At 38.9% G+C, this 256,764-nt stretch overlaps 6 protein-coding genes and 2 long non-coding RNA genes across 26 annotated transcripts; 2 read left to right on the top strand and 6 right to left on the bottom strand.

The window, feature by feature from the left end:
• Positions 1-19,198: 19,198 nt before the first annotated feature.
• On the bottom strand, positions 19,199-40,737 carry tnk2a (tyrosine kinase, non-receptor, 2a). Of its 6 annotated transcripts, none has more exons than XM_077244911.1 (17): positions 40,623-40,737; positions 38,931-39,076; positions 36,614-36,791; positions 29,013-29,083; positions 26,751-26,978; positions 26,503-26,658; positions 25,587-25,864; positions 25,384-25,510; positions 25,159-25,305; positions 24,925-25,019; positions 24,417-24,611; positions 23,411-23,502; positions 23,267-23,311; positions 21,815-23,187; positions 21,634-21,729; positions 21,409-21,536; positions 19,199-21,097 (listed from the first exon to the last, which is right to left on the bottom strand). In XM_077244911.1, the coding sequence occupies exons 3-17, from the start codon at positions 36,774-36,776 to the stop codon at positions 21,091-21,093; spliced, it is 3,201 nt and encodes a 1,066-aa protein (XP_077101026.1). In that variant the 5' UTR covers positions 36,777-36,791; positions 38,931-39,076; positions 40,623-40,737; the 3' UTR covers positions 19,199-21,090. The 6 variants fall into 6 exon arrangements, with proteins under 6 accessions (XP_077101026.1, XP_077101027.1, XP_077101025.1 ...); XM_077244912.1 differs by having other exon boundaries at positions 26,751-26,957; XM_077244910.1 differs by lacking the exon at positions 40,623-40,737 and having other exon boundaries at positions 36,605-36,791; positions 38,931-39,071.
• Positions 40,738-42,879: 2,142 nt separating this feature from the next.
• tfr1b (transferrin receptor 1b) lies at positions 42,880-55,055 on the bottom strand. Of its 2 annotated transcripts, XM_077244896.1 has the most exons (19): positions 54,913-55,011; positions 54,361-54,456; positions 52,455-52,504; positions 52,133-52,358; positions 51,112-51,292; positions 49,461-49,598; positions 49,165-49,258; positions 48,904-49,029; positions 48,657-48,752; positions 48,187-48,326; positions 47,935-48,095; positions 47,740-47,856; positions 47,569-47,654; positions 47,400-47,463; positions 45,949-46,078; positions 45,755-45,842; positions 45,290-45,526; positions 45,038-45,187; positions 42,880-44,937 (listed from the first exon to the last, which is right to left on the bottom strand). In XM_077244896.1, the coding sequence occupies exons 3-19, from the start codon at positions 52,497-52,499 to the stop codon at positions 44,695-44,697; spliced, it is 2,322 nt and encodes a 773-aa protein (XP_077101011.1). In that variant the 5' UTR covers positions 52,500-52,504; positions 54,361-54,456; positions 54,913-55,011; the 3' UTR covers positions 42,880-44,694. The 2 variants fall into 2 exon arrangements, with proteins under 2 accessions (XP_077101011.1, XP_077101010.1); XM_077244895.1 differs by lacking the exon at positions 54,361-54,456 and having other exon boundaries at positions 54,913-55,055.
• A 6,813-nt stretch (positions 55,056-61,868) lies between these two features.
• ccl20b (chemokine (C-C motif) ligand 20b) lies at positions 61,869-71,722 on the bottom strand. Its single transcript, XM_077244069.1, has 6 exons — positions 71,526-71,722; positions 70,923-71,000; positions 65,071-65,095; positions 64,562-64,639; positions 64,025-64,462; positions 61,869-62,036 (listed from the first exon to the last, which is right to left on the bottom strand). The coding sequence occupies exons 1-5, from the start codon at positions 71,590-71,592 to the stop codon at positions 64,426-64,428; spliced, it is 285 nt and encodes a 94-aa protein (XP_077100184.1). The 5' UTR covers positions 71,593-71,722; the 3' UTR covers positions 61,869-62,036; positions 64,025-64,425.
• Positions 69,860-70,778, bottom strand: LOC143751509 (uncharacterized). The gene is made up of 2 exons (XR_013207258.1): positions 70,571-70,778; positions 69,860-70,467 (listed from the first exon to the last, which is right to left on the bottom strand). It is a non-coding gene; the product is annotated as an uncharacterized LOC143751509 (long non-coding RNA).
• Positions 71,723-119,242: 47,520 nt separating the features above from the next.
• map3k15 (mitogen-activated protein kinase kinase kinase 15) lies at positions 119,243-163,324 on the bottom strand. 9 transcript variants are annotated; one of them, XM_077244890.1, is made up of 30 exons: positions 152,575-152,683; positions 149,650-149,789; positions 147,248-147,271; positions 144,880-144,957; positions 144,011-144,204; positions 140,938-141,106; positions 140,750-140,856; positions 140,452-140,622; positions 139,337-139,449; positions 139,024-139,183; positions 138,647-138,797; positions 138,444-138,551; positions 138,314-138,363; positions 138,012-138,107; positions 137,392-137,479; positions 137,156-137,289; positions 136,044-136,171; positions 135,832-135,962; positions 135,644-135,749; positions 133,978-134,135; positions 132,916-133,099; positions 130,522-130,699; positions 128,569-128,743; positions 128,293-128,478; positions 126,078-126,183; positions 125,746-125,977; positions 124,768-124,883; positions 121,004-121,113; positions 120,791-120,867; positions 119,243-120,583 (listed from the first exon to the last, which is right to left on the bottom strand). In XM_077244890.1, the coding sequence occupies exons 2-30, from the start codon at positions 149,770-149,772 to the stop codon at positions 120,487-120,489; spliced, it is 3,750 nt and encodes a 1,249-aa protein (XP_077101005.1). In that variant the 5' UTR covers positions 149,773-149,789; positions 152,575-152,683; the 3' UTR covers positions 119,243-120,486. The 9 variants fall into 9 exon arrangements, with proteins under 9 accessions (XP_077101005.1, XP_077101001.1, XP_077101007.1 ...); XM_077244886.1 differs by lacking the exon at positions 152,575-152,683 and adding an exon at positions 151,334-152,158; XM_077244892.1 differs by lacking the exon at positions 152,575-152,683 and adding an exon at positions 151,334-152,079 and having other exon boundaries at positions 144,880-144,960.
• A 5,365-nt stretch (positions 163,325-168,689) lies between these two features.
• sh3kbp1 (SH3-domain kinase binding protein 1) lies at positions 168,690-212,053 on the bottom strand. Of its 4 annotated transcripts, none has more exons than XM_077244914.1 (19): positions 211,693-212,044; positions 200,204-200,361; positions 185,654-185,777; positions 184,815-184,856; positions 184,335-184,441; positions 184,077-184,206; positions 182,536-182,729; positions 179,135-179,210; positions 178,909-179,003; positions 178,521-178,622; positions 178,093-178,144; positions 176,180-176,251; positions 175,740-175,899; positions 174,863-174,927; positions 174,517-174,626; positions 173,855-174,004; positions 172,364-172,581; positions 171,948-172,011; positions 168,690-169,463 (listed from the first exon to the last, which is right to left on the bottom strand). In XM_077244914.1, exons 1-19 carry the CDS (start codon positions 211,694-211,696, stop codon positions 169,425-169,427), a joined length of 1,962 nt encoding a protein of 653 aa, XP_077101029.1. In that variant the 5' UTR covers positions 211,697-212,044; the 3' UTR covers positions 168,690-169,424. The 4 variants fall into 4 exon arrangements, with proteins under 4 accessions (XP_077101029.1, XP_077101028.1, XP_077101031.1 ...); XM_077244913.1 differs by having other exon boundaries at positions 174,863-174,930; positions 211,693-211,986; XM_077244916.1 differs by lacking the exon at positions 184,815-184,856 and having other exon boundaries at positions 211,693-212,053.
• Positions 212,054-214,347: 2,294 nt separating this feature from the next.
• klhl24b (kelch-like family member 24b) lies at positions 214,348-229,436 on the top strand. The gene is made up of 7 exons (XM_077244906.1): positions 214,348-214,870; positions 215,890-216,868; positions 218,657-218,841; positions 220,888-221,006; positions 224,536-224,724; positions 226,439-226,627; positions 227,381-229,436. The coding sequence occupies exons 2-7, from the start codon at positions 215,949-215,951 to the stop codon at positions 227,579-227,581; spliced, it is 1,803 nt and encodes a 600-aa protein (XP_077101021.1). The 5' UTR covers positions 214,348-214,870; positions 215,890-215,948; the 3' UTR covers positions 227,582-229,436.
• An 8,559-nt stretch (positions 229,437-237,995) lies between these two features.
• Positions 237,996-256,457, top strand: LOC143751507 (uncharacterized). 2 transcript variants are annotated; one of them, XR_013207257.1, is made up of 3 exons: positions 237,996-238,254; positions 253,433-253,553; positions 255,694-256,457. It is a non-coding gene; the product is annotated as an uncharacterized LOC143751507 (long non-coding RNA). The 2 variants fall into 2 exon arrangements; XR_013207256.1 differs by lacking the exon at positions 237,996-238,254 and adding an exon at positions 248,648-248,740.
• Positions 256,458-256,764: the final 307 nt, after the last annotated feature.

Genomic DNA, 256,764 nt, shown 5'->3' with positions numbered 1-256,764 from the left:
AGTCAGTGTAGAGATGTTCTAAACATGCATGACGTTCTTCCTGCTGTTTAACGTAAAGGAAGATATTTTGAAGAAAGTTGGAAACCGAAACAGTTGCTAGTCCCCATTGACTTCCATAGTATTTTTTCAATGGGGAAAATATTTACATTTGTGTTCAGCAAGAAAGAAATGAATAGCTACAGGTTTGGAACAACTTAGCGGTGAGGAAACAATGACAGAATTTTTATTTTTTGGGTGAACTATCCCTTTAAGTGCTTCACTGTAACACAGATTGCTTTTTTGAAAAAAAAACAAATGGGGAACAAGTAATAATTTATTTTTGTGGTAATCAATATTATTGTTGATAGAGCGTAACCTGTACACAATAACTTGGAATATTCCTTTAAACGGTCATTGTTTTTTTTAGCACAATTTGCTGGAAACCATAAACTGAAAACGCGGGAGAGAAGTGTTTATTTACTATATGGTAGAATGTCTTGTTCTTAGTTGTTGTCATAGCAGCACAAGGTGAATTGGCAGACATGATTGTCTGAAACGTCTAAAGAGCATTTGTCGTATAGTGGCACAGAGAAGCTTTTTTTTCTCCATAAACCTGGTTTTAGAAGAGATCAACTCAAGTTAACAACATAATATAATTTAATTAATCTCTCCTCATTCTCTCAGAGTATATAATGAATAATGCATACGTTTAATTTAAACAGTATGATTTTAGCCATCTGTCATCTGAGACAAATTTTACAAATTGTAAAAGTCCCTGACATTTCTTTCCCAGAAATAACATTGTCAACATTAGTGCCAAAACACAACCGTTTTATGACCATAAATAGTTTTTAGCCATCTCCCCCAGTATTCAAATATAAAAAATGTGCTACTAGTGCAGTATTTTTAGTTATTTTATTGTTTAAGATATAAATGTGAGTTAATAGGATTTAAGTGTTTTTGTGTAAAGTTGTGTTCAATTTGACCACTTTGCTACCATGATTATTGTAAGTCCCTGACTGTAACCTAGATTTTTGTTTTTAAGAAAATTAAGGATCAACAAATCAACAGTAGGCTATGCCACAAAATGCTGTTTATTGAGCTTACAAAACTGAGCACATTATTTTAGTAAATTTGGTGGTTAGTGACATTAAAATACTGTATGCAGGGTGGCACAACTACTATTGAACTTGTCACAGAAAGTTTTTAGCATGCCAGTGACTTCCAATACGTCCATTTGCTGTTATTTTGAAAGCGATTCAGATATCTGCTAGAATCAGCCTCATTATTCATATAAGAGGCATGAGTGGATCAAACAGCAACCCATCATGCCATGCTGTGATATGAATAAGACATGACTCAGATATGACAGTGAAAAAGTTAAATGACACCGCTACATATCTGGCAAGAGAGATGGAGTGTGTATGGATGTATGTGCAAGAGAAATGTGCCCTGAGAGTGTCTCAGATATATCAGACATTGAATCTTTGCCCACTTATCCAAAATGACTGATACATTTTTGTTCCGTTTCGCCTTACAAAGTTACACAATATACTGGAGAGATTTTCCAATAATATAACAGAGCCGGCCTTATAGAAAATTCAATAATGAATAGAAAAAATGATAGCACTGAGATATCCTTCACACATGTGGTTCAACAGACTCCAAGCTACACTCAAAAGCATTAAAGTTTCCTCAGAGTATTAGGTACACCATTAAACTAATAACTAATTTTCTTTGGACGTGAACCTCATAAAATATTAAAATTATTCAGATGAGTTAAATTAGTTTTGAGAAAGTGTTCAAATTCTTTTTGGGGTCACGGTACATTTTTAGTATCATGTGTCAGTTTTTTAGTAATATACACTAAAGTATCTCAACAGTCTCCTTTCTTTTAATTAAGCTTTGCGATTTAAATCATCAGTTTATATGTGTACTCCGACAGATTCATTCAACAAGATTAAAGTTGCCTGCCTTTCATATTTTACTCGACTAAAGAGAAATCTGCCTCAGTGTCAGCTGGTGACTGTCCATTCCACACACCTGCAAATGAATGCAAATCTCACTTTTTAAAGGACACTGGAGTCTGTTTCCTAGTCAAGAAGAACAAACTACCGTTCTGCTGGAGTGGCCTTGCCTTCTTTTCCAAAGCCATTCATCACATTGTCAATTACTGTAGGAGAAAAGAGAAAGTGCATACATAAATCACCATTATGAGTAAGTTCAAGAAAGAGGCAGGCAAGGTGAGGTGACAGAGACTCAACCAAATGATAATGTGTGGAAATCATTCCTAGACTGCTGAATTGAACTTAATGGATAGTTCACCAAACAAAAGAAAGAAAGAAAGAAAGAAAGAAAGAAAGAAAGAAAGAAAGAAAGGAACATTCTTTGACAATTCACTCATGCTGATGTCGTTTTAAATCTTTATATATATCACTGTAAAAAATGTTGCTGCCTTAAATTTTTAAATACAATCAACTTAGATGTTTAAGTCATTTCAACTTAAATTACATTAAACTGACTTAAAAAATCTTGTATAACATAAAAAGAAAATGTTGAAAAAATTGAAAATTGAAAATTACTTATTTTAATTAAAATACCTTATTTGATGAGTTAAGCCCCGTTCACACTACAAGCGACTTTGTCGCTGCATGTCTCCAGTGGCTGGCGATGAGGTCGCTAGTGGGCCTTTATGAATGACATATTGTCATTATATACACAGTTCTTTCTGGTTATCAAATCTGATTGGCTGAGAGCCTTTTCCAGCCGTGCGATATTCACCAAGTAACAGCACTTATTTCACCGTTTGTGTCACTCCGCTTGCAGCGACTGTCACGGCGGTCATGTACCCGCACCGCACAGTGTCATCTCGGCCAGTCCTTGGGGAATTTGCCGCTGGCTCTTCTGTAGATAGTGGTTAAACATGAGATATAATTCATTTGGTCTATCGGGCAATCTTTGGTCTTATCAATCTATTACTTGTTCCAGAGCAAATTGATTTTGGTTAAGGGGAAAACTATGTTTCATAACTTTAAAGCTGCGTGTCGACCAAGCGACACGATACCATTCATTTTCAAAGGTGAGCGGGCGACTTCCGGCGACACGCACGGTCGCGACCGTTGGCGACTGGATGGGGCGTGTCTGACGACGTGACAAAGTTGAGAGATTTTTAACTTTATGCAAATGAAGAGCGATTTTCGCGAGCGACAACCAATAGGAGTGTAGCGCACGTGATCCTTCTCCACAGCCCCTTGGCCTGCAGGGCACGTAAAGATGGATGAAAAATTGATCCTTGCGGTTAGCAATTTTCCGATTTTATTTGACATGTCTCTGCCCACGTACAGGGACATATATAAAAAGAATGATGCGTGGTAAGGAGTTTCAGCGATTGCGGGGATTCCAAGTAGGTTTAAATGATTGAATAGCCTGTACAATTAACTATAAATGTTTTTGACAGAGACAGTAAACAAAACCTAAACGTACTATAGTGGCCTTTCTAATATTTTAGTGCTGTTTACACTCTCCATTTACACGTGTATATAATGTACTGTATAATGTTATTGAAATCAATGTATACTAGATATTAATAACCTATTAATGTACTGTATACTGATGGATACAGTATATTAATATTATATGTATTCTATGAAATATTCAGTATATCTTATATCTGTATACAGATATTAATATTGTATTGCAATATATATCACAGAATAAACTAGGCCTATACTACGCTTACTCATTGCATCTGATCATACTTTGTTATACATTTTCATAAAAGTAATATTTATGTGTGTGCTCATACATATATATATATTTTTTTTTGTTAGTTGAAGAATCCAAAAACAAATGGAAAAACCTCCGTGATGTATACAGGAGGGAATTAAATAAAAACAAAAACAGAAAAAGTGGCTCAGCAGGTGATCATGCTAATCCTTGGAAATACAGTGCCATCATGGGCTTCCTCACCCCCTTTATGGAGTTCAGAGGCACTAGTGGAAACATGCCTCAAGGGGTTGGGGAGTCCATTTTGGTAGCTAGAGTCCAATGCCCAGTGTCAGTCAGACAGTCAGCGGGTCAGGGAGAGCCAGCCATCCAGCCAGATCCTTTGACAAGCCAGCTACAGCCTTCAAGCAGCCATCTAGATCCAACCAGCAGCCAGCTAGATCCAACCAGCAGCAGAAAGCAACCAAGACAGGAGAAAGAAAAGTTTACACAGGGCACTTCAAAAAGGCGGCGGGGGGGTGAGACACTATCTTTTTTTGAGAAACATCTTGTCTCAGCTCTAAATAGGGCAGAGGCAGCACCATCCAATCCCCCACCAGCATCTGAAGACCCAGATGATCTTCTGTGGAAGGAACCGGCATGTAGTCCTCAACCATGGAGTCCCAAATGGCCTTTGACACCTCTGCCTCGATATCTGCTACAGTGCTGTGCCCAACCCGGTAGCTGAAGGCAATACTGCGGTATGAATCCCCTGTTGCAAGGAATCTGTGGAAATATGTATTAAGAATTGAAGTATACATTTATATGAAAATAAAGTATATTATTCTACAATATTGCAGTTAAAAAAATACATTATATATTTGTATTTATTTTTTATAATAATTTAACTGACACATTAAATAACATTCAACATGTTATAAATGTTACAACATGTTATATATGATTCTTCTTTGATACACACAAAGATATAATATATACACACACTTTATAAGTATAAACAAGAATAAATATAAACACACACACACACACACTCATATATATATATATATATATATATATATATATATATATATATATATATATATATATATATATATATAGGCCTATCCCAGATACCCAATTGACATTGATTAAATGTTGAAACATATGTGTGTACTTATATACTGATTAAATTAAACGTGATAGTCTTAGTTTATATAAAAGCATCTAAATCGATTAAATATTTTAAATATTTTAATCAACCTGGTTCAGTACACATTTAAATAGGCTAAGCGCTACTTACCGTAAACAAATTGCCAACCGTCCACCGGGGGAAATGGCTCGTCGGAAACGTGTATTGTCCTTGCAAATCAGGGGACCCACCCTCCGTAGCAGCACATCAAACTGGGTCCTGTCCAGCCTGAAGTACTGCTGGAACCGGACTTCATCCAGCCGCAGCTCATGCACCAGCCGGTGGTACTCGCCGTGCCGACTCCGAGCCCGAATGGTCTCGTGAACCCAGATAGACCAGCGTTTGCGCTTATGCCGTAGATAAACGGCCGCAATGAGAAAAATCGACTTTAGTGTATCGTTCATCTTCATGCTTCACTACAGACGTATTTATGTACGGAGTATATTTATATTTAGTATTTTCCCTCCAGAAATTGTGTTTTTTAGCGGCAAGAAAGCTGATTCGCTGTCTTTTGGATGTCATTCATAAACATTATTAGTCACTAGGCAACCAGTAGTGGGAACGCCCACTAGCGACCTCATCGCCAGCGACTGGCGACTTGCAGCGACAAAGTCGCGTGTAGTTTAAGGCTATATTTAATTTAAATCCTGTACTGGAGTGTTACTACTAGTTTTTGTTCATTTAAATATTATAGTTCTACCAGAAAGACTCGGGAGATATAATAATGATGTAACATAGCATTCATTTATTGACAGCCCAGCAAGCAAATATTTATAAAGTTCTTTGGCGTTCGTCAGTAGCCTAGTTCATAATCCGAGGGTAGCGGTCTAGCGGATCTAAATTTCCTGCCTGAAGATGAAGGCAGGGGCGCAGCCTTCATTTTACAGCTCATATTTAAGTGACTGAAAATCCATAGGTATAATGTACCTATGATTGTTGCTTTTTTGACGGAGCATTTGATCAGTCATTCTCATGTGCAGCTGAGCACGGTGAAACTGGAGCGGGGAGTGTGTTAATACGCTAAAATAAACAGCTAGGCGTTTTGCATTGTAGGATGAATCTTCAGTTCACCCTGCGCCTGAAGGCCTTCTGCAACGAATACACATCCCATCCTTACCACAAAGTCCCAGTCCCACACTTAGTCACCATCACACGAACTCTAATGCCTAATAATGACTAAGTAGGGAGACGGGTAACAAGGTGAACTTACTGTATTCTATCTGTTCTCAATGGTAATACAGGAATTGGAGGCCAGAAAGAGAGACAGTGTGAAAAAGTGATCGGGGTGCTCAGCAGTCATTATTCATGTTTAAAGAAGTCCCTCTGTATTTTTTTCATGACCATCTCAGTCGCTGATGTGTAACTTTGTTTGGTGATGCATCTGTGTCCATTTCCACAGCCCATTACAGGCATCTGTCTCCATTAAAGACCAGGAAAGAGAAAGAACAACACACACAATGTTTTTTCGATCATAGAGGAGACTTTCCATTGACTTCTATTGTTTTATAGTGAGCTAATTATATTTTCTGTCCATTAACCCTTGCTGAAACCTTTCTACATTTTTACCGTTTTCATTTAACTATAATTTCTTGTGCTTGAACCATCTTCAATCGATACCAGCACATGACCAGAAACCTCAGTGCCATTTAGAAATTAACTGAAAATGCACTCAATTCTTTCATTTGAAATAAGTTAAACTGTGGTATAGGAAACATGACACAGATTTTCTTGTTTGAATGGAAGGAATTATAGTGAAAATGAACGTAAAATTCAAAAGAAATTCGTATGACTTTTTTAAAAAAATACAAAAGCAAAGTTTGTCAAAAAATAGAGAACGATAGATGGACAGAACGCCAGATGGATGAATGGGTGGACGGAAAGATGGAACGAACGGATGCATGGATGGAACAAACAATGGACAGATGGAACGGATAGACGGGTGGAACGAACTATGGATGCAACTGGCAGCCTTACTCATAAAGCTTAAAATTTGTTGTACCAGAAAATCTTGCAAGGTTTCAAAGACTTGCAAGATGACCTGATAAAAGGAAGAATTAAACATTACAATGCAGAGTATAAGAAGAACACTAGACAAGCATGGCCTTCATGTTGGGACTTGAATATGCTTAAATATATGCTTAAATTCATTTGGATAGGTATGTGGAGTTCTGGAAGAATGTGTTATGGAGTGATGAACTGGAACTTTTTGGACCCATGGATCAAGATTTGCACCGTCTGGTGCAAAAAACGCAAAGCTTATGAGCAGAAGAACTCCTTCTCCGTTGGTCAAACATGGAGGTTTACGGGGATGCTTTGCTGTTGCAGGAAGTGGAAATATTGACTGTCTGAAGGACATCATGAATTTTCTTAAGAATCAAGCCATTTTGGCAAAGATGGTGATGCCTTCGGAGCAGAGACTGAAACTTGATGATCTATGGACTTTCCTCGACAGCCATTTCAAAGTATAAATCTAAATCTACTTAAGCTTGGTTCAGGGATCAGTTGTAGAATGTCCTTAAATGTGTTCCTGTACAATCTTCAGATTTAAATCTCATTGAAAATATTTGGTGGAATTTGAAGAAAGCAGTGGTAACGTGAAAACCAAGGATTATCAGTGATCTGGAAGCTTTTTAAGCAATGGGCCAAGATTGCAGTAGAAAGGTGAGAGATGCTTCTAAGCACTTACGGACAGCGTTTGATGGAGGTTATAAAGAATAAAAGATTCTGCTCAAAATTTGGCTTTTGGGGGTTGACTAATTTTGTAAATGAATATTTAGAGCCAATTTGATCAACTTTAAGTTCTCAGAATCACTCACATGTGTATTACAGTTTTTCTCAGTCGCTTTGGTGCATTCTTCACATCACTATTTACATTTGCACAACAGTTAGTTCAACCTCCACAACATTTAGTCATTTGTGCACATCATAGTAGCAGTTTCTCATTCCTTCCAACAAATTGCAAATGCTTTTGGACATGCATCAATTGCTTTCATACAACTCTCTGCTGTTTTATAACATTATCAATTGCTTATGTCATGTCAGTCAAAATTAACTATACGTGTTAATGCTGAATAGTCATCCCATATAAAACTAATAGTCCTCATTTCATTGCTTGAGTCATCACATACAAAAATGTTGAACTAGTTGTCAAAATTTGCCAAGAAAATTTTACAACTTTTTTTAATCTTTTTTTTCTTCCTGAAAATGTCTCCTAAATTGAACAATTTCTCTCAGGTGAACCTATGTGGCCAGACAGAGAGGAACGTCTGGATGTGCATGAATGATTTACAGTACTATGTATGTTGTATGTTCAGTTCCAATATGTTCTGCAATATTGTTTACAGTTGTGCACAGCTCTACCCAAAGGGAGTTTATGTTTGTTGTAAATGAGGGTGTATTTTTTCTTTTGCACAATGCTGTGAACAAATTAGAATTGCAAAGAGCATATGCAGTAAAAATGTGAAACATACATATTCAGTGTCTTGTACTCAGTTACCTCACTAAATACAGTAATGTGTAACTTTACTGTAGTTTTCAAATGGCTGTGCAAATAGTAGCCTATATAGTGCTGTCTTGAGCAGGTAGTGTCACCAAGATCTGACTTTTTTGCACTGGAAAACATTTACAGAGTAAACTCTGTAACTATCTTTGACTCCTTGACTATCTTGTTCATAAACAATGGTGTCAGGACTTTTCATCTTGATGACACTGACACTTTCATTGACATGAATACTTGCTTTTGAAGAATGAGCTATCCATTTTGAGCAAGTGACACACTTTTGCAGGTTATCAACTAGGTTTTGCAGTTTGTACTTATTGTTTTGAGAACTGCATTAACTGTTGTGCAAATGTAAATAGTGATGTGAGAAATGCACCGAAGCGACTGAGAAAAACTGTAATAAACCTTCTGTAAAAGACTCCTACTGGTGATTCACAGAGATCCCAATGGGGCATCAGTTAAAACACCTTGAGGCAACATCCTTTTTAAAATTTTATTTAAAAGGTTCATCAGACTGGTTTATTTGTACAAAGCCACAACACCATATAAAAATTACTGAGCAGCAAAGACAAGAACAGAGAGTAACCTGCTCTACTAATGCAACCCTTCTTAAAGGCCAGTAACTGCAGTCACAACATGCTGCAGTTGCCAACAGTGGGTGGAGCTTCAATAACATGTACAATGTACAGGGATTTAGGGATAATAGTTTATTGAAGCCTTTGTTGAACTGTTTTCATTAAAACAGCGAATGTCTTGCAGGTCAAGGGGGTGGAACAATTTTAGTTGCAACGATAGATAGATAGATAGATAGATAGATAGATAGATAGATAGATAGATAGATAGATAGATAGATAGATAGATAGATAGATAGATAGATAGATAGATAGATAGATAGATAGATAGGACAGATGTAACAAACCATGGGCGGATGGACAGACAGACGGATGGACAGAACAAACAATGGATGAATGACGGATGGAACGAAGGATGGATCGATGGATGGATGGATGGAACAAATGATGGCTGGATGGACAGATGGATGAGAAGGAAGAATGCCAGATAAATTTGCAGGATGTTAGAAAGAAAGAAAAAAGAACATTTGGATGGATGGATGGATGGATGGATTGATGGACCCACATACACACAAAAACATGTATATACTCATGCTGAGTGCATATAGAGAAAGATGTAGCTTGCAGTAGATGGTGATGTTTTATTGTCCTTAATGAAAAGAACACTGAACATAGACTGAGCACTCTTCGGCTCATGCATTAGGACATCATAAAACCCTTTTCACACTTGTGATCACAGAATCACGCTCAGAGGAACAGAGCATAATTATTATGATATGAATTTTGAAAAAGCCCAGTGGACGAGGATGAACAGAGGTGAAAAGAAAAGTACTTAAAATTTCACACCACGGAGCAAGAAGATGACGAAAACAAACACCATCAACCCAAAGTCACTGCTCGGTTCAAAGGCTTCTGCTTAATGAGAGGTGAAACAGGAAAAGAAAAAGACTAAAGTGAGAGAGGAAGACTGAACGATAAACATGCATTACGTCACACATTACAGAGATAACCAAGAACTTTGATGGGAGGTTTTGTATCCATTAGTCATCAAAGCGTAAATTAATTTGCTGTTGGCTTTTTATCAAGGTGTGTGTATGTATGTGTGTGGGGGGGTTGTGTTGGTACGGAAGCGTTATGATGGTGGGGAGCTTATTTGGTGACCTGCAGTTATCTGTCACTAAAATGACAGTTTGGAAATTGATGGGTGTAAAGCTGTTTGAACTACAGCCATGGTCTTATCTTAAGACGAGCCACCTGCACCCTCACATTTGTTCCTCCGTCACGTCAATGTCTAAAGTCTGACCATCAGACATTAAAGTTATAAGAAAATGTCACTCAAGGCCTTCTTTCTCTCTGTATACACCTCAGACCTTTCACAAAACGGACAGAAAAAAATATATATATATATTTTTTTTATAATTATAATTAATTATTTTATAATAATTTTTAATTTATAAACATTCATATATGTATATATATATATATATATATATATATATAACACTGAATGTATGAAATGGTTAGACTGTATGACTCGACATTTTGTTGATCTGAATAAAAGATAAAATAAAATGCGTTTTTTACATACTTTCCCCATCTTCCAGTTTAAAACCATTTGTAGGCTGAATCCACTAAAAACTGTAAACACTCTGTGCCACAACTGTGCTCTGTTTGAACATTCTGACCATTTAATCAATTATTCAGCAAAATATTCAGGCTGAAATTCTTGACTGAATATTTAAACAGAAACAGCTTACTTTAAAGTAGCAACACTTCTTGTCTTTATTATTGTGACATACGTCCAAGTGAAACGTATGTCACAATAATTTGTCGATTGTTGTTTGGATGGATGCAGACCTGAATGCAAGCTTGACGTCACCAGTCCGTTATGACATTTCTCGAACCAGAAGATCGAGTTGACATTTCCATAAAAAATTATAAGGTTAAAACTAATTTTAAAAAAATTGAAACATATGCTTGGATGAATAGTTCACTATAAGATCAATAATAGTACATTCATTAAGTAAATAGGGTGAATTTCTTCATGTCAGAAATATAACAGAAACAGAGACAAAGAGAAAAAGCATGTGATATCCTGTTAATCACATTTCAATGTGAATAGTGACTGATGATAACATACAAAATAGTTTTAGATTTTGGCCTAGTGTATGTTTTTGGTTTCAGCCAAGAACTTTCATTTCAGTGAGCCGCTCAGCTTACGCAATTACCTTGGAATATTCCTTTGAATAGCAAATCATCTATCTTGTAGCCCTTGGGTTTAACACCTTTGAATGAACCTTTTTGGGTCCCGGGGAAGAGCCAGACATCATCTGAGTGTGATGCAATCAATATACTCAGGTTCGGCAATGAGTCACAGAACATTTAGGTCTCCAACACAGCTTTTAATGCTCCAGAAAACACAAGACAATAAGACTGGGAATATGTCCCCTTTTTCTGAATGGACAAACAACCACTGCAGACAGCACTTTCAGGTCTCTTGGTAATAACAAACATACACCCTTTACAGATGCACATCTTTTAGTTTATCCAACTGCGTCATCTTCCTCCTGAGATTTAGAAAATGATGAAAAAAAACTGTATATTAAAGGTTTGAAGTATCACCAGGTGCCTTGGTATACCATAGCAACTCATGTGAAGCACAGCAGCTTTGCGTACAACAGGAGTGTTATCGATCTGAATCTCAGCTGTCTTCGATGTTTCAGTGATAGCGGCTTCCAGAAGCTGGACTACAGCAGACACAAATCTGACCTGTAGCATTACTTCTAATGTCTGATCTTAGCAGGAACAAGAGTCAGCGGATATTACTTGAACGCTGTGGGGCTTTTAATAAAGGTTTTAAACCCCCCAAATATTTATTGTGATGGCTAGTGGCGGTAATTTAAAGGGGGAGACTTTAGACACACAACTTCTCTGGCCTATATAGTTGTAACTTGTAACGCTTATTTCTTGATGCCGTATTGGCGATCATTCCAGCTTCTTCATTCTGGGTAACATAAATAAAACGGGTTAGTTGGGGTAACAGTTTAGGACCCAAGGACCAGATGTTTGAATGAAGACCCGGAGTCAGAATTATAATAAATTGAAGAAGTTTTACTGAAGATAGTTTGCAGTTTCATCAGCAGAAATCAGCTTCAAGACTCAAACGGGAGTTCGTAGGCCGCCCCGCTTACAGTTATAAAGATCACTGCAGTTATACATTAATAACATACTAATTTTCCACACATATACAGATAGACTGAAGCATATATCGATTATGCAGCTGACACTCGGACCCTGAATTTAGGCACGTCGTGACCTTCGATGTCGCAGATTTTGGTTGCTGGGCGCTGGCATGTAAAAATAGTGAAAAATATTTATTAATACTTCCGGAAAAATATTGATTAATACCTTTATTTGAATCCCTCATTACATATACATTTAAGCAGCAGTGGATTCCAAAGTCCACCCCCTTCAGGTTACAATGGTGATAATTCACTTTTTTTCTTTAATCAGAAGCATTGGCATAACAGCATGAACAGCCGCCTAACTTACATACAACTCACATCTCTTTTCTCCTTTTTTCTTTTCCCAGCGCACTCTGCCTCAAAGGGGAAGGGGCACAATATAACCTTTACACAAATATATATAAAACTATGAATAAGACAAATAAAAATTTATGAAACAAATTTTCTTAAATAGATTATTATTGTTTAACATCTGTTTCTTTTTACCCAAATAAAATAATCAATTTACAAATAGTGAAATAAAATAAAACAAAAATAATGAACTAGCAAATTTAAGGTTACATAGTTATTTTCATTTTATATCCGATAACCTATAAATGGGTGATAGTAAAATTCTACAGTATTTTGTCTAAATCAATAGATGTAATATAACGTTTTCGTACAATCTCCACAGATGGCTAGGTTTAGGGATTTGATGTGGACCTTCTTGTTTACTTTTTTTCTAAAAAGTTTTTCTCTAGTTGCAAGATGCCTGAAAAACTGCAGCGAAAGAGAAAGGGATGAAGATGAGACCTATGAAGTCAGAAGTGTATTCACATTCAGCTGCACAGTTGTCTTTGCAAATTGTCCTTCCCAACCAAACACACACATTCACACCAACACCTCTAGGACAGCAAAGCAGGTGTCAGCGGCACATACTAATTAAGAAACTTTAGCTGCATGAGTGTGACGAGTCCCGATATTTAGTTTCCCGTTTGGTGAGGGTGATTGCTAATCATCTTAATTATCTGTGCCAGCTGCTGTCTTCAGCCATGCCTATATATGTTCCCTGTTTGGTGTCTTGTGTTGTCATTTACATTTACATTTATTCATTTAGCAAACGCTTTTATCCAAAGCGACTTACAAATGAGAACAATAGAAGCAGTTAAACTAACAGTAGGACAACAATACGCAAGTGCTATAACCCCTCTCAGTTTAACTTTAGTGCATTTTTTTTTTTTAATAGAATAGAATAGAAGAGAAATTGTTAGTACTACTGAATCAAGTGCTGCCGAAAAAGATACGTCTTCAGCAATTTCCTGAAAGTGGCTACTGACTCAGAAGCTCTGGTTGAGTTAGGCAGATCATTCCACCAACAGGGAACAGTCATGGTAAAGGTCCGAGAAAGAGATTTTGTGCCTCTTTGAGATGGTACCACAAGACGACATTTGCTAGCAGAGCGCAAGTTTCTGGATGGCACGTAAGTCTGAAGTAATGAGTTTAGGTAAGAGGGAGCAGTGCCAGTGGTTGTTCTGTAGGCTAACGTCAGTGCCTTGAATTTAATGCGAGCGGCAACTGGCAACCAGTTCAATTTAGTGAGGAGAGGAGTGACGTGTGCTCTCTTTGGCTCATTAAAGACTACTCTGGCTGCAGCATTCTGGATCAATTGTAGAGGTTTGACAGAGCAAAGTGGAAGACCAGCCAGGAGAGCATTACAATAGTCCAGTCTGGATAAAACAAGTGCTTGGACAAAGAGTTGTGTAGCATGCTCTGCAAGGAAGGGCCTGATCCTCCTAATGTTGTGGAAGGCAAATCTGCAGGACCGGGCAGCTCTAGCAATGTGGTCTGTGAATTTCAACTGATCATCAATTACAACCCCAAGGTTCCTAGCTGACCTTGATGGAGTTATGGATGACGAGCCTAGCTGAATGGAGAAGTTGTGATGAAGTGTTGGGTTGGCCGGGACCACAAGTAGCTCTGTCTTCGGAAGGTTTAGTTGAAGGTGGTGGTCCTTCATCCAGCCAGAAATGTCTGTTAGGCAGGCTGAGATACGAGCAGCTACCGTTGGATCGTCAGGCTGAAATGAGAGGTAGAGTTGTGTGTCATCAGCTTAGCAATGATAGGAAAAGCCATGTTTCTGAATCACAGATCCTAGTGATGTCACGTAGATGGAGAAGAGGAGTGGTCCAAGCACTGAGCCCTGAGGCACCCCAGTAGCTAGATGTTGGGTCTTCGATGCCACACCTCTCCATGACACCCTAAAGTACCTAAAAAAAAGACTCGAACCATTGGAGTGCAAGCAATAACCTCCAGGTGAGCAGTAATCCCATTGTCAGATAGTTGTCAGATAGTAGATAGAGTTCCCGGTGTCCTGATTCCTGTTCACCTTGCTACCTTGCTACCTTGCCTCCTTGCCTCCTTGCCTATGTTTTGATTCTAGTTCCTGTTGTTCTGTGTTCTGCCCTGGGATTACTGCTCACCTGGAGGTTATTGCTTCATGCTGGATTTCTCGTGGATTCTCTCTTCACTTCTGACATAACCGATCGGGTTGCCCGTCGACGTCCCTGCGTCATTAAGAGCGACCATTCCTGCACCACACTGTTTGGACTTTTCCCTACACTTCATTTACCAATAAACGGTTGTTACTTGCACCTTGTATCCTCCATCATTTAACATGACAGATAGAATAATGTTAAGGGAATGCTAGAATAACGTTCTGGTAATGTTAGAATAACATTAGAGTACTGTTAAAATAACGTTAGAATTATGTTGTGGAAACCAAAAACTAACGTTCTATTTCAATTAAGATAACTTTCATGGCTAACCAAAACCAAACTTTAAAAAAGAACGTTTGAGAACCAAAAAAAACCTTCCAATTAAAGTTGCAGATGCTTTTGTGTAATGACCTGTACAGAGCTCTAAAATTATCTACAGAATTTTTGTTGAAATGAGATCAATCAAAACTGTAACATCTGCATCCGCTATCCATTCCTCCAAACGCCAGAGGGGACTATCTCCTGAGTACTGAACAATTCCGGTTCTTCTTGCATTTCTTCCTGTTCCTACCTGTTATAAACCATGTTGTTTGTGCATCATGTTGCGAAGTATTGCCAGTTTACCCTGTCTTTACAGAGCGTTTCTGATACCTTGTTTGCTTGCTACGGTAATGTTTCTCTGCCGTGTCTTGACCACGGTTTTTGGATTACGGACTTGGATTATTTTGCTGTTTGGACTGCCGTTATTGTCATCGACCCTGTGCACGTTTGTTGACCTCGATTCCTGTCTTGAATCTTACTTTGTTGTTGCTACTGTGTTAAAAAAATTACAGCATATGGATTCATCGTTACAAAAAACGCACTATAATGATCGGATAAATCCAACTTTATTGCTGAATTATTAAGCCAGTGTTAAGCATAGAGGGAAAAGCACAGAAATAATAAATTAGATGGTTTGTTTTTATCTTCATTTACTGCACGTCTCTAATCTTTCTCATGTCTTCCACAGAAAGCCACGCACTTGCGTAATTTAAAATTAATAGTCATTTCGTTTTACTGGCTGACTAACATTTGTTTTGAATCTCTTTCTTGAATAATTACTTATTGTAATTACGGTTATTATGCACCGATATTAAATATTTCCGCCGATACGGATATCGATAGTTTGATTTTTCTTAAGGAAAAAAAAAATCTCTCCTAAAGAATACAGGGACAACTATACAGGGAACCCTCTATTTTGGTCCTCTATAATATTAGGGTTAAAAATTCACAACGGTCGAGCGTTTTGCCAATGAGCAAATTCTCATGGGCCCTGCGCTGGCAGCCTGCTGGGGGCCCGTAAAGGGCCAGTACGGGCTTGTTTGCAGGGTGTATTTATAAATCTGTTACAGTGAAAATATATTTTTATTACAGTGTAATTATACATTTGTTACATGTAATTATACATTTTAGAGTGCAATAACATTTGTTATACTGTAATCATGTTTTTTAAAGTATATTTATGTTTATCACAGTGTATTTAAACATGTGTTACACTGTAATTATACATTTTTTACTACATTGTACTTATACGTTTGTTAGTGTAATAAATTTTTAACCCTTATGGCGCAACGGTCGAGTTTACAAGATGCGGCACTGAATAAAACGGCCGATTTTGTCAAATAGGGTGTCAAATTTCGATCAACCTCCCCTCTACTAGATGGCAGACATGTCATACTTCATCCCTGACTCAAAAAAGGTCATGCTTCTATACAAAATCTTCGAGCTAGAGCGTATTGAATCAGTGTGAACAAAAGTGGAGCTAGTGTGCGAGTGAGCCATTTTATCAGAGCACAATTGTCAACGTCAGCGAGTATTTGCATTAGATTATTATTATTATTATTATTATTATTATTATTATTATTATTATTATTATTATCTAATGGCATCAATAAAGCTTACCCGCAATGAAGTGTTGGGTCTTATCGCGGACCCTGATTCTGGGGAATATCTGCCTTCAGAAGATGACGGTGATTCTGAAAGTGAAAGTTTAGCCCTACATAAAGCACAAACGGTCAATCCTTTGCCCAATGTAGATGGTCCTTTGCCCAATGTCAGTGGTGGGAACAATGTTTCCCGGGGAGTGTTCATCGCAATGTTAGCAGGCGTGTTAGTGTTGTGGGGAACGAGGCGGGAGATTTTGACCGCGCTAGCCACGTAAATTTGTCTTCTGACCGTGTGCCTCCCCGCAATCACGCTGACAGTATTGTGGTGGAGACTTTGTCTAATGCCACTGGGTATGTTAGATAAGGTCGAAGAATTCATAGGACAAATTAGGGGGCAACGTGGAGGCAGGGTGGGGAGTCGCAATGACAATGACAGTAGTCCGAGCTGTGCACACTCGGAGCGCACACGAGGCAGATCTGGCCGCGCTGCCTGTAGCAGGAGCAGAGACGGTGTGACACGGGGCAGAGGGGCTGTTATGCATAGTCTATCGCAAGCATATGAATAATATATATGTGCCCCATACATGGAATCAGAGTGCCTACTGTACAAAAATAGCCTTTTGAAATTAAGATGTCAAAATCGAACGTTTTAGGAAAAAACCTAAAGGGTCAAAGTGTTTTACATTTGTTACAGTGTATTATATGTTTGCTACAGTGTAATTATATGTTTGTTTCAGTGTAGTTATACGCTTGTTACAGTGTAATAATACATTTGTTACTACATTGTAATTATTTGTTTGTTACAGTGTAATTGTGTTTTTATAGTGTATTTGTCACACTTCGTTAGTTAGCTATAAAAATATTAGAGAAGAGCTTATTTACTGTTAATTATATTATATGTTTGAATAAATTTGCCATGATGAAGTGTTTATGAAAACTACCTTATGTGCAATTGAGCTGGATACAAACATTTCAGCTTTTATTTGTGTAAATATTATATCTGGAAATAAACAGCAGTTGAAAATAATAGCTCTGTTGTTAATTGTAACCTCTAATATTATAGTGTACCAAATGAGAGGGTTCCCTGTATAGTTTGCAGCATTATTTGGGAGAGATATTTTTTTCCTTATAAAAAATCAAACTATCGGAAACGGCATCAGCATTCTGAGTAATGATATCGGTTTGGCGGAGAATTCCTGTATCGGTGCATCTCTACTTATTATTAATATAGATAGATTTCAGATAGATTTGACACCCTTATTGAAGAGAACTTAATGTCAGCCTAATCGAGAAGATTTTGTTTACATACCGATTTAACTGTAGAATATATATATATATATATATATATATATATATATATATTCTTTTTTTTTTACTGATATCCTACTTTAAGTCAAATAATTGTTTATTCATGTCTGTGAATAAATTTCACATTTTAAAAACATAGATTGTTTTGAATCTTTGAATCAATTATTTGGTGCTGAAGGCATTTAAAATCTGGGTACGCTGCTGTGAAATATAGTAAATCATAGTGGACTAATTTAATCTTATTAAATCTTCCATATGATGGTTGATGTGCTCAGATTATTTTTAAATAATTAAACAATAAATAAAAACAAGATATGGCTTGTATAATGCTGATTATGGGCATCCATACATAGAATAACGTTCTGGGAATGTTAGAATAATGTTAGAGGAACATTAAAATATTAATAGAATAACGTGTCTGGGAAGGTTAGAATAACCTTGGGGGAACGTTAATATAACATTAGAGGACGTTAAAATAGCATGAGAATAACGCTAGGGGCATGTTACCATAAGTTAAAATATGTAGAATCTACAAACCAAAACCTATAGGTTAAATTTGCTTTAGAAAACTTTCTTGGCTAACCATATATAGAACCTCATATATATATACAGTATATATGCATCAGACGTTCAGCCAATGGTCCGTGGGCATGACGTCTGAGGCTGAGACTACTAGACAACTGATATGGACCCCTTAAAACGTTGGGTTTTTTGTCAAGTTTGCTCTAGAAGTGCTATTAGTGTAAAGGAGAATAAATTCATGTCTCGGGAATATAAAGTATGATACAAGTAACTTTGAAAGCAATGCAATCTTTCATTCTTTAGCACAGCACTGACATCTAATGGTGGATTAGATAAATAAAGATTTAGAGAAATCGTCAAAGTATCAGCATCCATATTTCAAATATTTTTTGATGCCTGACAAACTTACAACATAACAGCAAAATAAATGTTCATTAATTTGTCACATTTTATGTATTTCATTATATTCTAGAAACATATTTTTATTCATTAGACGTCCTGTACATTTTGACATTCAGTAGATGTTCTGTAAGGCTTCTCATTGTTCATGTGGAAATCCATGGTGCAGCTCCACTTCCAGGGTCAGTGGGCCCAATGGTGCAGCTCCACTTCCAGGGTCAGTGGGCCCCATGGTGCAGCTCAGCCTCTTAGCTCAATGAGTCCATAATATTTAAGAATCTTGCGCTCTGTATAATCTGTGAATATATCTGTGAATAGTTCCCATAATACTTCAAACTCAAAAAGGCTGATAAAATAATGAAACTCCATTCACACCAGTTTTAAATATATACTTCATTACAAAAATACATATAGATAATTATAGAATACACATTAATAATCTTTTACAGTAAGCCCAGCATTCTGCCATCCAATTCAGAAAAAGTGGGAGGCAACCTACATAAGGTGAGCACTGACACAGGCTATATTCCAAAAACTGAACAACATTGCAAAGACATGAACACAAAACCAGTGCAGGTAAAACATAACTAGAATACTGAGCATCTGTACAGGAGGCAGATGACAATTACAGAGCACACAAGCACAGAGCAAAAGCCTCAATTTGCTTAGTAAGACGTCTGTGTGTAATTGATGCAAAGTGTATGACATACGGTCGGGTCGACATGTTCTGACAGAAGAAAAATGCACATAAAAAGCTGTTATTCAGTTCCAGTTAAGATCATTTCATTAATACAAACTTATCCTAATCTTTACAGAGACTAAGTGCTGTTTCTATATGAACCTGAGCAAAATCGCAAAATGCAAAGTTCAAAGCAGAGTTCCACTTACCTAAAAGTAAATGAAAAAGATAATATTCTCAAAATAGCTAAATCAGCAACTGAGAACAATTGGTCCAGTGATAAAGACAATGAAGACCAACAAAACTAACAAGAAACTGATGAATTAAGAATACACTAAGTGCATTTTCAGTATTGTCTGCCATCATGCCACATGAAAAATGGGTTTATTCTAAAATAGTCTTGTCTAGCCAGACTTTTGATGTGAGGAATGAACATTGATATTCTCAGTTCGACCACAGTTTGTTTGTTTTAATCGTGGGTTATATAAAATAGATTAAACCACAATAATAGAGGCATGAGGGGGAAAAAAAGACCAACTGTGGGTGATCTGTGTCTGTGGAGTCTCAGGCGGCGACTAATTGTACCACCACAGAATAAAATAAAACTAATGAAAAACTAGTATAAGCTGATATTAGCAACAAGGCCTATATACTGCATGCAACATCATGAATGAGAGTTAACCGAACTATGAGAGTAATAGATAATGCATAAAGGTGTAGTAACATTATCATGAAATTTCACAGGAAAAAGTCCATCGTCCATTGTCAATAATGTAGCGATGTATGAAGCACAGCTTACACAGAAGTCACTTTCAAACCAAGCAGCAGAAGTCACTTTCAAACCAAGCTGGTCATTCACCATGTGACCTTGAACCCTTTGAGAAATCTGTGTGGGGAAATATTTTACCCTCACACGAAATTGCTGATCACATGGATTTCAATTCCTATTGAAATGACAGACTTCATCCACAAAGATTTGCAGAACAACAGTAAATGTGACTGCACCTTAATGGTCTATACATCCATTCATTATGGTCTATATATCCATTCAAAAGCTTATTATGTCTGACCAGTATACCCTGCAATGTCTTTACATAAAAAAAAGGATTGTAGCAACCATTTCAACTCACATCACTCAATTAATATTGAGCAGTGCTGATAAGATTTAAATGATGTCCCCACTTTTCAGATGGTTCCTTCACCCCTGCATAAAATATTCGGAATAAATATACTACAAACATTTCACAGGCTGAATGCAGTAGTGTAAAGTCACATTTGATGCAGTGAAAAGCAAACTTTTCTCTATTTTAAAACTGAAGCAAAATATACAAACACATGGTTCATTTTTAACTGTTCACATTGCACTTGTTGTACTTCAAGTAAGTGAATTTTGCATTTTTCTTGAATTGAATATAAGCAGTTAAGCAATGATTATTCAAATGACCTGTATAATCTATTAGCAAACATCAATTGTATAACTGGACCACAGTCAAAGAGCTGAATTCTCATTGGATTGATTCTCATTGGATCGATTCTCATTGGCTTAGCTTCGCTGGAACGGAGATCAGCTCTGTTCTTCCTTTTCCTGCCATTAGAACCTGACACAAATCAGGGAGATATGTTGAATATATGATGTATTTGTTTACTTTATTTTCTGTGTAACACAAAAGAGGACATTTAAAGAATAAACAATATTTTACCCTCCTTATAATGAATATCAGAGGGGTCCAAAACAACACTGAACCCCAATGATTTTCATTGTATGGACATAAATGTATTGAAAAAAGAAAAACATTTTTTTAGCTGAATATAAAATATAGTTTCACTGAAGAAAGAAAGTCATACAGTTTTAGAGTAAATTTTCATTTTTGGGTGAACTATCCCTTTAATAATCATACAGTTATACTACCTATGTCTAGATGGACCGTAGGAGTCCAGCATTTGAGTGCTGGCCTGTTCCAGGTTCCAGCCACATCTCTCCAGAGCTTCTACGCATTCAGGCCGAGCCTTCAAACCCAGTCGGAACAACTGCTCCACCTACATCAGGAAACAGTCATCTGTGTAAATGCTTCAAAGATCTTTCATCATCCATGAGCACTCTCTCTTTTGTGTCTGAAATGAAGCACACAGATACCTTCAGATATTTCACGGCCTCCTGAACGTTCCAGCTGTGTGTCTGAAGGGACGTTTGACACTCCTCTACAGTCACTCCATGTACCGCCTCCTGCACCTACAGAAACAACCAATCAGTCATCTCAAAATACCATGACATCATTGAGTAGCCAATGGTGAGAGTCCGGTGAAAAATTGCTTACTTGTTGTATCGTGACACGGTTGTAGGCCCCTGCTTGGGTGCTGCTTGGCCAGGCCAGACTGTTGGAAGTCCCGCTGTTACTAGTGTGGCCGGGGGAAGAACTGGGCTTGTTGACTTGCTGCTGAACCATTGGCCTCACAGTGGCCATATTTGTGTTTTTTTTCTCATTGTTTCCCTCTGAGTCCTTCAGAAACCTCTCGTACTTGTCCAGGTATGCCGGTTTCTCAGGTAGCAAGTAGTAATGAGTGCTGCTGGCCTTCACGCCACCATACACGATAGGCAGGATGCAGGGACTCTTAGCCGGAATCTGGCTCACTTCAGTAGATCCGTACTGAGAACTTGCAGTGGTGGCGGTTGACGTAGATGATGTAATGGAGGAGCTGGATGGCGCAGAGGAATATGACGATGGGGATAGGCAGGAGCCCAATGATCCGACGCAACAGAGGCTGGATCTCTGTTGAGGGGAGCCGCCTTGTGGCACCATAGGGCTCGGTGCCCGAGAGTTGGGTTGAGATAGAGCATGATCCCTTGGGGGTATCTGAGGCGGACAGCGGCTCACGTCTTCTTGGTCTCCAAGAGAAACCGACAGTCTGCTGCCATATATTCCTGCCCGCTTAGAGGGCCGTATAGGTGGGATTGGGATTCTTGGAGGGATTTGAGGCCTGTCCTCATAGGAGGAGGGCAGGATGATCTGTCGGTGCGGGGCGAGAGCTGAAGGAGTCGGGAGAGGTGAAGAAGGGAGGGAACGTCCGGTCGGAGGGACCCGAAGCTTCACCATCACCTCCCTTTGAAGCTCCTTGAAGATGTCTGCTGATTGCGAAAACGAGTGGGATTCCTCACCATGCTTGAATGGTAGAAAGAGGTTGTCCTCCACATTGCATTTACCATCGACTTTAATGTCATCCTCTGATTGTGTCCGTTCAGATAGAGTGTCTTCCTGGACCGCAGATGCATTTATGGAGCTCACTTCCATGTCTTCCTGCTCAGCACACTCCAAGGCCACTTCGTCATATGCCGGAAGAGAAGGTAGGGGGCGCATATCCCAATCCACTACAGGAGTAGGGTGCATGGGGTTGGGCAGGGCTCGATTGGGGCTCTGCGGTGGCGCCATATCTAAGATAGATGCGGCGTAGGATGCAGGTGGTTTCGCTGTACTGGGGTTGGGCGTCTCGGTAATGGGTGAGGGTGATGTAGAGCTGAAACTATCGTCTCCAAAGTCAATGAGTGAGACTTCGCTAAGGCGGTCACTCGGACTGGTGCTTTCCCAAGGCCAGGGGCGTAAACCCAGGTATGTGGGAGTCTTAAGCGAGAGTTTCTTCACACCAGTCACTATCAGATCATCATCATTGTCCAGCACAGAGTCGTAAAATGGTTCTGGGAACAAGTCATAAGCCAAAACTTTAGGAAAGATTTTTTGTCATGCGATTTTTAGAAGAAAAGAAATGGTTCTTACTCTTAAGAAGAACTGCTGGTTTAGGAGGTCTGGGGGGAGGTTGTTCTGACACAACGGTAAGAAAAGATCATAAATAAAAGAAGACAAAGTGAATTTGAAGAAGAGCAAAACAGCCCAGCTCAACAAGATCAAGCAATTGCTTACTTTTAGCCCGGTTTGGAAGTTTAGTGGGCTTGGCCGCATTTGAATCCATCCCAAGAACATCTGGAGGATCCATGGGATTACCAAGGTACAGACTGAACACAAAGCACATTGGGTAAATAACTAAATCCACCTTTGCGGATTTTCTGTCATTCAGTGGTTCTCAACAGGTGGGCAGAGATGACTAAACAGTGTTTAAATCAACAAATTACTATGAATATATTAAAATAATTACAATTAAAATGCTAAAAACACATAGAATCAAGATATAAACCATACTACGTTGGTCGAGAGAACTCACATGCAAGTAGAAAAAGCACTAGCAAATTTAGAAAACATCAGTTTGACAACACATGTGCTGTAAATACTCACAACATAACCAAATACAGAAATGTGCAGCAAATACTCACAACACAACCAAAAACATAAATGCGCTGCAAATACTCACAACAAGTGTCGAACCTGAATGAGACATGCTTATTGTTCAATGTCTACTCGTCAGTGGTGTTGCCGATGACCTGAAAGGTGAGTTTTTTGTTTATTTCAACATCCTGATCATATGTGCGTTGTGAGTATTTGCATTGCGTTTCTGTATTTGGTTACGTTGTGAGTGTTTGGAGCACATTGTGTTGTTAAACTGATGAAGATGTTTTCCTGATTTGCTGTTTTTTTTTCTATTTGCATGTGTTTTCTTCAGTTGCAGCGCATTGAGCTCTTTCAGCCAAACAGTGGTACAGTTCTTGAAATATTTGAAATCACAAAATGAATCGAGGTTAAATAAATTAACATATACATATTCAAAGTTTCCATTAAAAAAAAAGTTTAAAAGCAAGAAACTTTATCTTGACCACGGAGGGCTTTTGAGTGAAAAAAGTTGAGAATTACTGGTTTAAAATAATATGTTGCTGCTCTCTAGTGGTGAACACAAGTAAATCTGTTCCCTGAGAAAAAAAAAACACTCAAGAGTCTGCTAACAAGAGGTCAGTCGTGCATGCTAATGGAATATTACTCATCGATCTTGTCAGGGGCGCCCCAACTTCGGTGTGGGTCTGTGTCTCCATGGCCTGTGTGTATGAAACTGTGCTTGAGAGGTCGGCTGATGTCGTGAGCAGACAGACCAGCCACAGAGGTCACCACATTCCTCGGGAACTGTCCCACCTTCAGAGTCTGTCTGTTCTGACCTCTCCACCAATAGTTCTCTGCTCTGCAGCACAGAAATTAGGCTGTAAAAACAGACTAAAAGAACTAGAGTAAATACTTCTTTCTTTTTTTTTTTAAGAAAGCGAGGCTGCTTTGTTAAACATTCATGTCATTAGCATAAATGGTGAAAAACTAGGACTGTCAAGAATAAAATAATTGCAATTAATGTAATGATTATTAAATCTCTTGATCAAATTCTGACTTTGGCATACCTTAACATTTTTTTATATCTTTCCTAGGCCGTAGGTTAACAGGAACCACATAATACAGTGGTTCCTCACACCTGGCTGACACAAAACTCTAAAATATGTCCTCACCTGCCCTCAATGATAGTGATGATGTCATTGGCATGAATTTTAAGTTTGTCTGGTTCATCAAAGTCCTGCAGTGCCCTCATGTCAGTGGGCATTGTCTATAAGTGAATTAGAAAGACTTCATCAATTAAAATTATATTGACATTCTGGTGTATGTGCAATTCTATAAAAAGACTTTGATACAAGGACATTCTAACCAGTATAATCACCTTCTGCTGTTACTATTCGAGACCTTACCTCCACAAGGAAGTCCCTGAGGGACACAAATGTCGGCCTGTCCTCGGGTTTGGGCGACCAGGACTGCAGCATGACGTTATAAATGTCCTGCGGACAGTCCTCTGGTTTGATAAGCCTCTCTCCCTCCTTATCGATCTTATGGAGAATCTATGCAAAAGGACACACAGATGTCATACCAACTTTACTTACAGAAAAAGGTGTTTAGGGTCAGGTATGTGAGTATACCTGACTACCATTGAGTCCAACCCATGGTTCTTGTCCGTGAGTGAACATTTCCCACAATGTTACTCCAAACATCCAGGTATCACTGGCATGGGAGAAGGTACGGGTCTTCAGGCTCTCTGGAGCACACCTGAAAAGCACAGAGCATGTCAACATGGACTGGGGGAATGAATAAAAAGTAGATGGTGGTCTAAAACTCTTCTCACCAGGCAAAAGGGACTTTGTGATGCTCCTGCATCACGTAATGATCATCGTTTTTAGGTAAGGCCCTCATTAGGCCGAAGTCACCGATCTTGATGAGGTCATTGGAGGCTAAAAGGATGTTGCGTGCAGCCAGGTCTCTGTGAATGAATCGTCGGGACTCAAGGTACGCCATGCCACAGGAGATCTGAACGGCGTAGTGGCACAGCACCGCTATCAAAATATGACCCTGACGCTTCCTCAGGCGGTCCAACAAAGCACCCAATGGGGCAAGTTCTGTCACCTGAAACACAAATAAGAAAGGTAGTTCGCACAGAAATTAAAATCATTTACACTACCAAATTTCAAAAGTTGGGGTCAGTAAGATTTTTTTTTAGGTTTTTGAAAAAAGTATCTAATGCTCAACAAGGTTGCATTTATTTGATCAAAAATACAGAAAAACAGTAATATTGTGAAACATTATTACAACTTAATATAACTGTTTTCTATTTTAATATATTTTAAAATGTAATTTATTCCAGTGATGGTTAAGCTTAATTTTCAGCAGCCATTGCTCCTGTCTTCAGTCACATGATCCTGTAGAAATCATTGTAATGTGCTGATTTGGTGCTCAAGAAACATGTCATTGTTATCGATGTTGTGATGCTTAATGTTTTTGTGGAAACTGTGATATAATTTTTTTCAGGATTCTTTGATGAACATTCTAAAGAACAACATTTATTTGAAATATATTTTTGTAACAATGTAAGTCTTTACTCTCACTTTTGATCAATTTAATGTGTCCTTGCTAAGTAAAAGTATTAGTGTAGTTTGATTTGATTTAGGTTTATTTGTTATACCATTAAGGTAGACTATATGAACATAGTTGTTTTTTTAAAGACATAGAATACCATTTTTAGTACTTCAATTCTCATTCCTCACCATCTTCATGGGGTGTGTGAGGACAACACCATATAGACGAATGAGATTGTGGTGGTCCAGGGAGTGCATGGCGTTAACTTCTCTTATGAAGTCATCTAGACCTTCACCCTGCTGGTCCAACAGGTCTGTCTTCAGGCACTTTACAGCCACACTCAGCTACAGCACAGGAAGAAACTTTATGCATTATATTCATTTTGCATATGGATACCCAATCATTACTAGTGATGTTTATATTCCTTCCCTCTTACCACTCTTCCAGAAGGGGCTTGCCATTCTCCACGTTTCACCACTCCGAAGGAGCCGTCTCCCAGTTTCTCGTAGAGGGTGAGGTCTCTGTCACTGATGAGGCAGGTGAGATCGGCTGGCTGACCATCTGGTTGAGCTGATGATGGGGATGAGCTGCGGAACACCGCTGGAGTCTGGGAATCGGAGTCAGGACGCTTCCCGGTGAACACCTGCTGGCCCAAGCACAGAGACTACGGCTGAGGGTGATTCCACCTGCCTCTGACTCCAAGATGCAGTAGCTTTTCACACAGTGAGAGCTGTCATTTATAAACCTGGCAGACATCAGTTATAATCTGTGTGTAGCTTAATTGAAGCTATGAGAAAAAAAGACTTTTAAAATTGACATAATTTGACATATTTACAAAATGTCCTTCAATTCACTTTCACAGAAGAAAGTCATACCGGGGCCGTTTTCACAAAGATAGACTTTGACTATGGCTTAGATATAGCAGATAGTCAGACTTCAGATAGACATCTAAATCAGACCGCTGTACAAAGCACTTAAGACTCTGACTATCTTATGTAGGACTACACTGCAATGCATTCTGGGTAAAATAAGACACTTTTTAAAACAAAAAACATGGTGGATCGAGTAAGCGCATTCAACCGCTCAGTGCAGTTTGCCCCAGCGGGAAATATGTATTTGTTGGAGGAGTATAACAGTTACAAGGACATTTTACTTGGAAAATTTAGCGGAGAATGAGGTAACAAGAAGAAATGTTTAATTTGGATAGAGATTGCTACGACAGTTAACAGTGTTAATCCGACCATTGAGCGGAGCGTTAAAGACGTACAGAAAAGAAAAGTCCTCATTATTATATATTTTCAGTAGGTTACTGCAGTCCATAAAAACCCTTTCCCTTCTCATAGCTCTCTCCATAACGTCATCAGCAATACCATAAATTATGAGCCATTTTCCCTTTTCTTTTGGCTGTTCGTAATGTACTGTGTAATGTAATGTAATGTGTAATGTGTGATTGTTACTGCTGGTTGCCAAGGTAACAGAGTCTTAGACCTGAGTTAGCCTGGGGGTAAGGTGTCTAATTTCTTTGGTCTAAATTAAGTCAGTCTTTATTTTTGTGAAACAGTCTAACTTGTATTAGACTAGTCTATGAGCAAATTATAGACTCGTCTAACAGTATAGACCGGTCTAAAACAGCTTTGTGAAACCGGCCCAAGGTGTGGAATGAAATGGGGATGCGTAAATGATGACAGAATTAGAATTTGTATTTTTGTGTGATCTATTCCTATACACTCACACACACGCACGCACGCACGCACACACAGTATATATATATGTTTGTGTGTGTGTGTGTGTGTGTGTATATATATATATATATATATTTATTTATTTTCTGTAAATTGAAATAAAGCTGAAATAAAATAAATAAAATAAATGTTGTATTAAGTAATAAACAATAAGCAATAAACTGTATTAAGTTTAAGTTATTAACTGTAAATATATTAAAACTAAAAAGTACTAAAACCTAAAACTGAAATAAAAAATGAATTACACTTAAATAGCACTAATTTAAAAAAATGAATAAAATTATACAAAAAATTAAACTAAAATTAAAATAATAATAATAATTTTTTATACTCATAGTATATAGCACTTTTCTGGGTACTCAAAGCGCTTTACATATGGAAGAGGGGAATCTTCTCAACCACCACCAATGTGCAGGATCCACCTGGATGATGCGACGGCAGCCATATTGTGCCAGAACGCCCACCACACACCAGCTTACTGGTGGAGAAGAGACAGTGATGAAGCCAATCAGTATATATGGGGATGATTAGGAGGCCATGAGGGACAGAGGCCATTGGGAAAATTTTGCCAGAATGCCGATGTTACACCCCTTCTCTTTTTCGAAAGACATCCTAGTATTTTTAATGACCACAGAGTGTCAGGTCCTCGGTTTAATGTCTCATCCCGAAGGACGGTGCTTTTTGGCAGTATAGTGTCCCCATAACTATACTAGGGCGTTAGGACCCACACAGACCACAGGGTGAGCGCCCCCTGCTGGCCTCACTAACACCTCTTCAGGCATCGACCTGGTTTTCACAGGAGGCCCATCCAGGTAATGACCAGGCCCAACCCTTCAGTGAACAACAGTGTGTGTGTGTGTGTGTGTGTGTGTGTGTGTGTGTGTGTGTGTGTGTGTGTGTATACATACAGTATATATATAATATAGCAATTTTTCATTTCCGGATCCACACCATACCTTGCTCATCCATGACTTCCGTTTACACATGGCCCTTCTCCTTTTCACTGCCTCCCACAGCCGTCTCTGACCTGCGGAGCCAGAGAGGGATGAAAAATATATAATAATATAATATAATATAATTGTAAGAGCCATAAGTCACTTTTCTTTATATAGATGCGGAAGAAATAATTGTGTGCATTATGAAATCAATAAATAATTAGAAGTAAATAATTTTATATGTGTAATATAATATTTTGTATTAACGATGATGTCATTTCCGGCAATGACGGTTGTTTTTCTTGTGAAGCAATGTTGGAGCGATACAGTTTTTTGACCGTGTAACATTTTCCAGTTAATTTTGTTATTAAACTTGAACGAAAAGAAGTTGCTGGATTATGGTATGTTATACGAGTTCAAATCACGCTCACCTAAACATGAAGAAGTAACAAAGATGAATATCAAGACGGATTGCTATTGAAAGTCAAAAAACTCGCACGATGGATTTGGAAAGTGAAACTGAAGCGGCGCGGGCGGCACGCACTTGAACCGTGACGTCGTTGGAAAGGACTGTCTGTGAATGAACATTGCAACGTTTCATGATCGTGGATTATGAATATCGGACATTGATGCTGCTACGGTGGATTTAATTAAACAGCCCGTCACAGAGAAGACTGTTGTCACTCTACAGAGTTTCATTATTTGAGGTAACGGACTTTGAACCAGCTATTAAGTTTACAAATGCATGTTTGAAGAAGCTGAAATTCACACGTTTGATACAGAAAGGTAATTAGATTGCTTTTAATTGTGTGCAAGCAGTTTGCATTGGTAGAATTAAGATGGCTGAAGGAGGAGAGGATAACGTTGCCGTTTTTGAACACAAGAGGGCGCCTAAACCAACCGAAAGAGCATTAGAGGAGCAACTGCACAGACGCATTGGACAGAGAAGAGCGAAATTATCAGCTCTTACCAGTAAGATCAACGCTATTGAAAAGTTGATGATTGATAAAGAAAATCTGCAGAATGTACAAGATTTGATGCAATTTGACTTTGTACAATTGATAACTGAGTTTAAGGATTTAAATTCACAAATTCAAGACTTCAAATTCAAATTCAAAATGAAAGACTGCAGATCAACAAAATTGGTTTCAGCCTAAAATGGATTCCATGAGACTTTTCGAAAATAAAACAAACAACTGGATTGCTGCTGTTGGTGATAAAAAAGGCCAAGATGACGAGGTTGATGTGGAGGATGATGTTTCTCCTCATGACAGTGTCTCACAAGTATCTGTGAAAAAGAGGGAATCTAAAAAGAAGTGTGATTCAGATATTGAAAGTCGATCTGTTTTCTCCTCCGTATCATCTGCATATGCACGTGAAGATTCAAAACGTGCAGCCCTGATAGCAAGGGCAGCTTCCTTAAAGAAAAAACAACAACTTGAAATCGAAAAGATGCAGCTCATAGCCAAAATGGAGGAACTTGAAATAGAAACAGCGCTTGCAGAAAGCAATGCTAAATTAAAAGTTCTGAAAGAACATGAAAACTCAGAAGATGGCAAATGCAGTATACAATCTAAGTCAAGAAGGGGAATCCACCAGAAGCCAAAAGAACTTAAAACAGAGCAGATTGACGATTCATCGGGTCATTCGTCTGAGAAAGAAAGAAAAAAGAAAGTCACCTCAAATCCAGTCTTTCTTGCACCGCTACAATCGGACACATCTAGGGCCACAGACCACAGCAGTAATCGTCAAGCAGATGACAACATTATTCAAATTATGCAGAAGCAAAATGAACTAACAGAATTGCTTGTGAAACAGCAGACACAAATTCAGCTTCCAAGTAAAGACATTCAAGTGTTTACTGGTGATCCACTGACGTTCAAATCCTTCATCAGGTCCTTTGAGCATACCATAGAACATAAAACAGACAATGAAAAAGACAAGCTATATTATCTAGAGCAATACACCGCTGGAGATCCACAAGAAATAGTAAGAAGCTGTGAATATATGTCATCAAGCAAGGGTTTTAAAGAAGCAAAACGATTGCTGCAAAGGCATTATGGAGACGAGCTAATCATAGCAAGTGCTTATATTGATAAAGCGCTAAAGTGGCCTCAGATCAAGTCTGATGATGGAAAAGCCTTAAGTGCATATGCTCTGTTCTTGATTGGTTGTCGGAATACAATGGAAGATGGAGAGTTCATGGAGGAAATGGACAATCCTACCAATATGAGAGTTATACTTTCAAAGCTACCATACAAGATGAAAGAAAGGTGGCGATCAGAAGCTTATGACATCAAAGAGCGACAAGGAGTAAGAGCAAGATTTACTCACTTGGTTAACTTTATTGATCGTCAAGCTAAAGTGGCCATGGATCCCCTCTTTGGTGACATAATAGACCATCGCAATGTTGTGGCAGAAAAAGTGAATCGAAAAGAGAAGTATCCTTTTAAAAAAGGAATAACAAGGAGCAGTTTTGCTACCAACATTTGCATGGAGGAAAGAAAACCTCAATATGTGTCAAAGAAACAGGTCAGTCCACTCAAGATGCTCAATGCCTTTGAGAAACCATGTATGTTTTGCACAAAGGATCATGCTCTCGAATTATGTAGTGAAATAAAGGAGCAGCCACAAATGGTGCGTGTGGAATTCCTGAAGTCTAAGGGCTTATGCTTTGGATGCTTAACTCAAGGCCATATTAGTAAATCTTGCAAAAAGAGAATGGAGTGTAAAGAATGTTCCCAAAAACACCCAGGCATTCTACACATTAAGGAGAATCTAAAAGAAACAAAAGATGTTGAAATACCAGACAGGAAGATCTCATGTGCTCAAGTCTCTCTTAACCACCAATCAAGTGATTGCACAGAATATAGAGGAGATAACTGTGTGCTGTCAATAGTGCCAGTAAAAGTCAAGTCAAACAAGGGTGACAGAGTTGTAGAAACGTATGCTTTCCTGGATGCAGGAAGTACAGCTACATTTTGTACGGAGGAATTGCAAAGGAAACTGAACCTGAAAGGAAAGCCAACTCAGATTCTGCTGAGCACTATGTGTCAAGATAAGCCAGGAGAGCAGAAATGAATAAACAGTTTCATCCTTACAGACTTGGAAGTGTGCGCGTTGGAAGACACAAAGTACTTTGAGTTACCTAAAGTTTTCACACACAACAGTATCCCTGTTCAAAATGAGAACATTCCCAACCAAGAAGACATCAGAAAATGGCCATACCTAAGCAAAGTAAACATACCTAATATCGATTCAAATGTAGGTCTTCTAATTGGAGCCAACAATTCAAAGGCAATGGAACCATGGTACATTATTAACAGTCAACAAGATGGGCCGTATGCTGTAAAAACTGCACTAGGATGGGTAGTGAATGGACCCATCAAAAAAGAAAGCAACACTTCAGAAAAGTCCAAACTGCCACATCATTCAGTTAATCGGCTCTCAGTTTTGGAAATAGAGCAATTGTTGATTCAGCAGTACAATACTGATTATCCAGAGCGCCACTATGAAGAGAAAGAGGAAATGTCCCTGGAGGACAAACAGTTCATGCAAGTAGTGCAGGAAAAGACTAAGTTTGAGGATGGCCATTACTGTGTGAAACTACCATTGAAAAATGAAGCAGTCAAGATGCCAAACAATCGAAGAGTTGCTGAACTGCGTGCAGCTAACCTGAAGAGAAAGCTTCAAAGGAACTCAAGTTTGCTTGAAGAATACAGTAACTTTATGAAGAGCATAATAGAGAAAGGATATGCAGTTAAAGTTCCCACAGAACAGCTTGGTCGCAGCGACAGCAGAGTGTGGTATATACCACACCACGGGGTGTACCACCCAAAGAAAAACAAAATTCGAGTGGTTTTCGATTGTACTGCTTCGTTTCAAGGCATGTCTCTGAACGGTCAATTGTTACAAGGTCCAAACCTCACAAACACACTTATTGGTGTCCTTGCCAGATTTAGAGAAGAACCAATAGCCATGATGGCAGATGTGGAATCGATGTTCTATCAGGTGAGGGTTCCAGAGGAGGACGCAGATCTGCTTCGCTTTCTTTGGTGGCCAGAGGGCAAGCTGGATGCACCTATAGAAGAATTTAGGATGATGGTGCATTTATTCGGAGCCGCTTCGTCACCTAGCTGTGCCTCTTATGCATTGAAAAGGACAGCAGAGGACAGAAAAGATGTAGCATCTCCAAAGGCTGTCGAAACAGTTTTGCACAATTTTTATGTGGACGACTGCTTGAAATCTGTGTCTACAGAACAAGAAGCAATTGACTTAGCAAAGGGTGTTAGAAATTTGTGTGCTGAAGGAGGTTTTTGCTTAACAAAGTGGGTAAGCAATAGTAGGAAAGTATTATTGTCCATCCCAGAAGAACAAAGGGCCAGTGGAGTAAAGGACCTGGACTTGGATCAGGATTCTCTGCCCATCGAGAGAGCACTTGGTATGCAGTGGTGTACAGAAAAAGACACCTTCACATACGACATCAAGGTACAGGAGAAGCCGTTGAGTAGAAGGGGTATTCTCTCGGTTGTTAATTCAATCTATGATCCTCTTGGGTTTCTGGTGCCACTCATCCTACCAGTCAAGCTCCTTCTAAGGGATATGTGCAAACAAGGATATGGATGGGATGAACAGATTGAAGGCAAGCGTGCCGATCAGTGGGTCAAATGGCTAGAAGACCTAAATCACCTCTCAGACTTCCAGATCGAAAGGTGCGTAAAACCAGAGAAGTTTGGTAATACATCAGAAGCGCAGCTGCATCATTTCTCTGATGCCATTGAGAATGCTTACGGCACAGTCACTTATCTGGTACTTTCCAATGAACAAAAACAAAAACATTGCTCCTTGTTGATGGGAAAGTCAAGAGTTAGCCCACTCAAGCAAATCACAATCCCTAGACTTGAACTGACAGCAGCAACCATAGCCGTCAAAGTAGACAAAATACTAAGACAAGAGCTTCAAATCCCGCTACAGCGGTCCGTTTTCTGGACAAACAGCACTACAGTGCTTAGTTACATCGACAATGAGAGTGCGCGCTTCAAAACATTCGTAGCAAACAGGATCTCACTAATAAGAGATGCTACTACTCCATTACAGTGGAGGTATGTCAGGACATCACAAAACCCCGCAGATCAAGCTACCAGAGGTCTTAAAGCGAAGGACTTTATACAAGAAGAAACGTGGGTTAAAGGACCCAACTTTTTGTTGAAACCAGAAGAAGAATGGCCACAAAGACCGGATCAATTGAGTCAAAATGCACAATCAGACCCTGAAATCAAAAATGAGTTCAAGGTCAATATTCTCAACATGAGAGAAAACAATGACGTTCTGAGTAAGTTAACTCATTACTACTCAAGCTGGTTTCGTCTGAAAAAGGCAGTGGCATGGATGCTAAGACTCAAGGAAACACTGTTACAATTGTGTAAAGCAAGAAGACAGTTTCAAGAATCCATTGCACAATCAGAGAAAGACCCAGAAAAACAATCATTCCTCTTACAAGAGCAGATGCGAAAGTTCAGATCAACAATGGAGAAAAAGTCACTGAGACTGAAGGACTTGAATCAAGCTGAAATCCAGTTAATTCAACACAGTCAAAAACAACAATTTCTGAATGAAATTGAGGCTCTGAGAAAGAATATTCCTGTTAAGAGGAAAAGTCAGCTGTACAAGCTTGATCCTGTGCTTCAAGATGGGATACTAAGAGTGGGTGGGAGACTCAACAAAGCAGCCATGCCAGAGGAATCTAAACATCCCGCAATCCTCTCAAAGGGCTCCAGGGTTTCAACTCTCATTCTAAACGACATTCACCAAAGATGTGGTCACTGTGGTAGAAACTACATGTTATCTACTCTACGACAAAAATTCTGGATCCCGCAAGCCAACTCAGCAATTCGGAAGCTTATACATAAATGCTCAGTTTGTCGCAGATTCAATGGAAGAATTGGAGAGCAAAAAATGGCAAGTTTGCCAGAAGACCGCTTGCTACCTGATAAACCCCCTTTCACGAACGTGGGCGTAGATTATTTTGGACCCTTCGATGTAAAACGGGGCCGGGATACTGTGAAAAGGTATGGAGTGTTGTTCACTTGCCTAACAATCAGAGCAGTACACATTGAGATCGCTGATAGTCTGGACACTGATTCATGCATAAACGCTTTAAGGCGTTTTATAAGTAGAAGAGGACAGGTGTCAGTCATGCGCTCAGACAATGGCACAAATTTTGTCGGCGCAGAAAGAGAGTTGCGAGAAGCACTGAGAAACCTGAACCATAACAAAATCGAAAATGCACTGTTACAAAAAGGGATCCAATGGATCTTCAACAGCCCAACTGCTTCTCATCAAGGTGGTGTTTGGGAGCGACAAATCCGTACTGTAAGAAAGATACTCAACGCTCTCTTAAAGGAACAGACTATCAATGAAGACAGTCTTCATACCATCATGTGTGAAGTGGAAAGCATCATCAACAACAGACCAATAACTAGAACATCAGAAGATCCAAATGACCTTGAGGCTCTAACGCCTAATCATTTATTGTTGTTGAAAACACAACCAAGCTTACCACCAGGTGTCTTTAACAAGGAGGACCAATATGCGAGAAAACGTTGGAGACAAGTACAGTATCTAGCAGACTTGTTCTGGATCAGATGGACTCGTGAGTACCTGCCCATTCTTCAGGAACGCAGCAAATGGTCAAGATTTAAAAGGAACTTTGTACCTGGTGATGTGGTGTTAATTGTGGACAGTTCCTCCCCTCGCAATTCATGGATAATGGGAAGAGTAATTCAAACTTTACCAGACTCCAGTGGAACTGTACGTCGTGTAAAGCTAAAGACCAAAACAAGTACACTGGAGAGACCTGTAAATAAGTTGTGCTTAATTCAAGAGGCAATTTAAGCTTACAGTCTAACATAGAATTATCAAGAGTATGATAATCTAAGGAAAGGTTGAAAGTTAATTCTTATGTATACATGTTCAAGTCTAATGGCTCTTTAGTATTAGGATGTTTGTAGTAATCGTTTGGTCTCTTGACCAACCTATTAGGGGCCGGATGTGTAAGAGCCATAAGTCACTTTTCTTTATATAGATGCGGAAGAAATAATTGTGTGCATTATGCAATCAATAAATAATTAGAAGTAAATAATTTTATATGTGTAATATAATATTTTGTATTAACGATGATGTCATTTCCGGCAATGACGGTTGTTTTTCTTGTGAAGCAATGTTGGAGCGATACAGTTTTTTGACCGTGTAACATTTTCCAGTTAATTTTGTTATTAAACTTGAACAAAAAGAAGTTGCTGGATTATGGTATGTTATTCGAGTTCAAATCACGCTCACCTAAACATGAAGAAGTAACAAAGATGAATATCAAGACGGATTGCTATCACAATAATATAATATAATAAAATATAATATAATATAATATAATATAATATAATATAATATAATATAATATAATATAATATAATATAATATAATATAATATAAATCAATACTTACCTCATCTTTTTTATATTATATTATACACCCAAATAAAATAAATAATTTAATAATAATTTAATGAGTTCTTCCAACATTCTAAACTCCTGTCACACAGTTAAAACACATGCAACCCCACTCACCTGGGCGGCCCATGCCGATCTTTTCAAGGTCCTCATTTTTCACATAGTCAAAGTGTGAGAGACGTGTGACATTGAGGTCGTCACGGATACGCAGAAAATACTGCTGGAGCTGCACGTCGGTGAGCAGCTCCATGAGCCACTCCGTACCCTCGTCAGACTGCATGTCTTCACCGTCCGGCTGCACACACACACAACATAAGTATAAATAATATTATCCTCCACAGTTTTGCTTCTCAAGTAAATCTGTTATTTTAAGGACATTTGCTGGAAAACAAAACAAGAATACCAATTTCTGCTGTGTAGAGGAAACAGCATCTTTTACCTCGTCTTTTACATTATAGTGTCGCTGGTAGTCAGAGACTGCCGCCATTTGTACATGGAAAGCAGTGCTTTCAGGGAGTGTGTGTATGAGTGAACTCCCCTCCCTCGTTGTGTGTCCTGTTTTCACAGTAAACTGTCAAGCGTCTCCTCTAATCTGCAAGAAATATTTGTTTTATTCTTCTTCCTCCCATCAGCCGCAACATGAAGCTCTCTTTTATAAGCTAAAATCAAGAATAGCATGTGTAATCTGATTCTTCGCCGAAAAAATAGTTGCAGTCTCATGTGAAACTGTGTCTTCTATTGTAAAACCCCTGCCCAGCCTCCTGAGACTTAGTGTGAAAGATTATTCCCACCCTTGTGGATGAATGAATCAGTGCGCACAGTGCCTTAAATCCAATTCATTGCAGTCCTGTCCTGTCTTCCAAACATGTCAAGATCCATCTTCTGTCTCATCTTCTTAAGTCTCACTGAGATGAATAAAAAGGTCACAGCTTGTTAACGGTAAAGCATTTCCATATTAGTGTTTTTTTTCTTCCCAGAAGCAGAATTTTGCTTTCTCTTGCTGAGTCACTGCGAGATGCAGTACGAGTGAGGCAGACCTCAAGACACAATCCTTAAGCAGTATTGCAGTACAAAACAGAATGTGCTCAACATAGCACAGCTTAACCTCGCCCACAAAAAAAAGGGTTATATTGATGTGTCAACATCATTGTGCAAATCCTTTGTTTTATTTGTGGCCATTTTTATAGTGACAGGAAATTACTGAAATAGGATTTGGAAACGTCTCTAGCCGGATTCAAACTTGCAAAAGTGTCACCACATTACATGCCAGAGCATGTACACTATAACGGACAGTTGTATAGATAGACAGACAGATCGATAGACAGACAGATAGACAGACAGACAGACAGACAGACAGACAGACAGATAGATAGATAGATAGATAGATAGATAGATAGATAGATAGATAGATAGATAGATAGATAGATAGATAGATAGATAGATAGATAGATAGATAGATAGATAGATTTATTATAGACAGTTTATTATGAGTCCTGCAATGATTTTACATAAATATGCCCCGACATAACACAGATTTAGCCGACTGACCAATCAGAATCAAGTATTCCAGAGAGCCGTGTAACATATAGAGAGAGACAAAAAGGGTGTCAAAACTTCATTGATTCTATTGGGGAAATGTAAATCCACTTATTGAGCAGTAAATCAGGACATATTTACCCATTCACTACTGATGAATTATGCAGCCTCCCAGTGCGAAAGAGTGCGAAAGAGAGAAAGGGGGGAAATGTGTAGAGAGAATGTGATTGTGAGTTGCCTAAACACCTTAAATTAAAACAGCCCACACACGTGCATAAAACATATTTATTCACACTTTTTCACGAAACATGTAAACCATCATAAATCACCCACTGAGTGTGACAATGTCGCATTAACCCTTGGCAACTAGAGCATGACAGAATAGCACATGGCATCTCTGTCACTTCTAGAGATCCTCTACGCACAAATATGAGGACTTCCAATACAGGACACTGTCGTAGGAGACAGGTGGACAGGTGGAAATGTCCACCCTTTGAATCTCTGATACTGTGAGATATTATATGCAACAGACTCACACTGGCCTTATATAGTGGTACAGCAAGAATAGAAACAATATATTAAATATTTCATAACCAATTTAAACTATTCAGTCTGTTTAAGGACATTCTAAGTTTAGAGGACTAAATAGAAATAAGTAGATAGACAGAAAGACAGATAGATAGATAGATAGATAGATAGATAGATAGATAGATAGATAGATAGATAGAACTTATAAAGAGGTACAGCACATATAGAAACAATATTCAAAATATGCCTTAACCTATTTAACAATTCAGTCTTTTATTCAAGACATTCTAAGTTTAGAGAACTAAATATAGCCTTGCTTATTTATCCATCAAGGCATTTATGGTGAATTGATATCTAGAAGTTGTCTTACCAAGCTTTAGGCCAGTCCTGAGGTCTTCAGAAAATGTCCACTAAATAGAGGATGTCAGGGACGGTCCTCTGGCGTCCAGTGTTTGACAAGGCCATGACAGGCACATATGAGCCTAATCAAGGCCGCTTTGACTAGTCAACGTCAAACTGCAAAACAGATTTACATATGCAGAGATGAGTGATAGTGAGCTTTTATGGCCTTGTTAGAATGTGTATTTTCAAACATTTGATTGTGATTGCAGAGATTTGCAAACATAGATGCACGTAAGATGGATAAAGGTGAGGTGAACATCATCCAGTTTACATATTCAAATCGTTCTCGTGGACTGACTTATCTCTTTCATTCAATGAACATAAACGCTCCCTGAACAAACACGCCCTGAACGAGTCAGTTGCTGAATTTGGAACTGCATATTAGCAGACTACTCTTAAGAGTAGTAGCTATGTTAGTATGTGGTTTCTAAATGCAGCAAGTGTTTTGAATCTGTATAAGACCCGACTTAATATGTACTGTATAATAACGATTGTTTTGGTCGCAAACGACTCTGTTAAACACAAATCTGTTGAGTGAATGATTCAATGAATCACTTTCGCCACTTGCAGAAACAACAGTAATCAAATATAAATTAATCTTTTTGGAGACTGGATTCTAAAGATTTGAATAACTGAAAGTAATAAAAATCCATTTTTAGCATCACTGAGATTTGTATTTATCATTTTATTATTAGAGTTTTAGTAATTATGTGTGTTTTTGTCATTTTAGTTATTGGATTTTTTAAATTTCAATTTTTTATTGATTTTTATTTCAGTTTTAGTTATTTTAGTAGGCTACATAAAGTTAAACTAAATGAAAAAGACAAATGTTGCTTTGGAAACTAGCTGAAATAAAATAAGTTTGATTTTGTTTATTCAGTTAGCATATTTCATGTAACAATTTAGTTAACAATTTTTTAGTTAACTGTAATAGCCCTGATCTAAATCTGTGACAAGTTGAATTCTATAGCGTAGCCTACTTGGCAACCAGATAGTTGGGATAATGAACTATATTATAATATTATATACAATAATTGTTAATTGTTTGTGACTGAATTATTAATAGGCTATTATATTCAAAAGTTGCGTTTTCTCGTATTGCTTTTGAGTCGTGCTAAGAACACCATAACGCAATATCACTGTAATGCACTGCATCTTGCAATTTCTTTAAATTATAACATTTTATTAGAAATGTAGCTTAGATCGAATAGAAATATAAATCATAAGCCTGGCAACTGGTCCAAAAGTAACTATATAAAACGTTTTTAGTTTCCTATCTGGACAGCATTTGAGGAACCATACGCGCGTTTCGGGTCTTCATCTCAGGCCCATCAGTGTGGTCTAGCTAGACAGCACGCTAGGTTTTGAGACACAGCCACTGTCTTCTTTATTTCAGATAACAGTGGACATAACAAGCTGATTCAAACAAGCGTAAGTAACCTCTCTATAAATAGATAGTTAAGTTAAAGCAAATAGGCATTAAAGGGCGGTGTTATCAATACTGATCACATGCTCTGTAGTGATGCAGTCAGTCATCAGGATGGTTAACGTTAGCGCAGAGGTACCTGCATTGATCAGTGCCGAAATCCGAGCTCACATTTATGTAGTTTTGAGTGAATTATATTTCAAAACAGACAAGACTGTCAAATGATTTACTTACCTCTTAAATAGTCGTTTTAAAGAAAGAGAATAAGCTGCTCAGCGGTCGTAATCCTTCGTCCCCCTCGGTACAACAAGGATTGCATCTTTCTTAAAGTGACAGCGCTTTTTACGCAGACGAGCACGCGGGGGCGTTTGTAATCTTACGGTTATTAAACTAAGCTTAATATAATGAAAGAAGACTTAATATAAACATGTGTCATTTGAACGTGTGATTGGGGACTACGTTTTAGTTGCGGCACATTCTAAGGTAATTTACTATAACATCGTCAAATGATGTCCTAGTATAATTTGTTATTGACTCATGAACAATGAACAGCGATTACTTACTGGTTTTCATGGTGCATTATGGGTATTTTGCACTCCATTATTTGCTTCAATTGCTTGTGAGGCCCACCAAATGACGCACACACACATTTTTATAAATGAAATTTTATTTATTGTATAAACTAAGCCAGTTAAAAATACACCCTATTATAACATCTTTTGGATTTTTTTCTTTTCAGAATGTTATCCCTCAAAGTTTAACAAATACAGGTCCTTCTCAAAAAATTAGCATATTGTGATAAAGTTAATTATTTTCCATATTGTAATGATAAAAATTAAACTTTAATATATTTTAGATTCATTGCACACCAACGCAAAAATTTCAGATCTTTTATTTACATATAATAGATGATTTTCGCATACAGCTCATGAAAACCCAAAATTCCTATCTCAAAAAATTAGCATATTTCATCCGACCAATTAAAGAAGTGTTTTTAATACAAAAAAAGTCAACCTTCAAATAATTATGTTCAGTTTTGCACTCAATACTTGGTCGGGAATCCTTTGACTGCTTCAATACGGCGTGGCATGGAGGCAATCAGCCTGTTTGGCACTGCTGAGGTGTTATGGAGGCCCAGGATGCTTCGATAGCGGCCTTAAGCTCATCCAGAGTGTTGGGTCTTGCGTCTCTCAACTTTCTCTTCACAATATCCCACAGATTCTCTATGGGGTTCAGGTCAGGAGAGTTGGCAGGCCAATTGAGCACAGTAATACCATGGTCAGTAAACCATTTACCAGTGGTTTTGGCACTGTGAGCAGGTGCCAGGTCGTGCTGAAAAATGAAATCTTCATCTCCATAAAGCTTTTCAGCAGATGGAAGCATGAAGTGCTCCAAAATCTCCTGATAGCTAGCTGCATTGACCCTGCTCTTGATAAAACACAGTGGACCAACACCAGCAGCTGACATGGCACCCCAGACCATCACTGACTGTGGGTACTTGACACTGGACTTCAGGCATTTTGGCATTTCCTTCTTCCCAGTCTTCCTTCAGACTCTGGCACCTTGATTTCCGAATGACATGCAAAATTTGCTTTCATCCGAAAAAAGTACTTTCGACCACTGAGCAACAGTCCAGTGCTGCTTCTCTGTAGCCCAGGTCAGGCGCTTCTGCTGCTGTTTCTGGTTCAAAAGTGGCTTGACCTGGGGAATGCGGCACCTGTAGCCCATTTCCTGCACACGCCTGTGCACGGTGGCTCTGGATGTTTCTACTCCAGACTCAGTCCACTGCTTCCGCAGGTCCCCCAAGATCTGGAATCGGTCCATCTCCACAATCTTCCTCAGGGTCCGGTCACCTCTTCTCGTTGTGCAGCGTTTTTGCCACACTTTTTCCTTCCCACAGACTTCCCACTGAGGTGCCTTGATACAGCACTCTGGGAACAGCCTATTTGTTCAGAAATTTCTTTCTGTGTCTTACCCTCTTGCTTGAGGGTGTCAATGATGGCCTTCTGGACACAGTCAGGTCGGCAGTCTTACCCATGATTGCGGTTTTGAGTAATGAAACAGGCTGGGAGTTTTTAAAAGCCTCAGGAATTTTTTGCAGGTGTTTAGAGTTAGTTGATTCAGATGATTAGGTTAATAGCTCGTTTAGAGACCCTTTTCATGATATGCTAATTTTTTGAGATAGGAATTTTGGGTTTTCATGAGCTGTATGCCAAAATCATCAGTATTAAAACAATAAAAGACCTGAAATATTTCAGTTGGTGTGCAATGAATCTAAAATACGTATATGAAAGTTTAATTTTTATCATTACATTATGGAAAATAATGAACTTTATCACAATATGCTCATTTTTTTAGGAGGACCTGTATTAACAGAAATGTTCGTCCCCATCAGGTGCAAATCAAGGACAAACATGTTCAATGTTTTTCACTACAGATCTGTTTTATGTCTTGTGAGGTAAGAAAATAATAATAAAGTCTTACACAGCAGTAAACATACTAGCAATGCCAGAGTTTATTACACAGCAAATTAAGGTTGACAGATTTGACAGATGTCAGTTCTAACAATTAACAGTAATCGAATGGTTGTAACCCCAACACCCAACACATCTGGACATATTCAAAAGATCAATTTCAACTTCCCTGCTATTTATTTTGATAAACAAATTTGGTAAATCATCCCCACTAGTCTAAGTAAAAGTTTAATCTAGATTTGATTCATGCACATTTTTACATGCTATGAAAGATCAAACAATTTCTGTTTCTGGTAAGTGCCACAAAGAGGAGAAAAGACAGTTTTAGAATAGTATGCATAACTTGCAAAATGTGTCCACCAAACTTAGTCAGAAGTGCCTTAAAACATGAAACCATTACATAAAATCAGCAGTAAGCTAAGCAGTCATACATCATATTTTAATCATTGTGCAATATGACCACATCCTCTTTCCTAGCACCTGCCAATTACACCTTTTCAAATTGCAACAGAAACAGACCAGAAAAGTGAAATCTGAAACAAGAACCCAATGAAACGCTGAAAAGAAACTGACTCTAATTAAGAAAAGTCATGACTAGATGTAACTCACAACTTCAATAGTTATCTAAAGTTATTAATAGTAACAAAGCAGGAAAAAGCCACACAAAAAACAAGAAAATAAATATTTACATAAACTATGGGAAACACTGTTCCCGATAATTTGATCCACCCTACAGTGAAATATGAGGATCACTGCCCTCGATACATACACACTGGTAGGCAAAAACTACCTTCAAACACACTACATTATGGAAGACACTGCTCCCGATAATGGTTTTAGAATAGAAATATAAATGTTACAGAGAAATGCTTTTGTCACTTAAATGCTTGAGCCCACGAGTTTGGTCAAAATGGAAACCTGCTTTGCCAATTCATTTAATGGTTTCAGACCAATGAGAACTAAAAAGATATTTCAATAGGAGATGATCTGAATAACCATTCAAAATCCTCACTCAACAGCCCAAAATATAATTTTCTGGTTTCAGTTTCGCCAATTTAGGGCTTTTCTTCAAAAAAAATTTTTTTAAAGAAGAGGAACTGCTCCTTGAGTAATAAAACAGGTGCTTTTCAGCTTAATTCCTCAAGCACCTGTAACAAGAGACATTTCTGATACCAGTTGTTGGTAACATGTATTTCTGTTAGCAGATGCTGCTTTTAAGAACTGACAGTATAACCGTCACAATTATGGAAGACACTGCTTCCGATAATAAAAAATAAAATAAAAAAAAGAAGACACTTTTATAGTGAACACTGTCACTGATAAATAAATAAGAAATAAATATAGTACGGTCCTCAGTTGGTCACAAAGGCTGAGTTTGGGGGTTTTACATGAAGTGCAAAAAGGACTAAAATCCCTAAGTAGCAGCCGAGAACAAGGTTTACTCCATATGCAACTTGATAACGGGTCATGGATAAGGAGAAACATCTTGAAAGAAATAACTAGATCTTGAAAAGCACCCTAAAATCAGTTTGCAGAAGAACAAATATTGTATTATTTATCCTTAGTCCAGCAATAATAATACTTGATATTATAATCATCATACAATAAGAATGATATCTATGTAACTTATTATCTCAATATAGTTCTTAATGTTTAATGTTTAAAGAACTTCCACAATTTAACCTAAAGCTGCCCTATCATACATTTTTTAAGCATCTTGGGCAAAATTCATTGTTCCAAATCAAATCTACTTTCATAGTGGCAGGATTATTTGTGTGTATCGAGAAGCACTTTTAAGCAAAACCGTTGACAGGGTGGTTGATGATGCAATGCTATATCTCGTTGTCTAAGGACCAGATATCCCCAGCCAGGTCATTGGCACAGCCCTGGATGTTCCAGGTGAGTAGAGCAAATTTGTTTAGGACCTGGTCTATGTCGAAGCTTGCGTTTTTTGCATGTACATCATCCAGGTACTTTTCCAGGTCTGTGGCCGTTTGCCACCCATTACCAAAGAAAACATGGCGGAACGGGACCTCTCTCAAAGAGACGTAAGGAGACAGAAAATTATGCTCCACCTTAAAAGAGGAAGAAAATGACAAAAACATGAGAACTTGGCCAATATTTATCAATCAATGATACAAGATGCACCCAGAAAAGCTAAGAGAATAACTTCACCTTCATTATGCGGTTATTGATTATGCGACACATCTCGATGTCATCCATGTCGCTGTCCTTGATATCAATAGCTAGAGAGGCTGCGGCCCGGCCGAAGGAGCTCTTTGCTGAGTTCAGCCACGCCGTTGACAAAGACTCAATTTTATCGACCTGTTGATAGATTGAGAAATGAGCAAGTTATTTTGAAGATTAAAAACTGGTTAAAGTAAACCAGCATAGCAAAAACATCATGCATATGACAAAAAGCATTACCTTGTCAAGTTTGAGACTGTTAACACGACTGATGATGGCGCTCACATGATTTGAGATCACGTTGCCATAAGGAGTAACGTCCAATTTGATAATGTGGTCATGAACGAGACGGAGGGCCATCTGCCCAGCAACCTGAGCAGCAAGCAAGGACAGATCAACCACTTTCTGAATGGTGACATCGTTCAGTTTATTTTTACCATCTCCATTGGTTCCAAAATACTGATAGTCGGCAGTGTCCTGGTGAAAGAAATCATAAAATAAGTATGCAAACATTTAGATGACCTTTATGAACAGAGCAACACTTAGGGCCACCAGTCTCTTAAAACCACTGGGGCGTGAGCTTCAATAGTAAGAAAATGGCTTTTTGTGGAACTCAAGTAAGGGTCAGGAGCAATGAATTTACCAATTCATACATTTTTTACCATTAAATTGACAGACCAATAAAATATTAAAAACAACACTTACATTAGAGCCGAAACTAAAAGACACAGATGGGATTCCAGAAAAGGCCAGGAAAGGATATGCAGCATCATCCATCTGCATGGTCGTCAGACTGAGCATAAAACGATAACTGATTCAGGAGCATGTACCACAGAAACAATCACGAATATGTTGATGTTTCGATCCATTATAACAAAAAGCAAAGCAGATGTACTCACAGAGGTGACAAACTACCACCATAACTCTGGAGAAGGCTTAAATCTGACCCAGTGTTTTTGACTTTTTTCAGGGTGTTCTGCAGTAGGGTGTGCAACAAAGGACTGGCAGAAGCTCTAAAGGAGCCCACACCTGACGAATAAATATAAACATTTAATTTTTTAAAGGACAGGGAGAAGAGTAGGGAAAGAACCTTCAAATTACATTAATGGAGCTTGAACTTGTCCGCCACATGATCACTATAGAATTTCTCAGGTGCACAGGCACTAATATGCATTAGGTGATATTACTGCCATGTATCTCTTCCAATATGAAGTGATTTAACCAAAGTCAACCATCTTGGAATTTCCAATAATATGGAAGTGTTGAATGAATGGTTTACAGAAATGCATGCTATTCTGAAAAAGGCACAACAGGTGATATGAATTTATACACATTTATTTTATTATTTATTTGTCAAGTTTTTCCATCATTCACACTGATAAAAACAGTTTGGAAAAGTTTAGATGCATTTATATTATATGATTTATCATTTTACTACTCTTAACCTGATGGACATCATTTGTATTACAGCCTTCTGTTTTACCAGATGAGTTTATCTATGCATCATCTTTTTACTTTTAATTAGTGGTTAGATATCCCTCTTAGGGTTGGGGTTTCCAGGGTGCTTCACGTGCTGAATGTCAGAGGCATGGGAGTTAGTTTATATCATTCATGCTGACAAACAGCCTTCTAATAGTGTTAGCATCATGCTAATAATGCTCATCATGCAAATCATGTTAGCATTATGCTAGTAACAGACAAATCATGCTAACAACATGCTAATCATGTTAGCATCATGCTAACAACATGCTCATTTTAGCATCATGCTAACAACATGCCAATCATGTTAGCATCATGCCAACAACATGATAATGTTAGCATCATGCTTGCAACATGATAAATGTGTTAGCATCATGTAAAATTGTTAATTGCCGAGTTGCCAATGCAAGCACCACTAACATTTTCTTCAGGAAATGTACATTCTAATTCCTTTTATAACTGTATCATCTTTATATCGCTTTTAATTCCTTTTATAACTGTTTTAATTTTCCTTGCTTTTATTTTGTGATTATTTTAATTCCTTTCTGTGTAAAGCACTTTGAATTGCCATAGTTTATGAAATGTGCTATATAAATAAACTTGCCTTGTATTCATTTAAAATGTCTGAAATACTGTTTTAAACCTTAGCCTGTTACTTCAGAATGTCTGTATTTATATGTACACCTTTTAAAAGTTTGGAAATTCTATTTTGCTATTTTAGAGGCCCATTTTACTTTTATTAATTTAATTAATCTTAAATTAATTGTTGTGGGGCCAGTAGAAAAAAATCCTTAGCATTGACCCCTGCATTTGTTATTGGGTGTACAAAAGCCTATAATAAACTTTGATCACTTGCACACAGTAAACTTACCAGTAACAACCCCATTCAAACTGATGTAGGTAAAGGCCTTCTTGTCCAATGATGCCCAGTATCCCTGTTTAACACATATGAAACAACACATTACAAAACCGTAACGGAGTTTTAAAATAAACTGCTTGCAATTATTGTAGCCAAGCACAGGTGACATTGGAACACAAACCTCAAGCCATTCAGTAACTCCGACGTTACCAAAATCCCCTGCAGTCCAGCTAGCAAACACAATGCTTCTTTTGGGTTTGAATCCATCTGAGGTGAAGAGGACAAGGAGTGAACGCATGCCACAACAATCCACTGACAGACTGCATTTGAACACAGGTAGATAAGAACATACCTTTCTTCAACTCTGTGAAAACCCTTGCAAGCTCCATCAGAAGAGTAGTGCCAACTGTAGACTTATCATATCCCGAGCTCAGGGAGTCCCTCTGCGCTCCAATCACGACATAGCGATCTGACAGATTCAGACAACCACAATGAGCAAGAGACGTTCAGATCCCTAGACTTATTTAAGCAAAATGTAGAAACTCACCAGGGTCAACGTATCCTTTGATGACTCCAAACACGTTATGGAGCTTGGTGTCAACAAGGTTATTATTGACAGCTACGGCTACTTTGTGAGTTTCTGGTCCCAACTTGTAAATGGAGGGGTTACTCTTAATTTTTTCAGGAGCATTGCTTACTTCCATTTTTCTGTGAGAAATTAAAGAATACCAATTAATTTTGATGTTTCTGGACAAAGATTTTAAAAAAATGATCAAGTTAAAGCAAAACTATAACGTACGCAATGATTTTTTTTGCCATTTTATAAGTAATCGTCTGGGCGAGAATTTCTGGAAGACCAGAGGACTTGATTGGAGGAAACTGTGTATGATTAAAAGATGGGAATCCTGGGGTGTAAGGATCACCTGATCCTAGGTGGACCTGTAATTAATGACCAGAATGAATGAATAAACAACATAATAAATAAAATACATTTTTGATTTTACTCGTTCAATTCATTTTTAAAATTCAGTTCAAACCATCACTGTTACTGATTTTTAATGTATTGTAAAAGTCAACATTTAACAGGCACTTTAGATTGCCTTTGCCATTATCTAAAAAACATTATAATAAATATTTTATAAAAACTTTATTATAAAATAAATTAATATAGTCTTTCAATTTGAAATAAATATTTATTTAAATTAAAGAAGTTGTTATAGCAAAACAGTCAACACAACCATATGAATTTGATTCTTCTGCATAACTTACATGACCATAGAGCTCAGTATCCTCAGACATTTTATTGTCAGTCTGGTCTGGGTAGATCAGAGCTGCTACTGCACCCATCTTAGCAGCATTCATAACCTAAAATAGTGACAAACGTATTTTGATCAGCACTAGCAAAGTATGTTACTATTAATAGACTGTTACTGTTAATGAAGTTGACCACATTTGACCATGAGTCTCTAGCAAAACACTAATAGTTCAGATAGAAAACAAACTCCTCGTGTGTCACCTTCTGTGCCATGCTGATTTTTCCAGTTCTCATCAGTACGACAGACCCATTTAGATTCACTTTGAATTCGTTCTGCACATTCTGCAGGTCAGCAAGCTCACCATAGTTGGCGTACACCACTCTGCCCTGTGAATATAATTGTTTGAGAAAATAATTGAGAATGCAAGTCATGGGAAAACTACATGACACAGCTGACTGACAAAGCAAGCAAAAAAAAGAAAGAATGCCAAGTGTTTCCTGCAGAGGAAGATGAAGGCTAACCTCTTTACGTCCTGTTTCACTGTAAGCCAGGAACCCCTTTGGACTTCCGATCTCCTCTGAGTCTGAACCAAACCACACTTTGTTTGGATTGGAGCTTTTAGGGTTAAAAACAGTCCAGATTATAAATAGCGCAACCAAAGGAAGATGGAAGAACTATGACGGCAGCTACTAAGGTGTTCTAACGTGTTGCTATGTGTTTTTTACGGTGCTCAACTGCCCTGCAGTTGCCAGAGCATACTTGCTGGTTGCAGAGAGGTTTCTTTTTATCGTACAGTGTTTCTGGAGACCCTACTGACCTGCTAGGATACGGTAGCTTCACATAGTGCTCATCAACCCAGGGCTCCATGTTTAGTTCCGTGAAAAGAGCATGGATTTTGTCACCTAACTTGTTATCTACAGATGATCCTGCATAACGATTCTCCTGGGAATACTCGCTAGATGGAAGAACAACGGAAAGTCAGAAAAGAACAATAGCAGATGTTTACATTTACTCACACAATTGCGTTAATGTTTAAACTGACAATGCTAACAATAATCAATAATATTAAAGGTAACATTTCAGTTTAGGGTCGAATTCTCACTATTAACTAACTATTAACTACGACTTTTGCCTCAAACTCTTAATTACGGCTTTGTCACTCACTGTCCAGGACCACGATTGTTATTTGCAAAAGTTAATTTTAACGGACGGAACCAGATTGGCCGACCCATACATGCTCAGTCAATGGATGGATGATCTGACAGGATTAACTTTACCTCGGTTGAGTGGCCTGCCTTCTACACCTACCAGATAGAGAAACAGAGCGTAAAGACAAACTGAGGGCACATAATTCTTTAGATGCCTATAACTATGTGATGAACGGTCTTGACTTGTGGCAACGTTACATTGCGCGGTCCTGCCTAGCGCCAAGGCCAGAAGACGACAATGTAAAGAGTGACATTACAGTGCAATTTTAATGATGTGAATATTTTCTAGGAATAAAAATATTTTTTATGTATTAAAATTATATTAATTAACTATGTATTTGATTATTCTTTCTTACCAGGTTCTTCAAAAAGTCTACCACAATCGATCACAACTATGTATACAATCATAGATGATTCACAAATAATCACAACAATTTAGAAAACATTATGCAATAAAATTTCAAATTGGATCCTGTAGGTGATTCTTGCACCCAGAAACACAACAAGATGACATTTAATAAAAATAATAATTTAAGATCCTCATGTAGCTGAATCTGTTGTCCCCAGTTCTCTCCAGTTGTCCGTTTGTTTTGCCTCCAGCTAACGCCGTGACGTAGGCGCAAAAGGGGTCTATACGAGTACTGAATACCATTAAGTTACTTCTAACAATGTTTTATTTTCATCAGATGTTTTTCACTTTCTGACTGTAAAAAAAGTAAATAGGCCTATATTACTTGTGTAATCAAATTACTTGTTAAAGGAGCTATTTCTCACCCCTCCTCTTGACAGTTTAGCAGAGCATAGTTTGCAGTCTGCTCTACTTTAATCATCGCTCATCTTAAAATCTGTCCGGCTGGCATTACTCCTCCGACTACCTGCTCAACTGACGAGAGATTAGGCTAATGTCAGGTTTAATGTCGTGTTTTTTGCGTGTGCAAATTCGTTATTTCATATGTAGGCGCGCAGCAAGCCCGTTCATAATGGAAGCGACACGCATACGTTTTTTTTTACGAGTACATTAGCACAGTATCGGACCGACACCCAAGTACTGGTATTGGTGCATCTCTAGTTTCATTGTTAAATTTAGGTATTGGGTAGGAGCAGGGATGTAGAATAAGGTCCTACAGAATAAGGCATTAATATGTGCTTTATAAGTACTAATAAACAGCCAACATCCCAGTAAAATGTTTGCTAATAAGCTAGTTAAAAGTGAGAATAGTATCTTAAACTAAAGTTACCATTTTAATGATTTTAAGATACCTTAATTTTGTTTTGATGTTTTCAGATGACAGTTTATCATTCAGAAGTTTAACAATGTCACTCCAATCCATAGAGGGTGCAGAAGCATAATTAACATCTTGATTTTCTTGAACTTCAGAGTTTTCCAAAGAGCAGGAAGGCGACTCAGACTTACGGTGGACATAGTAACCAATGAGTAAACCTGGCACAAGGAAAAGAAGAAAAAAAAAAAAAAAGAAACCGAGAGTGGTTTCTCTCATGAGTGAGACTCACAAAAATTGAGATCAATATGGCTCTCTGAAACACTTAATTTTGATTGGTCACTCATAGCATAATGGGGTCAAGCATTTTTGTACTGAACTGACCACCGTCCCTGGCAACAAATTTATATCGCTTTTAACAAATGAATTAAATCAATATTTTCATATCTGTTTATTTATATTTACATGGTAAACAGTCATTTATTAAGTGCATGGGATAATGTACATAAACCAAGAATCATACAAGATCACCTGATCACTTTTCCACAATGTGGAATCATGGAATCCAGTCATAAAAATGAAATTTACTGTATAATGTGGTATGTCATAGATTTGGCAAAATTTGGATGAAAAACAATTTATGGGTGGTATTCAACCACATAATGTTTCAGACATTTAAATACACACGAGTACTAGAGAAGGTTTGTAAAATACACACTTACGTTGATGGACGTAATTTGATAAGGAGTTTTATACATATCAGATACACATAGGTAACTATAAAGTTTACTCTATTCTTCTTCCAGTTCACCAGCCACTTTCATGTCCTTCAGAAGAAGTGGATGAATTTACATGTAATTCTGGCAGCTCTGATTCTCAGAATCACAGCACCAACTAAAATGCCGGCATCCATCGCCGATTGTAGATGAACTAACATGATCATTATAAAGGTGTTCAAACGACCATAAGACGCTAGTTTATTATTCTTTAATAATGACTGAATGATATTTAAATGGCATTAGGATGTGGTAAAGAACTGAATAAACTACAAAAACACTCACCCACACAGAAGACAGTCAGCATTACACCCACGCAAACCAGAATCCTCAACTTGTTCAACGGCGCAGAAACACTGGATCTCACGTACTTGTCGGGTTGCACGTGTCCTTGTTCAGTACCATCCATTTCCTCCTCCTCACCTTCCACAGAGAGCTTCACCACCACACGGCTGCTGTCTCCATCAGGATTCTGAGACTGACTGAAGCGGGTGTAGGAGCGACTGTTTACCTGTTAACAGGGGGGAAATAATTAAGCTTCAAATTCCAGAGAAACACACAAAAGTCAATATTTAAAGACGACCAGTTTGTCCAAAACAGAACTTACTATTCTCGAAAACTTCATTTTGACTTGGTCAATTGTTCCTGCCATGGAATCTGAAACGAAAGAGATATATCTTTAGCAACAAAGTTTCTCACAAGATCAGACAGAGCCCTTTTTAAAGTCTCTGAATTCATAAACACAGTCCTACTTGTACAAAGTCCAAACATTTTTTTTATCCACTGAAAAAAGAACAAGTCTTTTGATTCGTTGAACTGCATCCAAAACCCAGAGCCGCCCTCTACAGCGGCTCCAGAGCTAGTTAAAGCAGTGATAGGAATCAATATGGCGATTATATAATGTTGATAATGTGACCACAAACATTTACTAATTGTGAAATACTATGTTTAGTTTAAATCTAGTGGCCCAATAACCCATTTACACAAACTAAAGGAAGAGTGACAAATACAGATAGAAAAATACACAATTACTTTTACGCATTTAGTGAATCTTTCAACAGAGAAACGCCACAAATCCAAAAATGTTTATAGTATACAATATTTTGTAATATCTTTTCCCGTTTAGATTAGTTAGGGAGTTAATGTACTTTTCTGTTGTTTGTTTGTTTTCTTTTGGCAGGTTAAGTAGTTTTACTATGTACTTATGTTTGTTATTTTGGCTTTACCCCCCTGCTGAAGTTTGCTTTGCTTCCTTTTGATTTACTTTGTCAATTATACATATATTTTGTTAATACATTTTTGAGCTGAAATTTGATGTGTCTGTTGTGCAGGGCAGGGGACGGGCACACTCATTAACCCCAATCCTTTTTTTTCCTTTTCACTGTTTACTCCCTAACTTTACCCATGGGACGTAACAGTGAAAATCTTATACAGCTAGATTAGGGCAGAGGAGAAATGTAAAAGAAAAATAGATTGTTGTGTGTGGCGTGCATTGGTTTAAGATTTAAACTTGTATATTAAACAGCAACTATCCAGATAAACAAGCAATGACAGAAAAATTAGAGCCACAGATTTATAACTCAAATGTTTTTTTGAGATAGTCTGTAAAAACTGTGGAAAAATACTTATTGCAGGACATACTTACCCAATAATGTCTGTTGTTATGAGGTTTATTATATAATTTTTCTGCATTCAAATGAATCTACAATTGCTTGAATGACAAAAAAAATCATTCGTTAAGTTAGAGGAAGTAGTTGGTTGCATGCGGATAGGATAACTTCCTACTAATTCAACAACCAACAGGCACAATTGGCGCCAATTTTTTGTTTCGCAACAACTGCATGCAGTTTAACAGTAAAGACTTTAGCAGATAAGACTGAAAACAAAAATGCTAGAGGGCTAACAATGAGTCATGACACTCCCAAATAAACGTTAAGCCAAACCAAATCCAACCTTTGCCTTAGTTTAGATTGTGCCCTTGATGGTGCCTATACTATCTGCAATGATATTTCAAGGTTCTTGAGCAAAAAACAACATTCATCACATTTCAACAATCTTGAACCGGAAAATTATTATAAAAAGTATAAAGCGGGTTTAATAATAAAAAATGGAAAATCTGAAATTACAAAATCCTCTCTATTTTATGTCCAATTAATTTATTCATCTCATTGTTGATCCCTTCCAGCATAAATGCAATTTAAGCTCAATTAGACATGGAAGCATGAAGATATTATCCTTCAAGACATGTGAGTGTCACAACCAGCATCAGACATTGATATGGAGGCTGGTTTATAATGATTTCCATTTTAAATTGGGTTATAAACCACTTCTTGCAGAACATTGGGAACTAACAAAATTAAAAAATATCTGTTTTAACGTTATTCTCGTCTCCAGAATACAAGGAAGTTCCTTATTACAGCACATGCAGCAAGGTCGAATATCAATATAATTATTTTCATTGTCTGTAAAGTAGTCATTAAGTTCATATAAGAAAAGACAAATCTGTGTATTACTCTTTATAGAACACTTGAAGGTCAAAGATGTTTAGCACTTCCTGTCCATGTGCTCGTGGCGCAGAAAACTAGCCTAATTCGTCCTTCCTTTATGTTCTAGATAAATAATAATTAGAAAACAAACTTAAGCACAAATTAATATTCAATTCAGATGTTATGCCATGTAGGACCTTTTTATTGTTGTATTATTACCCATTTACATTTCAATTTTAGGTCTGTATTTCCGCTTACACAATTATCAGCAAAGAGACTGTCTGCGGATTTTTCTAGTTTTAACCACATAAGTAATGTGTATGTTTAACATTTTTAAAAAACACAAACCACTAAAAACCAACAACAACAATCAATCAACTTATTTATTCATCCAAAGCATGGCATGAAGTTCAATGATAGTGCACGACATTCTCACCGAGCTGTCGGGCCATCTGCTAATTCATAAAAGATGGAGCGTAGTGGCTTATTGAAGTGCAAAATTCTTGCTTTTACATGAGAAAACTGGTCCTGTAAATGAACGTTTCTTATTATGTGTGTTGTTTAAATGTCAGTACTTACTTGAAAAGGCGAATTGTAATGTCCTGAATGTTCTCACGCGCTCGGTCGCCAGCACCGGGTGAGGAGGAGGGTGAAACCATAGGGTGAAACACTCACTGCACGTATACTCGCACGCGTGCGCACTCGCACAGATCTCAACGTCACTTCCTAGTTCCTCCTAACAGGCTTGTTGATCAGCCAATAAGAGATGTAGCCTACACTTTACATGGACATTGAAAATATAATTATTTTAATAATAAAATAAAAGAAGTCCATTTTAAAAATGATTCCTCATTACTACCCTTAATAAATATTTTAGTAAATTTAACCGAAATGTTTCCCCATTCTCTCTTTTTGCCAAGAGGATGAACATTCTCTTTCAATAGTACTTCCACTAAATGTTTTCATTTAGTTTTCATGTCTTCCACTTGTGTTTTACCAGCTGTGTAGCCTAATATTTTTGTCAGTAATTTCTTTTTCATGTTTCTGACAACAAGATTGATGTCTTAAACCTCATTTGTATGATGGGTAAATACTATATTCACAATGCAAAATACCTTAAAATCCAAACCTAACTGCAACGTATTTGCTTATGATTTACATTTAACTCATACAGGTTTGGAACATGAGGGTGAGTAAATTTAAAAATTTAGATTTTTGGGTCAACTACCACTTTAAGACATAAAATCTGTGCTCTTTATTTAGGATATAACACAAGTGCATCTAATGTAATGGTGAGTCATCAATTCTCAACAAAGTGATTCAAGAGTTTTTAACAGTTTGTAAGATAATTCTGAGTTCTTACTGCATAAATAGTATATTTTGATAATACACAAACATGACCATGCAGAACAACTGGAAATGGCTGTGGGTGTTTGAATACATGACTATAAAAACAATTTAAAGGAAACAAGGGAATTTTTATTAATCACTTCCTTCTTCTACACCGGTTTTGTTTAAAAGTCAAAAGTTTTCTTTTTTCTAATTTCAAATTGCACCTTCAATACAAACAAGGTAAGCTTATCACACATATCTTTTGAAGTAGTTCATGCTTTGTGTATCTTACACACCAATAAAGGGTACACAAAGGTTATTATTATTATTTAAATTATTGATTTATTATTCAGTTTTGCTGGCGAGCAGTCCACTGTATAACAACTCAACAAGGATGTGCTATTACTAAGTAACTGATTGCGAGAGAAGTGCACTAACAGGAACTTTATTGTAAAGCTGCATGTTGCAACTGAAATAAGAGAAGATCTGCAGCATTTCAGCAATCCAACACCATCTGTAGTAAACAGGCTCGAAAAAGTTACCATTCTGGTTGGGCTGGTCTAAATCCAAGCCATCCAAACGTACATGAACAAGGCTCTTTTAAACAACTATCTTAACTTTTGCAAAATGTGCGAGTAAAGAATTATTAGACAAAAAATATTTTTTTATGCTCCAAAATCCTTTCACATATAGATTTTCCAGTCTTTTCCAGGACTGCATACCCTAATTTTAACTTGATAACATGCTTGGCGGTTTGTATTACACATGGAGTGTTATTTCATGGAAAGCCGACCAGTCGAAAGTTTTTAGGTATCCATTTCAGTGTTTTCACTCCATTGACATCTATACCTTTTCAAAGGCTGTTTGGTTGATTCCTCAGCTTCGAATATAAATGGTACACTATGCAACTTTTGTTTGTTCAAAACATGTTTTTTTTCTGATTCACTGGTAATCCTGTTATAAATGTTTACATTTTAGACCTGACAGCATGGTTTTTGTGGGAAATTGCGTACACGTCACTTGCCTGTGTGTGTCTTGTCATAAACGTAAATAGAGAAAAGTTGCTCTGGCTACTTTGATGTGTGTATAAAAGTGGCTTAGGTTACTTGTCACAATGAGCGAGAAAGGTTGACATTAGTCCTATTTGGACGGTAACTGTTTCTCATGGGGTCGTGAGGTATTATCAAAATCTACAAGAGTTTAGTCTGTGATTCTTTCTCCACCACCCGCGTAAAAATCCCCGGCCGAATTACCTGTTCAGAAAACTTTCCTGGCTAACCAAAACCAAACCTTATAAAAAGAATGACGTTCTGTGAACCAAAATCTAACGTTCTGGGAACCAATAATTGTTAGCTGAGAATATCTTTCTCTGGAATATCTGGATATTAATCATGTGAAGGAATACAACTTTGTCAAATGTTTAATTTAGTTTCATATATAAACTGAGAAAGTTCTGTAAATTGAATTTAGCATTCAGCTGTTGAGCACGAAACTCCTGTCTTTTTCTGTGTCTCTATATACAGCTGTCAGACGGGTTTTCTTTCTATTGTAAGTTAAATGAAACATGTTAATGAAACTCTTGGAGACTCTCGCGAGCTTTTGTCTTAGCAAGAGAGAGTCCTGTCACTCCTGTTCTGGAGTCTCAGGGTTTGAATAAGTTCTTCCTTCTCTCTTTTAATACAGGTTCCTAAAATTGTATACGAGTTTCCACCATCACAAAGTAATCCCTCCCTCTTATAATGTATATATATTACAATGTTTGACTCAAAACAGTCAGATGAAAGCTATCCTGATTTACAGTCTTTCTGTAGACTATAAAACACTAGAAATTCTGGTTTGATAGATAAAGATGTAAATGCATTTGAAGTGTGTGGAGCAAGACAAAAGGCTCAGACTAGGGCAAAAGGGATTGACTCTGTTCAATCTGTAACCCCCATACTGCAGCTACAAGCAGTCAAATTATCTTTAGGTCCTAAAGAAATCGAGAGAATCGCTGAAAATTTGCCATCAGTGCAAAGAAATTTTTCTGAGCTTAGGAGAGAATTGTCCAGAAAGATGCGGCTCTACGATATGTCTCTAGCTGAAGTCACCCATCAGCTAATATCACAGATCTTGACTGAGTCAGAATTCAGTGATTTTGAAAATGCTTTAAACTATTTTGAGTTTCAAAATGCCAGAAAAGATGACTTGAGAGAGGGAGTTATGAGAGTGTTAAAAAGCATTGTTGGACCAAAAGTGGACTGGTCAAAGATAACTAGTTGTGTACAGAAGAAGAATGAAACTCTTAGTCAGTACACAGATTTTGTCAGTCAGCTGCTGCATACAGTGGAATAGCGGACACTTCAGAGAAGGTGTTAAATGATAATGGCCCCTTAGCTCGCACATGGTGTGATGGTTTTTTGTAAGAGCATAGAAATGCATTGCATTTCTTAAATGTCACATGGGTCACTAGAACCCTGCAAAACAACTTGGACAGTTTAGTTACTTGGGAAAGAAACTCTGATGTCAAGGCAAGAGTGAAAATTGCAGCAGCATCCTTTAAGGTCAACGCAGAGAAGCAACAGAAACGCAAATGTCCTAAGAGAGAGGACAGCAGTTGTTATTATTGTGGTAAACATGGACATTGGGGAAAAGAGTGTAGAAAAAACTAAAAGAATGTTAGAGAAACTAACAATGTAACTCAGCTTCTGCTCAGCCTGCTGGCTGCTCTGAAGCAGCCCCTCCCCTCGTCATTAAGCTCGTTGGGCAGCTGTTTTAGTTGTTAACCAGTTGGGCTGTGAGTGCTTCATTTCCCCACTAACTTACAACAGAGATAAAAGACTTCTGTTTTTGTTTAATAGAACAAAAGGAAAGTGACTATCTCAGTTTTTCCTTTGGGGGACACTGGTTAAAGTAGACTCACAGCCTTAAATGTTATTTTACAGCACAGGCCTTTCATCATTAATAGTGTTAGGTCAGACTGTAAACGTAAAAATAGCCCTCATGCAGTGTCCACAATAATGCCGAATATTGTCTTACAGCGTGCACCTGTCACGAATCCGTCCTCATGTATGATGTCTGCTATGACTGAAGTTTTGTTAGAGGATGAAGGAGAAATTACTCACGATTGTGTTACGCTTACATATACACCTATGAGTGAAGTAAAAGAAGCTCCCATAGAGAATTCAGAATTTGAGTTGTTTGTTGACGGTTCAGCTCAAGTAATTGAAGGTAACAGACGAGCAGGTTATGCAGTAACGTCCATCACGGAAGTGTTAGCTTCAGGACGTCTTCCAGATCATTTTTCAGCTCAAGCTGCAGAACTAGTAGCTCTAACAAGAGCATGCACGCTAGCTTCAGGATCGGTTGCTAATATCTACACAGATTCCAGATATGCTTTTGGGATAATTCATGATTTTGGTGTCATTTGGCAAACCAGACAGTTTCTAACTTCTGCCGGATCCCCCATTAAGCATGCTGAATTAGTGAAAGATCTAATGTTTTCCATGAAACTTCCAAAGAAATTAGCAGTGATCAAAGTGAAAGCACATCTCACAACTAATACTACGGAAGCTAAAGGTAATGCTCTTGCTGATATGGCAGCTAAACAGGCTTGTTTCTATGCAACTGTACAAGTGTGTTCAGGTAGTGCAGCACAGAAGAAAATGATGCCTCCTGAATCAATAATTGATCTGTACAAAGACGTTTCCTCCATTAGAACCAAAGTGGCATGGGCCACATCAAGTGATGTTGATTACAGCAGCTGCAGTATTGTGTCAGGGAAGGAAAACCTGGACTCATTGTACACACTGTAAGGTTGTTCCCCCACCTACAGGGATAGGTTAGGACACGGAACCAGTGAGGAGCCCCGGGAAGAACCGAGCGCAACAGGCTTCAGAGGTTAACCGTGGGGTGAAGACGTCCCTCATAGGCCCTATCCTAGTCCATCCTTACATCACTGTTCTTTAGGTGTCATAATTAAGAGATAGGGAAAGAAGGAACAACAATAGCAGACTCGGAAAATTTACCACCCTAGTGTTTGAACCAATACTGCTCTACTTTCGAGCAGACTCAGAAAAGTACAACCCTAGAACAAATACTGCTCTCCTGTCTTTTGTTTTCTCTCTTCCTTTGTGCAGATAAAACTTGATGGCTGACCCGAGACCCATATGCACCGACCTCCTCGTCTACGAATGAAGACATAACCTCAAGAAACAACTAGACCCACTTCCGAGCCAACTATCACAAAAGGATAAATAAAAAATAAAAATAAAAAATAAATACACAACGCAGAGACTACGAAACCCTCAGTCATCCATCGACATGATCAAGATTGTCCTACTACTACACATCATGAAGATCGCACAAAGTCCGGACTCCAGACACAACATATTCTTAGAGCTGATGTATATGTCAAGAAATGCCTTGTTTGCTGGGAAGAACGTTTGCATCCCACACGCACCTTCAGTAGGAGCAGGAATCCCATGGGTGGCCCACCCTATCTCCAAATGTGACACGTGTACCTTATTCAATCATCATACCAGTGGATTATACAACAAGGATACATGTCACTACATAACAATTCCTCCCGCTTCTCCGTGTTGCATTCCAGGATTACCATCCTGCAACCTAACTTCAGCTACTCCCATCATGACAGATCTACTCCTGCCAATGATGTTCTATTGGTGCGTGGAAAATTATGCTCCAGCATCGACTCCACTGGGTGAAATTCCTCGTGAACGTTGCAGCTTTGTGATTGAAAGTGGAACAGAATCCCATGTCATCCTCCCCAGCCAATTCAACGGAAGGTGCACCCTGGTTTATGTTCTACCAGCTATCAGAGAAAATACACACTCCACCCCAAGCTCCCCACAGCTCAAAATTCAGCTCAAAATCCAACAAGACATTCTTGATCTTTCAGCAAAATTACACCAGATGACTGAAGATAATTCTTCATGGTTCAGAAACTTGATTGGTAAACCCTGGCTGTGGATAAAGGAAATAGCAATCATGTTGTTGTTTGTTCTACTGGCGTACTATCTATGCGTCCACAGTATCAAGTGCTTCATTCAACAAATTAATCACGCCTCTCACGAGTAAATCACAGTTCCAACCAGAAAAGACTATTATCCGTAAGAACTTCACAAACCCTGATTGCATGTTTGTTTTCTGTGTCAGCATGCAATTACAGAAAAGCAAACACAGAGTGCATTATGTGCCTGTAACTATCACAAATTACAAGAATTAATTTTTAATTGTTTAAATTTGTATATAGTGTGGGAGTTATTTAGAACTCCCAAAGGGGGGATTGAAGGAATACAACTTTGTCAAATGTTTAATTTAGTTTCATATATAAACTGAGAAAGTTCTGTAAATTGAATTTAGCATTCAGCTGTGGAGCACGAAACTCCTGTCTTTTTCTGTGTCTCTATATACAGCTGTCAGACGGGTTTTCTTTCTATTGTAAGTTAAATGAAACATGTTAATGAAACTCTTGGAGACTCTCGCGAGCTTTTGTCTTAGCAAGAGAGAGTCCTGTCACTCCTGTTCTGGAGTCTCAGGGTTTGAATAAGTTTTTCCCTCTCTCTTTTAATACAGGTTCCTAAACTTGTATACGAGTTTCCACCATCACAATGTACTCCCTCCCTCTTATAATGTATATATATTACAATGTTTGACTCAAGAAGTCAGACGATGTTGGAATGACTGCAGCAACGACAAGCAATAAAGAACTTCTGCTTGGAAAACTTCCACTGTCTCCTGGTCTGAGCTTCTAACTTTTCTACAAAGAAAAAGTTCACAACACATGTTTATCATTTTTGAGCAAAATAATCGTGATTATCAGTTTAACCATTATCGTGCAGTCGTACAAATTTTTTTTTTGAATTAATCAGTTAGTAACCATTCTCAATAAAAAGAGCTCTAAAATATTTTGCTTTGTAAAAAAACTAAATAAAAGAACAGAAGAGGGCAGCAATGAGTAACCAAAGGCAAAATTCCAAAATACAGGTTCAAGAGACCATTTGTGAATGGTAGAATCTTATCAAAAATACAATTCCTTTAAATATATTATTTATTTATAAGAAACATTTAAACAGTATTTGAATTAGTAAACAAACAAAAAAAAACAAAAAACACATTGAACTGATTTAGTGAGTTAATGTTGTGGCAAAAACAATAATTAAACAAACAGCATCACTGCGTAAGAGACATTCTGATCCGAATTGTATTTTAAAAGTATTTATTCTTGCAAGAATAGGACCCAGTCACCCACACAGTCCAGCTGCAGGGTGAGTGAAGACAAAGAGGAAGATTTAACTGGCAGTCTTATAGTGTTTCTCTTCAAAGCTATCTCGTCAATTGTTATTTAGACAAGAGGACCAAAAGGGACTCTATGGGTGCTTCTCAATATCCCTCCTCGTCTCCTCTGTCCTCCATCCTATGACCCGGAAACCAATCAAGCACAGACATCTTGAAGAACATCTCAATTCTCTAATTGCACCGCGAGGAGTGAGGATCGAGGAGTGAGGAGGCTTTCAGAGGAGTCATGAGCAAGGATACACAGGTGTATTCTATGCGGAAGTGTTTTATTGACTAAACGGAGTAGCATCTGCCTGCAAATATGGAGGCTGCATTTTCAGGACCCCACTTCTAGGACCGCATTTCTAGGACCCTAGGTTTTTAGTGACAACCTATTTTTTTACAGTCTATGGTGACAACGCCACCTACCGAATTAGAGGACCAGCGAAGATGGATGACATTCAGAGTGTGAGTATCAAATGCGAATCAATTTTTATTTGTTTAACTTTAAAAACAATTGTGATGCATTTCATTGGAAAGTTAACGTTGCTAATGTGCTGGTGATTTGCTAAACAGTCTTGAATGCATAGCCATCATATATTAGCCTCTAATGTTGGAAAATGAATTGTTAGCACGTTCATTTAACGGAACTGTTGCATGATAAGCCTGTGTTGACTTATTTACAGCACAATAAACTGTAGCATGTTCGTTCTGAAAGCTTGTTAATTACTCATTGTTTTTCCATTTTCTCTCTCTCTATTATTTTTTTTTTCTCAGTTCAGAGAGGCTTTATTGACGTGAGTGTTTCTAGAACCTTTGTTCCCACAACATCAAAATCATTTTTTTTCCCAATTCTTTGAACAGTATGCAATAATTGTATTATGAACATTAATTGGTATGAAGATTGATATCATTATTTTTATCATTATCATTACTCTGTGGTAACTAAGATCTTTTAAATATGAAATTTAAAATTAGAGAGTAGAACATGTTCAACTAAATGTTCCTTATTTAATTCACGTCTCTTTCTCTCTCTTAGGAGTCAGTGATGATGTTGTCCATGTGTTTGTCCATCCATTGTAGTTTGTCTATGTGGTTCACGTCATGATCAAATTTGTTTTTGTGTGTGTTCTCAAGTTCAGTTGTTATATATTATTTTGTAAAATATTTTGTGTGTTCAATTTCAGTTGTTATATATTATTTTGTAAAATATGTTGTGTGTTCAAGTTCAGGTGTTATATATTATTTTGTAAAATACACAATCTTAAATCTTCCCCCAGAGTCATCCTTGTCTTCCCTCTGTACTTGAAAATGTGGTCCATCTAGTGACTGAAAAGACTATAACATGATTCCTTGTTTATTTTACTTGAGTCATTATAGTATGCTACTTAGACCCAATAATTTCTCAACATTCCTAGGAACCTGGTTTAATTGCAATAAAGAAAGTAGTATTTGGGTGTAATAAAACTTGGAGAAAAAAAACTCGAATGTAGTTAAAACTGGGTGGAAATACTGCCTTGGTGGCACTTTTTTCGGTCCTCCAAAACTAGGGTCCTGGAAATGCGTTCCTGGGACTGCGGTTCTCCGACTCGGTAGGTGGCGCTGTCACAAAAAACTAGAGTCCTAGAAATGCGGTCCTAGAAGTGGGGTCCTGAAAATGCAGCCTCCAGGACTGCAGACAGATAATATTGACTAAACGTGACGCACGTATACATTCTCCTCCCCCTTCACATCGGTCACAATAATTTGAATGTATACGTTACCCTTGCTGTTTATATAAACTACACATCTCACATATTTCAACAGGGTATCTTGCTTTATTATTATTCATTATGCATTTCTTAAATAAACAAACTTCAACAACATAAGGGCAGATCCTTTGAGCTCTACTGATGACGCTATGAAGTGACGCTCGAGTGATCAAGTATTCCAATGTATAAAAAAACTTTCATTCGATTCCTCCATCCTCATTTTCTTTCCTTGCGTCCTTCCCTCACAACCTACAGGGGGAGGAGCTGAGGCGTTAGGAAAGGAAGCGAGGAAAGGAAACGAGGATGCACAAATAAGAAATGAGAAGCACCCTATGACTGCCCTTTAGATCTCAGAATAGAGGTGACACCCAACCATCTTCTGATTGTCTTTACTCATGCCTTCACAGCTGTGTAAACATAGAAAACAAGGCTCTGTTCTTGTAACTTAGGAATACAGATAAAGAGACATATGATATTTCAATGTAATGTCTATTATTAATTAGCCAATATTAACATTTCCACTACAGTTAGTTAATACAAAAAGCTCTAAATTATTTTGCTTTGTAAAAAAGTAAAAAGAAAATACAAAAAGGTCTAAAATACATAGCAAACTAGCTATATTGTAGCTTGTATTCCGCCCTCTATACATACTCTGTTAAAGAAAGTGCAATTAAGTAATGCCAATAAAGAATATATATAAACAGAAGTACATAAGAAGTTCTTAAACATATCAAATGCCCGGGTTCTTCACTCTTGCTGCTTTCATCCTATAGGGGACAGAACATTTTTTTTATAAAAAAAAATTAAGCACACTATATAAGACTGCATTCTTTCATGTAAGTGATTGATAAGTCACTTTCTCATACTTTAGGCACGTGACTCTGCTTTGTGTCCAATTTTGTGCTGGGTCAGCGCAAATTGATTTTCCTTTTTTGGTGTGGAAGCTGCAATGACATAACATGCCATGAACTCGAGCACAATATTAGACAATATTATCATTATTATGTCCATAAAATAAAGGACTATATAGTTTATTCATGTGGCATTGCAAATTCAACCCCCAAAATATACAAAGAAAGAGTTTTTGCTAAATCAGAATACATTTTTTTTTAAGTTTAATGTTTTATATTTAAACTCAATACAACAAAGCTTGGAAATGCACATTCAATTTTTCTTATTTTTCCATATATTCACACATAACAATACTCACACTTATTCTGTATTATTACTATTTGTCACAATTTGTGAAATAATCAAAACTATAATATAATAAATTTTGCCTTTGTGCACCTTTTTTGTAAAAGGATATATACTAATTTATTATACAATTTCTAACTTACATCAAACATGTATGCAAAATAAAAAAAATACTTACATAATAGCTGCAAGATCACAGCTGCCTCACTGTAAAAAGTAATACCTAGATCTAACTTATAAAAAGTGAGGCAAGTGGCTGCATTGGGTGTTTTATGTTGATTCAACTTGCAGCCTTTTTTAAGTATATTGAACACTTTAACATTACTTTATACAAACGCAACAAAATCAAGTTGAGTTAACTAATAGTACTAGTATTACTCAGTTAGATAAACCTACTTTTCTTGGTACAGGTAACTTATTTATGGGTTGCTACAAGTAATCTGTACTCATTTTAATTAGGTTTTATGAACTTTATTTTCTTAGTAAAATTAACTTAATCATATGTGAATAAACATTTAAATATATTTTTTTTATTGTCAATAACAATTACAAATTCAATTGAAGAAGAAAAAGATGAGAAAGAAGATAGATTGAAGACAATATTCAATTTATTCAATGTCAACCAATGTCACTGTTAACAGTGACTACAAAACAGCAGATAAATGTGCCCGCACATGTACACTAATATAAAACAAAAACTGTAGAAGTGTATTTTCAACCTGTTCTGAACAGTACAGTGAAATATCCAAACTGCCCAATCTGAAATGTTTGGATCAAGGTAAATGTGAGCCATAACATCAGATTGCATCACACTGGAACTGCAATGTCAAAAATGACATGATGATGGTTTAGGATGCACAGGGTCCAATCCTACAAAAAGCCTCTGATATATCTCAAGTATACACCAGTTTTGAGGGATACTTGAGGTCGAGAGCATAGGTAAGTTAAAACAGGAGGCAGCATGCTTTCGACAGGTTTGGCACACCTCTGACCACGGGCTGTCCTTATATGATAATCCCAATCGTGTCGGGGTGATGGCACATGTACATTTTCAGTGGGCAACTGCCAAGCTCAGCGTGCACCTCTGTTTCAGCCCGACTCTATTGGTGGAGACAAAAAAGAAACAAGAGTTTGGTCAGACAAATAGGAAATGAGATGAATACAGCAGACAGGTAGAAGAGATAAGACACAAAGTCCAAATTGTACTTTTGTTGCTAAAGGTGGTGGATACAAGACGGATACTGTGACTAGAACATGTGACCAGAGTGAAGTCTACCATGACAATGCCACAGAGTGTGGGTACTAAAATATCATGATCTACTCTAGCATGAGTGTTGTATTTCTGGTTCAAAGGATGCATTACAATAAAACAAATGCAATTGTCCTTGCCTGTACCTGATTGGTCATCACATTACTGTTAATTAAGCTACAGAGTTTAAATATCTTTCAAGAGCAAACGTAATCACCCCATATCATCACAATATTAATAAACCCACTAAGCAAAATTATGTCCAAAAGACATCTTTTCAACGTCTTTGTCACAAAGACGTACATTGAAAAGACGTCCACTGAGGAGCCAGAATGAACGTTTTTACATCTTTTTTTGAGGTGTTCTGTAATGAACGTTCACGGAAGCTCCATTCAAGGTTGAAAACTAGTTCAGATGTGGACAATTTTCAACATCATTTAAGGTCTCATTTGGACAATTTATACTTATTCTAGACCAAATAAACACTCTCAGGATATATTGAATTAAAACTCACATTTATTTCAATGTATTTTCCATGTGTAATTCACAGACAGCGAAGTTTCTTTTCATGATTTTTGGACAAACACGCACTGACACCTTTAGACAGCTTAGCGTCTGTAATTTATACATATTTGGATCGTGAGAGAAATCAGATTCGAACCAGGGACCTTAAGCTGCCTGCCCTAAGTAGACAGTAATGATTTCATGATTTTTGGACAAACACACACTGTCTGTGAGTTGCTTTGCAATTAGAAGTTACGTTGAAATAAACATGAGTTTTAATTTAATGCATCCTGAAAGTGTTTATTTGGTCCAGAAACAGTTTAAATTGTCTAAATGAGACATTAAATTACATAAAATATGTCCACATCTGAACTAGTTTTTAACCTTGTATGGAGGTTCCCTGAACGTCTATTGGACTTACAGAACACGTAAAAGACGTCATAAAATTCACTCTGGCTCCTCAGTGGACGTCTCTTCAACATACAACTTTTTTTGACAAAGATGTTGAAAAGACGTCTTTTGGACATAACTGTGCTCAATGGGACAGACATAAAAATAGACAAGTAGCTTTAAGCCCAATACATACATGGTGGACACTGATGAGGTCTTCCTGTATCTTCCCCATGTACTCAATCAGGGATCTCAGGACCACTTCTCTCCTTTTCTCCACAGAGGCAGATAAATCCTGTCAAGAAGTATAATCTGATCAAATTGTAATTGAATCTATTCTGAAGTTTGTCTTTCCTGGATGTGAAGCTCGAAATCCCCAGGTAACAAAAGTGCTTGGGTATCTAAAGACCAGGAAAATGCTAGATGTTAGAAATAAGGTTAAGAAATCAGTTGTAAATGTAACTTCTTTAAGTAATAGGTTAGAAATAGTTTAAAAATCTAAACCAAAAATCTGTCATTAATTGACTATGCAGCATTAAAACAATTTGATCAAATCTCTAAAATCAGACAGCTACTAAACATACATCTCTACAGTCTAATCTGTGCATCTGCTTTAGTAATGCAAAAGTATAATAACATAATCTCTGAGTCATGTCAAAGACACACAACACACAAAACAAAGTGTTGTACTTAAAACACCACATCTTACTTTCCCTTATTTGCCCGCACAACTATTGCCTGAAGGCTCGAAATTGCGACCGTTTCGATCGCATATGATCCAGAAATTTAATCTGTGCAATCTAAAAATATAACTGAGGGCATTTGTGCAACTAATTATTACATACGTAACTTGTGTGTGTTTTTAAACACTGCTGTTGTTTGCCGATCGACCACACTGTGCAGCCATCTTAGCTTAGCTTACCATGTGTGCAGGATAGCTAGCTATACAATTTGCTAACCTAACCTCAGCTCCCTAGTGGAGTAAGCGATTTTGCTTGACTTTAGTTTACATCAGCAGTCATTCGGCTAAATGTGCTCAACTTACCGTGTTAATCAGACCCTGAAATTCAGATCCGCTGCAGCGACCATACAGTTGAAGTGCCGAGGAAGATATTGCATCTGCCTGGAGTCCCCGCCAGTGAAAAAGGGATAATGCCAACTTATAAAATTGAAAATATTTACGTTTGATGAACACACCTGTCACATCGACATCTGCTCAAATAAATTGTGCATTGTCAACTGAATTTTATAACATTTATTGGACACAACAACCACATACAAATAACTACCCAAATAAATTGCATGGGTTTTATTTAAAATATATTGTTATATAAAAACTGATATATTTTAAGTAAAGAGGAAGTATTTTGATACTTTTTTGTATAAAACCAATAAAATAAACTAGATTACAAATATTTAAAATATATAAAACCTACTTTGTGGGTGTAGCACTTTTTACAGCATAGCCTTTCAGAACTGCACAGCGAAATCTGAGAGCTGGATCACTCCTCCATAGGCTTCAAAAGAATTGAAACTTGCCGGCCTCGAAAAGTTATTACAGACATCGTTAAAATAGTCCAAGTGACTCAATCTTAAGTTTATCAAACGACGAGAATACTTTTTGTGCGCAAAAAAACAAAAACAAAACGACTTTATTTCAACTATTCATTTCCTTCTCTTGGGCCTCGAGTCAGTTCACTAGTGTAAAAGCGTAGAGCTTCTGTTGTTGTACGTCACACGCATCACACACATGACCAGCGTCGGCCAATAGAGAGCCTACGTGTGACGTAGCTCTACGCTATTACACTAAGTTAACTCACTAAAGGCCAACAGAGAAGGAAATGAATAGTTGAAATAAAGTCGTTATTTTTGTTGATTTTTGCGCACAAAAAGTATTCTCGTCGCTTGATAAACTTAAGATTAAGCTACTGTAGTCACTTGGACTATTTTAACGATATCTTTAATAACTTTTCAAAGTTTCAATCCTTTTGAAGCCCATGGAGGAGTTATCCAGCTCTCAGATTTCATCAAAAATATCTTAATTTGTGTTCCGAAGATGAACGAAGGTCTAACGGGGTTGGAACAACATGAGGGTGAGTAAATACTGACAAAATTTTCATTTTTGGTTGAACTATCCCTTTAAGAAAAATGCAGGTCCTGCATATTTTTTGGTTTTCCAGCATATTTTGAATATTTGGACAGTCACATTCCAAAAGTGACTGTATGATGTTGAGATCTATTTATTCACACAGAGGAAAATTGAGGGACTCGTACATAACTATTACAAAGTTAAAGATAAGTTCAACTACATGACAAACATGTCTGTTGTTGTTCATTATTGTGCTTTTAATTGTTCTGATCAATTGTTGTGATCTGGTCAATTTCACTTTTAAATGACCGGTTTCTAAAGAATTTTTTAATCAATTGATTTAATTTACTGCAAGTATTGTAATTGTATTTCTTACTGATTAAATGTTTATATATGATGTTCAGTCAGTGTGCATTATAGAAGTTAAGATATGTAATGTAACCCTAATAAAGCTGTTGATGTGAAAAACAAAACTTGGTTTAATGATTTATAATTTATTTAATAATAAGTAAACAACAAAATATAAATTGGCATGTTTGGGATTAGTCCATTTGCTTTTTAAGTTATCTTTACTTAAGCATTTAAGTTAATTTAATGAGAAGACCACATTGGGTCAACTCAATTAATTGAGTTTTCAATTTTCCCATTACTCAATTTTACTTATGCAACCACTTTCCACAAATCATTTGAGTAGTCTCAATTTTTTAGGGCTTACAGTGTAGTTCTTCACAGAAATTCAGAGTGAAATTAAGGACCTTTATTTAAAAATACATAAAAAAAAATAACAAGTGAAATGTAACAGAAAACAAACCATTTATATATAAAATAAAATATTTATTTAATTTTATATTAAGATTTCCTACTTTGTCATACTACAAGACATGAACAGAAGAGGGCAGCAATGAGTAACCAAAGGCAACATTCCAAAATACAGGTTCAAGAGACCGTGAATGGTAGAATCTTATAAAAAATCTTCAATTCCTTTAAACATATATTGTTTCTTTATAAGAAACAGTTAAATAGTATTTGAATTAGTAAAAAAAACAACACACATTGAACGGAATAAGCGAGTTAGTTATCAATACAAAAAGCTCTAAATTTTTTTGCTTTGAAAAAAAGTAAAAATTAAAATAAAATAAGAAATACAAAAAGGTCTAAAATACATCGCAAACTAGCTATATTGTAGCTTGTATTCCGCCCTCTATAAATACTCTGTTGAAGAAAGTGCAATTAAGTAATGCCAATAAAGAATATATATAAACAGAAGTACTGTAGCTTTAAAAGTAAGAAGTTCTTATAATGGATATGCAATGCCCGGGTTCTTCACTCTTGCTGCTTTCATCCTATAGGGGATAGAACATTTTTTTTTATCAATTTATGTTTTTAAGCACACTATATAAGACTGCATTCTTTCATGTAAGTGATTGATAAGTCACTTTCTCATACTTTAGGCACGTGACTCTGCTTTGTGTCCAATTTTGTGCTGGGTCAGCGCAAATTGATTTTCCTTTTTCGGTGTGGAAGCTGCAATGACATAACATGCCATGAACTCAAGCACAATATTAGACAATATTATCATTATTATGTCCATAAAATAAAGAACTATATAGTTTATTCATGTGGCATTGCAAATTCAACCCCCAAAATATACAAAGAAAAATCGGAATAAAAAAAAAGCTTTATATTTAAACTCAATAACAAAGCTTGGGAATGCACATTCAATTTTTCTTATTTTTCCATATATTCACGCATAACAATTCTCACACTTATTCTGTATTATTATCAAGATCACAGCTGCCAGTTATGGCTTGGATATCATAGCCTTTCAGAACTGCACAGCGTCTGGGTCTTTTAGTGTAACTGAGGCAGCAACTACCTGTGAAACAGAAGGGAAAGAGTAATTCAGGTCTTTACACATCTACAGGCTGTTTCAAACTTTCCACTAATGTCCAAAATGACAATAACAATAGTAAACTGTATTGTAGTGTATAGCATTAAGGACTGTAACATGCATTTGTTTAAAAGGCAGCTAATACAAGGGTTTCTAATTTAAATTCAGCTATAGGATATGCTCATAACTGAACACTGAATGAGATCCATCTTGGTTTTGTACTACAGTACAATTGTACCCTTGATCATGAAACATAATCTTAATTTTTAAAGTGATACTAGTCCATGCAATTAATGGGTTATCGAATTTAAAAATATATGTATTTTAAAGCAGTTGCTCAACATTTCAGCAGCACATTTTTACAACATGAGTCAAATAACAACATGCTAGCAGATCCTCAACGTATTCAGTAGAGCGGATTCAGTAGAGCGGATTCAATAGAACGCATTCAATAGAACGCATTCAATTTAAAAGATCTTTTGCATAATCACTGAAAGCACTATCACTCACCTGCCTCTGTCTCCACCTGAAAAATGAGGAGTGTAACGAAGGCCAAAATACAGATTTTTATTACCATCTTTGAACTTTGGACAGTCACAAAGTGTTAAAGTGTTGTCAGGAGAGTGTTAATCCACACAGAGAAAGATCTGAAAAACTTAATGGAGATCACTCTTCTTAAATCCTTGATTTGGGTTTCCCCCCACCTTTGGAATTTAAGTTTACTCCCATTTGAAATTCCTGTGGATGTGTTGTGACACTGAGCAGGTGTGAGATAATTATCTACTTCCTGCTTTCAAAACCACATTCCTCTTAATGATGGTCTGATATTAAGTCTATGAAATACATTTATTAGGTTATGCTTGAAAATACATATTTGACTAATTCAAAGGCTAATTTACAAATAAATTAATTATTTTAAAATCTGACTTTTTCCTGTAAAAGCGTTCAGATGAAAAAACAAACAAACAAAAAAACTATTACCATTTTGTTCAAATTCTGTTAGTCCAAACCCTTTTTAAACGTTCCTATGAGGGATATTTTGTAACTTTGATGGATACCTGTGATCATAAATACATAATCAACCAACCAATTAAATATTAATATAAAAAAAATTACCTTTAAAGTTTGTGTATGATGCTGTCTATTCAAATGTAAGTAAATGTACGTGTGATAGAACCACATTTGACGTAAATTAATACTTATCAGATTATCATTTTGCACCCTTGCAATCAGACAAAAATGCAGTGTATATGGGTAACACATTGCAACTAACGTGAGTTATGTAATCAGATTACTTTCCCCAAGTAACTAGTAAAGTAACACAATGCCTCACAACAAAATATCTTGAGTTTACTATTTCAAATGAGTGACGCAAGTTGACTGACAGCTCTCCTGTCGTCATGAGCTTGCAAAGGCGTTGTGTGCGCTGTCAACATGATGAATATTGTAGTCTATATGTGAGCATGCATTTACTCAGTTAATTTGCACAAAAAAAGAATCAACATTGCTCAAAGTGAATAAAAAAAGTAAACCGCAAACTGCATTTCCTTCAACCTGAGGCTCATTCATGTCACTTTTGGTGTGAAAGGACATTTACCTTTGCCAAAAAATATGACTTTTTTGTTATTAAAAAACAAACAAGCCCAGCCGAGAGGAGAAAAAGTAACACAAAAGTAACGTAACACATTACTTTCCATAAAAAGTAACTAACACAATTAGTTACTTTTTTTAGTAACTTTTAAAAGTATCTCTCCCTAACACTGCAGAAATGTATGAAGAGCAGTCATTTTTGTCAACAATGTATCATGAATGCAGCTGATGTTAGATTAATTATGGATGATTTACACATATTTTTGTATCAAAGACATATAAAAAAAAGCTGTTATGACTCATCTTATAGAACTAAATCCACAGTCACTCAACCCTTTGGACTTATCAACTAAAATAAGGTAAGCATTAACTGTTGGTCACACCTTTTCGGTTCATATTTGATCTTGACTACAAACTTCCGTCGAAAGTGTCAGCACTGACGTGCAGCAGATATGATGACATGTGCGGATTCTAAATCAAAGATTAACTTATGGATTACAAAGTGAATAAATAATGACAGAACTTTCACTCAGAACTTTCACTCTTGGGTGAACTGTCTCTTTAAGGAACGGACCTATCATTAATTTGTAGTTTAACTTGGATTATCAAAACTTTTCAATAAGGCTCCGATTTCAACGGTTGCATGTGGTTTTAGTCCTTTTCACTCTTTTTGATCGACTCACAATATGCTGATTTTAAAGTGCTTCTAGTCTTACACTGAGACATTTCCCTTGATTTATGTGGTTCGTTTTCTTTAATGCAGTTCCTGTTGCTTTGTGCAAGAAATCTGTTGTCATGCCAATTTTCTAGAATTACTGAATCCTAGAAACTAAGAACAGAAAGCAGAGGACAGGAGTGATGGTGCTGATGAAGCAGACATGATAGCTTCCACGATATATTTTACTCCACAGCGTCACCAATTCCATATACAGTTGAGGTCAAATCTGCAGAATGAATGAATAACTCACTGTATGAGGAAAATAGCACTGGCAAATTTTAGATGTGACCTTTTACTATTTTTAAATTATGGAAAATAATAAAATCAAAATGTGTTCAATTTTGGATCTGGGCTTAAGATAGATTTCACTTGGGTTGTTTTCCCTCTTTTTCCAGCTATGTCTATGTACTTTGTTTTTGCAGAAGTCTAAAATTAGCAAGGTGCTAAATTTAGATGTCCTTCAGAGCTATAAATAGCACCCAGGAAATAATTTGAATGCTGCTCTGTGTATGACAACAGCAATATGGTGCGAACCGCAGGTTTCAAATGGAAGGAACATTCAAAAAAGATGATCTATGAATACATTTTAGAAATATATATAGTGAGGCTTATGCTTATAAACAAGCAAATATAGAACAAGGCAAATACACTAGAAAATATGTCTTGAAACAAGCACTTAGATCTAAACATTTTAAAATAACATTCAAAAATTAGCTTGAAATCTTTTTATATTATAGGGCCTACATTTATGGTAAAGTGTATTAAGTACTATGGTAAATATATAATACACATTTAGTGCCTGTAGTCAATCTTAGCGTGTGTGTGGGTGAAGGAAGAAGAAGACAGGGTCGGCGAACTTGGGACTCGTACTTTATTCAGAAAAAAAGAACAAACAAAAGGTGCGCTCGTGCGCCTTCACCGTAGTGTTCCACTACAGCACATAAATAAGAAACACTCTGCCCGCTGTACCAGCTCTCGCTGTATGTCTCCAGCTCTCAAGGTTCAGTCAAACGACCACTCTTCCCGATGTGTAACTCAGTCCATTTATAAAACTCTTTCCGATGTATAACTCAGTCCATACCTGCCAACCTTGAAAATATTTTTTTTAACACAGCCCCATATTTCGGATTCATCTAAACTTATATACTTGATATTCTTTTTAGAATAAGTGATTCGTTTTGCTATTATTGGACTCCTGTCTATTCATTGTCAACTATTTTCTATAAATATGTTTGTATTGGCTAACGTTTATTCAGCTAATGCATGTCCTGTTTAAAACGTGCAATTTGAAGCCGCCGCAAAGTGTGGAGTTTTGTTCTCAGGTCCAAGACATACTGAATTTCGTTCTTACTAGCGAACGGTCCGTCCTCCCAAGTTTCTCTAAGAACGTCTAACACCACGCGGGGCTGACGCCCATAGAGAAGCTCGAAGGGGAAAACCCCGTGGAGGCTTGGGCGACCTCGCGTACAGCGAACAAGAGGGGTTCTAGCCACTTATCCCAATTTTTGGCGTCCTCGTGAACGAACTTCCGAATCATGGACTTCAAAGTGCGGTTAAATCGTTCCACTAACCCGTCTGTCTGTGGGTGGTAGACGCTAGTGCGAATCGATTTAACGCCCAATAATTCATAGAGTTCGCAAATAGTTCGTGACATAAACGCCGTGCCCTGATCGGTGAGAATCTCTTTAGGGATTCCCACCCGGGAGATTAACGAGAAGAGCGCGCTTGCAACACTTTTGGCAGAAATGTTACGGAGCGTGACTGCTTCAGGGTACCTCGTTGAGTAATCCACCAGGACTAACGCAAAGCGGTGCCCACGTGCTGACCGTTCTAATGGCCCGATGAGGTCCATACCAATTCGTTCGAAGGGGACCTGTATTAATGGAAGGGGGCACAACGGTGCTTTTGGGTTGGCCGGTGAGTTCACCAACTGACATCCGCGTCAAGACGCGCACCACCTGCGCACGTTCTCGTGAATGCCCGGCCAAAAGAGTCGGGCCATGAGCCGGTTTAGTGTCGCCGTTTGACCTAAATGCCCGGCCATTGGATTACAGTGAGCCGCCTGAAAAAGCATTTCCCGGCGGCTCTTAGGAACTAACAACCGTGTTGTATCTTCTTTTGACTGGGTGTCTTGGGTCACCCGATACAACCTATCTTTCAAAATAGCAAAATAGGAATAAGAGAGCGGTTGGTCTGTGTGGAGTAGCTGGCCGTCGATAGAACGGACCTGGTCAAACGCACGTTTTAACGTCTCGTCCTGGGACTGCTCCAGGCGAAAATCATCGCGCTCGGTGAGGATAGTTCTCTCCAGAGCACTCCGTTCCCCTGCAGCAGAAGCTAGAGGTCCCCGCTCAGCATCTCCCACCTGAACAACTGCTGTCTTTCCCTTGTTTCGCTTTTTCCAAGAGGCATCCGGACATAAAGACCCCAATAATTTCCCAAAAGCAGGCCAATTCGTCCCCAGAATTAGCGGATGCCGGAGGTGCATCTATGCTATGCTTTTGTCCCCTAAATTGAATTACCACAGGCATTAAAGGATAACTCACCACCACCCCGTGCCACCCCGCGCACCTTAACCATGCGGCTGTTATCCAATGCCCCGGGTTGAATCAGGCTTTGATGAATGGAGGTTTGGTTGCAGCCTGAATCCACCAAAGCCTGATAAGCACCCCCCTTGATACTCACTGGTATCTGGTACAGACCAGCTTGATCGGGGGCAGCCTGTGGCGCGTCGGAGACCCGGATAAGTGTCCCCACCTCCATCACCGGACACCGGTCGATAAAGTGTCCTGGGTCCCCGCAGCGCCAACAGGCCGGCCCAGGCCTCCCCACCGCCCTAGTGGCGGGAAGCGGGTCAAGGGTTTGGTGTGGAGAGCACAGGGCTGCAGGAACCGGGGCGGAATGCAGCTCCGCGCTGGCCAACTCTGGCCAGAGAGACCTGCCCCCCGCGAGACCTGGGAAGGGGAACAGGTTTGGGGAGAGAAGGGGACGAGAGAGAGAGAGAGGGAGAGAGAGAGAGAGACAGATGGGAGGGGCTCGCCGACCCCTGGGCAAGCCACCAAGTGATCCTCCGCCAGGTGGATGGCCTGGTCCAGCGACGTCGGGCGGTGGCACTGGACCCACTGCGTGGTTTTCTTGGGCAAATTAGCGATGAACTGTTCCAGTACCACCTTGCTGATAACATCCTCGAAGTCGCCTCCGTTGGCCCTAAACCATCTGCGGCTGGAGTCCCGGAGCTGCTGCGCCATAACGAAGGGCCGGCCGGACTCGTCCAGGCTCAGAGACCTGAACCGCTGGCGATGTTGTTCCGGGGTCTGGCCGACCCACTGAAGAATGGCGCGCCTCAGATCTTAATAGACCAGGAGATTCTGGACTGGCAGTTGGTGGACGGCTATCTGCGACTCGCCGGATATTAGAGGGATGAGCCGCATAGCCCAGTCCACTCGGGGCCATCCCCGGGCCTCGGCTGACCTCTCAAAAAGGTCCAGGAATGCCTCTCGATCATCCTGGGCCCGCCCCTGCCTCTCTTATTGAGAGGCAGGGGCGGGGTCGAGGCCGTAGCTGGATCGGGGACAGCCCGAATCTCCCGGTCGAGCCAGCTCCGGAACAGCTCGCGGTCTTCTTGCTTGCCTTGGAGAAGCAGCTGGAACCGGTGATCTTGCTCCTCCTTTACGGCCAGCAGGGCGTGGTGTTGTTCCCGGTGAAGACCCGCGAGCGTTTGAATGAGGTCCGCAAATGGCGTTCCTGGCGGGTTCTGCATGGCGGCGGCAGTCTTCTCCTTCCCGGGTTTCGGCACCAGTGTAGTCAATCTTAGCGTGTGTGTGGGTGAAGGAAGAAGAAGACAGGATCGGCGAACTTGGGACTCGCAACAAAAGGTGCGCTCGTGCGCCTACACCGTAGTGTTCCACTACAGCACATAAATAAGAAACACTCTGCCCGCTGTACCAGCTCTCGCTGTATGTCTCCAGCTCTCAAGGTTCAGTCAAACAACCACTCTTCCCGATGTGTAACTCAGTCCATTTATAAAACTCTTTCCGATGTATAACTCATTCCCTTGTCAGCCAGCAGGTTTGTGAGTGTCCTTCTCTCTCCCCGCTCTCTCATTCCTGGCAGCTTATATGCGGTCTCCACACCAATCACTGCAATCAGACACAGGTGTTCATCATCTGCACTTGACCTACTTACTCACCGCACAGCTCGCTGAGTCGTCTCTTGCTACAGACTTCGCGAGACCACGCCCCCCCTCGCCACAGTGCCATTAAAAAAAAAAAGTATAAACTGCATGATTCATGCAATCAGTATAGATCATTTTATATGGCCTGCATGGCCAGCTAAATATTAACATAATGATGACATAATCATTTATCACCTGAATTACCATTTGAATTGTTCTACCATGAGATCATGGGCCATGGATGTACAAACTACAAAGTCTGGAGTGTTCTGAGGCTGGCCGGGCATGTTGTTAAACACTTGTTAAAAGCAAACACTCTCCACAACATTGGTAACTTTATTGGTATCTACGGTTCCATGAAGAAACTTTAACATCCATGGAACATTTCCATTGCACAAAAGGTTCTTTAGAAAATTAAAATGTTCTTCACACCAAGAAAAAATGTCTCCTTTAAGAACTGTTCACTGAAATGTTGTATGGCGAACCCAGAATGGTTCTTCTATGGAATCGCTGTGAAAACCCCCTTGCTTTATTTTTAGAGTGCAGACAAGAAGCCAGCAACACTATGAAGGTGGCACTTTTCAGGTCACTTCTTGGACATTATTGGAGTTTGTGATGATATCTTTACAGGTTCATCTTAGGTGGAAATAGCTTGCATTCCAAGTTTATTTCCATTACTGTTGTTTAAATGCCAGACATTTTTGTATCTTGGCTAACACTTAAATTGATCATTCATAAAATGGTATGCATGCGTCACAAAAAGATCCCATGCTCAGGTTTATTTGCAACCTTCCTGCCTTCCCCCACTTGAACTTAGAGATAAATGACAGTTAAATGACATTTATTATAATTTCGGTAAGATGCTGGTGGCCAACACAATGCATTCAGTATACTGCCTTCATATTTTGTTGTCATCAGACACGAAAAAAAAAACAGAAAGAGTTCCAGTTATGCCAAATCCTTCTGAATGCAATAGCCCATATAACTGGATGTTTGTGTATATCACTTGAATGACTTGTTTGATAAACATTGTGATGTTTTATGTAGATATATCATATTTTTAAGTGTATGAATACTGGCACATCTGTGCATACGTGTTAGCAACCCGGTCACACTAAATGCATTGTATTTACACACACTATAGCACGCATTGTGTTTATTGCGCAATTTATATGCGAAAATTAGTTTTTACGTGCATAGGATATACGTACACCCTTGTGTTGTTGCTGTTTTTTCTTTCCTTGAGTCTCTTTCCTTTTCTCTCTGTCACTTTCTTAGTGAAATTAATACATCTCTTTCTCTCCTACTTTTTACTTTTGACTTTCTTAAATTATACATGCATCATTCTCCGATATATGGATTTTATGCTACACTTATTCACATTATTTATAACGTAAGAGCGGGTGCGACCATTTATAACCGGAATGTAGTTTTATCCTCTTTTATTTTACCAGTACAAAAACAGTCCATTATACTGTTATATTGCAAACTACATGTTATCACATTACCGGTATTCAATGCATTATAATAATCATAAACACAATGGTTTGTAGTGCAAATAGTTTTACTTTTTTATTCTTGTGGAACCCTATAAAAGAAAATTAATCGAAATTCTCAGACATTTAGATAAAATAGTTTAATTCCGTGTTGCAAAATTATGTGGATATGAGCAGCTGTTTTGCTTCAACTATAAGAGCGATTAGTATGGCTATCCATTATAATGAAAACCTCTGTTTTAATAGTGAGCAAAAGCTCCTGCTACAGTAGTTCCCTGAAAACGTCTCGGGTTATGACTATAACCCTTGTTCCCTGAGAAGGGAACGAGACACTGCGTCGAGAATCGACACTTTGGGGACGCTCCCTTAGCGTGCGCCTCTGAAGTAAGAATAAAACTAATCCAATCCTGATTGGTGTTGCGTCGTGATGTAACATTTGACGGCATAACCGGATGCATAAAAGTGACGCTGACACACACACACATCAGCTCCGCGATGAAGCAAGACGCTCTAAGGCCTCGAGGGGCGTGGCAGGACGACGCAGTGTCTCGTTCCCTTCTCAGGGAACAAGGGTTATAGTCATAACCCGAGACGTTCCCTTTCGAGGGAACTCAACACTGCGTCGAGAATCGACACTTTGGGGAACGAATGCCCACTAAGCCACGCACCGAAAACAGGCCTGCCCCGGAGTGAAACTGATTCAGGCACTCAGCTAGGACGAGAGCACGTGTGCGCCAAGCGTACTAGGGAGGTGCAGACTATAGAACCTAACAAAAGTGTGTGGGGTAGCCCAACCGGCTGCCTCACAGATCTCCTTGATGGGAACTCCCGAAAGGAGGGCCCTAGAGGACGCCATGCCTCTAGTAGAATGAGCCCTAACGGCCAAAGGTGAAGGGAAATTCCACACCTTGTAGGCCTACTTATGGTTTGTATAGCCGGGAGCCCCTAATAGGTGATCCAAAACACACTACAGTAGGTCCGACCTCCTCCAAGAAGAGGACCTCTCAAGGTAATACTCGGAACTCTGACTGGCAGAGCAAGGAACCTCTCCTTTTCTGCCGACACATGAGGTGGAGGATGAAATACTTGCAGGACCATGGACCTAGCCATGATAAATTGCACTTAAGGCACATAGCTGGGTCTCGGATGCAGGATGGCCTTAACTCCGCCGGGGGCACACCCCAAGCAAACTGGCGATAATGCCAGGACTTGGAGATCTCCCAGTCTCTTTAAAGAAATAGCTAAGAGAAAGGCTATCTTGAACGTGAGGTCCTAGGCGAAGCCGACTGGAGGTATTCGAAGGGAGCCAGGGATAGCCCTTCGAGAACCACCGCCAGGTCCCAGGAAGGAACACTGGCCCTGACTGTCGGTCTCGTCCTCCAATACCATGGAGATATAGTATGACCAGTTGGTGCCTTCCTAAAGGCCCAACATTTAGTGGTGCATGGAACGCCGCAATGGCAGCCACGTACACCCTACGTGTGGAAGGGGAGAGATTCGCAGAGAAACAATCTTGAAGAAACTCCAGAACTGAAGCCATTGGGCAGTTAACTGGGTCTAACTCAAGTTCTCTACACCAAGTAGAAAAATATTTCACTTGAGGCCATATAATCTCCTAGTGGACGGAGCCCTAGAGATAAGTATGGTTTCGACCACCCCAGATGATAGACCAGCATCTAGGTACTGAGCCCCCTCAGAGGCCAGACCCACAATTTCCACAGCTCTGGATGAGGATGGAATATAGTGCCCTCCGCCTGAGACAACAGACCCCTCCTCAGAGGAATCTGCCATGGCGGAGCTGTCAGGGGTGAAATTAAGTCTGAAAACCATACTCGGGCTGGCCAAAACAGGGCTATCAGAAGAAGACTGATGCCCTCCTGACGGACCCTCTCCAGGACCCCCGGGAGCAGAGCGATCGGGGAGAAAAGCGTACAGGCGAAGCCTCGGCCAAGCCTGTACCATGGCATCCAACCCCAGCGGGGCTGGATGAGTGAGGGAGAACCAAAGTGGACAGTGGGATGGACGTCCCTCGAGACGCAAACAGATCCACTTCCACTGGTCCAAACCTCTGCTATATGAACTCCACCACCTCTGGATGGAGTCTCCATTCCCCGGGCCTCAGCCCCTGCCTCGACAGGATGTCCGCTCCCTGATTCAGATCCCCCGGGACATATATTGCTCTTATAGATAATATTTTCCCTTGGGGCCATAAAATGATCTGATGCGCCAATCTGGATAGAGGGCGCGATCTGAGTGTCCTTTGTCGGTTTAGATAAGCTACCACTGAGACGTGGTAACCTTTGATGTCTGTGAGGAAGCTCCTCAGAGCCCTGAACACAGCCAACATCTCTAGGCAATTTATATGCCAAGAATGATGATGGTCCTGCCACAGACCCCTGGCAAAGCGGCCGTCCGAGACCGCGCCCCAGCCAGCGAGGGAAGCGTCTGTCGAAACAGTTTCCCGGCGACATGACGCCCCTACCACTAGCCCCTGGGACAAGAATCAAGGTTTCTTCCATATTAATAGGGAACGAAGGCATCTGCGCGTAACCTTTATTATATGGAACGGATTCCCCTTGGGGAAAAAACCCTTGGCTTAGAGCCACCACTGAAGGGGCCTCATGTGAAACAGGCCCAAAGGAATTATGTTGGATGCCGCTGTTATGAGGCCCAGCAGTCTTTGAAATTGCTTTACAGTGATGGCCTGGCCTAGCTTTATCCCGGACACCATGGCCAGGATGGATTCGATACGAGCGGGAGACATACGTGCCCGCATCGTAACCGAATTCTATACCACGCCCAGAAGAGTAGTCTTCTGAGCTGGGTCCAACACATTTTTCTTAGTGTTGAGCCTCAACCCCCGGTTCTGAATGTGGCCAAGGACGGCATCTCGATGCCGAACTGCCATTTCTCGAGACTGGGCCAATATGAGCCAGTCGCCGATGTAATTCAGTATACGGATGCCCTGAAGCCTCAGTGGAGCCAGAGCCGCATCCATACACTTTGTGAACGTGCGGGGAGAGAGTGCTAGGCCGAACGGAAGAACCCGATATTGGTATGCTTCGCCCCCGAAAGCAACCTCAGGAACCTCCTGTGACATGGAAGGATGGAGACATGAAATAAGAGTCTTTTAGATCCATCGTGACAAACCAGTCCTCGGATCTGATATGGCTCACGATAATGGGAATAGTAAGCATTTTGAACCTGAATCTCCTCAAAGAACGATTCAAAAGCCCTAGATCTAAAATTGGCCTCAGTCCGCCATCCTTCTTTGGAACTATAAAGTACCGGCTGTAAAACCCGGACTCCCTGTCTGGTAGGGGAACACATTCTATGGCCCCTAAATTCCAGTAGAGTCTGTACCTCTTGTTCCATAACCCGAGCCTGTTCTGGAATCACTGCAGTCGGTACCACCCCAGCAAACTAGGGAGGTCGGGCACCGAACTGCAATCTGCTGCTAGAACAACCTCGATTGTTTCACGGGGGGGGGGGGGGGGGGGGGGGGGCAGCCCTCAGAGGTCCTACAATTAGGACCTCTTCGCCTGAAGGATGGCCCTCAGGTCACCCTTCTGGCTGGAGGACTTCGGTTGAGAGTGCTTCCTCTGTTTGCCAAACTCCCGCAGGAGGGCCTCTAGAGGCAACGCTCTCTCTTTTTTTTTTTTTTGCTTCCTGAAACCTTTCAACGACTGTAGTGACAGCGTTGGAAAACAGGCCAGAAGGAGATAGCGGAGCGGCCAACAGGAAATATTTGCCTCACTTAGATCTTTAAGAAGATCGGCCTGGTACGCCTGCAAAATCGTACTAGAGTGCAGGCACGCACCAGCCTGACCTTTTCTTTTCTAAATATTTTACCAAAGGAACCAGGCTCTCGAGCCTGGCTTCGGGTATTAATCGGGATTCGTTCTCGACCCCCTGAAGCGGGTTTCCGGAAGGGCTGGACCGAAAAAGATTCTCGATTGGCGAACGCGAATGCTGCCTGACCGCAAAAATGTGGGGCGGACAGTGCAGCCTGCGTTCGCTGGAAACCGATGTGTCCCAAAACGTTTTTAACGGCGTAAGAGCAACATCGATTTCCTGCACCATATAAGCCCAGCCAACCAGTGCAGAGGTGTCCCTGCACGGTTTGTTGGGCAGCGCCGGGGCTTAAAGTGAAGATCCCGGATCAGGAGAAAGATAGCACGCTAAAGCTTCCTCCATCTGCGGCAACTTGCCATAACCCGACTCTCTCGCACCCACCACATTCGAATAAACATATAATGAATGTGGTGAGATACCTAAAGAATGGGGTTTTTCCCAGGATCTACACATATATATTTATATTTTTATAAAGATCTGGGAAAAACAGTAAGCCCCGGCTCTGAGGTTGTGAACGGTGCTGCAGGAATCTCTCGTCTAGTTCATTTTGACGGGGATCATCCTGCTTATTTTGTGGCCAGCTCATATATTTTATATATATAAATATATTTATTTATTTAGTCTGGCCACCGCACGCATCACAACCTCCACGAGCTCTACATAAGCAGAAACATAAGCCGGCGAGTGTGACTCATGTTGCTCGTTCCCGATGCTGAGCACATCTACTTCCTTATAAACAGATAGCTCGAGCACTGGGCACTCGTCACGGGCAGAAGAAGCCGCATCGCGGGCTTCTGCGTCGTGAACGAGTGTCATAGAATCTGCGGATGATGAGAGAAAAGGTGCCTCAGCAGTCTCGTTCTCATCCGCGAGATCCTTCTGCGATCTCCACGATCTAAGCCGTCGCGCCGCCTCAATGGACGCGGGACCCGAACCGCGGGGATCGTGAGCCTGGCCATCATCAGGAAATAATATAGCCAAGCGGGAGCGCAGCACTCTAATAGGAAGTGCTTCACAGTGTGCACAGGCAGCCCTCTCGAGAGCTGACAGTGCGTGCTGCGCCCCTAAACAATACACACACACACAGCTGATGCGTGTCCCCACCCGTGGCATATATATTATCTTGGGCAGGGGTGCACACACTTAGTGTATTGTTCACTCACCATAATACAGAGCTTTGCACAGACAAACAACACCAAATAAGACAGACAGTTTCACAGAGAGCGCTTGCTGAAGAGCTAAAGCTGATGTGTGTGTGTGTCAGCGTCACTTTTATGCATCCGGTTATGCCGTCACATGTTACATCACGACGCAACACCAATCAGGATTGGATCAGTTTCATTCTTACTTCAGAGGCGCACGCTAAGGGAGCGTCCCCAAAGTGTCGATTCTCGACGCAGTGTTGAGTTCCCTCGAAAGGGAACTATCCACACTAACCACCTCATTTAGGTAGCTGAGGATGAAATCTGAGCTCATACACAAAAACAAGATGATTTCATTTCCAAATTTGATTCACTGAAAAGAAAGTTTACATTGGTCACTCTCATTTACAAGTGTCCCCTGCAGACTCAGGACGTCAGTGTAACTTCAAGAAGACGTTGGACTCCAGCTTTAGACAGACATCAAATTTGGTTGAAAATTAAGATCGAGTTGACATCTAAATCAAATAGTTGTTTGACCTCAAGCTCCAACGTTGTGCATGCAGACATCAAATTTTGGTTGAAAATGAAAATTGGGTTAACGTCTAAATCCAAAGTTTTTTTGATGGCAAGCTCTAACATTGGACAGACATCAAATTTTGGTTGAAAATGAAAATTGGACCGACATTCTAAACTAGGGCTGGGCGATATGGAGCAAAAAATATATCTCGATATATTTAGCTATATCTCGATATACGATATATATCTCGATATCTTTACAGGAAAAATAACCCAACAAAAACTAATGCAAAAACAAATATGCCAAATACCACAGTCTTATTTTTTATTGGAGTGCAAAGAGGTAGGCAGTTCATGTAGTCCAAAGTGCTTCTGCGACATTTAAAAAAAAAATCCCTGTATACAAAAATAATAATTGTATACAAATTAATTGCTGTATACAAAAATAATTGCCACCTGTCCCGTTTTACCGGGATTGTCATCCTTTTTAATAACATGTGCCGGGAAATGTATCGTTTTCGAAAGGCTGTGTGAATGTTCAAACCGTGTAGCGTGCGCACGGCAGATAGGGAGAGAGCACCGTGTAGCGCGCGCACGCCAGAGAGGGACAGAGAGCGAGAGACCTTGCGTGTGTTTACTAGTGTGCGTGTGTGCCTCAAGAAGTGCATGTAAGACAGCATTTAAGACGATCTTTTTAGACGAGTTCTGTAGCCTCCGGGCTAGTTGCGGGCGCCGCCATGTTAAATGAGACAACACGCGAGGGGAGGGGGAACAAAAGCAAGGAGGCGGGGGCGAGCACAGCGCAGAGAAGACAAAGCGGCGAAATCAGAATTAAATATAAACAATATATCGATATATACGATAAGTCAAAATCCATATCGTGTTTAAAAAATATCTCGATATATTTTAAATATCGAGATATCGCCCACCCCTATTCTAAACCCTACGCTTGTTTGACGTCTAGCTTTGTTGTGCAGACGTAAAATTTTGGTTGAAAATGAAGATCGAGTTTACGTCTAAATCCAATATTTGTTTGACGTCAAGCTCCGTTGTGCAAATGTCAAATTTTGGCTGGAAATGAAAATCGGATTGACGTCTAAACGCAATGTTTGTTTGACATCAAGCTCCGATGTTGAACAGACGTAAAAAACTATTAATTTGATATCATAACCTAATGTTGACTTTACAACAAACAGAGGTCCTAAAATTATTTTAATAAAATGTTCACATATGGAAATTTATCACTGATTAATTAGTAATTTTTTTTTTTAGCATAAAGCAAAACTAAAAATCAAGGTAAAATGCAGAATCTCTGATGAGGCAATGGCATGTTCATTGTTGTTTTTTTCTCTGGCTAGTAAAGAGGTGGAAAACAAGGTGCGCTGTAGCAAGTATTTTCTCCATCACTGATTTTATAGCTGTATTTAACTACATATTATATTTATAGACGAAACTTATGTTAGTCTTGCGATGCAGCTAAGTGAAACTTAAAGTACTTTAAGCTAGGTGGAAAATGGTGCAAATTGAACAATCCTATGTCCCACAAAAAATCAAACAAAAACAAATGTTATCATGACCAGCAACATTCATTTATATTTTTCTTACCTATGCTCATGGTCAACGTGCATAATCTTTGTCCTCTACATCTTCTTTTTTGGGTTTAATGGCGGATTAGTATCGAGATCACATTCCGCCATCTACTGTACATTGTGCATCTATAGCTACTCCAAATATCACTAAATAGGCTAATATACTGGAAGGATTATCACCACTAGATATAAACCTAAATAAAATCAGTTTGAGATTGAGATTGAGATGACAGCAAACATCTCCTCACTATCCGCTAGCTGCATGTCCCCTGAACACACTGTAAAAAAACGCGGTCTCTGCAGACACCCCAGGGCTCCACAAACGGCAACAAAAACAAACTGGGCTAACCCGCACCACGAAACATAACAAACTGTTCCAGCCAATAACCGACAAGAAGGATTTGGGGGTGGGGTTGGGGGGGGGTAGTGCGCAGGGAGGAGGAGGGAGGGTCTAGCCATAGACAGTAAAAGAAATGGACACAGCGACCCCCTTGATTTCAACGGAGAAACGTGAAGCCAAAACTGATCAAACTGATCTTGACAACGTAGATGTGACGTGAGCAACCTGTCTGACAGTTGTAAATCTTCTAGTAGCTGTGCCACATACCGAATTATTTCCAATTCCTCATAAACGTTGTTGAAATATTTTGTCCCGTTGCTTTTATGGACTCTCCATCTATGGGCTTCTCCCTTGACTTTAGTCCTCCAAGTCCCCCCGATTGCCTCATAGACAGTAAAAGATTGCCTGCGAGCTACTGTGCATCAGAGAGTCGCGTGGTTCGGAAAAAACGCAATCGTTAGCCTATTTTTACAAACATGGCTTCTACGGGTATCATAACGTAAGATACAAAGTAATGGAGCCTTTTATACATTGCCGTGTTTCTTTAGAAATAAATAATGGACAAATTAAGTCTTTGGACACCTCAGATGTTTTTCGTTGTCAAAGTGATGCCAAAATGAATGGGACTCAATGGTATGCTAACAGCAGGTGAAGTTCTGCTACAATGGCGGCTCAAGAGGCTTCAGTTTCCGGCTGATGGCTTACCCCCTTGGGTCTAGCTAGGCTGCGTTTTGTTTGACAACACTTTAAACGTAGACAAGAAGTGAAGTCACCCGGCATCGCTTAGAGCACCTTTAAAACCTCTCCTTCCATCTCCTGCTTTCCCATCATGAACTACACTTCCCATAACCCATTGCCTGGGCGCATTAGGGTCACATTACTTCGACCTGTGTGTGATTAACTTGTTCCTGTTTCCCTTTTATAAGCTCTGTGTTTTCACTCACTCATGGTGAGGTCTTGTATGTTGTTACACTGCATTTCTGAGCATTATTCTGATTTCCTGTGTCTTTTTTTTCTGCTCTTTTTCAGGATTACCCTTTTTGCCTGTTTTCTGCCCTGTTGCTTGTTTGCGTGTGTGTTGCAAATTGTGTATAGGCTAATTTGACGAGTGGACGACGTTCAACGTTTAGCAGACATTGGGTTTTGGTTGCTTAATACGATGACTTCAAACCTGCTTCAAATCAACAAAATATTAACATCTGATGATGCTATGATTTGAAATTTTTTGGACGTTGGCTTTTGGTTACTAGATACCATGACTTCAAATCAGTGGCGGATTTAGCAAATTGGGGACCCAAAGCGAAGGTACGTAATGTCCCCCCCCCCCCCCCCCCCCCCATCCCATCTTTAAAAGAGAACGAAAAAAAATGTACCGACTGAAAGCTAATCTACGGGGAAGTAAAGGTTGGAGAGGAGAAAAAAAAACCTTCCCCTTTAAACCCTGCATACATTTCTTTACTCCAAAATGAAGATGGAAAGCAGAGAACACACACAGTGTAGTACTACACAAACTATTAGTCATGATGGAACCCAACAGAGAATACGGTTTCAGATAACACCTGTCTTTGCCAAAATGCCAGGAAAACCAGCACTGTTTATTTTTTTTTAAGATCAAATCAATATCAATACAACCAGCAAGACAAGTAGTTAGGGTAAACTCCCACAAACAGCCATATATTTATTTTAGCCATATACAAATATTGCCCAGATGAATAATTGACTTTGTATGAGTGAGTGAGGGAGGTTGCAATTGGCATTGCACTTGAGATTGACATTTCAAACATTCTACAAACAAACATTTTTATATGTTTATACTAGTTTATATATTTTATAATGTAATAATTTCACAGCTAATCTACAAATCAATGCAGAGACAACATAAAGACAGTATATTTTAAATACTTGTTTAATGCCATCTTTTTATGAATGAAGGTCAGTAGACCTATCACTGATACTAATACAGCTATTGATGTCTGGATAAAAATTATCGGTTAGATTAACAAGATTAATGTTGGGTGAACATTAATCTTATGACATTTGCAGACGTTGGGTTTTGGTTTCTAGATTCCATTTAAAACCAATTGAGGTTGACAATAGGCGTTTTCCTGCCATTGAATGTCAGTCATCCAAATCTTTAGCTATTCAACCAAATTGCATTGTCTTATGTCAATGAACGTGCGCTTGCTGAGTTAAATAAGGTGAGCACAATTTCAATTAGAACGTCACAACAGAACCAGGCTTTCTGCATTTCTCACTCATTACATTGGATTTGGAATGACGAGATCGAATCATCCATTAGGTCATTACTTCTCAGAGTCATGTCAAACTTTTATCAGTCAATTTCCTTATGTTCTTAAAGGAATAGTTAACCTAAAAATAAAAACACTGTCATTATCTAATTTCCCTTATGTTCCAAAGCATCACATTCCTCAAAGCATCCACATATGGGCTTTTAATCCACCATGGAAATTTTTTTTTATGAAAAGTTACATGCCAATAATTTGCGCATACATAGGCTATTTTCCTTACAGTGACGCTATCTTAACCTAAAAAAAAAACCAAAACAACATACAATCATAAAAACAGCCAGAAGAATCCGTGTATCATTCGTTCAGACGTGTTTTGATTTAATATTGAAAGTAGAAAAATTAGAAAACAGTACCTTTTTTGTTTTTTTCATTTTTTCCAAAGAAACGAAAAACAAGAATTCAGCTTGATTTTCGTTTTTCGTTCTGAGGTAGAAAAATGAATAAACAGCTTTAATATTCGATTTCTACACGTGGGCGGGAATGAAAGGCCCCTTTCCTCTGATTTGTCAGCCGAAGATCAAACTGTTCCGTCATCAGTCCTTCCTCGGTAGCGCACAGCAGAATAAGAGTCCTCCGCTGCTGATGATGTGCAGATTCTTAACTAATTTATTGCAGCTACATTTCATCTTTTTCTCATCAAACAACCAGACTAACGAATGGCTCGACACAACCCGTACCGGGGAAGAGCCTACAGGGCTTTCTTCTGTGTAGATATACAGCCTAAATTCACCTACGTTGGTATGGCAGGGTAAATGACGGCTGCTAGCATTGTCGCCCTCGCCCAGTAAGTTTAAAAAAATTATATAATTAATTGTAAATTAATTATTTTAAACTAAAATATAAAAAGGAAAGAATAATTCATTCCCTATAATAGGCCTAACGTCGTTCACGCATGAACTGTCATCAGCCTGACTATCTAACAACTAGAGAGAGAACAACATAGATATTAAAATGCATACTCTTCTGAGTTTTATGACGTAGGTCTTGTGTTTCATTAAAATGTATTAGCCTATAATCTAAAGGATGCACGCTTGTGCGTGGGGCACCGGGTCATGCTAAGAGTAAAAAACACGCGTGCGTCACGTTGTAAAAAACGCATTTTATTATAAGCTTATTCAGAAATAGTGTAAAAGAACGGTAAATAAAATACTAAATTAACATTATAAACACTATGAATAACAAGCTATGTGTATTTTACTTCCCCTTAGCCTAGCCTATGTCAAATCTTTAAATGAATGGTAGCCTATCCTATTAAGAAAACAACAAGAATAAAAAAAAATGTAGCCAAGTATAATAAAAAATATACATAGTAGTCTATCAAAATAGCCTATTGTGCCCTTTATTACAAACAACATTTAGCCTATATTTTAAACACGAAGCCTAAACAAATTTATTTGAATCAAAACTGAAACTGTACCGTCGTTGGGTTCGCACCAGGTTCGCACATCTCTCATTCGGCCCAACGTTTCCATATTTGCAATGTAACATTATGATTCTAACTATTAATGTAAAGAAGGCTTCGTACTTCAGTCGAGTCCTAATATAGACGAAGGCTAAATCCGCACTTCAAGGGAAATGAGTTTGGAAGAACAGCAAGTTATGACTGACCGGCACAGTCTTTATATTGTACAAAAGACCTACGTTGGTATGGTAGGGTAAATGACGGCTGCTAGCATGGTCGCCCTCGCCCAGAGGGCGACCATAATTATATCATTAAAAAAATGATATAATTAATTGTAAATTAAATATTTTAAACTAAAATATAAAAAGGAAAGAATAATTCATTGCGTTTTATAGGCCTAACGTCGTTCACGCATTAACTGTCATCAGCCTGACTATCTAACAACTAGAGAGAGAACCACTGTAAAATCTAACATTGTTCTTACTAACTATTGTTTAGTTAACTTTAATTAATCTCCGACAATGTGTTGAACTTACTTTAAAAAAAAAGAAGTAATCTGTACTGTTTGCATGCTATGCCTTCATTACTTAGAAAACCCTATTAAACATTACTTGACTGGTTTGAGTACCATTTTGCCAAAGCAAAAACAAAAAAGCAGGCGGGGCAAATGGTTTTTGATGCGGGGCAATTCTTAATAGACTTTTCACTAATTTATTCCACTTCTGCAGTCATCATTCTTCTTAGTGGCATACGCTCATTTTCCAGTCTTGTTGAATGTTATTGTCAATACAACTAAACATTTTGGGAGAACGTCACATAAGTTGAAGTCATAAATTCATGTTGATTTCCTAAAATCAACCTAAAATTCCTCACCATTATTGTGATTAATGTTCCATTTGGTTAAGCACTTGGAACTTAATTTATATCATTCTGATTCTCTTCCAATTGATGCAGTGATGCAACATGATTTCACAGTTATTTGATTTCAAAGGAAGTGAAGTAATAAATATTATATATACAGTATTTATACTTAAATTATTTCCATGTTCTTAATGAATGTATTTATGATGTATAACATGATTATCATGTTAAATAATGATCTTTTTACATTTTAATTGCAAACACTTATGGCATTAATTTTTAATTGGGTTGATATAATCCCTCTATATTTGTGACAATATCTTGCAATTTTGCTTGAGTCACACACAGACTTCAACATTCAGCATGCAAACCACAACAATGGTAACAAGTTTTTTTAAATTACTTTAATTAATTAGACCATTGCAATTTTATTTGCTGTCTCTTGTCAGTATAACCCCAATAACGATAGCAAATACAATTTTAATAGTTAAATAAAGCCAAAAATGGTAAAACAAAGCAATTAATTTAATAATGCCGCAATGCACTCTGGGAGTACACTTCCTCAGATCACAGATAGAATTAAGTTGACAAAACTTAAATAGATTAAGTAAGAAGAACTTGATGTAATTAAGTTATGCTTACTTACTTAAATTAAGGCAACGAGTTTGCACAATTTAATTAAGTAAACTGAACTAATTAGTTTTTACGGTGTAGATATTAAAATGCATACTCTTCTGAGTTTTATGACGTAGGCCTTGTGTTTCATTAAAATGTATTAGCCTATAATCTAAAGGATGCACGCTTGTGCGTGGGGCACCGGGTCATGCTAAGAGTAAAAAACACGCGTGCGTCACGTTGTAAAAAACGCATTTTATTATAAGCTTATTCAGAAATAGTGTAAAAGAACGGTAAATAAAATACTAAATTAACATTATATACACTATGAATAACAAGCTATGTGTATTTTACTTCCCCTTAGCCTAGCCTATGTCAAATCTTTAAATGAATGGTAGCCTATCCTATTAAGAAAACAACAAGAATAAAAAAAATGTAGCCAAGTATAATAAAAAATATACATAGTAGTCTATCAAAATAGCCTATTGTGCCCTTTATTACAAACAACATTTAGCCTATATTTTAAACACGAAGCCTAAACAAATTTATTTGAATCAAAACTGAAACTGTACCGACGTTGGGTTCGCACCAGGTTCGCACATCTCTCATTCGGCCCAACGTTTCCATATTTGCAATGTAACATTATGATTCTAACTATTTGTTGTGAATCACCAGACTCAGAGAGATCCATTTGCAGCGTAAAGTTTAATAACAGATTAGTCAGACAGGCAGGGGTCAAAGACAGCAAACACAGCACTGGAGACAAGGCTTAATCGAGGTCGAATTACCAGGCAGAAGATCAGGGCAGGCAGAAAACAGGCAGAGTCCGTGAACCAGGCAGTGGTAACGTGGGCAGGCAGCAGGCAAGGAGAAATCCAAGACAAAAGGGGTCGATAAACAGTCAGGCAGTCACTGGGTAATAATGCTCGGTAGTGTTCACAAAAGCAAAACAAAACTTCGCACTGAGAGCTGTGCATGGTGCAGTTAAATAGCCCGGTAGATGGGCTGCAGCTGGGCATGGTGATCAGAGTCAGTGATGAGGCTTATGGGAAATGTAGTGCGAGTATGAGAGTCAATATTCGGGTGAGGGCTCCCTCTGCTGGCCAGGGAGGGAGGTTGCGGAGTCCGGGATTGTGACAGAGCCCCCTCCCTGCGAGCGACTCCTGGCGTGAGGCGCCTGACGACGTCGGGGTCTTCCACGTGGTCGTGGAGCCGGTTTGGTGGGATGGGCCTGGTGGAAGTCTGTAATCAGGCTGGGGTCCAGGATGTCTGTGGCGTCTACCCACGAACGTTCCTCAGGGCCATATCCTTCCCAATGAACCAGGTACTGCAGGGAACTGCCCCGACGTCTGGAATCCACGAGCTCCTGAACTTGATAGACCACATCGTCCTCCACTTGGATGGGCTGGGGGCTCTGGTCTCGGGATCTCCCCTCCTCCCTCTCGTTGGGCCCATCAGCGGGTTTGAGTAGAGAGACATGGAAGGTAGGAGCAAGACGATAGTGATTAGGCAAGTCGAGACGGAAAGAGACTGGTGTGATCTGCTGTGTGATCTTAAATGGACCCACATACCTGGGACTGAGTTTTTTGCAGGGGAGTCGCAGGCGGAGATCTCGGGTCGACAGCCAGACCCACTGGCCCGGGTGGTATTCCGGCCCCGGCCGACGACGACGGTTAGCCTGTTCCCTCTGACGGCGAACCGCTCGTTGGAGATGGGTATGGGCTTGGTTCCAGGTCTCCTCGCTGCGCTGTAGCCAATCGTTCACGGCTGGAACATTTGTGGGTTCTCCTGACCATGGGAAGAGTGGTGGTTGAAAACCCAGGACACACTGAAAGGGTGTAAGGCCGGAGGAGTGCTTCCGGATAGAATTTTGGGCGTACTCTGCCCAGAACAGGTAACGACTCCAATCCTGTTGGTGCTGATGGCAATAGGAGCGCAGGAATCGGATTACCTCCTGGTTCATGCGTTCGGCCTGCCCGTTGGATTGAGGATGATACCCAGAAGTTAGACTGATGTTGACCTGAAGGGTCGTGAAGAAGGCTGACCAAACTTGAGATGTGAACTGGGGTCCTCGATCGGAGACTATGTCTTCTGGCAGGCCGTAGAATCGGAACACTTGATTGCAGAGGTGTTCGGCGGTCTGCAGCGCTGTGGGGAGTTTTGCGAGGGGAATTAGGCGACAGGCCTTGGAGAACCGGTCGATAACGGTGAGGATGGTGGTGTGACCTTCGGAAACAGGGAGATCGGTAATGAAGTCGATGGCAATGTGCGACCATGGGCGCTGTGGAATGGGAAGCGGTTGTAACAGACCGGCAGGTAGTTGACGTGACGACTTCTGGGTATTACAGATCCTGCAGCGTTGGACGTGGGTTGTGGTATCGGAGGCTAAGGAGGGCCACCAATAACGGTTATGGAGTAGCTGGATGGTGGCCGTGATTCCTGGATGCCCCGAGCTAGGTAGAGCATGAACGAGTTCCAGGACCTGGTTCCGGAGGGACTCGGGGACAAAGACTCGGTTGGGCGGACAGCCGGATGGGATATCAGCACGGGAGTTGATCTGTTCAATCTCGGTCTCAATGTCCCACTGGATGGGAGCGACAATGAGGTTGGGAGCCAGTACTGTCTTGGGGTCTTGTGGTGTGAATTCTAGGTCGTCTTGGCGTGACAAGGCATCTGCCTTGGTATTCTTGGAGCCTGGACGATAAGTGACAGTGAAGTGGAAACGGGTGAAGAAGAGCGACCAACGAGCTTGCCTGGGATTTAGCCTCTTAGCGGTACGTAGATACTCCAGGTTCTTATGGTCGGTGAGAACGATGAACGGATGGACAGCACCCTCGAGCCAATGCCGCCACTCTTCGAAGGCTGCCTTCATGGCCAGGAGTTCCCGATCACCCACATCATAATTTCTTTCGGCGGCATTCAACTTACGGGAGTAGTATGCACAGGGGTGCAACTTGGGTGGCGAACCTTGGCGTTGTGAAAGGATGGCCCCAAGAGCGGTGTTTGAGGCGTCCACCTCGACTATGAACGGTAGACCGGGGTCAGGATGGTGCAGGATGGGTGCTGTGGTAAAGCGTTGTTTGAGCTGGTTAAATGCTTGGGTGGCAGGCTCATTCCACGGAAGACGATGTGTTCCTTTCTTCACCAGAGAGGTGAGTGGATTTGCCACGGCACTGAAGTTCCTTATGTACCGTCCGTTGAAGTTAGCAAACCCTAGAAAGCGTTGCAGCTCTTTCAGGGTTGCGGGTCGTGGCCAATCACGGACTGCCCTGACCTTGCCCTCGTCCATAGCAACTCCGTCCGGGCTGATGACATACCCCAAGAACGAAACGGAGGTCTGGTGGAACTCACACTTCTCCAGTTTGGCGTTCAGATGGTGGTGAATGAGTCTCTGAAGGACGGCCCGAACGTGCTGCACATGGTTTGTGAAGGTGTCAGAGTAAATCAGGATGTCATCGATATACACTATTACTGTACGGTGGAGCATGTCTCTGAAGACGTTGTTGATGAATGACTGGAAGACGGACGGACTGTTCGCCAGGCCAAACGGCATGACCAAGTACTCGTAGTGCCCTGTGTTGGTTGAGAAGGCCGTCTTCCACTCGTCCCCCTCCCTGATGCGGATGAGATTGTACGCACAACGTAGATCGAGCTTGGTGTAGTACTTGGCCGTACGGAGTAATTCCAAGGCGGCTGGAACCAGCGGGAGCGGATAGCGAAACTTTACAGTGATGTCATTCAGGGCACGGTAGTCAATGCAGGGTCGGAGGCCTCCGTCCTTCTTCTGGACAAAGAAGAAACCGGCGGATGCCGGAGACGTGGAAGATCGAATGAAGCCCTTTGCAAGCTCCTCCTCAATGTATCTCCTCATAGCTTCGGACTCTGGTTGGGAGAGAGGAAAGATACGACCCTTGGGAGGTACGGATCCGGGTAGCAGATCGATGGCACAGTCACTGTCACGATGAGGTGGGAGCTGTGAGGCTCCTGCTTTACTAAAGGCCTCTGCCAGATCGTGGTATTCGGAAGGGAGGTCGTTCAGGTTAGCCCTCTCCACGGGCACAAAGATGACTTGGGTGGAAGAAGGAGCAACAGGAGCGAGGCACTTAGAGTGACAGTGTGCACCCCAACGGACAATCTGGTTGGTTCTCCAATGGATCTGAGGATTGTGTTTACGGAGCCATGGCAGGCCTAGGATCACAGGGGTGCGTGGACCGTGGAAGACATAGAACTGAATAACCTCGAAGTGGAGCGCCCCTGTCTGCAGCTGGAGTTCTTGGGTGAGATGGGAAATGTGACCGGAGCCTAATGGCCTTCCGTCGATGGCTTCGACTGCAAGAGAAGAAGGGCAACGGATTAGTGGGACGTTGTGTTGTCGGGCAAAATCTGCAGAAATAAAGTTCCCGGCGGCACCAGAGTCTACCAGAGCTCTGGTGGGAACCCGCTTGCCGTTCGTCATGATCACAATGGGCACAAACACAGACGAGGTGGGGTGTAGTGCTTCGAGGTCTGGACTCACCGGTCGAGAAGCGGTGGAACGAGGTCTGGATGGACAGGAGATGCGGAGGTGACCAGCCTCGCCACAGTATAGACACAGGTGAAGCCGGACTCTTCGGTCTCTCTCCTCCGTGGGCAGATGGTAGGCGTTGATCTGCATAGGTTCGGGTTCATCAGCGCGAACGGGGGTCGCGGCCCGAGTGGCTTGAACAGTGCGATGAGCAGGGATGGCGCGGTGACTCGCTCTGCGAGATCGAATGAGATTGTCGATCTGGATCGTGAGATTTATGAACTGGTCGAGGTTCCTGCCCTCATCACGACAGGCTAATTCAGACTGCAGATCATGGTTCAGGCCTCTTCTGAAGATTACCTTGAGCGTGTCGTCATTCCAGGAAGTTTGTGCGGCCAGAGTGCGATGCGTGAGAGCATATTCGGCAGCGGTTAATTTTCCCTGCATGAGCTCCAGTAAGCGATCGCCCGCGCTCTTTCCCTCCCTGGAGTGCTCGAAGACCTCCCTGAGGCGTTGAAGAAACACTGGAAAGGACGGAAATGCTGAACCATCGACTCTCCATACGGCCGTCATCCATTCCAACGCCCTCCCCGTCAGTAACGAACACATGAAGGCAATCTTCCCTGCATCGTTCGAATACAGCGCTGGTTGTTGCTCGATGTACAGTGAGCATTGGAGAATAAAGCCCTTACATTTGTCGGGATCCCCGTCAAACTTTTCTGGGAGCGCTAGACGAGGAGTCGCGGTGGGCGGGGCCAGTGCGGGGCTGACAGCAGCGGCAACGGCTTGTGTGGGTGGTGGCACTGGTGACGAGGCTTGGAGACCTCGAACAGCTTTGACCAGCTCATCCATCAGTGAGGTGAGATGACTTAGCTGATGATGGTGGGCAGCGATTTGGTCAGCTTGGGCTGAATAGGCGGCAGACAAGGTTGACATTGCTGCTGGATCTGGTTGTGGCGAAGTTTTCTGTTGTGAATCACCAGACTCAGAGAGATCCATTTGCAGCGTAAAGTTTAATAACAGATTAGTCAGACAGGCAGGGGTCAAAGACAGCAAACACAGCACTGGAGACAAGGCTTAATCGAGGTCGAATTACCAGGCAGAAGATCAGGGCAGGCAGAAAACAGGCAGAGTCCGTGAACCAGGCAGTGGTAACGTGGGCAGGCAGCAGGCAAGGAGAAATCCAAGACAAAAGGGGTCGATAAACAGTCAGGCAGTCACTGGGTAATAATGCTCGGTAGTGTTCACAAAAGCAAAACAAAACTTCGCACTGAGAGCTGTGCATGGTGCAGTTAAATAGCCCGGTAGATGGGCTGCAGCTGGGCATGGTGATCAGAGTCAGTGATGAGGCTTATGGGAAATGTAGTGCGAGTATGAGAGTCAATATTCGGGTGAGGGCTCCCTCTGCTGGCCAGGGAGGGAGGTTGCGGAGTCCGGGATTGTGACACTATTAATGTAAAGAAGACTTCGTACTTCAGTCGAGTCCTAATATAGACGAAGGCTAAATCCGCACTTCAAGGGAAATGAGTTTGGAAGAACAGCAAGTTATGACTGACCGGCACAGTCTTTATATTGTGCAAAAGACCTACGTTGGTATGGCAGGGTAAATGACGGCTGCTAGCATGGTCGCCCTCGCCCAGAGGGCGACCATAATTATATCATTAAAAAAATGATATAATTAATTGTAAATTAAATATTTTAAACTAAAATATAAAAAGGAAAGAATAATTCATTGCGTTTTATAGGCCTAACGTCGTTCACGCATTAACTGTCATCAGCCTGACTATCTAACAACTAGAGAGAGATATTAAAATGCATACTCTTCTGAGTTTTATGACGTAGGCCTTGTGTTTCATTAAAATGTATTAGCCTATAATCTAAAGGATGCACGCTTGTGCGTGGGGCACCGGGTCATGCTAAGAGTAAAAAACACGCATGCGTCACGTTGTAAAAAACGCATTTTATTATAAGCTTATTCAGAAATAGTGTAAAAGAACGGTAAATAAAATACTAAATTAACATTATAAACACTATGAATAACAAGCTATGCGTATTTTACTTCCCCTTAGCCTAGCCTATGTCAAATCTTTAAATGAATGGTAGCCTATCCTATTAAGAAAACAACAAGAATAAAAAAAAATGTAGCCAAGTATAATAAAAAATATACAGTCTATCAAAATAGCCTATTGTGCCCTTTATTACAAACAACATTTAGCCTATATTTTAAACACGAAACTCTAAACAAATTTATTTGAATCAAAACTGAAACTGTACCGACGTTGGGTTCGCACCAGGTTCGCACATCTCTCATTCGGCCCAACGTTTCCATATTTGCAATGTAACATTATGATTCTAACTATTAATGTAAAGAAGGCTTCGTACTTCAGTCGAGTCCTAATATAGACGAAGGCTAAATCCGCACTTCAAGGGAAATGAGTTTGGAAGAACAGCAAGTTATGACTGACCGGCACAGTCTTTATATTGTACAAAAGACCTACGTTGGTATGGTAGGGTAAATGACGGCTGCTAGCATGGTCGCCCTCGCCCAGAGGGCGACCATAATTATATCATTAAAAAAATGATATAATTAATTGTAAATAAAATATTTTAAACTAAAATATAAAAAGGAAAGAATAATTCATTGCGTTTTATAGGCCTAACGTCGTTCACGCATTAACTGTCATCAGCCTGACTATCTAACAACTAGAGAGAGATATTAAAATGCATACTCTTCTGAGTTTTATGACGTAGGCCTTGTGTTTCATTAAAATGTATTAGCCTATAATCTAAAGGATGCACGCTTGTGCGTGGGGCACCGGGTCATGCTAAGAGTAAAAAACACGCGCGCGTCACGTTGTAAAAAACGGATTTTATTAGCTTATTCAAAAATAGTGTAAAAGAACGGTAAATAAACTACTAAATTAACATTATAAACACTATGAATAACAAGCTATGCGTATTTTACTTCCCCTTAGCCTAGCCTATGTCAAATCTTTAAATGAATGGTAGCCTATCCTATTAAGAAAACAACAAGAATAAAAAAAAATGTAGCCACGTATAATAAAAATATACATAGTAGCCTATCAAAATAGCCTATTGTGCCCTTTATTACAAACAACATTTAGCCTATATTTTAAACACGAAGCCTAAACAAATTTATTTGAATCAAAACTGAAACTGTACCGACGTTGGGTTCGCACCAGGTTCGCACATCTCTCATTCGGCCCAACGTTTCCATATTTGCAATGTAACATTTGGATTCTAACTATTAATGTACAGAAGGCTTTGTGCTTCAGTCGAGTCCTAATATAGACGAAGGCTAAATCCGCACTTCAAGGGAAATGAGTTTGGAAGAACAGCAAGTTATGACTGACCGGTACAGTCTTTATATTAGGGCTGCAGCTATCGATTCTTTTTGTAATCGATTAATCTAGCACTTAATCGATCGATTAATCGAGTAATCGGATAATTTTTTGTGTGTTTTTAAACAACTAAAACAAATAATGCATAACGAAAATGATGTGGCTGTAAAATGATCAAGCATTTGGCTTTTATTTCTCAAAAAACAAACAAAAAAAAGGTATTCCAACTCCAACATTTGGCTCCAAAACCAGGCCTATTTATTGCAATTTTTACCCATTTAGTATAAGTGCCAACAATGTTCTATGCTCAATTACTTTGGTAGCCAATTAAAATGTCTTCCCCAAAAGTACGAGTGGATTTGGAGAAGCAGGCTGGGGAATTTCATTTTTTGTTGTTGTCTGTAACTATTTGGAAGACGTGACATACAAACAAGGTCTCGCAAAGACTGCAATACAATATTTGTTCCTCCATCACGTCGCGGTGTATACAGTGAATGCATGCTGAAATTATTGTTGCGTGGCTTCATGAAAGTTTAAGCATATTTGATGCATTGCCGCAATTGATCTGACTGGCGCGTGAGAGAGACGAGGGTGCATGTGTGTGTGTGTATGCGTGTGTGTCTGTGTGTGTGTGTGTGAGTGAAGGGGTTCATACGCCGAACGCAACTTTAATTATTTGCTCGAGTAGATTATACAAAGTAAGTGCAAAGACGCGAATAGATGCATCATTCACGCCGGGCGTCGCGAATGACGCGAACGTCTTCCGCGCACGTTGAAAATTTTTAACTCGAGCGAATGTTTAAGCGTCTAACTAAACGCGATAGACGCTTAATTGACGCTCTATTCGCGTTCGGTGTGAACAGACCATTAGGTTATGTTTCAGTGACGCTTGGTGAGAGCATGGAGTGGATGTTTTCGGTTCAGATTCTGAATCATTGAAGTCGTACTGTTGTGGTATGCCAGGTCTACTTCGCAGTAGACACATTGCACCTTGTTCTCTTCCTTTTTAAGTATGTAATGATCCCAAACTTTAGACATTCTCTACCGTTTATGGACATCTTTACTCTCCGCCATCGTGCCAAATAAATTCAAAATGTATCACGCGCTATAGTATAGATCCTCGTATAGTGAATTATATTTTACATAGGAATTTAACGAGGCTTCGAGGCAGAGTTTTTGCCTCGAGGAATTTTTGTAATCGAGTAACTCGAGGAATCGTTTCAGCCCTACTTTATATTCTACAAAAGACGAATAAAATTAGGCAGAATAACTTTTTATATGTTTTGTTGACTTTTTTTATTTTAATAATGAACAGGCTGCGTGTCAAGTTTGTAATGCCAGAAGTGAACTGATAATATGTTGTGTAAGCGCGATGCTCTGGCGCCATCTCTTGGATTTGTTCCTCGGCTGGGGAAATAACTGAATACTCTGTCGTTTAATACTTTGTCATTCCAAACTGTAAAATGTATATTTTAATTTGTGTACATTCAAAATGACTACAAAATGTCATGCCTATGAAAAATAAAGAAAACAACACGATGCGCTGCTTAAGCGCGTCTCTGTCTCATTGAACATCTTTCTGGCGCACACCATAAAATAAACCAAACTACAGCGATCAGCCTTTTTGGCGCGCCTACTTTTGAAAGTCAACATTTAGATTATCTGAAGTAAAATGCATTATATAAGCCTAAATCACTTAGGAATAAATCACAGCGTGCTTATGATAAAAAAAAACGTGACTTTACAGTCTGGAAAATAGGGAAATAGCTAATTATTTCACGGACTCCCTGGCACTTGAGCACTGCTGTTGTACACAGAAGAAAGCCCTGTAGGCGCTTCCCCGGTACGGGTTGTGTCGAGCCATTCGTTAGTCTGGTTGTTTGATGAGAAAAAGATGAAATGTAGTTGCAATAAACGAGTTAAGAATCCGCACATCATCAGCAGCGGAGGACTCTTACGCCCGTTTCACACATACTCCGTGTGCAGTGTGTATGCGGTGCGTGTTGCGGTGTGTATGCGGTACAGGAGCAGCACACGCTACACGGCTACTCACTATTTTTATTTCAAATCCAGAAGTTATGCAGCAACTTTTATAAAAATAAAAAAAGTTGTCAGCATTGCGATTCTCTTTGTATACAAACTTGAATGGACGTATGCATGTTTAAACACAATTTAAACAACATAGGCCTATAATTCCATGCATTACTTCTATATACTGTATATTAAGTTGCTCAAGCAAGTGGTGAAATATTTAACCATGTAGCCTACTTATATTAAAATCGCAAACATTTTAAATTAAAACTTAAAATTGACGCAAACAGCCGACTCTCATGCCTTTTCTTTTGCATTTAAATTTTAATACAATAAATCTTGCATGTCACAAAGAACTTGTTTCTCCATCTCCACGAATGAGACGAGTGTCGTTCATTATGTCCTTGTTGAGGTAAATTGTAATTTTCCTTGCTTAAAACCCCGGTCTTAAAGTAAAAAGATGAAAAGTAGTATTTAATTAAATACATGGTGAGATTACTACCTTTTATTGAATTAAATGCATTTATGGTGAAATTACTACATTTTCAGGTCAATCTGTGTTCATTTTGACCACGAACCGTGCGTTGTCCCTTTAATTAGCGTTTGCAGCACAGCAAAATAGACTCGGTGCGGAAACGATCGCTGCACTGCTGTATACGCACCGCAACTGGAACGGATCGACAGACTGCATCCGCGTGCAGTGTGAAAGCTCTAACCTGTTAACATGGGTACGGAAAAAAATACGCACCGTTTCACACATAATCCGTTTGCAGTGCGTATGCGGTGCGAATTTTTTTCTGTACCCATGTTAACAGGTTAGAGCTTTCACACTGCACGCGGATGCAGTCCGTCGATCCGTTCCAGTTGCGGTGCGTATACAGCAGTGCAGCGAGGGGGCAAAGGGGGAGGTGTTGCTGTAATTTATAGTAATATTTTCAAAACCACTAAGAAATCTAGTTTTAAATATAATTCTTTTGAAGTGTTGGTGCTAAATGTAAAAACATATAGTGTAAACGATAAATCACGTTTGAGATTTCTGCTGGCTACTGTATACAGGCCACCAGGGCACCATAAAGACTTTATCAAAGAATTAGCTGACTTTCTATCAGAATTAGTATTGGCTGCAGATAAAGTACTAATTGTTGGTGATTTTAATATACATGATAATGAAAAAGATGGATTGGGATTGGCATTTAAAGACATTGTAAACTCAATTGGAGTTAGACAACACGTGTCAGGACCTACTCAGTTGTAATCATACTCTAGATCTAATATTATCACATGGAATAGATGTTGATGCTGTTGAAATACTGCAGCAGAGCGACGACATCTCAGATCATTATCTAGTCTCATGTAAATTACATTTAGCCAAGGCTGCAAAGCCGACTCCGTGTTATAAATATGTTAGACCTATCACTTCTGCCACGAAAGATTGCTTTATCAATAATCTTCCTGATCAGTTTCATCATCTCAGCATCCCAGATAGCTTAGAAGAACTTGATATTGCAACAGAAACTTTTAACTCTCTATTTTCCAGCACTTTAGACACAGTTGCTCCGCTGCGCTTAAAGAAGATTAAAAAAAATAGTCCAACGCCGTGGTAGAATGAGCACACCCGGGCCCTTAAGAGAGCAGCCAGAAAAATGGAGCGCAACTGGAAGAAAACAAAACTAGAGGTATTTCGGATTGCATGGAAGGAGAGCTCGATTGCTTACAGAGAGGCTTTAAAAGCTGCTAGATTTGCTTATTTTTCAACCCTATTAGAAGAAAATAAACATAATCCTAGGTATTTATTTGAAAAAGTGGCTAAACTAACGAAAAAGAAAGCTTCAAGCCCAGTAGTTTCCAAGAAACACAGCATGTAATGACTTTATGAATTTCTTCACTTATAAGATTGATAATATCAGGGACAAAATTATAACTATGCAACTAGGGGTGCGCCGATCCGATACTCAGTATCGGTATTGCTCCGATACTAGCAATATTTGCCGGATCGGGTATCGCCAGACGAGACCATCCAAATCCGATCCGATATTGTATAGCCTACGTACAGTATGTTATTGTTATACAACACAAAAGGCACAAAAACATTATAAAGCACTATAATGTTTTCGTGTACTGTATTCCAAGATTTCTGAAGCCATTACATATAGTTTAATGTGAGGTACAGATTTAAATCGTGAAATTAATCTTCACCTAAGTGCTTCCCTCCGCTGCGGCCGTCAGTCATTCTCAGCAATCAAATAGCGCGTCGCGCTCGGGTAAAACAGTCAACACGATGAAACTCTCTCCAAGATGAGTCAATGTTCCTATTATTATACTGTAGATATGTAGATAAAGGTCTATGGTTTGCATAAAAGGACTTTAACGTGCTGGAGTTTCACATGTTACTTTCAACCGGGTGTCTGTTAGATCACAACACAACTCCTCAGTGATCACAACACTGGAGTAGAGAGCGATATAATTGCTCTTCACGCGCACATTAACTGATATTTAAAACTGTTAAAAGGCTCAAACTAATGAATAAAGAAAGAAATATATGTATTTCTAACTTTTGTGCTTTGAACTTTTCAATGCGACGCGCTGCGCGCCGTGACTCCATATGTTGCTTCGAGCGCATCATACTGCGCACGGGATGCGCATAAGGTTTCGTGCCGCTCTGAATTCGAGCCCTTCATATTACAATACTTTTGCGCAATGGCAGTTTATTGATAGCCTTAGTTGTTCTGTCCAATCTATGTATCATATGTTGCTGCTTCATTAAAAAGTTACGCTTAAAATTTTAAAATAAATGTATTTTAATTATATAGTATATATTTTGTCTGTATTGTTTTACAAAGTAAGGAAAATAATGTTTAAGTCAAGCTTTGATGCCTTTAACAAAAGAATAATCCCAGTCTCTTCCCCACAGTGAGGCATACAGATACAGTTTATTAGGTAATTTGGCACTGTTTTTTTAATTATTATTTTAGTATTGGATCGGATCGGTATCGGCCAATACTGAGTCCCAGGTATCGGAATCGGTATCGGAGGCAAAAAAAAGCGGATCGTGCCACCCCATATGCAACCGTCTACTACAGTATCGCATCAGGGAGTGCATTGTAGTTAGGGCTGAAACGATTCCTCGAGTTACCCGATTACAAAAATTCCTCGAGGCAAAAACTCTGCCTCGAAGCCTCGTTAAATTCCTATGTAAAATGTAATTCACTATACCAGGATCTATACTATAGCGCGTGATACATTTTGAATTTATTTGGCACGATGGCGGAGAGTAAAGATGTCCATAAACGGCAGAGAATGTCTAAAGTTTGGGATCATTACATACTTAATTTAAAGGAAGAGAACAAGGTGCAATGTGTCTACTGCGAAGTAGACCTGGCATACCACAACAGTACGACTTCAATGATTCAGAATCTGAACCGAAAACATCCACTCCATGCTCTCACCAAGCGTCACTGAAACATAACCTAATGGTCTGTTCACACCGAACGCGAATAGAGCGTCAAATACGCGTCTATCGCGTCTAGTTAGACGCTTAAACATTCGCTCGACGCCCGGCGCGAATGATGCGTCTATTCGCGTCTTTGCACTGACTTTGTATAATCTACTCGCGCAAATAATTAAAGTTGCGTTCGGTGTGTGAACCCCTTCACTTACACACACACCCACGCGTACACACACACACATGCACCCTCGTCTCTCTCACGCGCCAGTCAGATCAATTGCGCCAATGCATCACATATGCTTATGGGTAATTCCAGCGTTATGGACGTGACATTTGAACTCATAATGACAGGTGAAATGTCTCAGAAAAAAAACAAACTTCTTACAATATTTAAATTGGAAATGCATATTCTCAGAGCACCCAATCTGGGGAATTGACAGGCAAAATATGTTTTTCTAAAATATATTTAAGCACCCCCAAAAAAGGAAAATATGCATGCGTTATGGATGTGACGGGAAATGACAGATTTTTTGGTATACTGTTCGATTTCCTTTAAAGTCTGTGAACTTTCAATGTATAAATATTGCTATCCACATGATGAAGGGGTCTTAGCTGAACATAAAAATATCAATGTTTAAAATATATATATTGTTATGAAGTGTATTATGAGGTAAAACCAACGTTATGGACGTGACAAAACCCCTGTTATGGATGTGACGCGTCTGAAATACATAGAATCTGTTTGATCAAACAGATGTATATGTATGTATATGTATGTGTGAATATGTATGTGTACACACACAAACACACACACACATACACACACACATACACACACATATATATAGCCTGCTATAAAGTAGGTTGTTATATTGTCATGGTATCTTATCTGAGGTGATGACTCTGAGGTGACAAGGCTATTTGATATGACATTAATATAACTAGACTTGTATTCAATTTATTTTCCCTGATTGTGTGCGGTTTTTAGTATCATCTTACCATTTTATCCATCTGTCGTTGTGGTAGGCGTTTAGCTTTAAGATAACGCTATCTTCGAGCTGTCAAAACCTGAGCTTGAATGACAGGAAGCGCGAGCGAATTAGAGGGCGCCTGTTTCGCGCCTAAACCAATCAGATTCCTCGCGCAATTGCAGGACGCCTCTAGACTAGGACGTGAATAGGCTACTATAAACACATAGACGGAACATTAAAGCAGAAACTATTACGGAAGACAGTCAAAATTAAAATACATTAACAGTTAATGTTTGTCATATAGGAGTTCAAATCACAAGTTTCCTCCACAGTCAGGTGAACCGATGGACATTATTGTCCGTAGATGTGAGTCACTAGCAATCATGTAACGCCTACGTTTTTTGTGTCTAAATGATCGCACGGTTTTCGGCCAGTTTATGGATGTTAATGCACAGTCGCGAGTCAAAATCATCACATTTTATTTCGTATAAATATGATTTGACAAAATAATTGACACGCAATATTATTAGCCTATTATTATTTTGTCAGCGTGATCGTACCGATCCTCTAAAGGAACGTGGTGGTGGAAAAAGCACATACAGATTACACAATCAGAGAGTTGCCCACTTCTTTTCGTTTTGATCTTTGCAATCTTTCTATAGATATGCTATATTTCTGAGAGGCATAGCCTACGTTGAGTTTCTGTTATGAGACGCGCACATGTTTATATATAAAATCATTTCTGTCTTGAAACAGATCACAATAGTCATATGCATGATTTAATATGAAGCGTCCGTAACGGTCACGTCCGTAACGCATTATTATGGTTGTTCAGAGCAAAGTAGTGAGATGAATTGTCTATCCTAATAAACATAAACATAATTTAGCTTTGTAAATAAAGTTTCAAGTTATTTGCATTTATAACTGTCATATTAAATAAACTAGGCTAAACCTTTAAAACGTTATGGACGTGACAGTGCACTGAAGCGTCAAGACCTCTTTATGATAGCCCTTATAAATTCAACAGGCAGTGCTGTTATGACCAAATTATTATATTTATTTCTCAGGCATTCCTCCATCTTTTTGCAAAATGCTTACTGCTAAAATAAAGTTTAAAAAGGGGGGTCTTTGATACCTTTTTTTGAAAGCATGAAATATAGCTGGTTGAAAATGTAATTTAAGCATTGTTGCTCACCTCATGTCTGGTGGATAAACAAGGCAATTTTCTTAAATTTTTTGTTAAAGCACATTAATACAGTATATTACAGACCTAAATGGACAACTTAAAAAGGGTTTTGTTCTTTTGGTTAAAACTTTATTTTTTCATGGTAAAGATGACCTTTGCATGGAATTGCCCTTATACTTTCATGTAGCCACGCAACAATAATTTCAGCATGCATTCACTGTATACACCGCAACGTGATGGAGGAACACATATTGTATTGCAGTCTTTGTGAGACCTTGTTTGTATGTCATGTCTTCCAAATAGTTACAGACAACAACAAAAAATGAAATTCCCCAGCCTGCTTCTCCAAATCCACTCGTACTTTTGGGGAAGACATTTTAAAGGTGCAGTGTGTGATTTTTAGCGACATCTAGCAGTTCGGCTGCGAGTTGCACTGAGGGCTCAGCCCACTGCTCACCCCTCCCTTTCGAAGAAGCTACGGTGCCTGAAACTGGACAAACATATCGTCGTCTGAGACAGCAGAGAATAGCCAGAGTAAGCCAAGAGGGTGTAACATTGTCACTGTTTCTGTACCACAGTCCATTATAAACCACATCATGGATAAAGTTTACAAAGCCATAGTCAGGTGAGGATCAAGGGTCTTAATATATAATATAATAATAATAGTAATCAGCTGATTGTCTCACAAACGTAACCAGCACGTTTCCCCCCACATAGCAAACCCATAATACAGCGAGGGAGAAGAACCACATGAAACTATGCAACTATATATTGTTTCTAACAGGAAAGTAAAAGTTTAGCTGGCTCAATATGAGCTGTTACTGTGGCTGAGCTGGTTAAAGCGTAAAGCCTTGTTTAAACTCGACGCGTCCGCATGAGCCCAAAGGTGCGCGCGGCAAAAATAGCATGATTGTACAGTGCACGCGCCTACGCATCCCCTAGACACCATTTACTACACACAATAGGCTTTTTTCTCTGATTTTGAAAACTTTTCGCGATCGACTTAAAATGCTTCCAAGATCAACTGGTTGGTGATTCCTGTAACGTTACTGTTTTACGGTCAATGACAAGAGTACTAATCAGCTGTCTCACGAACGTGCAGCACATTTATCCCCACATAGCAAAGCCATAACACAGCGAGGGAGAAGAACTAAGTTACATGAAACAATCCAACTACATATTTTACACCACTGACAAGGGAAAAGTCACTACTCACGGTGTTTATGGCTAGCTTCTAGCTTTCTGCTGCTTCTCTTTCAAGGTTGTGACGAAACGCACTCTGTAGCGCTGTTTGTTCGCTGTCGGCTACGGTAGAAACATGACGTCCCAATATGTCGACCTTCATAGAAGAGGATTCCCGCGCCTATGTAGATATAAATGCCTCATTCTAAGGTAATAAAAACAATAGGTAAACAATGGGTAAAAATTGCAATAAATAGGCCTAGTTTTGGAGCCAAATGTTGGAGTTGGAATACGTTTTTTTTGTTGTTTTTTTTTGAGAAATAAAAGCCAAATGCTTGATCATTTTACAGCCACATCATTTTCGTTATGCATTATTTGTTTTAGTTGTTTAAAAACACACAAAAAATTATCCGATTACTCGATTAATCGATCGATTAAGTGCTAGATTAATCGATCACAAAAATAATCGATAGCTGCAGCCCTAATTGTAGTCTCCCTGAGGAAAAATTTGATTCATTTGTTGCTATAGGAGAAGAAGAATTTTGCAAAATCGTTAACTCATCTAAATCAACAACTTGTATGTTAGACCCTATACCGACTAAACTATTGAAAGAGATGCTTCCAGAGGTCATAGATCCTCTTCTCAATATCATTAATTCGTCTTTGTCTCTAGGATACGTACCAAAACCCTTTAAGCTGGCTATGATTAAACCGCTTGTTAAAAAAATGCAACTTGATCCTACAGAATTAGTCAATTACAGGCCGATCTCGAATCTACCTTTTCTGTCAAAGATATTAGAAAAGGCAGTATCCTCACAACTGTGTTCCTTTCTTGAAGGAAATGCTATCTGCGAGGATTTTCAGTCCGGATTTAGACCATAGTACGGAGACTGCTCTCATTAAAGTCACAAATGATTTGCTTTTATCATCCGATCGTGGTTGTATCTCTCTATTAGTGTTACTTGATCTTAGTGCTGCATTTGACACCATTGACCACAACATTCTATTAAATAGACTAGAAAACTATGTTGGCATTAGTGGAATTGCACTAGCATGGTTTAAATCATACTTATCTGACCGTTATCAGTTTGTAGCAGTAAATGAAGAGATGTCTTATCGGTCAAAAGTTCAGTATGGCGTACCACAAGGCTCAGTACTAGGACCGCTGCTGTTCACTCTGTACATGCTACCGTTAGGAGATATCATTAGGAAACATGGAATTAGTTTTCACTGTTATGCTGATGATACTAGGGGTGGGAATCTCTAGGCACCTCACGATTCGATTCGATTACGATTCAGAGGCCTGCGATTCGATTCAAAAGCGATTATCGATTATCTGAATATTTTGTGTGTGTGTGTGTGTGTGTGTGTGAATATAAATACTTTGCTTTAAAAGTACAAAGTAATGACCCATAAAGAATTAACGTACAATATATTTTATTAACATTGCAAAGAACCAACAGGAAAATAAATGTGTGCCTGAACTAGCAGCATACTTGTAGTAAATTAATAATATAACAACAACAGGTGTTCTGATGATTCATGCTACCCATCGAGATGTGCTACTTACTGGTGCATGTGCAGACTCATTTTTCTTCTGCTTACCACGCCCATAAATCTATGCATCCTTGCTGTGGATACTTGTAGGAAACTTTGACAGGTCAAAGATGAATATTTGATGATAATTTTTACTTTTCACACCGTTTTAAAAATAAAAACAGTACATTATACTGTACTCTTAAATTCGAATTTTATTATAATTTTATTTCATATAATAATATCATTTTTACTTGTTATATCAAATGTGATAATTGCTAGTTCATTTAAAATATCCAAATATGCTCCCCATACACTTACCCTGATTAAAATGAAATAACGATGTTATAATATTGTGAGATTTACACCATTATGGAAACAATAGAGAATGAATCAACATTATCTATGATCGATTTGCGTTTGGGTAGCATTTTTCGACAAGGCAGCAGAAATCGTCTGAACACCGGTACAGCCCAGAGCCATAGAGAGAAACGGCTCTGGTACAGCCGAGTGTTTTTCCTCCTCTGGGTGGAAACGTGTCATATGGCTTCTCATATTTGTCGTGTTGCCGAAATATTTTAGTTTTATTCTACAAAGCTTACAACTAGTGTGGCTCTTGTCCAGCTCCTTTCCCCCTTCAACTTCATAGAAGCCAAAATATTTCCACACGTCAGCTTTTAACGAGGAGGGTGTTTGGATTTCGCGCTCAGCCATCGCGTCTCTGTTATGTGCGCACGCCACAGACAGACGGTCCGGGCACTGCACTTCCGCGCTTCAGAGTTCCGTCTTTTGCGTTCCGTCAATATTACGTCATTATAAATAGGCTACATATCTAAAAAAAAAAATTTTTTTTTTTTGAAAATCGATTTTTGACATTTGTGAATCGATTCAGAATCGTCCACGTCCGCATCGCGATGCATCTAAGAATCGATTTTCTCCCCCACCCCTAGATGATACTCAGCTCTATATTTCCTCAAAACCTAACGAAACTTACCAATTCACAAAATTAACGGAATGCATAGCTGATATAAAAAACTGGATGACTAGTAATTTCCTACTACTAAATTCTGAAAAAACAGAGATTCTAATTATTGGACAAAAAACTTCCACACGCAATAAACTAGAATAATGTTTAACACTTGATGGCTGCTCTGTCAAGTCTTCGTCGTCAGTTAGGAACCTGGGTGTGCTCTTTGATACCAATCTCTCATTTGAAAGTCACGTGTCTAGTATCTGTAAAAGCGCATTTTTCCATCTTAAAAATATATCTAAATTACGTCATATGCTCACATTGACAAATGCGGAACAATTAGTTCATGCGTTCATGACCTCAAGGCTAGATTATTGTAATGCTCTACTGGGTGGTTGCCCTGTACGCTTAATAAACAATCTACAGCTGGTCCAAAAACGCAGCCGCTAGAGTTCTTACCAGAACCAGGAAGTATGACCATATTAGCCCGGTTCTGTCAACACTGCATTGGGTCCCTATTAAACATCGTATACATTTTAAAATATTGCTGATTACTTACAAAGCACTAAATGGTTTAGCTCCGCAGTACTTGAGCGAGCTCTTAACCCATTATAGTCCTTCACGTCTATTGCGATCTCAAAATTCTGGCCAGTTGATAATACCTAGAATATCAAAATCAACTGCTGGCGGTAGATCCTTTTCCTACTTGGCACCAAAACTTTGGAACAATCTTCCTAACATTGTCCGGGAAGCAGACACAGTCTGTCAGTTCAAATCTAGACTAAAAACACATCTCTTTGGCTTAGCATACACATAACACATTATAGATTGCTATAATTCAATGTTAGGCTGCATAGTTTAGATCAGCCGGAACCGGGAACACTTCCCATAAATCCTGATGTACTTTGTACATCATAAGAAGGATGGCGTCTACGCTAATATTAGTCTCTCTGTTTATCCCGAGGTTCCCTTACTCCTCCGCGTGAGAAATACAAGGTGTGGCGTGTGAGCGTGTGAACGGGTTGAAATGCGTGTGTCTCAAGGCGTGAGACTTGAGAGCCCTGCATTTTTTAGCCGACCTGACATGTCAACGTCCTGAGCAACTTTCCTCACGCAGCAGCCTTCCTATTAATATCTCTATAACCATCATCAGAGAGATCATACAGAACTGACAAAATCAACCTTTCTAATCTCTCCGCCATTTTTGTTCTACCCGCTTCCGACGCTTTTCATTGTTATGTGTAGTACGACGTCCGTTGGGTGCGTATTGCGTATTACGGAGCTGATTTCAACTGCCAGTGGGAAGGCGGCGTAAGCGGAAGGCCGGGGAACTTTATAATACTTATCATTACGATGATTGAGAAAAATGCCTGTTTCGTGTGCTGCTTGGGGCTGTACAAATCGCCACACAATTGAAAACAGGTCTCGAGGAATTATCTTTCACAAGCAAGACTGAACATTTGTTTCTGGTTGTATTTGGTCATGATATAATTAGTAATAGGCCTAGTAATGTTCAGGGAAGGAAAGCCGCGAAATTTAAAAATACTGTTATTGTCTGACGAAATGTAGTTTTAATAGTTTTTCAGTCGACAATGTAGTTGTTTAAAGCTCAAATCTGTGGTTTATTTATTAAAATAGCGCCTATTTAAAAATGTGATTTGTTGTGAGATCGAGGCGTTCACCGGGCGCTCAGCGCTCATGTACCCCGCCTGGAACAGCCTTACCTCGGCTAGTGCTTCTTATGTGTGTCGCTGGTTCTGATGTCTCTAGTCTAACGTTAGTGGTTAAAGGTGGGGTATGTGATTTGCAAAACGGCCGGCAGATTTTGATAATACACAACTCATAAGGTCCTAGCTGCTACCAGAGCCATATAGAGTGAGAGTTGCGACAACTCCATTGACTCCAATGGAACGTTTTTTTACTGCAATGGCGGCTCGCGGAGCCTCTTAATAGTTCCCGGAAGTAGCAACAGCGCGATAGAGCTACAGCAGAACAGACCGTTTGTGATGCACTTTTAAAAGGTAAGACGTTTAAAGAATAAGATTGTATATTATCAGTACATCTGAATCAAATTATCTCATCTATTAAAGCATGCTAGTTGATTATTGCTCTCTAAATTAGTCGTTTTAGGGGACGTTGTCAGGTAAAATAAAGGTCATTGGATAAAGTTAATACCGCAAAACAAACCACGAACAGCCTATTAATGGTTAAACCCGTTTTATTAATGCATGTTTATCCTTTGTTGTGTAATAAGACGGAAAGACTTCTAAACAGGGGTTAAATATAACATTGGGGAGTGTGATAATTGTAATTGATAAAATGAGTCAACAGAAACACAATTAATAAAAAAACTCCAACCATACGTTTTTGCTTACTCAAATATGAAATCTAAAATAAGGATTTTTTCCCCGTTATTGCACATTTAATATGGTTTCGTTCCATATTCATTCTTGAATATGTAAATAAATGTTGTTTAGAAGTCTTTCCCTCTTATTACACAACAAAGGATAAGGTAAACATGCATTAATAGAACGGCTGTTCGTGGTTTGTTATGCGGTACTAACTTTATCCAGTGACCTTTATTTAACCTGATAACGTCCCCTAAAACTCATAAGTTAGAGAGCAATAATCCCGTTATTGCACATTTAATATGGAATGAAACCAAATGTGCAATAACGGGAAAAAATCCTTATTTTAGATTTCATATTTAAGTAACGTTAAGCAAAAACGTTGGAGTTTTTTATTAATTGTGTTTCTGTTGACTATTACCTGTCTATATTATGTTTCAGCTCAGCTGATTTGTATTGATCGGAAAGGGAGATGGAAGTTTATAAAGTAAGATTAAAAACCATGCTTAAAACGGCAGCAAGCCGTGATCTAGATCAAATCACACTAGGCTAAATGGGGTATTATAAATACCATAACTGTATTATATACTAACTACTATATAATTTATCCCGTTTTTGTTTCCTTGATCTCTTTCAACACAAGAAGCACAAAGGGGATTCAGTGGATCCTGAAGACTCATGCACTGACGCTGTACCCTTCACCTTCAGTCTCAGCTCCTTGGATTTTGCAAGACTTTACTTGCTCCTTATTTTTAATAAACATTAAACTTCCCAGTGTTGGTCTTAGGTGTATCTGCACTTTTTCACAAAGTATGATTAGCACAAAATGTTTAGTTCTATTCAAATTGCTCCTGACTCAAGCATATTTTCTGCTCTCTGTGTCGGACAGTACAAGAACAACAAAGAGGAAAGGGCAGATAACATGCTTGACGTGCAGTTTATTAGACATTAATAAATCCCATTGTGCTAAATCAGTGCAGAAGTCTATATATAAATATATATAGGTCATTGACAAATAAATGTTTTTTAAAAAATCTTTTCAAAACTGATGTATATTTGTGTCATGAACAATGTATTTAAACAAGTTTCAGTTGTGAACGTTTCTAAGTTTTTAAATTCACCTGAAAGTATACCAACCTACCCATACTTGAAAGCAGTTTTTACCAGCATTTGATAGAGATCTACAAGGATCATTAAGGCTCCTCTGGACAATGCATTATCATGCACACTGCAATTACCATAATAAGAGAGCCATGTTTGCAGTTGTGCCACCCTGACATGCAAATTGCTAGAAAAAAGGTTCAATTCTCAACAGCTATAAATCTACTGAAATGAATTAAATTTGTTTATATGAAAGGGTAAAATGATGCCATAGAATTTCATTTTTATTTTTTTATTCTTAAAACTCCATTTAAATGAGTATTTTAGTCTGTTCATGTGTGCGGACAGTTGCACAACCTGACATTTTGGGGGGTTTAAGATAACAAAACATTAAATATGTATTATCTAAATGTACTAAAAATTAATTTAAACTAAATAGGTTTTATAGATTAAAGTGATGCATGTCATGAATTTAACAAATTATGTTAAGAAAATAATGTACTTGGACACTTAGGAAATAATGTATGTGTGTGTGTATAATCATGTTTTGTTTTAAAATTAAATATATTATGTATTCATTTATATAGTAATAAGTAAGCATTGTAAACATTAAGATGAATGCAATTTTACATTTTACTTGTTTGCAATGGCTTTTTAAGACAATCACATGTTTCCTGCAAGTCTCCTGTCCTTGTGAAACCATAGTGAACATTACATGATAACCCTTAAATAACATACAAGTTTAAGAACACAAAAATACCTCCAAACAACTGCAAAACGGTCTGTAACCAAGGTAAAGTTAGCCAGAAAATATATTAACAAAGGCAGGCACGCTGGTTGACCACAATAAACATTAAATATTAACCGATTTTTATCTTTTAAAAACAATATTGCTGTAACTACATACACATAATACATCCAAATGTCAATGTATTATATACATATTGCAAACCAACGCATTTATTGACTACAAACTACCAAGAAATCACAGTTCTGCTCTCTAACTCCATCGATTTGAATTGGCGCCGAAGCACTTCCTGGAACTATCTGAGGTCTACGCGAATCACGTGACAACCAAGCATTTAGAACTTCCGTTGTCACAACTCTCTCTCTAAATGGCTCTGGCCATAGACATCATATAGGTAGACGCCCTATCGACCACTACTGCCTATTGGCACGGACGAGAATGGGAGCCGCCATCTTAAACCGGTCACCCGCTCCGCTCAGTGTAATCTGAATGGCAGGTGAAATGAGCTGTCAGCGCATTAAATTAATCATATCTCACTGAATACTGAACTGATTTTCACGCGTTTTTTTTTTGCTGCAAAGGTCATTCATGTAGCTATGATACAGGACACATGGTTCGGCGTATTTTAATATCCATAGTAGGCTTAACAGTAATAATATTCTTATATAAGATATAAAGTGACCAGACACATTATGTGTGATGAAGGATATATACAGGTCCTTCTCAAGAAATTAGCATATTGTGATAAAGTTCATTATTTTCCATAATGTAATGATAAAAATTAAACTTTCATATATTTTAGATTCATTGCACACCAACTGAAATATTTCAGGTCTTTTATTGTTTTAATACTGATGATTTTGGCATTCAGCTCATGAAAACTCAAAATTCCTATCTCAAAAAATTAGCATATCATGAAAATGGTCTCTAAACGAGCTATTAACCTAATCATCTGAATCAACTAATTAACTCTAAACACCTGCAAAAGATTCCTGAGGCTTTTAAAAACTCCCAGCCGGTTTCATTACTCAAAACCGCAATCATGGGTAAGACTGCCGACCTGACTGTGTCCAGAAGGCCATCATTGACACCCTCAAGCAAGAGGGTAAGACACAGAAAGAAATTTCTGAACAAATAGGCTGTTCCCAGAGTGCTGTATCAAGGCACCTCAGTGGGAAGTCTGTGGGAAGGAAAAAGTGTGGCAAAAAACGCTGCACAACGAGAAGAGGTGACCAGACCCTGAGGAAGATTGTGGAGAAGGACCGATTCCAGACCTTGGGGGACCTGCGGAAGCAGTGGACTGAGTCTGGAGTAGAAACATCCAGAGCCACCGTGCACAGGCGTGTGCAGGAAATGGGCTACAGGTGCCGCATTCCCCAGGTCAAGCCACTTTTGAACCAGAAACAGCGGCAGAAGCGCCTGACCTGGGCTACAGAGAAGCAGCACTGGACTGTTGCTCAGTGGTCCAAAGTACTTTTTTCGGATGAAAGCAAATTTTGCATGTCATTCGGAAATCAGGGTGCCAGAGTCTGGAGGAAGATTGGGGAGAAGGAAATGCCAAAATGCCTGAAGTCCAGTGTCAAGTACCCACAGTCAGTGATGGTCTGGGGTGCCATGTCAGCTGCTGGTGTTGGTCCACTGTGTTTTATCAAGGGCAGGGTCAATGCAGCTAGCTATCGGGAGATTTTGGAGCACTTCATGCTTCCATCTGCTGAAAAGTTTTATGGAGATGAAGATTTCATTTTTCTGCACGACCTGGCACCTGCTCACAGTGCCAAAACCACTGGTAAATGGTTTACTGACCATGGTATTACTGTGGTCAATTGGCCTGCAAACTCTCCTGACCTGAACCCCATAGAGAATCTGTGGGATATTGTGAAGAGAAAGTTGAGAGACGCAAGACCCAACACTCTGGATGAGCTTAAGGCCGCTATTGAAGCATCCTGGGCCTCCATAACACCTCAGCAGTGCCACAGGCTGATTGTACATAGATACAATCGCTCACATTAGCTTCCTCCCCAAACAGGTTGTTTAGCTAGCTAGTTCTACATATGGCTGGGCTATAACGTTAGAACAGCTAAAATTCTCGTGCGCATATCGTCAGTAATGACAGTTCCCTGATTAGTATGAAATACTACAAGTTAATCGGCTTCTCACCTGTCAAGCAGAAAAAATGCCACAGCCGCATCTGTTGGTAGTCCTTCCTGGTCCTTCAGTTGCCGCCAACGTTTGAAAAGCATCGCCTAGAATGACCCTTGTTTTAGACCTTTCTCTTTCGGACGTTTTGTACGCAATTGCTCTCTCGAAAATAGATTTCCTTTTCTGTGATGGTGTCTTGTCTGACATTCTCCAAACGGAAGCAACTATACCTTCTCGTTCTCTCTCTGTACCGGGGCGACTTGCACTTCCTGTGACTGTGTCAGGAGTTTTGAGTATGCGCACGAACGGGACACGCGCGCGAGGGGGGTGGGGGGAGGGGGGACATGTGAAGACCGTTTGAGTGACGCATTCTCTGTCCAATGATTCTAGACGGTCTTGAAAATGATTGGCTGGAGTTTTTCGAGTCTTGCCCGTTCCACAGATGATTAAATTGCTTAATTTTCATTTCAGTGCTTCTAATTTACAGACAGCAAGTGGGTCAGGAATAGGATTTCAAGTAATTTTGAAAAAATGGTCAAAAAAGAAAATCACATACCCCACCTTTCGTCTTGTGTTTATCTAACGGGCGATCTTTGGTCTCACAAAAAGAGACAGGGTTGTGACATTTTATTTTAAATAGCCTATGTAGGAATATTTTAAGATATAAATTATTTTATATATACATTCTCTTCACTGTATGTAGGCCTTTAATAAAATTACACACATCTTTTTGTTAGATGTCAGTTTAATGATCAATATTATAATGGTTCATATTTTTTCATATCTATATTATTCTGCAATTGATATTACATTGTATTTGCTGTTCTTATTATTATTGTAATATTATACCACTTGCAATTATCAATCTATTACAGTTATGCTGTTAAATGATTGTACTATTCATAGTTACTATTTAACTTATTATTTTTATTCTCTATATACTTTAATTGATATTTCTCATTCCATTGCTATTATTATAGTATTATTCATAAACTATACATAAAATACTATTATCAATATTTGTATTATTATATTATGTAGCTACTTATGATATTATATAATTGTACTATTCATTACTATTTTATTTGCAGTATAGGCTACTGCTTGTTTATTTTATTGACTAAACTATTTACTATTACTTCTCACTTTATCTTATATTTACTATTTGCATTGTACTTTAGTTGTACCATATCATATGTAGGCTATTACCATAAAGGATCCATCAGTTTAGTTATCTTTGTTATTGCTAAATTTCGTATTTTTTATGTGTATGGTATCCAAGGTAAATCTTCATCCCTTACGTGTGTTTTATTTAACTATATACATCATAATCGGCTAAAACGCATGCCCAGTATAGCCTACTTTACTTCCTGAACAAGTGCGCACCCGAGTGTTGCTTTCACATTCACGCTAACCGCAGCACGGTTCGGGAGCAAACGAACTCAGACCACCTCCTCCAGGTAGTCTCGGGTTCTGTACCCCAGTGCGCACCAAGGTAACAGCGTTCACATTACCGATTTTTCATGCAAACCGTGCACTGTTCCGAACTGAACTGCCAGTTTGAAAGCACCCTAAATTTGTTGTCTAATCTAGTGCCAATGAATGGTTGTGATGCTAACGATTATAGTTTTATATTTAGCATCTGACATTTAGACTGAGAACTGAAAAACAGATCATCCAAGGACTTTCAAATTTGATTCATTTTCCAAAACATTACATGTTTCCAGAGAGCAGTTGAGGATGAATATATGCAAAATTATGCAAAAGTGTATTTGTGTCACTGAGATAAAAAAACACCACTACGGGATACCTGCCACTTTTCTTAAATTTACATGATCCAGAACAGGAAATTTTACAATAACAATGTTTTTGTTCCTAATAAAATCAAACTTTTCATTTAACTTTAAAAAAAATGATTTAACATTTTATGATTTTAAATGCATGTCTTTCTACCTTAAGAATGTTCCCAGTGATTGCAACATTTTCCATAGCTTAGTTTCCAAACTATGGCAAATATTTTAACCAGTCAAATGACTTGCTTATTCTAATAACTTTCATGTTACATTTAATGGAAAAACAATTTGCTGTGTGCAGACATTTTAGTAACCCAGTTGCATCTCTGAACTTTATTCACCTGATGAGTTTGGCAATCAGAGAAGTAATTCGTCATTTTATCTCAGACACAGCCTGAATATCCAGTTTACAAATCATTTTGAAAAGTCAGAGAAAGGCATCGTCCATCATCACATCACTTTCAGCGCACAAAGTAGAGAAATATTTTAAATAGCTGAGACGGAACATTGGTGCTCAAGCACTACCGTTCCCACACAACAGATCAACATATGCGGTGCATTAACATTGCAACACGACAGCTGAGATATAAAACAAAAGATGAACAATCAAGTCAAACATAATAATCTGTGAATCCAAGACAAACATTTTTGGCGCTTTGAGTCATTGCATTTTCAGGTCATGGTGTTCAGCTCTGTATCACTACATTAAGGCGGAATGAACCTGAATAAGAGAACTACTGAAACAACAGGTCTCATCGTTCAAAAGAAATTGGATACATGTTTGTGGAACGTTAATTGCGGTTTAAGTAGGCCAAAGGTTTTGTTTTCTGCAAGACTGGTCTTGCACATACTTTTATAAAAAATGAAAGTTGTGCGACGGTTGAAGTACAGGTAGTAACATAGTTCCATAGTTTATAAAGCTGCAACTGAATATTATGAGTTTACGTTTAAGTATTTATCTACGTACTGGGGTAATTACATCCAAACTTACTATAATACATCTAAAAGAAGCTCCTTAGCCCTGGTCCGAGAAGTCTGTGGTCATTTTGTCCATACAGTCCCTCAAAAAAGTATGTCACGTAATATTTTAGAATGAACTCCACACATTTACCAGAGTTTTAAGGCTGAAACAAACAGTAACCTATATAGACTTTCTATCATTTAAAATGGCATGATCTGAAGTCCTACATTAAGTAGGTATCACTTTCTCCTCTTGCATTCTAGGCCCAGTCCCAAGTCACTTGGAGAGCGCCATTCCTTTACAGGCAACACCTCTCTGTAAAAAGCGGAAAGTACGATCTTTCCTAGATTGAGCCGTTTCATCCGCATGGGTTTTCCTATTGAAATTCAATGGAAATTAGATGTAAATCTTGGAGAGGCTTAAAGCAAACAAAAAACCACAAAAACATTAGGTCATAGCTGAAAGACAAGTAAACATGTCCAACCAGGAGAGAGCATGACATAATTACAAGTCTCTCATTATAGGGATGTGTGTGAGGATGCATTGTGCTGGCTCAGGTGTTCAGTATCAGCAACTTCCTGCTGCTTTCATCCTTCTGAATTTCCCTCATCATTATTGACCTTTCTATGCCCTTTATTTCGATGTCTCTGAATGGCTTTCCAGACACGACACAGCACTCCACCCCTATAGTATGCACAAAAAAAAAAATGCAATTATCTACTGCAATAGTTTAGGTTAGTGCACGCACTGTAAAATAAAGTGCAGCGACCTTATTATATTTATTGCATTTTAAATGTGGCTTACGTGATCAAATAATTGAGGTCATTTTATGCAAATAATAGTATACACAATCAATCACTCAATTAAACATTAAAAAAATAATGCCCTCACCTAAGCCTGAGGCAGCGAAGGTCTTCTTTAGTCACATCGCTGAGAATGTCATTGAGTGTATAATCTTCTACAACAAACTGTCAGAAACCAAAAGCACTTGGCATGAATCTTCTGTTCGTTTATCACTGAAAGCTTAAACAGTGAGTCATCATGTTTATATCGTGGGAAATACACTATTCACATAGTGTGATTCAGTATTTAGTATGTTTTCACCTTATCTATGGTTTCGGAGTCAGCACCCTGCTCTTTCAGCCAGTCAGTGAGCTTTTTGTCAGGCTCGGGCTGTGCAGCAACGTGAAATATAGAGGGGGTGGAGGGCGTCTCTGGTGAGGACAAAGAAAAGATGAAGGAATATTTAAGCACAGATGCTAAGATCCTTTTAGACAGCATTTTAAGGCTCACAGAGTAGCAAGACTATGCAGAGCACTCAAAAGGCATTGCCTCCTCAAAGTAATTGGATGAGAAAATAATCTGTATTACAAAAATAAAACAGTGCAAATATGACAGAATATGACTAATAAATAATTAAGAAGTGTATAAATCACTGTCCAAAAGGGACACCAGCAGGTAAAGTTACTACGGGACAACGCGTCTCTCTATGATTGGCTATAATCGGTTAGTCCGATAAATCCCATATTTTGTTTTCGTGCGCTAATCAGTCTGAAATCAAGCGTAGCGTCAGTTCTGGCAGGTCACGTTAGTCAAGCTCTCATCAGCCAGCTGACTCTCAGCTGATCCATTTCTACCTATAGGAATACGACGCCTATCACAGTATACATACATAAGCTCCTTCAGTATTATCAGCAGCGATCACGTTTCTCAGGAGCTAATTACCCTCCTCCCTCCCCAGCTCCTCCTCTCGTCAGTCAGGATTTGGCATTCTGATTCCCCTTGAATCAGAATAAATTCTCGAATCATTTGTACTTTAAAATCTTGAATTAATGATATCTGCAATACATTCATGTTGGTTCTGTTCTGTTTACCCTAAGGGGGTTTATTGCTGCTCTCCCTGCTCTTATTCATGCTAGACTGCATGGATGCGCAGGGAGTTCTCACTCAGAACAGAACCGTACCGCCAATCCAAACTATATGCTAATTGTCAATCGTGTATGACGATAGTGGTCCTGACAGAATTAAAGGTATTAATGGTAAGAATAATTCAAAAGTAAGTAAACAACTCAGCCACTTATACCCCTTTTCCACCAAGGCAGAGCTGGTGCTGGTTCTTTGTTTTTTCGACCACCAAAGCACCAGCTCCGAACCAGTAAAAGTGGTTCTTAAGTAGCACCAAATCATTGCTGGTCTAGTACCCCTTTTCCACCAAGGCAGAGCTGGTGCTGGTTCGGAGCCAGAGCCTAGTTTCAAATTGGTTCTTTTGGCGCTTTTCCACTACACAGTACCAGCTCGCCTTGGCTCGGCTCGACTCGACTCGACTCGCCTTTGTTTGGTTTTCCACTGTGTAAAAGTTGTACCTGTACCTGCTTTCGGGTACTTTTTTTCGTACCACCTCCGGCGAGGTTCTAAGCGAGCTGAGGCGAGCTAAGGCGATACTAAAATGTGACGTGAAAACAATGCCGACTGCTGATTGGTCAGAGAGAATCGTCACTATTCAATGCGTCATCATTGCACGCGCCAGATGGAGTATCCAGAATAACCCCGCCTTTTTTAAATAGTTTAGCCAGAGATAGTTACTAAACTTACTACTATTATTATGGCAACTCGGAAGAATACGCCGTGGTCAAACGAGGAGGTGCAGACATTCCTTTGTTTGGTTGCCGAACTAGAGAGGATCCAGCGAGAGCTTGATGGGGCAACGAGGAACGAAAGGCGTCGCTATGACGACCGGGTACTATTTGTGGCGATACTTTCTGCAATGGAAAACGGAACGAAAAGCGAGCCGAGTCGAGGCGAGCCAAGGCGAGTCGAGTCGAGTCGAGCTGGTACTGGTAATGGAAAAGCGCCATTTGTTTTTCGACCACCAAAGCACCAGCTCCGAACCAGTAAAAGTGGTTCTTAACTAGCACCAAATCATTGCTGGTCTAGAAGGCGGAACCGCTTACGTCAGCGGCTGGGGGCGGGGTTACCGTGACCAACAAGACAAACAGAAACTTGTGACCGCCATTTTTTAAATAGCAGCTAATCGTGATAGCAGCTCGATTGTAATCTCCATTAATGCAAGTTACGGCGAGCTGCACGAACGTGCTGGATTCGCCGTGTTTGGATACCGATGTAGGTTTTCAAAGCCATGAGCATAAATAGTAATGCAACGACCGCCATTGTTGATAGAAGGCTTGTTCGAGATGCATCGGAGCGGCATTGACTGATCGGAGCTGCGGGAGTGTTTGGAGAGCATACGACTCCTTCTGCTTTTGGATCGCTCTCCCAGTTCGAGATTCACAGTGTCGAACCATCTCGAAGAAGCCTGGTGTGTTTGTGTGTGCCGCGCTAGCGTTGCTGGGCAACATGAGATGTATACAGTGACGTAAGATCTGGCTCTGTGATGGTTCTCTAGCCTGTGTAAAGGCAAACCGGTTCTTTGAAAGCTCGTCAGTTGAAATAACTCCGAACCGGCACTAGCTCTAGCTCTGAACCAGCACCTGGTTCTTGTTGGTGGAAAAGGGGTAATGAAGTAAGAACAGCTTACGTCAGCGGCTGGGGGCGGGGTTACCCAGACCAACAAGACAAACAGAAACTTGTGACCGCCATTTTTTAAATAGCAGCTAATCGTGCTAATTGCAGCTCGATCGTAATCTCCGTTAATGCAAGTTACGGCGAGCTGCACGAACGTGCTGGATTCGCCGTGTTTGGATACCGATGTAGGTTTGCAAAGCCATGAGCATAAATAGTAACCCAACGACCGCCATTGTTGATGGAAGGCTTGTTCGAGATGCATCGGAGCAGCATGGACTGATCGGAGCTGCGGGAGTGTTTGGAGAGCATACGACTCCTTCGGCTTTTGGATCGCTCTCGCAGTTCGAGATTCACAGTGCCGAACCATCTCGAACAAGCCTGGTGTGTTTGTGTGTGCCGCGCTAGCGTTGCTGGGCAACATGAGATGTATACAGTGACGTAAGATCTGGCTCTGTGATGGCTCTCTAGCCCGTGGAAAGGCAAACCAGGTTCTTTGAAAGCTCGTCAGTTGAACCAACTCCGAACCGGCACTAGCTCTAGCTCTGAACCAGCACCTGGTTCTTGTTGATGGAAAAGGGGTATTAGATATTACCGCTTTATGTCACATCAAAATCAAACTTGAACAGCATTTTGCTTGGTGAAATTAAAGGTACATCTTTGTGGCTGTGATCAGTGTTTACAGAGCTTGATGACTGATAAAAATAAGTTGACTATTAAAAAAACAGCTGAACATCAGTTCACTAGAAAAATATATTGTTTAAATTGTTACTGCCTTTATTATTTTTGTAAAAAAAATAATAATTAAAAAGTAAAAATGTGTACAAATATTTATTCTTGGTTTTAATAAATGGAACATTAATTACACTAAATGTAAACATATATATATATATATATACATTTTTTTTGATGTTATGTAAAGTAGCTAATGTTTATTTAACTAGGTGTCAAAAAATATATCAACATTAAGTGTAACTAAGACATAAATTTATTAAAAAACAAACAAACATTAAAATGACTTTGAGGACTTTGCCTCCTCATTTCAGAAAACCACTGCACAACACTGTTGGGTTCTGTGATATTTAGGAGGTTGGCATTGTTGGCAGCAGACAGCATGGCGACTTGCAAGTTTTTTTAACAGAACTTGTATTTGCTTTGTTCTATAAACTGGTTGTAAACAATTCCAGAGGTCAGAATGGGACACGGGAAATCAGATAGTGGTGAGTTGAACACTTTCTCTATAATCGCAGCGTACAGGCCTATGTATGATTTCAGTGTAAATAAAGACAGAGGCATAATAAGCAAATCTAAATCAATAAGTGTGTGTGTGATTTGGTTACAAAACTAACCTGCAGCAGACTGCTGTCTGATCCTGATAAGCTCGATGTCGTGAACCCGCTGTTGGAGAGTTTGTCTCAGTACCTGCTGATACTCCCTCTCTTTCTGTACCAGTTCTTCAAGCAGCCTGCAGAGGGAGACATAGCATTTAAATACAGTCTCTCAAACTATTCAAGCTATAGTCTTTATTATGAACAAATTGTAGTCTTCAAAGATCACATTTCACCAACTAAATACAACAGAAAATGTCAGCACACAGAACACTTTAAAAACAACATAAAACCATCAAGCTCTACACTCAAAAGTAAAACGGGAGAGTCTTATTTTGTATCAAATGCAAGGAACAAGATCTATAAGTGTTTTTCACAAATATGAATAAAAACAAGTAAATAATTAAATTGTCAATAATAGTGGAATTTTTTGGTAACATACTCAAAGTATATTTTGGAATATATAAAATACATAACCATTCAAAAGTCTGGGGTCAAGATTTTCTATTTTTAAAGAAATTAAAACTTTTATTCAAGGATGCATTGGCGTGATCAAAAGTGACAGTAATGTATTTACATTTTACGAAAGATTTCTATTTCAAATAAATGGTGGTCTTTTGAACTTTCTTATCATCAAATAATATTTTTTTTATTCTTTATTAAATTATAACAATATTTCACAATATTACTGTTTTTACTGTATTTTTAATCAAATGAAAGCAGCCTTTGTCAGCTAAAGAGATGTCTTTAAATTTTATTTAAAGATTTATTTAACAAAGAAAGAAAAAATCTTACTGAGCCGAAACCTTTAAATGGCAAGGTATTTGAAGTAAAATAAACATGCCCAAGAATTTTTTTTATGAGTAGTTTTTTATTTTAGTTTTGAGTTTTGTTTTTCAATCCACTCGCATTCGAACGGATGTCAAAAATTTATTTCTACATTTAACTACCTTCATTAGAATGATATTGAGTGTTTTATGAAGGAACTGCGGTGTGTACCTGCTAGTCTCCTGTTTGAGGCGTCCGAGCTGGGCTCCCAGCGGGTGCTGAGGCCGCTGAGCCTCATGGGATATGACTGAACTCAGGGTGCTTACTCCAGACGTGAGGGCTTGATCTTCCTGCGTCGTACGTGCCACTGATCCAAAATCCCCATCATCCTCTTCATCTACTTCATCCGCGTCTTTATCTGCGCCCTCACTTTCCGATGCAGGCCCGAAATGTGTCTGCAGCTCTAGAAGAGAGAGAGAGAGAGAGAGAGAGAGAGAGAGACTGTTGAAAAAGGTCTCAGTCCCCTGGTTTTCCTTGTTTTTCCTTGCCTCTCACTCACACACCTGGAATTAAAATCGTAACAGCTGCCTGCACAGCCCGTCTGATGATGTTGTCCATGGCAAACATCCAGTGTGGTTTAATGTGGTGGTTCCTCAACACTTTATTCACCTGAGACACAAACAGTGAGGAAAGATGGATATTAAAGGGTTAGTTCACGCAAAAATTAAAATTCTGTCAGTAATTACTCACCCTCATGTTGTTCCAACCCCGTAAGACTTTAGTTCATCTTCGGAACACAAATTAAGATATTTTTGATGAAATCTGAGAGCTGTCTCACTCCTTCATAGGCTGCTAGGTAATTGCATCTGCCGGTCCAGAAAGTTAGTAAAGACATCATTAAAATAGTCCAAGTGTCTACAATGGCTCAACCTTCAGGTTTTCAAGCGACGAGAATACTTTTTGTGCGCAAAAACTCCCAAAATAACGACTTTATTCAATTATTCATTTTCTTCCATGCGGGCTTCTGACGTGAGTTCATGAGAGCGCCACGACGCATGTGCGAGAACTGAGATGATGACGTCCTGACATAGCCGGAAGCGCTACATTGTCTTTTTACAAGCAGAGGAAGATGAGCACTGTACATAAAACTGTCTTCGTAAATATGTCCGCAGATTTCGGTGTAGATGAAGACTTGAATTTTTTTAACCAACCTTACTTATTCGAAACAGAATACAGATATCGGCATCAAATATCGCGCATGTGTCGTGGCGCTCTCATGAACTCACGTCAGAGGCCTTTATTAATAATTGAAGTCATTAGTTTAGTTTTTTTTGCGCACAAAAAGTATTCTCGTCGCTAGATAAACTTCAGGTTGAGCCACTGTAGTCACTTGGACTATTTTAACGATGACTTTACTAACTTTCTGGACCGGCAGATGCAATTACCTAGCAGCCTATGAGGGAGTAAGACAGGTCTCAGATTTCATCAAAAATATCTTAATTTCTGTTCCGAAGATGAACGAAAGTCTTGCGAGGTTGGAAGAGCATGAGTGTGAGTAATTACTGACAGAATTTTCATTTTTGGGTGAACTATCCCTTTAATGCCATCAAACTCAATCCAAACATAGGAGGGAGACACTGAGGCAAGACAAAAATGAGGCACTAACAAGGTTCTAACATAAGGGGCTTTCGCACCGAGGGAACCTTTTCATAGTTCCTAGAACTATTGGCGGAAGTTTCCGGATTTTGCCGTGTTCGCATGCAGGAACTAGGAGCAATTTTAGTTCTAGGAACGCCTTTTGGAGGGACTAATTTAGCTCCTACTTCAGAGTAGGAACTACCAGTGAATTAAGTGTATGCTGATTGGCCGAACGATGAGAAACATCAACACCCGCCATTTTTAAAAAAAGCTCTGTAAACACACATATTATAGCCTATATATTTATTTACTCCAGAAACTAACACTACTAACAAGGAAAACAGTGATAAATGGGCCTCTTAACCTTTACGGTGAGGAGAAAATACAACGCAACTTTGAGGGCACCAATCCAAAAATGATTTACTTATGTAATTCTGCTCAACTAGCAACACTGGACATCAACCACACGGCATATGCTAATAACTTTTCATTACTGTCTACTTTCTATATAGAAGTATAACAGTTCTATTTAATAACGTATCAGACAGGACTTTTAGACACATCGTAAACTAATGAACACGGAGGATGCGAGCGATGTGTGCTCATTCTCTGGCTGGTGATCTCTGCGCCGAGCGCCGTCAAAATAATAGTCACAACAACAAGCGCGGCTTACGTCACTTTAGAGTTCCTACTGGCGGTGCGAATGCAACCAGGAAAATGTTCCTAGGGGAACCACCCTGGCGGCTAGTTCCTAGAATTACCCGACGCGAAAGCCCCTTCTTTACTAGAAGATTTGATCTACTTTTTGAGGCAAAATGTTCTCCAAGATGTTGATCACTATAGAGAAAAGAAGAATCTCTTTGATGAAGGAAGAAAGAGAAATCTCTTTCAAAAACGTCTTTTGTCCCACAACAAGGTGGATAAAAATCACACATCATATGTTCCATGTACAGCTGTGCGATTATGGAACACTGAAAATCCTCTGTTGGTGGCACATTGCAACAAAAACAAGAGCAACAACATATCTTCCGAGAGATAAATAGGATTTTATCAATTGTGTATCATGCCTGGGAAAGACACTGAGATTGTGTTCTGCAGCAGCATTAGAAAAAGATACTATTTATACTGCAATCCACTCACAGAATCCTGGAAACCAAACAGAACAAGCTGGATCTGGTTGATTGACGTGCTGTCAAAGTCCAGGTCCAATTTGAGTTTTGATATAGTGGTTGCCATGACGCGTCGCTCGGGGCAACGTATAAAGTCCCGTAAGATGCAGATGATCTGTTTAATGTGGTCCACCGACAACTTCAGCTCCTCCTGACCCTAAAAGACAAGGACACAATAATCATCAGTGCATGATTCAGACAATTCACACACTAACACACACACAGACAAATACGCAGGGATACACACCTGAATGTGGTTCTCCATGAGGTTGGAGGTCACTTTATCTTGGTCCTCATTGAGGACCTTGTAGAGTATGGCGCGTCTCTCACTGTCTTTCTTCAGCAGGAAGAGGCCGGAGTCGCTGTTCTCGGAGGAAGCTGGAGAGCTGCGGTCTTCTGCTGTAGGACTCTCATCTGGAACACTGAATCACACACATTTAACACTGATTCAGTGAGAACATATTAATCCAAATAGTCCACTACTTCAAAACATTTTAAAATGTAATTTATTCCTGTGATGGTAAAGCGGAATTTTCAGGATCATTACTCCAGTCTTCAGTGTCCCATGATCCTTTGGATCATTCTAATATGCTGATTTGCTGCTCAAGAAACACTTCTTATTATCAATGTTGAAAACAGTTGTACTGCTTAATATTTTTGTGGAAACTGTGACTGAATAAATGTTCAAAGGAACAGCAAAAAACAAAACAAAAAACTTCTGAATGGTTGTGTATATACACTTACAAATGCCATGGTTCTTGACCATTGATTCTACTATGGTAATACAGTGTTTTTGGACATATAAATGGTACAGTACTTTCAGAAGTACTTTCAAGTACCATATACAGAGACGGCCATTTCAATTCTGAGGCCGATTTCAAAGAGAATGAGAAAAAAATTCTCAATGAGAAAAAAAGACAGACAAATGTATGCAACTGTAATTACTTTATTATCTCTTATTTTTATACTTGATAGTCTAATTATAAACGCATTTTATGTACCACTATCTCTTGAACCACAATAACGACCAATCACTGCCGAAATCACAACCATGACCAAAAACCTAGGTTTTTAGAGCAAAGAAATAAAAATGAGAAAACAGGGATTAGATAAGGGGTAATAGGAATTAGTAATACAACATGAATACGGATAGAAGTTGGCTTTCCAATGACGGAGTGTTGCAAAAGCCCTGACAAGTTTGTCCTTATCTAGCAATCTCATAACGTTGTGCTCGATTGACATCAAGTGCAGACAGTCTTTAAATACAGCATGGTGGATTTAATCGCAGGTATGATTTTATCAGCCCCAGGCACGAGATATGTATGTCCGAAAATTCACAGTTCTCATAAAATAGGTAAAAAGTACACGGATGATCTACTACTTCTGGTGAGTAGTGTAAAAAGGACATTTTGTAATTAAAAATATATTAGATAGAATTAAATTAAAAATGAAATAAAAATGTATTAAATTTAGGACAGAAAAAAAAATGTGTCACTAGTCAGCAGCCGAAAGTTTATTACATTTTACAAACAGTTTTTTGTCCATAGGTGATCTCATACCTTTTGAGCTTTCAAATATCAATGAATTACCTGTGAATGTAATTTATCTGAAAAGTAAATGTTAACTGTGGCAGTCAAACTATAAATAAATCTGGAGTGGTGATTAAAAACGTGATTTCATTTCAGGAAAGAGGAAACGGGGTTAATGTGTGACAGCTCTGTGATTGGGTGTGTGCATTGAAACCGAGGTGAAGAAGTGGTCAGTAAAGTGTTCATGGGATTATTTTATGAGCAACCAGAGAGCGCCTGTTGTAAAAGGCATTATCTCATTACACACACATACATACATACACCTGCCCAGAAACCGCGGCCCAGCACACCTGTCTCCTCATTCCTCCGTGTTAATTAAACAGCGTTTCCAAGGAGTCGACTAGCTGTCAGGACAGGCCTCAGCGCCTCATGCCCAGGAAGTTGATTTACTGTCGGGCTGAGAGCCGGAGCAGACGCGGGTACTCAAGCTCCGTAAACACAGTCACGTCATTAACATTCCAGACGCTAATCCAACGCTCACATAATCTCATACATATACACACTTAAGCAACTACAGCTATCGCTGACCAGTGCATGACCAAAACTCGTCTGGACCGGTTTTTGGCTCTGCATTCATCTTAGTGCTCTGGCGAGGATTCTTCTGAGCTCACCTGAGGAAGTTTGAGTTGGGTGGTTTGATGAGGTTCTCGGAGCTAGAGCGTTTTTTCTTCTCGAAAAACACGTCTTGTTTGGAGTCGCAGTCTGGAGACACGGAGCCCGGTTCACTGCTGCTGCTCCCCGTGGCCTCCGTCTGTAGCTGTACTGGTAACGAAACGCTGCGGATGTAGTCTAAATGGAGTAAAACACACACACGGTTACACGTACACACCCACACATATATACTCATTCAGTCAAACCAGAGTTACCACCATTTTTGGCTTTTTCCCACTCTGTTCAAACCTTTCATAAATATTTATAATAGCCTAAATAATAAAGTTTTATGTTTTAAATTAATTTTAAAACGAAACATTTTATTGGGGTTGTCAATTCAACATGTTTTTTATATTGTTTTTAATTTTAAATTTTAAAATTAACAATTAATCATGCCTCCTAAAGGCCATTAATAGACTATACAATAGACATATACAACAGAAATACCTACTGTATATACAAATACATAAACAACTAACAATTTATTTACGTCTAAGTAAATATATTTATATTAATGTGGAAGATGAGTTAATCATTGAACAGGCATTACAAAACGTGTCAATGCCTGTTCAATGATTAACTCATCTTCCACATTAATATGAATATATTTACATTTGGGTTTTTAAATCAGCAAATATGTGAGCTTGACTGCAATTAATTAGATTTAATAAGAAATAATAATAATTGACTGACAGTCCCCAATTTAACTTAATTTAATTTTTCCATTTGCACAACATTGTAACACCTTACAATAAGGTTTGATTTGTTAATGTTAGTTAACTACTACATTAGCTAACATAAACAATGAAAAAATATTTACAAAGCATTTATTAATCTTAGTTAATGTTAATTTCAACATTAAGTAATACATTATTAAAATCAAAAGTTGTATCTGTTCATATTTTTTAATAGACCTGAGCTAAAATGAACTGTTGTATTTTTATTAACTAACATTATCAAAAATGAATAAATACTGAAACAAATTGCCCATTGTTAGTTAATGCATATTATTAACTAACATTAATGGAACCTTATTGTAAAGTGTTACCCACAATATAACAATACTACTCAAAACATTTCTAAAAAGCTTCAATAGTAAGTTAAACCCCTAAAACCAAATCAACATTAAATCACTGAGAACAGAAAGGAAGAGAAAAATCAAGAGAATTAGGAAAAATATGTCACAAAGAACCAGAGCACACAAAGAACATGCACTCAATACAATCACCAGAAACCAGGAAAATATCAATGATTATGATATCGTGGTCCTCAAGAACACATAAGGACACATAGATGGGAGACACAAACCTTGCCACACTGTTACACAGAGAATCCAAGCAGCCGATTGGATGGCGTGAAGGGAGAAGGAAATATTGATTTGTTATCATCTGCGTGCTCCAGATGCAAAGGCTGTTTAAAATATACCTCCTCCTAAGAGGAGACTTTGTTGACCAAATTTTAAGGTAAAACGTAGCATGTATCCGTCACAGAAACCATTCCAATAACCTTACTTGCAATAACAAATTCTTTCAAATACATTTTTACAGACCCAAAACTTTTGAATGGTAATGTATACAAAAGTACCTAGATTTATTAACAAAAATAGTGTTTAAAAAAGAATCGAAACCAAAAATACTAAAAAATGTCACCAAATATTTATGTAGGCTAGCCTTTATATTTTTATGCTTATTAGAGTATCGAACCATTAGCTTAGCAACATGCTAACACATGGCTTCTGTGCAAAAAGGTATTTATGTTGTTCACTACATGGAGAGTTCTCAAATGAGTCACTCATGAGCTTAAACGACAGAAAGCAGTAGACAGCTCACTAGTATTTGGAACAGCTTGTCTCTCACTAACATTGTTCTCTTCTGTCCATTTCAAAGAGAAATCTGAGTGGTTTCTAAGAAAGCAGTGTGTATGTTTGTGTGAAACACCACACCCTGAGAATGCTTTTCAAGGACAGCGGGGTAGCTGACATGTGCAGCAGGATGGAAACAATTTGTGATGGTAGCGTGAGGCCGTACTGTGGGCTTTCCTTTCACCCCTCCCCTTTTCCAAGTCCTGTTGTTCCAACCCATCTCTTGTGTAAGTTCCATCTGGAACGCAGTCTGCCGGCTGAGAGCAGTTCAGACCTGTTGCGAAGATCCCAGACAGCGCAGTGAAGCATGAATGCCGGGCTATGGGGGGGGGGTTTGAAAGCTCTGTGTGTTTGCCTGCGAGAAATGATCCATGTGCGCTCTCTCACAGACCCAAAATGTCTTACACACCATGGATATGAGCAGAAGGGTCAACCCAGGTCACATTATTATCACAGCTGTGGAAAGCATGTTAGACTTGGTAAGAGATGTTACCTGAGGGTTTGAAAGCGATCTTGCTCTTTTTGCCTTTGATGTTTTGACGCAGGAACAGATCCTTGAGCAGGTCCCCGGCCGTCGCTCGTTTATTTGGGTCCGGCTCAAAGCAGGAAAGGATGAAGGATTTGGCCTCTGATGAAAGAGACTCTGGGATCTCAGGATGGATCTTAAACATGCCCACCTGGTAGAAAAGAAAACAGAGATCAATGGAGGAGATGCTCTCTGATTAATAGCCTATTGAAAAGCATGAACAATACATAATATTTTACAAAAAAATAACAATGCATCTCTAAAATCAAAAAAGCATACTGCGATGATCCATATTTTTTATTCAGAGGAAAGGATTATTTTAGTTTTTATTCATCATTTTAAAAATAAATAAATAATTTAATATTATTATTATAATTATATATACATACAAATAAATCCTTTCCTGGTCGGTTACCTTCTGCTTTGAAACCAAATCCAAATTTTCTGTAAAGAACTAGATTATTAAACAAAATGATTTCTAAAAAAAAGATCTCCAAAAATACTGTAGTAATTATATATTACTTTAAAAGATCCAATAAATTAATACATTAAAAAAATATATATTACACATATGTACACAGACATTATTGCTTTATAGTACCTTTATAGTACCTTCAAGACCCATATACATAAAAAAATTATTATAAATTATATATATATATAATTTAAATTTTATATATGGCAAAGCTGAATTTTTTCAGCATCTTTACTCCAGTCCTAATGTCACATGATCTTTCAGAAATCATTCTAATATGATTTATTTTCAGGGATTTTTTTCAGAATAAAAGTATTAATTTCTTTCCCAAAAAAAAAAAAAATTCTTACTGACCCCAAACTTTATAACAGTAGTGAATAATTAGTGTATAGTTTTTTTAATCAAAGTTGCCGTTAACATGCTATAATTTCTATTTAATGATATGTAAAATATGTAAAGATATATTTATTGGGAATACACATACTGTACAAATGTGAAGTATCAGTACATTCCCTTTTTTTCATTTCTATTTTTTTAAGCAAATATAGTTATACCTTGAACATGGCAGCTTGTGGCTCTCCCAGCTCATGGAAAGGTGGTTTGCCTGTCGCCATCTCTATGATGGTGCAGCCCAGGGACCAAATATCAGCAGGTGCCCCGTAACCTCTAGGGCCTTTATCAATGATCTCGGGGGCCATGTACTGCAACGTGCCTGGACAGAGGTTTACCAGAGAAGAGCAGAACTTCAGTAGATAAGAATGTGCTGTGACAGGATGATACATACAATAAATAACGGAGAGAAGTTGAGAAGTGATGACGATGACAGTGGAAGGCAAGAGGGAGGACGGATGAGTGCACCTGCTCTGATGCTTCAGCAGTCACTAATGAAACACAAACACACTCCTGTCTCAGACGCTATGCTAATCTAATTACTCTCCCACAGGAGACATTCTCGTGTTACCAGTGACCAGGACTCAGAATTGCTCACCACACTAGAAGAAAAGCTGTCTATTTTGAGTCAGGAGATAAGGGTTATCTAAGTCATGGAAAGGTGACCAAGTCCACACCAGTGGTTTGGATAGCAAAACGACCAGCAGTCAAGTGTTTATTTTTTATTTTTTTTGAAATATGGAGGAGACTCTTTCTAAAATTTAAAGGGAGCTATATAGATTATTGTTCAAAAGTTTGGGGTCACTAAGATTTTTTTAAAGAAATTAATTATTTTACTCCGCAAGGATGCAATACATTGATCAAACGTGACAGTAATGACTTTATAATGCTACAAAAGATTTTTATTTAAAACAAATTTTTTAACAAAAATATTAAGCAGCACAAATATTTCCAATACTGATAATAACAGCAATGTTTCTTGAAAATTAAACTTTTCCATCACAGGAATAAATTACATTTTAAAATAAATTCAAATGGAAAACAGTTATTTTAAATTATAATAATATTTCACAATATTACAGTTTATATTCTATTTTTGATCAAATAAATGCATTCTGGGTGAGCATAAGAGACTTCTCTGTCAAATAATTGTTGTCAAATTATTATAGTTAAATCAATTAATTATTAAATAAATATTTTTTTGGAATGATTAATCAACTATTATTATTAATTAAATAGCAGCTATTTGTCAGGTCATAGCAGTGTTTTGGTCCATGTTTCACGTTAGTCGTGTTTCATGTCTTGTCATGTGATTCCCTTGCCCTCATGTGAACCTGCCAGGGGAATGGTCTCCTGGAAACATATGTGGGGAAATTTAGTGGACTCTGATGACAGAGGATCACAAGACTAGACAAAGGAATCACATGGCAAGACACGAAACATGACTGACATGAAACATGGGCCTAACTTTTATTATTTTACATTTTTACACTATTTTTCTCTCAACCTTTTTCCATCGACCCCAGTTTGAAAACCCCTAATGTAGAGCATTGATACTGATATTGGAAATCACATTCTAAAATGTATTGATGTATGCTGTCAGTGTTGGGATGGAGGAGGTGCCATGACACTGAAAGGGGAGGAATGAAACTCCCCCGGATCCTGTTTGGTGGGCTAATGATGGACTGAACATTAAGCTCAAAACCCTGACCTGGCAAGACCACCAGGATGTATGATGCATGACACACAGCACGGGTCAAATGGAACAGGCGAGAGGGTCACATGGAGAGCACATTCTGTAACCAACAAAAGGCTATATAGGCGAAATACCAGTAAACGTTTCTGTGCAGGGATTGACTCCAGCCAGCCTCTTGGACGTGCCGAAGTCTGAGATTTTCAAAACGCCACTGTAGGTGTTGACTAAGACATTGTCTCCCTGTGAACAGATGAACGGGCATTGAACTTCTGGTTCTGATTGGCCGCAAATAAAGACCCAAAAGGTTTGTCACAGTTGTTACCTTGATGTCCCGATGAACGATTTGGTTCTCATGCAAATAACGGAGTCCTTCCAAGATCTGCCGAGTGTAGAAGATTATGGTGGCTTCTTTAAGAGGACCCCACTTTGAACGTAACAACGCTGACAGACTTCCTGTGGAGGAGAAATTATAAAATATTTTTAAAGTAGAAAAGACATACTTAATATTCTTCTTTCAGAAAACCACACATGTACCTCCAGGGACCTGTTCCATGAAGATCTTGATATAGCCATCCTCTGACACAGAGCCCAGGTACTGAACAATGTTCCTGTGTTTCAGGTACTTGTGGAGGGCTATTTCCTCATGCAGTGGTTGGGAATACCTGTATGTATCAGTTTTATCATAGTATTATTTAAATTATACTATAGTATTTACTAATATTCTAAATAAGTTTTAGTGATTTCTTTTGTCATTTTTACTAGATTTTAAAGCTTTAATTTCAGATTTTTTTTCTTTCGGTTATAATAAGTGTAATACTTTAAATTAAACTCATTTAATTTCAGTTATTTGCTAAGGCAACATTTTTATTAATAGTTTTAGTTAACAATAACAACACTGTAGAGGTGATATCACCTATATGTATCTTATGGTTTAGTATTGTAGAACTACAATCGAAAAAATAAAATTCTCTATTCATCTTCCCTACTAAAAAGACCATCTAGGACCTTTTCTCTGTCTGTCATACAGGGACCACTTTTCACGATCAAATCAATTCCAGATTGATAAAATTAAGTCCTACCCAAAACATTTTCTGGTTAAATATCATTTCAGTTGGAAATGGGTTGGAATTGCTCCAAATAAATCCAAAATACAATACAATTATTTTTAATTTTAATAATTTAAACAAGATTAATTAATTGTACATTTTAAATTCATTCAAAATTATTATTCATTAATTAAAATTATTGTTAATCATTACATTATCATTTTTATAATTACTCTCACTCTCTCATTCACTCATTCACTCACTCACTCATTCACTCACTCACTCACTCACTCACTCACTCACTCACTCTTATGTTGTTAAAAACCTGTATGGGTTTCTTCTTAAGGTTGGGAACAAACAACATTGTAGCCCATTGACTTTCATTGTATGGAGAGAAAAGAAACACTGAGACATTTTTCAAAATGTCTTGTTTAATGTTCCACAGAAGAAAGTCAAACAGGTTTGGAACAACATGAGGGTAAATTATGACAAATTTACCCCTTTAAGACGCCTGATGGAAACACCAGCATCCATAACACAACATGCTGGTGAACATCTATGCTGGCCTTTTCAAAAGGGTTGTCATACAAAATGTCTCACCTGCTGTCTCTCTCTGGGATCTCTTTGATGGCAATGCGCACCTGGTTACTGAGGTCTCTCCCTGCGTAGACCACTCCATACGTTCCCCTACCTAGAACCACCCTGTCGCCATTTTCATTGTAGTCATACTCGTACTACAGAACAATTCAGGAATTAAGTACACCAATCCACACAAATCCAACAAGAATCGACTAGTTTTTAGTCTAGTCAAACTAGTTAGACTTTGAAGCGTTCACCTCCAGGGTGTCCCCGTCTCCCTCCCCCTCCAGCTCGACAGCATTTCCTGATCCGTCTGTGATCAACTCTTTCACCATGGAGCAGAACCTTCAAACAGGAGACAACCATTCCCACATCAGTAAGCAGTTACTTTTTTCAAATAACCAGTAAAGTAACTAATTTCTTTTAAATATATTTTATTACTTTTTCAAATAAAACAAGTTATTTTGTTTTCAAAGTTATTGACTGACACCGCTCCAATCCCCATGTTGAGGTAAATCGTGAGTAAGTGCAGAGGTGTTGTGTGCGCTGTGTAAACATGATGGGTATTGTAGTTCTAGACTAAATGTGAGCATACATTTGCTCATCTCACTTGCACAAAAACAGATTGAGTATATTCTTCAAAATGGATAAAAATAGTGAATTGCAAACTCAGAAAATTAGGCAAACCTGCAATAAATAAATGTTAAATTACACAAATATACTTTATGTATTCAATCTCACTTTATTAACCAATATCTTTGCTTCTGAACTTCAATGATCCAATCAACCATACTAATAAGCAAACATGACTTTAGATAAACATCACATTTGCATTTCATTTTTATATATTTTATAGAAACTTGACCTGAACACCAACCTGCCACACTGTTCCTCTGTGGAGAAGTAGATCTGGAAGTCGTCCGAGTTATCGTGGACATACAAAAAGCAGCAGCGCTCATCAAATTTTGAGATGCTAGAGAGTGAAAGGATGCAAGATTTGTTTCGCATCTCTGAGATCATGAATAAATCACATTTAAATGGAAGAATTGCAGCTGAAACAACATATTTTCAAGTTTTGGCCGATATTAAAATTGTATATTATATTACCTATAAAAACAAACACTAGAAATAAAATGTATGGTTTTTAACCTTAGAAAAAAAGTAGAGACAGAATCTCACCTAATGCCTTTGATGGATGACGCTGTGAAGTTCCACTCATGTATTCCCTTCTGTAACCAGTTCGGAAAATCAAACAATGATACACAAAATAAAATTCTTCAGCAAACATGACGTCACATAAACCACTGACCGTCTCAGAAGGGGACACGTGCCATATTGAAACATTCTTCTCGTCAGCTTCACTGTTAATGGACACATACGAGGGCTGGTACACTTTAGTAGGCTCCAGAATCAACACCTGCGTAATGAAAAAAAGGGACGAGTCTATTAAATCCTGTTCGGCCGATTCAGTTGTGGTCCTGGATAAGACACTAATGTCAGGCGGTTTAGTACCGGAAAACGGAGGCCATTTGTGGTTCCCTGTGTGGCCTCCACGATAATGTCCATCCAGAAGTTGAGTCTCTCTCTTTGAGGAGAATGCTCAGTGTTCTGCTTCTTAAAATGCTGAATCAACTGAAGGTTTTGGACGACTGATCGCAGGTACCTGAAAGATTAAATGAATTTGAGTTGCATTAAAGCCCAATTTTGCCATTTTAGAAAGTTGAGCTGTGAAAAGAAATTATGAGTAGAAGAAGGAGGTTGAATTCAAATTCATATTTCCAGCATTTTGGCGAAATGTATCTGGACACAACTGTTTGGCCACAGCTCCAACTCTATTTCTTAAACTTAACATATAGAATAAATATTCTACAGGTATATTGTATATGTACCATATGGGTGGTTTGAGTTTGAAGAGTTTCTCTGCAGCCTGGACAGCTTTGGGGATGTCATTGGCAAGCATGCCAACAGTAAAGAACTGTCCCACATCCCAGTAGTTATTCATCTTTTCCAGACTGCCTTTACGGCCCAGCAGACTGTTCAACCTCACACCTGATAGAGAGAGAGAGAGAGAGAGAGAGAGAGAGAGAGAGAGAGAGAGAGAGAGAGAGAGAGAGAGAGAGAGGGTGATAAGGTGGGAGCTGTGCTCTTAATGAAGTGAATGGACTGGGAGAAACAGGATACAGGAAGTGTGCTCCTCCTCACCGATCTTCCTGAGTTCTATGGAAGTCTCAAACTGCTGTCCGGACACTATAAGCAGCACTGCCAGATTAATGCCTGAATACAGAGTGGGCTGCAGCTCAAAGCCTTTTCTATACCTACAACAAACACACACACACACACACTACACATTAACATGTGTCATAGGTGGATGCCAGTGCTTTGCTAAGTACTGTAATTGCTATGTGTTTTTAGTAGATTTAATGTGGATGCTAGGGTGTTCTTGGTGTTTTAATCCACTTAATGCAATTATTAGGGTGTTTTAGCACATTTAAGGCCCCGATATACTTAAAGTGAAATCGAAAAACTGATGTGACATCATTTCGAAGTTTGTTTGGAGTCAGATGTCCGTGGGTAAAAACATGAGCCCACTGGAGAGCCGCTTTATATAGAAAATTAAGTTGTACTTCGGATGAAATAAAACACTGACAGTTTTTCATGTTTCATACGTTAAAGCTGTTTGCTTTTAACAATCTACCCGTAAGTGAAGAACGAAAGAGAACTTCGGCTTGAGTATATCGAGGCCTTTAATGTGGCTGCAAGGGCGATCTAGGTATTTAAGTATATTTTATGCAGCTGCTAGAGTCTTCTGGGTGTTTTTAGCGCATTTAATGCAGCTGCTAGGATGTTCTGGCTGTTTTTTGTGCATTTAATGTGTCTGCTCTCAGTATTTTTAGCACATTCAGTGTTGTTGCTAATGTGTTTTTAGCACACTTAATGCGGTTGTTAGAGTGTTCTGTGTGTTTCATTATATTTCATGCACCTGCTAGGGTAATCTGTGTTATTAGCATATTCAATAGACCTACTTGGGTGTTCTACCACATTTAATGCTAGTGCATTCTAATAGTTTTTAATGCAGTTGCTAGGGTGTTCTAGGCGTTTTAGCACATGTAATGAGGTTGTCAGGGTCTTCTGGGTGTTTTTTTAGCATACTTAAATTGGGTGCTAGGATGTTCCGGGTGTTTTAGTGTAAAATAATGCAAATAATGAAGATATTTGTTCTAGAGCACAACCTTAAGGATTTCCTTCATTAAAAATAAATAAATAAATAACATGACCTTTGAAAAGTAAGCTTCGAGCAGCTCATTTCACTCACTCACCACTGGATGGCGTTCTCTCTGTTCTTGGTGTCCTTGCAGTCAGAGTCGAGGAAGATGTCTTTATAGATGCGCCCACACAAGCAGAACATATCAGGTGCAGGGTGCTCACATGACTGAAGAACCTGCAACATCACACGCAAAGCCTGCTCTCGATCTCCAGGGCTGTTTCGTCTGCGTTCGCACACACACACAAAAATAAATGCATTTGTTCCTGAGATCAAACGCTGTATAAGTTAAATGTCTGTTTGCCAAGCATATGAATAGGAGAATATACCACACAATGCAGATTTGTGGTCACCTATTGAGCGCAAAAGCATAGTGGAACTGAATCATGGGCTGGATGGCTAAGTCACAAGTGGGCAACATCTCAATGGTCTGTACCAATTTAACCATGGCATCATAGTCCTGAAAACAGGAACCAATGACCATTAAAACCCGGCTGTAAAGGTTTTTAATGCTTAGATGTTTTTGGTTTATAGTATTTACCTGTATATCTCTGTAGGAGAAAAGCAGGTTCATTACAATGTCCTGAGTCAAAACCTCAGTGTTGTCGATGCGGAGTTTGATCCGGGTAAGCTCCTTGGCCAGCTCCTCACCCTGGTACTTATCTCGAGCTTTTCGGATGTCATTCAAAAGAGTGTCTTTGTAAGAAGCACTGTAATAGAGGAATTTACAACAGGATTTAGTATACACTGATAAATCTGCAGGTACTACAGTATAAACCTCAGATATACTCTTAAAGGGATAATTCACCCAAAAAATTTAATTCTTTCAGTAATTATTCACCCATGTGTCATTCTAAACCCGTAAGACTTTCGTCCATCTTCAGAACACACATGAAGATTTTTTTTATGAAATCTGAGCGCAAGATTTTTTTCCCCGCGTCAAGCAGGTTCGGTTGAGCTTCTGTTTATGTTCACTGATCAATGCTTATATGTGAATACAAGCCTAAGTTAAATCTGTTCATCATATAAAGCGATCGAGTCTCTTCAGAAAATGTGTACTAAAGCGCTCAATTCATATGGATTAGTTTCTCTTTATGAAGTTTTCAAGCATCAAAGTGGTAGTTGCATATATACTGAACAAAATTATAAACACAACACTTTTGTTTTTGCCCCCATTTTTCATGAACTGAACTCAAAGATCTAAGACTTTTTCTATGTACACAAAAGGCCTATTTATCTCAAATAATGTTCACAAATCTGTCTAAATCTGTGTTAGTGAGCACTTCTCCTTTGCTGAGATAATCCATCCACCTCAGAGGTGTGGCATATCAATATGCTGATTAGACAACATGATTATTGCAGAGATGTGCCTTAGGCTGGCCACAATAAAAGGCCACTGTAACATGTGCAGTTTTACTGTATTGGGAGGGTCCGGGGGGGTCTGAAAACCAGTCAGTATCTGGTGTGACCACCATTTGCCTCACGCAGTACAACACATCTCCTTCGCATAGAGTTGATCAGGTTGTTGATTGTGGCCTGTGGAATGTTGGTCCACTTCTCCTCTTCAATGGCTGTGTGAAGTTGCTGGATATTGGCAGGACCTGGAACACGCTGTCGTATACACCCATCCAGAGCATCCCAAACATGCTCAATGGGTGACATGTTCAGTGAGTATGCTAGCCATGCAAGAAATGGGATGTTTTCAGCTTCCAGGAATTGTGTACAGATCCTTGCAACATGGGGCCGTGCATTATAATTCTGCAACATGAGGTAATGGTCGTGGATGAATGGCACAACAATGGGCCTCAGGATCTCGTCACGGTATCTCTGTGCATTCAAAATGCCATCAATAAAATGCACCTGTTTTCGTTGTCCATAACATATGCCTGCCCATACCATAACCCCACCACCACCATGGGCCACTCGATCCACAATGTTGACATCAGCAAACCGCTCACCCACACGAAGCCATACACACTGTCTGCCATCTGCCCTGTACAGTGAAAACCTGGATTAATCCGTGAAGAGAACACCTCTTCAAAGTGCCAGACGCCATCGAATGTAAGCATTTGCCCACTCAAGTTGGTTACGATGACGAACTGCAGTCAGGTCGAGACCCCAATGAGGACGTCGGGCATGCAGATGAGCATCCCTGAGACGGTTTCTGACAGTTTGTGCATTAATTCTTTGGTTATGCAAACCGATTGTTGCAGCTGCTGTCCGGGTGGCTGGTCTCAGACGATCTTGGAGGTGAAGATCCTGGATGTGGAGGTCCTGGGCTGGTGTGGTTACACGTGGTCTGCGGTTGTGAGGCCGGTTGAATGTACTGCCAAATTCTGTGAAATGCCTTTGGAGACGGCTTATGGTAGAGAAATGAACATTCAATTCACGGGCAACAGCTCTGATGGACATTCCTGCAGTCAGCATGCCAACTGCACGCTCCCTCAAAACTTGCGACATCTGTGGCATTGTGCTGTGTGATAAAACTACACACTTTAAAGTGGCCTTTTATTGTGACCTGCCTAAGGCACACCTGTGCAATAATCATACTGTCTAATCAGCATCTTGATATGCCACACCAATGAGGTGGATGGATTATCTCGGCAAAGGAGAAGTGCTCACTAACACAGATTTAGACAGATTTGTGTACAATATTTGAGATAAATAGGCCTTTTGTGTACATAGAAAAAGTCTTAGATCACAAAAGATCGTCATTTTTGTTCCGAAGATGAACAAAGGTCTTACTGCTTTGGAACTACATGAGGGTGAGAAATTAATGATTTCTTGGGTGAAACGACCCTTTAAAGGTAAAGATTCTTTATTGGCATCTATGTTTCCATAAAGAACCTTTAACATCCATGGAACTTTTTCATTCCACAAAAGATTCTTTATAGTGGAATAAGGTTCTATAGATTATTAAATGTTCTTCAAGTTAACAAGTTATTTAAGTTATTTTTTTTTAAGAACTGTTCACTGAAAGGTTCTTTGGGGAACCAAAAAAAGGATCTCCTCTGGCATCGCTGCGAAGACTGCGGTGGCAGAGAGAGCTCTTTTTTTCAGTTGCAACGCATTGAGCACCCTCGGCCCCCAAAGAAACCCCCTTTTTGGAATCATCTGATGCATCTAAACATCATGCAACAACAACTAATTTTGACGTGTTCTTGGCCAGCTAAAAAGTGGGTTAGCAATAGACAAAAATCTATCTACATGAGACTGTACTGTATGCAACAGGGTGCTGAAATCAGGGCACTACAATCTGCGGGAGTTCTAAAATTTGATACCAGAGCTCTAGGTGAAAGGACACCCTGATGCCTGTTAGAAGCTACAGTAGTTCCTAATAAATATTGCATGCACCTGTGCATGTCTGTCTTGATGATATTATCTGACTGCTACATCCCATTTGGGCTGAGTCCCATTTCTTCACTTCAGGGAAAACGAGATGTGTAAAAAAAAAAAAAAGTTTAACAGTCAATCACAAATTAGAAGATGTTTGCTTGATTTATGTTCAGCAAAAATGTCATGACATCGTTACGTAACTCTGTAAAGGATCTTCTGAAATCAAGACCATAGAGTAGGCATCCTGCCAAGAGTGACCATAATGTGAGCAGTCATACCAAGATGTGACGTGAATGTCTTTGAGTAAGTTGACAAATCGGTCCACCAACGGGACACACAGAGGTCCAAGAAGGTTGTCCCAGTTGGGTTGCATGTACTCCGATGCTCTTCGCTGGGCCACGTTCTCACAGCACAAGTACTCGTTGTTGGGCGTCATCAAGTAAGGGATGAAATAGTAGTTTCCACTGGAGGCCTAAGAAAGAGAAACAAATTCTAAATCTGTGAAAAAATGCAATATAGACCTATTCTTTGCTGGTAGGAGCACTTTAGAGAATATGAAATCTGTACCTCTGTGTAAAAGTACAAACTGTCTGTCAGAAATGACTCTGTCTTAGTGATCATGTACTCAGCAGCTGCCAGCCAAGCGATGTGAAGTGCCAAAGGAAATCTTGTTGACAACTTTGTGATCATGTACTGTCCCAGAGTTCCAGAGTGAAATGGAGGTGGCCAAAGCACATCTTAGCAATCTGCCATATCAACACCTCAAATGCAAGGAATCAACTAAAGCCTCTTTCAAGTCAAATGGTCACCATACACTTCTACAATATTTAAACTGTTAGGACTGTGTTCTAATTATAGCTACTGAGCACATTTTAAATTCTCAGACTCTTCAGCTAAATTGCAGCTAAGCATTGTGGTTTTTAAAATGGGGTCCAAGGGGCCACAAGGGCATGGAGGCTCAAAAAACTACCAAGCCTTTGGATCCACTTAATGGAAATGATGAAGTTAACCAAGCTGTTTCTCAGCAAGAAATAACTCAATGACTTTGATTCTTTTAGTGATAGTGACAGACATCAGTGGTCACTCTCATACCAATACATGAATATGGGATTTTCCCAGCATGCACTAGCACACTCGCAGTACCTACTTTGTTCCTTAGGCTGGAGCCCCTGTACTCAGGAGGCAACTGGACCCATGGGAAGCCTATTTTAACAGGCCTTGCAACCTACTCCAGGTAACACATGAGATAGAGAGAAAGAAAGAAAAGGAGAGCAAACAGTGAAGGCAACTGAAAGGAAAAGAGAAAAAGAGAGTGACAGAGAAAGAATATACACTACACTGCACAGTATGAATTGAAGACAGGAAAATAAAGGCGGAGTAAGACAAAAGCAAAGTTCATCCAAAGAATTCTGTAATTTACTCACCCTCATGTTGTTCCAACACTAGTCACTTTTCCATGCATTTACACTGAATAGGGAGTTGACTTTTCAAGCTTCAAAGAGATGTAAAAACTTTAAAAATATTCAAGATGTAGTTCATACAACTCATGCTCTGTATAAGAAGCCATTTAGAAACCACACAACACCTTTGTGAGGCAGTGGTGTTATTGTTAAATAAAAGCTATAACTACTAAAACATTTTTGTTAATTGAAATAAAAGTGAAATGAAATAAACTATAGATATTACATTAAAAACTTAAAGGGGACCTATTATGACCCCTTTTTACAAGATGTAATATAAGTCTCAGATGTCCCCAGAATGTGTCTGTCCGGTTTCAGCTGTGAAAAATACCCCACAGATCATTTATTATACCATTTTGTAAATGCTGATTTTTGAGTGAAAGAAAAAATGCATGTATCTTTAAATGCAAATGAGCTGCTGCTCCCCACCCCACTTTCCAGAAGAGGGCGGAGCCTGTACAGCACATGCCACAGACACGTGCCAAAAACTAGAACATCTGTTTGGTTTTGATTATCATCTCTATCGCGGTCACATGACATTGCAGTTATTATCTGCATTAGTTTGAAAGCCATATCAGTCTAAACTTCTGATATATATGGTTTTCTGAGAGCAAACATCCGAAGTACTCGCACAGAAAGCTGGCTGTCAGATGCCACGTCCCGTGAGTATTAAACTAAGTTCTCTTTCATGTCTTATTGTGCTTAAACTGTCAAATACATACACGGTTATGTCAAAGATACTCAAAGTAAAGTAAAAGTGAATTTTGCATATTAGGTCCCCTTTAAAAATTAAAAAATAAAACATAAAAAAAAATCAAATTTTGCCTTGGCAAATAAAAGTGTAAGTTAAAGCACTAAAATTAACAAAACTAAAATTGATATAAAAATAATGCTAAATAAAAAATATATATATTTTTAAAACTAATAAAAATGACAAGGACATAACACAATTAATAAAACTGAAATTAAAATGCAAACTGATAATATAAAAATAAAAGCTAATACAAAATAATAAATACTATAAAAGTATGTAATTAAAACTAAAATAACACTGGAGTGAGGAGCAAACATATTTAAGCAAATTCACTGCAAATCCTAGCTTCATCCTTGGTACGTTAACGAGAGTTCATGAGAGAAGTAGCAATTTGGAAATTACTCTTTTCAATGAATTGGCTGATCCAGTTCATTTGTCTTACTCTTTTTATAATTTATTCATGAATTATTATTCACACAGTGATCAAGTTACTGGAAGTTAATGTCACCCGAAAAGAATACAGATTTAAATTTCACCCTGTTCCTCACACAAAGCCATCACATGACACCAGATGCCCATGAGACATATGGACCATTTTTATGACACTTTTAGAGTTTTTTTGCAGGTTTTTGAAGCTTGAAAGTTTCACTCACCATAGAAAACAGAGGCACAGTCTTTCCCTACAGAACAGAGAAAGTCATACGAGTTTGGAACATGAGGTTGAGTAGATAATGTCAGAATTCTTGGGTAAACGATTCCTGAGAAAGATACCTGAATAATTCCTAATGAATATTAAAGACCAAACATTGAATTTCATTTGTGTTCACAAAACGGATGTTAAGAAGTTAACACACTTTTGCTTGTTTCTGGACCGTTTCGATGAATCACATAGATATAAAAAGCTTATATAAAAAATCAGATTCCGCTCTTTATCCATTCAATAGAAGAGGTTTATATTTAAAGACTAACACTCAACGACCATCTCCTTTTTCAAAACCACTAACTCAGAGTGCCATGACACCTTGAGAGCCCTTATGGGTTCATCAGAATCCGCAATAGTCTTCACACCTGGACACGGTGACCTTGTGTCCACTGACATTAGTGTACTGTATGTGCATAAAGAAGAGTTCAGGAAATGATCTGCCCACCTAATGAAGTGGAGGATATATTTTCGAGCCCTGACACAGAAGAGCATGTAAACGTATGACATAAGAGCTCCAAAAATAGTCTCATACACAAAGCTCTTGGCGCACCAACAACAGACTCCAAACCTCATCAGATTACATCCTTTTGATACTTACTGTGTTTTTCTGTGCCACCATGTCCTATGCAAGAAAAAAAAGAAAAGAAAATATTACTCCAAAAATGCATGCATTCTAAAGCCATAAGCCTCAAGAAGCTATGGTTTACAGTGAATTTGAACGACGCAGAGCAAAACCCCCACAGCTGTTCTAAATTCACTGTAAACCATAACTTCACAGGGCGTATTGTTTTTATAAAACGATTATTCTACATACCTGGCAAGGTTTCATAAAATAAATACACACACACAACTCTTCCGTCAAGCAATATAGTTCTTCAGAACAAGCAACACAGAGACATAGTGGCGCAGTAATATTGATGTGATCCGGTCACAGGTGTATGTTTGTAGAGTCATTTACAATGGCTTTGAATGAGGCTCAACCAATCATATTCAAGGACTAGGACTGTCCAGGACTATCTTATTTAAGTCCCAAACTTCCCAAGTTTTGCGGTCATGCCATTTATTACTTATTCCATGACTGATGGCCTTGTGGTGCAGTGAATAAAACCGGACTGAATCAGTTGGACACAGCAGCGTGACAGAACATTAACAAATACACAAACAGATCGTGTGACGCTCCTCCCCATGTGTGATTGTCATCATTTCAGTATGCTAGAACACATGCCTTCCAATGTCTCTGTGGCAATGTGGCTATGAGCAGCTGTCCCGGGCTGATAGCATTCCTTAGCTCGAATACAGACCGTGTTGTTCAGGCAGCTCTACTGTCCGGTGCCCAGAAAAGATAAACTCCTTCCTAAGCTGAGAATAGCAGGTTAGGCCCTGCAGCCTAGTGGACGGCCTCTTTGTTCGGATGACAAAGATACTAGTCTGAGGGCTCAAAAGTTTAACCTCCCATCAATCCTTGCTAGTATTTGTGTGGTGGCACTTAGAAAAACTTATGACGGGAATATGTGATTCCTAAGCACATTCCTAAAAACATTTCCACAATGACCAACGCAATCAACCAAGAGGAGTGCAAATTTGTGTCTGGTTTAAGACATGTTTTTTAGGCCATTATGCCATTTTTTATCACCCCCCAACTTAGGAATTATATATTCCTGTCATAACTTTTTCAAAATTTTAGTATCCTTGTCATCTGAACAAAGAGGCCGTCCACTACTAGGCAGCAAAGGCCTGATCTGCTATTTTTAGCTAAGGATGGAGTTTATCTGAAAGGGAAACTCTTTTAAATGCATATGCAATACAGTCAGCCACAAAAATAACCCTGCGTGTCTTTAGAAAATTCATTACAGTAGTTTCGTAACGCCAAAAGAGAGTTTGCACTGGTGCAAGCTATTAGTAAATCTTGCCCAAAGTCTCTTTTTGTGGGCATTTTTTAGGTGAAAAGTAGTTAATTCAATATATATTTTTTTATAACATTTCTAGAAAATAGCTAAATAAGACAAGTTTTTTTCTGGACATCTTTAAAGGGCAAAAGTATGTGCTTTTTTTAAATGAATAAATAAAAATATATATTTTCAAGAAATCAGCTAAATAAGACAAAACCTTTTTTTGTGGATGTCTTAAAAGGGGAAAGTAAATGTTTTTTTCATTATTAATAAATAGGATTTTCTTTAGGGGTAAGATTGTGATTTTGGATAATTCTTAGTCTAAAACATCTGTAGCAATTATAATTAGCTTGATTTAAAGGTGTAGCACTTCATTTTTCTGCAATCAACAGCACTAAACAATTGCAAAAAACTGACTGTTATCAAACAGGTTTCCGATCTTCCATTGTACAGGTAGTCCTACCTCAAACTAAAACTATTAATTAAATCAATATTATTTAAATCAGCATTTACTCTTTTAGGGAAAATCAGACTACATATGGCTTTCTTAAAATCATCGAACTTTAAAAAAGTTACACACAGCACCTTTAAACGTGATATATTATGTTTATTTTGCATTTCTTTAGTGTGTAATGTTGCGGTTTGAGCAAGAAAAAGGCCTGCAAAGTTATAAATCACAAATTCCACTTATGAACTTATAATCTATATCAGCGCATACTATCTCTGAACCCCCTGAAACACCATGATTATAGTCTTGAGTTTTCTTCCAGGAACGTACACATCACAATATCCAATACTACACAATAGTGGGGAAGCCTGGCTGTGTTGTGTTGAAACTTGCAGTAATGATAAAGGGAGTGGCATTTCCGAAACATGCTCGAAGCGGTTGACCTATCATAACACACTGGTTCAGCCGACCAATGAGAGCACATTGCACATTTTTGGAAGGAGGGATTTCATAAAGACCAAAAAAACAGAGTGTTACTGACAGGCTGTATTTTAATATGTGAAAAATAAGGTGTTTTTTGAACATTCAAGCATGAAAACCTATTCTAGTAGACCCTAAAAACAAAATCAAAACTTTGTAAAAGGGCATGTTTAAGACTCTCACCTTAAGGGATTGTGCCGTGTCAGGGTCCGTGTCGTGGTAGAGGATGACATTGTTGGCCATGTCAAAGCTCTCACGCACACCCAGGTGATAAAACAGGGATGGCTGTCTGAACACATCGCTCATGTCCACAACTGCAATGTCTGCAATCAATCAGAGACACAGTAAGCATTCGGGGAGACCATAATGCAGAATCCCACTATAGTACACTCTAGTTTTGCATACTTTAAGCATCAGTCTCAGTGCCTGTTATTTAAGAAACATTTATTTCTAAAGATTCTTTTGTTTATAATGACAGTCCATGACAACACACTCAATAAACGCTTTAAATAACCGTTTGTCTGTTTAAAGTTAGTCCTAAGGGCATATTTGTTCTACTATATATGGTGGTCATATTTGTTCGTTTCCAGTCAAACACAATCTGTGCTTACTCTGTTGAAACTATGCAAACATCTGAAATCCTGTTTAAATAAGCTCAAAAATACAAGACCAGACTTGATGTACAGCAAGATGCATGACTACCATTCTTAGTAAAGAGAAGACGGAAATACAATAACAAGAAGACTAGTCTATAGAACTGTATATGGAGAGTTTTGTTCACTTTTTGCAGAACTAGAATTCAATGTTTTGAACCATGCTGTGGCAAATTCTGCATGCACAAAAGGGAACAGCATCAGACTTAAAAACATTCCCTTTTTCTCACCCTCCTAAAGCTCATATATAAACATATTTTGATCACCCAGAGTAATGCGTGCAGCCACGCCCACGAGAGAGATAGAGAGACTTCATACTAGACCTTGCGAGTAAATTCCAGGAAAGGAATGTGCTGGAGGCAGAAGATCCCAAATGCACACCTAATATCCCTTGAAAGAGATTGCCATGACCTTTTAGTAATAGCTTTCCCATAGGAAAGCCCATTGATCCCTAACATCACATTACCCTTAACAATTTAGCATAATAACTTTTTGAGAAACTTTTTTTCCTGTAGTATTATCTGTCTGTAATCTGTATAATATACTGTGTTTTATAATATATATAATAATTATAATTGTTGTTTTTTCTTGTTATATTGTTTTATTTGATTATTTAATTAATATATTTTTTCTTTTTTTGCATGGTATTACTAATATTCACATTTTAAAATTAATTTATAATTAATAATTATAAGAGAGCAACTACATGTTTTTGCATATGTATATCACCACCATTTATTTATTTATTACTTATAATTGTATATATTTATTTATAATGATGTTTTATGAAGTTTTGTTTAACTTTTGATTTTTTATTATTGATATAATATTATTGTATTTGCATAATATTACCATAGTAGTAGTACCATTAGTACTATAGTACTATACTTACAAAGTAATTTAATTCAATTGCACACCCATGCTCTAAATCTTACATGACCAATGCCAATGAATTTCTATTCTTCTAGAGATGCACCATCCTGCAGAGCTGAATGTTATGGAACTCCTGGTCCAAGTGGCTCTCCAAAATTACACATTTTGGATATTTCCGTAATCCAGCACACATTATTCAACGCATCAGCTCGTTGTTAGAGGCTCCAAGAACTGAACTGGGTGTGCCAGATAAGTGAGACACCCAAAGGGTAAAGTGTTGGGGGGCTCTAGAACTATAGCCTTGAGCACCCATGCCTTAAACCTGCATTGCAGTGCCTCACCTGCGTCATAAAAGGTATCAAGCACCGTTGTCTCCCCAAAGTCTAATCGTCCAAAAGTCACTGTAGTTAATATGGCACTCTCCGCGTCGCAGGCGCGCTGGAGACACTGGAGCGCCCCGGATTCCGGGCTGTTCGCGGCCACTGCTTTCAGTCCATCATTCAGCACATAAACCGCTCGCAGGGACCTCTGTTTGGTCACCGGACTCGGGCTGGTCACATCAGTCCTCTCCACGCCTGCAGACATGGAAACCGCTGTGGTGTGGTCGCCACCAGTCTCTGATGTGGGTTGATTGGACATGATCTCCATACTGCGAGTAGCTAATTGTTTTTTCCCTCTGCGCGTGCCTCCTTTTCTTTGCGCCGTTAATCTATAATGAATAACCAAAGTTTAGTGCGCACCTGTGGCACGGAAAGGTGAGTGGCTGTGACGTCCAGCGTCTTCGATTCATTAAAGCAGCGCGCATCACTACATATTACAATCCGGTCCAGTTTTATCTCGTTTGCGCCAGCGGTTGTGCAATTATACAAAATGCAGCTCTTGTGAATTAACGCGGAAGGTGCAGAAAGTCAGACAAACTTAAGCCGCACCGCGCACTCGATGTCTCCAAAGACAGGCATTACCATCCTATTAGAGGAAGTCATTTCTCCTGCCCTCTCTGCAAACTGACCTGATCAGTTCCTCAAACGTCTGTCCTTCCGTTCAGGCGTAAGTATATTTCATAAGAGTGTAGTGCGCGAGGAACGTCTCGCGGTTGTTGCTGCATGTTGAATCATCTGGAGCAGATGTCTAAATATAAAACTTGTCCGTGTTGATACGCGCATGGCAAACAGAGCACCGCTACCAGGTCCTTATAGCCCAGGGCTCCAACTCGCCAAACTGGTTTACTTTCTGTTGTTTTCATTTCATTTGATAATCGAGAAACTGGAAGTAAACAATTCCAATAGGCTACATTGCAAGGCTTCATTGAAACTTTTCACAAGCTCACTAACAGTGTACATTGAAGAGTTTTGTCTTTTTTTCCCTCTGAAATTCTGTCATTTCCATCACGTTTGAAGTGTAGAAATGACGAGGTGGAAATTGCATTTTACCCATTTTAGTAATAAAGCTACCGACTGCTTTTGTTTCGCTATTTTAGCATTTTATGAATCATGAATAGCCTGCACAGAATTAATATTTTCGTAATTCAAAAATTACGCACCATGAAAATATTCTGTAAAATATTCACAAATGATAGGCCTACCTTGGTTTTCTTTACACGTCACAAAATTCACATTTTATCTCACTGTTAAATGACACGGGTGCCTTCTTGGTAAACAAATAGCCTACGTTTTTTAATCTTCACTAGGCGCAAAACGGCAACGTGACGTCATAACCGTGGTGACAGCAGTAATTGATGTAGCCTAAATTATTTTCACACAATAAATATTGAGATGATTTTGTTTATTTCACCATCTATTTATTATGTTTTTAAACAATAATATATTTTTTAAATAGACCTATAGTATATGGTGTGTGTGTGTGTAGGCATATATATATATATATATATATATATATATATATATATATATATATATATATATATATAATCTGTGAGTGAACGTATTATAGTCATACACAAGTTTGCAAATATATTTAAGTCATTGAATTATTATGATTGTTTTTTTGTTTTTTTTTACAAGTTGGGTCATTTTACCACTAAATATATAAGTTAGTGGTTAAATTGTAAATGTTAAAAGGTTTTTAAGAGATTTATTGATCTTGCCACTCATCTGAGGGTCTAGAGCGGTTCAGTTTTAAAAATTATAGAAAATATAAATAATAATTGTGATTATTGCTGTTTTTATTGTGATTATTGTTATATTATAACTACTACTAGTAATAATAAAATATTTATACAAATGTGTCCTTTATTCTTTAAGAGAATGCCATTTAAAGAATAACTCTAATTTTAACTTAAGCTATCATTTATTTCATTGTTTACAGACAAATAGACAACACATATGAGATCATGCAGAAGGGACTCAACATGATTAACACATCCTTTAACGCACACAAATTACAAAAATATATTTTAATTACAACACAGGATTATTTCTTCAGAAATGCTGTCAACATACTGGCATCATTGACAGAAACTACTTAGAAATATTGGTGGTTGTGGCGAAATGCCAAACTACAATAGTTCCTCATTCATGCAAACTTTACTCTTGTTGACAAAAGGTGTAATGAGAGGGTTCAGAATGATGTATGTTTTGTTTATAAATAAAATCTGCATGTTTTCAATTATTCCACCTGCAAATGTACTGATATTTATCTTTTATACATCTGCATTATCAAATAAATTAGATGTATTTAAGAAATATAATGCATTATCAAATGCAAAATATATATTTTTTCAAATGATTGACCCAAACAACATCATTCACATATTGGATTCTAAAACATTTCTGAGGTGTGCTCACATCTCCTGGTTCTGTGCATCATTAGTGATGTAACCGTCCTTAGAGACGCAGTTATCTGCACGCCTCAGTGACCAGCAACCAGGAGACCTGATCCTCAATTACCAGATCAAATACCATAAAGAGCAGTGGATGCCTATGGAATGATATCAGTGAATGTCTTAAATGTGTTTGAGAGAGGGGTCCATATAGCTGCAGACGGTGAGCGCTTCTGAGGGCCGTCTGAGTGTTTGTTTGTATCTGAACCGCTTGATGTGTGTGATCTTACCCTTAGGAGCTGAACTTAAAATGACCTTCATCTCAAAACATCTCACATATACCTGACCTTTGAAATGATACATAACAGTAACCCCTATCCAAAAAGATGTACAAGAATTTAAAATCTGATCACAGATCAGCTGTTTGATGCTTGGATGGAGGCTACTGACTTATTCTGGAAAGGGAAATGAGCTTTCTAGTAATTATATTTTCTATCAAATTATATTCTTTGGTGGGTTACTACAGATTTCCAAGATGATGAGAAAAAACTTTAGTAAAAAAAAAAGGTACAAAATCTGGTTAATATACACTCACCTAAAGGATTATTAGGAACACCATACTAATACTGTGTTTGACCCCCTTTCGCCTTCAGGACTGCCTTAATTCTACGTGGCATTGGTTCAACGAGGTGCTGAAAGCATTCTTTAGAAATGTTGGCCCATGTTGATAGGATAGCATCTTGCAGTTGGAGATATTTGTGGGATGCACATCCAGGGCACAAAGCTCCCGTTCCACCACATCCCAAAGATGCTCGATTGCAGGGGTGCCCAACCCTGCTCCTGCCGATCGACTGTCCTGCACAGATTATCTCCAACCCTTATTAAACACACCTGCCTTTAATTTTCAAGTGATCCTGAAGACCTTAATTAGTTGCTTCAGGTGTGTTTGAATAGGGTTGGAGATGAACTGTGCAGGACAGTCGATTGGCAGGAGCAGGATTGGGCACCCCTGCTCTATTGGGTTGAGATCTGGTGACTGTGGGGGCCATTTTAGTACAGTGAACTCAATGTCATGTTCAAAAAACCAATTTGAAATGATTCGAGCTTTGTGACATGGTGCATTATCCTGCTGGAAGTAGCCATCAGAGGATGGGTACATGGTGGCCATAAAGGGATGGACATGGTCAGAAACAATGTTCAGGTAGGCCGTGGCATTTAAACAATGCCCAATTGGCACTAAGGGGCCTAAAGTGTGCCAAGAAAACATCCCCCACACCATTACACCATCACCACCAGCCTGCACAGTGGGGTAACAAGGCTTGATGTATCCATGTTCTCATTCTGTTTATGTCAAATTCTGACTCTACCATCTGAATGTCTCAACAGAAATCGAGACTCATCAGACCAGGCAACATTTTTCCAGTCTTCAACTGTCCAATTTTGGTGAGCTCTTGCAAATTGTAGCCTCTTTTTCCTATTTGTAGTGGAGATGAGTGGTCCCCCGGTGGGCTCTTCTGCTGTTGTAGCCCATCCGCCTCAAGGTTGTGCGTGTTGTGGCTTCACAAATGCTTCGCTGCATACCTCGGTTGTAACAAATGGTTATTTCAGTCAAAGTTGCTCTTTTATCAGCTTGAATCAGTCGGCCCATTCTCCTCTGAACTCTAGCATCAACAAGGCATTTTTGCCCACAGGAATGCCGCATACTGGATGTTTTTCCCTTTTCAAAACCATTCTTTGTAAACCCTAGAAATGGTTGTGCGTGAAAATCCCAGTAACTGAGCAGATCAGGGATGCAAACACATGTAAGGTCAAAAAAGAGAGAGGTTATCGAAGCCCTCGCCCTGCGGCAAATATCCATAATTATGATGAATTTAATCCTTTGTAAGTTTTCATTTTGCAGTGTAAGATTACAGTTAACACCTTTAAATATTACATAAATGTATTATGTATTTTTATTAAACTTAATGAGTGTATAAATCAGCAAGAAAAAGTAATTCTTGAAAAAATCTGCACAGTAATTTTATAAAAACTAAACATGTTAATAAAAACAAATTACTGGTACTCTTATAAAATTCAATAATGCAATCATACATTTCACAATTTTTATATTTATATATGAATGTCAAGAATTCAGAAGTGTATATATTTATATAGCCTACACTACATTACACAGAAATAATATACAATTAAAGTATACTTATTTTAAATGTATTGTGCAGGATAGGTATAAAAGAAATATAGGCTTTTAATAATCTTTCAGTGCGCAAAACCATGAACGCTTCAAAACAGAGCGCACAAAGCGCGTATGCGCATCGCGGGTGCAGAATGATGTGCTCAAAGCAACATGAAGTCACAGTGTGCAGCACTGCGCTGCACAAGTGTGCATTTAAAAGTTCATTGCACAAAGCGAAGAAATGTCGAGCGCACAGATGCTAGTGTATATCTGTCCAACAGTTTATTGATCATATGTTTCTTCACAGTTTTAAATTCCAGTTATTGTGCGTTTGATGCCGATTCATAGTCCATACGGTAGCGATCGAGTCGTTTAAAAACAGCAACAAACATAATATACAAATACACAAAATAAAGTCATTTTGTGCAAATCCACAGCCTTTTATCTACAGATCAAGCATTATAATGTGAATATATCATATTGGACAGAGTTTTACCGTGCATGTATGCTGCTGTAACCGGACGAGGCGCGCGCGCGCTGTTTGATTACTGAATGGAGAATGATTGACAGCCGCAGAGGGGGGAAAACGAGTTTCCGTAAACTTTAATTTAATGATTTAAATTGACTTCTGTCTCTCACATTAAGCTATGGAATGGCTTCAGATGACTTTGTAAAATTATAATAAGACCCTCTCAGTCTCAGACCCAAGTCACCCAAACTGACGTGAAAAAAGCGTGAGGCGCCGAAAAGCGCGCTGTTTGCATCCCTGGCAGATTGTGAAATACTCAGACCGGCCCATCTGGCACCAACAAACATGCAACGCTCAAAATTGCTTAAATCACCTTTCTTTCCCATTCTGACATTCAGTTTGGAGTTCAGGAGATTGTCTTGACCAGGACCACACCACTTGAAGCAACTGGCATGTTATTGGTTGATTAGATAATTGCATTAATGAGAAATTGAACAGGTGTTCCTAATAATCGTTTAGGTGATGTCATAGTAACTGACGACAGGAAGCAAACGCGAGTTAAACAATTTATTTGGGAAAGTAACAAAGTCCAGAACAGTAAGTCGGTTGGTGGAATGGTGACGAAGGGACTTCGATGGTCAAATCCGGTGAAGTGCAGACAGACGGTGAGACGACAAAATCCACAAGGAAGATGACGAACAGGAACACCAGGCAGGACACGAACCAGAAGACCAGACAGGGAAACATCCAACAACGATCTGACAAAGATGAGAGAACAGCGGTGAGTATAAATAGCATGGTGAGATTGACTGCAGCTGGTGAAGTGATGATGGGCAGCTGGAGCAGATCAGGTAATGACATACAGACACGCCTCTTACACACGCCTCTAGCACACGTGCACTCATACAACAACATAAACACAAGACAAGAAGGAACCAGTGAATCCGTCTACCGTGACAGTACCCCTCCTCCTAAGAACGCCTCCTGGCGTTCCCAGGCCCCCTTACCTGTCGATTGTAATCATCGATAAGGGAGTGATCCAGGATGTCTCTAGCAGGAACCCAACTTCTCTCCTCCGGACCGTAACCTTCCCATTCCACCAAGTACTGAAATCCGCGTCCCCTCCGCCTAGAGTCCAGAATACGGTTGACCGAATATGTGGTCTCCCCATCTACGAGTCGCGGTGGGGGAGGAACCGGGACAGGCGGATTAATGTGGGAATGAAATACGGGTTTGATTTTGGATACATGGAACACGGAATGAACCCTCCTGTACGCGGGAGGTAATTTGAGGCGGACTGCCACCGGACTAATGATCTTGGTGACAGTAAACGGGCCAATACATTTGGGTGCAAGTTTATTAGAGACGGTGCGAAGAGGAATGTTCTTAGTTGAAAGCCACACTTTTTGACCAACGACGTATACGGGAGGCCTTGACCTGTGGCGATCGGCCTTGGCCTTGGTGCGCGCCCCCACCTGGAGTAGAGTCTCACGGGCTCTAGTCCAGGTGCGGTGACACCTCTGGACAAAGGCGTGGGCGGAGGGAACCACAACCTCGGATTCCAGACTGGGAAAGACAGGTGGCTGGTAACCTACACTACACTCAAACGGAGATAGACCCGTAGCTGACACTGGCAACATGTTGTGTGCGTACTCCACCATAGACAGTTGTTGGCTCCATGAGGAAGGATTCTTGGAAACCAAACATTGCAACGTTCTCTCCAAATCTTGGTTGGCTCTCTCAGTTTGACCATTGCTCTGGGGATGAAACCCGGAAGACAGACTAACCGTAATCCCCAGTAATCTACAAAATTCTCACCAAAATTTGGACACAAACTGAGGTCCCCTGTCGGAAACCACGTCTAGCGGGAGGCCATGTAACCGAAAGACGTGATCTACGATCGTAACCGCTGTCTCCTTAGCTGAGGGTAATTTGGGTAAGGGAATGAAATGGGCCGCCTTCGAGAATCGGTCCACCACAGTCAAAACTACTGTGTTACCCTGGGAGGGTGGGAGGGCGGTAATAAAATCTAGAGCGATATGGGACCAGGGTCTCGAAGGTACCGACAGCGGCTGGAGTAACCCGTCTGGGGGTCGATTGGAAGACTTACCAGTGGCGCAAACTGAACAAGCCAAAACAAAATCGTGAATGTCACGAGCCATAAGTGGCCACCAGAATCGTTGCTTGACTAGGAACCCAGTGCGATTAACTCCTGGATGACAAGCTATGTTGGAACCGTGACCCCACTGGATAACGTCTGACCGTAATCCCTCCGGCACAAATAACCGATTCGGTGGGCACCCGGGCGGAGGCGTTACCCCTTCTAAGGCTTTCCTGACCTTCGCTTCGACCTCCCATGTGAGTTGAAACAAATAAGCTTTCAGGTAAAATACACTCGGGAGTGGACGGGCGTTCGGAAAAATCAAATATACGAGACAGAGAGTCGGGTTTGATGTTCTTGGACCCCGGACGGTATGACAGGAAAAAATCAAAACGACCGAAAAAAAGTGCCCACCGAGCCTGCCTGGAGTTCAATCTTTTAGCAGTTCTGATATATTCAAGGTTCTTATGATCGGTCCAGACGATAAAAGGTACCCCCGACCCTTCTAACCAGTGGCGCCACTCATCCAACGCCAACTTGACTGCCAACAACTCTCTATTACCAATGTCGTAATTTCTCTCGGCTGGGGATAAACGATGAGAAAAAAACACGCAAGGGTGCATCCTGTCGTCTACAGGTGAACGCTGGGATAACACTGCCCCTACTCCCACCTCTGATGCGTCAACCTCCACCACGAACTGACGTGATGAATCAGGGGTAATGAGAATGGGGGCTGAAACAAAGCGGCCATTCAGTTTCTTAAACACAGCCTCGGCTGTGTCCGACGACCTGAACGCAGTTCTGGGGGAGGTCAAGGCAGTCAGAGGCGCGACTAGCTGGCTGAAGTTGCGAATGAAATGCCGGTAAAAATTGGCGAACCCCAGAAACCTCTGCAGGGCCTTGCGGGAATCTGGGCTTGGCCAATCAACCACAGCCTTAATCTTCTCAGGTTCCATCCGCATTCCCTCAGACGACACGATCTACACTAGAAAAGGAACAGACTGTGCATGAAATTCGTATTTCTCCGCCTTGACAAAAAGCCCATTCTCTAGCAACCTCTGAAGCACTCGCCGGACGTGTTGCACATGTTCCTGGAGAGACGAAGAAAAAATCAATATGTCATCCAGGTAGACATAAATGTACTGATCGATCATATCTAGTAACACGTCATTGACCAGTGCCTGGAAAACTGCTGGGGAGTTGGACAGCCCGAAAGGCATGACCAAGTATTCAAAGTGCCCCCTGGGGGTGTTAAAGGCAGTTTTCCACTCATCCCCCTCCCTAATGCGGACCAAATAAGCATTACGTAAGTCCAATTTCGTGAAGATGGATGCTCCCTGCAACCTCTCGAAGGCTGAAGACATCAACGGTAAAGGATAAGTATTCTTTACCGTGATGTTATTCAACCCTCGGTAATCAATACAAGGTCGCAGAGAACCATCCTTCTTCCCCACAAAAAAGAACCCCGCCCCCGCTGGAGAAGAGGAAGGGCGAATGAACTTGGTTGCTAGAGAATCAGAAATATATTTCTCCATGGCCTCTCTTTCGGGAATCGAAAGTGAATATAACTTGCCCTTAGGCGGAGACGTACCTGGCAGTAAGTCTATAGCACAGTCGTAGGGACAATGCGGAGGAAGAGAAGCAGCGCGAGACTTACTGAACACTTCCTTCAGGTCCAGATACTCCGTGGGCACGTTAGACAGATCCCCTGTTTCCTCCTGAAACACAGAAACAGGTACAGACGAACAAGCAGACATGAGACAAGACTTATGACATTCCTTGCTCCACTCCAGCACCGACTTGTTAATCCAGTCCACTCGGGGGTTATGTCGGATGAGCCAAGGATGTCCAAGAACAACAGGTGCCAAGGGTGAGTCCAGAATAAAAAATGAAATAGTTTCCGTGTGGTTGCCTGAGGTGATGAGAGTGATTTCTTCAGTGGATAATGAAATAGTGGGAAGCTCCTGACCATTGAGTGCGTGAACTGGAATCCGATGAGTGAGGGATTTGAAAGGAATCTGAAATCTGCGTGCAAAGTTATGGTCCATAAAATTACCTTCGGCCCCCGAATCCAACAGTGCTCGACAATCGTGCTGGTGGACTGACCATCTTAGTCTTACCGAGAGGAGGGTGGAGGTCGATGTAGTCGTAGATGGGGTCTTCCTGGCGGAGATCCCACCCGATAGTAGCCTCAGGTTTACTATCGGGCTTGGCCTTTTACCGGGCAGCTGTGGGCAAAATGTCCGGCTCCTCCACAGTACAGGCAAAGGCCCTGGGATCTCCGCCTCTCCCTCTCCTCTCGGGAAAGCCGAGCTCGACCCACCTGCATGGGCTCGTGATCGTAAGTGGGGCTGACCACGTCCCTGCCGCTGGATCTTGGACCGTCGAACCCCCCGAGGTTGCGAGTGGGCGTTATCCGACACTCGACCCTGGATAGCCGACTGTCCACCCGCAGAGCCAAGTCAATCAGTCCATTGAGGGTGGTGGGAAGATCCAGGACATAGATCTCCTTCTGGACGTGGTCAGCCAGCCCATGCAGGAACATATCCCACTCCTGTGAATCCATTCTTCGGATACTGTGGTGAATGAATTCTTCTAATGACGAGTGAGAGACGCTCGCTGCTTCCATTCCTTGGTCAGATCGTTCTGTCATAGTAACTGACGTAAGGAAGCAAACGCGAGTTAAACAATTTATTTGGGAAAGTCACAAAGTCCAGAACAGTAAGTCGGTTGGTGGAATGGTGACGCAGGGACTTCGATGGTCAAATCCGGTGAAGTGCAGACAGACGGTGAGACGACAAAATCCACAAGGAAGACGACGAACAGGAACACCAGGCAGGACACGAACCAGAAGACCAGACAGGGAAACATCAAACAACGATCTGACAAAGATGAGAGAACAGCGGTGAGTATAAATAGCATGGTGAGATTGACTGCAGCTGGTGAAGTGATGATGGGCAGCTGGAGCGGATCAGGTAATGACATACAGACACGCCTCTTACACACGCCTCTAGCACACGTGCACTCATACAACAACATAAACACAAGACAAGAAGGAACCAGTGAATCCGTCTACCGTGACAGGTGAGGTGAGTGAGGTGAGCTAGGTGAGTGTATATATATATATATATATATATATATATATATATATGTATGTATAACAAAACTACTTCAAAGATTGTACTTAAAAAATACTTTTGAAGTAAATATATATTAATAAAATGTCAGACAACCTAACTTTGACATTAGTTTAACCCCTAGATTTAAAGGGGCCATGACCTGGAATTTTTAAAATTAATTTATATTTCCTGGGGTGCCCTTAGTATGATTTTTACATCAAAAATTTAGCACTAAAGGCATTTTCCTAGCCTGATTTTAGCCTCTGATTTGAACATGGTTCAAAATCATGGTTCAAACTGGTTTGAAGGGGCGTGTCTGCTGTGAGACTTGCCCACTGATGTGATTGGCTAACATGTTTGTATATGAAATAGCTAGCATTACATGTGGAACTCTCTCCAAATCTTTTACTACTTTTTTTCTCTATTACAGCTATCTAGATTAACGAAATGTGTAAAGTAATGATTATAGCATTATTTAGATTTATACCCAACACATGAAAGGTTGCAGTGATGACGAGCATTGAGCAGATGAAAAAACAGTCTGATGATCCATGAATTAAAGGATTAGTTCATTTTTAAAAAAAATCTAAATGAACAAATCTTTTTTCGATTCATTTCGTTCATTTTGTTCGTTGAATGAACGAAATGACTCGAAAAAAGATTTTTTCATTTTGATGAACGAGTTCGAACAGGAGAGTCACGAACGTGCATCACAGAACAGAGCAAGGCGAGCATTTGTGCTTATAAAACTTAAACTTTTTTATTTATTTTTGAAATCACCGATCGTTTCGCAAGATAAGACCCTTATGCATCGTCTGGTGTTGTTTAAAGCCATTTGAAGCTGCACTGAAACTGTCATTTGGACCTTGGATCGTTTGGTATCGTTACATAGCAGTGAAGTCCATTATATGGAGAAAAATCCTAGAATGTTTTCATCAAAAACCTTAATTTCTTTTCGACTGAAGAAAGAAAGACATGGACATCTTGGATGACATGGGGGTGAGTAAATTATCAGCAAAAGAAAAAGTGAACCAATCCTTTAAGTGATCTCATCATTGCAACGCAATTTCTGCACTCTCACGAATGATTTCACCAAATAACAATGCAAACACAATGTAAATACAGTAGGTGATTTGTTGTGCAGTGTAACAGCATCATTGATTTCATAACGAGTTTTGGCAAGTGTCCAGATCAGATCGTGCCTATGATTAACGCCGCATTAAAACTGAGGTATGAATTTTGCCCGGCGTGTTTTTTGTGTGTTTAAGTAATCAAGCTTTGAAACGCAAATCTTTTTTTCACGTAAAAACGCACAGTTTTGTGGCCCCGGAAAGTAGCCGGGATTACTTCATTCAAAAACTTCCAGCGGTCAGAACTCGGACCAGGGGGGGGACAACAGAGTGGGTCAGTGTGTATACACTATAGTGTTGGTAAGGATTGCATACAACTTCATGTCTTAAATGGGCGAACTAACCCTTTAAGTTGCTTAGTAGCTTGATTTGCTGATGCATTAACAGTATTGAACGATTTTGAGAGGAAGATAATCAATCTGAACTTGAATAATTATAGGCTACATCAGAAATCACTGATCACAGGCATTAGAATAAATGGTTACCTACATGTGTGTGGCGTTGCAGGCAGATCCATATCGTAAAAGTCTGTTTGCAAAGCCTGCGGCGAAATTGCAACAACCAAATAACGTCTCTGGTTACTCACGTAACCGTAGTTCCCTGAGAGGAGGGAACGAGACATTACGTCTGGGGAAATCCATTTTCCTCGAATCATGAAGTCTGATAGAATAACTCTTTTGCTTGCAAATAGCCAATGGCGGTCCCGCCATCACCTGATTGGCTGACACTGCTCAATATAGGTGACGGCGGGCGCCAGAAACCTCAGAATCTTAGCTGAACGAGAGTAAGGAGACTGAGAGTCCCTCCCACACGGCAGGTTACGTAATGTCTCGTTCCCTCCTCTCAGGGAACTACGGTTACGTGAGTAACCAGAGACGTTCCCTTATCGAGTCGGTCTCTCGACATTACGTATGGGGAACAATAAAACCCCCGCCGTGTGGGAGAAACCCCGCCCAGCTCTCAGGAAGAGACACCGGACCTGGTTGAAACATCTATTGGCACCGAGCCAACTCGGCATCTGCACCAACGAAGGCCCCTCCCATCAAGCTAAGCACGCTGAACTGAATGGAGGGAGATTGCAGCAAGTGATTGGTGCTTAGGAAAATACTGCCGGCTATGAATGCGGACATAACAAAGGGCACAATATAGTGAACATGATAGCTATGCTAATAATAACTCGCACTGTCTGACGACTAGTCGAACCGTGGCTAGAGCGCGCGCCATCGGGGCAGTCTAGCCTAGTCCAACGACAGCTCAGCTTTCTCTCCCTGCACTGACAGACATGTGGTGCGAATGAAGGGATATTCAAGTTATAGAATCTCGCGAAGGTATTACGAGACGACCAACCTGCCGCGAAACAAATGTCTTGAATAGACATGCCTTTCGCCCACGCCCATGATGACGCCAAACTCCTAGTGGAGTGGGCGTGCACCCCTATAGGGAAACGGCTTCCCGTGAAGCATAAGCCAGCCAGTGCACAGCCTCCACTATCCAGTGAGATAGCCTCCGTTTCGACAGCGCGCCGCCTCTTAGCACCCGCGTAGCAGACGAAGAGCTGCTCTGAAGTTCGAAACTGGCTAGTTCTGTTCACATAAGCACGCAGGGCACGCATGGGGCACAAGCGTACTTCTGAGACTCTGGAACACTGACCTCATCCGGGCAAAATGCTGGAATTGCAACCACCTGGGCTCTGATGAATATACGCAGTAGATAATAGCCCCATAATAGCATAGCACCTCAGTAAACAACAAACACATAGCCGTAGCTACAACTGTGAGTAGACGAGTTAGCACAGAATAGCCAGTTGTACTGAAGGAAACGGGGCAACATAACAGCATAGCACATGTACGTAACAGCATCGGTCGCTGTAGCGCATCCATGCATGTACATAACGCAGCATAAGTCGCCGTAGCGACAGAACTGTGTAGAGACAGAAACTGAGATGTACAGTTCGATCAGGATGGCTAGCTGCACGGAAACGGGGCAGCATTACAGCATAACACATGGTAAATTGCACATCCGTGTACGTACATAAATTCAGAAACTGTGAGTATGCACAGTAGATTAAGATAGCTAGTTTTGCACTGAAAGAAACAGAGCAACAAAATAGCAACACACGTCCTTATACGTACATAAGTGCAGTGTAGTCGCTGTAGCGACAAACTGAATATTCAGTTAGATAGGATAGCTGGTTGTTGCACTGAATGATAGAGGGCAACATAACAGCATAACACATCAGTGTGCACATTTTAAACATCTGTGTGTATAATGCAGCTCAAGTTGCTGAAGCGACCGAAACTGCATGAATATGCGTACACAATGGTCCATTACATTGAAGGGCAGCATAACGCTTCAATATCTACACAGATGCAATGCAAGTCGCCGTAGCGACGACTGAGACTATGCACAAGCATAGTTACATTTTTGTGTACAAAAAACACAGCGTCAGAGGCATAGCGACATCGACTGTGAATACGTAGTTAATCGGAATAGCCGGCTGCACTGAGGATACAGGGCAACATATAACGGCATAAATCATAGACACATATCAATGTACATAACACAGCGTCTGTGGCATCGCGCAACAACTGTGACTACACAGTAAAAGAGTAGCCAGTTGCACTGAAGGATACAGGGCAATATATAGCGGCGTAATAGTTACACATATCACATGTTGTGTGTACACAGCGTCAGTTGCATCGTACAACAATTGTGAATACGTAGTGATCAGAATAGCCATTTGCACTGAAGGATAGGGCAAAATATGACGGCATAGATCATAACACATATCAGTGTGTAGTGTGCACAAACACAGCGTTAGTTGCATCGCACGACAACTATGAATACGCACTGCGTAGTGATCAGGATAGCCATTTGCACTGAATGACACAGGGCAATATATAATGGCATAAATCATTACACATAACAGAGTGCGGTGTGCACAAACACAGCGTCCGTTGCATCGCACAACAACTATGAATACGTAGTAATCAGAATAGCCATTTGCACTGAATGACCCAGGGCAATATATAAGGCATAAATCATAACACATATCAGTGTGTAGTGTGCACAAACACAGCGTTAGTTGCATCGCACGACAACTGGAATACGCACTGCGTAGTAATCAGGATAGCAATTTGCACTGAATGACACAGGGCAATATATAATGGCATAAAACATTACACATAACAGAGTGCGGTGTGTACGTAACACAGCGTCAGATGCATCGCGCACGAACTGTGAATACGTAGTAATCAGAATAGCCATTTGCACTGAATGACACAGGGCAATATATAAGGCATAAATCATTAAACATATCAGTGTGCAGTGTGTACAGCGTCAGTTGCATCGCACGACAACTGTGAATACGTACTGCGTAGTAATCAGAATAGCCATTCCACTGAAGGATACAGGGCAATATACAACGGCAAATTCATATAGTGTGCAGTGTGTACATAAACACAGTGTCAGTTGCATCGCGCAACAACTGTGAATACGTACTGCGTAGTAACTAGAATAGCCATTGCACTGAAGGATACAGGGCAATATACAACGGCAAATTCATATAGTGTGCAGTGTGTACATAAACACAGTGTCAGTTGCATCGCGCAACAACTGTGAATACGTACTGCGTAGTAACCAGAATAGCCATTGCACTGAAGGATACAGGGCAATATACAACGGCAAATTCATATAGTGTGCAGTGTGTACATAAACACAGTGTCAGTTGCATCGCGCAACAACTGTGAATACGTACTGCGTAGTAACCAGAATAGCCATTGCACTGAAGGACACAGGGCAATATATGGCATAAATCATTTCACAACAGTGTATAGTGAGTACGTAAAGCAGCGTCAGTTACATCGCGCAACAACTGTGAATACTTACGGTGTAGTAATCAGAATAGCCATTGCACTGAAGGACACAGGGCAATATATAATGGCATAAAATCCTTACACATAACAGTGTGTAGTGAGTACGTAACACAGCGTCGGTTGCATCGCACAACAACTGTGAACACGTACTTGCAGTAATCAGAATAGCCATTGCACTGAAGGACACAGGGCAATATATAATGGCATAAATCCTTACACATAACAGTGTGGTGTGTACGTAACACAGCGTCAGTTGCATCGCGCACCAACTGTGAACACGTACTTGCAGTAGTCAGAATAGCCATTGCACTGAAGGACACAGGGCAATATATAATGGCATAAATCCTTACACATAACAGTGTGGTGTGTACGTAACACAGCGTCAGTTGCATTGCGCAACAACTGTGAACACGTACTTGCAGTAAACAGAATAGCCATTGCACTGAAGGACACAGGGCAATATATAATGGCATAAATCCTTACACATAACAGTGTGGTGTGTACGTAACACAGCGTCAGTTGCATCGCGCAACAACTGTGAATACACACTGCGTAGTAATCAGAATCGCCATACAGGGCAATAAATGCTGCGGCGGGGGCTGGGCGCCAGCCACCGGGAAAGCATTGACTGCTATATGAAATGGTATAGCTCGTCCGCGGCATCATGCACGGGGACATAGATAGCCATCTCCTCGGGTTTCCCCGAGCTTCCGCTCTGCGATGCGTCTCCCGTCTATGAGGCGGGTAATAATGTTGGGGAGAGAAGCTCTTTTGCTGAGACATGTAATGTACCTTGTTATTGAAACAGAACACAGCGGTTTCAGAAACAACACATTCTCGTCGAACTCTGGGCGGGAACACGCCCTCTTCGCACCGGTCCGACGAACACGTCCCGCGCTCTTTCCTCCCTGACACGCACATCAGGAGCGCTGTTTTTTTTTTTTTTTTTTTTTCGACTTCCTGAACTGCCTCTCGCTTCAGCTTTACGGCCCGCGCCGAGGCCACCTTTCCGACGGCAACTCCTTGGGCGCTGTCCACTCCAGCACCATATCTGCCACCGCCTCAGTGAGAATGGCCATAAGCTCCGCATCCAAAGAGGCGAGGGCGCCTTCAGACGGAGACTCGGACTATAGGCGTCGTCATCGTCGTAACCGAACGAGATAATTCCCGTGCTTCCTCAAGAGGGCGGTAAATGGCCTCAAGAGTAACTCACGGGCTCTGCCACGTGAGGATGGCGTGGACCTTGGGCCGACGTCAGCGCCTCAACAGAACCCGCGAATGGAGATCTCTGCCGTCTCCCGGTCCGCGGCTCGACGGCGGCAGACTGGGGAGAGGCAGGAGACACTAGGTCGTCGCTACGTGTAACGGCCAGCCTTGCACGAAGGATCTGATGGGAAGCTCCTCACAGGCGGGACATCCCGATCCCTCGAGTGCCGCCTCTGCGTGGTCCCGACCCAGGCACAGCACACAAGTTGTGTGCGTCCGGGGATTCAATGGGTCCACCACACGGGCGACAAAGAGACATAATATAATCCACCGGAACGCGAGAGGGGAATTAAAACTCCTTAATATACTCCGCTCTGAATGCGTACATCAACGGTGAAAACAGACTTGAGTGAAGAAAAAAGATTCTGAGGTTTCTGGCGCCCGCCGTCACCTATATTGAGCAGTGTCAGCCAATCAGGTGATGGCGGGACCGCCATTGGCTATTTGCAAGCAAAAGAGTTATTCTATCAGACTTCATGATTCGAGGAAAATGGATTTCCCCATACGTAATGTCGAGAGACCGACTCGATAAGGGAACCCACAGTGAAATGCACCGAATACAAATAATGCACTGTTGAGACATTCACATTGTTGAATTCTCAGTCATTGACCCCTAGAGATGTCCAAGTCACTGTCTATATGATTTTATTTAAAAAAATGTTTTTTATATAAATTCTGAATAATACATTTTTAATAAATCCGGGCAATAAGATTCACATAATTGACCCTGGTGCAACACTTAGAGGACATAAGCGTATATAATAAACAAACAACCAGAAAATTACTTTTTTGAAGTATCTTTTTTTTAATAAAATCTGCACACATTATTGTATTTAGTACATTAAAATATAAAAGTATATATAGAAGTTTTTCAAAGAAAACAACCGAGTCAAGAAAACAAAACGTGAGTTTTCTCATTGTCATCACCAACGTAAAAGAAATAGGAAAGACTATGCTCCAAATAAACAAGGCCTCAATGTGGGTTTGCTGCATGTGGAAACTGCAAGGGGTGTGAAATCAAACGCATCTTTGCATATAGAGAAAATAACAGAAGGCCTCCAAGTCAAAAGAAAAGAACTTAAGGTGAAGAGTATTTAAGTAAAACACACTGTTTTCTCCTTCATTTGATGTGTTCTTTGACTAGCGTTCAGAGGCAGTACTAGAGAGGGTAATGGGGTAACTGTGTCACAGTTGTGCAGGAGACCAGCTAATCCCCATGGCAACCGCTATCACCCGTCTCCAGGTGTGGGTCATCGGCACCCTTTAATCACATGACCCACCATAAGGCCACACCCGGGCAACGGGTCTGTGAGTCAGCGCCCAGTCTGAGCATAACACGCAAAATAAGCTTCTTAAAACAACGAAAGCTGAAAGAGTACAAGGGATTTGGGGGGTAAACAGTTGTTTTGTTTATGCAATTCTTCTGATACATTGTTCTTTTTTTTTGGCACAATCTACTCGGGCTGTGGTGTGGAACCTCAGCCAGATCCTTCATCTGATACAATCCAGCATGCTTGAGTTCATTTAGACAGGGATTTCTTAATCTGCTCCACTTCAATCTAAAACAAAGCATAAAACAAAGAGGAGTCAATTAAACACAGCCATAAGAAATATAAACAACACTTCACAAGTTAAGATTCAAGATTCTTTCCCCCCAGTTTCACAGATCTTGTATAGACGATGCAAGAGTTAAGCACTCTGTAAAGTCTACTCCAGCACATCCCAAAGACTTTCAATGAATTTAAGGTCTGGACTCAGAAAACCAATTCATGTGTGAAAATGATTCTTCATTCTCCCTCCCAACCATTCTTTTACAAATAGAGCCAGATGAATCTTGACATTGTCATGATGGAACATGGCCATGATGTGTCTTCCTACATGGTTGTTTAATAAATGAAAATCTACATACTCAATTAGGGTTAGAAGAACTATTGCGAAACATTTAACATGCTAGAAACATAACAATAACCACTGCAATACTGATCCATAGACATAAAGTGATAGTTCACCCAAAAATGAAAATTCTGTAAGTATTTACTCTCCCTCATGTTGTTCCAACCCCGTAAGACCTTCGTTCATCTTTGGAACACGAATTAAGATATTTTTGATGAAATCTGAGAGCTGGATCACTCCTCCATAGGCTTCTTCAGGGATTGAAACTTGCCAGCCTCGAAAAGTTATTAAAGACATAGTTAAAATAGTCCAAGTGACTACAGTGGCTCAATCTTAAGTTTATCAAACGACGAGAATACTTTTTGTGCGCAAAAACAAACATAAATAACGAACGACTTTATTTCAACTATTCATTTCCTTCTCTGTGGGCCTCTAGTCAGTTAAACTAGTGTAATTGCATAGAGGGACGTCACACGTAGGCTCACTATTGGTCGACGCTGGTCATGTGTGTGATGCGTGTGACGTACAACAACAGATCATACGCTGTTAAACTAGTAACCTGACTCGAGGCCCACAGAGAAGGAAATGAATAGTTGAAATAAAGTCGTTATTTTTGTTTTTTTTGCGCACAAAAGGTGTTCTCATCGTTTGATAAACTTAAGATTGAGCCACTGTAGTCACTTGGACTATTTTAACAATGTCTTTAATAACTTTTAGAGGCCGGCAAGTTCAATCCCTGAAGAAGCCTATGGACTAGTATGGTGGAATGATCCAGCTCTCAGATTTCATCAAAAATATCTTAATTTGGGTTCCGAAGATGAATGAAGGTCTTACGGGGTTGGAACAACATGAGGGTGAGTAAATACTGACAGAATGTTCATTTTTGGGTGAACTAACCCTTTAAGCATTTGCCTATTTAAATCCAAACAGCAACTTTTTTTTTTTTTTGCCGAGCAGTGTATAGCCATGTTTCCATCCACACCTTTTTATCCGAATTAAGTGATATCGGATGAAAAATGCCTTATGGAAACAGTAAAATAAGATTAAATTTCATGAATATCGACTCAAATGAAATACGTTCGGTCTCATCGGATTTTATCTTGATCGATATACGGCAAATGCGATAAAAGCTGATGGAAACGTTATTTGCCGAATAAATAATGAATTGCGATTAAGTTTTAGGCCCTTTTATGGTTGCAACACGCCACAAAACATAGAAGAAGACGAGTTCATTTCCGGCCAGTATTCCCGCTCTGTTTGCGCACACATGGCGGATGTCAACAAAGACAGATGTAAGTGGACAAAGCAAAAAAATGCTTCAACCAAAGGGTTTCCGTGAAGTGTCTCTGAACCACGATCTCCCAGAACTGATGGAGCGCTGTCGTTCCCACACCACAGGCTGGCTCCGTTGTCGTCGGGCATTTACGTGCATCTGCATCATCATAGCAATGCGTTTATAGAGTCGTTGTTTTCTTATGTTAGGTTTGCTTGTTATTACGTGGCTTGGTTGAATTCTAATGTAGAATGCGGTGTGTTATTTCTTGTTAAGTATAACACACCGTTGCCATGGACGCAGTTCAGAGACGGAACAGACTATTTTCTTTAGCACTACTCGTTTTAAATCAATAAACTCCTTTTTAAGTTAATATTTTGTGTCAAATTATTGATTTATTTGGTAGGTAGCCATGTAATAAGCAGGATAATGTATAGGAGGCGGTTGTTAGCGAATACAACCCCTTCAGGCTAACAACCGCCTGGCATATACATTTTCCCTTACATATGTCGCTATCAGCTGGCACATAAGCACTATTAGGCTCCGTTTTGTCTAGCAAAACTTTGTTCGCAAAAGTTTGCTTGAATGTTGTTCGATTCAGTGCGAAAATGAATGGAAACACCTTAAAATGTCTCAAATCAATTCGATATACCAATTTGATCGCAAAACAGCATGTGACGTCATTACGTACAGGTTTTTATTCGCTTTAAAGCCGTTGGATGGAAACACACTTTCACCAGCTTTATTCGCATGAGTTTTTTTACCGAACTTCAGATAATTCGGTTGACAAGAGGATGGAAACATGGCTTATGTTAGGCTTGTTAATATTGCTTTATCGTGTTGCACCTGGTTAGTGACTAATCTAATATCCCCTCACCTGCAGTGAAATACGAATCCTCTTCTCCTCATCCAGTTCACTCACCAACTGCTTGATTTCTTGTCTGATAAAACAAGTTTGGGAATTAAACATATTTTACATCCTTCTAAAAGGATGACAGTCATCAGTCAATCAACTCATTCATCCCACATCTCATCTCAAACATTTCCTTCAATACTTCCATACACCGATTAATAATTTCCCCTCTTTCACTACTTCACTCCATCTGTCTTCCATCAAACCAGGGTCCTGGAGGGCCACTGTCCTGCAAAGTTTAGCTCCAACTTGCCTACCTGGAAGTTTCTAGATTGCCTAGTCAGACTTTGTTTGATTGGGGTTGGGGCTAAACTCTACAGGACAGTGGCCCGCCAAGTGCAGGATTGGACACCCCTGATCCCCATCCCGTTGGTTCATACTTGTGCTGGCTCTTCATGAGCTCCACGGTTCCTTTCAGGTCTCGTAATTGTGCTTTGAGGTCCTCCAGCGTGGAACCCTGTTCATTCTTCCCTCTCGCATCAACGGAAGGCGAATGGGGCCGCAAACCAGCGGCGCCCTGGTGGAGAGAAGCCCCACTGGACCCAGAAGAGGATGGAGGGACACTTGGTTTAGGGGGTAAAGACGATTTCTCAGGAGCCTGTGGAAAACCCCCATGAGATATCAGAAAAAGAGCTTATCAAACAATCACTCTCGGGCGTTTGTCTTCCATTTCGGGCCCCAGTCTCTCTTTGTGTGTGTGTGAGTGGCATCCGTAAAGTATTTGGACACTTGAAGGGATATTTTACACCAAAATTAAAATTCTAGCATTATTTACACACCCTCATGTCATTCCAAACCCGCATGACTATTTTTCATCTGTGAAGATATTTTTAAGAACTGTTTTTATCCATACAATGAAAGTCAATGCGGTCCAAAACAACAAATGGAGTGCTGTAGGATCTACATATTTTTGGAGGTGAAAACCTAGAAACGAGTTTTTAAGCACTTCCGGCTCCATCATCCAGTGGGTTTTTGCTTAAGTGCTTGAAATAAGGCCTACGGTGAACACAAGCACAGGATATGTTCATGCTTTATTCTGTAACATAAAATACATCAATAACAGCCCGTTGTGATTTTTCTCTAAAGCTTTGACTTGTCTTGAAAAAGGCACATGTCTAAATGGGACTGCAGAAGTTGCTGGAGACATTAAACATCATCACACCTAAAAGGTAAACTCATCTCCTCTCTATAATCTGCTTTTACAGGTAGACTGTGTTTATAATTGTTCTCTAGCAAACTGTTTTAACTCTAACTTTTTTTCTATAAAGAGCTGAAGTGTTGTTGGAAGCTTAATATTGGTGGTCATGTGACCAGTGTGTAGTTTGTTTATAGCTTACGTTTTGTATTTAGGCTTCCAAGATTAGATTATCATTTAAGATCTTCAAAGATTGAAGATTATTATCATGATGAACAAAATCTGAAAGAATCATGAACGTTTGTTGGTCGCAAAGCGTATATTCTGCAATAATCCAAATGCCAATGAAATAATAAAATTAAGTTTTTGTCGAACCAGGGTGATCATAACTTACTAACCTATTGAACCCCATTGACTTTTATTCTATGGACAAAAAAAATATTTTTTTCAAAGAAGAAAGTAAGTCTTACAAGATTGGAACATCATGAGAGTGAGTAAATAATGACATATTTTTCATTTTGGGGGGAACTATCCCTCTAAGACACACTTCAAATGTAATAATTTTTAAAGAAATCATTTAAAAGTGTGACTCAAGTATCCAAAAGTAATACCTTTTGTGTCTGTACATAAAAATACTTGACAAGGGTGCTCCCTTGTGGTAGGACAGGGATGTGCATGCAAAAGGTGAGGTGGGGTTTAAGGGGGTGGATGACAGGGGCGAGGGAGGGGGGCTTACTGTTATGATTGGCACTGCCTTGGGCATCTTCTTGGAGTTGTCAAGAGTTTTGGGAGTGAATGAGTCCTGCTCTTCCTTTCCCATCTCCTTGTCTCTCCTCTCCTCCTCTGGAGATGGGGAGTCCAGGAGGTCAGGACTAGAGAGAGAGGACTAGGAAGTAGAGAGATATTTAAGTGATCATGACCAGATAACCCATAGACAGGCAGAGCGGTGTAAGCCCATGTGACGTTCACACATAGCAAATGGCACAATCATATCTGACGGATTAATACTGAACACCTGTAAAAGTTACAAATCTATGACACTTTGTCAGTTGATTGCATCTGATATGCGTGAAAATCCCACAAATGTAATTGACTTGACACTCTGATTAGTTCAAAATAACATTAAACAAGCAAGCATGTGTGGCAGAGTTATTATAGTTAACAGAAACTAAAACCATTAAAAATCCAATGTCATTTTGATGTTCTGTAGAATACTGGCAACAGTTAAAATTGATACTTTGTTGGTTTTAAGTTGTGGTATAACAACATTTCAATGTTTTCCAACATCAAATTGACATCCAACACCAGCATTAAGTCATGAGGTATGGTAACTAAAAGTCAACATCTGATAAACGATGCAAAATTACGGAAATGCACAAATAAAATCCGTGGACTCACAGACGTGAAGATCTGCGATCGTGGCCGCCGGTCCATCACACGGGGCCGTGATGCGGTCGGGTGGTTCAGCTTCTCTGTGGATAAGACGACGGAGTCGAAGTCTTCTACATCTTTGGCCGAGAGTCACACGAATACAAAGATAAACACGGGACCACATATAAATCACGTGCATATGCATCACGAACACAGGTAAAAACACACCAGACCATCATCTCCAGAATGGAAAGGAATGAAGTGAGTTGGACAGAGAGCTGTTTTAATCTTATTAGATGTGGATTAGGCTATTATAAGTCTTAATAGTCATGAGTTATTCTGGATTGAAAGGCAGCTCTGAACAGGGACTCACCGAGATCTAGGGATTTGTCTGCAGAGCCTCGGTCAGCCGCCACACCGTCAGTCTTCGGACTGTCACTACAGTACAAAAGATATTTAAACCAAAATTAGCTTTAGTAAAAACACAAAAATAGCACAAATGTTCTTGGAAATGACAATAAAATGGAGTAATAATGTGATAAGAGATGAATAGGATTTCTAATACAGTATGTAGCATTATAAGTCTGATTCATTCTAGTGAACTGCTTCATTTGGATGTTTCTAAATGAATACATTCAAAAACAAAATGACTCACTGATTCACAACCAGAAGTCATTTGAATGGTTATAAATCAATCCATTGAAAAATGAAATGAGTTACTGATTCATTGGAATCACTGAACAGAAGTAGTTTGGATGGTTTAAAATAAAATGAATCCATTCAAAAACTAAATGATTCACTCATTCATTGGAATCACTGCACAAAGTGTTATGGTTGATTCTAAATCAGTCCACTCTAAAATGAAATGACTCACTGGAATCACTACAAGTAATTTGGATGGTGCTAAATGAATCCGTTCAAAAATAAAATGTTTGAGTCTCGAGACGCAGTCATGTAAAATAGGGTATTTTTAATTGTATTATTTAGTGTAAATTCATCTGTTAAAAGTTTAATGTTATCTGTTAATGTTCAATTGTGACACTAATTGAGTTCCTTCTTTGTGCCAAATAAATAGAGTTCTTAGTCTAAAAATTAAGAATATCATCTGATACATGATACGATATCATGATGCATAGGTTTTGGAATCGAAAATCTATTCCAGTTCTGGAATGTGATACGTAAAAGGCAGGAATCAGATACTTGTTATAAAATAAAAAATGTCTAGATGCTAGGACGTGTGTGAGACTGACGGTATATTGGGTACAGCTGGTCTCTCAGGTCTGTCTGGGCGTTTGGGTGGCAGGGATGACGGTCGATTCGACATGCTGCTGTTCTTCGGAGGAAGAGGCTTCTTTGGGAGGAACACTGGGAGGGACGGCTTTAGAATCTCACCCAACTTCGACTCTTCACCTACATGTAATAAACCATCATCACTTACATCATCATTACTAACGGGTAAAAAATGTAATACATGGATATTTACAGGAACTAAAAGAGAGATTGTCAAAGCAGATAAGAAAATGTTATTCCAACTTATGTTTACTTCAGAGAAGCAAGAAGTTTTTGAAAACACAAGCACTATGTCAATCTAAACCTTTTAGAGGAAGGTAAGTTTTGCAGTAAAAGTTCTAAATAACAGAATTAGAGTTGACCAAAGCAAATTAAAACAATTCTGAAAGACGCTACCAACCTTTTTCCTCAGCTCTGTGTGGGAGAGATTCGGGCCGTTCTGGTGGAACCTTTCTTGCCTCTGTCTTTTTGTCTGGGGATCAATACACACAATATGAGGGTTCAACAGCTGACTCACTGGAAACATGCACAAATTGAATATCTAGGATTTGAAATCCAATTTAAACATGGAAATAAAATAAAAAATGAAACAAAGGAACGTTACAATGTAAAATAAAGAAATACATTAGATTCTGCACTATTTGTGTAGTCACTAATCATATAAACATATTTGTGACACTGATCATGTGACTCTTTGTACAGACAGTCAGATGTTCTTGCTTCCATTGAAGCAGAAGACGTTCTTTGGATCATTCTCAAATCATGAAGGAGAATAATTATGATCATCAGGTTTTACACAAACCTGTGGAGTTCATGCAGCTCGAGTGCTGCTGTCACTGAAGCAAAAAGCACATAAAAGCAAAAGGGTAAAGTCAAGAGTATTGCATTGTAGTATAAAGCTATCCCACAATGCAATAGTCTTGACTTGACCTTCCATTTCCAGTGAGACAAATGTCAGCAAGAAGGATTTAATCATTTATTTCTGTCACAAAAATAACGTGGTCGTGTGAAGTCTTATTAAACAATGTAGCATGCAACAGTTTAAAACAGGTTTTAAAATACAATCTATTATATTATGATTATATAACTATTTTACATGACTGAAACAGTGTGGAATCCATGTTAATATTTATAATTCTTTTTACCCCATTATATATTATGCTGTTAATATAATTATTGATGGAAAAATAAGTATTTTAATTAGCAGTTTCAAACTTTGGCACCCAATCAAACAATTTAATTGCAGGTGTGTGGCTGTGTGTGTAAACCTCACTGCCCTGGCCTCGAGGCGCACTAGCAACTGACGCCAGCAGCTGCGGTCTTTAGTGTCCTTGTTAGCGCACACTAAAGAGCGCACACTCTCCCACACTGGAGACCCTGGTTTGAATCCCGCTCGGAGCGGGTCGAATAGGACTGGTTACAATAGGTTTAGGGGGGTGAGTATAATGGACATAGACCAGTAAGTGCTAGGTGTGTAAACCTCACTCCCCTGTCCTCAAGAGGCATATTAGCGACTGAAGCTAGATGCTGCTGTCTTTAGCGCCATTGTTAGCGAGCCCGCCTCCCACACCAGAGACCCCAGTTCGATTCACACTCGGAGCGCGTCGCTAAGACCGGTTATACAAGCAAAGAACTGAAAATATATGAATACTCAATTTTAACAATATTGATTGATATAAATTGGTTGATAATGCAAAAATGGTCAAATATCTGTCCATCACTATTCCATATACTAGTGTTGGAAATATAACTACTGCATAATCTCTGTGTTCCCTAGACGTAGCCTTTGTTTCTCACTCCAATTTCATGGTACGTTTATACAAAGATTACGTGGGCCAAGTTTCAAAACCTCTGAAGAGAAGCTATAAGGAACTCGTGCCTATTTATATTTTAAGTGAATTCTGAGTAAGCTGGTATATCCATAATGTATATACATACTGTATATCCATAAACAAGTGAACACTATTATGACAGAGAAGATCATTATGATAGATCATAATGAAAGATTCCTATGATTATTAAATAGACAGCTGAAAGATTTGTAAGCCACAAGGAACAGCCAGAATAATATAATGGATTTTTTTTAAATCCGTTTTAAACTGATACATTGATTTCATATGACTTCATAGGACCACGTTGCATGTTTAATTTAGTGACAGAAATAAATTATTTGCTTACATTTGTTAAACAAGAAATGGAAAAGGATTAAGTCGAGAGTAATGCATAGTAGGATACAGTACCACATCTAGAGTACTCTGCCTGTATACTACACATTTTTACATCTGCAGAAAGAAAAGGGAAGGAGTTTGTTACCTGTGACCTGTTTAGTGGTTGGTGCTGCAGGAGGAGGTGGTTTCTTAGGTCTCTGTAAGCACACACACAGTTAAAACACACAGTACACCTATTAAAACACACATGTACACTCATTAACACACTGATCGCCCTTTAAAACTCATACTAAAACACATACATTAAACATACACATTTGTCCTATTAAAAACACAATGCCTTCAGGCCAAACAGCAAACATCAAAGGACATGCTGCTTAATCAGGCAAAGGGTAAGGAAGGGAGGCAAAAAGACAGGGCAGTGGGGAGAGTGTGTGTGTGTGTGTGTGTGTGTGTTTATTCCACCACAGCTCTCCTTTGGCTCAGAGACTGAGGCCCGTTGACATACAGGACGGGAGCTCCCCGTTGAAAACAGCTAAAGTGTGTCAAAGAGAGACAAAAATAAGATCTCACCTCTTTTTCTACCTCAGGAATGAATAACTTCACAAAGTTGTCTGGAAACACTCCCTGTTTGCCGTTCACCTCTCCAACCCACCAACCAGCGTCTGCACAATCCTACACACAACAACAAACAATGGAAGCACACATTTCAGCAGTCTGTCTGTGTTCTAACCAAGCCTGACATGATGTCAGTAACAATTTGTCAACCACACTGAAAGCAGAAATGTCAATCAGAACATATTTGATGATCAAAATACTGTATAGTTATCTGGAGAGAAATTTTGAACCAATGAGATTTCACAGTGGGCGTGGTCATTAAATGAATAACTATATATATATATATATATATATATATATATATAGGTTTTAGAAAAATTTTGTGTTCAATCACCATACTCACCTTATTGATAATCGCAACAATATCTCCTTCTTTGATTGAGAGCTCATCTTCGTTCTGAGCTTCATACGGGAATATTACTTTGCAAAACTCCTTTGCTGTAATTTAAATGTTCACAGCCACAAGTCACATCAAGAAACAATTATGTCGTATTTGCATACAGTTTGAGTACATGGACAATCTAGGCATTGAAATAATCCACAGAACAGGTATGATCTAATCCTGTTACCTTTGGCCTTGTTTTCAGGCTCCGCCTTCATGGTTTCCTGGGCAACAGCTGGAGCGACTTTCTTCACCATCGGAGGCTGAGGAGAATCAAATAATTATATTAAATACTACTTCGAACATGCCATTCAAAAGTTTAGGGTCGGTAAGATAAAAATAAGATAAAACATTTATTACCAGTTAAAAAGGTAATATTGTGAAATATTACAATTTAAAATATCTCTTTTCTGTTTGAATATAATTTAAAATGCCATTTATTACTGTCACGACAAAGTTGCCATTTTTCAGCATCATAACTCCCGTCTACAGTGTCATAATCCTTCAGAAATCATTCTAATCCCAAAGAATTTGGTGCTCAAGAAACATTTCTTATTATTATCAATTGTGCTTAATATTTTGTGGAAACTGTTATACTTTTATCAGGATGAATAGAAAGTTAAAAAGAACAGCATTTATTTAAAATAGAAATATTTTGGCAACATTATAAATGTCTGTACTGTCCCTTTTGATCAAATGAATGTGTCCCTGCTGAATAATTAGTTAAAAATATATATAAATATAGATTTATGAAGTATATTAAAGATTTATGAAGTATATTAATTTTTATTAAAAAAATAATAATGCTGTTGAGTATGCATGACAGTCAATGAGGGCAACTAGAAACAATGACCCCGAGTCCATCAGTCTCACAAAATATTCAGCATTTTTTGATAACAAAGAACAATCTGCAAAATTAATCAAAAGCTATTGTGCAGTTGGGAGGCCATAAGGAAGTTGTCAGGGGCCCAGTGAATTCAAACATACGTGTGTGAATAGCATACTACTGTCCAGCTGACTGTTTATCTGGCCTCTTTCCCACAGGGAAGCCACAATCCTTCCACAAACATGGCAGGGAATCAATCCAACCTGACATACAACAAGCTCTTTAACATCCTGCCCTCCCAATGTGGCCTTAACACACACATTCGCTGTTCACTCAGGAAAAAAACGTACCCACTCTTCCTCCTTCTCCCTCTCTTCCTTTTCCTCTCATTTAGAGCAGTCATGATGGAGTCGGACTAACAAGCGCCATGTGGCACCCAAATGTTTAAACGACATAATAAGAACATCATTACAACATCTGGCTCCACTGCTCTTCTCAAAGGCCTCATGTCATCTCTGTGAAGGCCCTATGGTGACTTCCACCCCCGAACACCCATAATGCCCTGTCTTGAAGCCCAAATCACCGCCACATGAAACGAAACGCATCTCGGCAGTCGTATTTACCAGCTCACTTCTAGCGAGGAAGCCACAGTTTTAGCATCGTTAACAATAACATTCTGTAGAAAGACGGACAGATTAAGAAAGTTACAGAGAAAAATAGGTCTTATTTACCTTTGTCTTTGCTCAAAATGACAAAAACAATTCTTCAGAAATATCCGGCGTGCATTCATAGGACTGTGTGCGCAAGTCCTGCCTGCAACAGGAACCTCCAACAAGCTTTCAGTCTAACCACAGTTCACTCCCCCCTGAGTCATGACAGTCTCTTACAGTCTTACAAGCCCTACTTCTGCTTTAAAACAACCCTTCAGTCAGGAAACCACTCAGAGAGAGAGAGGAAGAGAGGAGGAGAGGGGTGGACATGGAAAGAGAGCCGTGTCAGGGTGTGGTAAATTTGTATGTGGGTAAACCTTCAGCTTATAAACGACACTGCATTTCCATATTGCAATAATCACTTGCCTTGCAAAGAAGAAAATTGTCTCTGTCTGTAACAGGTGGAAGAGTTAAGCACGGAAATGTATAATAATAGATCTGAAGAGATTTCCTTTTCTTTCGGACTAAACAAAGTGAGGCCGAGAGACACAAAGTGCGGAAGACGTCCCATAAATGCTTCCTTGACAAAGACTTCCTTTCTTAGTGACAGAGAGTACCGGCCCAGCTCTCTCTCTCTCTCTCTCTCTCTCTCTCTCTCTCTCTCTCTCTCTCTCTCTCTCTCTCTCTCTCTCTCACACACACACACACACACACACACACACACACACACACACACACACACACACACACACACACACACACATATATATATATATATATATATATATATATATATATATATATATATCTCAAACAGCATTAAGGTACAGTATATTCTTCACATGTATATATCTCATTTGACCTCATGTTGCATGTTTGAATCAGTTAAATATGATTATTTTGTATTTTTAATCTAAGTTTGTGTAATAATGTGTGGAAGTGTAAAATTCTGATATTACCCCTGATTCAGTTATCATAGGAAAAAGAAGATCGAGTTGAGCACATTTATGGTTACAATAATGAGGGCAGATTACTGTGTTGTTAACCAATTAATAATTCTTTTATACACATTAAAGTTTTATAAGAAATAGTTTTGTTTAAATTAATTAATTTATGATGCAATTTAAAAAACAATGTAATGGTACTAGTGAATTTAGTCAAAGATTACCATTAAATTGGTGTTAGATAATTGCAAAGAATGTAAATGTCAAAATATGGGAAATTATCATGACTAATTAAATATTTAATACCGGGCAATAATCAATATGGTACTTATATATAGCGGATAGTATTAAATCAATACACACTACTGCTCAAAAATAAATAAATAATTTTAATTAGTGACTAAGGACATTTACGTTACAATTTCTTTTTTCAAATAAATGCTGTTCTTTTGAACTTTCTATTCATTACAGAATCCTGAAAAAAATACATCAAGATTTGCGCAAAAATATTAAGCAGGCAAGCAGCACAACTGTTTTTAGCATTAATAATAATAAGAAAAGTTTCTTCAGCACCAAATCAGCATATTATAAATATTGGGAAATTTAATTATCATGGATAATTAAATACTTAATATCGGACAATAATCAATGTTACATATATATTGCGCATCCCTAGAGTACTCTAAGCACATAGAAAGTTAATATGAATATGGTACATACTGTGTAATGCAGAAATATTCTTTTACTATTTTACACATAAGTATTAACTTCTTAACTACACAGACTCACACTTCTGAGCAATAACTTGGCAGAAGGAGACAAACACGCAAAATTTCAGTACAAAAAATCAGTTTCCACAATAACACCAACCAAAGAAAAAGAAACGAAAGGCATAAATTATATGTGGGACTAATAAAGAGAGCCAACGCTGGGTAGAGAAAATTAGGAAATGAGCAAAGGAATGCATGCCACTCTCAGTGGGACAGGAAGGCAGGATGGTTTTAATGAACAAGAGACGGTGGGGCCGAAGGCAGAGTAAACGCAGGGGATCGAGATAGAGACGGCCTGAATGTAATTACTGAGGAAGAGAGTCGTAAAATCTGAGAGCCGCACATCCACTTTTCTTTTGCTTCATTAAAACACAGAGATACCAATATTCCAAACTCACCTTCTCCACATCATTGTCCATGTCTACAGATCGTGGGCGGAGCTTGATCGGCTGGTCTTTGAAAATGTCCCCGAAGCCGAACCCCCGAACCTTTTTGGGCTGAATCTCAGAACTGGAGGACACACTGCCAGTGTCAGACCGTAAACTACTAGAGTCGCCGCCATCACTCTCTGAGCCGGTGCTGTCCTTTATACCTGCAAATACACAAACACGTTTCAAAGGAGGACTGAAAGCATTTGCATGCAGCTTTGAATACAGCATTCTTAACAGCTGGACTGTTAGAGTAGATCTGTCCAGGAATCCTTGCTGATAGTGCTGTGCACGCTTGTGCATTTCAGTAGGTGAATTTTGGTAAATGAATCCCGAAATTTCGCTGATATCGGTATTATATGTAAATGGTACAGCTAAAACGAATGTTAATGAACACAATTTATTTATAAAGTTTAATTTTATTACATAAATATACACTACTGTTAAAAAGTCTTTTTTAAAGAAAATAATACTTTTATTTAGCAAGAATGCATTAAAGTGATCAAATGTCACAATAAGGATAAATAACTGTTTACAGATTTCTTGAGCAGCAAATCAGTATATTATAAGGATTTCTGAAGGATCATGTGACACTGAAGACTGAAGTAATGATTCTGAAAGTTCAGCCCATCACAGGAATATATATTTAAAAATATTTCCTATAATTTGTTTAAAATGTATTTAAATTGTAATTATGTTTCACAATATTACTAATATTACAGTTTTATTGTATTTTTGATCAAATATATGCAAAAAAAATCAGTGAACTTAAAATGGCAACATTTGCGCATGCATTTATTAGCCCAGGGATTCCAAAACTTTTTTTTGCCAGCCGAACCCCTTTAAAATAAAATGTTTATTTTAAGTACTCCATTAATACTTCAATAAGTAAACACCACATTTTCATGTTCACAGTTCTCTGATGCTGGCCTATGGTCAACATGACATGTAGCTAAACAAATAAAATAAACTTCTTCTAGTAAGTGATTTATCTTAATTGTTTTTTAAATTATTGTATTATTTGTGATTGGTTAAAAGCAGAGAAGTAAGTGAATGCTAAGATGCATGTAACATGACTGATTAGATGAGGCTGGATATTTTGTAAAACGTTTAGGGTTAGCATCTGGATGCATTTCTTCCATGTGTTACAAATGTTTCCCCACTTATCTAAGTGACTTCATCAGCTGTTGGGAGGAGGTGGAGATTTCCCCACACTTAACCTCATTACACTCTGTAACATCACAAGACTCACAAATCACTGTGGGAGTCGCTCGCTTAATGGTGTGAATCATGACCGTCATATGCGATGGGATTAAACTTTCATGTTTCTCCATCTGCTTGTTTGCTGGGAAATCGTCACTTCAATAAGCCAATATATCTTCAATAAGAAGAAAAACAAGCTCCCCAAAATATTCCATTCTTTTCTATCATGACCTGGATCCCTGGGAATTTTCACAGACATTGGGTTGGTAAGATGAGGAAGCATTTTCAGATATGGTGTAGAGACTGACTGGTTCGTGTGCCACGTGTGTCTTCCAGTGGGGTCAGATCCTCAGCCTCAGCCAACAGCTCCTTGGTGAAGTTAGAGGGGAACATCCCAGTTTGGCCGCTAAGAGATCCCTCCCACCATCCCTCCTCCACCTGAGCGAAAAAACACACACAAAGGCAGTTTTAAGAATTCGAAATTCCATATTTGCTAGAAACAATCTGTGACATGAAATATGATGGTCATGTATTTGTTTTAAACTACAGTCTTGTACTGTACTCACTTCTCCCAGAATCTCAATAATATCTCCGATCTTCAGTTCTAGCTCATCTTCATTCTGAGGAGTGTAGCTAAAGGTAGCTTTGCAGCGTCTTTTTCGGATTGCCTCACCTGTTTACATGAAAAACACATGGATAAATGATGTGAGCTGCCTATCTACCTATCATCCATTCATTAACAAAATACAAAACAGAGCAGCACTTACACATTCTAGCACTAGGTGTCGCTCTTCTCTTTAATTTATGCTATACAATTAGCAATACATTTTACTCCAGTGCTGATCCCTATACATACAGACTTGTATGTAGCTCATGAATCAGCCTCTGACAATAGATACTCAAAGTTTCGGTTCTCTACAGAATGGAGAAACTGGGCATCCCAACTCTGACCAATCGATATTAATATCTTGATGCCATACACTACTGAGAATGCCGAAATATTTCAATACTTAATACTCTGGTGAAAACCAATGAGACACACATACTGTATTTTGGTTCACGTTTTCTTTGGAAACCAACATCTCTATCTGCAAAACAAATTAAAGTCACATGAACCAACACTAGGTCTGTTGTCTGAAAATCAGGTGATATACGTACATTGAGGACTCTAAACAGAATGTTTCTTTGTTTCAGAAACCAGATATTACATTTAAATAGAAAACAGTGAAAATAGTATCCAGTAGATATATTTTTTTAAATATATCTCTATTACCCAAATTATTTACTTAAGTAAATTATAAGAATGCGTACTATTTTGATGGTTATATTTTCATCCATATGTTTATGTAATTGTGTCTGTGTAAAGGTGATTTAATAATGTATAATTGTGTACCGCCACACGCACACACAGGAAGTGGTAGGAGTAAATGTTTTTTTTATCTCAGGAGAGTAATACTGTACTAACTCTTAAAAGCCCAAATCAATCAATCAATCTCACACACACACACACACACACACACACACACACACACACACACACACACACACACACACACACACACACACACACACACACACACACACACACACACACACACACACACACACACACACACACACACACAACGGTTTGATGGACAGATTCTGGACGCGTATGGGTGACTTGGCACAATTAAGAAGGATAAGAGTCTTTGCAACATTTTGTTATATATTTAACAGTCTCTCTTTTCATCTGCGAGAAGCAAATCTGAGCCAGATCTTTGTTTAATTGAATCTTTGATCCACAGAAACTTTAACCAGCCCCCAAATCCTGTCCTGTGAGACATGAGGGCGTTTGTATTGTGCTGAATAAGCACTGGTCTACTTTTCAGATCAGATGTGCTACCTTTCTTGGTAGGTCTGAGGCTGGGTTCTGATTTTGGGCTGGCGCTGCCATTGGACAGGTCTGATCTCGATCCGGCCAAGCTGGACTCCTTCTTCATCTCCTTTTTCGAGTCTTTCTTTATCTCCTAAAATAGAAAAAGGGCATTAAATGTAGAGAAACAATAGGGGGAGCACTGGCCCATTCTCATTCAGTGTGTGTTAAAGACAGAGAGGCGGTGATAGGCCTCAGTGCATTTCCTGGATGGGCCGTACAGTGACTCAGAGTACACACACACACACACACACACACACACACACACACACACACACACACACACACACACACACACACACACACACACACACACACACACACACACACACACACACACACACACACACACACACACTTCTCCATCTGTCTGTACGTCTGTTAGCAGAAGTAGCAGCTCTGTCTGTACTGCCCTTCTCTTTGCCTCCACTAAGGCTGTCAAGGTTGTGAAAATGTGACTGGTGATTTGGTGATTAATTCAAATATTTGTGACTAAGTATTTAATTGTCTATTTAGTTTAGTTGTCTATTGTGAGTGAAGCTCACATTAAACTTGTAAAGCTAAACTATGATTTAGGTGATCAAGGTAGAATTACTGCTGATACTAATGGCAAAAATATAATATAAATTTTAAATATTTGTATATATTTTAAATACAATTTTAAGTGTTTGTTTTATTACATGTATAATAATAATATTCTGGAATCAAGCTCACCTGGATATTCTAAAATTGTTATTGCATTGAAAAATATTATTTTACAATAATATGGCCCGGTTTCACAGACAGGGTTTAGATTAAGCCAGGATTGGGCTTTAGGTTAATTAGGACATTTAAGTATCTTTTATAAATGTGCCTTAGAACAAAACCATTACTGGAGTGTATCTTGAGACAAAACAATGGCACTGACATAAGTGAAGATATATCAGTGCAAGTTGCTTTCTGTTAAAACAGCACAAACATACATTTTAGACTGGGACTAGGCTTAAGCCTTGTCGGATACCGGGGTAAATGTCTCTGCCTTGAATTTCTTCACTTGAACACACCATTTAACAGAGAGGCAGTCTGGTAAAGCCATTGCATTAAGGAGGATGACCTAGTTGAACTTCCTCATTCCAAATCTGAAGTAATGTGCTCATCTTCTCTGAACTCGGCAAACTGTAATGGTCAAAAATGTCATTACCTGTGCTGATGTGAAAATAAAGTGAACCCACAGTGAGCATTTGTAATGGAGAATATGAAAATTACACTGCAAACTGAACATTGACTGTTGGTCAAATTACAATATATGATCGGCAATATGTGATAGTAATTTAAAGAGCACAATGATTGCTCTACCCTCCTCATTCTCTCGTTCTGCACACAGGAATTGTGAATGTAGGGTATCTGACTTCATGGCCTGTGTAAAGGTTAAGAGAACTGCTGAGAAAGATCTCGAGCATCTCTTGGCTCACACAGAGCTGTCACCCTTTCTCAATTTCCTGCATGGTATTTTTCTCTGTTCTCGCTGTAAGTTCTTTCTGTGTGTTTTACTATCTCACTCACTCTGACATGGTTATTTATTTAGAGGATTAAGAGCAGACTATCTGCTCGCTGTATGCTTCATACTTACAGATTAAATTGTCATTCTGCAGGTGGACATTTTAAAACATCATTAATCTCAACTATATTTTCAAGAACACATCTTACATTTTTAAAATCTGACTCATGTCTCTACACATATCTCTGGCTCGTATTAAAGACCAAATTGGTTTAATATATGCAATTCCTTTTTTCTGTGGTGACATATTTCCTTCTGAAACAAAAAGGTTAAGCCAGGACATATCGAAAGATATATCAGGACATAACATATAATATAATATATAGCCAGGACATATCCAAAGATAATCAATATTTTTGTTGAATTTGATCAACGTTTAGGTATAACCACATAAAGCTGACTGGATTCATGGTCTTTCGTTAATGGATAAAGCACAAAAATCTTCATATATCCAAGTCTCTCCCATCTAAATTAGTTCAAAACATCATTAACTCCAGGTAAAAACAAAGGTGCTATATTTTTCAGCTAGTTAATGTTTCAACAATCCAAAAAATAATAGATGTTTTAAAAAGCTAATAAAAAAATGGGAAGACACATCAGAATTTATCATGACACACAAACAGGAAGTGTCTCTCACAAAGGAAAATTTGATTTTATTCAGTAGTTAGCTTTCTTTATGTCGACTGCATGATTGTGTGAGAAAGTGATGGAGAGAGAGAGAGAGAGAGAGAGAGAGAGAGAGAGAGAGAGAGAGAGAGGGGTGAACAGTCTAGGCGTGAAACGAAAAGGTATCAGAGAAAATGCTGTATAAGAGATATCAAACCATAAAAATCATGCATTTAACATCCGCTCAGCAGACCACTCACATGCACACAGACCACAAGATTTTCCTGATATCACACAATTTAAATGTCAACTTATATCTTTATATCTCTATATAATGTTTCCTGATGAAATCCAGCTGACATTTTTGCAATGTTTATGGTTTATGCAAATAAACTCCTTTTACATTTGGTGTTGCCCACAAATATGATGCTTAAAATAGAACGGAATCAATATTTTTGGCCCGTTTTCATGGAAGAGAAAGAATGGATATTTTAAATGCATGTGATATATTGGTAAAAGCTTTATTTTTTTCCCTAGAAATATGAGGAATATAGGTAAGAAAAAAAGATGTACACGTACACACACATATTTGCTGAAAAGTCAGGAGGAGATAACCAAGCAGATCGAAAGGACAGAGCCCTCAACAGCAAATAAGAGTTGACCTTGAGCAACATATCACACTGGATCCTATAAATGTCCGTATTGTGTTGCGTGTTTGCGTGTGTGTGTGAGTGTGTATAGACACATCTGTGTGTATACCAGAAACATTCTTTCCAAGAAAAAACCCTGAAAACAAAATTCCATTCGCTCTGCCATAACTGCCTTATCAAGTTATTTATGATGAGAAGAACACACTGCAACCGTCCTGCTGAAAAAACCCAGAAGGATTTCATGCTAGTTCAGACTGGTTTATGATGATTAGTGCTGGTTTGGTGCGAGTTTAGCTGGACTATAAAAATTAGAATACTTGTGTAATCATGCATGTCAATCAAATGGAGCACAACAAAGAAACTGAATGCAAACATTCATCATAACAATATCTTTGGACATCAAATGTAGGCATTAACAACTTTTTAGATTAACCTGATTATATTCTATCACTATATTTTAAGCTATTTTTGAACACAAATGTTTAGCATACACTATACAGAATTTAATATCGCCTGTTTGCATTGGGTTGCAGTCCTAGCATTAACTATACTGTTAGTGTGCTAAGTTCTCTCAGTCACTGAGATAGCACTGCAGACAGGCGAGCTCATTGATTAATGGGTCGTCTCCAAACTCCATATCTCACAAAGTCCTACTGTTCGAATCGGATCAGCCGGTGCCAGCCGTCAGCATGGAGCTGATGAACTCTGAAAACATCTGAATACGTCACAGTGTTCAGAAGCAAAGCGAGTGTTTCTGCAAGTACTGTTTAGTGTTAAAGTACTGTCATCGTTAAAAACCCAGTAATCAGTCCTGAATTATTCAAAAACAAACAATGCTTTTCAGGATAGAAACTGTTTTTTTTGTGGCTGTTGGAGCTTCTCCCCAAATAGGTTGACCTGATTCTAACCAATACCACACTTGGTTTTGGTTAGAGAGTAGTAAACAAGTTATTACAATGTAGATGCAGCTCTATCCAAACTGATAAAAGCATGGATGGTATGGCATATGTGTAATGGTCTACCTGCATACCTTATGGTGTCGCTTCCATGGCAACTTATTAAAGCCAGGCCCCTAGGGGCCGAAGTACAGCTGGAGATCACATAGTAGGTCAAACACTGAAACTTGAGCAAGAAGAATGGGGAGGATCAAGTAGACCCATAAACACATTAGGAATGGGTCTCAATGGCCGACTAGGCACCCCAAAAAAAAGTTTGTCTAGATTATTTTGGTAAAACTTTAACTAAAGTTAATAAATTCAATCTTTTTTTAGTGTATTATGTATAATAAGTGCATAAAGGTATAAATTACATTTATTTTTAATTGTAATGATATTTTACAATATTATCGTTTTACTTTATTTTAATCAAATAGATGCAGCCTTGGTGAGACTTCTTTAAAAAAAACAGTAGAATAAGCACAATTTAACATGAAACTCTGCTGCTAAATGATGTCAAATTATTGTTCATTTTTATTTCATGTTACAGCTAGGGGTGTGAATCATCACTGGTCTCACAATTCAATTCGATTAGGGTTATCATGTCAACGATTCGATATCACTATGCGTTGCAACCTCACTTTTCAATATTATTGCACATGCTAATTTTCGTCAATTAATACAAGCAGACAGATATATGAACTCCCTTTTTATTTTATCTGCTCCAAGAAAGTACACTTCCTGATTGTAGCAAACATCGAAACACAACTTGAGTCTGAACAGCAGACGACCGGACCATTCAGCACAAACACTAGTAAATACTAAAAAACCTGTCAAGTGAACTTAAGTTACAATAACGCTAACACACTCTCAAACACTCACACACTCGCACACACTTGTGCTAATGTACAGGATCTTGGAAAAGTTGTATACTTAAATTCATCCTCTTTAATGGACCGTCGATATAGCCAAACACATGCAAACAAATCTTTGGCCACTGCATCACAGTGTTTCGTTTTTTGAGGGTTCAGGTCAATTATAAGCGTTGCGTTGCTCTACTGTGTGGTATTTGAATGCAAAGAAACCTGTTTGATCAGGGTCAAGTGACCAAACTAGCTTGTTACACAAGGCCTCCTAAAGATAAGATTAATCGACTGGTCGTTTAGGCAATCCATCAACCTGTTAATTTGTGAAAATACACAGTTTAACACATCACTAACATGCAAACAAGCTGTGGTTTTACTCAAGGATACCTTTGGATAGCTATATTAAAACCATTTATCATTTTTAGTTAAAACTTTCTATGCACTATATAAAAAAAGTAAGTTTGCACAAAAACCCTTTTAAGATGGTAACTGGTGTTTGTAGAGGGGACAATCACAACTCGTTGTTTTTCGCTCATCTCGCAGCTGCAAGGCTCACATTTTTAATATACACTTCCTGCCAAACTCCAAGGCTTCAACTAAGCTAAAGTCAAACCACAGTTTGTAGCTGCAAACTTCTGCAGTGCGCTCCATCAAACGATACTGTACGCATACACACAGACATACAGACCAGACCAGACGAGACCTTTTCCTTTTAAACTGTAAAAATAAACTTGCCAGCAGAAACAGCAGTTTTGCAATGCATCGTGGGAACAGCAGATGCCTAATCAGACTCACCTGAAAGTCAGTCTCAGTCAGTCTGGGTTTATCAAAGGAACAGACTAGAATGGGGCGCTCACATACTTGCATACTTCAGGCCACAACGAATTCAACTTCCACCACATACTGACCGACTATTTGTGCATGAATCTCAAACATGATTATTCTTTGAACACACTGACACACACACAAACACACACACACACATTGACCCCATACTCAGGACTGTCACGAGACTCCCTTTCACCAACTTCCTGTTCGCAAGAGCATTAACAGAGCTCTCAAAGTGTGTGTGATCTACAACCCACCCCCCCCCCTCCCTCCCTCCCCTCCCCTCCCCTCAATGGTCAATTGTACTGCTGGTTTCCACAGCATCCCATCATTCCTTGGTCTTCCACTACACAGGGAGGAGGAAATGTGCTTCGGGGAATGACAGGCCCTCTCACACACAACAGTGTGGACGACCTTGGTATGCTAGCGCTGCTCTTTGATCAATGCCACGGGCCTGCTCATGCTGAGAACCAGGCTGCACGATGTACGAAAAATTTATTTACTCCCATAAAAACAAATTTCACGTTGGAAGACAGAGGAGGTGAATAATGGATGTGAACCACCAAAACATGTCTCAACAGCTGTTTTAACAATGTTTATTCCATAAAGTCTCAGGTATTTGATCTGGTTTGATCAACACAGGATACAGAAGTAGCAACAACAATAGGGTCAGATACTGTACTTTTAAAGAAAGTACCTTAGATGGATATTAAATTGAAGCATGTAACATGTTTAATTGACTTGCGCCCTGGGCTGGGCAAAATGGGCACATCAAGATTCAACAGCAACTATAAAAAGATGCAAGATCAAATTCACATCAACTGCGGCATTAGGAAAGGGTCAAATGTATATTTCAGCTAATGTAGCAAGTTAGCAGCTAGCAAGCTAATTTGCAGATACAATGTGCAGTCTTATATAGGTAAAGGTAAATTGATCCAATACTTGGATCTTTAAAGATACAGACCCTTCACATTATAAAATCAAGGCCAAGGCCAAGATGGTTAACTTGTTTCATTCTTATGTTTTGATTTAGTTAGCATGCTAGCAGTGTGCTATACTTAACTGTTAGACAGTTGGCAGTGTATAATCCTCTTGTTTAACAATTGTTGGCTCAACTTCTTTTTATGCTCCACTTTCTTTTCCATTCCGTTCTATTCCACTTAGCTCTTATATTCTTATATACCAGAATATAGGTATAAATAAGGGACATTTACCGATGTTAGGCAAATATTCCTAGGTAAAATCCAGATATCATTTCAATAGGAATACATGCAGACAGGACGTTCACGTGAGGGGGAAAGATTTCCCCGCACAGATTTCACAATAGATTCAATTAGACACAATAGGTTAAATTTGCTATGTTGATCAAAAAAAAGTTGTTTGGTCTGAAAGTGACTTCTGTGCCAGCTGTGCTGCATACATTGCTGAACTATTGACTAGAGACAATGGATCTTTTTTGCTTGCGAAATTTCCCCCAAAATAATGTGACCCGAAAGGTCCTTAGCAACCAGTATGGTGGGTGGGAATTCGTCAGTATCATGACGAGAATGCAGTGAAGTGCAATTCTGACTAGAATAGAAGAATGGAGGAAGAACAATGAATGACTTAAAACTCCACAATCCAGCACACCACCAAAACCTCCCTCTTATTTTAAAAGGTTAATGCTCTACAACCCAGTTACATCAGCGAGTCCTTCAGAATGGCGGGATACAGAATTCCACGTTTCAGGGTGAAACGCTTCATTGGCTGTGACACAGTTTCATGAGCTGCCGCCCCAATGGATTATTAGTGCAGTGGAGTGAGAACAGAGCCCCACGCTGAGACACACTCATACAAAAGTACACGTTTAAAAACCAATATGCACATGCATGTAGACATATACACACATGATTTTGAAGGATTTAGTTTAGACAGCTCAGACACCAAGTAAAATGTAAAGCACCTCTACAGAGATGAAGATCCATCCATCCATCTATCTGGTAACCTTCCAATGGGACAGTGAGGATACGTAACTTTGAAATGAATAATGCTACAATAATATTAACAATAAATAATGCCAACTGTCTTTGTGAAAAGTTGCAAAGACAACAACATAGAAATTAAGAGACTCATTTAGCCCATCCTCTTGAATATATTCCAAATACTCAATGCCATGAATCATGCAACGTTTGGCAAATCCAGTAATAAGATTTCTGCGTTGTGGGCCATCTGACAAAATCTGAGCAGATCGAGCCTGTTCTGCTGAATCATAAATGTTCTGGAGATGCTGGAGTAATGGCAGTTACAATTTACATTTACATTTACATTTAGTCATTTAGCAGACGCTTTTATCCAAAGCGACTTACATTTGAGGATTAAACCAAGCGAGTCATCGTGGAGAGGCAAAAACAACGCAAGATGTGCTCAGAATACCAAGTTCAAACATTGCTCAGAGTAGCATAAACCAGACAAGCGAAGATTTCTAGAAAAAGTTTTTTTTATTAAATTTTTATTTATTTAATGCTAAACGTTAATATATATTCATGTTACCCTTGTTCAAAACCCTAGTTGATGAAAACAAAACACAAATTTAAAAAAAAATGCATAAACAAAAAACTATTTATGTTCAACAAGCACTATCTATGCCATTTATGCAATATGATGAAATCCAAAATATAAAATTAATTAAAAATAAAATCTAGTAAAATAATAAGCCAGAGGGAGAGAGCAAAAGTGAGATAGGACAATGAAAGGTGAAAAAGTAATTTATGACCGAACATAATCTCCTTATTTCAATTCAGAGAATAGCAGATTATCTGATCTTAATTAAAAACGTGATACTGAAACAATCCTTGCCAGCTGTGTCAAATTGAATCAGAGAAAAAAAAAAGAGAAAGAAAAGCAGGATGGCATGAGTCCATTATTGAGTGCTTGTGATGCCTGTCTATTCAAAATTACATCGCTCATTTAATCACAATAGGCTAAATTAGCGGCCCATTATCACATCACCAAAACAGGAAGCTGGGATGCACGAATGACTGAACCAATCTGCCAGAGAGGAAGCCCCCCGTACAAGAACTGACCGGCCCACTGGTGTGCTTGCGACTGTCATTTATCATCACTCATGGTCATAACCTCCCCGTAGCATGTGGCGGCTCAACAGAAATACAAGAGATCTGCCTGAGCTTTGTTAAAGCGATTCAAGCATCATGGTAGAGCACAAAGTGACAGACAAACAGGATAAGGGTGAGATTTACTTGTGGCAGACCTCAAACAGGAAACACCTGTAGATGGCAACATGCTTTCTTGTGTCTCTTTCTCTTAAAGATAAATGCACATTTACACTTATAAATCACACAAGAATGAGTCAGATGGTCCTCTGGTTATCTTTGACTAGTTAAGTTGTTGATTAAGCATGGTTGAGTAGTACGTTTAGCTTGCTTTGGAGACATAACTTATCTGAGAGGGTTTTAGCACACTCTGATTTAGCATGCTGAAACTGAAAGAGAAGTTCAAAAACAAACTAAAAGTAAAAAAGTAAAAACGAAGCTAAAAGGATTCCTTTTAAAGCACAGCCTTAAATAAATAGACATTTAAACCAAATAAAAACAATAAATTAACTTATGTACATGAGATGCCCAAGAGCAAAGAACTGCACTTTCTTTTTCAAAATCTGGTTTGTAAGTCACAGCTGCTCAACTGCATCTTTGCACAAAGTTGACCATCTAATGCTCTGATAAGAGATTACTTAGATTAAATAAAGAGAATTGAGTTGTTTCTCAAATTTTTCTCCTGACAAAAATAAAATAATATATATACAGTATATATAAGACTGTAAAAACTGTAAGAACTGGAAGAGAGGGCAACTCTCTGAGAAAACGAAGGGAATTAACATTTGAACTCTCTCTTGTGAAGTTAGCATCACCATTTGAGATGCAAGTCTCACCTCAGAATACATCTCTTTACCTCTTCCCCCACTCCTTCTCTCTCATGCTGAGATTATTATCATACAGTAATATACATGTTTGATATCATTTGAAATTTTTCAGTGCAACTGGTACAAATGTCTCAGACCTAAAGAAGGGTTAAGAGGTATGGAGCGGAGAGTGTGTCTTCCAGGCAAATGGCATTCTGCTCCCAAAATGTGTAAACTCTGAATGCAAATTCCCATTGTTAGCAAATGTTTCCATATGAAAGACGTTTATAAGTCTATATAAAGAAATGTAACAAGAGCCTAAGGGCGATTCTGTAACTCAGATTATGACATAATGTCGAAGAATCTCAAAGACTTCAGCATTATATACTCTTCGAAATGTCAGGTTTAACCTACATCTTTTACTCTTTATCTCTGAGCATTTGATGTTATTGTATTGATTATCTTTGAACTGATTATGAAATTGGCATGATACATTTACCTGATATAATAAATTTATACATTTTACTCTGAATTACTCTGAAATTATTTTCTCAAGTAGATTAAGTAAAGTCTTATGTTTCAGCAAACCAGGGTTGAGTACATACTAGATCCCAGTTTAGATGGAGCGTGAGGCACATCTGGTGGGATTCTAGATTTCTGACTAACTGTGGGATTATAACTAAGTTGTTATGCAGTCGCAAATAGGGGGCTAGCTAGATAAAAAGCCTATTAAGGTAATAGCAAGCATTGAGGCAGCATTATCTTAAGAGTCGGCGCCAAGGCAGATCTACTGGAGGGGCATTGGGTCATCGACGGGGGGGCACTGCTGTTTGAGAAATATTTTTAAGGTCATCAAGGTGCTGAACTCTAAACACGGTGGATGAGTTAAGTTAGCGTAGACACAAATAAGTGCAAATGTTCCAACCTCGCTCAGCTGCTTCAAGACCACTGCGAGCCGCATGATGTGTGTGTGCTCTGAGCTGTTCAGGTGGAAATATGACTCCCACACCGTTTTTACTGATACCCCAACTCAGCACAATCCAAACCCACAGAGAGAACATAACAAAACTGGCCCTGCTTTAGTATGAAGGCACCATGAATCGCTTCTGAAACACTCCATTGCAGCCAAGATCAGCTGTTTGCGTTAGTGTTTTTGTTTTGAAAATGGGCTTGGAACAGTTGATCATCCATATGTGGGTGTTTGGTCACTATGCAAACCATTCTGAGAATGGAAATTTTCCTCTAGCTCATTTAATGGCCATTTATTTGGCAAGCCCAATTTTAGCATGCTAAGAGAATACAATACATATATGTTAGCAGTAAACAAGCTTAGCTAACATATGCAGGGTTCTCAAGTCTCACGCATTGGCCGTGATACGCACGCAATTCAACCAGTTCACAAACTCACACGCCACACCGTGTATTTCTCACGCTGAAAAGGCAATGTCAACCAAGTTGTCATGCAAGCTTTATATATAACGTTGTATACGAGGCGCAGGCACACAAAGTGAAATTTCCTGCCGCCAGGCACGTATCTCGGCCAGATTGCGTTCGTTATTAGGCAAAATAGATGCGCGGACAAACGGAATTTGACGTAACATTCTCAGCCACCGTACGTTCGTTACTAGGTAACAACAACATCGCGCGAACACACGAAGAAAGCTCGTCTAACATTTTTTTTAGGCTTGAACATTTAATATATAGCCCATCGTAGGCTATACATTATTATTGATGCAGTCAAAACCTCTACAACTACTTTGCAACCAGGCCAGAAGCTTTGGCTCAGTTTGGCTAGCTTACGTTATCTGAAACTAAGGGAAATAGTGGGTATAGGAAGGAATCAATGAATGAAGATGTATTTCTTCATTTTATTTTAAATTATATACTGTATTAATATTGTATGTAATAAAGCAGAGTGCTCTGGGTAATATTTTATATCCTGTCAAAACATACATTAATCATTGCCACTGCATTTGTAATTTTCAAAGATGTCAGGGAAAAAGCAAAAAGATTTGTTTTTCAGAACTGTTTGAAGCAATTTGTTACATTTTTGTAGTTTTTGTAATTTTGAAATATAACATTAAAGAGTATATTTGATGTGATGAATTGCTCTGTCATTTATCATATTTACCAATTGTTATAATTTCAATTTGTGCCGGTTAATTATGAACAATGGGTAAAATTGGGGGCGGGGATGGGGGTGGGGCTCCATTAGGACAAATCCCCTAACCGCATGTGATCTCACTCCAAGGTTTTGATACAACTTGAGAACCCTGTATATGTGATGCAATGTGATAGTGATAAATAAAAGCTAGCAGGCAGATTAATTGAGAGTAACATTAATCTAACACCCACATTCAAATGTTTTCTCATTAAATATACAATATACAACAACATCACATGAAAATGATCTTAAATGTGAAGTACAACTTAAACCTGTATAAAGTTATTCTGTGAAACACAAAAGAAGATATTTGATAGAATTTCTAACTCTTTTTGTCTATATACTGAAAGTCAATGCAACACTGGACACCGCTGACTCATTTTATAAAAAAAAAAAAAAAAAATTCTATGTTCCACAAAAGGTGGAAAGACAAATTTAGAAAGACGTGAGGGTAAGTTTTCCTTTTTGGGTGAACTATCTCTGCATATTTTTTTATAATATGCTTCTAGTGTGTGAAGAAAATCTTTTTGTCTTTAAGGAATTACTTCTATGATGACTGTTTTAGTGTCTTTAGAGTGACTGCTTGTTTGAAATGCCCATTTCAAGCTGAGAAAGCGTGTTTAAATTGCACCCGTAGACTTTCTCGCCGTCTCACTGCATCTACCCTCCCCAGTGCCATCAGAGGAAGTCTATACTTCCCTCTAACCATAGAAGAGGAAGTGACCTCACAAAGCTGCAGTCTCACTGCATAAACTGCATAGTTTATAGGCCTACAGTACAAACAAGCTGAAGGTTTTTTTAACTACTTTGCAATCTTTTCTTTTCATACAACAGGAAAGGAGCAAATATGTTGTTTAAGTTTTTAAGCTCAATTCATTAATTTAAAACTCAGATTTAACGATTAATTTGTATCATCAATTAAAGATATTTTTGCATAAAGAATAGTGATTTGAGACTAAATTTAGACTCTTAAACAACTGACTTGTTTCAGACTTCAAATGACTCAAAGACTTGAGAGATTTCACAGAAAAAAAACTTGCCCAAAGTAATTCAATGATGTTGGTGAAGTTACTTCCTTGCCAACTTTGATTAAAGTAAAACTTCACATGTTTTCATTTACATGTGCACAATGTATATCATATGAACAAATAAACAAAGACTAAAATAACTCTGCACCTTGCAATAGGGTTATAAAACTAACCTGCATAAAAAAATAATAAAAAAAAACTGTTAACACAGCTGCTAACATTTCTGCCAACCACATGATTATCACTAATGTTCACACTGACATTTGCGGTATTACTTGTTGAAAAGTAGTGTGTTTACAGTAAGGAATTAACAAAACAAACGTACAATAAGAGCGAGAGAGAGAGAGAGAGAGAGAGAGAGAACGCACAAGTCACAGAGATGCTCTCTCTTTCTCTCCAAATCAACACTAGCATCCTGTTCGTCTCCAGTGCTGCTCAGTTTGACCAACTGCTCTTCCAGTTAACACAAACAACCTCACCATCTTCTGACGGTCAGCATTGGTTGCCTGCTAAGTTCAGTTTAACACAAACATACAGACTTGTGAACACACAATAGGCGAAGGATGCTCCGATCAGGATACCCTGAAGACATTTTAATGATTTCACGTCTAAGTGGTCTACTTAAAAGTAATGCCTTATAACCAGGTCTGGACTGGGACAAACAAAACAAAAAATCGGCCCTGGCATTTTGGCCCAGATCGGCCCTACATATGATCATAAACACAACCGGTCTTTGCACGCCCTTGAATATGTATACTAACTCCTTTTCCTTAAAACCACTAATGCCATGTAATGAGTGAGTAGGAATGAGTAAGAGTTAACAGATTAAATAACTACTAATTGTAAAATACAATTGAACTACACTCCACAGTGATGAATCCTAAAACAAGCTATAAGCTGCACTGGCATAGCAAAACAAATAAAAATGTTGTGCTTTTTAATGTTAAATTCATCAATCTGGTGCACTTGAGAGTTCAAAATTAAGAGCCCCAACCCATATTCAGTGTGCCAATTGAACAAAGAAAATATCACAACTAAAAGAGTTTTGAGTTTGTGTCTGTCTACATTACACTTCTACATAATACTAGTTATATTAATCCCATGACAGTAATAGCCATACAGTATATTGTAAAACAAATGCACTGAAAAATAAAATAAACTTGCATAATTAGTTTTGTACTAATTTCAATACTAACTTTCAATACTTTCAATACATTGAAATAAACACATGATCTTTTATTTTGACGGAAACTACATCAAGCTTTTATTTTGGCAGAAAACATGGTTTACAAACACGTCTCATTACAATTCTAGTAAAATGCATAATCGTCAAATATGCAGATGTGGAAATAATGCGTAACTGGGTAATTGGTTCCTACACTCATAGCCTAAGTGTTCTGAAAGTAGCCTAGTCCTGCTTACCGCAATTACTTAACACTCACTAATTTCTCTCCTTATCCTCCTCACTATCCTCAACAGCCACTTGAAGGGCCTGTTTCTTTTTTTCATGTTATTTCTCCGCACATTCCTTGCGTTTCTTCTCCATCTCTCGGACTATTTTGACAGATACACACTGACACTGCACGCTCGCTCAGAGCCTAGAGGGGGAGGAGTTTAAAGATGTGATTGGCTCAGCCCAGTGTCAATCAAAAAAATAACCAATGGGCCACTGATGTACGTGTTTCATGGGGCGGTCTGTGAGAAAAAAAAAAAAAAAACCTAGCTGACTTTTTTTGTCCAATGCATTACACCGGCACAAAGATCCCAGCGCCGCCAATTAAGCAAAACAAAACTGAACGAATGGGCCGCCGATGTACGAATTTATAATACATATATATTTTTTTATTTTAAGCATGTCAGCCCACTTGGCCCACACACACGTATTACATATTTAGTGTTAATAGCTTGGTCATTCTAAATTAAGGAAAATGTGGTCAGACTGTGGTGTGAATTCATTCACTACCTCTTGCAGAGAAAGGTCAAAAGTGCGAACGCTGAGTTTAGCACTTACCCTGACAAAGTTGTCGGGGAAGAGCCCCCTCCGACCGTCCAACTCTCCTTCCCACCAGCCCCCGTCATCCTTCCTGATGTTACTGATGATGTCACCGACAGCGATGGTCAACTCGTCATCATGCTGGGCCTGGTAATCAAACTCCACAATGGCTTCCACTGAGAGAGAGGAAAGCAAACAAAGATTTAGTGCTCGTAGTTACACACAGGAAGCAGGATATTCAGTATTACTGTACGAGACTTACGTAGACACAGACTTTCTCCATTCAGTGAAAAACAAAACTCCACCTACAGGAGATCCATTTAAATTTCTCAAAGTATCAATATGTAATTTTAATCATCATTACATTTTACCTTATAGGAGATGCAAAACATTTTTATCTTAACCGTTTTATCTTATCTTATATAGTAAAGTAAAACTAGATGTTTTTAGTGGTGCTTGCCTAAGTTGTTGCAACAACTCTAGGCTGTTGTGGGTGGTTGCCAGGACATTGCTATCCATGTAGTAATATGTTTGGAGTGTTTGTAGCATGTTGCTATGCTGCTATGTGTACTGGATTGTTTCTAGGGTGTTGCTAGGGTGGACAGTTTGAAGTGCATAGATAGGTGATAATAGGGTGTTCTCAATTTTTCTAGGGTGTTGCGGGATGATTCTAGGGCATACTGGAGTATAAGTGAGTAGTAGTGAGTATAAGGTGTTCTTGATGTTTTCTAGGGTGTTGATACTAAGGTGTTTGGAATTTTTTTGAGTGTACTGCTATGCTGCTATCCATGTTCTGGTTGTTTCTAGGGTGTTTCTAGGTGATTCTATTGTATTCTGGATGGTTTTTAGGGTGTTGCTAAGTTATTTTAGGGTTATTTTAGAGCAATACAAATAGTGATGCTTACCATAAAAAATACTTTGTCATGTGTGCTCTGACAACATCATGACTTCATGTCTTTTATCACATAAACATATATATTTATATATATATACACAATAATAAAACATTTACTGAGATAGTAAGAGAAATATATGAGTCCTTCCGAAAGGATAAGAGCTGACAGGCCCCTGGAGCATCAGAAGGCATCATGTTTTCACTGCAGATAAAAGGAGGATTCCTCTAGGTGAGATCAAGGCAGGAGCAAAAGCAACAAAACAAGGAACCAAGAAATTAAAGTGACACGATTTTTTTTATGTTATAGTTCATTATATTTAAAGGAAGCTTTTTGTACTCTACTGAACTACAGAGGTGCTATTTTTGTTAGGGAATTGCAGGATGAGCATGTCACCTCCTAGCTTTGTGACACTGCGGGTTTGAATTGAATTGTGTCTGTTTGCATGAGGTCATGATGGTGGGAAGGGGTTACCATCAGGATGGGGATGAGAGATGGAGATATAACATCACAATGATGTGTTTATGAGTCATCAAGCCATGCCACACAAGACGAGATCACACCCACGCTTCGCTTCAATGCAACGCATGTTGCACAGACACAAACACACACAGCAGGACATTGCAAACATCCTTTGTGACTTCTATACAATCTTTGCTCTATATAGCAACACTTACAACAGGTTTCGTAAATGATCACAGAATTTTCTTTTTTACAATAACCTTTTAAGCTTTTTTTAAACCAAATTCTACAGTTTTTCCAACAAAGCAATGGAGAAAATGCAAGAAAATTCTGAAGTGATTCTATCTGGTCCTGATCAGCCATTAGAGATAATACATCTCCATATAACAACATAGACGGTTGCATTTCTGCAGTTATATTGTGTGTGTGGGTTTGTGCCGGCAGTTTTTTTTAAAAATATCTGTGCATATGCGTAGGCGCGTTCCACCAGATGTTTGGAAGTATTCGGAACCTTTGTGTTTGTTATGCCGGTGGGCTGACCGATTTCTTTTATACAACCTCATGCTTTTCTCCCTGCACAGCTCAGCATGTTCCAGAATGTTCTGCAGGGTCATCTGAGGGATCCTATAGACCATGCTGTTATGCATTTTTGAATATCTAATGGTATATCAATACCCTTGAAGAGATTGAAGAGATAATCTGGGTGGGTGGTATTTACTCACTCTCGTGTCGTTCCAAACCCTTCAGACTTTTGTTCATCTTCAGAATACAAATGAAGATTTCTTTAATAATATCTGATCCAGTTCTGTCCCTCCATTGACAGCCACGCAACTACTACTTTGATGCTTCATATAATTCATACAAAGATCGTAGAATGAATCGAGCGGTTTAGTCCAAATTAGTCTAAAGAGCCTTGATAGCTTTATATGATGAACAAATTGTATTTAGTCTTATATTCACATATAAACAACATTGATTAGCGAACATAAACAGTAGCTCACCCGTGCTGCGTAACAAGAATGAACCTGATTGGTTCTCGCACATCAAGCGAACACGCTTGAGCTTCCGTTTACCACAACTGATGTGTGATTTGATGAATATTTATATGTGAATAAAGGCCTTTAAATCTGTTCAAACTATAAAGCAATCGAGTCTTTTCAGAAAATTTGGACTAAACCGCTCAATTCATGTAGATTACAAACTTACAAACTTTTTGAGTGCTACTATAGTTGCATGGACTGTCAATCATCATTTAGATAGCCAGAGTTCATATACAAATTCAGCGGCACTTCCTATGGAGATCTGATGGCATAGTTATATACATAGGTGGATCATAACATGACCTTAAATCACAACAATTCATACTTGACCTTTCCACAGGCCTTGAACACCATATTGGAGCTTTCATTCTCTAAAGGAACTGTTATGCTAGACTTTGATGACATCCTGAATGATGACCATCGAGTTGGCCCATCTCTCTCTCTCTCCAGCTGTTTGAAATTTGGATTAGAAATAAAGATGTGACCAAGCACAGCTGTCATGTTTAGAGTAATACATCTTCCAAAAAAACTCCCCCACACCAAGAATACTTGCATTTGTCTTGAATGTCTGTCACACCCACAAATGTCAGCCTCTGTCTGACTTTTCAGCACAACCTTTCTACAACTGACCTACACAAACACACTCACACACAACAACACACTAGAATTACGGACATAAACAACAAAGCTGTTTCCTGTTGATTCTTGTCTTTCTTTTTATTGGCCACAAGAGAGACTAAATCAGGATCCAGTTATTAGTGACACATCCAGGGTATGAAATCATGATATGTAAAAGGAAATGCATTCTCAAAATAATTACAAGAAATCGTGTTAATTAATTGATTATATTAAAGTATTTGACATGAAGGATAACATAATTTTTTTTAAATAAAAGGAAATATATTTAAACTATATTTGAAATAATTTATATAATATATATTTGTAATAAAATATTTTAAAATAAAAATATCCCCATAAAGAAAACTTTATTTAAAAAATGTCCTTTGATTTTTGTCAATCTATTTATTGAGAACGTGTTAGTGAATTGATGAAGTATTTGATGAAGTATAACAAATTTTTTTAAACATATATTCTTTAAAATATAATATATAAAATATTTTCAAATAAAATACTTTACAAAAAAGTCCCCATGAAGGGAAAATTTTTTGCCACTTAAAAGTTAATTTCTTACACTGGAAGTATCGCGAACATTTGTGACATATATATATATTACAATGTGCATTATATCAAGAGGTAGTTGCCAATTCCAGGCCGTATATTTTAGGCAATTGGAAAATTTGATTTCCAATCATGAATGTGCTGTTTAAAAAAATATCACATAGACCCACGTAATATCTAATTAATAGACAATTGAGCCAGCAACAACAAAGCAACCACATAGTAATGTCCTAGAAATCAACAACCTAAAACAACTCCGCAACCACATCAGAAACTGGATGCATAGCAAGCACTAAAAACAACTCTGAACACCATAGCAACTGCATAGCAACACCCTGGCAACCACCTACAACCTATACACAGGTAAACACCACTCAGAATGAACAAAAATGACCTCTGCACCATGTGTGTGCATTGAAGATTGGAGCTATTGTTTTTTTTACCAGCGTCATTGCATGCTAGTCATCTCCATGAGCAGCTATAAATAGGCATAACTCCTCTTCTTAAGTAGCTCCTTTAGCCTGTGTGTCTGGACTCAGCTGATTTGTACTGATGTGAGTCAAGTGTTTGTCTGCTTAAGAGGACCTCAGTAAAATCATGTGATGCGCTTTTCACTTTTCAAGGCAGCACAACTCTCTGAGCTTATGCATTAAACATCAGCACAGTCGATGTGCAATACTATACTCACTGAATTCATGTATGCCTGATCCATTCCCTGTCATACAAGCATAACAGCCTTAATCCACTGCACAACATTTGCATAAATCTTGGAAGTTAAGACATACACACATTATTGTTAGGTTGCATTGATTCAGAACAAGATCAATAATGTTCCAGTGTTGTACGAACAACCTTTTTGGCTAACGATGTGATTGAACTGAAATAAAATCCCTCATTGTTTCCCGTCTAAGGGGAGCTTGTGACTTACATTTTAATTGGTAAATCTCGCATACTGACTCAGGCCGACTGCCTTTCCTTCATGTACTCCCTAAAGGTTAATCAAATTTACGGTATTAGATTGCATTAAGTGGAACGGACATGAATTAAATTAAATTACACTGGCAAAAGTATTTTTATACAGCAAAGAGCTCATGCTTAAGCCTGACTGGTTGAGCAGCATTAGATGCGAATGGCTCAAAATGACTCCAATGAGTCAATGAAATGAACAGCTGAAATCCTTCACAGCCAAACCATTTCATGCCACCCTGACTTATTACACGCCTCCAAATGTATATTGAAGGGACTGTAGGCCTAATATAACTGCAGATAAAAAAATAACCACTACGAAATGTGGTGGACCCTAACACAAACATACAACATTCAGAGCAGTGCTGTGATCACAGGCATAGTCCTGACCCATTTCACTAAATGCACTCTGCTGTGGTCTGGTTAGCACTTAGGAGAGACATCAATGTCCTTTCGTACAAGCTTTAGTCAGATTTGTTGCTAGGGCAACAGAAGAAGTTACACTGACATGAATATACATTAATCAGCTGATTTGACGTGGGTGGGTTGGGTGTCGTTGACTCTCAACCACACCTGACCAGAGCACAGCCTTCTATCAGGGAAACCCTGTGCTTAAAGGGTTAGTTCACCCAAAAATAAATGTTCTGCCATTAATTACTCACCCTCATGTCATTCCAAACCCTTAAGACCTTCGGAACACAAAATAAGATATTTTTGATGAAATCTGAGAGCTTTCTGACCCCCTATAGACACCAACATCATAACCACTTTCAAGGCCAAGAATGGTAGTAAAGACATCGTTAAAATAGTCCATTTGACTACAGTGGCTCAACCTTAGGGCCCTATTTTAACGATCTGAGTGAATGGTCTAGAGCGCAGAGTGCAAGTGCTCTTAGGGTGTGTCTGAATCCACTTTTGCTAGTTTAACGACGGGAAAAAATGGTTGAAAAATCAATCAGAGTGTAATTCCTATTCCCTTTAAAAGCCAGTTGCGTTCACGCCCTGACGGATTCGCTACTTACATGGCACAATTTGCAAATGTAAAGACTGAACGTGTCTCCAGAGCTACTGCAAACAGAAGCTCGCAAGCACTTCTATGGGACAAGCCAGATTCCACCATATATTTATGTACACAATAACAATCTTTTACATTCTAGTCCTTTTATTTTCATTTGGCATATTTGTATTTGTGTGCTGCTGCGCTTCCCTGTGTGTGCAATAAGCAGAGTGTAAGCATGTTGTGGACCCGCCTATAGACCCAGATTACTAATGCGTTGAAAATATTGACTTTAGACCAGGTTTTTGTTGTTTAATGGTGCAGTCTATTTCAGTTGCCTCAAAATAGCAACGCGGCAACAATGCTGCCCCGAACAAACCCCGTTTTCAGACCAGCATGCCCCTGGGTGCACAAATAGTCACAAATGCATTTGCCATTTAAACAACGTGGCGCAGGACATGAAAATGATACCTGCATAGGGCTGAAACTAGCAAAAAACACTTGCGTCGTGCTTGGCACTGCATTGTGCCGGGTGTATGATAGGGCCCTTAATGTTATGAAGCGACGAGAATACTTTGTGGGCAAAAAAATTTATTAACAAACTTATTCAACAATTTCTTCTCTTCTGAGTCAGTCTCTTCCGAAGTCTCTTCTCTTCCAAACAGCATCAGATGCTGATGGTAATTGAAATGTTCATGCTCATTTAATCTATTTTTTCTATTAAATATCCATTGACTAATATACTAAATCAGTTAAATCTGTAATTCCATTTTATAACTGATAATGTACCGCATTCCTAACATTTTAGAAAGGAAGTGATGTGATGACAAACGAATCAGTGTTTTGAAGCAATTCACTAAAATGAACTTGTTTGAAATAACTGAATCTCAAAAATGAATCAAACTTCCTACATGTATCACACTTTTTGCTACTGAGATTAAATCCAAACATTCAGAGAAAAATATTGCTGTTAAACAGTCAAACTGTTTAAATCACTGCAATATTCTTAATGATGCGTAAATGTATATTCCCTATAAATCATCAAAAAAAAAACTCTGTGTGTGTATATATATATATATATTTTGTTTACAGGACCTTACAGAAGAAAAGGTGAAGGTCCTCTTACCAGATGAGGCTCACCATGTGTCCCGGCTTCCCAAATTGTATCAGCCAAGCCACTTATTATGAGGGTTAGACTTGGGTCATGTGCGGAAATTCAGAAAAAAACTAACATACGATTTGTGCAAAACACAAAATGACGCACGTTTCCCAGAAGCATAAAACATAAATTATGTAGTATGTAGGACAAACACTCTTGTGCTCAATGCTGGAGAGTAAAGTGTAAGACTACTTCCTTAAAGCTAACAAACAACAATCTTACAACTCTTCTTTAAAGTCACTGCTCCAAAGTCAAACATGTTAATAAATCATGAAGTTGCTTGTGATTACAAAGCACTTGGTTGTTTGTATGTCCTAATGCGGATATATGAGAGCATACTGCAGAGACAAAGTTTCATTATAGCTTAAATGCATGATTTAAAAGTGAAATGTTCAGCGAGTGTAACAAAACTTAAATTATTAATCGCCAAAAGCTCTTTCAGCAGATGTTTTCGACTGTATCTGATGAATAAATCTGGATTCTGGAGCCATAGCACAGTATTGTACAAAACTCTTATACTGGCCATGGTGGATCTTCTCTAGTACCACATGACATTTTAAGTCTGTCTTGCACTTTAACACTTGGAGCAATCTCCTGTAGACTTAAGAAATCAATGACTACTCGTGCTCCAAAACACATAACTCTTTCATCCTTCTGTTTTTCAGCAGTAAAGGTTTTAAACATGGTAAGATGTGTTAAACTAGAAGGTGAACGAATAATCAAATTAGCTAAAATATTTAGTAACCAAAAAAAAAAAAAAAAAAGCAGTTGGAGATGTGTAGATCTTAAAAACCAGTCTCCTTTAGGCAGGAAAGTGTGATATATAAACAACTACGACTGGTTCCCCTACAATGTTTCCACAGACAATAAAAGAGCAACTATAACAGGGAGGAACTTGTGGTAGATGTGTAAATACTCCCCTATAACGGGAACTTGTCATACTGTACACAGAAACATGCTTCTCTTACCACTTCCCTGTTCTCTGCCAAAGGCCAATGAATGAGCATGACACAGCAGCCATGACAGTAAAGAGACCGGAGTGCAGTGCAACACTTCCCAGAATCCAAAGTGCACCACATCACTGGGGAGGAAAAGCAAAGCTGGAGCTTGCGGCGAAAACAGTAACAAAGGAAGCCAGGGCTTCATTAACTTGCATGCGATATGAGGATTCACAGGGAGCCCTTGATCACTATGAATTCACTTACTGATAGCATGTTTAATTCAAAACAGAGGAAAATAAATTCCTACACTCTTAAAAAGGTTCTCTATTGTCATTGACGGTTCCACGAAGAACCTGAAATATCAATGAAAGCTTTTCCTTACACAAAAGGTACTTCAGATTATTAAAATGTTCTTCAGACAAAAAATTGTTATTTTAAGAACTGCTCACTGAGAGGTTTTTTGGCGAATATTAGGCTATATTATATTTTTAAGGATGTAGGTTGTGGTTTATGAATGCTGCAGTCAGTATGATCACTGCTGAATCAGAAAACATGGGTGGGTCAGGCACACTATCCTGAAAATTATTCATTTTTAGGCTTGGCCAGTTAACAATCACTGAATAAGTCACCAAATATTTCATACATGTGTGTCTTTGGGAATGTCGTCTGAAATAGTTGATTCAAAATGTACAAAAGTAAACCTTTCGTATCTTTTCCCCGCAACACTTTCCAAACACAGCATTTTCCATTATTTGGGAGAAAACGCTTCCCCGCCAAACACGAAATTTTCCAGGTCTCCGTGTTTTAACTGTTATACACTAGGAGCGCTATGACACATCTTCTGAAAGAGTACTAAATCTTCTGATCAAAGCACATGCGAAGAAGATACAGAAACAAGCGATCTTACACATATGAAAAATAATGTGATCATTAACATCAAACAGCATATCAATCAAAACTGCCTGCTGCTACTGAATGAAATGTCGACCCGGGACAAACTATAGGACTGTGCAAGCTTTGGGGATGTTGATGGACTAGATCTACTCTATCTGTGTTTTGATCATCATTCTGAATCTGATCCAGACGTACTCTTTGACAAAAACGTGATTTGTTTTTGCCCAAAACGTTGCTTTTTTATGAAACTTACCCAAAAAGAACGTATGAAGCTAGAATACAACAGGTTTTTTTTGTCTAAAAGCAGAGGGTTTGTTCTTTCTTTTGATGTATTGCATGAGATATTCATACAACAAAATATTCTGGGGGCCATGAAACTTTTGTGAATCTGATCAAAAACGCAGGCGGTGGCAGGCAACTTTTATTGAATTTTTAAATGCTGGAGGGGAAAGAGGTGCATGTTATTCCCTTTTTGTTATTCACCAATTTGCCCTCAAGTCATTCAGATCCTGCATAAATTTTGCAAAACACAAAAGAAGATGTTTTGAAGGATGTCTCAGCGTATTTTTATCCCTATAAAATGAACGTCAATATTTTTTTGGACCTCACTGACTTCCACTGAACCGACAAACCAGTGAAATATTCTTCAATATATCTTCTTTTATGTTTCACAGAAGAAAGAAAGTCATACAGGTTCTGAATGACATAAAGGTGAGTAAATAATAACAGAATATTCATTTTTGAGTGAACCATCCCTTAAGGTACTAATATGCACCACTTAGGGATTGATAAGGTACAAACATCTTACATGTTATATATTTTTTCTATATTTAGCGCAGAGCATGGATCATTTGTCAGATTGATTTTTAAATCATATCAGTCCTGTTTGTGTCATTGATTTATGTTTTGAAATAGTACACACAGCTGGCCCTGGGTCGTTAATATCCGTTACCGTTTATGTTTAGACAGAAATGAACAAACCTAACAAACACTCTGGTGGGTTTGTACACGGATGGCTTTAGTCACTAAAGAATGTAACCAAATGTGATGTGCAATGTGCTCAAAAACCAGATTGTGCCGTTTAAATTTTCAACATGTATCCCTGTTGATCTAAACACTTTGATGAATCTTGCCAAGAGATCAGAGACACGTGTGTTACTGTCTCACGCTGGTGTTTTGTCAAAGACACCCCCCCCCCTTTTTGATGATCTCATCACGGGAGTGCTTAGAACAGAACGGATCATAAGAGGATTGTACATCTGTTTGCGCTTCATTCAATAAGAAGTTGCTTTAAGTTTGTTAAATATAAACCATAAACGATTGTAATCCAATGCCAATGATAGGCTAAGTACGACAGTCTTACATGAGAGTACTCTACAGTGATGACTCTGCAGAAATCTCACAATCACAACAGTGTGTTATTCCTCAAAAATGTCTGTCATTCTTTTGTATCATCAGTGTAGTATAAGAAAAGAAAACAACACCTATGACTTTTTTTTTTGGACTGAGATGCTAAAAACCGTTTTGGCTGCAGCTGCCCAGTTATTGACTGTGATGAGCTTGTGGGCATCAAGGGAGGCTGTCTTTTTAAAAGCAAACATACAAACAAGTCAACTTTATTTAAAGCACATAACGTGATGTTACCCGATACAATCTAATGTTAGAAGCATTTGTGGCCTGTTTTGTTCTGTTTGACCAATATTATTTGCCGATAATCACACTTTTCTACCTAAAGTCGCAATGAAACGGAAGAAGTGTGATCTTTTCTTCTGTATTGTGATGTACATCTGAGTGAAACAGATTGTCAATACAAAAATGTAGGAAATGACTCAGTTCTATCTTTAGCATTTAGACCCTAGTTGAATCATCTCAAAACCATTTTGATCACTAAGAAACGTTTCCTTTTTGGAAACATTCCACTGAATTTAAATGAACACTTATTATTGTCCATTAACAACACTGAAGGCCCTTCACACCAAGGACGATAACTTTAACGATAAAGATATCATTTTAAAATAATAGCAGACTCCGTATCACAACTTAAGGACACAGTGGAATTATATTATTGGAATTACTTTAAAAATATTTATTTTTCCAGCTGATGAAAGATAAAAAAACATTGACAGCCAATCAGAATCCATCCTCCTAAAGAGCTTGAGCATTTAAAGCAGTAGACAAATCTGCAGCATGTTTATAATGAACAGAAGGTTCTCTGCTAATACAGTAGTTATCGTTATAGTTCTTTGTGTGAATGGGCCTTAATAGCAGAAAGAACAGGTATATTAATCAGCCAATCGGGTACAGTTAATGCCCGATAATGACAATCTAAGAATATAAACCAATTAAGCAGCTTGCCGATATCTGAGTATATTACTATTTATGAATTAATATAAGCCCTTTTTTTGCAAACTATTTTGTATTTATAATTGTGTGGTAACTAATAATTAGCCAATTAACAGTAATTTCAACATGCATCTTTATAATCAGTCATAAAGAAACAATATCGGTCGATATGTAGCCTATTCAGAACTATTCAAGGTAATCCAAAAAGGAAAACAGATTAAATGTGATAAGCAGTTTACGTTGCATTGTTAGGTCAAAATAAAATAATATGCATAATGAAAAGAGCGTTCCTGCACATCCTTATGAAACAATGTAGCAAAAACCACATCTGTAAAGAGAAACATAACGGACAGCTGGAGGAGAGCAGGAAACCTCAGAGGGAAATGAAATTCAGCTTTTAACTCTTCATGATCTTTGAGCAACAGAGAAGAGGGGGGGAAACCATGCAAACGTGTCCACATCTTGAAATGATCAGATCTTCTTTCTATAGTTATAATAGTGCGACGAACGCATCATGCAATCACTATCAATGATATCAGTTACATTAATGTTTTATATGACACATCAATAGCACACTGAGGTCAAGATCTAGCATAAAAATGAACGGACTTATCCCAAATATGTTGTACTCACCCATTTATGAACTTGTTTACGCGGCGTGTTTGTCTAGGATGTTTTCAATGTAGAGAAGAAAAAAAGAAATCCGCTACTTTCGGAGATGCAGCACACTGGGTCGGAAATACCTCAAATAATCACTTAAAATGAAAGCGCAACGCGGCTTCTAAGCATTTTTCTTACTAATTATCCTGCCCCTCATTAGAAAGAGCAAAAAAGGCAGGGGCAACAATGCAAGAGGGGGAAGAGATGATGTGAATGTTGCCCCAGCCGTAAGGCGCTTCACTACAGTTTTGCCTCCGTCGCTTTTACGAACTCCAGCTTGCCATCACTGCACTCACCCAGTGGCGCTGGTGAACCGAAAGTTCTCGCGAGAACTGAAAGGATGCGCTGTAATGATCAAAGCCATTGAACGGGATTTTCCGCTTTTACACAAATAAATAGGCCTACCTGGGGCCTGCAAATCGCAGGTAATTATTTCTAAAAAACATGTTTTGTGTTGCGAGGACCTGTGGGCTGGTTTTAGGTTTTTGTTTACTCAATACAGATCATTATATAGCGTAATCACTGGAGTGTAACATATTTGGTTACTTTTAAAGAACTTTAAATGTTTGAAACTGATGTAAACTGTAGGGAGACAGTAGGGGCGGTGTTTGGTTTAAACGTCAGAAAGCGTAGGCCTATGCCACATTTTAATGTAATATTCCCATATTTGTCAACCTACTTAGGCTATTCTTAAACGGTGTAAATTAATGTCAAATAGAGGGCTGTTGTTTCAACCTGTAAGAATTATAGCAAACATGGACTCTTGGATATGAAATTATACTTGCCTCAAAATTATTGTATCTCAAAAACACACCGATGAGACCTTAACCATGTTAAATAAATAATTACGTATATTGTAGCATGGATTTATTTGTAAAATATAAGCCTACAGGCCCTAAATGACTATTTTTAAAACAATAAATCCAAATACCCTTTTGTTATCCTGCATGTGCTTGCAAAGTCCCTGTTCTGCTGATTCCAAAATCACTACTGCCACCCTGTGGCCAGTGTAGGACAGTTTACAACCTGAAGTGCACTTGTGATTTTTTTTAATCTTTTTGGCCATGCATCCTTAATTAATATTCAAATACCAAATAGTACTTTCCCCCATACTTCTTATTCTGCTTGGCTTAAGTCAGTAAATTTGCTTTTGGACTTTCTCCTGTTCTGCATTAATGAGGCTTAACTGAGTGGATCACTATAATAGCACTATTGATGCTGGAATGACTACTGATCACATAAACACACAGAGACAGAGGAATGTGCTTTAGACCGCAGAAAGTGCAGTCAGCTGCTGTGCAATAATGGTGGAAACCAAGAGAGAACAGAGACACACGATAGCAAGAGAACACAAATAAGGCAGAGAGAGAGAGAGAGAGAAAGAGAGAGCAGGAGAAAGCATTGAAAGAGGAAGGAAAAAGTCTGCCAGCAGAATGCTTTAGGCTTCAACACTTTCATTCACTTTAATTTTACATTCCGTTTCTGCCACGGAGTGTAAAAAAAATAAAGTTAATAACATTTAATCTCACAGAATTCTGATATAAACTCGCAATTCTGACTTTTTTCATTGCACTTGCAAGTTTATAACTGTATGACTTTTCTCAGAAGTTATAAAGTCTGAATTGTGAGATTAAAAAAAAGTTGCAATTGTGAGATAAAAAGTCACAATTAGTTTCCATTGCAAACTAAAGTAGACTTTACTGGATATATTTTGTTTATCTGAAAGAACTTTACAGTCCAAATTTAGTATTGAAGCAAAACGCTTTAGTCCTAAATGGGTGCATTTTTTTTAACCAATGCAAATAAAAGTGTGTGGGGGAAAAGTGTTGTTAGTGTTTGAAGAACACAGGATGAATTATTCTACTGTAGTTCTGAATCAGACTCATTTGAATCTGTGGCTTTCTGATACCTTCTGCTCACTGCCTCATTTGACCTATTCTGTAGCCTAAGGCTTTGAAAAAATCTTAGGTAGGGCTAAGAAAGGTTTTTTTTTTCATTTGTAAGTCTAATTTCCTGAATTTGGTGGGTTTTTTTCAATTAGAAAATGGATAAGAAGCAGTAAGGCTATATATTTTTAAGTTCAGTTTCCTGAACATGTCTTGATTCAGTAGCCTAAGTATGTTTACGTTTCGGGGTAGACATTCAGAGGAAGTGATGAGTATGTATACAGATATGTAGGCCTATAGCCTTTTAGCCTATTATTAGGCATATAACCGTTTAGCCTCCAGGTATTCAGAAAAAGAGAGGACGTTAAACAGCCTCACCAGCTTTCCAAATGAGCCAAACTTGTTTAAATGGTGCCTTTGGTGTTGAAAGGATTGTGAGAGAAGGAAATCTTTTTCTTGAACCTCATACAATACAATAGAAACGAAAGAGAGAAACATTGTTAATGTTCAACGCTCCCCAAATTAAACACACGTGTCTTGGTTTCACATATAAGTTAGTAGGCTATATTCTAAAAGTAAAAATGTTCTTACAATGTAGGAAAAACTTAAATACCGTGTTCTCTCATCTCAGTTCAGACGGTTAAATAAAGCATACTAAGCAATGTATAAATGAAAATGTAAAAATACTCTTCTGTGATTACGGTCGTTAGGGGATAACGTTAGAAAATATCATCAGCGCAGTACAAAAACAAAAAGACGTCAATAAGTCATGTGTGCGTGTTGTATATGATTGTTTACTAAAATGTGTTACTTTTTTTGCATATGAATGTATTTTATAACCTTCTTTCAAACTCTTAAGAGGAAAAAAAAAGAACGAGTTGAATATCTTTCCGACGTGAGATTCACCTCCGCCACTCTTGTGACTGTTGAAACGTTTACAAACAATCTGTGGCCATGTGGCGTTCTGGGCACTCTGGAACTTGTAGTCACCTGAGCTTCTATCGTCATTCTGTCAGCCTACATGAAGACTGCATTTCACAGAACTCCCTGCGTCATCAGCTGATTGCCGCTCGTGTTTTTCGGATGTGATGATGGCAATAAAGCACCCAGCGGACCGTTTTTTCCCCAGACGTTTTTCTGGGTTCATTGCTGGAATAGAGATGACTGCCGAGGGGTAGACGAGCAGAGTTTTCATGTACTGATTTTCTGACTTTAAGTAGGCTATTCAAGAGACTTCCACAACAAAGTCTTCACTTTTTAAACTGGTGAGTTTATGCTTGTTATAATATTATAGGCCTAAAGTTTATTGTATTGTATTGTACTTTTCTGTTCTATTCTATTCTGTAACAGTTTTGTATCTATGATAATTTAAATGGAATTGTTATGAAACACATTTTGTGACAATTAATTGTAATATGTATTCATAATGCATGTATTTATATAGCCTAAGTCCCACGTAACCAATGCAATAAAAAAATACTATTTGTCTATTTTCATCTAAAATTCGTCATACCGAGGTAGGCTATCTGTTTTTAAACGTGTTGAAAAAAAGACATAACTGCGACACAAGAATTATGGAATTTTACTAAGTTTACAGCCTGCTATAAATATGTTTTAAAAAGCATATACGATTATGTAATTTAACGTAATAATTTAATTTCATTAAGATTGAATTTAATCTTAAATTAAGTGTTATGGACAAATTTGAATGATTAATTTTGTCAGTCAACACGTGGTGGCAGGTCAATTTCTGAAGTAGCCTCTATTTTGTTGACGTTCCCAAGTTCTTTGTTTTGATCCTCTTGTTGAATACGGAAGTGACCGCTAGGCGGCTGCAGTACAAGAAGAGCAGCATTCTGTTGTCTAGTGAATTCCCCCGGGGCAATGAGAGGCCATTGTGAGACAAACAAAAGTTTGTCAGGTTGTCATGACAATTACATTTTTGTAAATTAGGCATCGGTTTTTACTTCTCTGATATAAAAGAAGTTCAAATGTCATTTAACTGTTATTAAAAAAGGTTTAATACTTAATGTCTGTCATATGTTTGTCACAAAATTTGCCAGCAACATGATGCCAACATGGCAACACATTGTGTATGTTATTGCATGGTTGATCAGCAGCTCCTTTACCTTTTGTACATTGAGCCCGAAAAGCTGTATAGGTTGTAGTTTTAAGCTTATTTTCAGTTGATACAGATATATTAGGTACAAAAGCAATGACTCAGAAATGTGTCTCATTGTAATGGATTTCCTGATTCAAATAATATTTCTCTTTTTCTTTTCAGCTGAGGCATCATTTTCTTCTATTGTCTACAGGGCCTCTTGGCTCACTGGTCTAATAGCAATGGTACTTATTCTGGGCAGAAGACTGAACCGGGAGGACTCTGGAGTCCGTGAGTCTCCAGCAGTTAAAAGAAAGGTTCTGGAAATGGACAACAAGTCCGTTGGTAATCATGATGTGTTCGATTTCACCTCTGGCCCGTGCCACTCTGAGAGCATTCTGCAGATGTTTAATGAGTTCCGTGATGGCCGACTGTTCACGGACGTGGTGATCAGCGTGGAGGGTCGTGAGTTCCCATGCCACCGCGCCGTGTTGTCAGCTTGCAGCAGCTATTTCCGTGCAATGTTCTGCAATGACCACCGTGAGAGCCGTGAGATGTTGGTGGAGATCAACGGCATCCGTGTCGAAGCCATGGACACCTTCCTACAGTACGTCTACACTGGACGTGCCCGCATCACCACAGACAATGTGCAATTCATCTTTGAGACCTCCTGCCTCTTCCAGATCAACACTCTCCGTGATGCCTGTGCCAAGTTCTTGGAGGACCAACTTGACCCATGCAACTGCCTGGGCATCCAGCGTTTTGCCGACGCGCACTCCCTCAAGCAACTGGCCAGCCGCTGCCGTTCTTACGCGCTGCAGAGCTTTGCCGACGTGGCCCAGCATGAAGAATTCTTGGACTTGCGTAAGGAAGAACTGGAGGAGTACATCGCTAGTGACGAGCTAGTCATTGGAAAGGAGGAGACGGTTTTTGAAGCAGTGGTTCGTTGGGTGTACTACGATGTGGACCACCGCAGAATCGTGCTCAAAGACCTCCTCAACCATGTCCGCCTGCCCCTGCTGCATCCGAATTATTTCGTACAGACGGTAGAAGGTGACCAGTTGATCCAAAATGCACCGGAGTGCTATCAGCTTCTGCACGAAGCCAGACGCTATCATGTGTTGGGCAACGAAATGATGTCGCCTAGAACCCGTCCACGCAGGTATTTCTAGCAACATTTCCTGTGCTAATAATGTACTCCTATTCAAGCACCATATTAATCCAAGCCTCAATCTTTACACACTAAAAGCAGTTTAAACTGTAAAATGGACCAGTGATTGCAAGAAAGAGAAGAGTCTTTTATACGTTGCTTGAACTGTTTGTCTAGTTCACTCAAGTCACTATCAAAGTGTTTGATTACTATGACTTGATTTCAAATGATTAGCTATCAAGAAACATCAAGCAAATGAGAGTTTACTAGTTATTTGTAGTTGTCTAGCTTGGTTGAAAATAAAACACGTTCTGCTATGTCCTTAAAGATCTCAGAGACTTCTGCAACCTTTTTCAGAAAGCTACATTATAGATTCAGTCATCCTCAAAACACGAAGGCATGATTTAACAAGTAACTTGAAGGCTTGTTTTTTTATAGGTTTGCACTCCATAGGTGATCATTGGAAACCCAATGCTCTAATTTATGGATATGGAACAATCCAAGCCACATTTTAAGTACAGTTGAAATGGAGCAAGAAGAGACGGCCCCTTCAGGCAGGGAAAAAGTCTCAGCAGGGCTTGCCCGTACACATTCTTACTTCACAAGCTTCATAACACATACAGAGCCTAGCATAAGTGTGTTCACTTATAATAGTCACTGTAAACACCTGAGTTTCAAAACATGTTCCTGTTGACCTGATCCTGCTTGCAGTGTGCACTCTGTTTTTGTTATGTCTGGAGGAGCATGGGGTGAGAGAGCAGGGGGAGGGGAGTTCTGTTTTGTTTTTCTCAGAGCCAAATGTATAGTGACCTGGATTCTGCCTGAACGTGATTCGCAGAAGGAACCACCAAATTTAAAGGGCTTATTTATTAACCGTCTCATTATAGACTGCTTGAAGAAAGGTGTAGCACAGTCATTAGGATAAATGCAGCCGAAGTCTCACGCAACCAGCTAAACTTACAAAAGTGTGCTAAATATTCATGCAAGACAATGCAAGGGTGCTTTTTTTTCAACTCCATGTACCTTTGTTATTCCTTGGTTTGGTGAAAAAAAAAAATACTTTCGAAACACCACCTCAGATTCAGCATACTGTATTCGAGTTTTCAGACAGGTGTCGTCTTACAACTGGCAGAAATTTGTAGTTCCACCTTCTGTTTCCAGGCAGATTTGCGATGGTTATTAAATTTGAATTATGGGCCTAGCTGATCTCCACCAATTATTCTCAGTGAATTATGTGGGTGCGGCACATTTACACTAATTACATCACACATAAAAGACTGATCAAAATTTTCCATGTTTGCATGAATTGACTGGGCGACTTGCTCTATTCGTTCTAAGCTCTTTCCCCCAGAGAGGTTATTCAAAGTTCAACTCTAACTTTAGCATCTTTACTTGAGCTTTCTCCAACCCCATGATCATTTACACAGAGAGCACAGTCTTCTAGGCAGAGCATTTCAGGGAAAAAAATGGGGGAAGTTGTTTCTGGAAAAAATGTGTTTGCCTGCCGATTGGTTCTTTGAACAGAGAATGCATGTTGTGCTCTGGGCACTAGTAGACAGTGATATTTACTGCTATTCTTAGAAATGGTTCTGTGCTTTTCTAATTTCAGTGTCATTCAGTGAACAATTAGACTGAAAATGACAAGAAAACAAAGTGTAAACAATGAGTTGTGCGTACTAATAGTATGACAAAATATGTGCTTGCCATGTGAACACTTTCTATTTTCTGTAATGTTACAAGGACTAAATGATTTACTTTTTTCCATGTGTCCAAGTTTGACATCCTGTCATGTCCCTGCAGGTCTACAGGATTCTCTGAGGTCATTGTGGTAGTTGGAGGATGTGAGAGAATGGGAGGTTTCAACCTGCCGTACACCGAGTGCTATGATCCGGTAACTGGGGAATGGAAATCCTTAGCCAAACTCCCAGAATTCACCAAGTCAGAGTATGCTGTGTGTGCCCTCAGGAACGACATCCTGGTCTCAGGTAATCATGCATATTTGTAACATTCTTGAGCTCTAAATTGTTTTGTAGGCAATTGTCGTTAGGCTTGACGTGGTTTTCTTCCCTGTGTTGTTTAGGAATTTTAGGCAAGGTATATCAAAGGCCTTGTTCCTTTTTCAATGCCGGTAGCCTTTTGTTTACATCACATCCAGGAAGATTGCTAATGCTAGCATTATGGAGAAGAATATTCTCATTCTAGCATTTGGTTGGATAAAACGTTTTATACATTTTAAATAAATAAGTAAATCTTGTAAGTGCAAGATGAGCTATTAATATTTTCGGTCTAACATAGGAAAAACTATACATTTTGAATGCGTATATCTGCTAATTTTGTCAGTTTTTAGAGGAACATTGGCATATAGATGACATTAAAGCTAACAGACATGGACAACAACTCACAAAACTTAATTTTTGATTTTGTGAGGTCTTTAATATATGGATTACTAACTGTTAAAGGCATTATTTAGAAATTTTTAATTGCTGTTTTTATACGCCCTCCATCTGTCAATTATCCATATCCTCTGTCTTAATTTTTCAATTAATGTCAGTTTGATGTTCATCTTTTGGCTGGTTTAGTCTGCAGGGTTTTGTTAGACACAGCAGGGCGCCACGCATTACAGAGCAGCTCACTTTGAACAGCGAGCAGGTTCAGCAAAAAAGATTGAGAGACATGATTAAAAGAGATCAGCTATTTCACGAGAAAGGTGTTGGAGAGAGAGTGAGGGGGCTAGAATCCTGAGCGATCAGTTTACATTCTGCATGTGCCAAGCGCTCACGTGTTTCCAAGAGAACAGATCTGCTAGTTAACTCTCTCTCTCTCTCTCTCTCTCTCTCTCTCTCTCTCTCTCTCTCTCTCTCTCTCTCTCTCTCTCTCTCTCTCTCCTTTTCTCTCGTTTCAACCTCCTTTAAGTTAAATTCTTCCCTAAACATTTTGTTATACTCCTCCTTTGAAGTTTGTTTAGGAAGCCAGGGCCAGGCAGGCTTTTCCAAGGCAGGAAGCCTGTGTGTTTGTCTAACTATACCTGCATATATGTCAAACTCAAGACTAAGATATGCAAGTCAGACAATAATGGAAACATTTAGAAAGATGAGCTTCAGGTTGAGCAGCTTTGCTGAGTCTAGTATGTTCTTTCCACCCTGGTGCTTCCTGAAGAACTGGAACAGTTTTGTAGATTACTACTTTCTGTTAGCACAATCACACAGATGCATACGTTAACCGATACGCTAGCATTCAAATGTTTGGTCTTACCTACCTGCTCAGTCTTTATTACTATTTTTACATTGTGTAATTTTTAGTAAAGTCACTCAAACTATGAAATAACACAAATGGAATTATGTAGTGACTAAATTAATGTTTCACAAATCAAAGCTACTTTATAGTTTTAGTTTTTCAATGTAGCCACACGTTGTCTAGATTACAGCTCAGGACTGAGTTTCCCAAAAGCATTGTGAGCCAAGTCGATCTTAGAGATCATTGGTGGGAATAGTTCTACGTTCTACTTACTGTGATTTAGCGAAATGCAGTCCTGGGCAGTTTCTCAACCAACTTCATGAGGTGCATCCTAGGGTGCTTTTTAAACAGTAGCATGCCATATGCTTGTTGGTGGATTTTTCTTCACTATCTGGTGTAAGAGATGCATTTATTTTATACAAAACCCATTTCAAGTTTTAAGTATTAAAACATTTTAAGATTATGAGAAACATAAATTCAGTCACGCTCAAACTTGTGACTGGTAGTGTATATGCAAATAATGAATTGTGGTTTATTTATTGCATTGGAAATTTGTTTTCATAAATGTATGACTTTGGTTCATCTGGTCTAATTATGTTACTTCACCGGCATTATCTCAGAACTGGGACATCCACAATTATGGTTTTTATTATTTACATAATGTGTTTATATGAGATAAGAAATCAGGAACATTCACAAAGTGTGTCATTTACCTTTTCACATTGTTGCAAGGATTATAATCAGTGTGTGACGGCACATGCAAGAATGGTGGTGACCAATTGGTGCTGCAATTTCAGGGGGTAGAATCAACAGCAGGGATGTCTGGATGTACAACTCCCAGCTCAACATCTGGATCAGGGTCGCCTCCTTAAACAAGGGTCGCTGGAGACACAAAATGGCTGTCTTGTTAGGAAAGGTGAGTTGAACTACTTCCACATTCATACACTAACCAATAGCCCACTAGAAGCACCTAACTGGAAACATATTATGTGGGGAACCCTCTTCTGGTAGATACCATGGACAGGTTGCTTCACATGCCCTCAACTAGGAACAAAAATATACAAGTACTCAAATGTGAAAAACTTGAACAAGACTAGATTTATTACCAGTTGACTTGTAGCAAGGATAAACATTGTTTGCGCCAACCACAATGTGTTGTGTTTTGTGAATTATTGGCGGCTGAGCGCATGAAACCATCAATCCATTCAAGAGACATTTAGAAATCAATAACAAACCAATACATTCCAGTGTTTAACTTTTAAGGGCATTTTGTTGGCTTTTGCTGCCTTTTCAACGAGTCCCATGAATTAAAGTCTTGGCTCTAAGTCATGCCACAGGAAGAAGACATTGATTTCCTATTTTGATGATGGCCTGTGGTTTACATACCTCTAACAATAATGAATATTTCCCACATATAGAAATGGTTGTTGGAGTATCTTTATCCGTGTTTAGTTTTCAAACAAGTTCCCACCCTTATAATTGATTGCCTGCTTCTCATTTACTGCTCCTTGTCTTGTGCTCAGTTCCTCTATCACTTTCAAAGTCTCGATTTGTTCTTCTTTTCCTGCTTGAAACTTGTTTTCATTAAACGTTGTTTTCATTAAACAATGATATTATTCATTTTTAACCTCTCCCTTGGAGCTGGTTTGCTTACACTGCCTTTTTTCTTAATAATCAGTAACTGACTTTGAACTGATCAGTCATGTGAACCATTAAATAAGGGCGCTGTCAAAAGAGTTTGGATCTGTGTAGTTGACTAGATATTGCATCACTCATGAGCTGTTTTCAACATTTCTTAACGAATGTAATCAGCTCCAGAAATCTGATTTACTTTGGCAGGGGGTTAAATAGCTTTGTTCTGTCCTGTTTGCGAAAGATCTGATGCATTTTATGTAATCGGTGAGGAACTGGCTCAAACGTTCAATAAATGAAGTGTGTCTTGTTAATGGAATGGACTGAGCCAACAAAAGCTACATGTGCAATCACTAATTAAAATGCACTGTAAGTTATAGCCTGCTGTCTGCATAAACGCCTCTTTCTATTAGTTTGTTTGTTTTGATGCTTTGTATTGTGGCTTGTTCAGATATTTTCCCCCAGCTTCCTGTCTCTGGGTGTCTGCTATAGTCTCTCCAACTCTGTGTTTCAGGCCCATGCTAGTTTTGTTCTCAAAAGCTAATTTGACCCCAAACGATCATTTGGGTTTGTTTTTGAGCAGCAACTCCTTCAGACATATGGATTGTTTGACTGCAGTTGGATTTGTTGGTTGTGAAAGATTCATGACTGACAGATAGAATCTAATCAACTGAAGTCACAACACTGAGTCTTGAAAAATGAAATGCATGACCACAGGGTTAAGCTGCAATAATCTGATGTGAGCCATGCTGACACTGGTTAGATATACTGTATGTGATTATTGTGTATGCAAGTGTGTGATATAAAATTATAATTAACATTTAAATGAGAAAGAATGACTCTCATTCTCACACCCTGTCAGCATATAAGCCTTTTCCTTATGCACACACTGAACAGGAAATCTAATCTATCTAATCTAATTCCTCTGAAGACATTTTATAATTCCTGTATGATGATTTCTATAGCTGTTTGTTGATATAACATCTTACGAGTCCCAGGGGTGATAGGACCGTCTCAATAATATCTGAGTCTGAACAAAGGCTCACCAGAAAGCACATTGGTGTGTTTTTCGTAAGTGATGTGTTGCCCCTCTGAGTTCGAGCACGTTCGTGCGCCAACACTTGTTTAACCGGTTTTCATGGTGTTCCAATAAGGGAAACATGTTTACCTTCTTTTTAACAGAACTGAGCCACGAGGCAGGAGAAGGAGACAAACTCTTCAGGGTGTTGCGTTCCACGTGTTTTCATTTGAGAGTGAGCGAGAAATTTCTCAATCTCTTCAGGGACTTACACAAACAAGAGTGATTGAGTGATGCGTTACAACACAGAACTGTCAACGTTTTGCACTCAAAGAGGTCATGTTTTTGCTGCGGTGATGTTTTGATCGCGTCTGTTGGATGCGGTCAATAAGTCTAACATTGACTGTGATAAATAACCAGGTTATGCAAATACCTTGAACGGTGGTTTTTAACGGTCTTAAATGATTTAAGTTGAACCTGATTTGCACACATAAATTTCCCACCCGTTACCCCTATTTTGCATGTTTCTGCCGACTTATTCGATAAGGGCATGTTTGTTTATGTTTTGACATCAAAACTAGAGAAAACCTTTAAGTGTAAAGGAGGGTTTCTTGCATTGTTAGGTTTTTGTAATTAGCTTATTTTTGTGGCTGAAAATCTTGGAAGAAAAAACAAATACACGCACGCATGCGCGCACACACACACACACACACACACACACATAATTCATATTTAAATACTAATGGAAAGGTTAGTTTAGGTTTTAATAATTACATTCAGTAGGCTATATTTATTTAAAAAAAAATTTTTATCTTAAATATATTTGAATTCCTTTTTTAATAATGAACAAAGACTTTATTTTAACTTACAATCACTGAATCATCAAAACTGTAGTTTCATTCAAAATCTCATACTGTCTAATGAGGAACAAACTTCACGACAATTGAAATGTATGGTATGAATGTGTGTAGTTTAAATGAAATTCGGATATACTACAACTACACGTGATTCAGTTGTTTCGCTTCACTGTCATTCACAACTCCTTTCCTGTGGCCTCATGGGACAGTAAAGTGTCCATTGGATGCGCACTTAAGGATCTCGGCTGAGGTCATCTGTGTATTTTCCACTGTTTTGCAAACACTATGAATTCAGACATACTACTCATTTCTTGTACTGCTTTTCACCTACTAGAAAGTAGGCATAATCGGACGCACTGGATTTATTGGAAGTAGGAAAGGAAATTGACACTCAGAACTTTTACATTTGTGTTGAGCTAGGTTTTTTTTTATCTCTAACTGCTAGGAAAAGTTACTCAAAGTAAACCTGACTCTGGCTACTCCAGAGTAACCGAGGAGATTCTAACCACTGGCACATTCAGATGTGATACATTATGTTCACCTCATGACTATTTATAATGTGTCCTGCAAATGGACATTTGTCATCATTCTGTCTGGATCAGGTTTGTTTAGTCCACTTATGCAATAAAACGCAGGTATAATCAGATTAGTCATTTTGCTAATGCAGTGGTAGCCTCGAGGCTTGTGCGTGTGTCTAACAATTTTGTCACTAAATCAATTTGAGAAACATGTAATGAAAGGGTAAACGGTAGTTCTTGTTTGACAAGATCCACACGCTCTGGCTGACTTCCAGATTGTTTCATCCACGTAAACGTCATGTGTACATTTCAAAACAGACAAAAACAGTTTGAGCTTACCTACATTACGCAACACTAAAATGGAGTATTGTGTACAGGGTCATCATTTAAAGTTAACATCTCGTTGTGTTTTTTCTACAGGTGTATGCCGTTGGCGGATACGACGGTCAGTCACGACTCAGCAGCGTCGAATGCTACGACTCTTTCTCAAACCGCTGGACGGAAGTGGCACCCATGAAGGAGGCTGTCAGCTCGCCAGCCGTCATCAGCTGTGTCAATAAACTGTTTGTGATTGGAGGAGGACCCGATGACAACACATGCTCAGATAAGGTTTGTAGAAGAGTCTGATGCATGGCATGGAGTAGGGAGTCTTTGAAACCACCCTGTTATTATCTCTGCTTGTCATTGTGTATTTACTGCCATGTAAACATGACATTTCTTCACCAGGGTTTGACATGCTTTGTTTTCCAGTGTAGTGATCTTGGCATTTCTCTGAACAGTGCAGTCGACCATAAACCCAGCCGCTGTAAATAAAACAACTCTGATTATATAGTTTTTCTTGAGAAATGGGTGATGTCTTTATTTGTATTCCAGTGCTGTTGCTATAGTAAATCCTTACAATTCATGTCTTATTGAAGTCTGTTTGTTATCACTTGGCACAGTTAAAGGGACAGTTTGCACAAAAATGGAAATGATGTCATAATTTACTCGTTCTTATGTCATTCAAGACCGGAATGACTAGATATTTTGAGAAATATCTGTGTTTTTTTTCTGTCTTCCTTTTGTCCAAATTTTATTGTATGGTGAAAAACAGCATTCTTCAATTAAGTTGCTTATCTTATTTGCTCAAGCTGAATAACTTATAAGTATATAATTGAATTGAACCAGAGGTCATTCTACGTTTAAATATGCTATGCTCACGAATGACAGGATGTTTAAGTATACAAAGCCTAGTAACTACAACATTGTGTGTGACCAAAATGGCATCAATCGCCTAAACCTTGAGTTTACCAGCTGTTAGATTACCCCTTTATTACATGATGGCAGCTTGCTTACTCTTACATTGTAGTTAGATAGAGTTTTTCCTTCATCACAACCTGACTTTGCCTTAGCTGAACAATAGATGTACATGCATTGCCCGCTGCCTCCTACTGGAGATCAACAGTTACGACCATCTGACCTGGATCTGTCAGCCGCTCTGATACATTCTCCAGGTGTCTCTTTGGAGAGAAACACTCAGCCGCAGATATTTCCTTAATGTATTTCACTGCGATTCAGTGCAGGTCATATGATTAGTTCTGAACTAGCTTACCTTTACTTCCCAAATAAAACTTCTTTGGACCCTTAATTCCACAATTGTACAGCTTGACGTTGTGTTTGTTAAATTTGTTGTGATGGTTGATTTAAATGTAGGAAATGTCCTCAGAGAATTGCATAACTTTGGAGCATTTCCTGCTTCCTTAAAAGGAAGTTCTGATGGTAACTAATATTTGCGCATATCTCAACTCTTGATTGGTCAAAGCATTGAATGTCATGTTGTGTGTTTAATTTGACTACTACCGTTGTCATAGTCATGTTTCTGTCCTATTAGTCTGCCAGATCATTTGTGCCCAGAGCATTCTCTTGCACAAGTGTCTGCTATTTCTAAAATGTGTGAAGCCCCTATAATACCTTCCCGTCCACTATTACATACTCCACACAGAGAGGAAGATAGAAATTCACCCAAGGCTTTTCTCAGGAGATATTGTGTCTGTGTGCGATTTATGTTTCCTTTTTATCAGGACACAATATCACTGATTACTGTTTTTGTGAGTTCGTATCCCTCCAGGGTGGTTTCATATTTTTAAGATCACAAAAATATGTGAAGTTGTTATCAACACCTTCCTTTCAAGGATGGCAGGGGGATTAATGAATGTTTGCGGTTGCGGCTGTTTTGCAGCCTGAGGAGGCAAGCTTGAATAAGGCTTTTTTTGCTACCAGTTGTATAGTTAATTCTTTAAGTGAATTTAAATTTTTTAACGTCACTGTGTGTGTTTGCCCTTAGGTTCAGTGCTATGACCCTGAGTCCGACTCCTGGTTGCTAAGGGCCAACATTCCCATCGCCAAGCGCTGCATCACAGCCGTATCACTGAACAATCTCATCTATGTTGCTGGAGGTCTGACCAAATCCATCTACTGCTATGACCCCTCTGAAGATTACTGGATGCTTGTGGTTCACACTTTCAGCAAACAGGTACTGACTGCAATGAAGCTGCAATTTGAAAGGCTACAGAGCGCAAAGTGACTTGGCTTTTTTTCTTCTTTTCTTGAAGACTTGAACTAAACAAACCACCTGCAACACGAAACATTACAAACTATAATTTGTAGCCATAAAAAAAGAAAGAATAACAATTGATGTATCAAATGAAATTTGTAATAAATGAATAATTAATCATTTGTAACAGTTAAAACTTAAATACCACTTTTTTAATCTTTTGTGAAATATACATATATTAATTTTGTTTCTCTATTGTCACTTTGGATAAAAGCGCATATATATATTTATATATGTATGTATGTGTGTGTGTGTATATATGTGTTTATAAAATGACAACTTATATACACATACATTTTAACAATTTTTTACAAAATATAAATAATATACAAATATATAAATTGTTTTAGAGTATAGGGAGAATGACGTGATTTTAGTAATTTACAATACCATCGATTCCCGTTTTTGATAGTAACAGCAACATTCCTAATTGGTAAGTATTGTGAGTAGTGTAGTCCTTCATCAGGAAAACGGTAAATTAAAAAATATTGAAATCACACTGACTTACGGCATCTACAGAAGTATCTATTAGTCCATTAACCACCTTAGATCTGTCTTAAAATATTTACACAATAAAATGTTTCTCTGTGGAGAAAATGTACTATTGAATCCTATCTGTTGCACTCAGTTCAAACACTTGTGTAAACAGACCTGCATGTTTATGTTTTTCAGGAAAGTTGCGGTATGTCGGTATGTAACGGCAAGATCTATATCCTGGGTGGGCGTGGTGAAAACGGCGAGGCGTCAGACACCATCCTGTGCTACGACCCGTCCACAGGCATCATCACGGGCGTGGCCGCCATGCCCCGCCCCATTTCTTACCATGGCTGCGTCACCATTCACCGCTACAATGAGAAGTTCTACCATTCATGATACTAAAAAGCTCACTCACAACAGTGACGCAGATAAACTGAGCCTTATTATAGATAACGGAGCATTACAACAGGTAAGGTAGATAAGTACGGTTTGTCTCAACCCCCCTCAGTTCACAAGCTTTGAGAGCTGTCCGTTAAACTGACAAATACACAACCATTTTACATTCTACCATCAGGAATCAGTTTGACAGCATCACACATATTTTGTATAGATTTGCATACTATTACACAAATGTTTCTAAATTGATTCACAGCTGTGAATTCTAGCTAGTCTCCGATCTCCCGTTCTCTGCAATCTGTGTCTTCCCCTCGGTTAAACTCCTCCATTGGTGATTTATTTTTTCCACTTTATTATTATTATTATTATTATTGACTTTTCTATTGTATTTTAATGTATGGTGTCAGTGGTTGTTTAAAATGGGTGAATGTTGTGATTATTTGTGACTGGTCGAGAGAGTGTTCAGTTGTGATGGATTTGTGTATATAAGTGTGTTTGAAAAGATTCAACCAGATGTTTGTGAGACAGAATATGCAGGAACCACTTTTTGTTAAGCTCCCATGTCTAATGGGTATATAGCAAACAAAAATCAACCAGGCACCAAAAGTATAGTGTTTCTTTTAATATTGCTTTATGTATGCATGTTTTCTGGTGATATTAATTATTTTCTGTATTTTGTAGTAGAAATTGCGACTATCATGACATTTATCGGGGGGGAAAAACATGTTTGAGAAATATTCTGTCTGAACTTTTCTAGTAATGCCAGCCATATGAAGCATTACGATGTTAGCCTATGCTTATTCTGTTTCATTTAGTCTATGGGAAAACATGATTTCTTGCATATAGAATACAATCAGGAATGTCTTGTTTATAAGTGAATCATATATGTGCTTTCACTTTTTAAGTTATTTATTCTTGATCAAAGTCCAAAAGCCCCAACCAGGCACTTAAGTTTTAATATTTCTCAGTGTCCCGGATGTAAATATGATCCTCCTTCAGGTTTACTGTATCAGTAAGTGTTTGCAATGTTGATGCATCAGGCCAAAAGGCCAGTTCACACTCTCAGCTCCTATAAAACTCTAAAAACCTTTTTTTTGTTCTTACAGTAATCTGAGCTTAGTGTTTGTGCATGCAGTGTAGTGACGTAGCAGCAAAAGATTGTGCGTTTTTGTGCCAGGGATTCTAAGACTAGTGATGTCAGCTTTGTTGGCTGCTTTTGGTTAGAAGTATTGTTTAGTTTTGTTAGCTGCAAGACCAGAACAACACATTGTTCATTTTACTCTGGGAATTTTACAGTTTTACCCTGCGCACAAAGGCGACAACACATGGCCTTTCTTTAACCTTTATTGGTGTGTAGTTTAAAGACTTTGTGTAAATAAATGTATAGACTAGTTGATGTGAGTTTGGTATCTTTTGGTGAGTGCTATATAGGCTTGCTTTTTCTGATAACTTTCAGTTGCTAAAAGCCATAGACAGAATGAGTGATTTTTTTATTATTATACAAAAGTTTCTTTTTGAATGAGTCCTTATAGGGTATTGAATTATATGTGCATGCCAAAAACTTGTATGTCCAAAAAAATAAAATTGTTATGGCAAGAGAAAACATGCCAATTTAAGAAGATATTACTTATAAGTGTGTTAAAAGAAATAACCATTTTGTGCCTTTGTGGCGGAATGATACACATTTGACAACCCGCCAAAGATGTGCGATTGCTTTTGTCTGTGTTAATTCCAGTACAATATTGTAGAAATGTTTAAAACTGTCACTATTTTCTTGTTCTAAGTAACTGAAATATACAAGAGCTTAATTTGGTGTATATGCATACGTTTTCCTTAATAAAGTTTGTAAACTATATTTGTTTTGTTTTTTCTTTATTGAACCTTGAATTTCTATGAAACTACCATCTCACACGACAAACATTGTAATCAAAATTATTCAACCCCCATTGCAAATCAGGTTTATTGGCAAAATGTACAGACTTCGAGTTGTTTGCAACGAACAAATCAAACAAAAGTAATTGAAATAGCTCAACACAACAAATGTTTCAAGTGGTTTCCCCAAATTCAACTGAAAATGCAACTTTTAATGACTTCTGCAGTCTCAAAATATTCAACCCCCTGAATAGAATCCCTCACACCAGCACAAATCTGCAAAACAGATAGTGTTTCAAGCACACAATGCAACTGATCAAGAGCTTCATTAGTTGCACCAGGTGTGCTTGAGCTAGAACACATGAAATATCTAAACTGGCTAGGTTTGTTGAGTGTTACTTTGAATTTTAGAAATATGGCTAAGTCAAAAGAATTGTCCACAAAGTTAAGAGAAGATATCATCCACGTTCACAAACAAGGAACAGGATACAATAAGATAAAAAAAGACTAAAAATTCTTAGAGACACCGTTGGAAGCATGTTTGCAAGTTCACATTTAAAGGAACAGTGGTTACACTACCTGGACGGGGCAGAAAAAGGAAGCTATCGACAGCTGCAACAAGATTTTTGAGAAGGCAGGTTCAGAAAAACCCTCGAATGACTGCAAGAGACCTGCAGCAAGACTTGGTGGCAACAGGCACAGAGGTATCAGCTTGGACAGTAAGGCGCGTACTAAACACATGCGGTTTCCATGCCAGAACTCCAAGACGTACCCCACTACTGACCCAAAATCACAAGAAAAGTGCTCAAAATCATATAAATAAGCCACAGAAGTTTTAGGATTCTGTTCTGTGTAGTGTTGTGAACAAAAGTGGAACAGTGAAACAAAACTGGAACTTTTGAGCCCTATGGTATAGCGCTTCACATATGAAAGGGGAACCTAAAAACCCCCCTTCTTAAATTATACATTCAACGAGGGAACCTGAATCATAAAGACCTGTTAAAAAAATCTGGTATGTTGTTTAATGTGAAAAACTAATGGTCATGATTTAGTTGTGGTTTGGTAACACAAAGGATTCAGATTAAATCTAAGTAATAATGTGAACGTGAATGTGATTCATGCCTTGCGTCATGTATTTCAATGAAGTCTTACTGGTTTCCTTCCAGTGTGCTGAGGGATTAAATTGTGTACTAAGTCAATTTGAATAAAAACCGTCGGATAACTGACAAAAACACCACAGTCAAACAAAGAGCAGAAGTGTTGAATTACATAGACACCTGCAAATAAATGTTCTCCAGCTGGAGCTACTGTTCCTGATGTTACTACTATACACAACACCACAGGGCAGGAACTGTAAACTGTCGCCACTGGCAACATGGGAAAATTTTATGGACATATTGATGTTGAAAAAGCCAAGACGTGCCTAGATGGAATCTGGCTGCTTAAGGCTATATGAGTTCCTTCTCATGGATGTATTTTTTAAGTCAAGTCAAGTCAAGTCAAGTCAAATATATTTATATAGCGCTTTTCACAATACAGATTGTATCAAAGATGCTTCACAGTATCAATCAAAACAACTTAACAATGTTTGTTTATTACTGGAAAAAAAAGACATCCAAGTTTGGTAAAGCTAATCAATGGTATGATTGGTTAATTAATTTGAATATCCCCAACTGAGGAAGCCAAAGGCAACAGTGGCAAGGAACCGAAAAACTCCATCCAGTGACCTAATGGTGTCCTAACACCCCATCAAATGACCCAATGGAGAAAAAAAAAACCTTGGGAGAACCCAGGCTCAGTCGGGGGCCAGTTCTCCTCTGGCGTTTATGAACTAGAGGCCGAATTTACAGTAACTGTAAGATAAAAATTTATATGAATGCCTGGCTAAATAGATGCGTCTTCAGTCTAGTTTAAACTGGAAGAGAGAGTCTGAGCTACGAACAATATCAGGAAGGCTATTCCAGAGCTTCGGAGCTAAATGTGAAAATGCTCTGCCTCCTTTGGTGGATCTGGATATCCTAGGAATGACCAGAAGCCTCGAATCTAGTGATCTTAAAGAGCGCGATGGATTGTAAGGCGATAGAAGATCCGTTAAATAGACTGGAGCTAAACCATTTAGAGCTTTATAAGTCAAAAGCAATATCTTGTATTTAATACGGAACTTTATAGGTAACCAATGAAGTGATGATAAAATCGGTGTTATATGATCATATTTTCTTGATCTAGTAAGAACTCCAGCGGCTGCATTTTGGACTAACTGTAGCTTGTTTATTGAAGATGCAGGACAACCAGCTAATAAAGCATTACAGTAATCTAGTCTCGAGGTCATGAATGCATGAACTAACTTTTCTGCATCAGAGACTGATAGCATATTACGTAGCTTAGCAATGTTTCTAAGGTGGAAAAAGGCTGTTTTTGTAACATATGAAATATGCTTTTCAAAAGACAGGTTGCGGTCTAGTATAACACCCAGGTCTTTTACTGTAGCGGATAAAGTAACAGGGCATCCTACTATGTTAAAGTCGTGCTGTGAAGGGTTTTGTGGACGGTTTTTAGAACCGATAAGTATTACCTCTGTCTTGTCTGGATTTAATAAAAGAAAATTACGCGTCATCCAATCTTTTATATCATTAACACAATCTGTCAATTTGGATAATTTAGCGTATTCATCTGGCCGTGATGAAATATATATTTGAGTGTCATCAGCATAACAATGGAAACTAATTCCATGTTTCCTTAGAATATTACCAAGTGGCAGCATATATATTGAGAATAATAAAGGGCCTAACACAGATCCCTGCGGCACTCCATAGTTTGCCGAAGTTATAATCGATTTTTCTCCATTTAAGTAGACGAAATGGTAGCGGTCAGATAAGTATGACCTGAACCAGCTTAATGCTTGTCCTTGAACACCAGTGTAATTTTGTAGTCGATCTAAGAGTATTGTGTGATCTATAGTATCGAACGCAGCACTAAGATCAAGTAAAACTAGTACTGAGATACAGCCTTGGTCCGAAGCTAAAAGTAAATCATTTGTGAGTCTAACAAGCGCAGTTTCAGTGCTATGATGTGGCCTGAATCCAGACTGAAACTTTTCATAGATGTCGTTTTCTTGCAAGAAAGAGCCGAGTTGAGCGGACACAACTTTTTCTAATATTTTTGACATAAATGGAAGATTCGAAATGGGTCTGTAATTTGCTAGGTTATTTGGATCTAATTGTGGTTTCTTAATAAGAGGTTTTATAACTGCCAGCTTGAACGTTCTTGGAACATGACCTAAAGATAAAGATGAGTTAATAATATTGAGAAGAGGCTCTTCCACTATAGGTAACACTTCTTTCAGTAGTTCAGTTGGTATAGGATCTAATAAACATGTTGTTGTTTTAGATGAAGTGATAAGTTTATTTAACTCTTTTTGTTCTATGGTTGTAAAGCATTGTAATTGTTCTTGCGGGGTGATAATTGCGGCTGAATTATAAGGCGCGAGCAGAGATCGAACGTTTACGATTTTGATTCTGATGCTTTCAATTTTCTCGGTGAAGAAGTTCATGAAATCATTACTACTAAACTGTAACGAGGTATTTTGTTCAGACGACGTCTGTTTATTTGTTAGTCTAGCCACGGTATTAAATAAAAACCTTGGATTATTTCGGTTGTTTTCTATTAATTTGCTGAGGTGCTCCGCCCTGGCCGTTTTAAGGGCCTTTTTATAACGTGACATACTGTCTTTCCACGCGATTCTAAAGACCTCTAAATTAGTTTTTTTCCATTTACGCTCTAAATTACGGGTTTCTCTCTTTAAAACATACGTAGTATTATTGTACCATGGTGCTATACTTTTTTCTCTGACCTTTTTTAATCTAATGGGTGCAACAATATCCAATGTTCTAGAGAGAATGGAGCTCATAGTGCTAGTTAGTTCGTCTAGTTCATCTGTTTGTTTGGGTTCAGGCAGCAGCTGGGACAGTTCAGATAAGCTATTTGAGAAATGATCTATGGTGGATGGACGAATTGTTCTACCTGGTCGATAACGTGGCGCAGCATGACATATTATAGCAGTGCGTAATATGCAAGTTACCAAGTAGTGGTCAGTGACATCATCACTTTGCGGTACAATATCTATATCGGTTGGATCGGTTCCATATGATATAATTAAATCGAGTGTATGATTAAGACGATGAGTTGGTCCGGTGACGTTTTGCTTGACCCCGAAGGAGTTTAATAAATCTGTAAACGCAATCCCTAACGCATTTTACTGGACAAAAAGAAAAAGAAATTCTAAGAACTGACATGCCGTGTCGCTGTGCTATTTTGAGAAGGTCGTCGTGTTTAAAGATAAACATTGGGTCTAGTCTAATTTACTAATCGTTCTAGCCTACAATTTGTGCAGAAATCATGATCTTGAAGTTTGCAGTTAAATGTATTCACACACATTTACAATGAAATTTAGAACCATCTAAAACCACACATACAACAAAATTATTTGAAATAAGTATTTTTAAACTATTTTATTTTCAAAATTTATGTTAAAAACTGAATTGACTGTAAAAGTATTAGTTGGGCTATTTCAAAATAACAGTAAATAAAATAATGACAGGGCAAAATGCAGCCTTTACATGCAAATGTAGGCAAATACGATCCAAAACACAGTGTAGTCTATAAAAAAGCACTTTTCATGAACATTAGAACAGATGTATGTGCGTATGCACCTGTTTAAACTTGGAATTTTGTTTCTGCACACATAAATAAACTAATTGTAAGCTTTAAATGAGTTTATCTTTGTTCACTGAAATTGTGTGCAACTATAAGCGTGTATATTGGTGGGATGTATTTTTGTTTTTAACAGAAATTAGGTAACATGTACGAGTACAGATGACTTGGAATAACACACACTTTGAGTGAAGGCACTATGGCAAAACAGCAGAGTGTGCATTTCCCCTAAGCCTATACGGTGAAGATTGTTTCCTCGTTCTTCCGAGTCACGTGCATTATCTGGAATATAATTTTTTTTTTTTTTTTTTTTTGCATTATCTGGAATAGTCAACAAAGAAGTGGTGTTTTGTTCAGACCTGCAGAATCCTGTGGCAGAATCCTTCTCATGAAAGTCGTATTCTTTGTTCCAGGTTGACCTTTTACCTGCTTTCTGATATTTCCAAAAACCTTCAGAAATGCATCAAAATATCAAGTTCATGTCTACATTTATTTAATAGAGACATGCCTGCCATTCACATGGTAAAATAGTTTGATTTCTTTAAGAAATCACTACTGCTTACAAGACGTTAAACACAGTGTATTTAAAATAAGAAAATATATTTGAATTCTCAGAATCTAGAGACAGACTATGTTTTTAGCGCAGAATAATGGTCATGCGATTCAAATATATAACCATAAGATGTCAGTATAAGACAGGAAATCTTGTTTTACTATGAGCAGCCCAAATAAAGCCGCATTAAACGATTATTTTAAAGTCCCCCTGTGGTGAAAATCAAGTTGTTTATATGTTGTTTTTAATGTGCTTTAAGACAAACAATGTACAAATGCATTCAACACCATTGCTGAGTATTTTCTCCTTAACACTGCAGTGAACCAAAAACAGTTTAAAAAAATGCACAGACATTCTCTGCGACAGCTATCAGCTCTATAAACAACAAAAAGACAATACAGGGCTGCCAACTCTCACGCATTGAGCGTGAGACTCACGCAATTGACCCAATTCTCACGCTCAAACGCCACACCCCCGATTTCTCACGCTGAAGTGTCAACCCGGTCGGTCAAATGCCTGAAAGATGAGTTTATATATATCTACCTGTTGAGCCACTCGTGATCCATTAGTTATACCGCAAATTTTTTAAAATATCCCGTAATCTATCTAAAGCGAGCAGTGGCGGTTCTAGACCATTTCAACTGGGGGGGCCAAGCTGGGGCCAGTTGTGCTGTTAGAGGGGCCAGTTGCATTTAGACCTTATTGTTGTCATATCATTTTCTGCACTGCACTGCAGGCCTTAACAGGCAAAATACCATGTTTATAATCATTCAACAATGTATTTGCATTTCCATTATATTTTTACATTTGCATTACATATTCAGTATTAGTCACAGTAACTGTAATTGACATGATGTCCTTCTTTCTCAATTTTGTAAAATCGAATTTAAGGCTTTTTAAAACCTGAAGAAATCAAAATTCATACCGTACATTAGGGGTGTGCAATATTGACAAAAATATTTCTCAATATTTTCAATGTTTTGTTGATAATTAGATGATATTTTACTGATTGTGTTTTTGTGCTGGTGCCATGGCTGGTTTAGGCCTGTTGTTGACAGCAGACTCACAAAGATATTCATATTTTTTAATATTCTATGCAGTGGTCAGTTAACAGCAGGGACCGAAATTCATTTTTTAATTAATTTTTAATTAATTTAATTCGCCACCTTAAATTGATTTCCAGGGGCATTTTCACCTATATATGGACATTCTTTCTAAACTTATTTAGAGTTATGAATCACCTTTTATGTCAAATACTAACATACAAATTAGACAGTAATTATACTTATTTATACAATAATACTTAATTATACAATAATTATACCGTACCACTGTTACCAGTCAAATTAAATCATTTAATCAAAATCCATGTTTGCAGTGCAGAGGTGACACAGAAGCGGCATTAATATATTTACACTCCATTCACAATTGCATAAATAAAGCTATGAGATTTTTTTTAAATCAATATTTAAACATGAAATTATTTCAAATTTTAACGTTTTAATTAAAGGGTACTTTAAATATGAAACTAAAACCGCCAGTAGGCGGCGGCAAGTCACTGTGTTAATAAGTGAGTTGAGGGATTCATTCATATAACCGATTCGTTCAAACGGCTGATTCATTCGGGAAAGCAGCAAGTGATTCCTTCAAAACGTGGATTTCAGTCAAGAAATCATCGCTGTCTGTTGCATTGAGACTCTGCTACGGTTTCATTTTGAAATTCTAGTCGGCGAAATAAAGGGAAAACAAACAATATTGACAATATTGTGTCTAAAATGTAACGCCCAATGTTAACTTATTGTTAATTCAACTGTTGTATAAGATCAATATCACAGTTGCAATTGTGCACGGGAAAACAGCACTCTTGCTGATGTGATATTCTAATATAAGAACATAATATGATATAAATATAAGACATAAACTAATTTGGGGACATAGCCTACCTATCTATGAACCGCACACAGCAGTGAAAGGAACTAAGGAAGAGAGACAAATGCGATGTCAGCTCACAGTGCCTCGTATACAGTTAAAACATTAATTACAATTTCATAATAGACAATACACATCGCACACCCGATACGCACATAAAGAATGAACTTGCAACTGAACTGACATTTACCAGCTTTCTCCTTCTCTCCTCTCTCACGTGCAGGAGACAGACGTTATTCTGCCGCGATTCCCGCGAATGTGATGCGAATTGTCACGTGAACAAGCAAATCAACAAAGATAGAATAATAAAAAAATAATATGCATACAACGAAAACAACGATAGCAAAAAAAAACAGTTTTGTAAAAATTATTTCACACTCCACATTTAGGGGGGCCAAGCTTGTTGTCACAGGGGCACGGGCCCCCCTGGCCCCCCCTCTAGAACCGCCACTGAAAGCGAGCGTGCATGCGAGACAGATATTGTGCTTCAAACCGCACGCGCGCACGGCAGAGACCTTTATACTCGACGCGTCCGCAAGAGCGCGAAGGTGCGCGCGGCAAAAATGACGTCATTGCGGTGTGGGCGGTCGTGCGCGTTGTGTGCGCAAGACCCCATTTCGCCTGGCGGTGTGCACGCCACGGCACTTTTTGTAACATCGCGCGCGGCGCCGCATCCGAAGATGAACGACTTCCAGCCGAATCTGTCCGAACTGGTACGTCTGTACCAGCATATTTATGATCCTTCTATACACAGAGACATTTGCATTGATGGGCGACCATAAAAGCCTCTCATTTTGTGAATAGGAACACATTTGCATTAAGCACCCAGTTTGCACTTGTCCAAAGTAACTGCTTACATTTACAAAATAAGCCTACAATATCAGAAGTAAGCCCTGCTGATGAAATTAAGGTTTAAACACTCTTAAATAAGCCTTCAGTTGTTTAACTAGTTTACATGAAATGAAAGTACAATAAACCTACTGCATTTATTACTCTTTTTATATGAATAAGAAATTAATAAACTAAACGGCAAACTACTTCTTCACTGCTGATTCCTGGTGGTTTAGAGGAGAATTACTCCGAGTCGCCCCCTGTCGTTTCACAGAAAAGCAGAACGGCGAGCGCGTCAAGTACAAACGCCTCGTCCGTTTGGAGAGGTGCGCGCGCAGTCAGCGTAGACTCGCGCTCGTGCGGTGGCGTCGAGTATAACCAAGGCTGTACGCGAGCAAGAGAGCTTGCGTGTGCAGACAGCTTTGTTTATGGTGAATATCCTCATCAGCCCATAGGGGCCAGTGTTGAGTTGCAGCACGCTGATAAACTGTGCAGTAGTTTATGTATGTGTAGGCTACAGCATCACCTGTGGGGCTTGAAAATCTGTGTTAGGGAATGACAGGAACTCTCTCCGCTTTAATGGACCGGAGCAGAATCACTGACAGTCACTGCAACCGCCTCTCTGCTCTTAATTGAATAGAGTTTCTGTCCTGTGCGTGTTTAGTTTGGCAGCCCAGGCCAGCCACCCTCAAAGCTTGTCATTTTTTCACCCTTCAATCTGCACTGACATGCATGTAATGTGGTCTGAAGTCCATGAAGGTGGAGGGTGGAAGAGGAGGTAGATATACATGCGCTCATAGAAACATGTGTCTTTATATTTCTCCACACATGCGTGTTTAATGTTTTGCCATACATACACAGGCTCGCGCACATTTAACATTTAGCCACATTACATGGACTCATAAATACATTTATATTTGCTACATGATTTATATGCTTGGCTACCAGCTGATTGCCGCTAACCCCAACCCTCCTTCAAACTTTTTAATTTAATTAATTGTCAATGAGTTGGCTAGATTTATGCTGATTCTAACTAATTAAATGCTGTTTGAACATAAAATCAAACAGATGCAAATAGTTAATAAGCTATACCATGCTTTTTTAATGCAGATATTACATGTTTCATATATGTATGACTGACTAATATACATCACATTTTCTTTATGAATATCTTCACATTTCTTTATTTCTTTTGGTGAGACAAAGAAGTATGGTGTAACAATTGTGATACAGTATATCCAAATGTTTTGGGGTGATTAGTTGATTGTACTTGCCAGGAAAAGTGTTGTCAATCATGCCCTGCTGCAATGTTATGTATCACAGCAAGCCAGACCGCTTTAGCTTGTGTCCAGCAAGGCTCCCAACATTCATATACTTCCTGCAGCTGGGAGTGAGAAAGAAACCGGAGAAGCTTCACCCTGCTGAAATATCCATGAGCATGCTAAAGCATGAATTACACTCAAGAGCTGTTATTCACTGCACTCTCTTGTGTGTGTGTGTGTGTGTGTGTGTGTGTGTGTGTGTGTGTGTGTGTGTGTGTGTGTGTGTGTGTGTGTGTGTATGTCAGTGTGTTGAGCACCCCTCAATATGCTCAAAATATCCAAATGCTTCCTCACTTATCTGTATGATGAGAGAGACTACATTATGTGCTTTCGCTTTCATCCCCTACTTAGTATGCAGGTACACGCTTGGGTTCGGTGCTCTCTGTGCTCTCATTGATGTTTTGCAGCAGAGAGCTGTGGTGATTCCTCCCTCCCCTGTGTAGTTCTGCTTCTGTCAGTGTTGTTGCTTCTTATGAATGAGATTCAGAGTTGAATGGAAGGCAAAGGGTCTCCACTGTCTCCCCCTAAAGAATCCAATTGCATTCAGATCACAGACGACTCAAGAAAGAGAAGGAAGCCTCAGCTTGCATGCGCACGGCAGCACAGACAATGGGAGGCTTCTGTCTGCAGGGAGGATGCAGTGAGTTCGTGAGATGCATCTAATTCCTTGATTCCTGGGCAGCAAAGCCCAGGGGAGGGTTGTGCTGAGAGAGAAAGTGAGAAGTGTCAATAGCATTTTAACATTTATCCCTTAAAGCCAGGGTAGGCGATTCGTTCCACAATTATTTTTGCTATGCAAGTTGAAAGTCTCTTAAAGGGTTAGTTCACCCAAAAATGAAAATTCGGTTAGTAATTACTCTCCCTCATGTTGTTCCAACCCAGTAAGACTTTTGTTCATCTTCGGAACACAAATTAAGATATTTTTGATTAAATCTGAGAGCCGGATCACTCCTATAGGCTTCTTAAGGGATTGAAACTTGCCAGCCCCGAAAAGTTATTAAAGACATCGTTAAAATAGTCCAAGTGACTACAGTGGGTAAATCTTAAGTTTATCAAACGACGAGAATACTTTTTGTACCGAATCGTGTTCCGAAGATGAACGAAGGTCGTACGGGGTTGGAAAAACATGAGGGTGAGTAAATACTGACAGAATTTACATTTTTGGGTGAACTGTACCTTTAACATCTTGATAGCAATCACTAATTAAGTGGTCTAAAGGTATTTAAATGCATATCGTCTGTGGAAGGCGTAGGACCATAAATTGGTCCGATTGCAATGGTACAATGTCCTACCCTGCCTATCAACGTGTATTCATACCTCCACGCACCCATCACACGTCATCAGTGCGTTTCATGCTACGCAGAGTTAAACAGACGTCAGTCACCGAGCACCGCAACCGAAACAGCAGCCACCTTTTACCTTTTACAGTTCCTCCTGAACCAAAACAACGATGCTGCATTCACGCCAAAACTACTGTAATTTGGAAGAGATGCAAAACTGTGACGTTTTACCCTGAGCAGTTCATGACTCGAATTCACGTGTTTCAATGGCAACACGAAATGAAACTGCAGCAGTCAGGTGGTACAGGTCAGTGCTCTTTAAGTTCTTCATGTTCATTATTATTGTAATGCTATGTGCTTTGAGACATCTCTCGTCTTGTGACGCTTTGCAAACTCTGCTGTGTGCGTTCATGTGTTTTGAAGGAGGTGTGGCTTTGGAGACGCTCTGATAGGAGGGTTAGATCTCATGCTTATGTGAAAGAATGCCCCTGAAGGCCTTTATGCTGTCCTGTCACTGTCAACTGAGAAGCACAGGTCAGTGGGACAGAGGTCTGTGGAACTGAGAAGACATGATGATGTCATCGAGGCATGCATGAGCTTATTCTTAGACCCAAAATAAATGACCACAGTCTGTCTGTTCTGAACTTTCAGTGGATGGATAGATGGATGGGCGGGTAGAAATTAGTTAATTTAGTATAGATTGCATTATAAGCTTTATATCATTTTCTGTTGCATTCTATAAACTATTTATCTGTTAATCTGCAGGTGTTACTTGTACATCAAAATCAAAGATCTACTAAATTAAAAACAGAAGAGCCCACCCAGAAATATGCACACACCTTCAAAATCACACTCACACACTTTCTTACCGGAAGACAGTCAGATGATATAGACTGACATTTTTTTTTTAAGATTAACAAGCCAATCAGAATTTAGCTCGTAGAATTACTGCAAATTGATTGAATCACTTGATGTCCCATGCTGTACACAAGGTCACCTAAACCGATGGTTAACCTGGCCAGAAATCTCACCAGCCAGTTGATTGCCAAATCACCAAGGTCACCTTGAAATAACAATTTAATTAATTACTTCTTGGAAAATGCAGCTTAACACGTATTATCCATCACATAATCCTGTTAATATTGATTGTATGTATTGTGTGCTCAGCTGGTACATATGGCTGTTTCTGGGATTCTAAAAAGGTTAGAAGTAACTTCCTCTGTAACACGTTAAAATTCAGCGATCACAGACACCAAGTGCAGATGAGACCACAGTGTATGATCTTAGTTGAGAAGAGGTTATGGTCCGTCAGGTTGTGTGAGAGCAGGAGATTATCTGATGTTGCAGCACTCCTGATTCTTCCCTCCCGCGCCGTTTCTCGTGTTTTCTCTCCTCTTCAGTCTGTGATTAAAATCTGCTTGCAACAGACAAGAGAATAAAAGCCTTTAAAACCCAATCAGGGTTCAAACACACACACACACAAGACCTTGGGTTCAGTAAATGTTGCATGACTACAGATTTTTTATCCTGGATTGCATCTCTGTAAAAGTGCTCTGTGCTGTATGGCCATATGTACATACAAACAATATATAGTCTTTATTAAACACTGACCTGTTTTTTCTGCAGACACTGTTCACCAAGGCTGCATTTATCCAAATTACAGTAAAAACAAAACTATTGTGAAATATTAATACAGTTAAAAATATTTTTTCTGTTTTAATATTTTTAAATACATCTACCTAATTTATTTATGTGATGTTAACGCTTGAATTTTCAGCATCATTACTCCAGTCTTCAGTCACATGATCCTTTGCCAGAAAACATGCGGATTTGGTGCTAATGAAACGTCTTTTTACTATCAATGTTGAAACATATAAAGAACAGAGATTATGAATAATTAAAAAAATATATATATTAATATTATATTTGTTAATATTTGTATTATATTATATTATTTATATAATACACCAAAATAATGTTATTAAAATAGCAGTTCATTTTAGGTAAAGCCTTTACACATTCCTCACCCTATTTGTGGAAAGAAATTATTAATATTATAATTTTTGGGGATAACAATAGAATATAGTGTATGTGCATATACTGTAAAGTAAGACATCAGATAGAGGTGAATTTTAGCTCAGTAGTTGTCTCATTTTTTGGTGATTGGTGAGACAATTTCTTCCCCCTAATATTTTAGCAGGCCTTTTTAGTAATATTAATTATAATGCAGCAGGTTCGCTGTTGATAAAGGGGTATTTGAGTCTTTCTGATAGGACTACGGTGCGACCTAAGACGCTCAATGCCACTTGCAAGAGATAAATCTGAGCAAGCAAACATGACCGCACATGGACACATACAGTCTGAAAGACAATGTCAGCATGCAATCATTTCTCTGACCTCCTTTCCTCCCATGGGTTACTCTGGACATATGTTTGGTACATCCCGACCTTGACTATAATCTGCTGCACTTCCCCAGGACTGTGGGGCATCGGGCAGGCCGAATGACAGGCGGTGGGTCTGAAACCAGTCCCCGGTCCGCCTCATGTCCACGCTGATTAAAATATCCCCAAGGACCGGTTATGTAACGCCACAGGCTGGACTCTTTCCTCCTCTTACTGTAATAGACCTCTGGCTGCTGTTCCCAAAAGCATTCCTCCGAAAATTGAAGGTCTTAATCTGCTCTGTAATGCTGTCTTTCTGGACAGGCCAGACCGGACAGATTTGTACTGTTGGCATCACTGCAGGCTAGAACAAGGAGTTCTGCTGTAAGTTTGGCTTTACTTTGTCCTCTGAGGAGTTTGAGAGGTATTTAAACTTATTCTAGAGAAGATATAACATTAAATATAATGGCGGTACATGCTGCAAAGGGGTCAGATACAGTAGTGAGGCCCTGTAGAGGAGGACATACAGTATGTGTGCATCGGTGCTCTTGTTGTAAATACAGACCTATATGTATGAGTGTTGGTATAAGGACCCTGAGACTCCCTCAATGGAAATGAATGGTCAGGAAGAGACAGACTGTTCTCAGTAAACCCTTTAATCTCATTTTCCTTTCCTGAAATCTCAGTGAATGGACATACACACACAAACATATGCAGACAAAAACATACACACAAATATACACTACATTTAATTAATTAAAATGGGGGGGGGGGGGGGATTTAGAATAATGTGCACTGATGAAATATGCACAATAATATTGACATTTTTTAAGATGTAGAATAATAAAATAGAAAAAGAAACAATATATAGGCTTTTTAAAGAAATTAGAAGTGTTTAGTTTTTTTGTTTGTTTTTTGCTTTTTTTTAAGCATAAGAGCAACAGAACTGGTGAGGTTCATATTTAAAACAAGACCAAAAAAATGAGAAGAAAAATAAAGATAAAGTTTTTTTACGAGCAAGACCGCAGTCCAGCTTTTTTTCTTGTAAAAAAAATATGCCATAGAAAATTGTGCAAGTCTCTTTCCTTCATTGTATTAGTGTACATTATAAAGTATGCAGAAACGAATATTTGGCCTATGAATTAAGCAAATGTGATGTAAACATTAAATATGTCTCTTGCCAGATATTTTGATATACAGTATAAATCGAAGGGATGTGATAAATCAGAGCGTCTGAAGTAAACTTCTTTCTCTCGTTTTTCTCGAGGTTTAGAAGTGCTCAATATCACATATGATTAAAAGGAGTGCATGCAGAACCGGATATAACATGTACATACAGTACATGTGTCACGATCTGTGTGTTTAGTTTAGTTTTCATGGACTTTAAGTTTGTATTCGTCTGTTACCTGTTTCCTATGTTTCCTTTTATGTCCCGCCCCTAATCTGTTACCATGGACGTTCATTAACAAACAAACCTGTTTGTTTTCCGTTCTTTATTATCCTATGTATTTAAGTTCATCAGTTGGTTACCTCTTTGTCTGGTATTCTTTGTGCTATGCACACCGTTTCGTTCGTGTTTAAGCTCTTATATGTTTATATTAGAATTACCTCCGTCTTCTCTTAGATTAAGCGTGACAACATGCAGTCTACTGTACCTAAACACACATAGCATGCATACACACGCAGTCTCACACCAGCCCCACATACACCTAAACACACTCACTCAATTAAAGTTTGCCCATGTGTGCTAAGTGAGTGCTGCCATGCTTAAATAATGGATGCATTTGCTTGTGACAGATCAATTTGGAAGCCTCATCATCACTGATTAGTTGAGCCCCTTAGGGAGAATGTAATTGGTGGCTGTTAGGCTGCTCTCTGCATCACAGTTTCAAACACAGACCCGTTTATGCCTCTGTCTGTGTGTGTTTCCAGGATAGTACTTCCGAAAGGGTGCGATATCAAGCTTTAAAGAATGAAATCTCGAGTAGTGCATCATTTCCCTCCTCTCTATCTCTTCTCTTTATCTTTTACCAGTCAGGAAAGAAGGATGGCTGTGCCAGTAATTTGTATCATTAGGTATACATTTGCAAATCTAAAATACTCCATTCAAAGAGTTGCACGGAGAGACTGTTGCTATGGGAACCGTTTCGTGAGGCTCACCCTCTCCAAACATTGATAGCAGATTTGGACCTTTGTGTGTGTGTGTGTGTGTGTGTGTGTGTGTGTGTGTGTGTGTGTGTGTGTGTGTGTGTGTGTGTGTGTGTGTGTGTGTGTGTGTGCGGGTATGTGAATGTGTGCAAGATAAAGCGTATGTGTGTGCATGAGACAGAGACAGATGTGCATGCAAGATTTACAATTATGTTTACACCAAAACAACAGGGCATTTCATCAGCACTGGATGACATCATAAAAATAATTCATATACACCGTCTTCAACAGAAATACTGGCCTAAATTTCCCAGAACACACTGTAGGCCAGAAAAACATGCATCTCAGTAGAAGATTAAGATGCATTAAATTTGTCTTGTTTTGTGGGAAATAACAAAAAAATCTGCAGCAGTTTTTAGAATTTAGGGCTAAAAAAATGATTAAAAACAAGATTTTTTTTTTGTTGCAGTGTATCTTCTTACGGCCATAACAAATTTTGGCTAACATGATAAACTTTAAGTCTGGTAAGTGGAAGCCGCAAGCTGTTTCTAAGAACACATATGGCTGGGGAGAATCACGTAACGGTATCTCTGTTCGGCTCTGGATTGCTTGAGTATTTTGACTGCTGTTTGAGTGATAATTGTCTGTTGGTTCCCTGGAATAAAATCTCTCATCCCTAAGATGACATTTTTGTCTGAGGCGTATTGCCAAGTCATTTGCACGCTAACAAAGTTACGCAAGTCTGCGATTCTTCCACCCCACTGCTGTCACTCACAAACACAAATAAACCCACATGCATGCCGTCACATGCTTTTACAACGACAGTCAGGGTCTTTTCGATGCCTACAACGCCCAGAAACAATAAAAATCCCCCCGAATCTTCACACCTCCTTCATCTCAATTCATCCTTATGTTCTCTTCCACCCCTCATCCTTTAGTTTGACACAAAAGCCTCCCGCACTCTTCACGAACACCTGCCTCCGACTGAACTGAAGTCAGTACACTTGAACTGCTTTCAATTTAAGATTTGACGCCGCTACACGTCTCACACACGTCCCATTTTCCCAACTCTTTATGTTCATTTAAGACTTTAACTCATTTAAGACTGCTTTTATGAGGATACTCAACAAAACGGACAGTTTGGCATTAATGTGTATGCTATGAAAAAACTCGATTCTGGCGTGCGTCTTTCTGGCGTGCGTCTTGCTGTCACATAGACAGGACATTCACAGACATTCTTTTATCTTGAATGGTTTAAAAGCATGCATGAAAAAGAGCGTGATCGTATATTGTAATGCTAGCTAAAGGATGACAGAAAAAAACGGATGCTGCGTTAAATCAAGCGTAGCGTCAGTTCTGGCAGGTCACGATATCAAGCTCTCATCAGCTGACTCTCGGCTGATCCATTTCTACCTATAGGAATACGACGCCTATCACAGTATACATATAAGCTCCTTCAGTATCAGCAGCAGCGATCACGTTTCTCAGGAGCTAATTACCCTCCTCCCTCCCCAGCTCCTCCTCTCGTCAGTCAGGATTTGCCATTCTGATTCCCCCTGAATCAGACTAAAATTCTTTAATTATGTTGTATATAAAAATTAATTAATGATATCTGCAATACATTCGTTTTGGTTCTGTTCTGTTTACCCTAAGGGGGGTAATTGCTGCTCTCCCTGCTCTTATTCATGCTAGACTGCATGGATGCGCAGGGAGTTCTCACTCAGAACAGAACCGTACCGGCAATCCAAACTGTGCTAATTGTCAATCGTATTTGATGATAGTGGTCCTGACAGAAATATTTTTAACGAGTTAAACTGAAAAAAAATTAATCGCATACGTTAACAAGTTAGCGTTGAAGCACAAAAAAAAAAAAAAAAAATAGTCCCTTTAAATTGTTGTCATTACAGTATGTACACACATAATTGAGTGTAATGCATGGAGTGTGCCTGTGAAATCTATAGGACATTTTTTGAAGATGATTCATCCGTTAGGTTCTCTGGACAGTGACCCTTTCATCCGCCCACTTACACGACAAATGATATTGGCCTGTGTGACAGAAGAGGTCAGCGAGTGATGAATTGCTCTGTCTTTGCGGCCAATCGAATCAGCGCTGACCCTCCAAACACACACACACACGAGGCATCAACAGTCACACAAACACAGAATAGAGCAATCTGCTCACAATCACAGTAATTTACAGTGGCTTCCACCAGATGTTTCTTAAAGTTTGTGTATGTGTTTGTGTGTGTACTTTTGTTTGTGTGGTAATAATGGCATTTGCCCCAAACCATTTGTACCGGTAAATACGTTTTTTAGGGGGACCTGAGTGACAAGCTTGAAACCTTGAGACAGAAGCTCATTTTTCAATGGCAAAAGAGAAGCTGCTGAGAGATGGAGTATGTGGGAGAGAAGAAGAGAGAAAATATGAAAGCTATTTCATCATGTGGAACTCAGTGAATATTTCATCATGTGATCAAAAATAGCTATACACTCTACTGTTTCGCTTGTCTCTGTGGTTCTTCATACAGCAGCGAACTACCATCAGATGTGTCCTAACATGAATTTGGCTGTTGTTTATATGTGAACTCCCACCTTAACATTTTTATATCAAGCAAGCAGACATTTTTTTGTATATTGTAGGGCAGCGTGTGTGTGTGTGTCTGTGTTTTTCTTAATTGCAAAAATGCAGAAAATTTTCTGTTAGGGTGCAGGTTAGATTAGAACTAAAAAAGAAAGTCTATGCATTGTCCCTATTTTGTGTGTGTGTGTGTGTGTGTGTGTGTGTGTGTGTGTGTGTGTGTGTGTGTGTGTGTGTGTGTGTGTGTGTGTGTGTGTGTGTGTGTGTGTGTGTGTGTGTGTGTGTGTGTGTGTGTGTGTGTGTGTGTGTGTTTGAAAATCTAAAAAAGCAGAAAGTTTTCTGTGAGGCTTAGGTTAAAGGGATAGAATATCTTGTAAAGTCAAAAAGTCATTATGTCTAAAGTCCCCCTTAAAACTTGAAAACCCAACACTTTTTGTGTGCCAGATCCCATGACTCAACATCCACTTGACTGAAGTAACTGCTTATTCTTTATTTTAACAATTCCGTATCGATATCAACAACTGTGTGTGAAGGACAAAGCATTCTTAAAATATAATATTTTTACATTGAGAGGCCATTGTGAGTGGATGTATCATGACTAAACTACAGAGTGAAATAAAAACAAACATCTGTCATCTCTAATGGTTGCCTGTGATTTGGAGGAGTTATGCAATCTCTCAGGAAAGGTCTGTCTCCCTGCCCTCAGTATCCACTTGCATTTAATTATATTATATGCACTATTGCAATAAACTATTATCGGGTGAGAGAGACTGTTCATGGAGCCTGAGGCAGAGCCTTGCAGGTTGCTATTGTTAGATTGTTTGATAGTATCCTGCCAGTGAACTGATGCTGAAGCTTTGTTTTAGTGCAGTGTTTCATATCCCTAACACAACTGACATTAAGTTACACATATACCCTCATAGCAATTTTTTTCTGGCCCAGTTCCAATACACAACCACTTATCCCGTGGCCCACAGAATGACAGCCCAGATCTGGATTAAAGACAAGAGCCACAACTGGCCCAAATCTAAGCCGATCAATAACTCATAACTGGCTGTAGCTTCTTTTGCATATTATCTTGTATACTCGACTCTTATGTGTCTTTTTTTAGTGTAAGATGCAAGATAAGCTAACATTTAGGTGCGGAGGTTACTTTTTGAAAGTGTACTGTACGCTGTGAGTTTAATAAAGTTATTAGACTTTATTTGTTTGCTTATATTTTAAACGAATTACTGAGAAGACTAGGGCTAGTTGTCATTCAGGGAAGTTAAAAGTGATCTGTGCACAGCAGGAATATTAAGCTAGCTGAAACTAGCCTTTCTGGTGTTGTCACACATACTGGATATTTGCCATAATTGGGTCATGTGATCAAAGGGTTCTCATAGCCTCAGCATGAGCCTTCAGTAATGAGGGTAGTCAGCACTGTCACTGCGAAGACAAGCAACGGACACTGGGGTACCGGGCTTCGATTCAGGTTGCCATGGTGATGCGCATCCCAGCTAGAGTGGGTGCCATGAGTTACCGTGGAAACTGGAGATGCCTGAGGGGGCCGGAGGTAATTGACAGGAATGATAGTGGCAGCCACTTTCTTCTGTTGTGCAGAGAATCTCTTGATGGCTGGGAAAACAGCTTTTTTTGTTTGTTTCCTTTTCTTTCTTTTTTTGGTTAATCTCTGGAGCTGAGAGCTTTTTTCCACATGGGTAACTCACAGCTCATGATGGATGTGCATGTGGGTGTGGAAGGGTCGGAGAGAGGGAGGAAGAGAAGAAAAGAGGCTGGAGAGGAGGTAGATGTGTGTTTTGGCTCAGCCCAAACTGTGTCAGCCAGCTTTAGACTTGAACATTTCAGACATATTCAGATCAAGTAAAAGACACTAATCGAATAGTTTATTGAGAACTTTTGATGTTTTTGTGCTATAAACTTTGTTTGTTTTTTTATGTCATGCCACATGTGATATACACTTGTGATATGTATAAAACTTCTTAAACTATTAAGATATAATTTAATTCATAAATATTAGGATATTTAGTCATTCTTAAATATTATATTCCTTAAAAATGTATATCTTTCACAATTTTGCTTCAAGTAAATTTATTTTAATTAGCCTAAATTAGCCTAAATATTTTTCCAGAAATGATACAGCTTTGTGTCTGCTACCTGTAAAATGTATATTTAGTTGTGCTGTCAAATCGATTAATCACTATTAATCACATCTAAAAGTTTGTAAATATATATCTGTTTGTGTGTGTGTGTGTGTGTATTATTTATATTTATATATATATATATATATATATATATATATATATATACACACATACAAATGAATATTTTTACAGGTTAACGTTTCATGTTAAAAGGGTGTTTGTTTCGAATATTTAGATCTGGCGACTTCGTTCATACATTATTTGTTTAGCTCATTGGCACCATTTAAAAACAACATGACCATCTGTAATTGGAAATCTAGTCACCTTCACATATAAGTTGATATATTTCACATATTTACAATATTTAGAGGGGACTTACATGTTTAAAAAGTTGTCGTTTTAAGCGTCAGCTTATTGTGTTTGTTGAAATTTTAATAATCTGTCTGAAATGTTTGTATCTCAGGGGTTACATTTCCCTTTTAGGGGTATAAAAATAGACTGTGATCTATAGACTTTTTTCTTTGTGGCCTGTTTAAGAAAATTAAAGTCTTAAATGAAAAATCATATTCAATCATTCAGTCTTTAATCATTTAGTTATCAATATTAAATTCAGTTTTAGGTTAACAATACATGGATTTTTTTCAGGCAATTTCTGTCATACTTTCTATGACACTTTCCTCAGGCCCAATTAGGACATGCAGCCTTTATAAATGTGCCTTAAACAAAAAACAAAAATAATTACTGGTCTGCATCTAGAGACAAAACAATGACATTGACATATTCTAACCTAGCAGTAACCTAAAATCAATGATTGCAAATGTCACTTCTGTTCATAACTGATCCTCGTAATATCAGCCATTTTCACCATCGTAATATCAGCCATTTTCACTCTCTGTACTCTTAATCCTGATCTCTCCAGTTTTATCTGATAATTCTCCATATTTCTAGGTCAAGCCAAAGAAATCTACTACCTGCCTCTCTAAATTACATTTCATATACTGCGCTTGATATGAGCGCTGTTCGCGTTTCTTTAATTTGTGGTATTTTATTCTCGTTACAGGGATGAAAAAGGAAACACTGTACGTGTTTCTTTAACTTGTGACATTTTATTCTTGTTGCAGGGATGAAAAAGGAAACAAAACAATTTGAAAAGATCCTGTTTAGGAGGCTCAGGGTTTAATCTGGTAACCAGGCAACTGTGGAGTGAGTGAGTGCAGACTCACCATGTGAATCCACCGCACGTGCTGCTCGTTTCACATGCACACACACCTACAGTACTGTACACACACACACACACAAACACTTGCACACAATACTGTTAATGAGCACTGGGATTCTCTCATGCATAAGTGACTTTCACCGCTGTCAACAGCAGTGAATTTTAATTGGGTCAGTCATCCAAACCTTTCTGTGTGCTCCTGATCTCACCCAAGGAATGCTTTTATTTTCAGTACTCTTGATTTTATTCTCACTTTTGCTTATATTTAAGTAAGTTTAGTATGGGAGAGGAGGTAATTTGGTGTCCATGTTTTTAATGCTTGACAGACTCTGAACATTATTAACTAACTATGGCAAAAGCTGCATACGTTTTTTTGTTTAAAATCTAATATGTTGCAGCACATAGATTTTGGTAGCCTACATAAATAACATAATTCGATTTTTGTAACTTAACTTCCTCAGATCTGCTCTCAATCAGTGTGCGCAAAACAAGTGACATTAATGATTTAGCGTTTGGTCTGTACTCTGTACACCATTATTGGTTATTATTTTCTTATTATTGGTTTTGGATACACTGTAAACCCGAAAAAGTTGTCAAAACTCAAATAATTTGAGGTAATCAGTTACATCAATTTTTTTTAAGTTAAGACATTTAACGTTTAAGTAAGCAGAACTTACAGATTTTAATTTTATACTCATATTTTAATTGCTCTTAACTTGAAATATTTGAGTAATTCATACACAATTTAAGATTATCACGTAATATCAATTTAAATATTTGAAATAGTGGAAATATGACTTGCTTTAACTAGCTAATTCAATAAATGCTAACTTGCTAATTGGTAACACAATGCTTTGATTGCATTGGCATAGCAGAGCACGTGCTGAATGAGTACAGCAATATAAAACATTTAACATACATTGTTCTCAAACCAAGCTTATGCTCCAATCGTCACCATGATGGTAACCCCCTACAAAAAAACCTAACAGAAACTCTTCTAAACAAGCATAAACATTGAACACTACTAAATGACCCACTCAATATTAATATGGCACAAAAAACATCATAAAACACTGAATTTTAGCATCTACTCTCCCTTTCGATTGTCATGGCAAAGCATGCTGGGAAATAGAAACCCCAGCCCAGTTTCACTTAAATTTAGATTTTCCTAAATTAAATGAAACAAGTTCATAAAACTTACTTAAAATGTGTCCATTTTGTGAATTTTAAAGAAAAAAGTTCTAAATACTTATAAAAGTTAATTTGATGGAACTCATTTTTATAATTTGATGGAACTCATTTTTATAATTTGATGGAACTCATTTTTATAATTTGATTGGCTCTACTCAAACCAATTCATTATTCTGAGCGTAGGGTTTACTGAGTACACAATAAAATGTAATTTAATTCAATGTAAACTGTTGTATATGCCTAGCTTTTCTTTTCACACAGCGCGTTGATCCCGGGAAATTGGCAGAACGCCTTCTATGTGAACGCAAACACGACCCGGGATTGATGCCGGGTTGGGGACCTAGTAACATTGCCCGGGATCAGACCCAGAACGCGCGCTGTGTGAACAAAAGCCGTAACCAATGCCGTGTCGTAATGATGACGCTGAAGTGAAAGCAGTGAAATGGTACGTAATGCGCTAGTTTACGATCGAATCAGAGAAAAAAATGCACAAGCGTGGTTTCTCCAGAGAGAAATCGCAGCTCATAAGCAAACTATAGACGCTGCTGAGACATTACATGTCACATCGATGTCACGTGTCTTCACGGGATTTTTACGGGTTGTGTGTGAACGCACTCTCTGATTCCGGAAAATCACTGGCAGTGTGAATGAACCAAAATCAAACGAACCCGGGTCAAATCCCGGGTCACTTTATCCGTGTATTTTCCGGAATCTCTGTGTGAAAGGGGCTTTAGTCAGAGGAAGCAAGAAAAGACTGAGGGGCCAGTTATACAACTATGCCGTTTTGGCGGCCTGAAAACACAATCTTTCGAAATCCGGTTTCAAAGTGCATGTTTTTGAAAACAATACCGTTATCCGTTATCCACGAAAAAACGCGAACTTGTGAAAACTGTGACGTCAAACATGCGTATTGCGTGTTCAGTCAATAGCGTTTAATGTTTCTTTAAAAAGTGATATCGCCTACTGGCCTGGCAGAAAAATAGTGTTTTTAGACGTTTTCGCAGATCCTTGTGAACGGGGATCGTTCCGATGTTGTCATCCGTACGCGAAAAACACCAAAAACGTTTCAGTTTTAGTACATCTTTGTTGTGTAAACGTACCCTAAAAACATTAACACATTCGGTATGTAGATTTACAAGTATTAGAACAATAATAATAATCTGGGTATTGCTTTTCTTTATTAGTGTTTTCTTTAAGCTCATCATATCAGAAAAATCCAATATCGGTCAACCTCTTATTCAAATGTTTTCACAAACCAATTTCAATATATTATTGACTAAAACATTGAAGTATTTTAAACTTGCAGTTACTGTTTTGGTGATAACCAGTATTAAGTCCTTCTTTGAATGTGTATTGCAGTCCGTTTAATTAAATAAAAAATCTGAGAGTTTAGCCTACAGGCTATTTTGAGATTGTATAGGTTTGTTCTGTATGGCTTATGGTAATCATTTCATTTGTGCAGATCTTAAAGTCTTGAATTTGAGTTTAAACCCTGTCCTCTTGCCTCTAAACAGTAAAAACTTACTCTGACATAAATTTCGACTGATATTGTGATTTTCAAAAAATTTCATTTTTCCCTTAATAAGTGTTGCTCAAGGCATAATGTGCAGATATTAGATAAATTGAGAAGATTGTGAAGTAAACCTAGCAGCACATCTCTAATCTACCTAGCTCTTCTTTCTTTCTCTTGAAGACGGGGGAATCCAGCCTCACGGCAAATGTAAATGTAGGTCACACGAGCATGACAGAAACAGACAGGAACTTCAGCAGGTGCCAAGACAATCTCTGACCCTCAGCTTATAGACCACTGCGGGGTAAGTTACTGTCGACGCTAATAAGGATGATTCACCCCACCAAGTTTCTCTTCACGTATTCTGGTTGCTTACTGTTGCCATCTCACAACGAATAATGGTGGTCTGGTATCAGTCTCGTTAGTCTCGTCTGATATTGCACATAATCTGGAAAGCATATGCAAAATTAAAAAAAAACCTGAATAATTTTATCACCTATGTTGTAGCGTTTCTAACTGAGCTCATATTTTATTTTAGTAAATGTTATGAGTTTCATTGCATCTGACTGAAAAGGAAACATCATGGTAAAATAATAACAATAAAGGAAACATCATGATGATGTGAAAACTTCTGCTCAGGGAAAAAGTTGGGTAAGCAGTCAGAAACTTTGGTAATTAGACTGTGCTTTCTTACATGCACCTTCTCCAGAGGGGAAAAGAGAGAGACTGAGTGAGATCACAGAGAAGTTGAGGTTATGGAGGAAGAAAATGTAACAAATGATCTTTCTTAGAAAGTTCTACTTCTGTTGTCCTTCAGAGTCTTTAACTGTATGTTTATGTCTCCGACAAGAAGAGTGCTCTTATGGGATAGGGTCCCTGTGGATGTTATTAACTTATTAGTTATCATTTTTGCCATACATTTTCCAACACATTTCAAACTATGTATTGACCCTTCGCAGGGAGCTTGATTGACAGGTGATCTGACCAATCATACTTCGCCATCCGCCATTTTGTCCGACAAAGCAGTCAGGGGAGTTAGTAGATTAACATGGGAGGATTTGAACATGAAAAACTGAATATACTGACGCATTTCCGCGGTTAAAACAACATTCCTTCTTATGTTCATTCATGTTTATTTGATGCTATAAATGAACTAGAAGGAAGAGATGATCGGTTCACGAGCAGCTTTAACTGAGGCTCTACAGCGACCTGTCACGACACATTCAAGAGCCACAAAACGGTATTTATTGTTTAAAATTCTTTTTAAAAATGACCAAATTTGAAAGGTGAGACTTTGTTTAGTATGTCTAATATCAAAAGTAACCGAAAAGTAAACTGGTCTGTCCTGTCTGTCAGCGTATTGTCAGTCTCCTCTATGATCCGCGATGTATTTTTCACTGCGTGAGAACATGGTGTGTGCGTGAGAGCGGCGTAGCTTGTCGGACATAGCGACAGTAACTAAGGGGGGCGGGTCTTTGCGAAGGGTCAATTGTGTTTAATAGCATTTTTTGGTGGAAATTACATTTTTAAAAATGTATAAAATAAAGGGGTGCTTTAAGGCTAATTTCATAATTTTATTTATCAAAAATAAATATTTTCATTTTTTTTTTTGCGTAATTTCATTGGAATTAAAACAAATATTCTGTTCACAAGTGATATTTACCTTGATTTTTTGATCCTTGTTTTTTTCACATATATTTCACATTTCATCTCAATCTCTTTCCGGACACTTGTCTTTTTGACACTATACTATTGAAAAACATTTATTATGGGCAAAACTGTTGGTTGTTGTGGAAATGATGCCACAACTGAGGTACAGTCATAATTAGGTAAAAAAAAATTTTTTATATATATACATAAAAATAATTTTAAAACAATAAATTCTAAAATAATTATTTTATTGGACTTGTTATTTAGACCATTTAATCAAAATAACTTCCCTCCCTATTCTCTTCTCTGTTGACATATTTACTGACACAAGGCAGGAAACCCAATCACTCACACGAGATCACACAGCAATAGCAAAACCCCGATGATCCAATCAATTTTTCGATGGACAAAAGTCCTGTCCGACATTTTTTCTTGTTCTAAAAGCGGTTTCATTTGGATATTCGTCACAATAGGCAAGAAAACTTCTGTTTCAATAACTTAAGATTGAAATCCTGGGTCTGAGGCAAAAGTTAAACATTAGAATCAAAAAAACGAAAAAAAATTGAAACCCCAGGAACGTAAAATTCCCTTTGCTGACAAAAGACTTGTCCCCATTATGACAATTGACGTAATAGTCACTTACAATAAACATTTTCATGGTTCATTACCTCACAGAAACACTCTAGAGTATTATTGATTATTCGATTCCCTCATCAGGTGGTTTGATTGGCAGAGATGTTTATTGTCTCAGTGAAGGACACATTGATATTGTACTCACTCACTCTATTCTGCAGGACTGCTCAGAGAGAAATCATTGGACAGGACATGGACATGTCCTCCGTCTTCCCTCTGCTGAAAACACACGTCAATGACATCTGGGGCCGAATCAACATCTGGCCCCCCACCAATAGCTAAAGGACAGATTTCAGATAATTCTGAAAAACAGGAAGGTTAATGCTTCCCTTGGGCAAACATAATGCTGATCCAAGTTCTTCAACTAACTAAATGAGGTCAGGCATTTGCATTGGTATATTGACTAATGCATGGGTGTTGGCTTATCAGGATCATCATTCAACCATTTTTCAATTTTCTTTGGCATTAACCCCGCAACAAACTTGCTTTGTCTCAACTTCTCTCCCCAGTTTGTGTAGTTGTGCTTTGTTTTAATAGGAGTAAGTCAGTAACAGACTGCCAGCTCTTGCTCATTGATTCAGGCAAGCACATCTCCCAGCTGGCTTAAGAACCCAGGCTTGCCACATTGATTGGAGCAAGTGAGCCTTAAGCAAGCGGCCGGCCTCCTGAGAGAGCTTCGCACATTCACACGGACACACACACACACACACACACACGCCGCCTGTAATCTGCTTTTATGGGCTGTTTTTGTGTTATCAACGGGAGGGAATTTTAGAAAAACAACTCAGGACACATGGCCCAAATGTATGCTATGACTCTAATGCTAATGTACTTACAATTCAGTTCAGTGCATACCAGGATAAAGTTAACGTGTTACTACGCTATTTTTTGTCATTTGTTTAAGTTTATGTGGACACAAATAGCAAACAAGGTCATTGTTGAATATAAAAAATGTATTAAAAGGTTTCTTTTAACTCTTGTTTATCCGCACTTTTGGCTCGGTCGACTTTTAGAAATGACCATACATTAAAACACTTCTAAAAGTAACTAGTTTATATAATTTGTCAAACAACAATGTCCTGGGGTAAATACACATGCATTACTGAAGAATTCTGTCTGTCATTGTCTTCACCTCAAAACTATGGATACCCATTTCCAACCCATAAGAAAAAATGCATTGGTAAAGCATAATTTTGACTTAAAAATATTATTATTAATAAAAAAAATTATGA

This window comes from Siphateles boraxobius, unplaced genomic scaffold, assembly GCF_051911475.1.
Source record: "Siphateles boraxobius isolate OS27281-9 unplaced genomic scaffold, OSU_SipBor_1 26, whole genome shotgun sequence".
Classification (NCBI taxonomy): domain Eukaryota; kingdom Metazoa; phylum Chordata; class Actinopteri; order Cypriniformes; family Leuciscidae; genus Siphateles; species Siphateles boraxobius.
This window is presented reverse-complemented; position numbering and strand designations above follow the sequence as displayed.

Coding starts and splice junctions, on each gene's coding strand:
- tfr1b (XM_077244895.1), bottom strand. CDS start 52,499: ATGGCAGGAACAATTGACCAAGTCAAAATGAAGTTTTCGAGAATA. Junction 52,359..52,454: donor AAATGAAGTTTTCGAGAATA/GTAAGTTCTGTT, acceptor CCCTGTTAACAG/GTAAACAGTCGCTCCTACAC. Junction 45,527..45,754: donor CTTTTAGTTTCGGCTCTAAT/GTAAGTGTTGTT, acceptor TTCTTTCACCAG/GACACTGCCGACTATCAGTA.
- tnk2a (XM_077244907.1), bottom strand. CDS start 36,983: ATGGCGGCAGTCTCTGACTACCAGCGACACTATAATGTAAAAGACGAG. Junction 36,792..36,935: donor ACTATAATGTAAAAGACGAG/GTAAAAGATGCT, acceptor GTGTGTGTGCAG/CCGGACGGTGAAGACATGCA. Junction 21,730..21,814: donor ACCGTGTCACGATACAACAA/GTAAGCAATTTT, acceptor TTGTTTCTGTAG/GTGCAGGAGGCGGTACATGG.
- klhl24b (XM_077244906.1), top strand. CDS start 215,949: ATGGTACTTATTCTGGGCAGAAGACTGAACCGGGAGGACTCTGGAGTC. Junction 216,869..218,656: donor CCTAGAACCCGTCCACGCAG/GTATTTCTAGCA, acceptor ATGTCCCTGCAG/GTCTACAGGATTCTCTGAGG. Junction 221,007..224,535: donor TGGCTGTCTTGTTAGGAAAG/GTGAGTTGAACT, acceptor TTTTTTCTACAG/GTGTATGCCGTTGGCGGATA.
- ccl20b (XM_077244069.1), bottom strand. CDS start 71,592: ATGGTAATAAAAATCTGTATTTTGGCCTTCGTTACACTCCTCATTTTT. Junction 71,001..71,525: donor TCAGGTGGAGACAGAGGCAG/GTGAGTGATAGT, acceptor TCTGTTTCACAG/GTAGTTGCTGCCTCAGTTAC. Junction 64,640..65,070: donor TGTGATCTTGCAGCTATTAT/GTAAGTATTTTT, acceptor ATGTCATTGCAG/CTTCCACACCAAAAAAGGAA.
- map3k15 (XM_077244886.1), bottom strand. CDS start 151,640: ATGGAGATCATGTCCAATCAACCCACATCAGAGACTGGTGGCGACCAC. Junction 136,172..137,155: donor ATCCCAGAGAGAGACAGCAG/GTGAGACATTTT, acceptor TGATACATACAG/GTATTCCCAACCACTGCATG. Junction 126,184..128,292: donor TGTTTGGTTTCCAGGATTCT/GTGAGTGGATTG, acceptor TTTGTGTCTCAG/GTGAATAAAGTGTTGAGGAA.
- sh3kbp1 (XM_077244913.1), bottom strand. Junction 184,442..184,814: donor AAAACGTGAACCAAAATACA/GTATGTGTGTCT, acceptor TCATGTAAACAG/GTGAGGCAATCCGAAAAAGA. Junction 174,931..175,739: donor CCAGCTGTACCCAATATACC/GTCAGTCTCACA, acceptor TCTTTTGTACTG/TAGTGACAGTCCGAAGACTG.